Here is a 246,614-nt window from a genome sequence, read left to right on the forward strand (position 1 = left end):
TATCTGTACAGATTTTGGAAAAGGATCAAACGCTACCCCTGGTAAATTGTTCCACTCCTTCACACCCTTCCCAATGAATGAAAAGTTACCCCAATCGCTTCGGCTAAAATTCCTTCTAATTTTATATTTGTGGTCAGTCCTGCCGATATAATTATTTTCCAACTGAAGCCTCTCACGGATATCTCCCCATGCTGCTTCTCCTGTACAGGCTCTATTTAAACCTATCAGACTAGTTTTCTCCCTTCTCTTACTTAAATTTTCCCACCCTAGTTCCTTTAACATTTCTGATACACTACTCTTTCTCCTGAAATCCTCTGTTACAAATCTTGCAGCTTTCCTCTGCACACTATCTATTTATTTAATTAGGTATTCTTGGTGAGGATCCCAAACACTGTTTGCACATTCCAATAATGGACGAACCATAATTAAGTAACTTTTCTCTTTTAATTCTTTGTTGCATCCTTTAAGTAGCCTCATTATGACATGTAACGATCTGTATGCTTTCCCAACAATGTCATCCACATGACCCTTCCAGTGCAAATTATTTTCAAATTTTACACGTAAGTATTTGCACTTGCCATCTTTCGGGATAACTACCCCATCCAAAGTATATTCAAATTCAGTTTAAAAACTCCTGTTTGTAAATGTTGTAACAGTTGATTTGCCTCCATTAACCTTCATGTTATTCTCTTCAACCAATTGTTGGATACTCTCAAGGTCCTTTTGTAATTCTGAACAATCCTCATTGTTATTTAATTCCCTATAAACAATTATGTCATCTGCATACAATCTTAATGTTGATGTTATGATGTTCCCTAAATCATTTACGTATATTAAGGAAAATAACGGACCGATTATACTACCCTGTGCAGTTCCCTTCCAAACTTTCTCTCCCTGCGATACGCTAATTCCTACTTTGACATTCTGAACCCTTGAATTTAGAAATGTTTTTACCGAACGTGTAACACTTACGTCCAATCCTATTCCCTCCAATTTCTGTAATGATATTCCATGTTCCACTCTATCGAAGGCTTTGGAAAGATCTATGGCTATGCGATCTAACTGGCCTCCTGGATCCAATTGATCTGATATGTCCTGCTGAAATCTCACCAGTTGTGCCTGACAAGAAAATTTCTTTCTAAATCCATACTGGCTCCTCATGAACCAATTTTTATCATCACATATCCCTCTGATGTACTTTGATATTAAACTCTCCAGTATTTTACAAACTATACTGGTCAGGCTGATTGGTCTGTAGTTCTCTGGTGTCCTTTTATCACCCTTTCCTTTATAAATTGGTATTATTATAGATTCCTTCCATTCCTTTGGTATTACACTATTATTTATGACATAGTCAAAGAGAAATTTTAAATACGGCATTATGTACCACACCATTGTTTTTATCACCTCCCCAGTAATTTGATCACTTCTTGCTGCTTTTCCTTGCTGAAGCAGTTGGATTTCTCTGAAAATATCTTCATTTGTGGATGAGAAGCTTCTTGTTTCCCTCTGTGTCTCTCCCTCTCTATCTTCTGTTTCGGTTTCCAACTCTACTGAATCTCTGAATTCCCTACTAAAGAGGTTTGCTTTCTCAGTATCTGTTAAATAGTGTTCACCCCCTTGTTCTTCATTGTAGGAATTTGGATTCCTTTTCCTTTTTGATTCCTGATATTTTAATACAGCTTTTTCCATTTCCCTTTGTGGTCATTACGCTCTTGAAGAATGCCATTTATATAATTTTCTTTTGCTTCCTTTTTCACTCTATTCAGTTCCCTCATTAGCTGTTTTCTACTTTCTCTACTCTCCCTACCTTTTTTGATTTTCCTCTTTACTATTCTACATTTTCTTTTTAATTTTCTAATTTCCCATGTATAATAAACAGGGTCTGAGGTCATTTTACCCTTCGTAACAGGTACAAATCTCTTCTCTCCTTCCCAAAGCATTCCTTTGAATTTAGCCCAAAGTGTATCCCCGTTACTTCCTTCACTTATCCAACAACCGAATTGTGACTTAAGGTAAGTCCCAAATTCATCAACTTTAGTTTTTCTGTACAATTTCTTGTCTTGTGTGACCCTCTTATTAAACATTTTTGGTACCAGTCCTACATCCATTATTACAGCCTTATGGTCACCTATTCCTTCAATTACCTGAGTTTTATCAACAATTTTCCATGGTTTAACCAAGAATACATCTAGTAAGTTATTGAGACGAGTCGGTTCTTGTACTACATGTGTAAATCCTCCCTCCCAAATTAACTTATTTGCCAGTTTCTGTTCATGGGCTTCACTTGCAGCTCCATTCCATTCAACTTCAGGCAAGTTTAGATCTCCCTCAATTATTACCACATCATTATTATTGTTTTTATGAGTATAATCTATTATTTTCTCAAATATTTCCATGTCGCTTTCCCCTCTTCCAGGCCTATATGTTCCTATAATTCCCACCTCCTTCATATTATCACCAACTAATTTTATCCCTAATATGTCACCCATTTCATTGGTAAACCATTCATGTGAACAATATATTTCCTTCACCAGAATAAACACCCTCCCCCTCCCTTTTTATCTCCTCGATCTCTACGATAGACTGTGTACCCTTCTGGAAATACTTCTCTATTACCCACCCCTTCTCTCAACCACGATTCCACTCCTATCACCACATCAGTCTCATAAGATTCCATCAATGTACCGAATTTTAATTGTTTATTTACTACACTCTGACAGTTTACCAAGAGCAATCTCAGACCCCATTGCTCCCTACAACGTGACTGTTGCAATTGGGTAACTTGAAATTCCTTACTTTCCTGAGTTTCATTTTCTAGTTGGCTGAGTCAGCTTGAAGTACATCTGGCTCATTCTACTAGTTTTCCTGATCAGTATTATAACTCAAGGGAGTTGCCTTTTTTACAGTACATATCTTATGATTAATAAAATCTAGAACAATATTTGCTATCTTTCGTTTACCTGAATTGTTTAGATGAAGGCCATGCTTTGTGTAACAGTGTCTCTCGAAACTGCTGCTATCAATTACCTGTGTATTACGAAAATGTTTACAAATTTTAACCATATCTGTATTTACTTTGTCCACTTCAGTGTTCACACACAAGTCTCAAATCAAATCGTGCCTGTGGGGCACGTTCACTACAAAGATGTTAGTGTGAGTCAGCTTACCTAGTGTACATATAAGTTCAGAAATAACATTCTTAGAGTCGTTGTGAGCTACGTCGTTCGTCCCGCCGATGATCACTACTGCATCACGACTTCCGAGATTTCTTGCCGCCTGCTCCGTGTTTTCCAATACCTTCTTCATTGGGGCCCCAGGGAGTTTCCTTCACCAGAATAAAGCCCCCCCTCAGCCATTTTATCTTCTCGGTCTCTACGATAGACTGTATAACCTTCTGGAAATACTTCTCTATAAAATACCCCCTCTCTCAACCACGATTCCACTCCTATCACGACATCAGTCTCATAAGATTCCATCAAAACCGAATTTTAGTTGTTTATTTACTACACTCTGACAGTTTACCAAGAGGAATCTCAGACCCCGTTGCTCCCTAAAACTTGACTGATGCATGTGGGTAAAATTAGACTCATGAGTTGAGAACTTCCCTGGAACCCAGATCCTTGTAACTTGCATAGATTTTGATTTAAGGGTCTAGGTTTTCTGGCAAGTTTCCCTTTATGTGCCAGTTTAGTGGTATGGGTTTTCTTAAGTTCAGATTATTTTGCAAACCTCTGTTGATAATTGTAGCAATTTGTCCACAGTATCTACTACAGTGACATTTCTAAAACTCTTACATAATCTCTTGACTTGTATATTTACATCATGTACAGCTTTGTTCATACACGAGTCCTCTAAAGATCATACCTGGGTGGCACATTAACTACAATTACTTTTGAGTCATGTGGTTTGGAGATCTTACTGCAGATCGGACCCAGTGTTTAGAGCAGCACCCGATTTATCGCGCATTATACCCAGCAGATCGGGCCCAGGAGATAGTGTCGTGTGGAGATCAGCACCCGATTTATCGTGACAACTACCCAGCATATCTGGTCCAGGAGATTGAGTCTTCTGTATAGGCCTAAACAAAAATCTTCTATAAAGTTTATAGCTATGATACATTTGCTAAAATAAGAAACTTTTTCTCTTTCCTTGATTCGGTCTCTTTCGTTAGCAGTATGTCGCCGTGGTGGATTGCATTTTCGTGAAATGTTAGATCAATGTGACACTCTGTTATATTTGAAAAGTAATGGAAATCTATTTTAAAAGCAGTAAATTACTAACCTAGTTCTCAACACGAAATATTCACTATAATCTATAGCTGTCCTTTATATATTTCATACCGAATTTCCTTGCCAACTGCCGCAGCCGTGTTGAAAATCCGGATCCCGTGAGACCTCTTAAAGTTATGCAATATTGAGTAAGGTCAAGATTTGAATGGGATGCCACGCGCTGTTTGTGTGGGGTAAGGGAATAGAGGAGCGGAGAGGAACTGGCCACCCTACCGTATGTAAACTCCGGCTCAGGAACATCTCTGCGGAGGTTCGGGCCTGCCTTCGGGCAGACTATACCCCTACCCTAAATTTTGTTGTTTATGTGATCTAACTGGCAAACCGGTGACTGACGATGAATAAGAATAATTACGGATACTTTTGTACATTTATTATTTCTTTACATTTCTAACGGGTTTAAACTTTTTTGCCTATGTATGATCGTTGCCTACGCTATAATAGAAGGCCTGGACAAGCCGACACATTTCTGGGCGAACGATGTAGTTCAGGCAATGGCCGCTTGGATCGCGTTTATGTTCTATTTTTCTCATCTATATCCTTATATAGAATATTCATACAATAACGCGAAATAATACATTTTTATTATCATTATGTCCCGTGTGAATGAGATATAAATATACAAAACAACTTAGAACACATTACACTTCATAGAGTTATTTCATTTTGCACTTGTTTATCACAAAGTAGTAAAGAATAGGGAAATAGGCCTAAATAGAAGTACTGACCCTAATTCTATAATTTCAACACTTTTCTGCTCAGAGCCTTGCTCTTGAATTTGTTTAATAAATCACAGTCATTAGTCACTTTCTTTGCGTTATTATCAAGAACAGGCCTGAAAAATGTAAGTATAACGTATGTGATGTGTGCTTGATCACAGTCGCGGCACTGAAACGTCTTTTTAAACTTTGGAGCGGTGAGGAATTTCAGCTTTCGGACAAGTTTACATTTTCCGAGATATCCTAACGCCCGCGTTGTAATTATGAATACATTTTTAATAAGAAGAATTTGCAACGGCGCTTTGTCGGGGAGGCAGAATTCCCCTCACAGTACTTACACCGTAATCTGATTCGACAAAGTGCAAGCTACATGTTCTGGAGTTATCATTAGGAGCCGGAAGAGATACTTTTCTGCTGCCCTGTCCAGAAATAGCAGGCCTCCATTTCTCCCGTAAACTCGGATCTTTAGGAAAAAGATGAAAATTTATATTTGTGTATATTTCTTCGCTGTGTCAGATGTGCAGTTAGGCACGCAAAATTAACCATCATAATAATGTTAATAATAAATAATGTTATTGGCTTTACGTCCCACTAACTACTTTTTCGGTTTTCGGAGATGCCGAGGTGCCGGAATTTTTGTCCCGCAGGAGTTCTTTTTACGTGCCAGTAAATCTATCGGCAGGAGGCTGACGTATTTGAGCACCTTCAAATACCACCGGATTGAGCCAGGATCGAACCTGCCAAGTTGGGGTCGGAAGACCAGCGCCTCAGCCGTCTGACTCACTCAGCCCGGCAATAAACCATCTTAACCTACAGAATGGAAAGAGAAACTTGACGGTAATTGGCCCCAGGGGCCATTGAAATTTTGAACGTGTGTTGGCAACCACGGGGCCCTTAACTGAGTCCTGGCATTTCTTCCACTTGTGCCAGGTTCCTGACTTTCATATATCCTATCCGACTTTCCTTGGTCAACTCTAATTCTTTGCCGACCCCTACGCTATTAGGTTTCCGAGGGCTAGGGAGTCTTTTATTTTCACGCCCTTCGTGGCCCTTGTCTTCCTTTGGCCGATATTTTCATTTTTCGAAGTGTCGGACCCCTTCCAGTTTTTCTCTCTGATATATAGAGGATGGTTACCTAGTTGTACTTCCTCTTAAAACAATAATTACCACCACCACCTTGACGATAATTTGGAAGCACATAACTAAACAAATGTTACTGTAAATGCATCTCAGCAACCATCCATATATTGCAAATCGTGAGACCAAATACATTAAAAACGACAAAACTCTTCATATTTCACGTTAGATAAGGCCTTACCGTATAAAATAAAGTTTAATATATTATTTCCTCTTATAAAACATGTTGCAGTAACACACATCATCATAGAATTCACGCCAAACAATAGAACATAAACGCGAACCTAGCGGTGGAAAAGTGAAAAACTATTAACCCGCTTTTAATGCAAGAAATTGGCTTTCTGTCCAGGCCTTCTAGTATCTAGTAGGCTTTGGTATGATATAGGACAGTAATTGCTTGAGTAAACGGGATTTCCTATTCTCAGGTACTGCTTGTTTATAGCAGACCAATCCGCTTGCTTGCGTTCGGCCGCTTCAGACGAGGGAGTTTTGGTGTGTGTAACTGGTGGATTGTTGTGAATAAGTCGTTGGATTGTAACATTGAGTTGGATATTCTGCTTATGTGTTGTATTAATTATATGGTTTTGGTTCGTAGTTTTTACAATTATAGTATTAATCATGATTGAAGTTACGGCGAAACTTGTTAGGAGTCCGGTTTATTTGGCTGGCCAGACAGTGGAAAGCATTATTAGCTTCTCAAACCCGCCTGTTCCATTCCACATGCGATCTCAGAGCAACAGGTGAGTGAATTATAATCATTTTATTATCGCATGTTATTTAATGAGCTAATATTAACCCGTGTTATTGTCTAACAGTGAGTTTTTTTATATGGCACTATTCCACGTACGGTAATTTTTTCATTTCTTGATACATAGATTGACTGAAATTTCATTCTGCAATCTGGTAACTTCCACTTAGTATTAAGTGACAACAGTTAACGTATAGTAAATTGCAGCGCATAGCCTCAAATTTATTTTTTAAAATACCATTGGACAGTATATGTGAGAAAAATTGGTTTGTACTGTTTTCATATCTTTTGCATCATCAACTGCACCTGTGGACATTAGCTAAATGAAGTTAAAATTCTATCCCTATGTTCTGGAGCGTAGTATTTTACTGGAGGGTTTGTATGTTTATGTATGTTTATATTTGCCAGGGACCCACCAATCCACCCTGTGAAGTATTCTTATGTATACAGAAATATTGGTGGCACTTCCATACCTGGTGGGAATATTTAGGAAAGATAAGAGACGTACAAAAATGATTTTCAGCAATACCGTACGTGAGTAGTAGGAAGAGACATCTTCCTTTTTTACTAGCCAGGGAGTCTGTTGTCCTGTCCATAGAAGAGTAAAAACTAAGATGTCCAGTCCCGTGGTTCAGCGGCTTTTAATTGTAAATTATTAATATCCCTGGCCTGGAGACTGGGTGTTTGTGTCATCCTTAACGTTCCTTTCCTCACATTCAACACTTTACAGTTCCGCTATTTACATAATACACGCAAGTTCCTCACATATGGTGGAAGTAGGGGCATAAGATCTTCATAGGTCGACGCCCCGAACAAATAGCATTTTTAAAAAACGTAAGACTGTGTCATTGGCCGGCCTAGTTTCATATTTTCTCCGATAGGGCTCACTATGGCCAGGCACTGGGCTGTCATATTTGGTAAAAATAAGAGAACTGCAAATTTGGAAATTGTCATGGTGTGTGGAGGATGTGAGTGCACTATCCACGATGTTACTACAGACCATTGGTCTTGTCACATGTTGCTAGAAGGCTGTGGGTGGCCTTGTACACTGTTCTTGTCATGACCATATCATAAGCTATCTAAAGTAGTTGTTTTGACGAGATTATATCCTAAGCAATCCACACCGATATGCTAATAGGTTAGTTCCAACGCTCAGTTTGCTGACATTTACCAATGGATTCATGCATCATCTCCTGCGCCTGCGCTGGTTTGGGATTTTTCTGGGGCTTGTCCCAAACTTGGTCGTGTTGGAGCACTTCGTGGATAGCTATCTGATGTGTAAACAAAAAATTTCACGTGTATTTTCCAACACCTTGCGCTGTTCTGTTGTTTGTAGTTTTGTCGAGGGAAAGAAAGGAAAGCGTAAATTACTCAAAAATAATACCACTCTCTTGATTACCCAGTACAGCGAACTTATGGTTATATCAAACCTGTCTGAGATATCTCAAACTCTGGTTGTTTGGTGACCAATCTACCACAGAAAATTTAGAACCTGAAATCCAAAACAGAAGACTATTCCACCGGGTGAGTTGGCCATGCAGTTAGGGGCGCGACACTGTGAGCTTGCATCTGGGAGATGGTGGGTTTGAACCCCACTGTCGGCAGCCCGAAGGTGGTTTTCCATGGTTTCCCATTTTCACACGAGGCAAATGTTGGAGGTCTAATTTAATTAACGCTACGACCGCTTCCTTCCCACTCCTAGCCCATTACTATCCCGTTGTTGCCATAAGACCTCTCTGTGTAGGTGCAACGTAAAGAAAATTCTTAAAAAAAAAAAAAAAAAAAAAAAAAGAAGATAGAGGATGATTCCAGAGCGTTCTTATTTTTAATGACTAAGGGGAATAAATGCACAGTTTACATTACTAATACTGGTACTGAACTGCAATACAATAAATTACACCCGTTGCTAAAATCACGTGGAAGAGGCACCTTTTTAATCCAATGAGTACATTTTATTATTATGAGCAAAATAAATAATAATGCTATTGTTTTTGAATACCACAAAGTACTTTTTTGGTTTTCAGAGACGCCGAGGTACTGGAATTTTGTCAGGCAGGACTTCTATTGCTTGACAGTTCTTTTTTCTTATTCTACCGCTTTTCCCACAACCTGTGGGGTCGCGGGTGCGAACTGTGTCGCACATGTGTATTTTGCCCTGCTTTTACGGCGGGATGCCCTTTCTGACGCCAACCCTATATGGATGGATGTAATCACTACTGCGTATTTCTGTGGTGGTTGGTAGTGTAGTGTGTTGTATGAATATGAAGGGGAAAGTGTTGGGACAAACACAAACACCCAGTCCCCTAGCTAGAAGAATTAATCAAAGGCGATTAAAATCCCCGACCCGGCCGGGAATTGAACCTGGGTCCCTCTGAACCGAAGGCCTCAACGCTATCCATTGCGCCAAGGAGTCGGACACTTCTTTTACTTGACAGTATCCTGGTAAATTTCAGAAATTTTTCTGTACTGTCCATAGTGCCTTTTATGTTGGTCACCTCTTTGGAACTGGTCTGAAATTTTTTCAGTTACACCGCGACAAACTCGGAAATGAAAAAAAAAATTTTCATCGTCGTACTGCGGTACTGTTCCTCCTGGGAAGTATGTTTCGGTTATTAGGTTTCTGTTTTAATCTATCAGTATTGCAAGTTTTAAATTACTAATTAACTTGTATATAGCCGTGACCCTGTGTCTTCCTGATTTTCCTACCATTAGAAAAAGAAAAGAAAAAAACTAGAAAAATCGCTATTGAGTTTGGACTGTGAAATCAGAATGGCACAGTTCAAACCATAGGAATTCCAGAAGAAACAATAAAACTGACATAAATAATTTTCATTTCTGTTCTTAGGCGGTGCTAAATGTATATCCAACTCATCTTCCCTAGATAAAGATTCAAGAAAATCATTATCGTTTTCCATTTTTATTACTGCACAGTTCACAAATATCATAATAGATGTAACGGCAATGTAAATAATTTGTGAGAAGAACAAGAGTGGAAATGGATGTGGTCTATCCAATGAGACTCCTCTCTCATGCCTTTATTCTGTTGTGCATATCTCATACTACTGATAAATGCCACAGGCCGCGGACGTGTTGTGACTTTCTGTGAATGCATTTTGAGGTGTGTTGGAACTCACAGTGTGAGTACATGGTTCAGTCTGGGATCGGTTTGGTGGTTGTTGAAACGCTGTCACTCAACTGCGCATGCGTTGGGTGGTCACTTATTCATGTTGGAATGAACGTAATATACCCATTCCAGTGGTCAAGTTTCTCCTCTTTATCCCCAAGGTTGGCAGCGCTTGTTTGTTATTAGTGACGTTGCCCAAGCTGCATCATTTTGGATCACTAACCTATCTTTTGCCACCGAAAAATTAAAAATGAGACTGTGTTAATCTGTGAAATGCAACCTTTTTCTGTGTTCCTATTGGTTGGAGGGCAGTTTACTATTGCCTCTGATAGACTTCACCTCATATATGGTCCCCAGTTGCCACATTCCTTGAAAATAATGAAACACTCAAAGTTGGAAAATATGTCATGCGTCTGCCGAATGCAGTTGCAGTATCCTTGACGTTAATTTATTAAGTGCACAGTAAGTGAAATTCATTGAAATTTTAGTTAGTCACGGGTTAATTAAGCAATCGAATTTTGGAATATGTTGCAGAGATTTGGAACTTGAAGTGTGGGGAATTCAATTAATTTTTTCATGGGCTATGAAGGGTACATTTTTGGAGAGGTACCTTTCCCCAATAAATTTTGTACACATTTCATAGCCTTGTGGTTACTGGGAAACAGGCCTTGGTCAAATTTCTTCTAGCTTGAGCACATGTATCCCTCCTCCCTCATAGTGGGTAAGTCAATATTCATTTATGGGGTTTTGTCTACTGTTGAATATAGAATGTTCTGACCTGATGTGCTTGTCACTAGTCAATACTGTGCAGGTTATACAAGAAACCTGGGGCTTAGAACCGTAGACCCCTTTTGCTTGTCCCCAGGCCATTGGTCTTGTCACTAGCCAGTAATCTAATCAAACCAAATCATTGGGCTTGTCACGAGCTGCTCCTAAGTTGACAGCATTCTGGAGCATGTTATACTGTCATGCAAGCTGGGCCATGATGGATTCCTGACCTCTACTTTGCAACCTTGCTAGTAAGTTTTATCTTCTGGAGAGTTTATCTGCCGTGGCTATTTGTGCTCCAGAACTTTTGTTCATGCTTAGGGTGATGTTCCATTTGTGGAAAGGAAAGTCTTTTTTATGAATACACAGATATTTCATCTTTAACTTTGTTTGTTTTGGTGGCAGTTTTTTCTTTGAAATTAAATGACTGTAATTACTTCTGTGCTTTAGATGTTTGTGCTAAAACTCCTGTCTGTTCAGTGTGGGTTTTATTGTGTCCTCTGTCGTAAATTTCAGGCTAGTTTGAAGGTTTTCTCTTCAAGTTTACGTAACTTGGGAGAGAAGAGAAACACCATGGAAAAAAGAAAAAAGAAAACACAAGTGTTTTTTAGAAGTGATTTGATAGTGTTTAACTTTTGCTCCAGACGAATGCCAGAAATGAAACTATTTCGTAGGACACAGCTGATTCCTTCCTGATCGTAGTCCATATTAATGACAAATGCTCTCATCTTTATGGACACTACAGCATTGAATACATGGGGCTGTTGACCATTCTAGTAAATATCACCCATTTGTTTAAGCGTTCTGGGCGAGGTACTGGTCGTTCTCCCCAGTTGTATCCCCCGACCAAGAGTCTGAAGCTCCAGGACACTGCCCTTGAGGCGGTAGAGGTGGGATCCCTCGCTGAGTCCGAGGAAAAAGCCGAACCTGGAGGATAAACAGATGATGATGATGATGTTTAAGCGTTCATACATATACCCTCATTGTGGACTGTTGTACTCTTCAATGTTTGGTCTAGAAACCTCTAACAAGGGAACTATCAATGAACTCATATCAAAACCTACCTTGAAATTTTGCTAAAATCATCTATGTCCTATAGGAAGATCCCTTCCAAAAATTAACTGTGAGTTTCAACTGGAAATTTCCAAAATCTAACCTTGAATGTGCTGTATGATAGGAGTTACTTAGCAGCAGCTCAACATCCCTAAACAGTTCCAGATACTCGAGCAAGTTGTGGGACACGCGCTTGACTGCAGCGTGTGTGTATGTAATCTGTCAGTTATGAGGGCTGCCCAGTCGTAACTCTAACATCCCGTGGAGTTATACTATAATGTTTCTAGAGATTTTGGTTTTGTTTCAGAACCTTCCAGTTAAAACTTGCAGCTAAATGAAAATTTATGTTCTTAACACGAGGTGGTCAGCTCTTTCCTGGCACACCCACAGTAGAGGTCAGCTGCATGTACTTTTATAACTATGTACTACTGTGACTGTCTGGCTGAGGGTCAAGCTGCCATTACCAAACTTGACACCTAAAGGGGGAACCAATGGCTCTGCGGTCCTCCCTCTGAAGGCCAGGTGAAGCCTTTGTGTAGGAAATGATCAATAAATTCACCGGAAAGGAGAAAATGTCAGCAGTTTAGATGGGGAAGAGGACTTCATTCCCAATGGCAGATAAAACCGAACATATTTCTCCTATCAGCAACTAATAGCCTATATACAACCTGTAACAATAAAGTTTGGTGAATAGTCCTGTATTATCAACATTAGATTAACAATGCACGACAGTGACCTTACTGCCCTTCGAAATAGTCCCCTCCCATAACTGTGTACTGCCGAGATCGGCGATACATGTCCTGGAAACTTTGAAATAAGGCTTCCTTTGGGATGGTGTTCAAGAGCCTCATCACGTTTCGTTGGATGTCAGGAATATTGTCAAATCTCTTTCCTTTCAAAGCGAGTTTGATTCGTGGGAATAGGAAAAAGTCTGGAGGATTGAGATCTGGCGAGTATGGGGGATGTTCAATTTGCACCACCCCATTTTTTGCCATGAACAGTTTGACTATATTGGCTGTGTGGGGCGAGCGTTGTCATGAACAAAAAACCACGAAGCTTGTTGTGCATACTGGGGACGTGTGCAGCATAGAAATTTCATGAAACGGGTCAAAATTCCAGTGTACCGTGCAGCATTCAACATCGTTCCCTTGTGGATAATGCCTTGACTATCAAAAATGCTGATGAGCATCATTTTGATGTGTGACTTTTTGGCTCTGACCTTTTTCCGACGAGGGGATCCTGGAGAACACCATTCAATGCTTTGCCGTTTCGTTTCATGGTCGTACCCGAGACACCAGGTTTCATCCTCAGTGACTATACAGTTCAAGGACTTTGGTGTCACATCCGCCGTTACGTCAAAATCCTGTGAAGCCTCTAAACGTGCCTGCTTCTGATCATAATTCAAGTGATGTGGCACAAGACGAGAACCCGTTTTCCTCTTCCCTAACTTCTGGGTAACGATTTGTCGCACGGATTCACAGTTAATCTGCAGTACATCCGCTAACATGTGCACAGTTAATCGCCGATCGTTCATGATTAATGTCCTCACTTTGTCAATGTTTTCTTCACTGACGGCGGTCGCCGGTCTTCCGCTACGTGGGTTCTCAGAAACACTTTCCCGGCCTCCTCAAAAATGGGCGAACCACTCGTACACACACTTCCAGGACAGTGCTTGATCTTCATAAACACGTACCAGCATCTCATGCTTTTCTTTCGGTGTCTTGCCAAGTTTAAAACAAAAGTGTAGATTGATCTTTTGGTTGTGCACGTTCCTGTTCGCAGTTAAGCACTAATGCACTATACACACACTGTGTGGAAGAGATCTTACATGGCACACACATGATGCTCAACTGAACAACGTTTGGAGCAGGTGGTCAAAACTTGCTGGTACGCAGGTGCAGCATTACATGTCGCCAGTGTTGCCGGATCGACCGTTCTGACTTCATTCAGCTAATTTTGTCACAGGTTGTACCCTACTCTGTGGGGATATGAGGAGTGTGATGAAAATGGATGGAAACTAGTTGACTGGATGGATACAGATACTTGTTTATGATGCTAAACATAAGGCAAATTTTATCTCTCGTCGCCATAAGACCTATCTGTGTCGGTGCGACGTAAAGCTCCTAGCAAAAAAAAAAAAAAATTATCTCTGCACGATGGAATCATGGCTATATACCTGACCTGTGCTTCATTACACAGTCTCCAAACTTTCCCAATGAGGTACTTCGCACAGTACTAGCCAGGTTCCCTCACAGCCAGCACCAGCCAGTAATTCTCCAGACAGGTCTGTTCATACCCATTACGGGGGCTATGCCGAAAGTTTTTAGCAGAGTGTGAGAAAAAAATTTTATTTGCAAAACAACAACTGCAACTTTTCAAAGTACTCTCCATTAGCGCGTATACTTTTTTCCATTCTCTGAAACCACTTAGAAAACATTTCAGTCCAAGCTTCTTTCGGGATGCCAATCAGTGCCCTCTCATACGCTGCAATGGCCTCTTCATCTGATGAAAACCGCTGCCCATGTAGTTTTTCCTTGGTCTTAGGGAACGGAAAGAAGTCACATAGGGCCAGGTCAGGTGAATAGGGGGGATGAGGTAACACTCGCACTTTTACCCTTTCCAAAAATTACATTGTTCTGGCAGCACTGTGTGCAGATGCATTGTCGTGATGCAGCAGAAGGTGCCCACTCTTGGACTTTCGGTGCTGTGACCTCCAAGTGGCGAGGACTTTGGGAAGACTGTCATTCACATACCATTCAGCATTGATTGTATGATGTGTGTCCAAGGTCACAAAGGTGAGATGCCCCATTTTCGTAAAAAGAAAAAGTTGCCACATCTTCTTTCCGGAGCTCCAACTTCGTCGAACGTGTGTGGGTGGTTCCTCCCCTGGAAAGCACCACACAGAAGACTGTCTCTTCGTTTCAGGGTCATAATGGTAGACCCATGTTTCATCACCTGTGATGATACTGTAGGTGTCTTCGGACTGCCCTCCATTGAATATTTCTAGCATGAAATGACACCAGTCCACTCTCTCCTCCTTTTGGCTTTCTGTCAGGGAATGTAGCACCCAACAGGCACATCCCTTGGTAAGGCCTAAATAATCGTGAACGATGGTCTGTGCTGTTGTTGACCCAATATTTAAGGTCTCTTCAATGTCACAAAATGTAAGATGTGGATCTGCTTAGGTCATTTCCCTCACAGCATCAATGTTTTCTTGAGTCACATCTGTTGCTGGCCGACCGGGACGAGGTTCATCTTCAATTGACTACCGACCCCTTGAAAACTCGCGAAACCAATTTCCAACTGTGGTTCTGGAAGGGGGAGCCTCACCAAAAGCGCGCAGCAAAGAAGAATGGCATTCTTCGGCACTTAATTTCTTTTTATAATCATAAAAAATCATTGCTTGAAAATCGTAGCATGACAGATCCATCTTGCACCGCGTCTGACTCAGCATTGCCTGTGCTTTCTTCCCTCCCTGTGGAGGAACTACTGCTAGGAGGGGTTGAGCGCGCATGTTCCAAGGTCAAGAAACATTGCTCTTTCAAATGAAAATAATCCCATTGTCCTCAGAATTACGGTTTACGGACGGCTAAAAACTTTCTGCATAACATTCGTATCCTCTCCTACCCGAGACCACAATGGAACTTCAACAAAGCAAATTGGACAGAATTTTCAAAGGAGACTGACTCCAATATAAAATGGATAAAATCCACTTTCAACGACTACAGCAGATTTATTAGTATACTAAAATGTGCAGCAAAATGATGCGTACCAAGAGGTTACTGCAAAGAGTATATCCCTGGCTGGAATGAAGACAGCAAAAAGCTTCTCAAGGAATATGAAGACAATGGTGATCCTGCAACTGCCTTTGTCCTTCTACAATTCACATACCATACCATTCGGCATTGACTGTACGACATGTGTCCAAGGTCACAAAGGTGAGATGCCCCATTTTCGTAAAAAGAAAAGGTTGCCACATCTTCTTTCCGGAGCTTCGACTTCGTCGAATATTTGTGGGTGGTTCCTCCCCTGGAAAGCACCGCACAGAAGACTGTCTCTTCGTTTCAGGGTCATAATGGTAGACCCATGTTCTACAATCACTAAATGGAAACAGATTAAATAAATGGCAAGAAACCGTAGAGTCCTTGGACCACACTCACTCCAGAAGAAAGGTCAGGTCTAATCTGGAAAATGGATACAGCAAAAAATACCAACAGGCAAAAATTTAACATAGACTTAGATGATATGGCCAAACACCTGATCACTACCTCCAAATCAAGAAAGGAAAAACATATCATAAGAGAAGTCAGACATCAATTGAATAAAAGGAAAAGGTCAGCTCCACAATCATCTGAGTTCTCTGCCCCATTTAAACTGAAAGAAGCTATAGAAGCTATGAAGTGCATGAAACCTGGAAAGGCAGCAGGTGTTGATGGCATTTACCCTGAATTTCTGTTACACTGTGGTCCAGCTACCGTCAGATGGTTGAACACCTTCTTTTCCAACGTTGTAGAAACAGGTCATCTGCCTCCACTATTCAAGAAAACCAAGATCATTGCTATACTAAAACCAAGCAAAGACCCTTCAAAAGTTGAAAACTCCTTAGTGTCACATTCAAGCTACTACAGAGACTGATCCACAATAGAATCTTCTCAGCTATCAACAAAGTTGTCCCTGTAGAACAAGCTGGATTTAGACCAGGAGGAGGATGTGAGGAACAGGTGCTAGCAGTAGCAACTAATATCGAAAATGGCTTTGAGAAGAAGTTGATAAGCATGGGTGTCTTCTTAGATCTAACTGCTGCTTATGATACCATTTGGCATGACAAACTGGTGCTCAAATTCATTAGTGTCATCCCACAGGGCTCTGTGCTGGCTCCACTACCTTTTAATTTGTATACATACGATCTTCCAAATACCAAGTCCAAGAAATTTATTTATGCTTATATTGCCTTGATAGCCCAGGATCAAAGCTTCCCCGAAGCTGAAGCAACATTAACATCAGATCTGAAGATATTGCATGAATACTTCGAACATAATTCTCTTCGACCGAATCCTCAAAAGACATTTGTATCAACTTTCCATCTGCGGAACAAACATTCAAATTACAATCCTACAGTCAGTTTCAGAGATGAGATTCTCCAATACTGCAGTAATCCAAATACCTGGGGATGACCCTGGACAGATCACTGACATACAAAATGCATCTCAGGAACGTAGCGGCTAAAATTAAAACCTGCAACAGCATATTACAGATGGTAACAGGGACCACCTTGGGTGCCAATGCATCAGTCCTTAGATCCACAGCTCTGGCTCTTTCGTACTCAGTTGCAGAATACTGCTGTTCTACATGGTTAAAAAGTGCTCATACTAAAATCATTGACACACAGCTCAATCAAACAATGCACCTCATCACAGGATGTATTCGATCTACTAACATGCACTGGCTATCTGTTCTAAGTAACATTCCACCCCCACCCCTAAGAAGATCTCAGTCATTGCAGAACACATGGAAGGAAATTGAAAACAACCCACTGTTACCAATACATTCAGATTGTCCAGTATTATTATTGCAGCGATTAAAGTCCAGACAACCATCGTGGCGAACAGCAATCAATCTGCAAGACAATCACTTCAAAATACTAGATGCATGGAACAATCAGTGGCAGAGCCAAAACTCCCTGACACATCATTACTTAATTAAAACTCCTTGGGGGCAGCCCATGCGCTTTCATTCACTTCGACGACAGTGGTGTGTACTGAATAGGATAAGGACTGGCCAAGGAAGATGCGGAGGAATACTGAACAAGTGGGGATGGAAGTCCTCTCCTCATTGTGACTGCAGTTAAGAACAGAACCACAGATCATATAGTGCTCGAATGTTCCCTCAGAGCATTTAAAGGCTCAATGAAGGATCTCCACAACCTAACACAAGAAGCTGTTGAGTGGATTAACCATCTGGACATAGTATTGTGAATAATTTTATGAACTTGAGAGTGTGTGTGTATATGTGTGTATTTTTGTACATATTTTGTAAATAGCTGATATTCCTCCTTTCATTATACGATAAATAAATAAATATGATATGATACTTCTGAACTCTCCTCAGAAAAGATTAGGGCGTACCCTGCTGCAAACGACGAGTAGTTCCTCGGTCACTGGGGGAAATGTGAAAAATGGGCGACCGGTCGTCAGCATCATGAAGGTGGGCGCAATCAGCCTTATGACCCTGACAGGAAGAAGTGGCGGATTTTACGGAGAAAGTGGGTTGAGCGAAGTGAAATGGAAGGGGAAAGGAAAGAACGGAATGAGGAGAGGAAATACATTATACTAGAGTGGTGGCAGAGAGGTGAAAAATGGAGTGGGCCTTATAATTTCAAAATAGCTGGAAGAGTATGTTGATATGGTACAGTGTATTAGCAAGAGGATAATGAAAATTCGACTGAGAATGAGGAATGAAGTGAAGGACTACTTACGAGTGTAGGAACCACAGACAGGAAACAAAGAGGAGGATATTGAGGAATTTTTGGAGAAACTAGAAAAGGAGATAACTGATGTGGAAGTGATTATCATGGGATACTTAAATGCACAGGTGTGAAACGAAATTCAAGGAAAGGAGGAACCATTCAGACCACATGGATATGGAAAAAGGAATGAAGGAGGAGAGAAACTCCTGTATTTGAGTTTTGTGAAAGGAATGGGATGATTTTGGACAACACACGGTTTTCAAAGAAAAACAGCAAGAATATTACAAGATAGACTGGAGTGACAGAAGAATCAAATCAGCAATCAGTTACTTTCTAAGGGAAAGGACAAATCACATACAGTTGATGGATATAACACCTTCACCAGGAGAAGCATTTAGTGGAGATCACAGAGTTGTTATATTGAAAATGAGAGTGGGGAAAAAGGTAACATTAAAGGAGATAAGAGATAGCAAAATAAATGTGTGAAAATTCAAAGATAAGAATGTACAGGAAGAATTTCTGGAGAGACTGAAACAACAAATTCTGGTTCCTGAAGTAGGAAATTTGGAAGATGAATGGTCCAATTTCAATAGGGCATTTGTAAGCAGGGTGACTCTGGTAGAACATCAAAAAAATTGAAAGAAAAGTAGACACCGTGGTGGAATGAGAAAGTGAGAGAAGCAGTGAAAGAAAAGAAGAAAGCAAAAGGAAGTATCTTGATAATGAAAGAAAGTGTAAGAAATTGGTAAGAAGAAAAGTTGATAAGAATTTACACAAAAGATGGAAATAAATGGAGCTGGCTGTAGAACAATGCTGTATGGAATTGTATGAAGGAATAGAAAGACTTTATACAAAGCTGAGGAAAGAGGAAGGTGGAGAGTTTATAACATATCCAGAAGAAATAAGGAGAAGATGGAAGGAGTATTTTGATAAAAGGCTGAATGTGAGAAATTTGCTGAGGAGACAGTAGTAATACAATGTGATGATTCAACAGTAGAAGTTTATATAACCATGTCAGGGTGAAATTAGCAGTCAACAAAATGAAAATGGAGAAGGCACCAGGAATGGATGAAACTGATGTGGAAATGAAAAAGGTTGTTGGATCTGTTGGACATCAATGGGTGTACAGAATATTAAAGTGCATATGGAGACAGAAATGTGTACCAGAAGAATGAGAAAAGGGAATGATTATACCAGTCTTTAAAGGGGGACAAAGAAGTGTGTGATAACAATATAGAGGAATCACACTCTTATCACGAGTAGTAAAAATACCAATATAATGGTCCGTTATTGGACATTATAAATTTTCCAGCTAACTCATTCTTGGTTGCCTGCGTTTCGCCCTCGTGTGCTAAGTTAGGCTCGTCAGTTGGGACTTAGCACACCACCCAAGACGCAAGGCTAGTGCATACCGTGGAGGCCACTGCATAGGCCACTTGAAGCCACCAGCGGTGCCAATGCACTATGAGAGCTATGTCTCATTTCCAAAAATTGATGCCTGCCTGGCCATCAAATGATGCAGATGTTGATTCCCATAGGGAACCTAAAATATTTGTCCTGAATGAGTAAATTTATAATACCAATATAATGGTCCGTTATTGGACATTATAAATTTTCCAGCTAACTCATTCTTGGTTGCCTGCGTTTCGCCCTCGTGTGCTAAGTTAGGCTCGTCAGTTGGGACTTAGCATACCACCCAAGACGCAAGGCTAGTGCATACCGTGGAGGCCACTGCATAGGCCACTTGAAGCCACCAGCAGTGCCAATGCACTATGAGAGCTATGTCTCATTTCCAAAAATTGATGCCTGCCTGGCCATCAAATGATGCAGATGTTGATTCCCATAGGGAACCTAAAATATTTGTCCTGAATGAGTAAATTTATAATACCAATATAATGGTCCGTTATTGGACATTATAAATTTTCCAGCTAACTCATTCTTGGTTGCCTGCGTTTCACCCTCGTGTGCTAAGTTAGGCTCGTCAGTTGGGACTTAGCACACCACCCAAGACGCAAGGCTAGTGCATACCGTCCAATGTCCAATAACGGACCATTATATTGGTATTATAAATTTACTCATTCAGGACAAATATTTTAGGTTCCCTATGGGAATCAACATCTGCATCATTTGATGGCCAGGCAGGCATCAATTTTTGGAAATGAGACATAGCTCTCATAGTGCATTGGCACTGCTGGTGGCTTCAAGTGGCCTATGCAGTGGCCTCCACGGTATGCACTAGCCTTGCGTCTTGGGTGGTATGCTAAGTCCCAACTGACGAGCCTAACTTAGCACACGAGGGCGAAACGCAGGCAACCTAGAATGAGTTAGCTGGAAAATTTATAATGTCCAATAACGGACCATTATATTGGTATTATAAATTTACTCATTCAGGACAAATATTTTAGGTTCCCTATGGGAATCAACATCTGCATCATTTGATGGCCAGGCAGGCATCAATTTTTGGAAATGAGACATAGCTCTCATAGTGCATTGGCACTGCTGGTGGCTTCAAGTGGCCTATGCAGTGGCCTCCACGGTATGCACTAGCCTTGCGCCTTGGGTGGTGTGCTAAGTCCCAACTGACGAGCCTAACTTAGCACACGAGGGCGAAACGCAGGCAACCTAGAATGAGTTAGCTGGAAAATTTATAATGTCCAATAACGGACCATTATATTGGTATTATAAATTTACTCATTCAGGACAAATATTTTAGGTTCCCTATGGGAATCAACATCTGCATCATTAGTAAAAATACTGTAAAGAGCATTAGGGAGGAGAATGAGAAGAGCGGTAGGTAGTAGGAGAGTTGGATGAGGAGCAGAAGTAGAAGATTTACAGTGGACCCAGTATTCAGCATTAGGCAGTTAAATGGAAACAGAATTGCGAGTATGGAAAGGAATTGGTCATGACATTCATAGATCTAACAAAGCCATACTATAGTGTTCCCTGAGAGAAGGTGTAGGAAATCATGGTCTAAAGAGACTGGGTATGCAGCAGGGATATGAATTTATTACATTTAGCAGACAATGTTGTAGTCTGGGGAACAAACAGCAAAGGAGTACAGGAACAACTTTTTGCAATGAACAAGAAAATAGAAGAGAATGTTATGAAAATCAGTGCAGAGAAAAGCAAGAACATGGTGTTAATGAGAAGAGGAAGACAAGGGAAAGGCATTGCAAAAATTGGTTGCCAATGCTTTGATGTTGTTGACAGTTTCAAATACCTAGGGAGTGAATTAATGTGAAATACAAGGCTGGACATGGAAATTAGCAAGAGGGTGCAACAGGGCAATGCATTCTACCAGAGTGTATGACATCATGACTGGAATAAGGAAGTGTAAAAAGATAGTGTATGAAAAGTATTATGCACCCATATTGACGTATACGGCTGAGACTTGATCAGTGACAAGTAGGGAGGAGAGTAGAATTCAAGCCAGTGAAGTGAAATGCCAAAAAAGTATGATAAATACAAGGAAAGACAGATTGAGGAATGGAAATGTGAGAAAGCGGATCGGAATGGAAAACCTAAATGAGAGAATTGATAGGAATAAATTAAAATGGTTTGGACGTGTAAAAGGTGTGGAGGAGGAAGGAATACCAAAATAGATGATGGAGATAATGTTAGAGGAAAAGAGAGCGAGAGGGAGACCTAGAACAAGTTGGATCAATTCAATAAAGAGGAGTGCAAGAAGATGAAGAATCCTGCACTGGGACAAAATTATGGAAGAGGAATGGTGGAATGAGAGAGGAAGGTGGAGAAGTGCCATAAATGCCCAAAACCAGCAGGAGCTGGATAAGGGAAAGGGGGGTGGGGTGGATGATGACCAGCATTTTTAACGCAGTACTGGAAATCAAACCCCAGCCCCTGAGGAGCGCAGCTGATAGCACTTACCTTTCATACCAGGCTGTACTTAATTAAGACCAAGGTCATGTCCTTCCTAGCTCTGTCCTATCCCATCATTGCCATAACACCCATCTGTGTTTGTGTGACTGTGACATAAAACTGGAAGCGTAGAAAGGAAATAAATCTCTGATGGAAGAATCAACTATTCACTATTCTGTTCTCTGTTTGTACCACTTGACTCCACCTGCGAAGTCTGTCGCTATACTTGGCTTCATGCAACATGTTCTCTTTTACTGTCTCTCTGGTTGCCCGAGTGAGGAAAGCACAACAAGAAGATGAAGGTCTTTGCGCCATCAAGAAATTATGCCAGGACTGGTCTTACAAGGACTTTGTGGTTCATGATGACATACTTTTGAAATTCTGTGAAGATCAGGGAGTTTTAGTTGTACCTTAAGTCATGCAACATAAAATTATCAAAAGTGTTCTTCTTTTTGCTAGTTGCTTTATGTCGCACCGGCACAGATAGGTCTTATGGCGACGATGGGACAGGAAAGGGCTAGGAGTGGGAAGGAAGCGGCCGTGGCCTTAATGAAGGTACAGCCCCAGCATTAAAGTGTTCTTCTTGAGAGAAGTCATTTCTCAGTCAAGAGAACTGAGGAACTTGTCAAACAAGAATATTATATTCCTCACATAAAGTAGGAAATCAAAAGTGTTGTATTGAATTGTGTAAATTGTCTATTAATTAGCAGAAAAACTGGAAAATGGGAGGCATTCCTGCATCCTGTGTCCAAGGAAATTGTGCCATTACATACATATTATGTAGGTCATATGTAGGGTTGCCATACGTCCCAGAAAACCGGGATTGTTCCCGATTAGAGTGGTGTAAATAATGTCCCGTCCGGCTGACTAAATGTCCTGGATTTTTAAAAAGTAATCCCTTTACTTCTAAAGGAAATACAGTTTAAATGCCCGCCCAATCTCTTAAAACTTCGAGTAAATTGAATGGTCGAGACTCAAGAAGTATCCATTAAATTTTACCTTATCGATCTTGTCCATGAAGTAGTCAAAGTAAACTATCGAATTATCACTTCTTCCTGCGTACTTCTGGTGTTACAGATTGTTTTCAATTAGAATACTGGAAATAATCTTGTTCTATTCTATGTTCGAAGAAGAATCTGAAGGAATTGATTAAATTCAGTGTGATATTCTGACAGTGAATACCGGTATGTAACATTTTTAAGCATGGCATCGAACCAGAAAACGAAATTTAAAGATGAATACACCAAAGATTTTCCTTCAATAAAACGAGGTAGAAGTGAATATGAGGCGGAATGTAAACTATGCAAGTAAGTTTCTTTTATTTTTTATATAAGAAATAGAACAAATGATTGGTGAAAGAATTTCGTTTACGGTTTACCGTTTACCTGAAGTCAGAGTTGGTAATTAAAAAGAATTGTTTTCTTTACAGTTGCCATTTTTTGATTGCACGTGGGGGGAAAAGTGACATCAAAGATCCCGTAGGTACAGTGAAGCACAGGAATTCTGTAAGGTCTGCGTCCCACCAACTGACGAATTGTTTCAGTAACAATAAGTCAGAAGAAAGAAAAGTAGCTGCTGCAGAGGCAACGTGTGCTTTTCCTTCAGTAGGGCACCATCACTCATACAACTCCACCACGTGTACGAGCAAGTTATTCCCAACTATGTTCAACGATTCGAAGATTACAAAAACATTTTCCAGTGCAAAGACAAAAACTGAAGCAGTAGTAAATAAAGTAATTTCGCCTTTAATACAAACGGAAGTGAAAGAAAATATTTCTAAATGTGATTTTGTTACCATTAGTACAGATGCTAGCAATCATAAGCATCATAATATTTTTCCTGTAATTGTGCAATATTTTGACAAAGAGGAAGGTATCCAGTTGAAACTATTAGATCTTGTTGAGTGTAGCAATGAAAATTCTGATACAATTTCTGAATTAATTCATAATGTTATAGGAAACAATAACATCAGTGAGAAAATTAGTGCATATGGGGGCGATAATACAAATACAAATTTTGGGGGTCTGGCTAGGAAAGGTGAAAACAATGTTTTCACAAAATTGAAGTCCAAATTAAGTAGAGCAATTGTAGGGGTTGGGTGTCCAGCCCATATTTTACATAATGCCCTACAAATTGGTGCTGACTGTCTCCCTGTAGACGTTCAGGCTTTAATAGTGAAAGTGTACAATTACTTTTCTATATATACTGTTAGAGTTGCATCACTCATGGAGTTTTGTGAATTTCTTGATATTACATATCAAGACCTCAAAAGATATGTAAAAACAAGATGGTTATGTTTATTTCTGGCAATTGAAAGATTTTTACATATGTTTCAGTCATTGACATCTCATTTAATGTCACAAGACAAATGTCCAGTTCTCCTGAAATCTTTTTTCTCAAATTAAGTTGGTGAGGCTTATTTCTAGTTTCTCATGGCACAGATGAATCTGTTACAGAAGTCTATTGCCAGGATTGAAATAAAGGAGATTTCAGTAAATGACGTTAGGATGGTACTACAGGAAGTAATTGACACTTTAAGAGAAAGAATGCAGGTTTTGTTAGTTCAAAAGTGAAGGATTTCCTACCTGACCTACCAAAAGCACAATGTCAGACATTACAAGACAAATGTATGTCATTTTATGAAACAACTATTTAATATATGTTGAAATGGAGTGAGTCTCTGTCACAATTGCAACATTTTGATTGGTTGCTTCTACAGATGACAATTACATGGGATCAGGTAGAATATTCTTTCAAATGGCTGCATGGGCATAGTAACTGTAAATTGAATGAGAGAATTTTGTTTGATCAGGTCATGAAATTAAAGTCTTTTGTGAAAGAAAATAATTAAATCAAATGAAGAATTCAGTGGTTTCTTAGCTAGCAAGAAGTGGGTACTGTTCTTTAAGAGCTGTGTCAGAAGAGCAATGCTCCAAATTTCTGAAAATAGTCCAGTTTTACTTCTCTCTTCCTGCACACAATGCTAATGTAGAGAGAGTGTTACCACTAATGAATGCTCACTGGACTGAAGAAAGAAACAGGTTACATCAAAATCGAAATAAAAAATCAAAATCTCTTTATTTGCAAATGAGGTGTTTACCTCGGTGGCAAATGGTACACTAAAATACATTATTGTCAAGCACTAAATATTAAATTAACAAGAGAATAAAATTTTCCTATAATACAGTATTATATAATTTACGCTAACAATTTTTTCTATTAAACACACAGCTCATCCTTAATAAATTTACATTGTTTACAAAATTCTACTTATAATATCTCCTGTACTACTTACAAATATAGTCATCTGATATACAGTATGTGGAATTACTTCAAATGATACTGTACAACTGGTATAAGATTAAAATTTACATTGCATTTATTTACTTTTTCTTTTATTTACCCATTCTGGAACCTAAGTAGCATAACGACCTGCTGCGTCTTAACCAGAGCCCCTTTTACCACCACTTTTCAGAGTTCCTGAAGGGCCTTCACAGCTACCGTAGCGGTCCCAGGGCCCTCGAAGTCCCCACTGTACTTCACCCCTACAGGCAGTCCCCTACTTTGGCTGTCCAAACTCCGTAGACCAGGGGATGGAATTAATTTATTCACACACATTTTTTATTTACAATAACCTGCACTGGTCGAATGCCCTCTAACACTTCATTTATTTTCTCGGTTGCTGTTTATTCTCTTCTTGAATATCTGTACAGATTTTGGAAAAGGATCAAACACTACCCCTGGTAAACTGTTCCACTCCTTCACACCCTTCCCAATGAATGAAAATTTACCCCAATCGCTTCTGCTAAAATTCCTTCTAATTTTATATTTGTGGTCAGTCCTGCCGATATAATTATTTTCCAACTGAAGCCTCTCACGGATATCTCCCCATGCTGCTTCTCCTGTATAGGCTCTATATAAACCTATAAGTCTAGTTTTCTCCCTTCTCTTACTTAAAGTTTCCCACCCTAGTTTCTTTAACATTTCTGATACACTACTCTTTCTCCTGAAATCCTCTGTTACAAATCTTGCTGCTTTCCTCTGCACACTATCTATTTCTTTTATTAGGTATTCTTGGTGAGGATCCCAAACACTGTTTGCATATTCCAATAATGGACGAACCAGTAACTTTTTTCTTTTAATTCTTTGTTGCATCCTTTAAGTAGCCTCATTATGACATGTAACGATCTGTATGCTTTCCCAACAATGTCATCAATATGACCCTTCCAGTGCAAATTACTTTCAAATCTCACACCTAAGTATTTGCACTTGCCATATTTTGGGATAACTACCTCATCCAAAGTATATTCAAATTCAGTTTTAAAGCTCCTGTTTGTAAAAGTTGTAACAGTTGATTTGCCTCCATTAACCTTCATATTATTTTCTTCAACCCATTGTTGGATACTTTCAAGGTCCCTTTGTAATTCTGAACAATCCTCAATATTGTTTATTTCCCTATAAACAATTATGTCATCTGCATACAATCTTATTTTTGATGTTATATTGTTCCCTAAATCATTTGCGTATATTAAGAAAAGTAACGGACAGATTATACTACCCTGTGCAATTCCCTTCCAAACTTTCTCTTCCTGAGATACGTTATTTCCTACTTTGACTTTCTGAACCCTTGAATTTAGAAATGTTTTTATCCAACGTGTAACCCTTACGTCCAATCCTATTCCCTCCAATTTCTTTAATAATATTCCATGTTCCACTCTATCAAAGGCTTTGGAAAGATCTATGGCTATGCAATCTAACTGACCTCCTGAATCCAACTGATCTGATATGTCCTGCTGAAATCCCACGAGTTGTGCCTCACAAGAAAATTTCTTTCTAAATCCATACTGGCTCCTCATGAACCAATTTTTATCATCACATATCCCTCTGATGTACTTTGATATTAAACTCTCCAGTATTTTACAAACTATACTGGTCAGGCTGATTGGTCTGTAGTTCTCTGGTTTCCTTTTATCACCCTTTCCTTTATAAATTGGTATTATTATAGATTCCTTCCATTCCTTTGGTATTACACTATTATTTATGACATAGTCAAAGAGAAATCTTAAATAAGGCACTATGTACCACCCCATTGTCTTTATCCCCTCCCCAGTAATTTGATCACTTCCTACTGCTTTTCCTTGCTGAAGCAGTTGGATTTCTCTGAAAATATCTTCATTTGTTGATGAGAAGCTTCTTGTTTCCCTCTGTGTCTGTCCCTCTGTAACTTCTGTTTCGGTTTCCAACTCCTGACAATCATCTACTGAATCTCTAAATTCCCTACTAAAGAGGTTTGCTTTCTCAGTATCTGTTAAATAGTGTTCACCCCCTTCTCCCACCATTGTAGGAATTTGGATTCCTTTTCCTTTTTGATTCCTGATATATGAATACAGCTTTTTCCATTTCCCTTTGTGGTCATTACGCTCTTGAAGAATGCCATTCATATAATTCTCTTTTGCTTCCTTTTTTACTCTATTCAGTTCCCTCATTAGCTGTTGTCTACTTTCTCTACTCTCCCTACCTTCTTTGATTTTCCTGTTTACTATTCTACATTTTCTTTTTAATTTTCTTATTTCCCTTGTATAATAAACAGGGTCTGAGGTCATTTTACCCTTCTTAACAGGTACAAATCTCTTCTCTCCTTCCCAAACGATTCCTTTGAATTTAGCCCAAAGTGTATCCACGTTACTTCCTTCACTTATCCAACAACTGAATTGTGATTTAAGGTAAGTCCCAAATTCATCAACTTTAGTTTTTCTGTACAATTTCTTGTCTTGTGTGACCCTCTTATTAAGCCTTTTTGGTACCAGTCCTACATCCATTATTACAGCCTTATGGTCACCTATTCCTTCAATTACCTGAGTTTTATCGACAATTTCCCATGGTTTAACCAAGAATACATCTAGTAAGTTATTGAGACGAGTCGGTTCTTGTACTACTTGTGTAAATCCTCCCTCCCAAATTAACTTATTTGCCAGTTTCTGTTCATGGGCTTCACTTGCAGCTCCATTCCATTCAACCTCAGGCAAGTTTAGATCTCCCCCAATTATTACCACATCATTATTATTGTTTTTATGAGTATAATCTATTATTTTCTCAAATATTTCCATGTCTTTTTCCTCTCTTCCTGGCCTGTATGTTCCTATAATTCCCACCTCCTTCATATTATCACAAATTAATTTTATCCCTAATATTTCATCCCTTTCATCGGTAAACCATTCATGTGAACAATATGTTTCCTTCACCAGAATAAACACCCTCCCCCTCCCTTTTTATCTCCTCGATCTCTACAATAGACTCTGTACCCTTCTGGAAATACTTCTCTATTACCCACCCCTTCTCTCAACCACGATTCCACTCCTATCACCACATCAGTCTCATAAGATTCCATCAGTGTACCGAATTTTAATTGTTTATTTACTACACTCTGACAGTTTACCAAAAGCAATCTCAGACCCCCTTCCTCCCTAAAAATTGACTGTTGCAATTGGGTAACTTGAAATTCCTTACTTACCTGAGTTTCATTTACTAGTTGGCTGAGCCAGCTTGAAGTACAGCTGGCGCTCTTTCTACTAGTTTTCCTGGTCAGTATTATAACTCAAGGGAGTTGCCTTTTTTACAGTACATATCTTATGATTAATAAAATCTAGAACAATATTTGCTGTCTTTCGTTTACCTGAATTGTTTAGATGAAGGCCATGCTTTGTGTAACAGTGTCTCTCAAAACTGCTGCTATCAATTACCTGTGTATTACGAAAATGTTTACAAATTTTAACCATATCTGTAGTAACTTTGTCCACTTCAATGTTCACACACGAGTCTCTAATCAAATCATGCCTGTGGGGCCCGTTCACTACAAAGATGTTAGTGTGAGTCAGCTCACCTAGTGTACATTTAAGTTCAGAAACAACATTCTTAGCGTCGTTGTGAGCTACGTCTCTCGTCCCGCCGATGTTCACTACTGCATCACGACTTCCGAGATTTCTTGCCGCCTGCTCTGTGTTTTCCAATACAGTCACTCGCATAAGTATTCGTCCATCTGTCCTGTTCATATATTGAACATCAAAAAAGCATTACAAGGCTTCGGGTACGTTCGAAACAAATACGCAGTGCATATGCAATATATACGTACAATAATACCGGCAGAATATACATCTTGCTCGTCAGTACTAGTTAGTAAATGATAATGAGTGTGGTTGGGCTAGGAAATGGCAACGTAAAAGTATTCGTCCACCTTGTGCACTGGCTTGTAGAACGAACCCAGCATTGAGGAAATGAGACACATCACCAAGCTCAGTCCATAAGTGATACGGACAGTGTCGGTGAGTTAACATCTAGTGCATGCCTTGAGTATAATGGGTAAGATAAGGGAACGAACTGTTGTTGAACGCCAACGAATTATCCAACTCCACCAACTTGCTAATTCGCAACGAGTAATTGCTGAAAAAACCGGAATACCGCGAACTACAGTCGCAAGTATCATTCAGCGATATAAGACCAGTGCAACTGTACTCAACAGAGCAAGACCTGGGCGGCCAAGGAAGCTGACAGCACGCGAAGAGCGAAGCATTATACGCACCGTCCAGAAAAATCCCCTTGTGTCTGCACCTGTGCTTCGAACAGAAGTACAAACCTCCTCTGGGAAGAACATCAGTACCGACACCATACGATGTGTGTTACACAGGGCTGGTTTGCAGGGGCGTACAAGTCGGAAGAAGCCCTGGATAAGTGAGGTGAACCGTAAGAAGAGGCTGGCGTTTGCCAAACAGTACGTTATGAAGCCACCAGCATTTTGGAAACGTGTGTTGTTTACGGACGAGAGCAAATTCTGTTTATTTAATTGCTCTGGAAAGCGACGTGTATGGAGAAAGACGAACGCCGAGCTCCAAAGTCAAAATCTGCAACCAACCGTAAAATATGGAGGAGGTTCCATAATGGTATGGGGGTGTATGTCGGCGGCTGGGGTAGGCAACTGCCATATAATACCTGAAAGGATGAATAAGATGGTGTATTTGAATATATTAAAAGCAACAATTACCACCCAGCGTAGCAAAATTAGGTCTTAGTAGTGGATACTTCTTCCAGCAAGATAATGACCCTAAGCACACTGCTCGGGTTGTTCGGGAATGGCTACTCTACAATACACCTCATGTGCAGCAGACACCACCGCAGTCCCCAGAATTAAACCCCATAGTGCATTTATGTGCGAAATTAAAGTGTGAATTGAGCAAGCAGCGTATTCCCAATAAAGAAGCTCTGAAGCAATCCTTCATGGAAGAATGGCACAAAATAGGCCCGGTAGTGACAGAAAAACTGGTGACATCCATGGTGAAACGCCTTCAAGCCGTGATTGATTCCAAAGGATGTTCGACGCGCTTCTGATACTTAGGCAATGACTGAACATTCCTTGAGTTCTTATTGTGGATGAATACTTTTGCAACGTGACTTTCCTGCAATCAGTGCGATTGTTTTTTTATTTATTCCAAATGCCAGCGCTTAGGGTGCTATAAATTAAGTCCTCAGCTGTTCAGATGGCAAATAAAACATACTATTACTTGTTTACAATTAACTTCTTTATTGTATTGGTGCTGTGGGCTATTGTCCTAACATGACGAATGCGGACGAATACTTATGCGAATGCCTGTACCTTCTTCATTGGGGCCCCAGGATAGATGACTGCCGATGCTGCAATATCTTCATTGACCATTTTCTCCGCAATTCCCCTCGCCTGGCTATCACCAAATATAAGAATTTTCGATACTTTCGCCGGTGCACTGTGTGGGATTTTAGGCCTAACTTTGCCGCTTCTCGTAACGGATTTTGCACTATACGTTTGACTGCTTCCTAAACGGATACCTTGTGTATCGCTTACTTCCCTCAGGGATGAAAATCTATTTTTGGTGTCAATTACAAAGTTGTCCTTATTAAACTGTACACTTTTCCTCCTAGAATCTGAAGCAACTTGACACCACGCGCTAGAATTCTCGGAGCCACCTGTGTTTTGAGTGTTTACTGGTACCGGTACTTTCGATTCCAGTAAACGTACCTTTTCCTTTAAAATCTCATTCTCCGCTTTTAATGCTTGTAAATCCTGTTGCAATAAAGAGAGAATTACAAGTACATTATCATTACCTCCATCCTCCCAGTAATGAGACGCCAGCGATTCGTTGACCGTTGTAGGCCTAGGTTTGTTACCGCTATTCAAATTGCTCTCGCCACAGCTAACACAAGTCCAAGTATCTTCATTTTTAGCAAAACCAGCACTACATATACACTCAAAATGGTACGAAATTAAACACGTTTCACAATGGATACCATTCTTCACTCGCTTCTTGTTTACACCACATTTATTCCCGATTATTTCGCAAGAGAACCGGGAGCTATCTTCACTTACATTCTTTGCTGACGCCATCTTGTACATCCTAACCTACATTTGTTATCATTATGGGCCATTCTTGACATACAATATAATATGGCAAATGTAAGTTGTTCTGAATTCTGTACATTAATCACCAGTGTTAAAATGTTGAAATACCTTGACTATGTACAGTCATCACAAAAGTACAACTGCCATAATAAAACATAACTTGTAATATGTTGTAAAGAGTTTCACATTAAAAGTACCGTATGCCAAATACTAGCCTACATTTGAACTTATTTGTCCTGGTTTTGTGGCAGACAATTAGTGCAACCCTAGTCATATGGGACCTTTGGAATCGAGTCATAAAGGATATCATCACATATTTTCAGTTGTTGATGGTTTTACAAAATTTGTTTGACTGTACCCAACAAAGTCTACTACGATGAAAGAGGTCATTGCCAAACTGGAGGCACAGAAAACAATATTCGGAAACCTTGTACAAAGAATATCTGACTGAGGACCAGCCTTCACATCTCATGAATTTGATTATTACTGCAAGACCGAAATCATCAAACACCTGCTTGATACAATGGGAGTGCCATGAACGAATGCTCAGGTAGAGAGAATCAATTCTGTGATTGCCTCAATACTTGCAAAACTTTCAATATCGGATCCAACAAAATGGTACAACCATTTCAAAACTGTGCAGTAGGCCAGCAACTCCACGTACCGTCATAGTATTGGAAGGGCACCGTTTGTACTATCGACAGGGGTCAGAATGAGACACAAGACCAATCTAAGGATTGCTGACCTCATCCATGAAGAACTAGTAGAAGAATTAATTTGAAAAGTAAAAAGAAAATCTGAGGAAAGATGCAAAACAGCAAATCCTCGAAGTTCAGCAAAAAAATAAAAAGTCTTTCAACCACCATCACTGCTCTGCTAGACAGTATCAGCTGGGAGACCTCATTGCAGTGAAGCATACCCAGGCAGGACCAGGACTGAAAGAATTTTCTTGGACCGTATTGGGTTACTAAACTGAAACCCCGGCTTACATATGACGTGTGTCGTGAAGGTGAACACGAGGGTCCCAGACATGCTACAAACTGTGCTGAGTACATGAAGCCATGGACTGATTTTTATGTGTCATCCGGGATGGATAACCAGTAGGATGGCCGAATGTGGGAGAGTGAACCATATGGGCAGTTTCAAAGAGGATGGTTGGTGTGTGTCATGGGAACTCTGGGAAAAAGGGGCAGACAGTCAATTGTCATGTGTTGATATGCACACAGTTCAAAGAAGACTTGTGTGTTGTGTTCATCTCCTGCTTGTTTGTAGTTCATTGAGTGTTTCTATGTTCAAGTAATATTAGTTGTATAATAAATCTCTCTCGAATCCTCCGTTAATACAGATGTAAATCCTAGAATACAGTATGTGCACAAATTTCTTTGCTATAACATTAATTACTGAAAAAGGACAATAGTTCGCTATCATCTCCAAGTTCCCTCCTTTCGGGATTGGAGTAGCCTAATTTTTGCTATTTTCCACTTTTCTGCAAAGCAGGATGGCTTTAAAGGATTGAAAATGAAGGTTAACTGGGGAACCGGTATGTCAGCACAGCCTTTGATTTTATATATAATTGGTGGAATGCCATCAGGCCCACTGGATTTCTTAGGATTTATCATTAACTGTTCATACTTCATCTACCATTATGTGAGTGATGTTCAATTTATTGTCCCTGGGAAGAATTTTCCAGTGAAGTGCCACCTTCACCAGCATAGGTCCACATTGTATTCAATAAATTTGAAATTACTGGCTAAGTGCTCAATAAAAAACGTGCATGCACATGAACACTTTTAACAGAGGAAAAGCTGGATGACATTGGTGCGAATCTTGAATGGTCACTGAATAAATCAGTCACAAAATTAGCACAACAAGTAGGGGTTTCGGTTGCTTCTACACACAGAGCTAAGCTATTAGACATCAAACCGTACAGGTTTACACGGGCTCATTGGTTAAAACCTGCCGATTCAGCCACAAGAGTGAGATATTGTGAGTAGTATCTTGCATCATTGAATGATCGTTTATTTGACCCGCAGCTTGTGTTCTTTTTGGATGAGACTTGGTTTCATCTTAATGGTCGTGTGAACAGTCATAATTCCTGCTATTACTGCGCAGAATATCCTAAGGGTGTTTACAAAGTCCCTCATTATGATAGGAAGATTGGTGTTCGGTGTGCTGTTAGTGCAAGACAAATAATTGGGCCTATTTTTTTTCAAGGCGTCAGTAAATGCAGAGGAGTACCAAAATGACATTTTGATGACATTCTTCCATCAGCTAACGGAAGAAGAAATGTCGCATGAGTGGTTTCCTTCATATACAGAAAATATAGAAGAGACAGCATTTATGAATAATTTATGAGTATGTTCCTGAATATAAAGAGTTATTGACAAACACCATTGCTTGATGTATTTAGAACACATTTTGGATTTGTACCACCTTTTTGACAGCTGCTAGAACTCCACCACCTCTTGTCTTCCCAGATATAATCAGATCCCTGTAATTTCTGAACACTACATAGCAATCGTCATAGATTCAGCCCCTGCTCATATAGCAGAAAATTACCTTCTTAGAATCATGGAAGTGTTCACACACAGACAGAGTAGTCAGTGCTGGTCCATCCCCCCCCCTTCCCTCTTTGTTCTGCAGATCTAACAGTGCGTGATTTTTAATTGTTGGGTAAATTGAAAGAAAAAGTGTATTAAACAAATTCTCACACATCGGAGGAACTGAAAGAAAACATTACAAATGAAATGAGAAACATTACAGTGAAAGAACTTGTTTGTGTCAGCCAGAATGTGGTTACCAGATACAGTTAATTAATTAATTAATTAATTAATTTATTTATTCATGAAGCACAAGGTATAGGTACGCTGAGCAAATTTCACTTGTACTGTCAATGTCTGTATAACGCAGGAAGGACAACACTTCTATTTTTAATATGGTAAGATTTCAAATAAGATTGTATACACGCTTAAAGCAGGGCGGTTGCGCGCGATGTAAGTTGGAAGATAGGAAAACTTAAAGGGTCCACCTTTTCAATACAAAAAATGTTATAGTTTATTTATAACATGTATTTGCACTTGGAACTAGTTTTGACGCTGTTTGGCGTCATCATCAGCCAAAATGTGGGAAATAGGCCAGCATGTAGGCATTTATATTACACAAGGCGTTACATTAAACAATACACATCTTACAAGGAGATAAAAACAGGGACGAATATAGAAACAATTGAATCGTTGAGAAAGCAAAAGTTATACATATTAAAAATAACCTTAACCACACATCTTGCAGTGCGAAAGTGGCCTATTTCCCACATTTTGGCTGATGATGACGCCAAACAGCGTCGAAACTAGTTCCAAGTGCAAATACATGTTATAAATAAACTATAACATTTTTTGTATTGAAAAGGTGGACCCTTTAAGTTTTCCTATCTTCCATTCTCAGTTCAATACGGACAAAAATGAAATTCTTAGGTTTAAACGATGTAAGTTGGGTTGAGGCAGCTGCCATAGCGCAGAGTACAAACACCGTGCGTTCGGTCTGGGTTTATAAGAGAGACACTGTAAATCTAATGTCCTGAAATTAGAATTTTGAATATTGTTACGTGATGTTAATCCAACATATGAGATGAACTGAAATAGATGATGTCTGGTCATTGATCCTTCATTGAAGTTATAACTGGCATTAATAATTGAGGTATGTTGAAATCAGTGACAGTAAGGCAGTCAGATTTTATAAGACTTTCTATGATTTCAGCGTAATTAAAGTATCCTTCATGTACAGAAAATATAGAAGAGACAGCTTTTATGAATAATTTATGAGTATGTTCCTGAATATAAAGAGTTATTGACAGACACCATTGCTTGATGTAATTAGAACACATTTTGGATTTGTACCACCTTTTTGACAGCTGCTAGAACTCCACCACCTCTTCTCTTCCCAGATATAATCAGATCCCTGTAATTTCTGAACACTACATAGCAATCGTCATAGAGCTCACTATCCATGATATCCTGACCAAGAAAACTCTGTCAGTGCAATTACATCATAATTACAACAAAGAAGTCTTTTTAGAAATGCTGCAGTTTTTATTCTAAAGGCACAAACATGTTAATAACAAAGGGTTAATTCATTCCCTGAAATCATCAAATATTAGTAGATGATTATAAATATTACAGGAAGGTAGCAGGTAGGGACCCTCTTCGAAGGCAGCCCTACCCAGGAAGTGGCACCCCTGCCTATGTGAGTCACAGAGCACACTGACCCGGTGTGTAACATCTGGTGTGGGTCCCAGCTCAGGGTTACGAGTGAAGACCTCAATCGCATTACGGTGGGGAAGGTGGACTTCGGTACAGTGGAGATGGCGGAAGGTGAAAACCCATAGTGTCTGTACTCCAGAGGAGCGGATACGAAAGGCGTCTGTCTCCATGTTAGGGGCGGCCTAATTTTGAACCTGGCAGTGCGTATAAAATGCCTTTGGGTGTGGCGAGCCCATCGTAACAATAGCCTATATGGACAAAGCAGATATGGTGCCTCGGAAAAGTTTAGGGCATCCCCTGATAAAAATGACGCGCAGCTCTTCAGGTGTTGGGGGAACTGTGAAAAATGGGCAACCAGCACCAAACTACATCAAGATTGCAACAGTAAATGTCCTGTCACTGACAGGTAAGACAGAAGAACTGGTTGACTTCATCTTAGAAAAAGATATAGCCATACTTGGACTGTGCGAGACCAAGAAGAGGGGTACAGGGGGGATTCCCCTGAGCGGAGGATACAGGCTGTATTACAGCGGCGGACTTGAAGCAAAAAATGGAGTGGCCATCATACTTAGAAAAGAAATCCAAGAATATGTGGAATATACAAAATACGTCAGCGATAGGATGATGATGATGATGATGAGACTCCAGAGTTGAAAATGGCGTGAAAGATCTATTTCAGTTGTATGCCCCACAAACTGGTTGCATAGATGAACATCTAGAGGACTTCTTAGAGGAAATGGAGAGACAGATAGAAGATAAGGAAGTGCTATTGATGGGAGATCTAAATGCACAAGTTGGAATGGAAAGACAAGGAAAGGAAGATGTTGTAGGGCCCTTTGGATATGGAAATGTAAATCCAGAAGGTGAGTTGTTGGTGGATTTTTGCATGAGGAATCAAATGGTTGTTGGAAACACCTGGTTTAGGAAGAAGAACAGTCAGAAAATTACAAGGTATGGTTGGGGAGACAAGCAAACAAAGACCATGATTGATTATGTAATCATGGGTAAAGAACACCGAAAGAGCCTTTTAGACATAACAGCCATGCCTGAAGAAGCTTTTGGTGGAGATCATAGAGTTGTGATAGGAAAATTGAAAGTGGGAAGGATTGAAAAATCCCCATTAAGAAGAGAGAAAAGAATTAAAGTATGGAAGTTGAAGGAGAAAAGCATACAAGAAGAATTTCAAAGGGAAATAATACCCTTGGTACCCAGTACAGAGGTGGGGAATGTTGAAGAGGAATGGAAAAGGTTTAAGGAAGCACTGGTTGGATGTGCAGAAAAGGTATGTGGTAGAACATCAGGAAATGTGAAAGACAAAGAGACAACACTGGTGGAGTGATAGGGTAAAGATTAAAGTGAAGGAAAAGAAAATGGCATGGAAAGCATGGAAAACATCTAGGACTGAAGAAAGTAGAAGAAAATATCTGGAGGCAAAAAATTTGGCCAAGAAGGTAGTGGAGGAAGAAAAGAGGAAAAGCTGGGCGTCATTCACACAGAAATTGAGAGATGATATGCAGGGCAGCAAGAAATTACTGTATGGTACCTTAAGAAACAGAAAGAGAAATCAAGTAAACACCAGATTTGTGAAGGATGAAGGTGGCATAATATTAACAAAGCCAGAAGAAATAGGAAATAGATGGGGAGAGTATTTTTAGAAGTTGCTGAACATAAGAACTGATGACAGTCATTCAATGGACGCAGGAAAGGCAATTAGTTGACTAAGAAATGGATAAAGAAATTACAATGAATGAAATTGAAATGGCAGTAAGAAAGATGAAGAATGGAAAAACTGCTGGAATAGAAGAAATTTCAGTGAAGATGATAAAGGCAGCTGGAGCTGTAGGCCTGCAGTGGACATATCGGGTTCTCAGGAATGTCTGGGAGAATAAGGAGGTCCCTGAGGATTGGCAAAAAGGAATAACCATCCCAATTTTCAAGAAAGGCGATAAGAAAGTTTTGAAGAACTACAGGGGAATTACTCTAATATCCCATTTTGCTAAGATAATGGAAAGGATACTGGAAAGTAGGATAAGGTTGAGGGTTGAGAATTAGATACAGGAAAATCAGTTTGGTTTCAGAAGTGGAAGGTCAACAATAGAGCCCATTTTCATTATGAGACAACTAATGGAAAAGTAATGGGAGTAAGGGAATGATATGGTGATGACATTCATTGACATTGAGAAGGCATATGACAGTGTCCCCAGGACTAGAGTTTGGGACAGTCTAGTACAAAAAGGAATTGGACAGGGATTAATAAAAATGATCATGGCATTGTACAAGGAATGTTGTAGTTGCATGTAAACACAAGTTGGCAGGACAAGTTGGTTCAAAATAACTAGTGGGTTGAGACAGGGAAGTGTTCTATCGCCAATCCTGTTTACAATAGTAATGGATGACATCATGAGAACAGCAAAAGCAACATATGGAGGAAGGGAAATGAACATGTTATTATTTGCAGATGATATTGTGATTTGGGGAGAAGACGACAAGGTTCAAGAAGAGTTGAACGTGGTGAATGGGAAGATCGAAGAATGTGGATTGAAAATAAGTGTAGAAAAGAGTAAAACTCTTGTTATGACTAGAGGGGAGAAAGAAGGGAAAGGTCAGATTAGACTTGCAGACAAGCCCCTGGAAGTAGTGGAAATGTTCAAATACCTGGGGAGTGAATTAATGGAGAATGCTCGACTGGATGCTGTGATTAGTAAGAGGATTCAAGCTGGAAGTTGTTTCTATCACAGTGTAAGAAACATGTTATGGGACAAAGATGTGCCAATGGAAGCAAAGGATACTATGTACAAGATGTATTACGTACCCATAACAACTTACGAAGCAGAAACTTGGACAATGACAAAGAAGGACAAGAGTTGAATACAGGCAGCCAAAATGAAGTTCTTGAGGAGTATGATTCAGAAGAGTAGAAGAGACAATTAAGGAATGAGAAAATCCGGGAAGAAATTGGAGTGGAAAAAATGAATGATAGAATAGAGAGGAGCCGATTAAGATGGTTTGGGCACGTAAAGCGAATGAGTGACAAAAGAATGCCAAAAAAGGTGATGGAAATGCAAATGCAAGGAAGGAGAGACCATGGACGACGACGATTGCGATGGAAGGATACAATCCAACTCAGTATTATAGGAAAAAACGTGGACTGGGACACAGTGTTGGAGGAGGAGTGGTGGAAGGACCGAAGAAAGTGGAGAGGAACCATATTTGCCCCTACCCAGCAACAGCTGGACAAAGGGAAATTATGAAGATGATGATGTAAATATTACAGGAAAAAACTGAAACAAATATTTACACAAAGATAATTGAATAATTTCAAAGAAAAAGTAAATACAACCTGTGGCAATAAAGTTCGGTGAATGAAGTCAGAACGGTCGATCCGGCAACACTGGCTACACGCAATGCTTCACCTGCGTAGCAGCAGGTTTTGATCACCTGCTCCCAATGTTGTTCAGTTGAGCATCATGTGTGTGTGTGTGCCGTGTAAGACCTGTTTGACACACTGCGTGTTTAGTGCGTTGGTTCTGAACTTTGAACAGGAACATGAACGACCAAAAGATCAATGTACTGTTTTGTTTTAAGCTTGGCAAGGCACTGAAAGAAACGCATGCGATGCTGGTACGTGTTTATGAAGTTATGAAGATCAAGCACTGTCCTTGAATTGTGTGTACGAGTGGTTCGCCCGTTTTCGAGGAGGCCGGAAAACTGATTCTTTTTTTTGCTATTTGCTTAACGTCGCACCGACACAGATATGTCTTATGGTGACGATGGGATAGGAAAGGCCTAGGAATTGGAAGGAAGCAGCCGTAGCCTTAATTAAGGTACAGCCCCGACATTTGCCTGGTGTGAAAATGGGAAACCACGGAAAACCATCTTCAGGGCTGCCGACAGTGGGGCTCGAACCCACTATCTCCCGATTACTGGATACTGGCCGCACTTAAGTGACTGCAGCTATCGAGCTCGGTGAAACTGATTCTGATAACCCCCTTAGCAGAAGACCGGGGACCGCCATCTGTGACGAAAACATTAAGAAGGTGAGGACATTAATCACGAACGATTGGCGATTAAATATGTGCACCCCGGGAGAGTTGGCCGTGCGGTTAGGAATGCATAGCTGTGAGCTCGCATCCGGGAGATAGTGGGTTCTAACCCCACTGTCGGCAGCCCTGAAGATGGTTTTCCGTGGTTTCCCATTTTCACACCAGGCAAATGCTGCGGCTGTACCTTAATTAAGGCGACGGCTGCTTCCTTCCCATTCCTAGGCCTCTCCTGTGCCATCGTTGCCATAGGACCTATCTGTGTCGGTGCGATGTACAGCAAATAGAAAAAAAAAAGAAAAACTGTGCGCATGATAGCGGATGAACTGCAGATTACGTGCGACAAATCGTTACCCAGAAGTTAGGGAAGAGGAAAACATATTCTCGTCTTGTGCCACATCACATGACTGATGATCAGAAGCAGGCAGGTTTAGAGACTTCACGGGATTTTGTCGAAACGGCGGATGTGACACCAAATTTCTTGAACAGTATCGTCACTGAGGATGAAATCTGGTGTCTCAGGTACAATCCTGAAATGAAATGGCAAAGCATGGAATGGTGTTCCGGGATCCCCTCATCAGAAAAAGGTCAGAGCCGAAAAGCCACGCATCAAAACGATGCTCATCACTTTTTTCAATATTCAAGGCATTATCCACAAGGAATTTCTCCCAGACAGAACGACGTTCAATGCTGCATGGTACAATGAAATTTTGACCCGTTTCATGAAACATCTACGCAGGGTATGACCCCAGTACGCACAACAAGTTTCACGGTTTTTTGTCCATGACAACGCTCGCCCACACACAGCCAATAATCGTCAAACAGTTCATGGCAAAAAAGGGGGTGGTGCAACTTGAACATCACCAGATCTCAATCCTCCAGACTTCTTCCTATTCCCACCACTCAAACTCGCTTTGAAAGGAAAGCGATTTGACGATATTCCTGACATCCAACGAAATGTGACGAGGCTTTTGAACACCATCCCAAAGGAAACCTTCTTGCAAAGTTTCCAGGGCATGTATTGCGGATCTCAGCAGTGCATAGTTATGGGAGAGGACTACTTTGAAGGACAGTAAGGTCACTGTCATGCATTGTTCATCTATGTTGATAGTACATGACTATTATCCGAACTTTGTCACAGGTTGTAATTGTAAATGCAAATACATGGAGATCACAGCTTACTCAGGTCCTCAATACTACTGATAACATGTATAGGACTTCCAACTACCTTCCTAATCATGATCTTTCCACTTCTAGCAACGCAGAGGTATTTATAGTCTATTTCACGTTGCAGCTGCTTCACCTTTAAATAAAACTCTTCTAGCTGGGGCAACTGACTGTTATAGATTGGGTTGGGAGTTGACGTGCTCACCTGGATTGTGGATAAGGTTTGCTTGAACTTGTACCTGGCGCATAATTGTTTTTTATGGGTCCTTCTAACAAATTTAACTAATTTCCAGATGTTGGATGATTAGTGACCTTTTTCAGTCAATGACAAGCATGAATCCTAATCAGAATTGTATTGTTATATTGTTATATCAGTCAATCAATCAATCAATCAATACTGATCTGCATTTAGGGCAGTCACCCAGGTGGCAGATTCCGTATCTGTTGCTTTCCTAGCCTTTTCCTAAATGATTTCAAAGAAATTGGAAATTTATTGAACATCTCCCTTGGTAAGTTATTCCAATCCCTAACTCCCCTTCCCATAAATGAATATTTGCCCCAGTTTGTCCTCTTGAATTCCAACTTTATCTTCATATTGTGATCTTTCCTACTTTTATAAACGCCATTCAAACTTATTCGTCTACTGATGTCATTCCACGCCATCTCTCCGCTGACAGCTCGGAACATACCACTTCCGAATGGAAAATTCTAAATTCCCATAGAGGGAATTAGATATTTTTCACCAGTAGAGCATGTCAAAAACATATCAGATGTAAGGCTTTTCAGGCGTTTGCTCTATTAACGAGCGTTTCGTCTTAGGTCTGACACTAGACTCGTCAGAGTGGGATGTCGAGCAGCTCTTCTTCTTTCTCTCAATTCTTCCCAACCCAAACATTGCAACATTTTTGTAACGCTACTCTTTTGTCGGAAATCACCCAGAACAAATCGAGCTGCTTTTCTTTGGATTTTTTCAGTTCTTGAATCAGGTAATCCTGGTGAGGGTCCCATACACTGGAACCATACTCTAGTTGGGGTCTTACCAGAGACTTACATGCACTCTCCTTTACATCCTTACTACAACCCCTAAACACCCTCGTAACCAGGTGCAGAGATCTGTACCCTTTATTTACAATCCCATTTATGTGATTACCCCAATGAAGATCTTTCCTGATATTAACACCTAGATACTTACAATGATCCCCAAAAGGAACTTTCACCCCATCAACGCAGTAATTAAAACTGAGAGGACTTTTCCGATTTGTGAAACTCACAACCTGACTTTTAACCCCGTTTATCAACATACCATTGTCTGCTGTCCATCTCACAACATTTTCGAGGTCACGTTGCAGTTGCTCACAATCTTGTAACTTATTTATCACTCTATAGAGAATAACATCATCCGCAAAAAGCCTTACCTCCGATTCCACTCCTTTACTCTTAAACTTGAATGTTTGATTAAATGATAACAATATACAAACCCACAATGAAGGAATCTACATAATTCCTGTAGTTTCTACACTTCTCTGGATAATAAAACATTATGGTCAGCTTCCAGAAGTCTCCATATATATCAGAATGATAGTGGATTATACGGATATTACAGTGTCTTCTACAGTTTTCAAGTGAACAGATTTGGGGTTTATACGAATTTACATTTACCGGGAGATCACATGTTAGTCAAAGGATTTTGAGGTTATATAAATTTACAATATTGTATATAGTTGAAGTTATACAGATTCATCCTGCATATTTACAGGGAAATGTTCGACTTACTTAGTGTTAAATAAAAGATAATTAAAATAAATTAAACATAATAATTGAAGGTTTTACAAGAGTTAGTTTAGGTGTAACATAGCATTCATACAGCAACAGATACTCCACTCTGTGCAATCATTTTCTCATCTCTGTGATAATTTTCTTACCTCTGTGAACATACCACTTTTAAAAGAGGTTATATACAAAACTATACTGATCAGTGATTGGTACCAGTAAGCCTACTTATGTAGTATTTTGCATAATGAAATGTAACACTAGAAAATAATATCAAGTAAAAAGAAACATATTTAAAATTTTAAAAACTTCTATCAAAATCTGCCCTCTTGTGGAGAGTGGCCCAGAATTAACGTTATTGGCTTCACGTCCCACTAACTACTCTTACGGTTTTCAGAGATGCTGAGGTGCTGGAATTTACTGCGCAGGAGTTCTATTATGTGCCAGTAAATCTACCGACACAAGGTTGACGTATTTGAGCCCCTTCAAATACTACCGGACTGAGCCAGGATAGAACCTGCCAAGTTTGGGTCAGAAGGTCAGCGTCTCAATTGTCTTATTCATTCAGCCCAGCAAGAATGGCCAATCCACATAAATATTGTGGCATGAGAATTCACAGCATGTAACTTTAATACAGATGTTTGTGCTTCTTCTTCTCCAAAGGCAGGAAATGGCAATATTGGTGGTGGTGTTGTCATGATCATTAAAGTTTTCCAATTATTGCGCTGAAACTTCTCAGACGGGCTAAATAACTTACGACACATAGCCATTTTGTCATAATGTCATAATATTTTATTCATACAAGGATTGAAGAAGATCCGGTATATGGTTGGAAATACATAAGTTTTTGATTTTTTTGCCAGTGAATGTGTATAAAATTGTATTTCTGTCCATACATTTTGAATGGTAGCTTTTTGCTTGGCTTTTATACCAGACAGGATGAGTAATAGCCGTTGTCGGGTTGAGTTTAATTTTTTATGTCTGTCTGTCTGTCTGTCTGTCTGTCTGTCTGTCTGTTACAGTGTCATGGGAGAATGGATTGGTGGATTTTTATGAAACTTGGTTTTTTAGTTTAGGATGAAGGCAATTAGGATCTTAGCTACAATTTGTTCAAAAAATATTAAGCAGGAGGGGGGTCTTCTTTGAGGCCCTTAAACATAAAACTCAATGTATATCTTTTACTGTTGGTTTTACAGAAAATATTGCTCTTGGCAGAATTTGTTTAGAGTATTATTTACAAAATTTGTTCTTTACCTTTTACTGTTCAAGTGAAAAAGAAGGGAAATACCAGTGCCAGTCATAAGAAATTTGTTTGTTTATTTGTGAGCAACGGTTTTTAAAACACCTCACATTGTATTCTGTAGTGGAGACAAAGCAAGACTTCATTAAGATAAGTTCTATATTTCACATTCCTGGTTTTTGGACAGAAATAAACATAAATGTTTCCAAATATTGTGACTTGATAGAATCTAGAATCTGATGTAGTTCTTTTAAGAATAAAACATGTCATTCTTTGTTTAATAGTTTGCATTTTTATTCCTTGTTTAATAGTACATTATGTTTTTACAGCTATGTTATAGTGTAATATTTATATTGAACTTGTGTGTTCTACAGCCTGAAAAGCTTTTAAGTTATATTTAGTCCTAGGAAAGTTTAAGTCCAGGAACCAGTAAATATTTCTATGGAGAGTTGCTATGGAACTCATCCTGGCAACTTTTAAAGGCTTTGTCCATTCGTCTGCAGTCTACTTATTGAATATTAACCTGATACTGTTCTTGGTTTTTATTCTGGAAAGAAGAGAACAAATCAAGTGCAGCAGTATAGATGAAACTGAAAAGTGCCACACAGAACTACGAAGAAGTAATACATGACAAGCTGCTGACAGCTGCATGTTCACCTATGTGCCATAGAATCTCAGAAACAAGTTGTGGCATCGAAAAAAATGGTAGTCGTGTAGATGCTAGTAATTTTCCTGTTAATGATGAGTATTACAGCTAGTGATTTATAAATGCAAGTTTTAAATTCATTTCAAAGGATGCAATATAGGAACAAAGAAAAAGAAAGGAAAGTAATGGGTTACAATATTCTTAAAATGTATAGTCATAACCATAACTTACCTGTACTTAAAAACTTTACAGCCTGATTTGTTTAGAAGGAAGTCATACTTTTCTGTGTTGTGCAAACTTTGGAGTTTTTCAGTCTATTTATTTATTTATTTATTTATTTATTTATTTATTTATCTATTGAATGTATGTATGTTAGGTTATAGTTTTGATCATTTCATTAATTATTGGTCCTTGACACAACATATGGAAACTAAATTATATCACTTATAACACCATAACATGCCTTTAAAAAACACACTATTAAACAAAGAATGACATGTTTTGTTCTTAAAAGAACATCATCAGGTTATATTAAGTCACACCATTTCTATCAAATCACACATTTTAAAAAATTAACAAATAAAATATAATAATAAAACTAAAGGTACAATTCAAAGTACCCGGTGTCATCACTTTATGTAACAGAGATTAACCGACAAACTAGCCAGCTGGCCTCACACTAGTGATGGAGCATTACACTCGCACTCTTTGTTGGATTAGAGAGGACTTACTGCTGCTGCACTTCATTAAGATGAGTTCTAACTCTCACGTATTAAACGGTATGGTCAGAATTTAAACATGAATGTTTCTACATTCCTAAACAGTTTTCATCAATTAAAAAAAAAAAGTAAAACATGTGATTGATAGAATCTGATTATGTTCCTTCAAGAACAAAACATGCCATTCTTTATCCGTTTCTTCTTGTTTTACAGGTATATTATAGTGTTATAGTTATAATTAGTGTTTGACTGACTGAAAAATTTTACTGTTATATTTTACTGTTTAATAAAGAAAGATATGGTATATTCAGTGCTGTCTATAATTTGTTGCAGTGATACGTTCGAAGACCTGGCTTGGGCGAGTGTGCAGATTCACTGCCACTGTCGAACAAACAGTAAGGTTGCTGTTCCAGAGAGCAACTCCCTGCCTGCCGAGCAGGCCTCTTTCGTCAGCCGAGGTAATAATCTACATTCCTTCATGAGTCATATGAGGGGTCAGGAGAAAAGAACAAATTAGTCAACTTCCTTCAGAACTCAAGATAACAAAATTTTAATTTCAAAATATTACTAGATAAATAAAACTTTACAAAATCATATGCTTTGAACAACTGAAGTTGGAAATGTAGTAGACTCAGTTAAGTTTTGTCCGGTGCTCAGTATATCATCGCTAACTCGATTACGACAAAAAGTTGACTACTTTTTTTTCCCCCTGAATCTTCATGTCATCATATCACATCACGAGTCAGTCCTTGCCTTGTAAGCATGCATATCACATAAGACTACTTATAATAATAATAATAATAATAATAATAATAATAATAATAATAATAACGTTATTGGCTTTACATCCCACTAAACTACCTGTTCGGTTTCTGGAGATGCCGAATTGCCAGAATTTATTTAGCAGAAGTTCTATTATGTGCCAGTAAATCTACCGTTATGAAGCTGATGTATTTGAGCACCTTGAATTACCATTGGATTGAGGGAGTATCGAACCTGCCAGGTTGGGGTCAGAAGGCCATCGCCTCAACTGTCTGAGCCACTCAGCCTGGCAGACTACTTATCAATGGCCAAACTGATTCCCTAAGAATTTATTCATTTCCTTGGTTTTGTGGATTAACTGATATAACCAACTTCCTAAATTTAGCAGCTGTTCCATAATTTTGGTGAACAATATTGAGAGAATGAAAAGCTAGTTGTTTTGAAACTTCCTTATGCAGAACAACATTCTAAATTCCAAGTCTTAGGGATAACTAAACTCATATCCTTACCGAAAGGTGGTGCAGCTCTTTTCAGGCACACCCCAATGGAGGTGAGCCACACATATAATTTTAAGCACATACCAGCCCTCGTGCCATTCTGAAATCTGTGGCATTACCACGAGTCGAACCCATTCCTCCAAGGAGGGTAGCTAACTATTTAAGATAGAATTCTCAAAGAATTTAAGCTTTAACAAGCTTTTTAGACAGACCATTTATCAAATGGCAAATGTGTATTGAACTGGTGGACTTTATACAGTAAAATTCTTTTAGAATTTAATCTTAGATATTTAAAGTCAATACGGAACCATAAGAGGGTAGCTAACAGTGCTAACCGTTACACTACTGAGTTGGGCATATTTAAAATAACTTTGGAATACGGTATTCAAAATTTAAGTCACCCAATGATGATACCTTACGCCACTTACTTAAAATAAAGTACTAGGGTAGTATTGGTTGTGGTTTCTTACCGTAAAACAGATTCAGAATTTTTCCTGTGGCCAAGCACTATATATAAGCACACACATACATTTGTAAAGAAACTATCACCAAGCAAACGGCATCGTAGTTTGTGTCATGTAGCTATCAGCTTGCATTCGGGAGATAGCGGGTTTGAACCCGCTTGTCAGCAGCCTTCCTTGGTTTGCCATTTTCACACCAGACAAATATGGGTTTGTACCTTGTTTAAGGCCACGGTCGCCTCCCTCCCGTTCCTAGCCCTTTCCTATCCCACCGTCGCTGTAAGAACATCTGTGTCAGTGCACGTAAAGCAAAATCAACTTCCATTCAGACATACTGTAGTTTCCACCTTTCAATACTTATTTATTTTCGTATATCACATAGAACTAATACATAGCATTTATGCCTCTTTTAGTACATGTTATGTGAGCCATCTTGAGCTAAAAGTACGTTCATAAAGTGACACAGACGTTAAAAAATGTGTTACAACACTGTAAAATTTAAAAAAAAATTGTGGTTTTGTCCTGGGCACTGTTTGGTGATACAGTGCAGTGTTCTTTCTTAATTTGAGGCTTCTAATGTAAGATCTTTTGCTGGTAGTTTTTGAATTGTAATGGAACAGTCTATTACTGTTTGGCAGGAGAAACTCCAGAGATACCGTATTTGAAGTTGGGTGTGATACGTTGTGTTATCTGTTGATAATAATTTTAATGTAAGGAGTATAAGAAAGGAAAAACGGGAGTTATATTAAGATGAAGGAACCTTGCTGTAGTGAAGTAGAGGAAGTACCCACTCTAGGGATGGGCAACCCGGACATTTGTTTGGGGTGCAAAAATTTGGGGGCAGCATTAGGCTGTAAGTGTAAGTAAAATATTCATATGTTAAATACCCAATTAATAGGAACTTTCACATATAGATTTTTTCATTCGCTAAAAACCTTACAATGTTACAATAAAAATTTACAGTACGTAGCGTATTTATATTATTTATGTCCAAAAGATAAAAATATGGGCATATTTAAGGAATTGCTCGTATTTCACACAATGGTAGCGAGTAGAAGCATGTGTTCTGCTAGGTTGTTGACCCTGAAGTGTCACGACTGCTCACTGTGTTGAGGTTTTTTTGTATGGAGCTATGAGAAATGTAGAGGAAGAAGAAGAAGACGTTTTGAGGTCAGTAGATAATCTAGGCTTCCAAAGTCAAGCTGCTATAATAGCGGATTTGATTTAAGGCACTGCATGCAAGATAAGTTTATTTTTCAGGAAATTTCTTTAGAGGCTGCTTTCAGGGTTAGTGTAGTACATGTTGATATGAAAGGTAATGTGCTTGAGGGTTAGTTCTTATCCAGTAGTGCCATCTTCTGAAAAGTGTCAGTAGGGATTATTTAGAACAAGGATAAATATTTATTTTAAATTATTATTGTCTAGTTTACATTGTTTAATTTGAGTTATGTACATGCTTCTTCAAGAAAGTCTGACGGTCAAGGCAATGTGACAGTGATGATGATGGATCCATCAATTAATCAGGTAAAGATACATACACAAATGGCGACTCTGAGAATCCAACATCAAGTCCGTTTAAAAGAGAAAATATGGAACCATCGGAGAGTGATGAGCAAACAAATGGATGAAGTTTCTAAATCAATTGGAACTGATGACACTCTGACTCTACCATCACCAGATGAAAGCATTGAAAAAAATTTACACCAACATGACACCCTCAGAAAGCGTTTTACAAACTTTGAGTACAGATCCAGCATTGTGCCCAAGAATTTTAGGAGATGCCGAAATAAGTTTTTTAGTCAGACAAGGTCCACCTAACCCATTCCATAATTACAAATTCCCTTCTAATGATACTGGTCAGCATTTTAGCGCAAATTATTATACACAAATTTTAAGCAATGTAGAGCTAGTTCTACGAAACTGGCTAGTGTACTCTTTCACAAAACTGCATTTACTGCTTCTGTTGCAAAATTTTCGGCTGTATAATAAAATCTCTTTCAAAGAAAGGTTTTAAAGTTGGAAGCACCTCAGCAAAACTTTAAAACAGCATGAAATTCCCAAAAATCATGGCTAGAAATGAACCAAAGTTTAAGGTATTGTAAAACTATAGATGTAACTGCTCAAAAGGATTATTAGTGCCAAAACAAACCATTGGAACAAGGTGCTTCTAAGAATTATAGCAATTACTGAAATGCTTGGTAAAATTAGTCTGGCTTTTCAAGGCACAAGCAACAAGTTGTTTGAGTATAATAACGGTCATTTCTGAAAAATAGTTGAGTTGTTATCTGAATTTGATTCCATTATAGAAAAGCAGGTCTGTAAAAGTGCTCAAAAAAGAAGAGACTACATCTCAATATTTCTGGGGAAAGTGTACAAAACAAGATCTGCTGCATCAAAGTTTATTGATGAAATAAAAAATCCAAGTATTTTTCCGTAATTTTAGACTGTACTTCTGACATTAGTAATGTAGAGCAGCTGACGCTTGTTATCAGATATGTTTCAGTCAGTACATTTGACATTGATGCTGAAATTAAAATTAATGAATGCTGCTTTTTAGGCTTCTTATCAGTCAAAAGGTCCACAGGAAAACAAATGTCTAATATTATAATTGGAAAACTTAATGACTTGGGGTTAAATTTGCAGGATATCAAAAGGCAGGGATATAACAACGGGTCCAATATGGGGGGCGATAAAGCATGAGTGCAGTACAGAATTAAACAATATAATTCACGATCATTCCATGTTCCATGTAGTAGCCACTGTCTCTCTTGTTGCTAATGATGGGGCAAAAGCATCCTTGGAACAGCTAATTTCTTCAACATGATCCAAAGAATATATAAATTTTTTCGGCATCTACTTTTTGATTGTCGATACTTTTAAAATATATTCAAAGTTTAACTTTGAAACCCTTGAGTAAAATTAATAATGTTATTAGCTTTACGTCCCACTGACTACTTTTACGGTTCTTGGAGACGCCAAGGTGCCGGAAGTTAGTCCAGCAGGAGTTCTTTTATGTGCCAGTAAATCTACCGACATGAGACTGATGTGTTTGAGCACTTCCAAATACCGCCGGACTAAGCCAGGATCGAGCCTGCCAAGTTGGGATCAGAAGGCCAGGGCTCAACCGTCTGCGCCACTCAGCTCGCCCCCATTGAGTAACACCGATGGGAAAGTAGGAAAGAGGCTTTAAAGCCTTTGAAATTCCGTTTGGGTATTAGCCTTGCTAAGCATTTACGAAAACCATGAAATTGGTCATTTGGTAAGACACGAGGCCTCGGGTTTATCAAATTGTATTTACCCGATGAATGCTACGCCCGCCTATAGACGGGCTGACGCGACCGGTCCGGGACTGCTCCGCCTGTCTATAGACGGTGCGCAAGAACTTTAATTTTTTTTAATTTCCCGGTTCACTCACGAGTGCCAATTTGATCTCTGACATCTTCTGCCATCTGTTGAGAATTATGTACAACTAATTGATCACAGATTGTAGCTTCGTGAAGTAACTTACAGAGCTTTTTGTAGACGTCTGTGGAGTTCATCTGTGATGTAAACAAACATGACGGAACAACAATCTAGTTGCTCTTGCAGCGATGTTATTTTGGATCAAAGAATCTTTCAGTTATTAACCACAGCGGAAAGTGATGATGGAGATGATGATTTTAATGAATTGTTAAGCGATTTTTAAAGTGAGAGTGATACAGAGAGTGCCGTAAATATTGTATGTTGGAGAGAAAAAGAGCCTCCTTCTAAAAGATAGAAGAAAAACACGTTGAGTTCAAAAACTATTTTTTCACTATTTTCGTGGCGGACGGATTACTTTTCTCCACCACGCTTTCAAGTAACTTTGACAGACTCTGAGGGCCAAGTAGTGTTTGATGACAACCATAAAATCATTGATTTTTTAAAACTTTTGTGCCAGTGGAGTTGGTGCAGATAGTTGAACAAACCGGCATCACAAACAACAAGTAGAAAACATTTAACAAACACCACATTCCAGGTTTAGAAAGTATTTTAAAATAATATCTTGTGTACTTCTAAGAAGTTGCATGTATTATTTGCCTACATATTTTAGGAAATATTAATTTGGGCTCTTTATATTGTATAAAAATTATGTATGCATGGGCACAAACATGTAATTTTGTTTTCTCTCAAAATAATATTGAACATAAGTGTAGGATTTTCCATTTGCATTTAGTTTTATAAAGAACCAACATTTATAAACATTTTAAGCTAATCACCCACTAATAAGTTAAAAATTGAGGCTTCTACAAATTTTTTTACATATGAATGAAAAAACTCAGCACTGAGGTACCAAACAGTCAACTGGTAACTCAGCACTTAAAGGGTTAAACAGTTTAATGTTTTGTGTTCATTACTTATTTGGTATAAAATACTAAATTGCATTAATCCAATAAGCAAGTCGATGCAGACAAATGATTTTGATCTAGCCTCTTCATTTGATCTTTTACAAAACTGCAAAATATTTTTGAAGAATTTTTGATGGGATTCGTCTTTTGATGCGACTATTATTGATGTAAAAGAGCTTGCTACCGAAATTGACATGGAGGCTAATTTTGGATGAACAATAACACAAAACCTCATAAGAAAAAGAAAAAAGGAACTTCTCATACGAAGCACAAGATGAACGGATCGAAGATCCAAAAGAAAAATATAAATATCGATCAAGCACTAAATACACTAGATGCTCGATTTAACATTTTAGTAATCAGTAACTATTTTCAGTTATTATATAATACGATTTAAATACCATATCCAAAGAGATGCTGCTAAAACACTCGAAGAATTTATAATGTATTTAACTGATGGTGATTCGGTTGACATAAGTGGGATAGAATCAGCAGAGGAAATTTCATCAGTATGTGCTCTTTTGGGCAAAAAAGAAATCCAAAACAATGTACTGTGCTTATTTACAAAGTTAAATTTTGCCCCAAAGCTTACTATTGCTTTAAGGATATTGCTAACGGTACCAATAACTAGCAAGTGGCGAAAGGAGTTTCTCTACGGTAAAATTAATCGAGAATTTTTTATGTTCAACTACTGCAAAAATACATCTTGATGGTTTGACGATTTTGGCAATTGAGCATCAAAATGCTGATCAAATAAATTTAAAAGATGTACTAAAAACGTTTGCAGAACTGAAAATGAGTATTTGTTCTTGTGATTTTAGCATAATATTGATGTTACCTTGTTTTATTTTCAAAATAATGGCATTGATTGTGTAATAATGCACATTTTGAATAGCATTTAAAAATGTAAACTATTATATGGTAACAGTTTTCGGTTAGGTATAGATATTTCTTAATTTCTACTGTTTTGTACTACTTGGTTGTTGATATTATGTTACATGTTTCTTTCTAAATACCGTGTGATTCAGCTCCCCCTTCCAGTGTAGTTTTATGCCACCCATCTCATGTGCAACATGGTTATAACGTAGCTATTACCCTGCAGGCATGCTATATGGTACAAATGTCCAGTGAGCACATTTTGCACACGATTCTGAACCTTACTGACAGGTTATATCATCCACGCGCAAAACATGATGCCTTGAAATCATGTAGTGATGTCCTTTGACCATTTAACTATGTTAATGTGTAGTGCCTCGTGACCAGGTGTAACGAAGAGGGGAATCAATGCTTAAAACTAGGTAACCGTGCAGTAATTAATGTCTTAAGCACCGAGACAGATGGTGTATGTACTTAACTCTCATCGTACTACAAGAACGTTCCCAGTATTGTAGCGCAGCGGATGTGATTAGGCGTTCGCCTAGCAATTGATGGAATGTACCATCAGTGCTTCAAATCACACATTCAAATATTTTTGCATCAGTATGATGTTTGAATACATAAACACAAGCCCACGTTTGTCACATTCAAACAGGAGAATGACACTGTTATTCATCTTGTGCCCTGTGCATACTTCGCTGGTTAGGGCGTGAATGTAATCTCTGTTGTCATTTTTCATGTTTTCCACAGAGGAAAAGCGAGGCACTATGTCTGTACCAGGAACGGTATCCCGCCAGGCGACACCCGTGTGCAACGATATTTTGCTGTGTTGAAAGATGCTTGAGGACAACAGGCATGATTTCCAAGAAGCTACCAGTTTGCAAAAGGCCAGTTACAGCGGGTGAAAGAGAAGAGACCATTCTGTAGACAGCTCGTTATAATGTACACATCAGTTCAATGGCGACTGTACAATAAGTGAACACCATCTGGGAATACTGCATGAAAATTTATTTCACCCGTACCATCTTGTGCTACACCAAGAGCCCCATGGGCAGGATTTCGAAGCTCGAATGGAGTTCTGTCCGTGGTTATTAGGCAGGCTGAAAAACGATGCAGCATTCGTATCACACATCTTGTTCTCAGACGAATCGCGCTTCCACAACAATGGGAACGTCAGTCGCCACAGTATGCACTATTGGAGTTCGGACAATCCTCAATGGGGCCTACAGGTGGCCCATCAAGTACAGTGGGGAATGGATGTGTGGTGCGGAATATTGGGGGATCGCCTGATTGCAACTTATTTTTTTGAGGGCTACTGTACAGGCCCACGCTACCTGCACTTTCTGCGTCAGGAACTCCCACTGCTGCTGGAGGATGTGCTCTTGCACGATCGTTTGACGATGTGGTTGAAACAGGATAGAACGTCGCCACATTTGATTTTACCTGTTCGTAACCATTCGAATGATGAACTGCCACGGATTTGGATAGGATGTGGAGGCCTTGTTTCTTGACCCATCAGATAACCGGATTTAACGCCGTTTCACATCTTCTTGTAGGGGCATTTGAAGAACTTTGTATACACTCGAGCGCCGGAAAACCCCGACCAGCTCCGGCAACTCATCGCGGATGCCTGCCGAGCAATTACACTTCGAATGCTTCGGCACGTAAGACGATCTACTGGACACTGGGCCTGAATTTGCATAAACCAAAATGGTCATCATTTGCTGGGCAGTCGTGTTGCTTATTATTTCCAATCCGTGTGTGTCTGGCCTGCTAACTAATTGGCCCTTGTTAGGGCCAAAAGCACATTCATTCGCACACATTTTGCATGAAAGCAGGTAGTGAACTTATATTACGTGCGGTACGTATTAAACAAGTATTTTTAAAATATGCAATCCTAACCCCGGTCTCGAACCTCCCACCTTACACGTAACCCCTCTCCGCTACCAACTATGCCTTGGCTCCATAGCATGTATTAAGTTTACTATGGTCACAATATCAATTTAGTGTTTCAGCAGCGTGTTGGGTTCATATGATCTAGAAGGCACACGCATGCCTTTCAGTGTTTAGTGCGAGTATAATATTACGGTGTCCCATCATGGTGAGGAGGTAAATACCAAGATATCTGATTGTGCTTTCAGAGCATACCGGCAGGGCAGATGCTTTTAGGAAAGAATTGAAATTGCAGGTTGCATAAAAGTACATTGGAAGGGGCGGCTGAATCACACGGTATATGCTTTTATTAAAACTGAAATAAAATTATTTGATTTTTATACAAATATATATATATATACATTTATTTTTAAAATATATATATATATACTTACGAGGCAGCAGTTTTGTCTTCATGTCCGGGGTGATGTTACCCGCTAGAGTGGGCGCTGAGTAGAAACGTTAGAATGTTCCAAATACTGACCTCCCCACTGCTCGCATTAGCTCTTGGTGTGCGTGTGTGTATCCGCTGGCTAGTTGGATGGACGAGAAGTTGAACGGAGGGGAGAGTAGGAGTGGTATTATGGTAGGGGGGAGTAGGCATACTTTTTAGTATCTTTATTGGTTACATTTTTCCGTGGATCTGTGTTTGAAATTTCTTCTGGTCTAATTCTGAGATATTCATTAGACTCCCTTTGTTTACAGTATGTAAAATTGTTAGGTCCTTCTCTGTTGTAGTAAATATATGATTAAGGTCTATCACATGCAAACTCATGCCAAGGTATCTGTTATGTTTTTCTGCATTTATATGTTCTTGATATTGATTCTCCCCATTTGTCCGACTTATGATGTTTCGCATTGTGAACATTTTAGTTTGTATATTCTGGAATTCAAATATCTGTTATTTTGTGTTGTGCTGTGGTGGTTGTAAAGTAATTGTCTATTGGTACTATTTGTGCAGAACACTATTTTGAAACAGAGTTTGTTTTTAAAGATGTTGGTGATCTGGTAGATATTTTCGTCGTTGAATGTGAAGGTAGCAAAGTTCTTCTTATTTCTCTTATGTTCATTTTTGAGTTGTGTTTGATGTTTGTTCTTTTACTCTTTTTAAAAATCTGTGATTGCAGCCTTTTGTGTATCCGTTGCTAATTGCGATATTGTTTATAATGTTGATTTCTTTTTTAAAGTCTCTTTTTGATAGAGGGATGCGGTATGCTCCGTTGACCACACTTAGAAATGAACTTTTTTTGGATGGCATGAATCCTTTTTTATAGTGCTGAGGGTTCGGGTTCATTTTCCATGTATTGTACATATATTATACATTTTCATTTCTCCTTTCTGGTGTTAGGTCTAAGAAATTATGTTTCATATTTGTTTCAGTTTCTATTGCAAATTTTATGTGTGGATCTATATTATTGATATAACATGTGAATGCTATTGTTAATTTTTTGGTCTATTATCACAAATATGTCATCTACATATCTCAGCCTTTGATGTTGTCTAATATTTTATCTAATGTTGAGCAAGGGCGTAAAAATTCTCCACCGAGCTCGATAGCTGCAGTCGCTTAAGTGCGGCCAGTATCCAGTATTCGGGAGATAGTAGGTTCGAACCCCAATGTCGGCAGCCCTGAAGATGGTTTTCTGTGGTTTCCCATTTTCACACCAGGCAAATGCTGGGGCTGTACCTTAATTAAGGCCACGGCCGCTTCCTTACCTCTCCTAGCCCTTCCCTATCCCATCGTCGCCATAAGACCTATCTGTGTCAGTGTGACGTAAAACAACTAGCAAAAAAAAAAATCTCCATACAATGCTCGCCTGCACGTCGCCCGGCAAATTGTTGCTCTACTGCAACAGTTTTAGTGGAACATCATCCTCCTCCCACCCTGTAGTCCCGACTTGGCGCAAGTGACTGTCGCTTGTTCCCTAAGTTGAAAGAACATTTGGCTGGAAAGCGATTCAGCACCGACAATGAGGTGAAAGATGAGGTTCACAATTTCCTGAACAGTATGGCGGAGTGCTGGTATGACAAGGTCATACAAAACCTGTCACAGCGTCTATGAAAATGCATTGACTGAAATGGTGATTATGTAGAAAAATAGCTAAATGTTCAAGCTGTAAAATGATGTAAACCATTGTAGATATAAACAGGTCTAGGTATGTATAAAAATATAGGAGACCTTATTTTTGGGATTACCTTCTTAGTACTAAAGTGACAGAGAGTGAATGGATTTGATAGGTCAGATGCTAAGGCAATTGGGACCGGGCGAGTTGGCCATGTGCGTAGAGGCGCGCGGCTGTGCGCTTGCATCCGGGAGATAGTAGGTTCGAATCCCACTATCGGAAGCCCTGAAAATGGTTTTCCGTGGTTTTCCATTTTCACACCAGGCAAATGCTGGGGCTGTACCTTAATTAAGGCCACGGCCGCTTCCTTCCAACTCCTAGGCCTTTCCTATCCCATCGTCGCCATAATTCCTATCTGTGTCGGTGCGACGTAAAGCCCCTAGCAAAACAAAAAAAAAGGCAATTGGGAGTGCACAGGACATGTTTACTGATTCTCAAATGGAAGGTAAATTGGCTTGCATAATATCAAATTTTTCATTTTTGCCAGAAACCGTAACCCACCTAGAAGAAAGTGGCATGCTTTTAGACAAGTCAATAAATTTAGTCAGGAAAGCTGAAAATTGTATAACAAATGTTCAAGGTGAAATTGGGGATACAGCCAGACAGAAAATAAAATTTTTATGGGATAAAAATAAAGGTTATCAGATAGTGTGTCAAATAGCCATTATTCTGTCAGGTGAAGACTTCCGAATTGACATTTTTGAAGAGGATTTAACAGCCATGGACATAGTGTTTTTCATCAACATCTGGGCCGTGGTGATAACTAGAGCTTGTATTATATATAATTACATGTTCTGTTCCCATATATGTAGCTACAAGAAAAGCTAAAATGTAGGCGAAACACAAAAAAAGGACCATTACTCCAGGAGTTTGAATTTAGTTATATTTACATATTTTGTTGCACAATAACTGTTTTGATAAATTATTTATTATTGATTTAAGCCCACTAAGGAGCGCTGATGACTAGTTCTTCCTCGATGCTCTTCTTCGTTCCCAATATCTCTTGAGCCCTGCTGATAATTTCTCCTTTCTCTCCTGTGAAAGGGGCTTCCGACTTCTAGGGACTCTAGGAGGTGGGGTCCAAGACTGCACCATAGCACAAAATTTGGAATGATCTTCTATATCAATGTCTGAAATCCCACCCGAATCCGAGTCCTTCTGTACTTCATTAAGCCACAAGCTTCCAGTCTTGTAGCCTTTAACCAAAGAGAAGATCTTCTTGGTAAGCCTGTTGGTGTCCATTTGTTGTAGGTGTCCGTAGAACTTAAGCCTCCTACTTTGCATGCTGGTATTGGCAGATTCTAACTGTCGGTACAGCTCAGAGTTCGATTTATGTCTGTAGGTTCCATCTGGGAGCAATCTCGGTCCATGAATTTTCCTGAGGATACGTCTCGGCTTTCTCTAGATCATCCATGGTGCCTTTTTTGTTCATCAGGAGGGTCTCTGAGGCGTACAAAAACTGTGGTCTGACAACAGTTTTATAATGACAGATCTTAACATTTTTCGAAATGCACCTCTTATTATAATGGTTGTGGGATAGTTGGTACGCTGCATTGAGTTGGTTACATCTTTCTAAGATGGATGTACCATCTCTACCATTGGGGTGGACCCATTCACCAAGATAGCAGAAGCGATTGACTCTCCCAATCGTTCCATGTGAAATGAAATGAAATGCCGTATGGCTTTTAGTGCCGGGATATCCCAGGAAAGGTTCGGCTCGCCAGGTGCAGGTTTTTCTATTTGACTCCCTTAGGCAACCTGCACGTCGTGATGAGGATAAAATGATGATGAAGACAACACATACACCCAGCCCCCGTGCCATTGGAATTAATCAATTAAGGTTAAAATCCCCGACCAGGCCAGGAAACGAACCCAGGACCCTGTGAACCGAAGGCCAGTACGCTGACCGTTCAGCCAACGAGTCGGACATCGTTCCATGTATGGTCATCAAAGGGGGGTTTCTGGGATGCCGAGTCTCAAAGTACTTAGTTTTGTCGTACGATATTTGTAATCCTGCCTTCACCGCTATTTCGTGCAGGGCTTCAATAGCAATGACAGCATCCTTAGAGTTGTTGATTAGGATTGCAATGTCATCTGCAAATGCTAGGCACCTGATCTCAATCTTTCGGGTCCCGGCTCCAATGGCAACTGGTTTGATTTCTAGATTCCTCAGTGTACATTCCCAGCTTTTGATGACTTTATCAAGCACTAGATTAAACAGAATGGGTGAGAGGCCATCTCCCTGTCGTACTCCAGTTTTTATCTTGAAACTCCCAGATAGTTCTCCCCTGAACTTCACCTTAGATGTTGTATCCGTAAGAGTCTGTTGGATGAGGGTGCGTGTATTGTAATCGACACCTCGTTTTTGCAGTACAGAGAAGAGTGTATGACGGTCAACGGAATCATAAGCTTTTTTAAAGTCGACGAAAACCACAGCGATGTTCATACTCCTTACTTGTTTTAGTTGGAGAATGATTTTTAGGTTGAAGATCTGCTCAGTACAGGACCGTCCCCACCGAAATCCTCCTTGATATTCACCAATTGTTCGATCACATTGGCTTTCCCCACTGTCCAGTAAAATCCTTGATAGCACTTTGTATGCAGCTGACAGCAGAGATATCCCTCGGTAGTTGTTGACATCAATGAGGTCACCTTTTTAATGTAAAGGGTGTATGATAGCTGATTTCCAGTTATCAGGGATCCTGCCAGTCTCCCAGCAGTCGATCAAGATCTGGTGTATGACCTCTGTGATCTTATTTCCACCTGCTTTTAGAGCTTCCACAATGATGCCATCTTCCCCGGGTGCCTTGCAGTTCTTATGATTTCCGATGGCATTAGCAACTTGCTGCATTGTGGTGGGTTAGATGGGAGGTGTATTTGTGGAGGATCTTCAACAGGTAATCTTTCCGTGGGCTCTTCGCAATTAAGCTACTGCTCAAAGTAGTTTGCAGAAACTTCCACATTCCAGCGGTTACAGGTGACCAACTCCCCGTCTGTATTCTTAAAGTGAAGACATTGTGGTTTATAACCCGAGAGTTCCTCTTTGAAGGCCCGATAAAATTTTCTGGTGTTGTACATTTGAATTCTTCATCTAACTTCTCCAGTCTTGACCGATCTTAATATCTTTTCACACATCTGATGGTCTTACTCAACAGTTTCCAGATCATTCTGAAATTTACCCAGTCTTCCTTTCGTTTAGTCGAGTACCACTTCATCCAGGCTGCAACACGCTGATCAACTGCAAGATCGCATTCAGTATTCCACCATCTATGTTGTGTCTTCCTTCGAGGTTGTCCGACGTTATTGGTCGTTTCGCATATGGTGGACTTCAGTTGGTTCCAGTCTTTCATATCTTTTTGCAAAATGTCAGTTGCAAAACGTTCATTATTCTCCGACAGGAATTGGGGATCAATCCTTGGTGGAATTGTGGTAGAAGGTAACTTTCGTTTGGGCAGTAATCTGGTCTTTATTTGTGTGAAGAAATGGTCAGAATCAACATTCCAACCTTTACGAACTCTGACGTTCATGATCTCATTGCTGCATTTTACACTGATTGCAACACGATCGATCTAAAATGATCCTATAGCTGCGTTCGGTGACTGCCAGGTGGTCTGATATTTTGCCTATCTGTGGAAAACTGTGGACATGATCTTCTACTGATATAATCTACACAGTTCAGTTAAGCGCTTGCCGTTGGATGTTTGTTCGTCTATGTGCTGTGTAAGGCCCCAGTATATCATGGTACTGTCGTTCTTTTCCCAGCTGAGCGTTGAAGTCACCTACGAGGATTTTAACATGATGACCGGGGCTCTTAGCGATCTCGTCTTCTAGCATCTGCCAGAAACTTTGGACCTTTTCAGGGTTCTTCTTATTGTCATCATTAACTGGAGCGTGTGCATTTACAATAGAGTATCCCTTGTTGCCACATCTTAGAGATAACACGGAGATGCATTCGCTAGCTGATGTAAATCCGATGACAGATTCCATTATATCACGTCGTACTAAAAAGGCTGTACCAAAAACGCTGGAGCCATGTGTGTTCTTGGACGCTGGTATCCCCTTAATTACTCTATAACCTTCTGACTCAAAAGCCACATCATCAGTAACTTGGGTTTCTTGGACTGCTGTTATTGCAATTTTGCACTTATGCAGGATGTCGGTCAATTGCTTGAGTTTTCCGGTCTTACAGAGTGTTTGAATATTGATGGTTCCAAAGTGTGTGACAGTTTTGGGTCTCAATAAATTGGTGATATTGGGGAACTCCGACTTACTCCGCACGGTGAGGTCAGGCTCCCCAGAATCCGAAGGCCTGAATGCGCCATCAATGGTGACGGGAGATTGGATACCCGGTGGGGTAGTGACATCTGCGTCGTTGTTTATCATCGTATGCGAACTAGTAAAGAAATTTACTATAATTATTTAGGCCGCCCCTTACATGGGGAACAGACGCCCTAGCAGCCGCCCCTAACATGAGAAACAGACGCTGCTGATGCCAAGCGTACTCATATTATTCCCTGAGTACTGGGCAGCCTCTTCCGCAATCTCCACCATTCAGAAGTCCATCTTCTCTGCTGTAGATTCCGTTGAGGGCTTCACTCGTAACCCTGAGCTGAGACCCTTACCGTATGTTACACACCGGGTCAGTGTGCTCTGGGACTCACATAGGCAGGGGTGTCAATCCCTGGGCAGGGCTACCTCTGAAGGGGGTCCTTACCTGCTACCTAAATATTCCATATCTATATATATAAAATAAGAGTTTTGTCTGTACATTACTCAGAATTTATAAAGGGTGGTATTTCTGTATCGGTCATGTCCATAGTAACAAGTAAATGCACTTTTTAATTTTATGTAATTTCTGTCTGTCTGTATGTATGTATGTATGTATGTATGTATGTATGTATGTATGTATGTATGTATGTACACGCATCACGAGAAAACGTCTGAAGATAATTTAATGAAAGTCAGTATGTAGTGTCCGGGAATAAGTCGCTACAATCTAGGCCATAAATAATCTTATCCACGCTGAACGAAATGGTAGTTTAGGGGAAGGCCTAAATTCAAATTTTCAATTTTTTTGTTATAAGTAGTCCTATCGTAATGAAAATGGATATGCAAAGTCGGAAAATAAGTCACTACAATCTAGGCCATAAATAATTTTATTAACGCTGAGTGGAATGGTAGTTTAGGGGAAGGCCTAAAATTTAATTCTCACATTTTTGTGTTATGTGGTCCTCCAATTAATTGAACGAACAAGAATCTACCTGATCGATACTTTCACTTTTATTTAGCCTTAGGCTATTTCAATAGACATTAAATTAAAAGTTCAGAACATGTTTCGAATGCATTGCATTCATCATCAGCTGCTTACATTTGGCAAAAGTAAAATTAGCTAAGAACAGTCTCATAATTTTCTTAAAACCTTAAAAACAAGTGTTAGTAGTGCGTGTGTGAATGGATGTGGGGGGGGGGGGGATGCATTGAAGGCGATTGTTAGTTAAACTATGACTTATTATTAAAAATCTTAATGTTAAAAACACTGATGGACTAAAATATAGTTCACTATAAGTCTTGTGAATTTTCCATAAGTTCGTTGATTACTGAAGAACTTGTATGCACTATGTGAAATATTTCTGTTGAGCTATTGGTAAAAAGTTTCCTTAAGAAAGCATCCGGTGTTTTCACATCTCTTATCTCCTGTTGGGTGGAGAGGTGTGGCTTGTTTCGAATATGAAGTTTGCTATTTGTAGTTTGTGTACCGGGCGGTACACCTCCGCGCTGCTAATTCAAACATTGCGCCAGTTGAAACTCCTCTACTGGAGGAAGCCTGAACTTTAACAACCATGTTAATTCTAAAGTTTCTCAGAAGATGTCTGTACTGTAAATTTTGAAGTGTTCTGAACTATGTCAATTTCGATTCGTGTTTGTCTGCTCCATAGCAAGAACTTTGAACATTCTCTAACAGATGTCTCTACCAAAACTGATAACGCTCTCTGGTGTAAAGGAATGAACTGTCCGGAAGAAATTTAACATTCATAAGTTTGTTTTTGCTAAATTTTGTTCTGTGGTTTGAGAGTTGGCAATATAATCGTTTCTTTCCGCCTGTTTTGAATGTAGCCAATCAGGAATTTCTGTAATTAATTTTCCACCAATAAGGTGTTTCTTCTTCGTCTGGTGTATTAGTTTTTGCTGTTATCCAATAAAATTTTGTGGGCTGGTTGTAATCATTCATGAAACGTCTCGAATTTTCCGCGAGGGTATATAAACTGCTGATTTTCTGGTCTCCTCGCCACTTCAGTAACATCTTTCCTAGTGTGATTATATAACAGGGGGCGGGAAGCGCCCCTTTCTTCAGGCGGCAGTTCATCCATCAGGTAATGGCCTTTTAATAACTTCTTTGTTTGCTAGCTCAGCAGTTTAATCCTCGGGGCAGGTTCGAAACTTTTATTATGTAACCTTCCTTTAAAATGTAAAAGATACTTGGTATAAATTCCGTCTCTTTAACTACAAATCGGGATAGAGAGTGCCTAACCCTCTCGAGCTCCGTCTCATATTATTTTTGAGGTGACTACGTTTTCATAACTGTTTTTCTTCACTTCATAATGTAATTAATTTTCCTATCGTGTCACCTCCGTAGTATGGGATTAGCCCTTGCATAAGCGGCCTAAGAGCCAAATAGGTTTTAAAAAGGTGTATTAGGAGTGCAAGTTACAGCTCCATTCAACTCAGAATTTTGGGCCATGTTATGACCGGTTTCTTTACTTAATAGGCCTCAGTAGATTGGGTATTATTACCCCTGTTCTTGCGTGCCTGGAGGGCAGCTTGAAGGTGGAGTTTGGTGTGGTCTTTGATGGGCTTGAACTTTGAGAGCGGTTTTTGCTCTTTCTTTCTTTCTTAAAAGTAGATTTTCAGTGTGCCTTGAGGAGGCTTTACTGGGTAATTGGGAGCTAGTGCTCCTTGGTTTGATTGGGGTTTTCTGCCCCTTTGTTGAACCTTATACATAAGTAAAGTTGGGCTCATTGCTCAAGGATTGTGTGTCTGGGGGCTCGAAGCCCAAAACCATTAACAAATTGTAATTGTACATTCTTAATTTGTTGATATACAACTGAGTTCCTGTTATACTTGTTATTTCTTGATCTCGAAAAGAAAATATAACCTTTGTTAAATTTTATATTAACTTTAATTTCGTAAGTTGAGACCTATTCATCCCAGCACCTTCTTTCACCTCTGCTGTTCCACAGATACCCCGGAACAGTTTGAATTGAAAAAAGTTGGATCATCTGTATCACGACCTGTAACCGGCAGGAAAAATGCGGCTATTAGTTGGAGTTTGAAAAACGTAACGGATAATAAGTCTTTGAGTGTTGGAAAGTATGAAAGTATGAACTTACCCTTGTCTTGCGTGTTAGTTTAACTTCCCGTACTACGGGAGTGGGTTTAATCCGGCTACCTTCAACCTTGTATTGTAACTGTGTGCTGTAGTTCATGAGTTAGCCTGGTTAGGAGGGAGGGGAAATGCGGACGTGTCGTCATTTGCTATATCGGGCGGGGAGGAGGTTTCTGCTTGTGACGTGTCGGCCTTGTGATTGCTTGAAGTGTGCGCTGGGCGTGTTTGCTTCCTTTGTAATAACTCAATATATCTCAATATGCATTCAAATAAGGGGTTTCACTGTTCGTTTACTTCATTCAAATTCTTGTCCTTATTAAATGACTTGTCTAGAAGTATATGAATATTTTCTAGACTGTTCATTAACCTTCCCTTGTTTAGCCTATTGAGAATTACTAGGTCTTGTTTAATGTCTGTGAATCTATGGCCTGTTTCACTCATGTGTACTCCCATTGCAGAGAATCTTTTATGTTTCTCCGCATTGACGTGTTCTAAGTACCTTATTGTGAAGTTACGTCCAGATTGCCCTATGTATGTGGCCTTGCACTGATTGCATGTCAGTTTATAAACACCTGAATCCTGGAACAAGCCACACCTCTCCACCCAACAGGAGATAAGAGACGTGAAAACACCGGATGCCTTCTTAAGGAAACTTTTTACCAATAGCTCAACAGAAATATTTCACATAGTGCATACAAGTTCTTCAGTAATCAACGAACTTATGGAAAATTCACAAGACTTATAGTGAACTATATTTTAGTCCATCAGTGTTTTTAACATTAAGATTTTTAATAATAAGTCATAGTTTAACTAACAATCGCCTTCAATGCACCCCCCCCCGCTCCACCCCCCCCCCCCGCTCCACCCCCCCCCCCCCCCACATCCATTCACACACGCACTACTAACACTTGTTTTTAAGGTTTTAAGAAAATTATGAGACTGTTCTTAGCTAATTTTACTTTTGCCAAATGTAAGCAGCTGATGATGAATGCAATGCATTCGAAACATGTTCTGAACTTTCAATTTAATGTCTATTGAAATAGCCTAAGGCTAAATAAAAGTGAAAGTATCGATAAGGTGGATTCTTGTTCCTTCAATTAATTGGATCATATAGTCGATACGGATATGAAGTGGATAGTATGTAACACTTATGTGGTCCTATCGACAAATGCTACATTACTAAGGTTATTTTGTATTAAATTTCCAATCATTTATGTCTTATACATTTTACCGTACCAGTTATGATAACAGGGATATTCATGAATTTGGATTTTAGTTGTTAAGTCCACATCAGCGCCAAGTCATGAGAAAATGGGTAAACAGAATTTAAAGAAAATCGTTATGCAAAGTCGGGGATTAAGGAACTACAGTCTACGCTAGAGATAATTTTATAAGGCGCCCTATTATCATAGAGTCGAAAGAAAACTAAATGTGAAGGACTACAATACAGAAAGCTCATAACATTGAATAACAATAACATTACATTGATCATTGTTTGTTGTAATGTGCTTTGTGTCTTCTGTTGCCAGTCGTGCCCGATAGATGGGATTACTGTTGTATACCGAGTATTTTTTTTTTTTTTAATCTGCTTTACGTCGCACCGACACAGGTAGGTATTATGGCGACGATGGGACAGGAAAGGGCTAGGAGCTGAAAGGAAGGGCCCTGGTGCTAATTACGGTATAGCCCCAGCCTAGTGTGAAAATGGGAGACCACGGAAAACCATCTTCAGGGCTGTCGACAGTGGTTTTCACACCCACTAGTCCTGGATGCAAACTCACAGCTGCGCACCCCTAACCGCACGGCCAACTCGCCCGGTCGTACCGAGTATAACAGCCTGTCTGAATATTGGCGGGAAGTAGCTGGGGAGTTAAATAACTTTCTTCTTAAGCATGCCATTCCTCTGGTTCATAAATTTTCTGATACAACTGGTACGTAACAAACTGCCTCATCATAGCATTCGAGCTATTCAATCCCTACCCTGAGGCACTGATTGGAATGAGCAGTGTGTATATTTAACGGAACAGTGGCCGAGGAGTGTTCACGGCTGTCTGCGGCCTGGTCATATAAAAGTGGAATCATTTGACGGTGACAAAGATAGCTTGTAACATTATGAGTTAGAAGTATTTGCAACAGTAGACTTCTTGCTACGTGTGTTATAACTGAAGTTTTGTCACTTTTATATACTTTTTCAACTAGAATATCTACAAACTCACAATTTGCAACATTTGAACATCACTTCAAATTTTGAGATGGTCCATAGTGATCCTATTTGAAACTGTTCTTCAACTTCTATTCACCAACTTCATATCCTCAGCGTGTTCTACAACTTCACCATATGCATCTGACTTTCGTCTTTTATCTTCAAGATCATGATTAACTTCGGATCTCTCGACTAACTTTGACTTATTCTCTCTTCTTTACCTTGATTATATACGATTTTTCGCCATCGTCTAATTATAACCGCCAGACTATCAACTTTACTTTTATGCAATCTTACTACTTGTTGTATAACAATCTGTTGTTTTATCCATTGTACTTATTTTAGCAGCCTTCTAATGTTAATTTTGTTAATACTTCCACTATTATATCTCATCACATTGTATTATCAAACCATCATTGTTATTTTTAATGTTATTTTACTTCAAATCTCTTCAAGATTTTAAAATTCATTTCATTACTACATGTTATTTAGACGCTTATTTTTAATTTAAGGTTAAGACTATGGCTGATGATGCCTTCAGGGAAGGCGAAACATGTACCACTATTACCTAACAAATTTATGTAAATCATCCAAGACGATTTTGTATTGATTAGGTGGTCTATTAAATAACTTAATGTTATTATTTCAATCAAATATCATCAATACGGACCAAAAATGATATTTATTGCATGTAAAGCCGATTTCAAAAAAAAAAAAAAAGAAATGGATCACATCCCTTAACTATGTTGATGGTTTATACATCACTTAAGAAGAAACGATACAGTGTGAAGGGTGGGTCAATGACATGCCGCTGCTACTACGGAGGAAGACACAAATTGAAAGTTACCCTGTGGCTGGGTTGACTGCTTGGCAAAAACAACCTGAGAAAGAAAACACTTGCTCAAACCACATTCTGAGTCATAGTTAGCAAATCTCTATGGTACCAGTCCCATCCAAACTAGCATCAAAGTTAAAGGATTGGCTTTCACTTGATGAGTAATGGTAAAATTGTGCTATGCAGAGTGTGTGACAAACGTATTCGGTGCTCCATGAAGTCACAATTAGAACAGCATTTAAAAATTGATCTTCGTATGAGAAATATAAAATGTGCTCCATCGAAGAAACAAGTTCTTCTTACACAAGGGGCGCTGAAACTTCTTCTCCTTCTTCTTCTTTTTCTTCTTCTTCTATCAGTGAATTTAATAGAGATTTGTGCATGGCATTGGCTGCTGCAGACATACCATGGTATAAAATTAGAGTGCCAAAGTTTCAATGATTCCTACGCAAATATTGCAACTTCAGTATTCCAGATGAATCAATACTCCGGAAAAACAATTTGAACTCCCGCTGCATTGACACGTTGGGAACGATTAGAGCTGAACTTGACAATTCATATGTATGGGTTGCGATTGACGAATCGACTGATGACTTTGGTCGTTTCATTGCAAATGTCCTAGAAAGTAAATTGAATCCAGAGGCTCCATGTAAGTCTTACTTAACACTTTGGAGTCCAATGTCGGGCTCAGTCCAACATTGTTAATTTTTAGTTCCGGTCCTATGTCGGATCTAGTCTGACATAACTTTAAGCTTATATATTTCGTTTGCTGGAGTAGAAATGGTGCCAAGCTCTACGCAGTATACAACCTTGGCATTTCTCTGTTACCTGCTACCATCAGCTAATATTTCTTTAAGCTGAATTGTATTTTCTTTGGAGATAGTTCCTCACTGTCACTGCTGTGTTTACATTCATTATCAACATGGCGTCCACCAGCCGCAGTATGGTATCTAACGATATTTACGAACAGTTATGTGATAGTGGCGATATTGATGATGATTTGTTCATGGATTCTGGTAGCGAGATTAGTATTCCCGAATCTGAGAATGATAATTCGAGTGAGGAGGAGGAGGAGGAAATTGAGGTGGAAGATAGTTCAAGAAAGCAGTAATGTAGCAGGTGGGAGGGGTCGATCGTGCTCATCACTGCTGCTCATCTTACGTTTTTGTAGTGAAAATCCTGAAGTGGTGGAGGAAGTTGTACTTCTGGGTGCTGGAGGTAGCTTTGGTGAACAGTTTTCACCTATATAACATGCAACAAAATGCAAAATATACAGTAAGCCCGAGGTAAATCACAAGACTTTAAGACACCTAGTTATCATGGGGCTTATTGGGGACGTTAGGAACAAAATATGCCCATAAATGCGGCCTACAGAGCAGATGTGATGACGAATTTCAACTGAACGGGAAGCTACATATCATAAATGCTCGTGAGGACAAAATAACCAAGGACTGTTCCATGTGTTCCGACAAGAAAACGAGAGGAGGCAGAAAGGAGACATCCTTCTTTTGTGAGACCTCTCCAGTGAACCCAGGACTACACCTGAACAAATACTTCCGGAAGTACAATAGTTTGAAAACATATCCCTGATAATGTGGTTAATTTGCCTGATAATGAATAAATTTTCAGGTCATATTTTAAATGTAAATATTCACCTTTTTACTTACGATGTGAGTTTTTCCTTCCCATACTTGCCTAATGTTAAATTGGACCCCGAAGGGTTAATTTGCTGCAAACCACTGGAACAGACAAATCATGCTGCAATTTCACGATTCATTAACAATGGGCTTTAAGTGCTAGGGATTAATGAAGAAGAAGTGTTTGTGCTCTGCTCAGATGCTGTATCCTATATGCTAAGTGCTGCGGTTGCGTTTTCTTTGTTTTATCCCAGTGTGGTCCACTTAACATGTTTGGCACATGGATTACATTGAGTAGCTGAGACCATAAGGGAACAGTTTCCTGAAGTGGAGGGTTTAGTATCAGCAACAAGAAACGTTTTCCGCCAGTCTCCCTATTGCGTGCAGTGCTACAAGAAATTGTTACCAGATGTGCCTTAACTTCATAGCCTGTGATTACCAAATGCGGAACGTGGATAGAAGCTGTGAACTTCTTTAATGAAATTTTTGAAGCAGGGAAATCAGTGGTGGAAACATTTCCTCCTGAAAATGCAGCGTCTGTGCATGAGTGTATGAGTGCGTTTCAATATTCGAAGGTGTCTTCGTCGATTGCGTACATCACAAGCCATTTTAGTTGGATTCAGAACAGCCTTAGAAATCTGGAGACTTCTGGATTGCCCCTCCATGTCTATAGTGGAAGATGCAATCAGTAAATTGAGTGGTGTTCCGCGAGCAATCAGTGAGTGTGTTTCACTAAAATGAAATGATGTATTGGAAAAAACCCAGGATACAATTATTTCTTCGAATGTATGTCAAATACTGTACTTATCAGTGAGTCTGTGCAGCTCCCTGAAAATGGGAACGTATCTACCAGTCCCATTCCTCATTTGAAATACACACCAGTGACTTCATGTGAAGATGAAAGTTCTTTTTCTATATATAAGGACGTCCTAACAGACAGAAGGCATTCGATGACTGCAGAAATTTTTGTGAAAATATTGATTTATTTATTAATTGCCTCTCCAAATGAAAATTAGAGATTAAATCGTCGCTGTTTGGGCAAAAGGTTATAACACTCCCAAAGCTCTTCCTTAAGATTGGTCACGCCTCCCAGCTGCATATGAATGTGCAGTTGATCTGAACGATGCTCGTGTTCATTTTCGTATGCTTATGTGCAAAGGGAAATGAACCTTACTGTACCACACTTTAGGAATGTATGTTTGCATGACTTAAATATGCACTCTTAGAGTATAATGTACTTAAGGTTCACTTTCCTTTACACGTTAACATACGAAAATGAACACAAACTAAAATTGTCACCATGGACTGCATATCCATATGTGGCTGGGAGGCGAGACCAGTCTTAAGGAAAATAATGGATAGGAGGGGCATTATGAGATATGACCTTTTCCCGAACAGCGATGAAATAATGTCTGCACTTTTAACTTTATTCGGTTTTGTTACTGTTTCTGTGCACAAGAATACATCAAATAAAACCAAACCGAACAAAACCCCATGGCTCTACAGCCCTTGAAGGGCCTTGGCCTACCAAGTGACCGCTGCTCATCCCGAAGGCCTGCAGGTTACGTGGTGTCGTGTGGTCAGCACAACAAATCCTCTCGGCCGTTATTCTTGGATTTCTGGACGGGGGCCGCTATCTCGCCGTCAGATAGCTCCTCAATTCTAATCACGTAGGCTGAGTGGACCTGGAACCAGCCCTCAGGTCCAGGTAAAAATCCCTGACCTGCCCAGGAATCGAACCCGGGTCCTCCGGGTAAGAGGCATGCGCGCTACCCCTACACCACGGGGCGGGCATATCCAAAAAAGCTCAGATATTTAAGTTACATATTTTTTATTTACTACATATTTAACTTCATATATTGTCCCTTTTAGCTACATATTTCTCATTTTTATATTACATACAATCCAGGCTTTAGTCATAACTATAGAAGAATCACACTCTTATCACTACAGTAGTGGCAAAAATCCTGTGAAAGATATTAGAAAGGAGAATGAGAAGAAAGGTAAAAGGTGAGTTGCAATAGGAACAGTATGGCTTTAGAAATGGAAGATACACAGAGGACCCAATCTTCAGCATGAGGTAATTAATAAAAGGAATTTGAATATGGAGAGGATCTTGTCATGACATTCATAGAGCTAACAAAGGCATACGATAGTGTTCAATCAATCAGTCAATACTGATGTGCATTTAGGGCAGTCGCCCAGGTGGCAGATTCCCTATCAGTTAAGATTTCAAAGAAATTGGAAATTTATTGAACATCTCCCTTGGTAAGTTATTCCAATCCCTAACTCTCCTTTCTATAAATGAATATTTCCCCCAATTTGTCCTCCTGAATTCCAACTTTATCTTCATATTGTGATCTTTCCTACTTTTAAAGACGCCACTCAAACTTATTCGTCTAATAATGTCATTCCATGCCATCTCTCCGCTGACAGCTCGGAACATACCACTTATTGCTGGTTATAAATTTCATTCTTTGTCCGTATTGAAGATCTAATATTATGTACTGAATAGGTGGTATTTAATAAAATTATAAGAATTTGTATCACATACCACTTATTACATGTGTTAAAATTCATTTTTGTGTCCGTATTGAAAGTATTTGTATTAAATGAAACTAGAATGTTTATATTGTTCTCCCACCTATTCAGTACAATACAATCTTAAAAGTTAGGACTTTACTGTGAACCCTACTGTACCATGGTTTGGGAAACCATGGTGAAAAAGAGACTGGGTACACAAACCATAGAAATGGTGCAAGCACTCTACAACAACTGCGTCAACAGCGTACAGACTCCGGTTGGAAAGACGGAATGGTTTATGAATGAAACTGAACTAAGACATGTTCTAGTGTTATTTAATACATACCACTCGTATTCTTTCTCCCAATTCTTCCCAGCCCAAACTTTTGCAACATTTTTGTAATGCTACTCTTTTGACAGAAATCACCCAGAACAAATCAAGCTGCTATTCTTTGGATTTCTTCCAGTTCTTGAATCAAGTAATCCTGGTGAGGGTCCGATACACTGGAACCATACTCTAGTTGGGGTCTTACCAGAGACTTATATGCCCTCTCCTTTAAATACTTACTACAACCCCTAAACACCCTCATAACCATGTGCAGAGATCTGTACCATTTATTTACAATCCCATTTATGTGATTACCCCAATGAAGATCTTTCCTTATATTAACACCTTGATACAATGATCCCCAATAGGAACTTTCACACCATCAACGCAGTAATTAAAACTGAGAGGACTTTTCCTATTTGTGAAACTCAGAGCCTGACTTTTAACCCCCTTTAATCATCATACCATTGCCTGCTGTCCATCTCACAACATTATCGAGGCCATGTTGCAGTTGCTCGCAATCATGTAACTTATTTCTTATTCTATACAGAATAACATCATCCGCAAAAAGCCTTACCTCTGATTCCACTTCTTTACTCATATCATTTATATATATATTAGTAAACATAAAGGTCCAATAATACTGCCTTGAGGAATTCCCCTCTTAATTATTACAGGGTCCGATAAAGCTTCACCTACTCTAATTCTCTGAGATCTATTTTCTAGAAATATAGCAACCCATTCAGTCATTCTTTTGTCTAGTCCAATGCACATCCAATTTTTTTCGTTTTTATTACCGTTTCTGTGTACAAGAATACCCAAGTAAAGCTTAGATATTTAAGTTACAGGGAAAAGGTTTGGGAAACCATGGTCAAAAAGAGACTGGGTACACAAACCGTAGAAATGTTGCAAGCACTCTACAACAACTGCGTCAACGGCGTACAGACTCCAGTTGGAAAGACGGAATGGTTTATAAATGAAACTGGACTAAGACAGGGGAGTGTGTTGTCACCTCTTTTGTTCCTAATGGTTATGGACGAAATTTTAAAGGAGACAACAGAAGCATATGGGAATAGGGATATGAGGTTATTGCTATTTGCACACGATATTGTGGTCTGGGGAATGAACAGATAAGAAGTACAACTTGATGCACTGAACAAGAAAGTTGAACGGTATGGTATGAAAATCAGTGCAGAGAAAAACAAGACCATGGTGATATCAAGAGGGAATAAACAAGGGAAGGGCATTGTGAAAAATGGTGGTCAAAGTCTTGAAAATGTTGACAATTTCATCATTGCAGAATGCAAGGCTTGAGGTGTAGATTAAGAAGAGGGTGCAACAGGGCAAGGGTGCAAGAAACCTTGTATGGAATAAGGAAGTACCGATGAAATGTAAAGAGATAGTGTACAAAATGTATTATGACTTACTTGGCTGAGACCTGAACAGTGACAAGTAGGGAAGGGAGTAGCATTCAAGCCAGGGTAATGAAATATCTAAGAAGTATGAGAAGAAAGACAGATTCAGAAACGAGGTTGGAATGGAAAACTTAAATGAGAGAATTGATAGAAGTAAACTAAGATTATTTGGATATGTAAAGAGGATGAAGGTGAAAAGAATACCAAAACAGATGATGGAGATGTTTGAGGGAGACAGAGACTAAGGGAGATCTAGAACAGAGTGGATCGATTCATTAAAAAGAGTGCAAGAGGATTAAACCTGGACTGGGACAAAATGATGGAAGAGGAATGGTGGAAGGAGAGAGGAAGATGGAGAAGTGCCATAAATGTCCTGAGCCTACAGAAGCTGGATAAGGGGAAAGGTGGAGAAGGATGATGATGCTGCTTGAGAAGTGGGTTCTTGTGCCTGTAGTTCTGGGTTATTTTTGTCATCAGAAGACTCTATAATGCATTTGTTCCTTGATCTGCTATGTCAAGAGTTCATTTGTAGGAAGAGGAGCTAGGTATTGGAATAACTTACCAATGGAGATGTTCAATAAAGTTCCAATTTCTTTGCAATCATTTAAGAAAAGTCTAGAAAAGCAACAGATAGGGAACCTGCAACTAGGGTGACTGCCTTAAAGCAGATCGATAGTGATTGATTGATTGATTGATTGATTGATTGATTGATTGATTGATTGATTGATTGATTGATTGATTCATTCATTCATTCATTCATTCATTCATTCATTCTCAAAATGGCACATTGTCATCAGTTGTATATCATCTGCTAAATCTGGAACTCCAAACTGTTCCTGTTTAGACTCAAGTTTGAAACATATCTTACAGAAACAGTTTGTGATTGTCTGAAGAGTGATATGTCTCTAGGTCTTACTCAGCACGCAAACAGCATCCAGGAGATCAAATTTCTAGCAATGTTGAAAGAACTTGTTGGTGATAGAAATGTTGCCAGTTTTTTACTCCATTAGTTCAACAATCTTATGAGTTAGTACATTTTGACTTTATTGTCAAAGGCTAAGATGGTAAATAGACCCCTCATATCAGCTACTTGGTGTGAGTGATTCATTATGTGGTATGGATCACAGAATTCATTCATCGAACTGTTGTGTTATACAACAGAAAATTGAAAAGAAAAACAAGTCAAATCAAAGCACACGGTGAAGTACTGACAATGAGGGCTCCTGTATATACTATTCCATTAACCTAGCATTAAATTTTTGTTTGTGAGATGAGGGCCATGATAATCTATTTTTTTTTTTTCTATCATCTTATGAATCAGACTGAACTTTTCGGTTTCTGCAATGGAAGACTGGAATCCCCTCCAGCATGATACTGAGGAGTGTTTCTTTAATGACAGCTAACTAGAGCTTTTATTTTACATTCTAAATCTACTGTAGCTATATATGCACTCTCATGTATTTTTTTCTTTCTTTGCTATTTGTTTTACATTGCACTGACTTTTAGAAGTCTTTCTGCGACAATTTCATGTAACTGGGCTAGGATTGGGACAGGACGCGACCATGGGCTTAATTAACGTACAGCCTGGTGTGAAAATGGGAAACCAACTGGGCTGCCAACAGTAGGGTTCGAACTCACTATGTCCCGAATGCAAGCTAACAGCTACATGCCATGAACCACTCACTTGATTCTCAAGTATATATGTGATTGTTGTTGTTGTTGTTGTTGTTGTTGTTGTTTGAGTCATCAGCCCATAGACTGGTTTGATGCAGCTGTCCATGCCACCCTATCCTGTGCTAACCTTTTCATTTCTACGTAACTATTGCATCCTACATCTGCTCTAATCTGCTTGTCATATTCATACCTTGGTCTACCCCTACCGTTCTTACCAACTACACTTCCTTCAAAAACCAACTGAACAAGTCCTGGGTGTCTTAAGATGTGTCCTATCATTCTATCTCTTCTTCTCATCAAATTTAGCCAAATCGATCTCCTCTCACCAATTCGATTCAGTATCTCTTCATTCGTGATTCGATCTATCCATCTCACCTTCAGCATTCTTCTGTAACACCACATTTCAAAAGCTTCTATTCTCTTTCTTTCTGGGCTAGTTATCGTCCATGTTTCACTTCCATACAATGCCACACTCCACACGAAAGTCTTCAAAAACATCTTTCTAATTCCGATATCAATGTTTGAAGTGAGCAAATTTCTTTTCTTAAGAAAGCTCTTGCTTCCTTGTGCTAGTCTGCACTTTATGTCCTCCTTACTTCTGCCATCATTAGTTATTTTACTACCCAAGTAACAATATTCATCTATTTCGTTTAAGACTTCATTTCCTAATCTAATAATTCCTGCATCACCTGCCTTCGTTCGACTGCACTCCATTACTTTTGTTTTGGACTTATTTATTTTTAACTTGTACTCCTTACCCAAAACTTCATCCATACCATTCAGCAACTTCTCAAAATCTTCTGCAGTCTCAGATAAAATAACAATATCATCGGCAAATCTCAAGGTTTTGATTTCCTCTCCTTGGACTGTGATTCCCTTTCCAAATTTCTCTTTGATTTCCTTTACTGCCTGTTCTGTGTAAACATTGAAAAGGAGAGGGGACAAACTGCAGCCTTGCCTCACTCCTTTCTGGATTGCTGCTTCTTTTTCAAAGCCCTCGTTTCTTATCACTGCAGACTGATTTTTATACAGATTATAGATAATTCGTTCTCAGTATCTGATCCCTATCATCTTCAGAATCTTAAATAGCTTGGTCCAATCAACATTATCGAATGCCTTTTCTAGATCTACGAATGCCATGTACGTGGGCTTGTCCTTCTTGATTCGATCCTCTAAGATCAGACTTAAAGTCAGGATTGCTTCACGTGTTCCTACATTTCTTCTGAAGCCAAATTGATCTTCTCCCAACTCAAATTCAACTTGTTTTTCCATTCTTCTGTAAATAATACGTGTTAAAATTTTGCAGGCATGAGATACTAAACCAATGGTGCTTACGAACCTACGAACCTAAAACTATAAAGTGGAGACATGTGATTACGAACCTAAAACTGTAAAGTGGAGACTGTTCGTAGACTCAACAAAATCTAGTTCGGGGACTTGGCTTTCTGTTCAACTGGAACTGTTGTCCTTCATCATTAGCTTTGCATCTAATATTAAGTCCTGAACTATCATGATGATGTGGGTAAACTGTTTGTATTTGAAAGGTGCTGTAAACTTTCGATTTAGCAGACCATGATTCTGTGTACTTTAGATTTAGTGAACATAATTTGGCAAATACGAAGGCTATTTGTTAACTGAGAACTGGCTGTCCATATCTTTTAAAATTCCATGCATTCGTTCTTTCACGCTTCCGCACTGACTGCTGGCATCCCTTGTGCACAAACACACACTTTTTGCTACATTGGTACTGTGATATCATAGTGTGTAAGTGAATCTTATTAAGATGATGGAGCACCCCATCACCTGTTGAGATAGGGTCAGTTATCCAGTTCTTGACAGTACGTATTTGCTGGCAGAGATTCATTGCCAGATTTGTGAAGTGTATGGCCCCAATGCTTTGAGTTATGGAAAAGTCCAGAAACAAATCGATACAATACTAGGTAATGAAATGGCGTATGGCTTTTAGCGCCAGGAGTGTCCGAGGACATAAACATTAGGTAATGGCTGTAAAAAAATTATTGAATAGAAAGGAACCAGAATACAATTTTAGAGGTTTTAAAACCTCTGACTTATGTGAAACCTTAAAGTAGGCTGGTGATAATATCAGTGAGAGTGATAATGAAGAATGATTAACCATCAAAGACGGTGACCCAGGCTACCCAACTCTAAGCCGGGAGGAGATTGCTGAAGATATTCTATGGGGCAATTAGAAAGCTGACTAGGATGAAGAAGTGTTTCAGCAGATCCAAAACTATTGGTGGTTAGAGAACACACTTGAATGACATTATCTCGTTCTTAGTTGCCTTGTCCGATCCATAGGGGACTGGTTATTACGAATATGTTTGACAATTTCAATTACTTATTATCAAGAAACTGTATAGTGAGTATATGAGCATTTGTTTTGTTTTTTGTCACAATTTTGAGTGTGTTGATAATATATACTGTGTGGAGACAATCTCCATAGATTTTAATGTTTTCTCTGCTTGCCATTCTGTTTGAATTGAATAAATACAAGAACTGCTTAATCCATTTTGCATTGAACTTACCAGTATTAAAGTATACATATTCAGAATTTTCCTGCACTTGGTTTTATCTCAATCTATACCAGGTGAGTTGGCCGTATGGTTAGGAGCGCACAGCTGTGAACTCCCAAAAGGGAGATGATGGGTTCGAACCCCACTATCAGCAGCCCTGAAGGAGGTTTTCTGTGGTTTCCCATTTTCACACCTTAATTAAGGCCACACCCACTCCTGTATGCAGTTATCAGACTGTGCCTCTTATAAGGGCTTCTGATAACTTCACCTGCATGCACCCCAGCTTCAGTGGGTAGGGTCTGACACATCCCATTCTGACGAGGCTAGTGTCAAACTTAAGACGAAACGCTTGTTGATAGAGCAAAATGCCTGAAAAGCCTTACATCTGATATGTTTTTGACATTTTTGACATGCTCTATTGGTGATCTTTGGACCTGTTCACTACTTGGATAGGTTGCCCACGTCCTTTCGATGTGAGAAGGAGTGGAAAGACAAAGCGAGTGACTGTAAGGTTTTAATCACGTAGCTGTCAGCTTGCATTCAGGAGATGATAGGTTTTAACCCCACTGTTGGTAGCCCTAAAGGTGGTTTTCCGTGGTTTCCAATTTTCACAGCAGGCAAATGCTGGGGGTATACCTTAATTAAGGCCATAGTCGTTTACCTCCCATTCCTAGTTCTTTCCTATCCCATCGTCTCCATAAGACCTGTCTTTGCCAGTGTGACACAAAACAAATAATTTTAAAAAGGAGCTGAAAGGAACTGATCATTCTACACATGTAAACTCTGGCTCCGAATGACTGGTCGGTGTTTTCCGGCTTAGCTGGGGCCTTTGACTTGTTCACCAATGTCCAGGTTTGGATGTGGCATTTGCTTAGAACTGCCTATCTATGTCTATCTGAACTTCTGAGGATGTAAAAGAATATGTTCTTGCTTATGTTTTTTTATGAAGACTCTCTGATAGTACTATTTGACTAATTGTCAGTATTAATAATTAGTGATTTCTCATTCATTGCACTAATCTTTCATATCCATTCAAACATCATATTTAATACAATGTGTCTGTTTACCTCTTCTATGTAATGGAATGATTCATTTCAGATACATGTTTTGCGCTTTGTAGAGGAGAGAGTGGTCGCATCGTGTTTTCAACTAGACCGAGAATCCTTTTTTGCGATCTTCGCCTCACCACTGGAGAAAATAGGTCTTGTAAGTATTTTTAGGTATAGAAGTGTTCAAAAGTATTTTGTAGCTATTTATTGTGTGTTATCAGCACTGTTTGCATGTAGACACAGCAGGGCAGGGGTCCCAGTTGAGTCATGCAGTGTGTAGCAGCATGTTACCATTGCCGCGTACCTAAGATCCAGTTATGTTTAACTAGTATCCATAGAAGCATATTTTATGTTGACTCATTAAGTATTTTGTGAAATATTCCAAATACAATATCATACAATTAAATGGGAATATAGAAGGAATATTCTGTAGATCTAAAACAGGCTGCCATAAATGCATTAAAAGTGGAGAAATCCCAATCTGATATTGCTAGGGAGTTCAGGATTTCTCAACAACTGGTAAGTAAGTTTTTAACAAGTTGCTTTACGTTGCATCGACAGATAGGTCTTATGGTAAAGATAGGAAAGGAAAGGGCAATGAGTGGGAAGGAAGCGGCCTTGGCCTTAATTAAGGTACAGCCTCAGCATGTGCGTGGTGTGAAAATGGGAAACCACGGAGAACCATCATCAGTGCTGCCGACAATGGGGTTCAAACTCACTATCTCTCGAATGCAAGCTCACAGCTGCGCACCCCTAACCATGTGGCCATCTCACTCGGTGGTAAGTGAATAAAATTGATTGCAACAATAACAAGAAAGTGTACACAACAAACACATTTCAGGTCAGCCTTGAAAAACTACCATTCGGAAGGATAGAAAAAGTGGGTAGCACTTAGCTCCTGAGTATGTTTTTCACTGTAAAGCACCATTGAGCAGGTGCTGATGTAAAAAGTAGACAGCTTGCAATAAAACCACTGATCAGTCCAAAAATAAATAAATAAATAGAAATGCTGAATTAGAGTTTGCAGAGAAGTATGTCACACGGAAGAGTAAACGTTGGTTGAAGATGTTATGGAGTGATGAAAGTAAATATAGCCTCATCTGTTTTGGTGGTATCAGGTATATTTGCCAATCAGGAAACCAGAAAAACAATATACATACAAAGTACCAAACATTAAACATGAACGAGGCAGCACCATGGGATGGGGTGGGTTTTCTAGCCATGGATTTGGTCCTGTCTTACAAATAGAATGGATATTAGACTGTTTTATGTATTGTGACATTGTAGGGTGGGACATGATAGCACATGGAAGGAAGAATATGCCTCAAAATAGGATATTTCAACAAGAAAATTATCCTCTGCCATGTGACATTTGTTTTCAAATAAAAAAGTTTTGGATTGACTGAGCTTGAACCCCATTGAATATGTCTCTGAGAAATTGGTCCTATGTTTATGTTGTATGTATTGCTGAAATAAGGGTCACTTCTTTGCTGCTTTATAAGAGGAATGGACCAATCTTTCATCTGTACTTCTGCAGAAGTTTTTCGATTCTATGCCATGGAGATGTGTTGCAGTTATCAGTGCTCATGGATATGTAACTAAGTACTAAATTTATATTTCAGCATCTGACAATTTGTTTGTGTGTTGATGTATTATTCTGTTTACAATATTGAACACGTTCCCACGGTGTCTTTCTCTTCTGGCTCCACGTCTGGGCGCCAATTAAAATGAACACGGTCGTTGACCGGACATTTTTCCCAACAGCTCAATTTCTTCTCAGGGTATCCGATTGTCGAGTAAAATCTGGAGATGTTACACTAGGTTTCGCTTTACATGACGTCGAAGAGAATGGCGGTCCATGGTAAACTTATCTGCGGTCGTTTGATATAGACATAATATCAATCAATTACTTCTCCTAACTAAGGTACCAACGACGTGAGAACTCAATATATTCAAATCAGGTATCTACCCATTCGTTAGTTCACATATCTTACCAACTAACTTATCAACTATGTCAAGATGAAAGAATTCATAACACACCAAATTACAGAAAAGCACAATAATAGTATTTATTGAATAAACAGATGCCCTATGAAATGTAATCTGATTTGGGGTAGTATTTGGTCTGGTATTATTTACAGGTATAGTTCAGAGTCAGCGCTGGCTCGTAGAAAAAGAAAATAAATATAATGTTAAGTTATGTACATCAGTTCCGTCATGAATTCAAAATCGGATACTAATATTTACAATTAATCACTGGACTTCTACGGTCCTCCTTGAAATCAAGTCCTTGAGACGACACCAATATCATTATGTTGTTAAGATTGCTTAGTTTCATTATAAACCTAGGCTAAATAGATCTGAATAGACGTACAGTTAATCTGAAGTGAATGTAAGATCAACAAATAGATCTAAGCTTGAAAATAATTCTGAATTATAACTTCAAACTATATATCTCAATTATATTTAAATTATAAATAATATTTAAATTATACGTTGCAAATCATAAATCTGAACTCATTTATTTGATCTTTCTTCTATGTTGCGCATGACTAACGACTTATGGACTAAGGCATTTCTCCCTAGTGCCTGTTAAATCTGGCTCCTAGCCTATCATTTCCCTAACCTTGTCTTGTCTTGTCTTGTCTAGGTTATTTGATGGGCTTTGCTTGGGAGCGGTATACCCAGCCACGTATCTTAAAAACAAAGCCAAAGGATAGAGAATGTGGAAACTGGAATGCTAAAGTTACGTTGAGTAGAGAAGGAACCTACAAATCCTACACACAGGAAAAAAACACAGGGACACAAGGTACTACTAGGCTTCACGCCAGAGCGACCGGTACTTGGCGACTTCTACAAATCACGTACAGAACCGGGTCAACACATAAGGAGTAGGGGAAGGGACAAAAACTACAGGAATATTTTGTTGTCAAATAGGAAATTGGATAGAGCAGCTACCGAAGATGGAGTAGGATCTAATATCCAACACGTCAATTTCGTGGGTAACGCGAAGTGTTTTCGAAAACAAGGTTGTAGCCATAAACGCCTGCTAACTTCTAATAACGGACATTGAAATAAAATATGATTGATCGTAGCCACCGACGTACGACAATTGCAAAGGTTAGACTTGACCAATTTCATGCGGAATAAGTAATCCGGAGTATACATATGGTTAAGGCGCATACGAATAATAGTAGTAATCTGACGTCTAGTAGAGGGGTGTTTCAGAAACCACGGAGAGCGCGGGACAGTCGGGAGTAGCGAATACAAGTGGCGACCTGTACGACATGCGGGATCACTCCATTCAGTCTGCCAAAGCAGGCGTATGTGGGAGAGACAGCTACTCCAAAATTCCATGAACGGCAACATCCCTGACCGAGTGCGGCTGCCTGAGCTAAGCGGTCCGCCAAGTCATTACCCGCTATGTTTGAATGATCCGGAATCCAAATTAAGGTAAGCCGTTTGTCTCGTAGATGAAGATCGAAACATATTTTACGAATATTTTGAACGTACCAATGTGATCGGGACCGGGGATTCTGTATGGCGCGTAGCACACTCAATGAATCAGAAGCAATAATTGCTGTAGTGAGCTGGGAATATTTAAAGTACAGTAGAGCTTGACGGAGAGCGAACGCTTCCGCCATAAATACAGAAGACTCATGGGGAATGACAAATTGTTTAGAGATGTTTAAATCCAGGGAGCAAAAAGCCGCCCCCACTCCAGGGGGGTGGGAAATTTTGGATCCATCAGTATAGAAGATTGGAGCTAATGAGTGAACGTCTGGAGACAGACTTCGATGGAGATATTTTCTAGCACTTTGTGTCCGGGCCGGGCCAACAAGTGGGTCACTACCAGACGTAGGCAATATCATATCGGGAACGTGATAGTTAGCCTGGAACGGGATAAGGGAATGTGCTGAGGACGGGCTACGCAATATAGAATTACGAAGAGAACTGAATTGATGATAAGCCCATGCTAATGCTGGGCAACGGTGTAGCGGAGTACCTTTCTCTTGAAAATAGCAAACTAGTAATTCTAATTTAGGTAGCAGCGGGTGGGAGTTTAAGGAGAACTTCCGCAGCAGAAACTTGGTGGTTATAACTTTTCTCCGCAAAGTCAATGGAAATTCCGCCGCCTCAACTAGAGTAGCATTGTTTGGTGATGCTGGTAAGACCCCTAAACACAATTTAATAAACTGGACCTGAATCGAGTCTAATTTGGTAAGTTTTTGCTTAGCCGCCATGTCGAGAAACCCCGAGCCATACTCCAATGAGGAACGAATAATATTTCGATATAAGAGAAGTAACATAGTGGGATCAGCTCCCCAAGACCGCTGTCATAATGCAAGAAATAGTGTTTTTTGGGCAGCAACTTGCCTACCAGGTAGTTAACCTGGGCGTGCCAAAGTAACTTTCTGTCAAGGTAAGTACCTAGGTATTTAGTAGACTGGACTATCGGTATTGTGGAGCCTTGGAAGCGGATTGGTGGATGAGCCGTACGCCGAGCCCCGGAAAAAATCACTGCACGGCATTTATCTAAGGATACTTCAAAATTATGCGCCAGAAGCCAATGGCCAAATTCGTTAAGGGTAATATTTAATGACGAATAAATGTCGTCAAGTGACGGGAGGCTGAAATAAATTACCAGATCGTCAGCAAATTGGATCATACGGGCCCTGCGCGTAATAATTTTTTCTAGGGACATGGAATATATTGTGAATAAAATCGGACTTAAAATATCCCCTCGAGGGAGCCCGAGAGAAGTCGTACGTGCGGGTATTTGTGGGAAATATTTCAGTTGAAGGGATCGATGCAGCAGCATGTTCAATAGCAAGTTAATGAAGTGGGGAGGAAATTTATAATTGAGCAATTTTTGGCAAAGTAGGTGAAGATCCACATGATCATAAGCGCCACGAATATTTAAAAAAATGGCCAACAACGGTTCCTTCCGACATCGTGCCAAAACGATGTCGGTGACCAAAAGGTTAATAGCATCCGATGCAGAACGTCCCGGAAGAAAGGCGAATTGAAATCTTGGCCACAAATTATAAAAATCGAGAGACCATTTAAGGCTTTCCAGAAGGATTTTTTGGAAAATTTTTCTGAGGCATTGCCCCAGGTAAATTCCCCTGTAACTGTCAGGTAGCACAGGGTTCCTACCTGGTTTCAATAAAGGTACGAGGTAAAATGCATTCCAAGTGTCAGGGGTTCGAGCCATCTGGAGGCAGTTATTGAAAATCATTAATAAATGCTGACGAGCCGACAGGGGAAGTTGTTGTAATTTGGAGTACGATATCTCATCCTGGCCTGGTGTCGAATTATGTGAAGTTTGGATTACCTGAGTTAATTCTTGAGCATCAATGGGGTTCGTGAGTGACGCAAATTGGTTAGCGTCACCGGGAACAGTGAAGTTAAATTTTGGGGTCACAAAATCCGCCGTGAGTTGATGGAAAAATTGTTCCAAGGCCTCCATATTGTAGTGGGTCTTCGATGGAGTATTAAAGAGCCGGTTTGATAATCCTGCAATTGCTCGCCATATTTTTTTTGGATGTCGACTGTCGATTGAGGGAGGCAATGAAAGTCTTCCAAGCTAGGCGGCGTTTTTCATTGAATACCTTGGTGGATTACGCTACAAGTACATTATAATGTAAATACGATTGTAGTGTGCCCAAACGTCGAAAGGAACGCAGAGCCGTTTTCCGACGTGAAATTAAATCTGCACAATCCACGTCCCACTAGCGTGCATAGGTAATGGATTTGGGCCGGAAATGCGGTTGTAGCGGGTGGTAGAGATTTAAATATTCAGTGATAGTTTCAGTAAAAAATGTATAAGACATCTGTTGATCATTTAAACCCGAAAATTTGTGGATTAGAAACTGTTGAAAATGGGAAGTATTGAAATGGCGCATTCGTCTACTCGATTTGACCGGGCTAAATGTTGCTGTCAGGCTATCAGCCAATCCAATTAGGATAGGGAAAAGGTCACTGGCGTGCGTGTCCTGTATGACCTCCCAGTCCATGCGGTGTGCCAAAGTACTTGAACACAGAGTTAAGTCAACCGCACTCTTATTTGTTAGAGGGGCGGAAATCCGCGTAGGGGTGCCGTCATTCAAAATACGTAAATGGAGTAAAGACGCTATTTTAGCTATTTTAGCTATTTTATTGCCTTTGGGGCACGAAACTTCGCATCCCCAACTTTGGTGGTGCCCGTTGAAGTCGCCCCCTATGATAAATGGTTGAGGGAGCTGCGAAAAAAAGGTAGATCAATTATCATATGTGCCTTGGATATGTGGGGGACAATATATAGAAATATAATATATGTTTTCCACAACTATCGCAACCACCTGTGTACCAGGTATGCTATAAGGTAAGGCTACCGGTGAAAATTGTAAGGTGTTTGACACTAAAATACAATAACCAAAATTGTCATGACGTAGACCTGTATAATGGGGTATAGCAAAACGTTTATTCAATGCCAACCATGTTTCACTCAAGAAAATGATGTGAGGTTTATGAGAATCCATTGGTAGTAAAAATAATTTGTGTCGTTTAGCGATGATACTATGTGCGTTCCATTGAAGAATTCTCATTGTGGGAAACAGATGAAGTTAAGGGATTGAATAGAGCCAGTAATTCCTCCTGCAGTGTGAGTAACATTTTGGGCCAGTTGGCAAGGTTAGGGGGTGCACTTGCATGCGCTGATAGTTTGTCAGACATAATGGAAATGGCTTCCGCTAACTTGTTTGAATCCCGGGAGAGCCCTTGTTTAGAGGTTCCAGCTGAATCAACCTGCCTGGGAGGATTCGGTACTTTAGTTCCGGATACTGAGGATATAGGGGAAGTGGATGTTGTGCCCGAGTGAGGCATTTTAAGGATTGAACGATATCCTTGGAGATCGTAGCCAGGCGACCAATCGTATCGAGGGGGGACAAAGAGACTACCGCTGTAAATTTACGTTTTCGGGGCAGTGGAGGATGAAAAACCTGCGGAGCATGCTGGAGGGGAGGGAAGTGTTGTAGAGCCAAAAGCGGCCGGAATCTATTATTGTTCGGTGTGAAAAAAGAATCTGAGGAGAAAGTCACTCCTTCTAAGGCCTGTGTTTTTTTCATTTCCTGTTGTCGTTTATGTTCCGGACACTGTAGCGATCCTACTGAATGATCCCCTGAACAGTTGAGACAAAGTCTGGTCGAGGTCTAACATTCGGTTGATTCATGTTCCTGGGCGCAATTGGCGCAGCGCGGGTTTTTTGCCCTACAATTTTTTCTGGTGTGTCCGTATCTTTGACAGCGCCGGCAGATCATGGGTTGAAAAACAAATGGTTCCACTTGAGTACGTACTCGATATATTGAAATTAAATTGGGCAGGGACTGACTTTGAAAAGTTAGTTTAATGGTGCCTGTTGAAATATAAACAACCTTCCCATCCTGAGTAGAGCGGCGTTTCATGCGCTGAGCTCCCACAATGGGGGCGGTCGATTCAGCCACCTTACATATTTCCTCCACTGACAAATCCTTATCAACACCACGGATCACACCTATCTTATATAAAGCCGCGGAAGGAATAAATGCTTTCAGCTGTTTTTCTTTTAGGACCGGGTTGGTGAGGAATTGATTAGCTTTTTGTCTATTCTGAAATTCAGTCTGTATCCTCTGTCGACCACGTCTAGCTATTTGAGTAACACCCTCAAATTTTCTATCATAAAAGAGTTTTCCTAACGCCATGGGATGAATGCTTCCCAATTTCTTACTGGCATCCAGTGCCTCCACGAATACCAAAAAGGGGCCCGTATGTGTATCACCATATGTCTGGGTTTCAGTTTTACAGGAAAATAAATCAACATTGTTAGATGGAGCAATGTTACTATTAGGTTCGTTAGGTGCAGGAATCACCGATGTGTTTTCTATCGAGAATTCTCTTTTATCCACTTCAATGGCTTCCTCCTCCATACCGAGACACCCACTCAACTCCGCCATGAGGTTCGGAGTGAGGTGGGAATTTAACACATAGAATACTCACAACCTCTCACCGCTCCCAATGCAGAACCGATACAACACAAGAGAAGACACACACCAAACTGATCCTGTGCGCTGACGACACTGAAAAGAATGCTAGAGCCGATAGCCAAACGTCTACTCGCCACCAGTCACCAGCACGGAAATGAGGCCACAATTTTCCCTAACCTTAACTCATTGAAAGAATGTAAATTCCAACAAACTCCGTCTCAAGATAAATAAGCTATCTATCTAACTTCAACATAAATATTTGGTCGACATACACACGCATTTGAGGCTCAATGTGCCCTCTCTCTGTTATATTCCATAACATTTCTCGTTTAGGCAAGTTACTGAATTCATATGCGCAGTTGTAATGTAAATAATATGTATTTGTACTTGGGAATATATTACCGCATTTATAGGTATCATGAATGCATTTGGTCAAGATCACCATCATAAAACATATCACAATATTCTCGTAATTGGAAGAAAGCATCTACAATTGACATATAATCCTGTCATAAATTCAATTCTACTTCAATGAATTCCATCCATACCTTGGTTTAGCTCATCTCCGCGGTGTGGTCAATTTCACGTACCTGTATCCTTTCACATAATTCCTTCCCTATAATAAGTGTGGCATGGCATATCCTAAGCTGCAGGCACTCCTTGGCCTATACGTAATACATTAATAAACCTTCGCATTTCATATACAACATCATACTTCGTCGAGTTACCACTATTGTAACCATATTTCCACATTCACTTAACATCTTAATTATCATAGCCTCCATAACAACATGTCGCGATTATATTCACTTTACCATGTCAAAATGCCACAATTCCTTTCTTATAAACGCATTTCAATATCACTATTTATCATAACCCTAAAGCTGAGTTCAATGCACTTATTGCGAAACAAAGAGTACAAGATTCTATGCATTCATTACCATCGCGCATACCAAACGTGACGTAGACATATAGCATAACCAATATGAATTCATTGCAATTCCTCAATGTGTCATTACTATCAGCTGTTATTAAAGACACTTCTTTCAACTTGTAGTTACTCACGAGTTATTCTGACCAATATGCGGTGATGTATATATATATGTAACATACAAGAATCTTATTCTACACTGCTTAATCGTATTACTATGGACTTAAATATCTCACACATCACTTTCATTATTCACTTGCACTTTAAATTCCACGGTTTCTATAACCAACTTATCGGCACATGCCAAAAGCACCAGTGTACACGAACCAAAAACTATGTAATTAAATAATTTAAATGACTTAGCTCGCTTATCGTTACATCTGGTCAGCTGTTCCGCCTCCACTCGGATGTAGTTGGCTCTGCGGTCAGGTCATGGGTTGGTCGTCTGGTAGGTCCTTGGCCTCCTCATCATGGGTTGGTCGACTGGTTTCCCACTGCCTTCCTCATCATGGGTTGGTCGTCTGGTTTCCCATTGCCTTCCTTATCATGGGTTGGTCGTCTGGTTTCCCATTGCCTTCCTCATCATTGGTTGGTCTTCCGGTAAGGATGTACTGCTGCCCAGCTTGGTCCATCATGCGTATTTAGCAAGCCATCATCATGCTACTTCTGTTAGCAACAAAAATGCAGATTTCAGAGCAGTAAATAGCCATGGTATGTTCCATTCGACGATAATAATTCCTCAATTGTTATTTCTTTTTGCTGCTCTCAGAGGTGAATTTAATTTCATCGGGTTTAATTTCTGCGTATATATATCTATATAGGCTGCTTCCTGCAAATGTCGAAAAATTGTTCTTCTTCTCTTGAAACAAGATCAAGGTAGTCCTCTTCCCGTAAGAGAATCTTTCTCCTAGGTTTCACTTGCTTCTTCCTTGTAGAATGTAGCTCAGTTGCTGTCGAGATCCTCCCACGCTTATTTCGTCGTATCTTGCTTATTTTTATATTTTTTTATCAGCTCTTCTTCGTCGGCTGGTGAATTATGTCGTTTCTTTTACTACGACGATCCCTTTTTCTCAAGTACCTCTACTAAATCTTTCCGTCTTCTTCAAATTATGTAGCGCGTTCGCCAATTGCGTCTTCACTCTCCGATGAAAATTTTTAAGATAGAGTTTTTTTTAACAATCTGTTGTCTTATATTTTTTTCGTAAAACAATTCACTTGACAGTCCACTGTCCGTAGTGCCTTCAGTATTTGACCGTTCCGTGACGTGTATGGCCTTCAATAATATCGCATTAGATATCTATTCCTTGCATCTTATAGATCAGATGGGCCATACCTTCACTCGGCGCCATTTTGAAAGCTGTCTACGAGATGTAAATGGGCACAATATACTTTTTATTAATGAAATTTATTTCTTAAAATGGAAGATAGTTGTGCTTAAATAAGAGTTATTTAACACTAATTCCAATGTGTTTACGTTGTTAACTAATGTTATGTAATTTAAACTGTTTTCTTAAAAGAATTTTGAAAAAAATACTATCCACAAAATACTTCTGAGCACTACTGTATAATTCTTCATCAACTTTAATGACAAATCAAGGAACCCATAATACGATGAACATAATGTCAGTTCAGTGTAGGCAGAGAGAACAAATCAAAGAAAGACAAGAATTTACAAAAATACCAGGGCAGTCTCCGCATCCTCATGTACTGCTATCTTCAGTTATATAGGCGATCTCCTCATTAATCCACGTTCTTCTACACAGATCTCTTCTTAACCTGCAAAGGGATCATTTTCTCCTTCCCATCTTCATCAGGAGGGTGGACATCGATGCTCATTGAGGGGCCATCATTAAAGATCTTCTGTTTTGATGCAGGAAGTGTAGGATAGTATTGAAAATGTGCTGGTGGATGGTGGTGATTATTGTTTTAAGAGGAAGTTGGCTTTACGTCGCATGGACACAGATAGGTCTTATGACGAGGATGGTATAGGAAAGGACGTGGAGTGGAAAGCAAGCAGCTGTGGACGTAATTAGGATAAAGCCCCAGCATTTGCCTGGTAAGAAAATGGGAAACAGTTGAAAACAATCTTCAGGGCTGCCGACAGTGGGTTTCGAACCCACTATCTCTCGAATGCAAGCTCACAGCTGCGTGCCCCTAACCGCATGGCTAACTTGCTTCGGTACATCAGTCTCTTTTCAGATGGACTCTGCTATATCGGAGTGAAAGTTGATTGGACTTGGAAGAAGTTTCAGTACATTAGAAAAGAAACTGCATGGAACTTCCAAGCAGGAAAAACCTGTGATTCTGCTCAATACATTATGTGAAATGAAATGTCGTATGACTTTTAGTGCCAGGATATCCCAGGATGGGTTCGGCTCGCCAGATGCAGGTCTTTGTATTTGACTCCCGTAGGCGACCTGCGCGTCGTGATGAGAATGAAATGATGATGAAGACAACGCATACACCCAGCCCTCGTGCCGTAGGAATTTACCAATTAAGGTTAAAATCCTCGACCCGGCCGGGAATCGAACCCGGGACCCTCTGAACCGAAGGCCAGTACGCTGACCGTTCAGCCAACGAGTCGGACAATACATTGTGTGATCACCTGTGGCAGCAACACCACTTTGCCAGTAATGCGTCATTCTGTATATAAGATTCCTAATCACATTTTGTGCCAGTAACTACCATTCCTCCTACAGTAGAGCTTGGCTGCATTGTTGTGACACCAAAATGCACGTTAAGTTAGCTAGACTACCAGGGAAGAAGTAGAATAATAATAATAATGATATTGATGATAATAATAATAAGAAGAAGAAAAGAAAAAAGGAGAGGAAGGGGGGTACACCAGAGAATCGACAGAGTGAGACAGGGAACTCAGGATTCTAGAGTGGAATCTCGATTCTCCGTTTTTGGAAGGACCACGGGGGGAAAAAAATGTATACTTTTAATCTTACAAACGCCCCTAAGCCAAATTAAACTACAGCCCCAATGGGCCTTCTGCCTACCAAGCGACCGCCCTCGGTCCGAAGGCCTGCAGATTACGAGGTGACGCATGGTCAGTGTGACGAATCCTCTCGGCCGTTATTCCTGGCTCTCGAGACCGGGGTCGCCATATCACCATTAAATAACTCCTCAATTAAAGGTAATCGTAGACTGACTGAACATGGAACCAGCCCTCATATCCAGGTAAAAATGCCTGACCTGGCCAGTTCTTAGTTTATGGAAATCTTGTATCGTGCAGATTAGGCCTATATCGACCATTAAAGGTTATGTTGAACTTGAGAATATGGTTTGAATGTATCAGTCCTGAAGTTCTCGAATGCATTATATTTAGTTCTGCTCGTCACTAATCACAATCAAATTGGAAAGAGAAAAATATCATTAACACTTCCGAAATTACGATTATTCGCGACTTTGAGCCCAGCTGGAAAGCGCTCTTGCTGTACAAGTCAGTACGAGTGCGAAATGATACAAAATGTTTAAATGTAACGTGCGCAAATAAAACGACTGCGGCTTTTATAACATTTTAACACAAAAACATGAAATTCCCAGTCTTAAAAGAGGACGAAAACTGCAATAGGCAATCCCAAAATCTCGCATGGCTTTATGTATGTAAGGTGCAACATCTGTTCCGGTCTCGATAACATAATCGTATACGATAATATTGAAATACTAAATTTGTGTTACATAAGAAGGAGCAGTTTCAATTCCTGCCTGAAAGCCCAGTGACTATACAGTGCCCGGAGGGAAATGCCGAAAAACTGTTTGGCGATACACTCGAAGAAAGTAAAAAATAAACATCTAAACATGGATATAATGTAGACGTTTTGCAAGTACGAACATTTGACGAAACTCGTTCCATCTTCAAATAGAGCTGTCGAAATGCACTCTGTCTCCTTCCTATTGTCGTGGGCACTCTCTGCTTTATGATTTCTGATGATTTTCTAAATAATACTACCCAAATGCGATGCTAAGATGATCCCTTATGCAGGTTCATAGCCGATCGCTTTTCCGGTACCGTACAGTACTTCTTCAAATTACCGGTACCGCAATGACGGGACGTCAACACCAAGATCCTTAAGTATGCCGTAGCCGTCCTTTTGTAAGATACAGTTTCTTGAAAAACGCGTGATCGAGGATTTAGCGTTGATGGGACTGAAATTTCTGGACGGTTGATCCGGGAAATCGTTTCTTCGAGGAACGGATAATGCGGGATTTTTACAACGTGATTTAATTAGGATGCTTGCGGGACCACGTAATTTGAATGAATAATACGGGAAAACGTAGTTTCCGGGAACGTATAATCGAGGTTCTACTGTACAATGAATTTACCCACCAGGCAGCTTGTTACAGACTGAACTGATATCCCTAACAGAACTTGGACAGCTGAATCCATTCCTTGGACTGAAACCATGTGCAAGTGGTGCAACTCGCCAGCTGAGCTCTACTCTTGGAGAGTTTGTGTGTAGCAACTTGTCCCTCTCCCCAACAGCATCCCAAACCTACTCTATGGGATTTGAATCTAGAAGTAGCCTATAACAGGATACTCCATGAACTGAATATCTTCACCTAGCAAGAAATCAACCCCCCTGGTATAGTCAATGAGGACGAGCGTTGACATCCATGAGAACAAATGTTTACAAATTGAAATAAAATTCCTCATTCTCTCCAGATGTAAATCCTTCAAGAAACATCTTGGAGACTGAGTGAGTTCTGTCATGTTTGTGAACAGAACCTTGACCCACTATTCACACAGTCAAGTTGACGAGTTGATTGCATATATTTAGGGGTATCCTTTTTTTATAACATCAGAAGGCTACAAATCTTGGCCTTCTTTGGATGGTTTGTGGGGATAGCGATGTTTCAGATGCTGCTACAAGGTCTGATGTGAATTGGTATGCTCTTCTCTCACAGTACGTTCTTACTGTGAGTTCCATATAATGATCTCTTAATTTTGTCACCCGGAGTCAAATTCAGGCCTTGTTTCCTGTCCCTACACCGTTCTGCCACATTCAAGAAACAGCACAATGAATCACTCTCATCCATCAGGCCGCTTCAGCATTGTAAACTATCCTGTCGTAAGTCATACAGTTTCTCACCACTAGAGTGCAGTTTTCAAATGACCTCTGTCTTCCATAGCTAGAACTTTAAATTTCTGTACACATCTTCACCTGTTGATGAGAAACTGATCCTGGTAGCATGTGTGAGGTTTAGTTTCTGTACCGGTTAGAACGAGCTTTGCTCGGAATCATTGTAAACTTTTATTTATACTTTTTGAAGGGTGATAAATTATCACGAAAAAATATAGTTATAAATAAGTCATTTATTGTGTATTTTGAACAAAAATATGGTAACTGTTTAATAATTATTAATGGAGTACAACCTTAATTCTAAAAATAGCCGGGCTGAGTGGCTCAGACGGTTAAGGCGCTGGCTTTCTGACCCCAACTTGGCAGGTTCGATCCTGGCTCAGTCCGGTGGTATTTGAAGGTGCTCAAATATGTCAGCCTCGTGTCGGTAGATTTACTGGCACGTAATAGAACTCCTGCGGGACTAAATTCCGGCACCTCGGCATCTCCGAAAACCGTAAAAGAGTAGTTAGTGGGACGTAAAACAAATAGCATTATTATTATTAATTGTTAATTATGTTAAACATGTTAACCAGCACGTCTTTCCACACTATATTGTGAGAATGATGTAGATTCTCCTGTGGCAGTAGTACTCCTAATGTGTTCGGCCTCTTGACTCTAGAAAATGACATGTAAATGTTTAAAAACTGATGTTTATTAGGTCCTCGCCAACAAACTTGAAAGTTTGGCCCTGCTCTTTGTGCACTGAAATAACAAGTGCATGTCTTGCTTGAAAGTGATGTTGTTGCATGGAACATCCTAGATGAGGGTGATTCTAATAATATGCGTTTCTTTGCTAGATTTTTCACCTGTGATGATTTTATGTCTTTGTGATAAACGTTATGTTCGTTTGAAAATTCGGATCTATGAGGGACCAACTTCATGTCGTAGTTTCACCGATACTTTGGTTTTACATTGTCTACTAAAGATGTTACTTCTTGAAAAGATTTAGGATGGTTGAATCAATATATTCTTAGTCCATTTTTGTTGACCATACACGTCGCATGGCTAGTGTCCTGGAGCGTGAGATATTTGGTGAGGAATAAATGAGGAGGACCAGTACCTCAACTAGGTGGTCTCATTTGCTATACTGAGCAGATGGAGATGGGAAGGGATAGGCAAGGAAGAGGGAAGGAATCGGCTGTGCCCTTAAGTTAGGTACCATCCCGGCATTTGCCTGGAGAAGAAGTGGGAAACCACGAAAAACCGCTTTGAGGCTGGCTGAGGTGGGAATCAAAACCCCTCTACTCAGTTCGCCTCCTGAGGCTGAGTGGACCCCGTTCCAGTCCTCATACCACTTTTCAAATTTTGTGGCAGAGCCAGGAATCAAACTCGAGCCTTCTGGGTGGAGGTGGCAGCTAATCATACTAACCGTTACTCCACGGAGGTGGGCATATGGAGTATGCAATTCCAAATTAAGATGATAACCATTGTTACTTAAGTGTAAAGACTGCAGAGAGTGCACAAACCTCATTATAGGAGAGTATATTAAACCTTCTGTGATCAGCCTGCTCTGGCATTCTACATAAATCTTTAACGTGGTTGGTGGCATTCCTTGTGCAGTAGCTTGCCGATTTACTTCCTCTTCTAGTTCTCTCATCATTGTATAGACCCATAGATAAACATTGTGCACTCTTGTCTTGCCAGCAGACGATAGTCACATTAATGTAGTGAAGTACAATCACTTCGTTGACACAAACGTATTTAAAACAACCTGGTGGTGGACAGTCTAATGGTAAGAATGCTTGCGACTACTGGGACTTGAACCATTGAAGCTGGGCACCAAACCATAAGATTTACGTAGACGCCTTTACAACCTCAGCCACCACATATACTGCTGGATCTCTTCACTAAACAGTGTAATTGTCGTACCCATCATTATATTGTTTTTATAAGCCATTCTTTTTGAAAATGAGACTATTACCAATCAATTTCTAGTTCCAAAAAAAAACCTCTAGTCTGTGATTTTCATCAAAGTCTCTAGGGCCATTTGGGGAAAGCTAGTACATACAGGAATTGCTTGTTTAATAGTATAAGATGTAGCCCTGTGATAATTGTCGTAGGACATTAACTCCACCTTCTGTTTCAAACACTGCACTATGCTCATAGTATAATATTTGCTTGCACTCTGGTAAATTTGGTAGCATTGCTTGAACACGAATTTTTGTTTTGTGGTTTTCCTTTTGGACACTAGTTTATTTATTGTGTTGTGTTACTTTATTTAGATGTTTTGACTAATTTTGTTAATTTCATTCTTTTTCACAGATCTCTATAGTGAAGATTTGCCTAGTGACGCACCTCGTTCTTATCGTGGTCAGGCGGTGAAATACTCTTATTACATAACTGTTGGTATGCAGAGGGTCAACTGCCCAATAAAATTACTGCGTGTCCCGCTGCGTGTACTTCTGACTGAAGGTAATGTTAGTCATAAGGTTGAAAAGAGGGAAAGGAAAACTAGAGGGGGGGGGAAGACAAGAGCATGGACAATTAGAGTTGGTAATATTTTGTAATTACTATGTCATCAGTCAGAGAGAAAGAAGAGTCCATTGTGGTACTGGAGACTGTCAGCCACTTGTCTCTTAGAACCATCCTGGACTATCCAAGAACAACCACCTCCTCTGCCAGTTTTTCCCCCCCTCTTCACTTGCCTTTTTTACCCTGGCAGAAAATGAAATCCTAACACCAAGAAGACATTTGTTTAGAGGAATGGAATTTAGACTAAGCAATTGTCTAGGCAACATAGTTATTTGATTAAAGTTTCCAGGTCACATGTTCAAGTATGGTGGTACATTATTAAACGCTGTAGTCGCCTCAGATTTGAATGCTAGGATGCAAACGCACATGCATTGTATCATACAGGTGCCATACGTCATTTTGTGGGATGGGGTCAAATCAGCAACAGTTAATGCTGGTAATGAATAATGCTGCATTTGTCATCCCATAATGTCCCATACTTGCTCGTTGGGCGAAAGGTCTTGTGATCTCGCAGGTGAGACAACTGGTTGACACTCTGTAAAGCATGACGGGTGACAGCAGCTGTATGAAGACGAGCGTTATCCTGTTGAAAAACACCTCCTTGAATACTGCGACTGAATGGCGGACAAACAGTTTAGTCACCAATCTGATATACGAATCCGCTGTCAAATTTCTTGGAATAATGACGAGAGTTCTCCTGCTCAAGGTAACAATTAAGTAAAAGGTTCCACCTGATCGATACTTTTTTATTATTTAGCATTTGCGTAAATTTTTCATTAAAAACTTACAGAACATGTTTTGATTGCTTTGCAATAGTCATCAGCTGTTTCATTTAAAGCTTAGGTGAAAAAGCATAAAACATTCCATAATTAAAATTAAAATGTGTTAGTAAGGGACGTTTAAGTGGTGAGGGAGGGTGGATGGGGGGTGTTGTGTTTGTTAGTTCAGATTAAAATTATGCAAATTAAAAACTATTCTAAACTAACACCTTGATTTCATTCGTTGTCACTTGCACTGGTTCATTATTAAGGATAGGGGTAAGTTTTTAATCTTTACAGTTTCATTTTTTTATATGCAAACAATTTCTTTAGGCAACATACCCTCAAATAATTTTTAATTAATAGTAACCTTTTCCTGCCGGTTACAGGTCGTACTCCAAACTATCCAACTTAATGAAATCTGAACAATTCGACCAACAATCTACATAATCTCCACTTAACAGTAAGAAAGGTCTAGAAAAAGAAGGAACACTATACCATAAAGACAAGTGTGCAAGAGCATTATCGGAAAAGTCGAACTTAATAATGAACCAACGCTCACTAAATGTACAGCATGTATTTAAAGCAAGCTTGCTTTGCAAGGTCAGAGTGGTGTTAAATAATGCACAAATTTGAATAGGCATCATCTTTCAGATGTGCAAAGATGCCTCCCAAATTTTGTTCATCTTCATTTTTCGCCATTGTATGAACCTCAAAATTTGCTCTCCATTATCCATTCCAGCCTATACTTTCCCATGGCTTCTTCCATTGTGTAAAGTTCCTCATGCAACACCCTAGTAACTGCATCATTACCTGGGCAAAAGTGATTGATAATGAGAGAGGCCATCTCATTGAGCGAGTTGGCTACATTGTCAAAAACATATCAGATGTAAGGCTTTTCAGGCGTTTTGCTCTATTAACCAGCGTTTCGTCTTAGGTCTGAAACTAGACTCATCAGAGTGGGATGTGTCAGACCCTACCCACTGATCTGGGGTGAACACAGGTGAACTTATCAGAAGCCCTTATAAGAGACACAGTCTGATAACTGCATACGGGAGATAAATCTCCACAATGGAATTATTGCCCGCCTAGCAATTCCGAATGGAAAATTCTAAATTCCCATGGAGGGAATTAGATATTTTTCACCAATAGAGCGTGTCCTGTGCGATTAAAGAATGAAGTGGATAGTAACTGCAAGGTAGCTAAGGAAGACTGGCTGAAGGAGAAGTGCAAGTATGTCGAAGCTTGTATGATCCTAGGAAAGGTAGATACTGCATACAGGAAAATCAAGGAAACCTTTGGAGAAAAGAAATCTAGGTGTATGGATATTAAGAGCTCAGATGGAAAGCCACCTCTAGGAAAAGAAGACAAAGCAGAAAGGTGGCAGGAACATATCCAACAGTTGTATCAAGGTGAAGATAATTTGGTTCTGGAACAAGAAGAGGCTGTTGATGCTGATGAAATGGGAGACCCAATTTTGAGGTCAGAGTTTGACAGAGCTGTGAGCGATCTAAATAGGAACAAGGCACCTGGAATTGATGACATTTCCTCTGCATTACTGACTGCCTTAGGAGAAACCAGCATGGCAAGGTTATTCCATTTAGTGTGTAAGATGTGTGAGACAGGAGATGTCCCATCTGATTTTCGGCAGAATGTTGTTATACCTATTCCCAAGAAAGCCGGTGCTGACAAGGTGTGAAAACTATCGTACCATTAGTTTAGTATCTCATGCCTGCAAAATTTTAACACGCATTGTTTACAGAAGAATGGAAAAACAAGTTGAAGCTGAGTTGGGAGAAGATCAATTTGGCTTGAGAAGAAATGTGGGAACACGTGAAGCAATCATGACTTTACGTCTGATCTTAGAGGATCGAATCAAGAAGGACAAGCCCCTCATACATGGCATTCGTAGATCTAAAAAAGGCATTTGATAATGTTGATAGGACCAAGCTATTTAAGATTCTGAAGGTGATTGGGATCAGATACCGAGAACGAAGAATTATCTACAATCTCTATAAAAATTAGTCTGCAGTGATAAGAATCGAGGGCTTTGAAAAAGAAGCAGCAATCCAGAAAGGAGTGAGGCAAAGCTGCAGTTTGTCCCCCCTCCTTCTCAATGTTTACACAGAACAGGCAGTAAAGGAAATCAAAGAGGAATTTGGAAAGGGGATGACAATCCAAGGAGAGGAAATCAAAACCTTGAGATTTGCCGATGATATTGTTATTTTATCTGAGACTGCAGAAGATCTCGAGAAGCTGCTGAATGGTATGGATGAAGTCTTGGGTAAGGAGTACAAGATAAAAATAAATAAGTCCAAAACAAAAGTAATAGAGTGCAGTCAAACGAAGGCAGGTGATTCAGGAAATATTAAATTAGGAAATGAAGTCTTAAAGGAAGTAGATGAATATTGTTACTTGGGTAGTAAAATAACTAACGATGGCAGAAGTAAGGAGGACATAAAATGCAGATTAGCACAAGCAAGGAAGAGTTTTCTTAAGAAAAGAAATTTGCTCACTTCAAACATTGATATCGGAATTAGAAAGATGTTTTTGAAGACTTTCGTGTGGAGCGTGGCTTTGTATGGAAGTGAAATATGGACGATAACTAGCTCAGAAAGAAAGAGAATAGAAGCTTTTGAAATGTCATGTTACAGAAGAATGCTGAAGGTGAGATGGGTAGATCGAATTACAAATGAAGAGATACTGAATCGAATTGGCGAGAGGTGATCTATTTGGCTAAATTTGATGAGAAGAAGAGATAGAATGATAGGACACATCTTAAGACACCCAGGACTTGTTCAGTTGGTTTTTGAAGGAAGTGTAGGTGGTAAGAATGGTAGGGGTAGACCAAGGTATGAATATGACAAGCAGATTAGAGCAGATGTAAGATGCAGTAGTTACGTAGAAATGAAAAGGTTAGCACAGGATAGGGTGGCATGGACGGCTGCATCAAACCAGTCTATAGACTGATGACTCAAACACACAACAACAACAACATGAACTGGAGTATAACCTTTGTCTGAGACCAAGGGGTGAATATTAAATCAAGAACAGTTTAAAGATATTGACATTAAAAGTTCCACCTTTATAATACCTGAGAAAGATGGCGCTGGGTCACCATGACCCATCACCACACGTTTGCTTTCAATTCCTCAATCGGCCAGTAACTGCACTTCCTCCTAGTAGTACCTTCCTGGCGGCCCCTTCCCTACACAACCCGGCCACCATATCTCAGTTCGCGCCCATTCCTTGTGCATTGTTGACATGTCCGGGTCACAGTGACCCATTACCACTAGTTTCGCTTGCAGTTTGTATCCACTTTCATACTTTTAATTTGTTCATACATTTGTTGCTTGCTTGTTGTTTAAAGGGTCCTACCATCTATGGCCATTGGCCCTCGTACATTTGTATTTTATCAACACTTTATCCTTAATTTACCTGCAATCAAAGGACATGTAGTGGTTCTCATTTTTTTTTTTTTTTTTTTTGTAATGACAAAAACATGGGATCAGGTGTATGGTTTACAGGAATTTCCTGAAGTTATTAGGACAGAAACTGGTTGTGGATTTTATGAGATTGAGACTGCAGCCAGACGAGTCTGCCAAAGAGATTAAGGTCTGAAATCTTATTTATACTTGAGAAAGATGAGGGAACTCTCACAGAGGTAACAGAACCATTACGAAAGCCCTCCAAAAAGGAAGTGATGTGAGTTTTGTCCCGACAAGAAGGACACAAAAACATATCATTCCTGTCCTGTTTGTAACAAGTTTGTTCGTGGAAATCAAGGATAGGTGGTATGTAATGACTGCATGTAAGGCACACATATGGGCGGTCTGTTGTCTATGTAAGACACCTAGAAATGACATTTTTATAACCGTATTACTGAATACCAGGTATTTTTTTATTTTTATTATGAGCTAGCTCTAAACCAAACCAAACCAAACCCCATGGCACTACAGCCCTTGAAGGGCCTTGGCCTACCAAGCGACCGCTGCTCAACCCGAAGGCCTGCAGATTACGAGGTGTCGTGTGGTCAGCACGACGAATCCTCTCGGCCGTTATTCTTGGCTTTCTATACCGGGGCTGCTATCTCACCGTCAGATAGCTCCTCAGTTCTAATCACGTAGGCTGAGTGGACCTCGAACCAGCCCTCAGGTCCAGGTAAAAATCCCTGACCTGGCCGGGAATCGAACCCGGGGCCTCCGGGTGAGAGGCAGGCACGCTACCCCTACACCACGGGGCCGGCATGAGCTAGCTCTAATAGGTATAAATTTGTAATTCACTTCCTTCCGATTTAATAATGTTGGTGTAGATTGGTAACACATTTATTTTTGATTTTAATTTGAGGACATCTGTAAATGTACGTCAATGTATATGATTTTATATAAACATGACAGGTTTTAAAACATCCACATTCAGAACATTCGATCATGGTGACCCAGTGCAACCTTTCATGTTAATATCTTTAAAGTGTTCAAAGTTGACAATACGGGCTAAAAATGTCATATATTACTTACAAATACTGGCCATTGGGTATCATTCTAAAGCACGTATTTGGACTGTAGAAGGAAAGAGATAGACTATGGTGAGAGCCTGGGAGAGATATATTTGTCTAAGGAAGCATCCAAATGCACCATATTTCATTTTAGAAAGAGTGATTTGGTAACAAAACGAAAATCGACTATCATCGTACGGAGACAAGGCGGAATAGCCATGTTCAAATGCTGGAGTCCCTTAATGATCAATACGATGTAGTCAAACATAACTACTGAGCAAGTGGCGGTGTGGTTTGTATCAAGCGCCTGTGATCTTGCATTCGGGAGATAGTGAATTCGAAACTTTGAACCCCAGCAGCCCTGAAAATGATTTTTTATGGTTTCCCATTTTCACATCAGGCAAATGCTGGAGCTGTACCTTAATTAAGGCCATGGTAGCTTCCTTCCCCCTCGCCCTTTCCTATCCCATCATCGCAATAAAACCTATGTGTGTTGGTGCGACGTTAAGCAAATTACAAGAAATAAAATTCATTCTAAACCTGTATTGTTGACCTTAACAAGTGTTATGGTACTGTACAATTCAAGGCAGCACACAGGCTGACCTAGCTGGTGCGAGACGGGCGAGGATACTTCTCCTATATAACATCTTTATGAAATCAAGCCTGGCATTCGTCTCGCAGACTTTTAAGGGAAATTCCCCCTCAAGAACAGTTGATTCTAATAGGAACCACAGCCTTCAGCAAAAAGTGTAGAACTTATTTTATTTAATTCTTGTTTTCAGAGAAGTGTAAAAATCTTAATATTTTAACAAATACTAACTTATATATTTATGCATTGTTACATACAACAACAATATCTTTCTATGAAGATCTGTATTCAACTAAAGTCCATTATTAACAGATCTCAAACTTAACAACCACGATGTGTTCTTGTGTGTAAAATGTGTGTTATGGAAGTTGTATGTTTTATAATTGTGTTTTTTGACTAGACTTAATAGTTTTAATTTAAGATGCATGCGTGATAGTGTGACGATATTTAATGTGTCAGATTTTGGTCAGAGACATGACTAGATACCAAGATTATCCAGTATCTAGAAATGTTAAATATATCCTTGTTCTCTTTGTCTTTTGAACACTGATGGCTGAAGATGTCTTCCAGTGAGGTCAAACCATGTACCGTGATTTATTGTTATTCTGAAAAGAAATAAATTGAATTGTTCTGTAAAGGTAGAATATCTCCTAAAACTGCCATAACATTTGTAAAAAAAAAAAAAAAAAAAGTAAGAAAGAAAAGAAAAAATGAAATTGCGTGTGGCTTTTAGTGCCGGGAGTGTTCGAGGACAAGTTCGGCTCGCCAAATGCAGATCTTTCGATTTGACTCCCATAGGCGACCTGCGTGTCGTGATGAGGATGAAATAATGATGAAGACGACACATACACCCGGTGCCAGCAAAGTTAACAAATGATGGTTAAAATTCCCGACCCTGCCGGGACTCCTGTGACCAAAGGCTAGCACGCTAACCATTTAGCCATGGAGCCGGACTAAAAAGAAAATAAATTTTGCTGAGCAGCAGAAAAAAAAGGGTCGATTGTGGAAGACTGTAGACTGAGACTGAAAGGAGAAAATGTTTCCACTCTTCATTTGGTTCTCCTTTGGTGTTGCAACATTCGTAGGAAACAGAAGGCGATTGTCAGATACGTATCTGCTCCTGTAGGAAGTGATAAAGTTAGCGGATATACTGTATATCTGTAGCCATTAACGTTAATATTGCAGTGATAGAAGTTATCTTTTGATGGATAAAATATGAACATGCGTACCCAAAGTTAGCTTTGCTGGTCAAAAAGAGTTTTTTGTATTCCAGACACCAGTACTTCCAGCGAAAGAAACTTTATTAAGGCAGAAATTGTTGTACAAGTATGAAGAACACCATTATCTCCAGAAACCAAGCATGCTATTCTCATTGTGCACAATAAAGCAAATATCTGAGCTTTAATCAGTTTGTTTCTGTGCCATTTCTCTTTGTGTTTTGGTAGCTTGAGCACCGTATTATAATTTTTTTTTTCTTTTGCTGGTGGCTTTAGGTCGCACCGACACAGATAGGTCTTATGGCGACGATGGCTTAGGAAATGCTTAGGAGTTGGAAGGAAGCAGCCGTGGCCTTAATTAAGGTACAGCCCCAGCATTTGCCTCGTGTGAAAATGGAAAACTTTCTTCAGGGCTGCCAACAGTGGGATTCGAACCCACTATCTCCCAGATGCAAGCTCACAGCCGCGCCTCTCATGGCACGGCCAACTCGCCCGGTCCATATCATAGTGGAAAGAAGCAGATTTTAGGTTTGTTAGGGAATATAATTTTCCTAAATATGTCAATGAAATGAAGTGCTAATATTATGTTTATGTTTCTTTCCTCAGGTTTACATACTTATATGTTCGTTTTATATATTTATGCAGCAATCTGAGAAGATGAATACTAATTTTTTTATAATGTCAAATATAATTCACTTTGAGGAAGCATGTGTTAGAATTAATATCTCCGTTTGTTATTTCATTTTGTTTTCTTCTAGCTTTATGAAACACATTATTGCCTACGATACTTGCAACGTATTCAGCATAGTGTATATTTTTCAGGGTGCAAGTTACGTAGTCTCCCCTATTTAGTAGCAGTTTTCAGCGCTGAAATATGCATTTTTTCCTTCAGTTTTCACATTCATTTGTTCATTTTAGATGTTTGTATATATAGTTGTGAATGACACTACATAACAAAATTTGACAAAGTTTTTGTTTATCATATTAGTGCCATTATTTTGTATGTGATGATGAATTTTTCAATTTTCTTAAAAGCTACGAATATTGCATGCTTATTTAATACAACTGGAGTCCTATAGAAGAAATTTAACATATAGTACCTCAAGAATGGGTGGGAACAAGTGCAAAACATTTTGAATAACACATTCTTCATACAACAGTGGTGACATTCAAAAATGTTAATTAGAACATGACCTTGTGACCCCTCTGCTCATACTATACCCCACACATAGTCTCCCATCATAGCACAGTCCCAGCATCCCTGATACCTTGTTTCCATGCAGTGAATGTCTTGGTTAAAGCATTTACCAAGTTCTTCACTTACAGCTCCTCAATTTGGCCTAAAGAAATGAATATGAGAAAACAAATAGTGCATTTTAATCAACATTTTACATCCAAGTACATGATGACTCTACATCAAATTCTCTATCAGTTACATGTAATTCTCACTTCTATTGTCCCAAAAAACTGTTGCAATACCATTCTAAGAGCATCTCAAGCATTTCGTTCATCATCTCTAAATTCTTTTGATTTTATCATCACACGCATCTGAGGTCTGGTGAAATCTCCACGTTTAGTTTTGCTTCAGATAACTTGGGAAACATTTGTCTGATGATTCCCAGAGCCTCAATGTGTGTATTTAAACCTTTGTTGAATTTTTTAGCAAGTCATTGTTTGACATGGAGTCGTAGTAACAGAATCTTCTCTCTGGACACATGGGACTCAATTTTTACATTGTGTGCCCCTGGAATGAGTTATTTTCTTGTTGGTCACTCTTTCCTGGTTTAATGCTGATCATCTGCTCTACTATCCTTCAGGCAGAGGAAGCAAGAATATTTGGTGTAGCCACCTTGAAGCCCCAGAAGAAATCCCAAAATCTTAAAATCACCACAAACATCCCATTTGTAACGTCCATATTTTAGTTTTTCCAAGAGCAGCTTTACATTTTCAAAAGTCTCCTTAAGTTGTGCAGAATGAGCTACTGGTATGGAAAGAAACTTGTTCCCATTGTGTAGTACGACAGCTTTGAGACTTGTTCTTGAACTGTCTGTACATTGATGCCATTGATCTAGTTGATGAGGAATCTTAACGTGTTCAAAGAGACAATTAACATCACAATATAAACAAAGATTTCTGTACATTTGGTGGAAGCAGGCAAAATTCTTGTGCCTTACCCCGTATTTTGTTATTTTACAGGATTTATTGAGCAAGTTATATTGTGGCAGACTGGTTGAAAGCAGTTCAGCCATTGATTTGGTTAGTTGCAACTCCCTGACAAGCTCTTCCAATTTTGGCTGAGTAAAGAGTTGTTGTTCTAAATTGCTGTCATCACTAAAAATGAAAACACTGTCATCACTTGAATTCATCTCTATGTCCTTTTCATTAATATTCTGTTTTGGCTGTGATGGAATTGGCAGCTCTTCACTAAGTTGTACTGGTGCAATAGATGACGGTAGGCTAGGATGTGGAATATTTTTTTCTTTTCTTGGTACTTTGGTGATGTGTAATATAGTTTTTCCACCGTACAAAAGTAACGGTTGTCGTGATGATTTGTAGGCTCTCGCCATAATCTAGAGAATGCAAATGGCATACGTTTTCTTGATCCACGTAGCCAACCCTCTAAAATAGATGAGCAGCTGCCACATGTCACATGGGGAGCCCATGTAACATGTTGGTCTTGAACATGCACACTGAAGTAAGCACCGTACGCCTCACAGAATTTTGTACTGGGCACAATTTTATGTTTCACTTGTTTTGATCCAATGTAATGTCCACAAACACAACAGAGCGTGTCTGCTGGCAATTTACAACTTCTGGATGTTGACATTTTACGTTAAAAGACAACAATCAATGTTACTTATAACCACAGAACTGCATCTACATTTACAAATGACACAAAGACATTTTCTGAAAAATATCGATGTATATCGAAACATGCAGTTGGATTTTTAAAAGAAGTCGACCTATTAAACCCTTGTTTAATTTATTAATTTGACCACCTAATCAATACAATAAGTCTTGTTATTATTGTTATTATTTCAATCAAATATCATCAATGCGGATCAAAAATGTAATATTAAACCCTTCCAGATGTATACCAATAAAGTTGGAACATCACATTAGAGCGATTAGTGGTGATCACCTTGAATAACTACGATTGTCAGAAAATGTGGTAAAATATCAACTTTCCAAAAACCATTAAAATATCAAAAAGTGTTGACATTTCAAAAAATACTAAAATTATATTGATGTTGATTATGTTAGTTTTATACAATAAAATGAAGAAATAAAAATAAACAATTTTTTGTTACGTAGTTTAATATGCTATTTATCATTTGTGGTGTTGTATAATTCTTTCTGATGAAGAGGGAGTGTAATTGTGCTTTGTAGTTGCCGAGAATACCATCCATTAAATAAAATTGTGTAAATTATTTGTGTTCCAATTCTTGCTGCCTGTTTCTTGTTTCTCAATGCACTCACTTTACATTGACCTTCGGGCGGGTGCCTCATTCACAATTAACATTCGGGAGTGTAACTCCCGCCCATTGCAAACAGTTCCACGGGTACTGGCAGGCATGAGTATCACCTGCTTTTGACACACTCTGTGTTATAACCCTAGGAAAACTGTTTGAAGGGGCCAGTTTTGAGTGTTTTTTTTTTAAAGGGAAATATTTAGGAGAAACCCAAACATAAACGTAAAATTTCTTTTAACTTTGTTTGTTTGGACATGGAATTATTTTTTATGTGACTCTTCAACTTTTCTGTACACATAGAGAAACAACAGGGGATGTATATGCACACAGCACAGGTGCCTCTTCAGTGACACACATGTTAACGCCCACTGCCAAACATTTTATTGTTAAATTCATCAATAGATTATCTTCTTCTGCCTTTCTCCTTACGTTGAGATTCTTCAATATTGCTCACCAGTTAATTTGTAAGTCCTCCGTCATAGCCTCCTTTCTGTTGCCAAACTCATCCTCTTCCTTATTCCATCTGATTGACAGTTACATATTGTTAAAATAATTTTTTACGTCTGGTCTGGTCATTCCTTATCTTGTCTTGTTGCTTTTTCCTCTCTATTTACTTCCTTGCAGATTGACAGTGTTGCCTTTGTTCAGCTTTTGTTGTGATGAACAGGATGCACAATAGAAAAGAACATTACCTTTTTTTTTCAGGTTCGCCAGAAAGCAGTGCATTTGGTGATAGCGAAAATTTAACTCGCAGCAATCCATTTTTGGAGATGCAACAAGGAGAGACTCCTCTTGAATTGGGTGTTCAGTTTGTGCAGGTATATAATATTTCACAGCTAAACTGCTCTACTCTGATTGGCCAAAAGTCATGGGAAGACACTGAATGTGATGTTAATAATGAGTCGCTAATCCGCGAGACTTCAAAATGGCAGCAGTACGGCCAGGCATTGACTCTACAAGATATTGGAATCATTCTGGAGGGATCTGGACCCACGCATCTTACACTGCTACCCACAATTGGTCTTGTGTAGTTGGTGCAGTGTTCATGGAGCGTACACTTGAATCGGCAGCATTCAATAAATGCTTGATTGGATTAAGATGGGGGGATCTACAGGGAAAATCCATGGTTGTAAATTTACTGGAGTATTCCTCCAACCACCTGTGTGCCACCACAGATCGGTGACATGGCGACATGGCGCATTGTCCTTCTGAAACATGGCATCTACATCAAGGTACTCTAGGTTCAGAAGGGGATGCAGATGATCTGAATGAATGTCCACATAACGTGCACCTGTCAGCACTCCCTGCAGCCAGACAGTTGGCCTAATTGCGACCATGAGAACGCCTCCCAGTCCAGAACTTAACCACCTCCCACCTGGACAAAACCTTGCTGACTCACAGGATCCATAACTTCATGGGACATACGCCACATGCTCATGTACCCAATCAACTCTATACAACTGGAACCGGAATTCATCGAACCATACCGCACACCGTCACTGTTACATGGTTATTTGCCAAGGTTCAGAGGGCCATGTACGTCGTTGACCTCTTTGTCGAGGAGTCAGCAAAGGGACACAAGTTGGTTGTTGGCTGGTGAAACATATGTGTTGCAGTTGCATTCTTACAGTCCTGGTAGAAATGGGTTCCGGACTCCCAAAATTTAACTGGGCAGTTATGTGACTCACAGTAGCTCGCCAAGCGCCCAGTATGGTTCTGTGGAGGCGACGTGACATCCGTTCATTAAACACCTGTGATCTTTCCGTGCGGTGGTTTACGCGGATGTTAACATTCTCTCTGCAATGTTGAAGATCCACCCTCGATACTATCGACCTCCGAAACCCAAATTTGCGTGTAATCTCCGCAATGCTATGACCCATGCACCTTGCGCCGATGAACATCCCACGTTCATTGTCTGTTTACTTGCAAAGTGTTGCCATCTTCAGGACACTGTTGTCTATGGCAGACTGCTCAGCTAGCCGCAACGCTCAGCGGTCATACACGGCACATTCTCTAATGGGACACCCCTTCCCTTGACTTTAGGCCACTCAATGTATGTTCCCTTCAATGATCTCTCTGATGTGAGTCAAAATGTCTTCAAATTTGATTCTGTAGAAACTAACCGAAAACTTAATATTTGGATGTCATCACAAACATTGACTTATTAGACTGACATATTTACTGATATTGAATAAGACTGAAATTGACACTGTTGTCTGTATACTTATATTGTTATTTCAGAATGTTATGGCCAGGAGGAGAGCGTGCTTGTACAACATTACAAATAGTCGAGGGAGAGTGGTACAATTCTGGTTAATCAAGCGAAAATATAAGTTGGGTTAAGACATTATTGGAATGTTTGATTTTACAGAAGCCACAGTCCAATGTGTACAGGTGGGGTATTTCTGTATTATTTTATTACATGTTGAGAAGAATTCATTTGTATAACCAACCAAATGTAGGATGATGATGTATAACTTATTGTTACTTAGAATACCTAGTACATTTGAAGCACGTTTTACAACAGGTGTTGGTGTCTGCATTATAACGTATCTGCAATACATTGAAATAACATAAATTTATGGTTCAGTATTGCAGCATGTATTAATTCAATTGGAATTAAATAAAATATCTGGCATTTACACCATATTTAATGAAGCTTTGACCGATGAAAATTAGGTTTGGTATTTGCATGATTTCTTATTGAGGAAGTTGTTCATATGACTCTGTTGGAACCTCCAAGTACGTTTCTTAAGTACGTAGTGCTTAATCAGTGTTAGATGTTACAAAAGAAGTCACTATATCTCACGGACATGTTATCACTTTGTTGTCTCAGATTTTACTTTGATTTGGAACATAGAATATGAGGGTCGTATTCAACGAACAAAAGCCAAAATATTTTAGCCCCAACTGAGCAGTGTATTAAATTTAACTGCCTGACCCTTTATCATTAATCATCCGGATGTCGCAATATTATGTCGTAAGACAGTGGACTAAAACTGCAGTGTCAGTAATATTACGTCCCTCGAATTCATACGCTTTATATACAAGACTAACAAATTATAGCGGCCCTAGCACTGCTGTAGTGAATATATTGTGCAGTAAGTAGTATAATGCACCGCTAGATAACACAACATTGCTGTATGGAGGCAGGATAGAGCAGGGTTGTGCTAGTTGGCTCCACCCATATTTTCCTTCCTAAAGTGTACGCACTTTTTATTGATACCATTTTTCTACATAGTCACCCTGCTTTTCAATGCACATGGACCACCATTTCACAAGCTTTCTGATAGCCTCTGCAAAAAAGGTTTTTGTTTGCACAGCAAACACCGTCACCTGTTGATCGGAGCTGAATCGATGGCCTCTTAGAGGATTTCTAAGTGGACCAATCAGATGGTAATCTAATGGGGGAGATCAGGACTGTACACAGGATACTCCAACACCTTGAAACGCAGTTTGAGTGGTGTGGGTGGTGGTATATGGACGTGCATTGTCATGCAACAAAAGAACTCCTTGTGACAATCGATTTCTGCGTTTGTTGCTAGTTCCAGGTTTCAGCTTCTTTACCAACATATCACTGTAATATTCACTGTTCACTGTTTTCCCCTTTTCCTGGTAATGTTCCAGGATTGGTCCTTGAGGGTCCCAAAACACTGTGAGCATCACTTTTCCTGCAGAAGGTTGACTCTTGTATTTCTTTTTGACTGGGGATCCGGGATGCTTCCATTCCATGCTCTGATGTTTGCTCTCTGGTTCGAAGTGGTGAACCAATGTTTAATCTCTAGTGATGATCCGTTTCAGAAACATTTCACCTTCATTAGCATGACAGTCCAGTAGATGCTGACAGATTCTCACACGATTGTGCTTCTGCTCTTCATTGAGTTGTTTTGGAACCCATCTCCAACTGATTTTGTGAAAGTTAAGCCTGTTATGCATGATTTCATATGCAGAACCATGGCTAATGTGCATATGGTTTGCCACATCATCAACAGTCACTCTTCTGTTATTCAGGATCATATCACGCAATTGTTCAATATTAGCATCAGTTACGGCTGCAGATGGATGCCCGGATATTTCCTCATCCTTCACGCTTGTGTGACCCCTTTTAAAGTGTTCAATCCACTGGCAAACACTTCACTGTTGCAAAACATTGTCCCCGTATTGTGCTGAAAGTCTTCTACGAATTTATGCCCCTGTTACACCCTCAGACCACAAAAATAGGATTACAGAACACTGTCCTTCCTTGGTGCAAACAAAACGTGGTACAGCCATCTTTACGTCACATTAGGGCAAGCTGTACTGATCTGATAATGCTGAAACCCACCACAGATGTAGACAACGGTGCCGTCTAGCGGCTGGTGAGCACACAACGCCATAGAGCCAACCTAAAGACATTTAGAGCTAAATTGCAGATACTTATTGACTTTCGTACATACGTTTGCTTGGTGGATTTTGGGGGTGCATAATATATTCAGTTGTTAAGTGTTGCGTTCTTTAGAAATGAAGTGGCATATTGATAATCTCACAAACTATGAAATTCAATCATTTATTCATGTTTTGAATGCTGAAAACATTCGACGAATTGACATTCATGGGGGACTGTGGAGAATGTATTTTATAAGAGGCCAGTATTAGGATTTGGTGCATACATTTAAACAAGGGAGAATAATCTTTCATGATGCAGAGAGGTCAGATTGCCCACTTTCATCAGCGGTGAACTGAAACAAAAGGTTGATTGCATCATATGAGATAATTTGCGCTTTGCAATTACTGAGATGCGTGCACAGTGTCCTGAAGTGTGTTGCACAGTTTCATTTGAAATTATCACTTAACATTTGGAGGACCACAAAGTCTGTTCAGAACCACTGATGCTCACAGATGGGCACAAAGCTGAATGGATGGGTTCTGAATTAACTTTCTTGGAATATTATCAACATTATGGCAATGAGCTCATTGACCAAATTTTCACACGAGATGAAAAACTGGTTTTGCTCAACACATGTGACAGGAAATGGCAGTCATTTGAGTGACATCATTCAGGCTCTTACATGTTGCAAATCTCATGACTGGTCCGTACTGAAATGTACATTAATTCAACAATGATACAAAAGTTTTTGAGATCCACCTATACAATACACATTGGGTTCTTAAAAATTAAGATTTACATCTTGTCATTCTAATTTAACATGTTTCGCCCATTGTATGGACGTCTTCAGCCGTAATCTGATTCCTAATGTATAAAGATCAGGATCCTGATTACTCTAGTCAAAGTGTTACATAAAGAAACATATGTGTTATAAAAATGAGGAAAACTTGTTATAAGTTCCCAGAATACAATTTACACAATTAAAACATGTTTAAAAATATGTTCAAGTAAAATGAGTAATATTGGTGCAATCTTACACTGATGTCCTTAAAACATTTTTAAAATAGCCAAACTGTCCTTATTTACATAAACGATAAGAAAATCTATGGCTAAAAATCAAAAATGAAAGGAATCTGGTTAAAGGCAACCCAAATTTGAAGTCGTAGAAAGATATTAACGATCCGTAAGTTGCTTAATCAGTTAAAAAATCGTAAATATTTTTGTAATTTTTTTTAGTAGGCCTAGTATCATAGAGTATACAGCTGTGTGTTTGATGGAGTTATTGTTACTGTTATTAGACATGTATTTATGAGGTGAGTCCACAGTCTTCTTTTTTGTTGAAGAAATGATGAAAGGTTCACTGCTGACTGTTGCCGTGTGTGTCTCTACTATCTGATATGATTGTTTCTTCATTGTGCTAATAGTCAAATGGGAACGCTCATGCTTGTTGTGGGCTATAGCTTGAATCTTGAGAACAACTATTGGTAATTGTGTGGTGAAGAATCTATAATGAAAGGAAGGTAGAAAGACATTAAGTTTAAAGATTTAAAGAAAAGACTGTAGTATTTTTCAGGAAACGTTGTGTGTACGTTTACTTACCCTCCTGATTTTTGCGGTGTGAAGTAGTTGCCTTTGCAGCGTCAGAACGAGTGACACTTGCATTTCTTGTATTGTATCTGTGTGGAATTGAGGGAGGGGTGTGTGGTGCAGGAGAGGAGATGGGCGGAGCGTTAAGCTTACATGCTGTTGGCTGTGAGAGCTTAGTAGGGGCAGACACGGAGGGAGTTATCTTTAATGGTGGGAGCTTTTATGGATGTTATTTAAAGATTTTTAAGATTTTATTTTCATTTAAATTTAGTGATTGTAACAAGTTGGGCAAAACCTCGTATAAGGGATTTTTTTATTTCAACTAAGTCGTTCAGGTTAAAGTTTTTGCTATAGTATTGATCTAAATAAATATAAACGCTTTCTAATTCATCCATTAATTTTCCTTTGCCCACTCCTTTGGTAATTGTAAGGTCCTGTTCGATAGTTGTGAAACAGTGCCCTGTATCCTTCATGTGAGAACTCATGGTTGAGAACTTGTTATTATTATTGCCATTATAGTGCTCTTGATATCTTGTAAAGAAACTTCGGCCTGTTTGTCTGATATACGAAATGTCACATTGGGTGCATTTGAGTCTGTATATGCCTGAACTTGAATAGATGCTACTGTTTGAGTTTAGTGTGTTGTGATTGAGAAACAGGTTGCGGTTAGTGTTTGTTGCCCTAAAGGCAATATTGATATTTTGCTTTTTTAAGGGATTTGTTACCTGGTATATGCCTGGATTATTGTAGGTGAACGTGGCAAAACTACATTTTTGGGTTTATCTGGGACGAGGTTTATTGCTAATTTAAGTTCAATGTTGTTAATTATTCAGTTAGCTATTTCTGTTTCAAAACCATTAAGTTCTGCCAAATTCTTTATATAATTGATTTCTGTTTTTTACGTTCCTAGTTCTAATGGGATTTTTAAGGCTCTGTAAATACAACTTTAGAAAGTGGCCTGATTGTGGGAGTTAGAGTGTACTGTTGAATTTTTAATTGTTAGTGGGGTATGAGTAGGTTTTCTAAGAATTTGGAAATCGAATGTATTCTTATCGTGTGTTACTGTGATGTCTAAAAAGTTGATGGATCCGTTGACCTCGTCCTCCATGGTGAACTTTATATTTTGGTGAAGGGTGTTTAAAAAATCTAAAATTTTGTTGTTATTGTTAAGATTATTATCGATTATTGCAAAAGAATCGTCTACGTACCTAAGCCACAATCTGAGTCCCTTTATTTTTGACGTAATTTTGTGGTGTTCTAATGAATCCATGTATATGTCAACCAAGATGCCTGACAATGGGTCACCCATTAAATAGGCCGTATTGGTGATAAATTTTGCCATTGAAAGTGAAATAGTTGTTCTTTAATACAAAGTTCAGAAACTTAATAAACTCATCTATTTCAAGCATGCTTAGATTGCTGTGTTTGGAAAGGTTTTCCATAATAATGTTTGCTGTTTCTTTTGTCGGCACGTTAGAATACATGTTCGTAATATCATAAGAGCATATCACAAAAGTCGACCGAGTTCTTTAAAGGGGATTTGTTGTTAAATCTATTATGTCTTTTGAGAAAATGATGAATGTACTATGAAGTCTTATAAGTCGGGCTGTTTCTGCAATAGATAATAGGACTCATGGGTGTGTCTCTCTTGTGTAATGTAGGTAAGGCTCTGCCCATTGAAATATTAGGGTTCATGTGGATTAGTTTTTGCTGCTCTTGCTCATTGAGTAAGAAAGTTGAACTCTTTATTAGTGTTTTTAAATTTGGTTGAATTGTAGTAGTAGGGTCCTTGTTGACTACCAGTATTGAAAATGTCCCATCTGCAAAAAAGTTTTTTGTTTTTGTAATATATCAGTTTCTGTCTAATTTTAGTTTTCAATCTTTGAATTAAATTTGTGGGGTTGGAATCAGAAGTTTTATGTAATTCCTCGGTTACTGTTGGTAAATTATTTTTTTAATTTGTACCTAGTATCGTTTTGTAATTCTAAGGGGAGTTTGGAAATATTGGACTCAACCTCTAATATAGTGTTGATCACGTCGCTTTCCTTTCGTTAATTTCTTTTTCTGAGAATTTTGAGTTTGTCGTGTTAACCAAGGCTGGTGAATTGTTAAGAGGTGGGATGCTTTTTATTTTTTCTACATGCTTTTTAGGAAACCGCAGCTGAGTTTGTTTTAAGTAAGCAAGTTTTTTATCTATAGTGATTTGTTTATTGTTTACGGCAATGATGGGATAGGAAAGGCCTGGGAGTTGGAAGGAAGCAGCCGTGGCCTTAATTAATGTACAGCCCCAGCATTTGCCTGGTGCGAAAATGGGAAACCACTTGTTAAGAAAGTAGGAAAAGATCCTATTGGTCTGTCTCTGTGTGCTCATGCGTCCTATATGGCCATAAAAATTAATCCTCCTTTTCCGAATCGTGTCCGTTATCCTCTCCATATGCTGGTACAGATCGCTGTTGTGTCGTCTCCTATACTCACCATTTTCTTTGATTGGTCCAAGAATCTTTCTCAGGATTTTTCTTTCTTTAGCTTCTAGCTTCTCCATCAGACCTTTTCTGTTCATTGCAATGCATTCTGCTGCCTACAGTGCTTCCGGGCGTACAACCGAACAATAATGCCTAAGCTTGGCATTGATGGACACTGATCTTTTGTTGTAGACATTCCTAGTCAGCTGGTATGCCACCTCCATCTTGTTGATTCTGCACATGATTGCTTCTTTCTCAGAGTTATTAGGTACTATCCACTCGCCTAAGTACTTAAACTTCTCCACCTGCTTGATTTTTTCCTGTTCCACAATGAGCACTCTGGGAGCTGGCTTGATATTGGTTATAAACTCTGTTTTTTGGAAAGAGATTTGGAGGCCAGCTTTTGCTGCTTGGATTCTCAGTTGGTTAATTTGTTTTTCAGCAGTATCTAGTGAATCAGAAAAGATCACTAGGTCATCTGCAAAAGCTAGGCAGTCTATGATAAGATCATCTTTCTTATATCCTATTCTAAGGCCATTCTCAACCTCTTCCTTGCACATCTCCTTGCGCCATTCCCGAATTATTTTCTCCAGAACGCAGTTGAAAAGAAGCGGTGATATTCCATCCCCTTGCCTAACACCAGTCTTGATTTCGAAGACGTTCGAAATTTCTCCCCTGAATTTCACCCTGGATGTAGTGCTGGTTAAGGTCTGTTGAATGATAGCTCTCGTTTTGTTGTCTAAACCCATTTCCTTCAGAATGCGGAGGTGTGTGTGTCGATCTATGGAGTCGTAGGCTTTTTGGAAGTCAACAAAAGTAACTACAAAATTCTTATTCCTGGATTTTAGGTACGACAGGACAGACTTAAGGTTCATAATCTGCTCTGCACAAGATCGTCCTATTCTAAAGCCTCCTTGGTATTCACCCAACTGTGAATCAAGTTGCTCTTCTGCCCGAGTTTGAAGGGCTTTGGAGAGAATTTTGTATGTTACTGAGAGAAGGGAGATGCCGCGATAGTTGCTTACATCTGTTTTGTCACCTTTCTTATGTAGGGGATGAATCAGGGCTGCTGTCCAATCATTTGGGATCTTCTCTGTTTCCCAGATCTCGCGAATGATCTCAGTTAGTTTTAAAAATTAAATAACTGGAGGTTCAACCTATTCAATACTCAAAAGAAAGAAACGTAGCAATCACATTTCTATTTAAATGGGACCGGTTTCGACCTTAGTCTAGGTCATCATCAGCCATAAAAAACATGTAAAATGTTTAAGAATGTTGGAGGTCAGTTTTTCACTGTTAGGCACAAAGACACACCATCACATTCTGTTCTGCACAAAGTCACAACATTAACAATCAACTTGCGAAGATCAAAAAGGCTTGAATTCGCAGACGAACAGATCTGTAGATGAAAGCCGCCAGCTCCCGGTGACTACGTGGCACACTCAAGGTCACGCGCTGCGGCCAAACACCAAAGTAGAGTGGAGAACGTTTCGAAGGTCCAGAACCTGTCACGGCTGCGGGAAGCCAAGTACGTATATAAAAATGTACGATGCCAATTAGTATAACCGAATGAGCACCCGTACTCCAGCTAAGATCTTGGTAAACAGTTGATTTGAAAAAACAATTGTAGAGAGAAGAAAAAAATGTAGTAAAAAGCGCAATATCGGAAAACAAATGAAAACTTATATGCACAGTGCGCTATTTAAAAAAAAAAAAAATAGCGCACTGTGCATATAAGTTTTCATTTGTTTTCCGATATTGCGCTTTTTACTACATTTTTTTCTTCTCTCTACAATTGTTTTTTCAAATCAACTGTTTACCAAGATCTTAGCTGGAGTACGGGTGCTCATTCGGTTATACTAATTGGCATCGTACATTTTTATATACGTACTTGGCTTCCCGCAGCCGTGACAGGTTCTGGACCTTCGAAACGTTCTCCACTCTACTTTGGTGTTTGGCCGCAGCGCGTGACCTTGAGTGTGCCACGTAGTCACCGGGAGCTGGCGGCTTTCATCTACAGATCTGTTCGTCTGCGAATTCAAGCCTTTTTGATCTTCGCAAGTTGATTGTTAATGTTGTGACTTTGTGCAGAACAGAATGTGATGTCGTGTCTTTGTGCCTAACAGTGAAAAACTGACCTCCAACATTCTTAAACATTTTACATGTTTTTTATGGCTGATGATGACCTAGACTAAGGTCGAAACCGGTCCCATTTAAATAGAAATGTGATTGCTACGTTTCTTTCTTTTGAGTATTGAATAGGTTGAACCTCCAGTTATTTAATTTTTAACATCAATAATTTCAATACGGAACAATGAAATTTTTATCTTTAAAAACTCAGTTAGTTTATCGATCACCTTTTCACCTGCAGACTTCCAGAGTTCAGCAATTATCGCATCTTCTCCAGGTGCTTTGTTGTTCTTTAATGATGTAATTATCTGTTTGATTTCCTCTTTTGTGGGGGGAGAAGAGTCTGGGTTGGGACGTCTGGATTCTTCAAAGGTGAATTCTGATTCTGGTTCTTCGCAGTTAAGAAGAGATTCAAAATATTTAGCCAAGATTTGGCAGTTATCCTTGTCGTTGTAGGCAACTTTTCCATTGTGATCTCGGAAATGTAGACTTGGTGGGGTGTACTTGGTGAGGTTGCGTTTGAAGGTTCTATAGAAATCCCTAGTATTATTCTTATTGAAGTCCTGCTCGATCTGTGTCAGTTGGTTTTTGTCAAATGCACGCTTTACTTGGCGGATCACTTTAGCTGCATGTTTCCTAGCCTCCAGAAAGTCTTCATATCTTTCTGGATTCTTCAGGGAATTTCATCTTTGCCAAGCGATTTGCCTTTGTGTTATGGCTTCATCACAATCTGGAGTCCACCACGGATGCTTCTTTGGTTTCTTTAGCAATACTGTCTGCTCAGCCGTTTCAACAATGGCATTTTTCAGTTGTTCCGAATTTTCTGTGTCCAAAGACTGAAGTTTCTGAGTGAATTCTTCGCTGGTTTTCAGCTTTTCTGTATCAAATTTATTAGTTTTCTTTATCTTAACTCTTTTGGTGTTTCTTGGATGAAGCTTAATTTTGATCTTGGATAGATAGTGGTCTGAGTCAAGGTTAGCACTTCTCAGGACTTTAACATTTTGGATCTCTTGTGTTGCTTTTCGTGCAATGGCAACATGTTCTATTTGAAATTCTCCCAAGTGAGGATTTGGTGATATCCATGTCTTTTGTTTTCTCGGTAGATGTTTGAAGGCTGTTGACTTAAGAACAAGATTGAATGCCTTACAAAGCTCTATAAGCCTTTCCCCATTTCGGTTGGTTCGTCTGTGGGCTGGATAGTTTCCAACGATATTTTGGAATTTCCTTTCTTTGCCAATCTGGGCATTGAAGTCTCCAAGCAAAATGATTGTGTGTTTGTCAGGAATTTTTGATATAACATCTTCCAGGTCCTCCCAGAATTTGTCTGTTCCTTCTGGGTCTTTCTTGTTTGCCTGGTTGATTGGCGCATGTACGTTCACAAGCGTGTGTACGTTGTTCATACTCCGAAAGCTAAGCATCGAGACCCTGCTGTTAGGAGAGCTGAAATCAGTGACTGAATCAATAATTTTCCTGCTGACAATAAATCCTGTGCCAAGGTGCGGAACAGTTTCCATCACACGTTTGCCAGTTTTCCCTTTGAAGATTCTATAACCTTTTGATTCAAACGCATGTTCGTCAGTAAACCTTGACTCTTGAATTGCTGTAATTAGGATTTCATGATGGGAGAGGACATCCGTAAGACGTTTGAGTTTACCAACTTTCAAGAGAGAGTTGGCATTGAAGGTAGCAAAAAAATTTTGGTGTTTGTGGCTGATTTTGTTCCTAGGAGTCTCCGATACCTCCTTGCATGTAGATGCAGGCTCCCCAGAATCCGAAGGCCTGCTTGCGTCACTCAAGGCGACGGTGGATTGGTTACCACCTGGGGTACAATTTCCTGTTGAATTTTCCTCCATGCTTTGCAGTTGAAAACTTGTAGTTTGGGGTCGCTGTAATTTTACATCAACCAAGTTACTTCCAAGGTTGTAAGCCTTGGAGAGAGCCTGGTGTTCGACTCGGGATGGTATTTCCTCCATACCCCATGCTTCGGTTCTCCCGCCGGTACTTGGGTGGCTGATTGCAGTGGTTTCACACTGGGCGATGGGGGCGCCACATCCCTACGCCAAAAGAGAATATTTCATTTTTATTAAGTACTAGTAACTGGCAGAAAACATTATATTCAGCAGTACATGTCGCAATTTCTGCAGGGAGCTTGGAGCTCGGGTTTGTTTGCTCGCCAGCCAAGTTTGGAAGGTGGAATTTTGACATTACATACACAAGGCAGAACAGGGAAGCAATAGAACTCCAATGGACAACATTTCGGATGCCTTGCAAGAGGCTAGGGTCACCTACGAGAGATGTTTGAAGTATATATAGACAAGAGAATAATCCACCTTATCAATACAATTTTATTATTGTAAGAATTAGCTAACAGGACCGGTTTCAACTTTAAATAATCGTCATCAGCTGTACATGAATACCTTTACATATGTGTCAAGCATTTGTTAGTATGCCTTTTTCTAAAGGGAGATGCCATGGAGAAGCATCATGTCTCAAGTGTCCAAATTGGGCATGTTGAGTGTAAAATGGTTATATATTATTGTACCGGCTGGTACACCTCTACGCCGCACATTTGAATTTTCCGCCTTAAAGTACTCCACTACTGGAGAAACTGTGAACTTAAAACTGGACCTACTTAAATCTTTCCTCCGAAGATGTCACTGTGTTAATTTCGAGTTGTTTTTGTTTTCCATTGATCAAAAATTTTGGACTTTCTCTTATAGATGTCTCTACAAAAAACTATGATCATGCACCCTGGTGCGAAGTGAGGGAACTTTCTTGAAGATATTTTGTACTCATAAGTTTTCTTATTACTAAATTTCGTTCTTTCATTTGTGGGTTGGCAATATTTATCTTTTCTTTCCGCCTGTTTTCAACTTAGCCAATCCAGAATTTGTGTAATTAATTTTTGACCAAGCGTGTCTTTCTTCTTCTTCGATTTTGATGTGTAACTGTAAGCTACCCAATAAACGCCTGTGGGTGTGTCTTAATTATTTGTGAAAGGTCTCGAATCTTCCCCGAGGGTATAAAAACTGCTGACTTTCCTGTCTCTCGGCCACATCATCAACATCTAGCTTAGTGTATGGACGTGTAGTAGGAGGCGGGAAGCGCCTCTTTTTCCAGGCAGCAGTTCTTCAGTAAGGTAATGGCCGCTTAACACCTTTATTTCTTGCTAGCTCAGCAGTTTAACCCAAGGGGAAGGTCTGAAACCCTTACTATGTAACCTAAACAGGTAAATTTCTTACTATTTATGTAAAACTTCATATATCTTCAACTGTAAATCAGGGATAGAGAGTGCTTTACCCTCTTGAGCTCCCCTTCATTTTGATTTGAGGTGACTACGTTTTTCTACTCTTCCTTAATGTGTTAAATTTTCTTATATGAGTCACCTCCATAGTTTGGGAATAGCCCCTGTTTCATCGGCCTAGTGCCTCTTAGGTTTTAAAAGGTTTCATGTAGGAGTGCAAGTATACGCCTCCATTCTACTTGGTGTTGTGGGCCATTTACTTATCCTGTTCTTTTTACTAAGGCCCAGTAGGTCGGGTACAAGATACGCCTGTTTCTTTGTAAGTGTGCCTTGAGGGCAGTTAATGGTAAAGTCTGTTGTGGCCTTTAATAGGCTCAGAAAATTGAGAGCGGGTCAGCGCTTTTATTTGTGGTAAAGAGTGCCCCAGAGAGGCTTGATATTAAAAGTTGGAAGTAAGTGCTCCAGGTATGGAGGGGATTTCTGCCTTTTGGTAATATGTGAGCTGAGGGCTCAGGAATTGTAAAACTTGGGGCTTGAAGCCCAGATTGTTAAATTATCTCTAAATCTTGGCTTTTCCTGATCTTGTACCTGATTGTCGGTTATTTGTTGGCATGTTGTTATTTTTTAAACTTTGAAATTCTATGTGAAAAGTTGTTAAGTTTTGCTACTTTCAAAAATATAACCTTTAATGAAATTTTAATTCATATCTCGGCTTTGTAGTTAGACCCATTCACCCCGGCACCTTCTTTAACCTCTGCCGATCCACCAAACCACGATAACAAGTGGTAGCAGAGCGTGGTTGAATGGGTCTCATTTAAGCCCCTTTTGATGGCTAAACATTGCATTTAATTTGAACTCTAACAATTTTCTCAGTTGCTGGAATTTTCGTTCCTATTTTTCTAAATTTGTCAACTTTCTGTCATCATGTCCGGCCCTCGCGAGGTCCTCCACCCAGGCTATTTGCGCAAGGAGGAATTGATTTATGAATTAACCATTAGAAATGTTCAATCTGGAGGCACGGTTGCGGCCGATACCACCAAACTTAAGGATTCCCTTGATTTCCCGATTAGTATCCCAACCTTGGGAGAGAAAGATATTGATGACGCTCTCTCCACGATCACTGACAATACTACTGAGCTAGCATCTGTAGTTAGTATTTTTGAAGTAAGTGATCCATCTCCAAACCATCTTAAAAAAGTACAGGCTAGACTGTACCATTTTTATAATAGGGTGAGTGATCTATTGTCCTTCAAGTTAAATGAACTCCAGGGTAATGAGGCTAGTGCTCTTGTTGAACACCTTTCTAAAATGTCCAGTAAGGTTAGCCAATTGTTATCTGGATATGCTACTCCTAAAACCGATCAGCCCACGGTGGTAAATATCGTAAGTGAGAAGGATTCCCCCAAGCGGGAAGAAAGTAGGATATCCGTAGGAGTCCAACAAATATCTGCCCCATTAGAAACTGAGTCCGGTCGTCGTACATCCATTCGTTTTGAATAATGCAGTCTCTGAAACAGCTTCTCCGCCCCTTAGGCCTTTACCTACGATGTCTCCTGGGTTCAGTAGTTTACCTCACCCTTTGGCTATGTTGCTTAGAGGTATTTCTAAGTTTTCAGTTAATTCCACTAATGATGTCATTGCATTCTTAAGGTTTTTAGTTGAATTCCAAGATCACGTTCTGGTGTTTTCTCTTTCTCCATGTCAAATTCTTCAAATTATTTACCCCTAATCCATAGGTGTCCTCTCGGACAAAATAGTAAGAGCAATTGCTGAACAATCATCTATAGAAGACTTCCACGCCCACCTGTTAGCTAATTTCATTCCGGCTAGGGCAAGGTCCTCTCCAATACAGAAGTGCTATTATAGAGTACAGCGACGGGATGAAAACTTGGCTGAATTCATACAAGATATTAAGTTTTACACAAGGGTATTTTCTCTTATTTTCCCTGAAGATCAAATCGTACAGGCCATTGTGGAAGGAATTTCACCATCCTACATGTCATATTTGTGTTTCGCATCGCGTCCTCAAACCTTTGTTGAATTAGAGGCTATGGCTGTCTCAGCCGAAGGCGTTAGATATGCCGACACCTTACATGTCGCGAAGGAGCCCCCTCCGTCCTCGAGTAATTTTCGGCCTCCACCTCGCCGAACTTTCACAACCCGCAAATATTATGCTTACGGGTCGGCTGATCATCTCCGGAACAAATGCCCTCTGATCAAATCAAATGGGCAAAGAATGGAGCAGGGTCATCCCAAGGCTGCTTTAAATGCGACTCGTTTTCCCATCTAGCCAAGAATTGCCTTAATACTAATAGCACCCCCTCCTGCACAACTTCAGGTGCAACTTCCACCAACGCAAATAATCAAAAGTGACTAGTGGCATCGGCTGAGTCGGCGTGCTTTCCTTCTTCAGGCTCAGCCCCTGTTAAACCCGACGAAAGCTCAGGGAAAAGTCAGGGCGCTTCTAATTTATCATTCAAAGGTCCCAAAGAATGTCTTAGGATTGCGGCGGAGAGCCCCGCACTTGTACCATTTCTCAAAATTGAATTGAATAACGAACCCCCTACTGCTCTATTATATTCTGGGAGTGTGTGTTCCATTATTTCGGCTGAATGGTACTCTAAACTAAAGTCTGCCTGTACGTTTTCTGATTATTGTCCATCTTCGGTTCAGTGCGTTTCGGCTAACACTTCTCCATTAGATATTTTAGGTTTTGTCTTTGCCAAAATTAGGATTGCTAAATTTACTTCGAAAGTAAAACTGTTTGTGGCTAAGCATTTGTCTTGCCCCATTATATTGGGAGCGGATGTCATGTCGTTTACTGGTCTAGTGCTCGACATTCAGGGCAAGTCATGCACCTTCAAGTTTGCCAATAATAGTAAAATCCCCTTATTGAAATGTAATTCAGTGTCATGTTCATCTTTTTCGCCTACCCAAGATGAGATGTTATTAGACCTTAGACATCTACCTGAGGAGCACAATATATAGTATTGAAAAGGTGGAACTTATTGTCCTTTCTTTGATGAGAGTATTTGTAAGTTGTGTCAGTCGTTTCCAGAGGTTCTCTCCGATACTCTTGGTATTACTGACCTTATCGAATACAAGATTGAGGTTACGGATTCGATTCCAGTCCGATTTCCACCTTATAGGGTATCTCCACCTAAAATGAAAGCTCTGAAGGAGATCATCGATCAAAAATAGCTAAAAGGGTATAATTCGACCCTCTAAGTCGGCGTATTCATCGCCTATCTTCCTAGTTCCGAAACCTCAAGGTGGCTTCAGGCCTGTAATTGACTATAAGGCTTTAAATCGGAAGGTGGTGTTACAATCTGTGCCCCTTCCCGACCCTCATTCTTGTTTTTCATGGTTTCGCAAAGCTAAGTTTTTCACCATCTTAGACCTTAATCAGGCGTATAATCAGATCCCTCTAGCTGAAGAATCCAAACATCTTACAGCTTTTGCCACGGATTGGAACTTGTATGAGTACAACCGCGTGCCTTTCGAGCTCCCCACGGGAGCAGCTGTGCTTACGAGACTGCTAGACAGGGTCTTCTCCGACATCAAAATCGAGTACTTATACCATTATCTTGATGATGTCGTATTTTCTGAGACCTTTGAAGAACATCTAGATCATCTGAAAGAGGTCCTCAATCGCCTTCGTAAGGCAGGGTTAACTGTGAAGTTGTCTAAGGTTGCTTTCGCTAAGCCTTCCATGTCATTTCTAGAGCATATTGTGTCGCCCGATGGTGTCGCAGTGGATCATTCTAGAACACAGGCCATCCGTGATTGCAATTCTCCCAAGGACATCAAAGGTATTGCGATTCATTGGCATGGTGAATTTCTTCAGGAAATTTATTTCTAAATTCGCTAACAGAGCGGCGCCCTTGAACTTACTTCGTAGGAAAGACGTCAAATTTGAGTGGGCGCCTTCTCAACAAGCCGCTTTCGAAGACCTCAGATTAGCGCTTTGTAATGCCCCTGTCCTTGCTATGCCTGATTTCTCGAAGAAATTCATCGTTCAAACCGACGCGTCGTCGTCGGCGGTGGCTGCAGTCCTTCAAGAGATTGGACTAGGGAGGCGACCCATCGCCTATGCATCTAGGACTCTATCAGCTCAAGAAGCCACGTATTCCATCTATGAACTTGAAGGTTTGGAAGTCTTATTTGCACCAGAGAAGTTCCGCCTCTATCTGGAACACGTCAAGTTCCACTTGGAAACAGATAACCAAGTCTTAAGTTGGGTCTTAGCTTGGCCGCGTCATACTGGTCGTATAGCCCGCTGGGCCATCCGAATTTCTGCCTTCCAGTTTGATGTTAGGCATATAAGAGGGTCTGAAAATGTTGTGGCGGATGGACTAAGCCGTATGTTTTCGAATGATGTAGAGACCTCTGAACAGGAAGACAGTTCTTCACTTCCCGAGTCCATACCTCCTGGGGTAAATGCAATTTTAACTGATGCCCCAATGCTGTTTAGGGACACTGAAAAATATCAACGCGAAGATCCCATGCTGGCTCCTATTATGGAAACCCTTTCTTCTGGGGAACATGTCGTCCCTTATGTATTGAGGAATGGTACTTTATGTTACCCGTCGAGGCATGATAAGAGGATGAAAGTTGTGGTTCCAGCTGTTCTCGTACCCATGATCTTCAAGTACTACCATGAGACCCCATTAGGAGGACATTTAGACATTTTCAAAACCCGGGAAAACATCCGAGAAATGTTCATTTGGAAAAGTATGGACGGTGAAATTCGTGAAATGGTAAAATATGTAAATCTTGTTGGCTTAGTAAACCTACCATGTCCACTAAGCATGGGTTATTGTCTTCTCATCAAGCGTCGCGCCCCCATGGAACGCCTCTATATCGACTACGTAGGGCCCTTCCCCCAATGGAAGGGGAATCCCAACAAATTCATTCTTGTGTGTGTAGATGGTTTCACAAGACTTTCCTGGTTATTTCCGACTAGGCTGGCTACCGCTCAGTCCACTATTTCTTGTTTAAATTCCATCTTTGCTTCTTTTGGTCCGTGTCAATATTTAGTGTCCGATAATGCTAAAGCCTTTACCTCCAATCTCTTTCATAAATTCTGTTTTGATCTATCCATCTCTCATGTAACTACTTCTGTGTACTATCCTCAACCATCTCTGGCTGAACGGGTCAATCGTGATCTGAGGTAGGCTCCTAATTGCCTATCATCATGATGATCATTCTAGGTGGGACACATTCCTGCATTGGTTAGCCTTCGCTTTGAATTCGGCGGTTCATGAATCTAATAAATTCACTCCAGCTTCATTGATGTTTAAGTTTGTACCCGACACGCCGCTCTCTAACCTTTGGTCTCTTAGTGATATTCTACCTGAGACAACAGATCCTGATAATATTATAGATTTATGTAAGAAGAAGACGGAGGCCAATCTTAAACTTTCTCATGAAAAGGTTAGGGAAAGATACACTGACTGACAGAGCAAATGCAACACCAAGGAGGAGTGGTTCGAAAGGGATGAAAGTTGGGGAAAAAACAGGGTCGGCACGGAAGAATAATTGATGTTTATTTCAAACCGATATGCAGGTTACACAATGCGCACGGCATCGACTCAGTAGGATGTAGGACCACCGCGAGCGGCGATGCACGCAGAAACACGTCGAGGTACAGAGTCAATAAGAGTGCGGACGGTGTCCTGAGGGATGGTTCTCCATTCTCTGTCAACCATTTGCCACAGTTGGTCGTCCGTACGAGGCTGGGGCAGAGTTTGCAAACGGCGTCCAATGAGATCCCACACGTGTTCGATTGGTGAGAGATCCGGACAGTACGCTGGCCACGGAAGCATCTGTACACCTCGTAGAGCCTGTTGGGAGATGCGAGCAGTGTGTGGGCGGGCATTATCCTGCTGAAACAGAGCATTGGGCAGCCCCTGAAGGTACGGGAGTGCCACCGGCCGCAGCACATGCTGCACGTAGCGGTGGGCATTTAACGTACCTTGAATACGCACTAGAGGTGACGTGGAATCATACGCAATAGCGCCCCAAACCATGATGCCGCGTTGTCTAGCGGTAGGGCGCTCCACAGTTACTGCCGGATTTGACCTTTCTGCACGCCGACGCTACACTCGTCTGCGGTGACTATCACTGACAGAACAGAAGCGTGACTCATCGGAGAACACGACGTTCCGCCATTCCCTCATCCAAGTCGCTCTAGCCCGGCACCATGCCAGGCGTGCAGGTCTATGCTGTGGAGTCAATGGTAGTCTTCTGAGCGGTCGCCGGGAGTGCAGGCCTCCTTCAACCAATCGACGAGAAATTGTTCTGGTCGATATTGGAACAGCCAGGGTCTCTTGCACATGCTGAAGAATGGCGGTTGACGTGGCGTGCGGGGCTGCCACCGCTTGGCGGCGGATGCGCCGATCCTCGCGTGCTGACGTCACTCGGGCTGCGCCTGGACCCCTCGCACGTGCCACATGTCCCTGCGCCAACCATCTTCGCCACAGGCGCTGCGCCGTGGACACATCCCTATGGATATCGGCTGCGATTTGACGAAGCGACCAACCTGCCCTTCTCAGCCCGATCACCATACCCCTCGTAAAGTCGTCTGTCTGCTGGAAATACCTCCGTTGACGGCGGCCTGGCATTCTTAGCTATACACGTGTCCCGTGGCACACGACAACACGTTCTACAATGACTGTCGGCTGAGAAATCACGGTACGAAGTGGGCCATTCGCCAACGCCGTGTCCCATTTATCGTTCGCTACGTGCGCAGCACAGCGGCGCATTTCACATCATGAGCATACCTCAGTGACGTCAGTCTACCCTGCAATTGGCATAAAGTTCTGACCGCTCCTTCTTGGTGTTGCATTTGCTCTGTCAGTCAGTGTATGATCGTGGACGGAGGCCCACCAATCTAAAAGTAGGAGATCAAGTCATTATTAAAAACTTTGTTCCCGCGGGCAAGCTTGTCCCCAGATTTCATGGGCCGTGCATCATTTTAGATTTCCTTACTCCGGTTACGTTGTTGGTGACCAATCCAGCCACAGAGAGGATATTTAGAGTTCGCCTATCACAGGTGAAACCTGTGTAATATCCTGGTTATCTTAGTCATTAACATCTTTGTAAGAGCTTAGTGGGTTATATTTTTGTTTTATTTTAAGGCCTTCTGCCCTTGGATTAATTTCACTGTGAATATATGTTAATTGTAATATCTTTCCCTCTGGTTATTCTGCTGTCCTTTCCCTTGCGGCCATTACCAAGGTCCCGTCTCCTGCTAAACCATACCAGTGGCAAGAAAAAAATGTTCAGGCCGCTGGCCGCTCTGCCTCTCCAACAAAGATCGTACCCTAAAATAAAAATTCACCAACAAATTCTGCCGCCGAGATCTGACTGTTTAAGTGCCCCGCAGCCGTTCGTCGCAGTACAGCCACCGGAGTGGGGGAAGGGCCCACTCCACTCCCGTGATTCCTCCCTCTGTACGGTGCGCCGGAGTCCATCGCTCGGCAAAGGCTGATGTGCGGCGCACCAACCGCCAGCTTATCTGGGGACTGTAAGTAAACTTCGCATCTGCGGCGTCCTTCACCACGAATACCCCTCTCATAGTAGCGGGAGAGACGTATCTCAGGGTACTTGAGGGGTCCGGGGGACCTCGACTGGACATTGGCAGCGGCGGCTGGTCTTGCCGTCAAAACTTTCATCATGTAGTTGGCATTCTACGGCAACAAAGACATTCTAAATCTGGAGTTTAACTAGTTATCCACAAAAAACTCTTTGAAATTTTTTTGGCAAAATTCTTCCTACAAACTTTGGAAATTCTTAATGTTTCATCCATATTCTCCCACAAATCTATTTGCAAGGAAGCAGAAATTTTCTTCAGTTGATGATTACATTTCGTTAAAAAACTTCTTCTGTGTCTCCCCGTGGAAGGACATTGGGGGGGGGGGAAGGTCTGTACCGGCTGGTACACCACTACGCCGCACATTTGAATTTTCTGCCTTAAAGTACTCCTCTACTGGAGAAACTGTGAAATTAAAACTGGACCTACTTAAATCTTTCCTCTGAAGATGTCACTGTGTGTATTTGGAGTTGTTTTTGTTTTCCATTGATCAAGAATTTTGGACATTCTCTTATAGTTGTCTCTGCAAAAAACTATGATCATGCACCCTGGTGCGAAGTGAGGGAACTTTCTTGAAGATATTTTGTACTCATAAGTTTTCTTATTACTAAATTTCGTTCTTTCATTTGTGGGTTGGCAATATTTATCTTTCCTTTCCGCCAGTTTTGAACTTAGCTAATCCAGAATTTGTGTAATTAATGTTTGACCAATCGTGTCTTTCTTCTTCGATTTTGATGTGTAACTGTAAGCTACCCAATAAATGCCTGTGGGTGTGTCTTAATTATTTGTGAAAGGTCTCGAATCTTCCCCGAGGGTATAAAAACTGCTGATTTTCCTGTCTCTCGGCCACATCATCAACATCTAGCTTAGTGTATGGACGTGTAGCAGGAGGCGGGAAGCGCCTCTTTTTCCAGGCAGCAGTTCTTCAGTAAGGTAATGGCCGCTTAACACCTTTATTTCTTGCTAGCTCAGCAGTTTAACCCAAGGGGAAGGTCCGAAACCCTTACTATGTAACCTAAACAGGTAAATTTCTTACTATTTATGTAAAACTTCATATATCTTCAACTGTAAATCGGGGATAGAGAGTGCTTTACCCTCTCGAGCTCCCCTTCATTTTGATTTGAGGTGACTACGTTTTTCTACTCTTCCTTAATGTGTTAAATTTTCTTATACGAGTCACCTCCATAGTTTGGGAATAGCCCCTGTTTCATCGGCCTAGTGCCTCTTAGGTTTTAAAAGGTTTCATACAGGAGTGCAATTGCACGCCTCCATTCTACTTGGTGCTGTGGGCCATTTACTTAACCTGTTCTTTTTTTCCAGGCCCAGTAGGTCGGGTGCAAGATACGCCTGTTTCTTTGTAAGTGTGCCTTGAGGGCAGTTAATGGTAAAGTCTGTTGTGGCCTTTAATAGGCTCAGAAAATTGAGAGCGGGTCAGCTCTTTTATTTGTGGTAAAGAGTGCCTCAGAGAGTCTTGATATTAAAAGTTGGGAGTAAGTGCTCCAGGTATGGAGGGGATTTCTGCCTTTTGGTAATATGTGAGCTGAGGGCTCAGGAATTGTAAAACTTGGGGCTTGAAGCCCAGATTGTTAAATTATCTCTAAATCTTGGCTTTTCCTGGTCTTGTGCCTGATTGTCGGTTATTTGTTGGCATGCTGTTATTTGTTAAATTTTGAAATTCTATGTGAAAAATTGTTAAGTTTTGCTACTTTTCAAAATATAACCTTTAAAGAAATTTTAATTCATATCTCGGCTTTGTAGTTAGACCCATTCACCCCGGCACCTTCTTTCACCTCTGCCGATCCACCAAACCACGGTAACAATTATAATTCACGTACTTAGGTATACAGCTATCTCCTTAAGACTAGAATTTGTTTGTGGAACGTAACTACTCTTCAATCTAAATTACGAATACATTAAACACATTAACATACACAGTACATATTAAAATCCTTAAAAAAATTAATATAAAACATTTTCATAGAAATGAACGTATGCGTCTTGCGTGTATCTATGTTCTCGTTTTGTTTCCAATGTTGTAAATAAGTCAGTGCATGCATTCATAGGCAATGCTGTAGTTCTCTTAGGAAGACTTATTGTATATTTAAATGTCTCCAATTGTATGTGTGGTGAATGGCCTCTGTTGTTAACAAAATCCAGTTATATAGATTTAGGTAAGTATGTGCAGCTGTGAGTGGAATATTATCTTTAAGTATTGGAGGAGGTTGTGGTCTTGGTTGTAAGTATTTCTTGATGCAGAGTGGTGGCTCCTTCCTCGTCTATAACTGTATGCTGATATATATTATATGTGGAACACGAAAGAAAGTGTGAGTAGAGTTATAAGCTGAAGGAATGCTTGTATATGTGTGTTAATGTGAATGTGTACTTACTATTGCTGTCGTGGTTGGGTTATGTTGGATTTGAGAGCTTGGCGTGTACTGTATCGCTTTCTCCTTAGGATTGTGTCTGCTGCTACGAGGGGATGAATAGAGGGGTAGGGGGAGTTGCTGTTGTGGGGGTAGAGGCGGAGCTGGGCATGTTGTTCGTCGGTACTATGGCGCGTGTTATGTTCTGTTTGTTGATTGTTTTGAGATAGTCATTTTTAAGGCGGGGATGGCTTTATTGAAAATGGTATTGGGTTTTTCTGTAATTTCATTTATATTGTAATTGAGATTGGCGTATTTGTCTAACAATATGTAAAACTCTTCTGTTATATTGAGCAAGGGTCCTTTAGGATTTATATTTAATATTTTCGTGTCATTTGCGATGTTTGTGAAGCTGTGTTTATATTCTTCGATGTGCTAGCCTATTGCGGAAAAATGATTATGTTTTACGGCATTTAAGTGTTCATTGTATCGGATTGTGAAGTTTCTACCGGTACGTCCAACATAGCTGGTCTCACAGTTGTTACATCTGATACGGTATACTCCTGATTGATTGTACTTGTTGTTACTTTTGATTATCTTGGTATTGTGTAAGATGTTAGTGCTATTGTGCGTGGTCTTCAATGCTATTTTTAAGTTATGTTTTTGCGTTGTTGAAAGTAAATAATACGTAATCCTTTTTAGGTTTGTCTATTTTTGTCAATCTGGTTTTCGGTTGAGATTTGATTTTATGAATAATTGTATTGACCATTTCTTTCTTGTATCCATTATATTTAGCTATTTTTTGGATTAGTCGTATTTCCTCTTTTAAGTCATCTTCTGTTAATGGTGTATTAAAAGCTCTATAGATCATGCTGTAGTAAGCTGCTTTTTTATGAGTATTGGGAGGGATGGAAACTTTTTTGATCATGTTCGATGTATGTGTGGGTTTTTGGTATTTGTATAAGCGGTTTTCGTGTCTAGAGCAGTACCATACCATCGCATCATTTGATATAACTAACATGTATCCCAACATTCCCACCAAGAAAACTATAGAAATAATCACATCTAATCTCAGAAACTACAGCAATTTAAGCACTCTAGAAATTGAAGAATTTATGAAGCTACTTGAATTTGCCACTAATAACAACTATTTTAGATTTTACGACACAATCTACCAACAACAGGGCCTACCAATGGGGTCTCCTGCTTCTGGCATAATGGCCGAAATTTACATAGACTACTTAGAATACACATCTTATCAGCAAAATAGACAATATATTCTTTTTGTGCAGATGTGTTGACGACATTTTCCTCATCATTGATAATAGATCCACTGACGAAAATATCATATTGGATAGACATAACACAATAGACCCTTCATAAAATTTACCAAAGAAACTGAAAACAATCACACCTTAAACTATCTCGATACAACAATTAGACACGTAAACCACTTATACAAAATATACCGAAAACCCACACATACATAGAACACGATCAAAATAGATTCCATCCATCCCAACCTACAAAGGATTACGTATTATTTACTTTCAACAACGCAAAAACATAACTTAAAAATAGCAATCGAGGCCATGCACAATAGCACTAACATCTTACACAATACCAAGATAATCAATAGTAACTACAAGTATAATCTATCAGGAGTATACCATATCAGATGTAACAATTGTGAGACCAGCCATGTTGGAGGTACCGGTAGAAACTTCACAATCCGATATAATGAACACCTAGATGCCGTAAAACAAAATCATTTTTCCGCAATAGGCCAGCACATCGAAGAATATAAACACAGCTTCACGAATATCGCAAATTACATGAAAATATTAAATATAAATCCTAAAGGCCCCTTGCTCAATATGACAGAAGAGTTGTACATATTGTTAAACCAATACGCCAATCCCAATTATAATATAAATGAAATTACAGAGACAACAATAAAATTATCAATAAAGCCATCCCCGCCTTAAAATGACCATCTCAAAACAGTCAACAAACAGAACAAAACACGCATCATAGTACCGAGGAACAACATGCCCAGCTCCGCCCCTACCCCCACAACAGCAAATCTCCCTACCCCTCTATCCATTCCCCTCTCAGCAGCAGACACAAACCTAAGGAGAACGCGTTACAGTAGACGTCAAGCTCTCAAATCCAACGCAACCCAACCTCGGCAGCAATAGTACGTACACATTCACATTAACACACACACACATACAGGCATTCCTTCAGCTTATAGCTCTACTCACACTTGTTTCGTCTTCCACATATATATATCAGCATACAGTTATAGACGGGGAAGGAGCCGCCACTCTGCACCAAGAAATACTTACGTACAACCAAGACCACAACCTCCTCCAATACTTAAAGATAATATTCCACTCACAGCTGCACATACTTACCTCATCTATATAACTGGATTTTGTTAACAACAGAAGCTTTTCACCGCACATACAAGTGGAGACATTTAAATATACAATAATTCTTCCTAAGAGAACTACAGCATTGCCTATGACCGCAAGCACTGATTTATTTACAACATTGGACTCAAAACAAGAACATAGATACACGCAAGACGCATACATTCATTTCTATGAAATGTTTTATATTCATTATTTTAAGGGATTTTAACATGTACTGTGTATTTTGATGTGTGATTTTAACATGTACTGTGTATTTTAATGTGTTTGATGTATTTGTAATTTAGATTGAAGTTTAAATTAGGTTCCACAAACAAATTCTAGTCTTACGGAGACAGCTCTATACCTAAGTACCTGAATTATAATATACAACCATTTTACACTCAACATGCCCAATTTGGACACTTAGAGACATGATGAGTAGGTAGAATTTAAGGAGTCTGGACCACAAGGAGTCTAGACCAGCCTCTGCTCATGCGCGGGGGCGCTTCCCTCTCTGAGGGCGCCTCTCTCTTGCCAAGGCGCGTGTGGAATGTTAACTACACATACCCAGGAGGTCTTTATGTAAGGTAATTAATTCTTGAATGGTGTGGACAAGGTGCTGTGAATGGTTTTGCTCTAAAAGGTCACTTGCTGGAGTGGCTTTCACTGAGAACAACACACTCAGAGGTCTTTATGTAAGAGGTACTTAATTTCTTGAAACGTTACTGTTGTGGCAACTGGATTTGCTTTAAAAGCTCACTTGCTGGTGAAAGCTGAACAGGATGTTAGTTTATGTAAAAATATACCCTCCCTCTTCCCTTACTGGGGGGGGGGGTGAGGGAAAAACACTAAGGAGTGGTATAGTGAAGCTGTTACTAGGCATGATCCGCTTTCTAGCTTGTGAAGGTTATCTCCATCACGAAAAGGTGAACAGGATGTTAGGTAGGATGGTAGGTTTTAATTTCGAGTGAAGGTGAACCAGTGACAAGTCCAGCCTACTGGTGAGGAGTGAAGGTGGTGGCAGGGAGTATTTAAGGAGCAGAGCACGACATGAAAATTATCATCTAGTTGGAAGAGAACTTTACTACTACTACTACTGTTCTTTCCTCTTCAGTAAGTGTAAGTTTATTTAGTTTGTTAATTTTAAAAGATATAGCAGCTTCAACAGAACGGATATGCTAATGAAATTAAACAAAATTGCAAAGGCACCACAATTTCATAATAGAAAACTAAGCGAGTTGCAAATTAACCATTCATTTAAAGTTAAAGCGCTGAGAGCGGTGGAAACACGTTTCGGAAGGAAAATAATCGTTGATATAGAGGGGGAAGATGAGGAGACTGTGAGTGTTTTCCTGCCGGCGCAATTCTCAAAACTTTCATCAGAAGAAATAGAAGAAATAAATTCCTTAAAAAACAACTTGAAAATGATGTACAAAGGCATGGAGAGGGGCTACCATCAAGTGTGCTTCCTACAGTAGAATGGCCAACAGTTACGACACTTATTTTAACTAAGTAAGTGTGCAGATAGTATTTTTGTTCTTATATGTAACTTTTTTCACCGTATTTGTATAATTGATTTGTTAATTGTGTGCTGCTTCTTTTCAGGTCCGTGGTGTTGCTATGATGAAGTGGAAGAAAGTTGAGATTAAGCCAGGAATTGAACATCAAGCATATCCAAGCATACCGAGTCGACGTCTACAAGCACATTGAGACGAGGATGTGGTCGCTACTTCACAGCCTGTTGAAGATGAAACGGGACAACTGAGCGCACAACAACAACAACAAGAAGTGTGTGCTAATTGTATTGAACTATGGAACAGAGGGTGTGCACTTTTTAATTTTACAGTATACGTGACGAACCTGAGTAAAGCATATGAAAGCCAGCAGGAGGTGACAGCTGCTGTAGTGCGATTTCTTTTGAGTGAATTTTCAAGTAATGAACATTTTTACGGTTTGTTGGGTATAATACATTCGACGAAATTTACAAGATTGAATTTTTCTTTTCTTCACAAGAATCGAATAAAATTTCCTATTACCGGACTACATTGTTAGGGAAGCTTCAGGACGAGTTTCCAAGCGAAGCTGTTCACTGTTCACTCGATGTAGCAGGGAGTGAGCTAGCTCGTTGGTTATACTGTGTGATGACGGATTGTACATTCTTGATAAGTCGTTGCTACAGCAACTGCTGGACTTGCTTGAGAACGCAGAAAAATTTAGCACCAGAACGTAATTTTGTTTTTAGTCATGGAGTTTCCTTCGAGCAAACGTAGATAATTAGACATTAATTTACAGACAGATGAAGATGAGGGAAGAATGCAAGCTCATTTTGATAGAGCGTTTGAACACATTCGTGAGTTTATGAGGGAGGTAAATGGATCAATACTAATTTCATATCGGTTCGAACCTAGCGAGGAGGGAGAAGAAGCTCAGTTCGAGCTGATTGAAAATCTTAACGAGCTAGAGGAAGTGCGTAATCGGATGTTAGAAATTTATTTTCACTCTCGCACTGCTAATGGGCTAAGTTTTCAGATAGAAGATGTGTCTGCTTTCCAGTGTAAACTAATCGAGGAAGCTTTTCGGCGCAGCGTGTACACACTAGCGGTGGTAAATATTAACAACGATTTCTTACTTCCCGAAGCGTTCCTAGATAAATCTTACATGTGGTTTGATAAATATGTGAAGAAAGCACTTAACACACAAGTATTAAAAGTAAATACCGTTCTCTGCACACAACATGTTCTTCACGATAAAATCGATAACAAATATTTTCATTCAAGAAATGCTGAAATTACCGAAGGTACTAATTTAAGAGAATGGTTCAACGAGCATGTAACTAAACCGATTCTGAAAAAAAGTATCAGAATTCGAGGTTTGTGATTCGGGTTGGTCTCTGCTACGAATTCGCGAATTGCGGATAAACATTAATAAAAATGTAGGTTTTCACGTGGGCAAGTCGCCAATTAGTCTAACGTTGCCTACAGCAATTAGAAACGAGAAAGCAGTTATTAATCTGCAGAACACACGGGATGCTTGCTTTGCGTGGAGTGTAGTTGCTGGCTTAATTCCAGCTAAACACCATGTAGATCGCATTTCTTATCCACATTATATTGTAATTCTAAATTTAAAAGACATACCAATCCCGATGGAAATGAGATACATGAAAAAATTTTGAAGAACACAAAGAAATCTTCGTGAATGTATTCGGAGCGCAGTATGACGAGAACAGCTGGGTGTGCATAGGACAGAAAGATGACAAAAAAGAGTTTACTTTTGTACCTTTGTACATTTCACATAAAACGTGCGAAAAGAAAGTTGATCTTCTAATGCTTCAGATTGGCGACAGTGAGAAGTATCACTACTGTTTAATTAAAAATCTTCCACGTTTTGTGCGCTCATCTCTTATGAAGAACCGGAGTAGAATTTATATTTGCAGACGGTGTTTGTCTTACTTCCACAATGAGGAAAAATTAGCTTTGCACAGTAATGACTGTATACAATTTCCGGTGGGCAAAAGTATAATGCCTTCGGATAGGGAACGGCTAGTGTACTTTGCAGAGTGTAAGGTTAAAGAGACAGTGCCTTTTATTGTGTATGCTGACACCGAATGCATATTGAAACCTGTGTCTACTTGTTTTCCAAATAACACGTCGCATTCAACTCCAATTCACGAACATGTGCCATACAGCGTAGCATATTATTTACATTGTAGTTTTGAAAGAGATTTGTGCTCTTTCAAACTCTATCGAGGTAGTGATTGTGTTAAATGGTTCGTAGATGAGATGTATAACTTAGTGGACACGCTTGCGCCCTATTATTTTGAAACGAAACCGATGTTACCATTGACTGTTGAGCAAGAAAGTAAATTTCTCTCGTCTACATTATGTCACACATGTGAGAAGGTAATCGCAGATAATGAAATTAAAGTTCGCGATCATTGTCATTTAACGGGTGTCTACAGGGGATCAGCACATCAATCGTGTAACTTACAGTATCGTAAAATTTCCATCTTGCCGGTAGCATTCCATAATTTGACAGCCTATGATGGTCATATTATAATTAGAGAACTGCATAGGAAGGGAGGGGATGTTGTGACACAACTCAGAGGGAACATTAAATTATTACCAGTGAACATGGAGCGATACAAAGGATTTTCAAACTTCATACGTTATAACCAAAGACAATGTGTTGAACTAAGATTTATAGACACAACTTCATCCCTCTTTCGCTGGAGAAAATGGCAGTATTACTTAGTGACGAGATGGTATTTCACCGATGATTTACAGTTTAAACTCGCTTCTCGGAAAGGGATATTTCCATACGAATATATCACTAGTATGGAGGTGTTAGACGACACTAGTTTACCGCCAAGTAGTTCATTCTTTAGCTCTTTAAAGGGTGAAACTGTTTCGGAAGAAAACTACGCGTTTGCTCACCTTATTTGAAATAAGTTTAACTGTAAATCGTTGGGTAAATATTCTGATCTTTACTTGAAAATCGATACTTTACTCTTGGCCGATGTATTTGAAAACTTTAGATTGAGTGAAAAAGAGACATATGGTATTGATGCCGCTCATTTCTACACAGTACCGTCTATGGCATGGAGTGCTATGAAAAAATAACAGCTGTCCAGCTAGAATTACTTCAAGATGTCGACATGCTGCAGTTTTTTGAACGCTCCATACGCGGTGGTAATGTTCAATGCGTTACGCGGCATGCAGTAGCAAATAACAAGTACATGTTAATATACGATGAGTCCAAACCGGAATCATATTTAATGTACTTTGACGTTAACAATTTGTATGGATTCGCTATGCAACAGTTTCTTCCAACGGGCGGCTTTCAATGGGTAGAGAACGTCGAGAATTTAGACATTATGAATGTAGGAGATGAATCAGATGTTGGGTTTATGGTGGAGGTTGATTTAATCTATCCCCCAGAACTTCATGATAAACATGCCGATTATCCATCGTGCCCTGAAAAATCTACAAAACTAATGTGCACTCTTTACAACAAGGAACGATATGTTCTTCATTATAGGCTGTTAAAACAGTGTGTAGAATTAGGTATGAAAGTAGCTCGCATTTACAGAGCGATTCAGTTTAATCAGAGCGCATGGTTAAAATGCTACGTTGATTTGAACACAGAGAAACGAAAGTTAGCAAAACATGAGTTCGAGAATTGTTTCTATAAATTAATGAATAACGCAATTTTTGGTCGTTCGTTAATGAACGTAAGGAAGCTGCGCGACGTCAGATGGGTCACACAGAGGGAGGGTCGTTCTGGTGCACGTACATTGATCTCAAGAACAAACTTCAAACGTCGTATTATAGTAGACGATCAGTGTATGATTATCGAAATGAAGAAACTTCAAATTCTTCACAATCCACCGGTTTACCTCGGTGCTACAATTTTAGATTTGTCAAAAATGAAAATGAACGATTTTCACTACAACGTTATTTTGAGAAACACTGATTCAAACTCACAACTACTATACACTGACACCGATAGTTTGATATACAATTTTTCATTTGATATATACGAGTTTGTGAAGGAAAATTCAGTTTTGTTTGACACAGGAAATTATGATGAAAATAATCCTTTCCAAATTGAAAGAAAAAATTCAGGTGAAATAGGTTTAATGAAGGATGAAAACGGTGGAAGTTTTGTTGAAGAATTTGTAGGTTTGCGACCAAAGATGTATGCTATTAAGTTGTGTGAAAAAGAGAAACCAACATGTAAAGCTAAGGGTGTCAAAAAAAGACGTTGTCTGTATGAAGGTGAGCGAGTGACTAAACTACAAGTGTGCATCACTTCCACTGTTCATTCTGTGTTCACGGTTCGTCAATACAAACTAGCACTCACAGCTAATGATGACAAAAGGTACATCACAGATAACAAAATTAATACATTACCATTTGGACATTACAGTCTTGCAGAGAAAAGAAGTATAACCAATATATAGCTATATTTCATAGTAGGTTTGCTTTTTTTTGTGAGCACCTCCTCTTCTTCCTCATCAGTTTACCCTTCCGTATGTAAAAAATAATGTAATTTACTGTGTAGGTGACTATTGAGTAATAGGATGAGAAGCTCTTGTTTCTTCTGTGTTTACTTTAATCATTTTATTTTAGAAACTCTTCTGTATTTGATTAAGAAAAAAGTGATCTTATAGAATTTCAAACTAGATAAACATTTCATTCACTTTTTCTTTTATTCAATGTATTGTACTACTTTCTCTTTTAAAGTGCACTGTGTACTAATTTTATTTTAGAAACTTCTGTTTCTTCTGTATTTGATTAAGGAAAAAAGTAATCTTATAGAATTTCACTCGCTGTTTCTTTTATTCAATGTATTGTACTGTATTTAGTGCACTGTATACTATTATAATGTAAGTTAACTTTCTATATATATATATTAAAGTTCATTGTAAACTTTTATTTAATCTTTGTCTTTTTCGAAAAAATAAAAATCCAAACTAGGTGATCAAAAAGTTGTTAAAAAGTTTTTCTTTCAACTATCCTGCGCTGCCTCTCCTTTTATTCCTTGTACTCTAACTAAAGTAGGAGTAGGAGAATGAAAAAAGAGAACATATTTCTTTTTACAATCAAATTTATTGAATGAGAAACTACAGAATTTTTGTTTTTTGATATAAAATTTCGATTGAATATTTGACTGCCACCACGAGGAGAGATCTGCAGAAACTGAATCCTTGACTGCCACCGCGAGGAGAGACCTGCAGAGGAAAAAAAGAAAGAAAACTTAGTTGATAGCAGAATAAACCAGAAAAAGCAACCAAGGAAAAGGAAACTAATATTTATTTTTCTTTACCTTAATAATTGTTGAAATAGTAACTAATATCAAGCTCGGACGATGTTGTTGTGTGCACCATGAGGAGAGACCTGCAGAGGAGAAAAAAAATAGTTGATAGCAGAATAAAACCAAAAAAGGATGTCATTATATCTATTTTTCCTTCACATTAATAATTGTTGAATTAGTAGCTGAAATCTAGCTCGGACGTTGTTGACGTTGTTAGCTCCTAAATCCTGACAAGCATGGTGTAAGTTCGCCTTCAGATGATCTGGTAGATACTGCCAGAGCGCACTTAACTGATGTTGTTCGTATATAGATAATGTTTTCAGGGAAGAAAGCCCACTCAAATTTATTGAATCTGCTCACACTTTTCTTAAAATTGTTTATTACTCAACACACTATTCTCATCACAACATCTGACGATTTTAACCAACTATGAACTGCGTGAACGTTGAACATAGCACAGCTGCATGAATGTCTTGCCACGTGTGGTAAGTGACGCGGACAGTAAACAGGGAAACGCTCGTTACGCATTGTTCTTAAATCGGGTACACCTGTAGTGTTCAAGTCAATTATGCATGTACGAAGATACTCTCGCAGTGCTAATAGACGTAATTCATTAACACAGTTGCACACAACCAGATATTAGTATTGTTGATCACTGAGTAGATTGAAAATAGACGTAAGCGTGAAATCTAAATTAGGTACACTCATACCTAATAGAGCTGTAGATAACACATTTGTAGACGAATCTATATTACAATAGGCTATCTCGTAACCTCCAGTAGGTAACTTCTGAATGTCAACGATCACTCCTCTGGGTTTTGCACTCATAGTGTGCTTGATATCGAAGAACTGAAGCAGAGAATCCTCTCTCGTTTATATACACTATTATAAACAATGGGAGAAAAACTCGTGTAAGATTATTAGAAGAAAAATACTTCATTCGTTAGTGGTTTATAATTTATTATGCGGTCATGAATAATAATGCAATGCATAGTAGTGTTGGCTGGAATAGGTTCGTTTGTTTCAATTTTAAACGCGAATATCTACAGAGGAAGATTTTATCGATTCTACATGTTCCATGCAATTAATAACAACAATAGGACAATGCGATTGAAATTCACTTCGTGATTTAATCGGTTCGGAACGATTATCATCAAGCTGATAGTACGCATTACGAAACTTGATGAATACGGCAACGGATCGAATATTCCAGTGATCGAACAGAGAAGACAAAGCATTAATTTTCTTACGATCGGTTTGGAAAGCAACCATAAAACTCTCGGTTTTTCTGTTTGTGACGTAGTCACAACAGTCCAATTAATTTTCGTTGAATTTGGAATAGTAGGTAACTCGTGATAACTCCACGATCGAAATGCTACAGGAATAGAAGGATTTTTTGGATTAACTTTATGCGTTTACCTTCTTCCTCGTCGGACAGTATTAGAGTTGGTAGCTTTATATACATTTTTCGTACTTTGACCTTAGCTGTATCTTCCGCGTTGTCTGAAAACAGTGCACATTTGTCATGTCTAGAACGAATAAAGATAAATTCAAGTTTACAGTTTATGAATGGTTTCCTGTAGCCTTCAAATAAGCCGCAAAGAACACCCAGTGGAATGATTGTATGGAACAGCTTTGTAGTTGCGTGGGCAATATTGGCTTCGATTGGTGGTGTGGAAATTGAAGGAAATTAACCGGCATTTTGCAGCGCTAGCATTTCAATTTTAGAATAAGAGGCGAAAGTTTTATAGCACTAGTCGTACCTACACGCCGAGTTCTTTCAATCTCTTTCCCATTCAGTTCAATACGAATTTCATCGAAGAGATTTGCTGCAAAGTTTTGATCGGGAGCGGCTGTTGGTGAAGGTGTATTATCTGCGCTTGATCTAACTATTTCACCTTCGATGTGAACATCAGCTTCAGAGGGCAAAAAGATATGTTCTTGGTTGTGTACAGGAACTCGAATTTCATCGTTGTTTACATATTTCGTGCCCGCATATGGATGATAGCTCCTTACTTCCCGCCTAGCAACTCTGTTGTCAAATATAACTTTGTCCATTACGTTGAACATATTTCTGCTTGATGTTACCGTGATTGTACACAAAAAGAGACTAAAGTAGTTTTTTGTAGAGAAACAGAATTTATATGCTTTTTCTTATAGAAGTCGGTAGCATTGTAAAAAAATATTTCCGTGTTCTTTCAGTTTCCTTCGCATTTAATTTAATACGAATTTCATCAGAAAGATTTGCTGCGTAAGTTTGATCGGAAACGACAGAAGTTGTAGGTGCATCATCTGTGATCGATTTAACAATACCACCTTCTATGTAAACATCGGCTTCAGGAACTCGAAGTTCATCGTTTTTATATTTCGTGCTTACATTTAAACGATAGCTTCTTACCTCCTGCCTGGCTACTCCGTTATCAAATACAACTTTCTCTGTTACGTTAAACATATTTCTTGGTGATGTTACCTTGATTACACACGAAAAGAGATTCCGTAGGAGAAATAGAACTTATAGCAGTCGGTAGCCTATCGATTGTAAAAAGTCTTTATTGTTAATGGTTAATTTTTTCTTGTAGCGTACACGATGAGATGGTTTCTTTAGCTTTACTCTATATTTTACTACTCTGGCTGCTTCCTCTTTTAATCCTCGGTTTTTTGACTGATTGTTGTATATTACTACCATGATGTTGTTTAACTGTTCCTTACTCGAATGATAGTACATAAGTGTACGCTTTATGTTATATATGAATACTGTATTTTCACTGGACGAATAATTAACTCTTCTCTTACATCCTCATTTTCTAAGTCAATTGGGTTTTCGAAATGATCTTCGAGTACGACGGATATATGTTGAATAACACTAGTGTTTACCGGTAAGAAGCTTATAGTTGACGGTTGAACTACAATAGGATAGCCTGCTGGAACAAGCGGTTTAAAATTGTATAACGAATGTGTTTGTTTACCGTTGAGGTAGGAACCGGAACCTAACACGAGATTACAACATACGCGAATCGAGTTTACGTTATTAATTTTAATAATCTCCCCTGAAATATGTAATTTATTAGCTTCATTTTTTTGGCTTGAGTATCCTAACAAATCAGCAATTGAGTCGGAAACATCGAAGTCTACGTCTAGGTTTGAAGACATTTTACAGCGAAGATAGGTATTTTCATAAGTAATAGTAATAAGTTTACTATCTCTCTCTAGTAGGTCATTCTCCTCTTCGAGAATAGGAAAGTTGTTAATTATTGCTTCTTCAACTAGAGCTCCTATTTCCGAAAAAGTGTAACTACCTTCAGGTAATGCGATTACAGTTGTTTTGGCTCCCTTCATTTTAATGCCAAACTGGTATTTTGTGCTATTAGTGCTCACGTTACCTATTTCATTCAGCTGTGATTCATGGTTAGCATATTTCTCATATACATTTAACAAATAACCTAAGCTACTACCAACACTGTTCGGTACATTGAAATCAATGTCAAACGGAGAATGCATAGTAGGTTTGTTGTTAATAGTCGAGATAAAAAACTAAGTTTTGGAGTGTACTCTTGCAGAAATAGTTTCACATTTTTAATAGTTAACAACTTTCTATTTTTGCTACGAGATCTTCGAATTCATAATCTACCCTTCCAGCCTTTGAAATGTGGCACCGGCATAAGACTATCACAGGGTCGCTGACTGGGTACTACCCACAGAGACATCGAATATTATAAACTAACCTTAAATTACTAAGCGGGAAGGATAAGAGAGAAGATAAAATTAAATAAGAAGATCTGAATGAGAACCTTTAGGAGAACATTAATTTATTAAGTAATAAAAATTTTAAACTCTGGCAAAGTAAACATCCCTACATCAATATAAACAATGTTCGGACTGTACATGGATACATCATACCTTCGTCAACTCGTATAAAATTCTTTTGTTCAAATTTTACAAAGTAATCTACATTAGGTCATTACTCAAATCATCATCCTTTGAGAAATTCATCAATCCAATTACCAACCTCCACATTTCAACTTTGTCAACTATGACTATAAACCACCAATCTTATCAGCTGATTTAAAATTCATCCAACACATTACTGAACTTAACTCATATTACATCTCCTCGTCATTTACCAAGATTGTTTACTCCACTAACTCTTTCCTTAAATTCATTATTTGGTTTCCATTATATTTGGTAAACACCATATTTCAAAATATTAATAATAATATTAATGTAGTTGACCGTCACTTGTTTGTCAAAGTGATCTTTCGAAATCCAAACAAAAATATACATTCTCAATGCATTCATCCATTCCTAAATTCAAAATCAGTATCCACTTTTCGTACTCCCAAAATCACTTAATTATTAAATTATGCAAATCATATTATTATACGATTATTTAAAATTATTAAAATACTACATCATGTAATCGTGAAGCTGTTTATAAATTAAAAATCCCGGCACATTACTGAATTAGTGAACTTTACCCGTACGAAGTTACAATGTTAAATCATTAGTGACCATCAAGAATTTTCCAATCATTTACATTTGCTACCTCATTTAATTATTGAGTCCGCAACATTTCATTAATTCATTCTTACATTGCTTTACTTCCTACTCTATTTATATACAACACGGGAAAATGTGACCGAACCGACAAGTACACCTGACCCGAATTAAATTAAGTTACTACTCTGATTCATTATTAAAAGGAAAATAGCTCACGTACGCACACTCAACTGTTCGAATAATACAAAGTTAACCATCAACTTCTGTAGCAAAGGACCTACGCTACATGAAAATCTACCTTAATCTACACTGACTCTAGGACAATAGGGCGGAACCGATATTGTCGCAAAATATCAACCACAGGTGAAATGAATTCACACAATCGAATAGAAATTTGCCACTGCAAAACCAGAATTTGCATTGACAAGTTCATGATAAATTGCACATCATATGTACAAGACACAACAACAGTCAAACACATCATGATAGAAACACCATATCCATTGATCTGGCCGGGCATCGAACTCCAGGTATTCAGCATCGCAACATTACACAGACCTATCCTTTCGTACGACACAAAGTGGGCAGTCACGAAGTGTAATTAGTATTTTACCTATTAACGTGCTGTTCCTAAAATCTCTGAAGTGGAATTGTATAACAGATGACATTAGTATTCTCGTTTTATAAGACCTTAACCAAGCAGTGGATTCCTCAAATACACACAACCAGCCAGCGAACGACACTGTTGTCTCCCAACGCCTCTCACGTTTGCTATCTCCAATAAAACGGCAAAATTTATGTGGACACTAAATGATCTCTCCGTTCTAATTAAATGCATGCCTCTTTAAATTATCTAAGTAATCGCTTGGCCTCCCGGGCTAACAACAACAATCATTCTGAAGCATTTAGCGCTTTTCAATGAACCTTGCACATTCCACATATCTCATTATTTAATTCGTACCTTTCTCCTGGATTTCACATCATCTCAAGAAACATTTATCAATTTGCCGGCTCTATATATCTCATACTTCACAGTATCATCAGTTCGTTTCCCACGACTGGTATGTGTCTCCTAAAGGCCTAACTTCGAAACTATCTTCCTGAACCTCATTTGAATTATATGACAAATTATTATCTCCTGACAGTACATTTCGTCTAATGGTCAAGATATACAGGTTACTGACTGATACAAATGGACCCTAAAATCTCACTGTAATGAGTGCCAGCGGCCCAGGTTCAACTCTTCACAACACCAATGATTTTTCTCGATGATCTTAACATACTATCATGCACATGCCATAGCTATTTCCCTATTCCTGGGATTATTAGCTCATACTGAATGCCGTCTATCTTACTTAAGGATTTACACACACACGGATATCACATCTAAAAAATCGCGCACTATGCAAATCATATTTCCACACACGTAATCAAGGTATTGAAAAAGATCATATTCACACACGAAACTTATTCTACACAAAATCACTTCCCCCAGGCATCAGTATATCACATATTATTCCCTAAAACCAGGTACCCTTTGCTACAGTAGAAAAGAAATATAAAAATGAACTTTCATGGAAGGAAAGAAGGAATTATTTACAAGTTAACAATTGGACTGCATAAGTGATTTATTATGAATCAGGTGGTACTTATCATTTCGGTGGCGTCCCGTTCAGCTACACAACATCTGGAATCTCAGGTAGGCCCCATGGTGGAGTTTAGTGCATCATACTGGTGACTAACATTTGCACTAATGCCTTCCTGGGTATTCATGTTCTTCATACTTGCTGGCATTTTTATTTACACCGCTTCACAATTGTTATCACACTAAAATCACAAACAACATATACGTGGGTCACTTATAAATACACTTTTCACTATTATTGTTACAATCACAAAGAAAAACAACAACCACTCAGTCTCTGCGATACACGACTCGCGACACGGCAAAGCGTTCCAATACACGAAATCACTCCGGACCTCGTTATCCCGTTACAGTTAATATTCTGGTACTATTTCTTCACTCCCATTATATACGTGAAAGTAAGATGCGTCGGATTCAGTTATGCTTTGAAGCTATTACAATACAATTATCAGGCTAAGAAAATACTCAACATTTCTACGAGTGACAAGCGCCATACACCATCCTTCTATCCCGTTCCGAATCGCGCAGCAGATTGCCTCTTCACAGCAGCGTGTGGCTTTCTTTCGACACACCGACACACAGGGGAATCCCCTCATCAGTGGTGCAATATGCTCTTGGGTATAACTACCTTTATTGCTCACAATAGATTGTATCGTCTTAAATTCTCGTCCAACTGGAAGCCTAAAATTAATTCTACGTTGTCCATGGCAAACTTTTATCCATTATTGGAGGGCTTTTACACTGGCGGCCGTATTTCTTTTCCCCTTCTCCTCAAACATACTGTAGGCTGGTTTGTTGCACAAAAAGGGCTGCCAACTTAAATCCAAGTAACTCGATCAACTTCCTTTCCCCTTATGAGTGGAAGATTCCATAGCTTCTACATTGCGCCATCCAGTGACCTCGACACGTGTATTCCAGCTTCAAGCTGAGGCAACGGAATATCAACACACATCCGGTCTCTACTGTAATTTCACTCCATTCTCCTGCAATTTTCCGTAATTTATAATATTTTAAGCCAATGATCCAACCCATGCGGGCTCAAAGCCACACTCTAAAATATTTTTTTACTATTCAAATATATAGCAAACTTATTATTTTTGCTAGTGACATTTCGAATACTATTAGATGTAAATAGTGCGGCAAGTCCTATTTCATAGAAGGAAGCTCTATTCAAATAAATCGGGGTTTCTAGTACTACATCAATCTTCGAGCCTCTACCCTCGAGTGTAATCCGTCTTTCATATTCCATCGTGCACACTGAGCACAAATACTAAGGCCGTGCTGTATTTATACAGTATAAAAATAGTAAACACAGATGACCACAAATTGATGAATTAAAAGTTTGATAAGAATGAAAATTATACCGAATGAAACAGTTTTTTAATATTCTAACACACCTTTAGGGGGACGTAAATTACCAAAACTATCGAAGCAGTACACATATGCAACTCGTTTACTGAACGCAACCCAGTGCGAACCATATTTACTTATCGGATCTAAATTCAAAATACAACTCTCATTTTAAGAGAAATTTTCGGTAACGTATCTCGCATAAACTCCTCTGAAGTAGGGAATTTTTAAACGAAATGCGTAACGATATAGATCTATGCTAGTTAATGCTTCTTCGGCATGCCTTCCATTATCTTTTGTATGGTGGAGGATTTAAGTAAATGCCCTTTCCTCTGTTTCGAGTAGAAAGCCCTTTCCCACGCATCGCTTCTAGCATTCGATTGTGTCGCTTCATTTCTTTTAATTCTTCCTGTGCGGCTTTCGCCTTGTTTACAGCCGATGCTATGCCCGCAGCTCCACTTGCTAGACCACCCAAGCCCGACAAGGCTGCAAATATCGGAAGGAGTGGAAGAAAGCCACCTTTCTTTTTTACAGCATGCTGTCTTTTTTGGTTTTACACGTTCTCTTCGATGTTTTGATTTTCTTCTTCGTTTACCCCAACCTACTTTAGATTTCGCTTTCATAATACCCGTAACTGCTAGTGCAGCTGCTCTTTCTCCTAATGATGCGTCCTGAGAGTTTACACGAGATCAAGCCTTAGAGGCTAAGATTTCATCTGCTTCTTTCCTTCTGTTCTGGCCTTTGTATGTAGCATAAGCGATATCGTGTTCTTTACGTGCCTTATCTAATAGATTTATTCCTTGATCACCACGCTTAAGTCGTTTTTATAACTTTGTCCCAGGTCCGCAAAATTCGTAACCTGGTATGTGCAATTCTACTGGTAAATTATCTATAGCTTTATTAAGAACTTTGCCTATTATTCCTCCTTTCCCTACTCGTTTACATGGAGCTGCTACAACGTTGCGTCTTCGAAGCAGCATACTCAAATAAGAGCTCCTGCTAGCAAGTGTGTTATTATATACTAATTACATTTTTACACGATGTGCAACTGTTGAGTACTAAAATGTATTTAAGTTTATTTTTATTCTTTTTTTGAAGGAAGGAAAATATATATAAATAGGAGAGATATTTTTCTGCTCTCCTCATTTTACAGCGACATGGCGTACATTACTCGTCCGTTAAATTTAAAATCTGAGGCAGATCGGATAAGGACTCTCGCTAGATGGCGTCTACCGTGGATAGACCCCGTAAGTTTAGCTAAAGCTGGATTTTCCTACACGGGATACCTAGACGCCGTTAAATTTATTTTTTGCGGAATAGAATTATTTTCGTGGGAAAAAGATGACGATCCGTTAACAGAACACAGAAAATTGTCACCTTCGTGTCGCTATATGAGGGGTTGTGAAGTTGGCAACATATTATTAGATCACTATAACAGGACAGCTGTTCCAGCACTTCTTAATACTAGGTGTAGTGTGATGCACGAAACATTTTGGAACTAGATAAGTAAATAGAAGGTTAAAAAGTTCGAGTTTATTTAGTAATCAACAATAATTTTGACAAAAAAGAAATTCACTGTACGTATTGCTCCTGTGCACTCGATCGTTGAAAATTATTATCATCAAAAGAAAGTGATGGTAAAGGCAATAAAACAATCGTTATCTTTACCTGTGACAAATCTGAACGACACAAACCGTTCAGTAAGAAATAAAAATAAACAAAGTAAACTGTTGCCGGACACAATACGCGGTATTATATGCGGTCCATCGAATGCAGGGAAGACTAATGTTATGATTAACTTGTTATTGCAACCGAACGGGTTACGATTTGAGAATGCGTATGTTTACTCAAAATCGTTGTCGCACAAGAAGTATATTGAGCTAGAGAAGCTTTTAAAATCTATTAAAGAAATAAAATGTGAGTTTTACTCTGATCGTGAGCAAGTAATACCGCCAGAAAAACTCAAAGAAATTATGTTTTTATTTTTGACGATGTAGCAAGCGACAAACAGCAGCACATGAAAGACTACTTTAGTAGAGGTCGACACCATATCGTGGATGTTTTTTACTTATGTCAGACCTAATCCTGCATTCCCAAAGAACTTATTAGAGACTACGCTAATTTCATTATTCTGTTTAAACAAGATGCAAGAAAACTTCGTCATGTTTACGACGATCACGTGAACACCGATATGAGTTACAACCAGTTCACTAATTTATGTTATCGTTGTTGGTCGCAGTCGAAATTCAGCTTTCTCGTTATAGATAAGGATAGAGAAATAAGCAAAGGTCGATATCGAAATGGATTCGATATATTTTATGTGATATAAATATCACAGTGTATGCATTAACGAACTCATTTTCGAATTGTTGAGTAGAGAAAGAACATCACGATGGCATCAAACTACAGAACCAGTAACGTGTATGTAACTCGACCATCATCACGACATGATATTGCTACCAAATCATATGTAGATGAAAAAATGCTAGTTAATACAAATTATGTAACATCAACATCTGACGAAAACTTAAGTATTCATGGTAAACGTTTAAAGAACGTCGGCAATCCTATAAACATGGAGGATGCTTGTAAAAAAATTATGTGTTAAAAACTGTAAAGGACAGTATTAATAAAGAAGAAATACAACGTGACATTTTAGATCTTAAAATGAAATACATGACATATTTGAACTAAAAGAGGAAGCAGTTGATTTTAAGAACAAAAGGCTGAAAGGAATAGCTCCAGCGATGAATGGAAACGAAGCAGTTTCGCTTGACACTATGCGTACGAACACTAACCATGTGCAGAGAAGTTTGGAGAAACGAGTCAACGACGTTTCTGCACGCATAGAATATGTTGACTCTCTTTTACGTGATATTGTGGATGATCACCTTCCTTTAACTGACAATAACCTCAACATGAACAACAAGAGAATATCGGGTGTGGCAGATCCTGAAGAGGAACAAGATGCAATTTCGCTTTTATTTTTAGAAAAGCATACAAAAGGTAGACTACTACAACTGAATGACGATGGATCGATAGATATGCAAAATAAACGAGTAACAAACATCGGCAAACCTATTCATTCGACGGATGCGATTAATAAAGCATACCTAGAAAAAATTCAGCACCGCGTGAAGAACTCGAAAAACTGAAGAATGAAATAAGCAATCAACAGAAACTAAACGTTGATGTGGATGGTACGTTGAGTATGGAAAATAAGCGAATTACTAACGTACATAATCCGTTCAATCAGAAAGATGTTGCAAATAAAATCTTTGTAGAACAGTATGCAGCTGCGCGGAGAGAAGTTGACGAGTTGAAACTTGTCATATCTAAACTTCAGAAAAATTATCTAACGGAGAATTAAAAATGAAGAACAAACGAATTACAAATATTGATTCACCTATCCACGAGCAAGGTGTTGTTAACAAACAGTATTTAGAAACGTTTGCTACTGCAACAGAAGAGTTTGATGTGATGAAAAAGGAACTGCACAATAAACCAAGAAAAGCTCTTTTTCAAATTAACAGTCTACTATCAAATCAGTCACCAATATATATGCTACAAAATTGTCGACTTATGTATAAGCTTCCCTACACGGGTACACTTACACCGTTAACAGTTTGACGTAGTTCTCAGGTATATGCGATGATTAATCACGAGAACAATCCAATCGAATTAGAAGTAAGTGCACCAATTGCTGTAAAGGGAGGTGATGAAATTCAATTCCGCCTAAAACATCCAGAACAATGGAATACTGAAGATCTTCCGCTCCATATACTCTTTGAATATACTATATATGAGTAAAACAATAGACGTTACACTTCAGTTTAAAAAATGCAGGCGAACATAGTGGAAAAAAGTCGTGTAAACTAGCAAAATTAAGAAAAGATGAAAAAAATATAACTCTCTTAAAGCAGATATGGCTTTAAACCAACTAAAGTTAGAAGAAACATTTAAACCAATAACTGAACCATTAAATAAACTGCAGCAGCTTACAGTTAACTCGAATGCATTAAATGCAAAGAAAAGTCGAAAATTAAATAGTTATATAAGTGATGAAGAAGAAGAATCAGAAGAAGAAGAAGAAGAAGAAGCTCTGGACAGAAAGGTTACGACTCTCCTGCAAAATTATCTTAACCCACAATTGAGACACAAAGTTGATAGAATATTTGGGGTTCGAGTAGTTCATGGAGAACACTATTTAGGGAGTAAAAAGTACTGTTTCGCGATAACAATCTCATAGTTGACAATTTTAACTATCTTTTAACTGAAGGTCTCCTTGAATTACTATTTCAGAAAGATCCGGACGCACAGTTGTATGATGATACGGATGTGTCAGCTTACAGTCATATATTAAATTACACTAACGTGCACAGGAAACTGTATGACGCTGGCAAGCAAGTGAGAGGCACAAAATCGCTCAAATTTCAAAAAATTATCAAGCCATTAGTAGAAGATGCAAAAGTGAAAAAAGAAGGAGCACATCAAAATACAAACGTACAGGAAGAGGATCAAAAGTAGCTAAGTGGAAAAATGAACACAGAAAAAAGATCGAATTAATTGGAATGATCCAAACAATCCAGTAGAGAGACTGAAAAAGTTAGTAGCATCTAGAAGTGCAGGTCATTCGTCACACGAAAACGAAATCTTGACAATCGAAGAAGAATTTCGAAAGTCGAGGTTTGGCGAATAAATGAACACTGCGCGGTGGGACGAACTTCCGTTCGCAAATATATTTAAATCGGTTAGATTCTCTAAGGATATTTCAGTAATCTATGAAATTGGATGTGAAGACAGAAGACGCAACTGGCAACAACTAGCTATAGATCGACTCCGATTCAAGAAACGAATAGACGACACAGAACGAATTCTTTTACCCATACTTTAGGAACAAAATCAGAGAAGAAATAGCGAAAGAACTCCACGCTCCAGTGCGAAAGAATTTTGAAAGACGGAACATTATTAGCCGGGCAAGAGATGATTTGCATCAGGCTGATATTGTTGATATGTCTCTGTTTTCGAAAGTTAATAGTGGTTATAAATACATGTTAACTGTTATTGATGTTTATTCAAAGTGTGCATGGGCAGTTCCACTTAAAACAAAAACAGCAAACGAAGTAGTAGAAAATATGGAATGCATCTATTCAAAATGTAAACGTTATCCAAAACATCTTCAAACTGACTGGGGAAAAGAATTTTATAATAAGATTTTTCAACTGTGGATTACAAAAAGAAAAATTAAACACTATTCGACAGGGAGCAGCTTGAAGGCAAGCGTAGTTGAACGCTTCAATCGAACACTGAAGCAGTGGATGTGGAGGAAATTCTCGGCGTGTGGATCATACCACTGACTTCACATGCTACCAAAACTATTACATGAATATAATAATCGAAAACATCGTACGATTGGTATGAAACCTATAGATGTCACAAATAATCCGCAACAACTTGCTACTGTGTACAAATTACGAGAAATGAAGAAAAAGAAGTCTCCTTATCCACCAAAATTTGAAGTAGGTGACACAGTAGGAATAAGTAAAATTAAGCGATATTTTACAAAGGGCTATACTCCTAATTGGAGTAATGAATTATTTACTGTAAGAAAAGTAAAAGAAACATTACCGAGATCTTACTTGCTTCACGACTATCAAAATAAACCAATATATGGAGCGTTCTATGAACAAGAACTGCTGAAGACAAAACATCCTAAAATATACCTCATTGATAAAATTTTACGCAGAAAGAACGACAAGGTATTCGTTTCTTGTTTTGGTTTCGACGCCACGCATAATTCATGGATGCCGATTCTAAAAAATCAATAGTAAGTACACGTATAATATATAAATATATATTTTTTATTCTGTCTGATAAATTTACCATCTTATAGTGACCTCTCTCTATTGTTGCAGACTTCCCTTGCTCAAGAAACAGTGCTGTTTGGTTTGATGATGACAACGTTGGAACATTACCTCAAGCAAGAAGAAATTTTCACTTCAACTATGCAAAATTAATTCGAAATATTTATGTAACATGCATCATAATAAATTATATTAAACAAAATTTAACTAAAGATAACCTCTTATATTAATTTTTTCTAAAAAAAATTTAGACTCCCTTCTTTCTTTCCTAAATATATACATATAGCTACGGTTCTTTTCTTCCTACTCTTACGTATCTGTGTTAGTGCGACGTAAAAAATCTCTTTAATTAGTTTATCTTCCTAAGAACAGAAATAAAAGAAAGCAAGAAAATAAAAGGTATTTACACTCACCTATAACGGACTAAATAAATTAAATTCTCCCCCTCCTCCTCTTCCAGGCTCTCCCACTTTTTATTCTTCTACTATATCAAAGGAAAAAGTTAATGTAAAACTAAATCTTTCCCGATCCTACAATAGACGATTTCTTGAAATTAAAAGAGTTGAAACTCACCAATTGTATCATCATCACTTTCACGCGAGTCTATTATTTCCCGCAGCTCTATTGATATAGCACTGCAGGAAAAGTAACAAAATTTGTGAATAAAAAGTAATGGGAAGTGTGGGCTATCACGCCGTCCAATGATGCGAGTGTACAGACTAACGAAGAGCCGAAACTCTTCGTTAGTCAAATCTCTCACTCTATTCACAACAGCGCGCTCAAACGGCCCCTCTACTTCCGCAATATTATTTAACTCACAGATTTCTTGTAATCTGATTACTTCCCGCAGCGCTACCAGTTTTTCATAAAGGCTTCTTTGCGCTGTCGATATTTTGCAAAGCTTTTCGAAACATTGACGTATTTACAGCAAGCGATTCGCACTATATATACCCGCTCTAACGGCGACATGTAATTTGAAAAGAACATTTTCAAATAACCTGCTTGGATACATCTGCTAGTAACCTGCGTGGCGTGCCGCACTTCAGTTTACGCATTCTTTTTCGCAGCCTGAGGTGATGAAACCCAGGTCCAAGCACGGCCATGACCAGCAACGACCGCGAAAGATGTAAGGCGTTAACCGGTTTAGCGAAAGCTGCTTGCAGGAAACATCCGGGTTTGATATTCACTACGAAGCGACGTTCTGCTTCAAACATATGTGTACGAAATAATATTTTTACACACAATAAAGTTGCGTCTGGTAATATGATGTGAAATTATCTTACATCTAGCATTAAAAAGTTTTATAAAATAAGCGAATTCGCTCACATCCTTAGTTAGCTAGCTAGAAAAGTGCAAGTTCGATCCTCCTCGTTGGCAATCATAAAATAATTCTCTCTAGTTTGCTATTTCCACAATAGGCAACTGCTAAGGGAAGTGTACCTTAAAGCTAACCGGACTATACGACATGTCAGTGTGACGTAATGTTAATTGTAGCACACTATTTAAAAAGTGTGTGTGATAACATAGTAGGGTATTGTCATCGTTGACAACAGTGTGTGTGTCAACAATCATGGAGCGACATGTAAAGAATGAGTTTGGTGAGAAGTAAACCCGTAACAGTAACATCCAGTGTAAATGTGAACTTTGTACACCAAATATTAATCCTGATCCTTTACGTACAATATATTTCTCACTAGTAAGTGAGTCTATTACATCATACTATACACATGGCAGTTTACTTCGAATGCCACAACATCTAATTAACTATTTACCAGCTGGGTTTCTCTCAACATATGCTGCTAAAGATTTAGATGAGGCATGGGGGAAACTTCCCTCCTATACCAAAGTGAAACTAGAAATAGCAGTCTGCAGGCGATGTGTCAAACATTATTGCTACAGAGGAGAAGATGAAGTCGACGATTTTGACAGCCCGAATCCAATGATTAAGGACTGTGAGGCATGTAAGAAAGTATTTAATCATGTATTTTGAACTAACAGGAAAATAAAACTGTGTGGTGTTCCACTTATTATTCGAGTTGCTTGAATAATTCTTCCTAACCGATATATGCAGACACATATTTTGTTTTTTTACCAACCAATATGTGTCTTCGATTCCTTTACCAGAGTTTTTTTCTATCATCAAAAGACCAACCTGTGTGGGTGTGACAAATTATAGCTTTTACTTACACACTGTCTCAAGTCAGAGGTTGATTAAGGAATAATTCGTAATATTTTATTTTAAAGAATCCATGCTTTACAGTTTTTCAACCAATATTTCTGCTACGTGGCAGGGCGTTCCTTTGTTTTGTTAAAACACTGTCGTGTTTGATGTCTTTGTTCACCGAAGTTCTTTGGTGTCATTTTAACTCGCGGTCAATTCAAGTGCCTCTAACTAATTCATTAGACGATTTTTATTTCATCTTCTGTGCTAAACATATATATATTCGACATAATTTTTGATGAGATAGCACATCATGTCTTAGCATAACTAATTTATTAGTTCAGAGATCATAATGCATTTTTTAACAAAAATATTTGTTAGCCTTCTTGGACAAAGATAATAAGAAATCACAGACATGACAATCTCATGTATGGGCTGTTTGACCTCGAAGAGTACAAACAGTTGACGACGTATCCAGCGAATTCTATAGCAAAAATGGCGACCTGTTTTTTTTTATTCCGTACGCAAAAATTCGTACTATCGCGCTCGTAACGACGGAATTTTTTAAATCAACCTCTGATTTCAGACTTTAAGTTTTATTTGTTTTTAACTAGTACAGTGATATTTCATAGATGTCATTTATTTATGTAAGGTTAGTATGGAAGAGAGAGAGGAAAAAATGTACATTTAGTAAAACAATGCGTGTATCTAACGTTAAGATTTACGGCTAGATGTACTTCCTGTCACCAACATGAACGACTTGAGAGAGCTAATCAAGGATGAAAAATAATTAAAGGTAAGTAGTTGAGAAAAATATTATTTTATTAAAATAAGCACTTTTCCACTTTCACTCCTCACCAGTAGGCGGGAGTCGTTAGTGGTTTACCTTCACTTAAAATTACAGCCTGCAATGAACATCCTGTTCACCTTTCATGATAGAGGTAACCTTCAACAGACATTACAACTTGCCATGAACATCCTGTTCACCTTTCGTGATAGAGGTAACCTTCAACAGACAGCAAAGCAAATCTTGCGTAGTAACAACCGCAATGAACCACTCCTTAGTGTTTTCCCCTCACTCACAGTAGGGGGGAGGAGAGGGGGATTTTTTTTACAAAAACTAACATCCTGTTCACCTTTCGCCAGCAAGTAAACTTTTAAAGCAAATCCAGTTGCTGCAATTATTTCACATATAGCTGGCCTCCTTGAGCAGTGAGAGGCACTCCAGCAAGGAACTTTTAGAAGCAAATCCACTCACAGCACCTTGCCCACACCTTTCAAGAAATAGTTACCTCTGACATAAAGACCTCCGGGTAAGTGTAGTTAACATTTCCTACATGCGCCCTAGCAAGTGAGAGGCCTCCCCAAAAATATAAATTTAGTAAACAATGTGATTATCTAACGTGATGATTTATGTGTAAATGTCCTTCTTGTCACCAACTTAAATAATTTAACAGCTAATCAAATAGGTAAGTAGGGTAGAAATTTTTTTGGTAATTGAACTAAGCAGTTAATTACACTCAATAGAGTTGTTTTTAATCTCTACTAGAAGAATAAGGTTAATAGTTAACTTGTTTTGCTCTTACAGTACCTTTCAGTAAGGGATACTCAATTACGCACCATAACAAGTGATGTTACCTATCACACCCACCCACCTAGGCATAGCAGTAGAAAGCTGCCGCAAGGAGCGACATTCCACACTTGTGTGTAGCCTTGACAGCGAGAGGCCCCTCCGTACAAGAGAGTACATTCCACACGCGCCTTGGCAAGTGAGAGGTGCCTTCAGGGAGGGAAGCGCATGAGCAGAGGCAGCGGCGAGTCTAGACTCCTTGTGGTCCAGACTCCTTAAATTCTACCTACTATGATGCTTCCCCATGGCATCTCCCTTTACAAAAAGGCATATTAACTAATGCTTGACACATATGTAAAAGTATTCATGTACAGCTGATGATGACTATTTAAAGTCGAAACCGGTCCTGTCAGCTAATTCTTACAATAATAAAATTGTATTGATAAGGTGGAATCTTTTCTTGTCTATACATAAGTGAAATATCAATACGGAAATGAAACTAGTAAATCAGGATATGTTTGAAGTAAGCGTCAGGTACGCGATGTGTTGAGCCAATGAAACGATAGAGTCACCAATGATATGGCTAGGCATTGGTCTAGGGAAGAGGTGGCCCCGATCGAGTATACAACGCCCCCTTCGAGGAGAGTTAATAAAAACGATGACCGCGTCAGTTATTTACCCTATTATTCGGCGAGATTGTGCGCAGGTAACATCGTAAGAAGAAGTTTTTATTTATGCGATTGATCGTGTGGGGTCTTGTAAAATTTTGTTGGCATACGCTCAGTCTGCATTTAATCTATTCAAGTTTTCTAAAATTGGGAAAATGTCATTTAACTTACGATTACCAAAGGGAGAGAACAGTTCCATTTAATCATTTCAAAATGCGTAGTAGCCTGCCTGTGTAAATAGTTTTCCGAGGGCATAAGCTTTACAATTTCCAGTCCAGCCTTTTATAAATGGGAAATATTTGACCTAGTTACGGGATTAGATAAGAGAAGTGGTTCCACGACTGAATGGGGACAAGACTGAGGTTACTGCATTCCATCTAAATAATCGAAGGAATCGAAGTACACCATAACTACAATCCAATGTCCGACTCGTTCGCTGAATGGTCAGCGTACTGGCCTTCGGCTCAGAGGGTCCCGGTTCGATTCCCGGCCGGATCGGGGATTTCAACCTTCATTGGTTAATTCCAATGGCCCGGGGGCTGGGTGTTTTTTGCTGTCCCCAACATCCCTGGAACTCACACACCACACATAACACTATCCTCCACCACAATAGCACGTAGTTACCTACACATGGCAGATGCCACCCACCCTCATTGGAGGGTCTGCCTTAAGGGCTGCACCCGGCTAGAAATGGCCACACGAAATGATTATTATTATTACTACAATCCAATATATCTTGGAATCACTCTGGATGGGTCCTTGGCACTCAAACAACAGTGCATCAAGTTATTGAGGGAACTTGGCTCAAGAGTGAATCTACTTCGCAAGATTGCCAAAAGCAGCTGGGATGCAGACGCTAATACTCTAGGTTCTGCTGCACTCGCTATTGTGTATTTTGCTGGTGAATATTGTGCCCCTATATGGGAAAACAGTGCTCATACCACTGAGATTGATGTGCAACTCAATGAGACCATGAGGGTTATCACTGGTACTGTTAGATCTACTCCCACACAGTGGCTACCAGTCCTAGCTAATATCACTCCTCAAGATCTAAGGAAGAAAGCAGCTAAGGTGAGCTTACTCAAGAAGATCACCTCTCATAAGAACTCTCCGTTGTATGATGCCCTGCAGAATCCACCTACAACACGTTTGAAATCACGCAACCGAGCTCCATAGCTGCAGTCGCTTAAGTGCGGCCAGTATCCAGTATTCGGGAGATAGTAAGTTTGAATCCCACTGTCGGCATCCCTGAAAATGGTTTTCCGCGGTTTCCCATTTTCACACCAGGCAAATGCTGGGGCTGTACCTTAATTAAGGCCACGGCCGCTTCCTTCCCACTCCTAGCCCTTTCGTGTCCCATCGTCGCCGTAAGGCATATCTGTGTCGGTGCGACGTAAAACAACTAGCAAAAAATCACGCAAACCACCCTAGGTTGATTTAGAAGGCATCAGTTCTTTCAACATGACCTACAAGTGGCAACAATGTTGAAACGAACATCCACCCAACAATGCTCACCTGGTTGAAGATCCTACAAAGAAGGTAGAGGGATTCCAACTACCACGCCAAACCTGGTCGAAGCTGAACTGCATTCGAACAGGTCAAGGGATGTGTGGTCACACCTTAAAGAAATGGGGTTTCCGTACATCTGCTACATGTGACTGGAGTGGAGGGCCAAACCCTACCACACATTGTTCAAGAGTGCCCACTTTGTGCATTTATATATATATATACACCCCTGGCTGAAGTATTCTAGTAACCGGCAGGTTGATCTTGTCCTAGTTTCTATATCGTGAACGAGGGGATGTTTTAGACGACATTCGGAAGCGGAAGCAGCAACGGATAATGCGACATCACCTCTCTACCCCTCGATGGAGACAAAAGGACTGATCGAAGTCTTTTCTGAAGGCATCATCATCATCGATATTGCTGGCTAAGAACAAGATGGTGTCGGCTGTTTCCTGAGGACGGGCAGCGATAAGTAAGCGAAACAGATGAGTGCAGAGTTTTCAAAGTAATTATGTGAGTGTGAACGTGTTTAATGTTGCAAAAGGGGATAGGTTAGATTTGATAATAATTTCAGTAGATGTAGCTTTGTTTGAAAGGACTACGTCCTATTTAAAGTAAATGATGGGAAGATTGTTAATGTTGTTACGGGGCTACCCATGGATTGGCCGAGATGAAGGAAGGTGCCGGGGTGAATGGGTCTAACTACAAATTCATGAATGGATTTAAAACTGTAACAAAGGTTATATTTCTTTGGAATTTCAAAAATCAACTACAAAATTTTAACTTAGTGAACTAACAATGACACTTCAGGTACCATGACAAGGTTTATACAAGGCAAGAACATCCAAAATTTAGTGACTGTTTAGTAATCAGGGCTAGCAGCTCCTCGCTTCACAATTATTGAGCACTCAGCTCAAAATTTACAAAGACACATTTTTACTTAAGGACAGAAATCCCCTAATACATGGAGCTCTTGCTCCAACAATTACAATATCAGGCCTCCCAGAAGCACTTTTACAATACTAGGGAAGGAGCTAACGTGCTCTCACTTTTACACGCATATACAAGGCGACACCAAAAATATCTTACTCCCTTTTGGCATTCCATACCCCAACTTACAAAATTTGATAGAGGGGTATGCGTACCCAACCTACAGGGCCTTTGTGTAAAAGAAATAACAGGTTAAGTAAATGGCCCGAAACTCAAATTGAATGGAGGCGTGTACTTGCACTCGTAAATATGCATTCTTAAGACTTAAAAGGCACTAGGCCGATGAAACAGGGGCTATTCCCAAACTATTGAGGTGACTCGTATAAGAATAATTTAAGATATTACGGAAAGGAAGAAAACCAGTTACAAAACGTAGTCACCTCAAACCAATATGAAGGGGAGCTCGAGAGGGTAAATATCTCTCTATCCCCGAATTAGAGTTACAGATTTTATGAAATTTTCACATTAGCCGGCAGAATTTACATTTTAGAGAAGTTGGTTACATATTAAATTTTCGGACCTATCCCTCGGGTTAAACTGCGGAGCTAGCAAGAAATATAGGTGTTAAACGGCCGTTACCTTGCTGAAGAACTGCTGCCTGGTAAAGAGGCGCCTCCCGTCTCCTGCTTGACGCAGACACTAAGTTAGATGACGGTCAAATGGCCAAAAGACGTGAAAACCGCAGTATATAAACCCTCGGGGAAAGTTCGAGACATTTCATTAATAATAAGACACACCCACAGGGTTTTATTGGTGGATATAAGAGTTACACACAAAATCGAAGAAGAAGCGCGGGATAGGCTGAAAATTAATTACAGAAATTCGTGATTCGCTAAATTCAAAATTGGTGGAAGGAAGTATCAATACTGCCAACCCAAAAATAAATGAAAAAAATTAGTAAAAAACATAACTTTTGAATACAAAACTTCATCAAAAAAGTTCTTTCACATCACACCAGGGAGCATGATTATAGTTTTCTAGCCGTGACATGTATGAGAGAATGTCCAAACTTCTTGATGAACGGAAAACAAAAACAAGTTGAAATTCACACAGTACTGGAAACTTCACAGTAACAAAATTACGGTAGTGGCATCTCTGAGTAAAGGTGTAAATGGGTTTAGCTTCAAGTTTAGTGTTTCTCCTGTAGAGGAGTTCCTTTAGGCGCAAGATTGTAATGTGCACCGTAGAGGTGTACCTCCCGGTACAAATGTAAATATAATTGTAACGTAAATGTGGACCGTATCCATGAGGTCGCAGCTTGCATTCTTATATTTTATTCAAATTTATTTAGCTGAGTGGTTAGCGTCATTTCTTTTACGAGTCAGTCTTTTTATTTTAGCCTTATAAATATTTTTTGATTTGTTTTGCTTTCATTTTGGAGACGCAGTATACGTCTCGGGGCTTCATTGTAAATGTAAATAAGGATTCAAATTAAAGTCAGGAAGGACTAGATTAAAGTATTATTAATGGGAGCTCAAAGTATACGGAAACATGCCGTCACGTTTTCCGGGATATATTGCATGATGTGTGAATGAGAATGTGTGAGACGTTGGAGTGTGGATCCACGAATTTGATAGCGTCATCTTCACGACTATTTTGTATATCTAGGTTGTAAATTAGTAATTGATTCACGAGTTCCGCGAACGCTGTTTTAAATTTCGAGTTCCGAATATTAGAATAAATTTCTGTAAAATTCAATATTATTAATTTTTTATTAATATTGTTATTATCAATACGAGTTTCTCGCGATGTAGGATTGAGATATTTCAGTAACTTTCCAATGTTCAGACATGATCGATTGTCAATGTGGCAATTTCTTAGTTTCAGTTTATCATATTTATTACGGAGTTGGCCATTTTATTATTCATGTTTACTTTGAGTACGAGTGCTTTGATTTATGACCAGTGCGGTCTTGTTTCTTTTTATGCGAGCGATTTTTAGACAACGTCCTTCATATTTCTTCCGTTTTTATGCAGGTTTTGGACATGAGATTTTATTTAGTGTGATTTGGTGTAAGGGGACGCGTTCCTCATCTGAAAGACCTGCATTTTTTGTTTATGTGACTTGCCTCGGATAGACTGTTGAGCAGCGTTTATAAGGGGTTGGACCGTGTGGTTTTGGTATTTGCTGTTTTTTTGGGAGACGTGGATCTCCATTTTGAGTCATCCCGCCGTGTGTTGGCAAGGCTGATATGTTTGTCTACCGAGGAGAGTTTTATTTGAGTGGCCTATACTTTGTGATTTTATTGTTTCTGTCCATGTCTCTACAGTTGTTGCAGTTGACGAGAGTTTTATATTGCGACGTTTGATTCGGATTTTATTTTATGATATAACCGCACTGGGGAATATTTTGTGTCATGTCATCTTTTCCAGGATACAACGTTGATTTATGTGTTGAAAGGTAAAGCCTACTGTATCATTTTTTAAAAATTTGTGTCACGCAATTTCATTTCAGGAATACACGTTGATTTGTGCGTGATATTGTAAAGTCCGCCAGTTTATTGATTTTGTGTCATGTAATTTATTTCAGGATCCTACGTTGAATAGGAAGTGTTGCTTAAAGTGTAATTATGTTTCCTTTTATTTCCATTGAGGCTTTGAGTGGATGCGAGTTGCGTGAATGCCGCATGCTTTTCTTGGTGAGCCCTGGAAAATGTGATATCATGTTTTTGTTTCTTTGAATGTATATATTTTGCCATTTATATGATTTTGTTTTTTGTTTGGTTCCTATCCACATAGTTTGTTATGCTCATGAAATTGCTCGTGACTCGTGGTGTATATATATTTTGTACGTAGGATGTTTTACCACTCAGCGTGTTAGATATATTGTACAGTTAGGTTAGATTTTCCCCCAATTTTGTGCATTAGATCACGTCTTTTCTTAAGGTTAGGGACCCCACTGCAATGTCAAGTGTGCAGAAATGGTGAACGTACTCATCTGCATTTAAAATTGTTCATAAAAAGTAAACCAGGTGCGTATTGCGAGCACGCAAGCCCATGTGTTCAAATTAATGAAACTTCAAGATTTGATTTGATATGTCAAGTATGCGTGTAATATATTCTGATTCTCAAGATAGACTTTATCAAGCTGAAAAAACAACAATCTGAGTCATGTAAAATCTGGATTATTTGATATTGCTATATTTAGATATTTATCTTGTTTATTTTTAGTACAGAGATTTTCCTCCAAAACTGACGTCATGCTTCGCCTTGCTTTATTTGTAGTTCAAATTTACCTCACCGTGTCCGTATTTAGTTATATGTTCCCCATCTAGATCCAGGGTGTATGTATTTTAGGGCATTATTTTAACATAGTTTGGACTAAGCACGCCTGGGATTGGCTGACTAGTGTGGGGCAAATTACCATGATGGTAGAAATGGGAACAATATCCCCAAACTCCCCTTAGAAATAACAAACGATGCCAAGTATGAATTAAAAAAGATATTATCAACAGTAACCGAGGAATTAAATAAAACTTCAGATTCCAACCACACAAATCTAATTCAAAGATTGAAAACTAAAATTAATTACAATAACATCATAGTAACTAAAGCAGACAAAGGAGGGACCACAGTTTTATTAGACAGAACTGATTATATTACAAAAACAGAAAACGTTTTGCAGATGGGATATTTTCAGAACCGGTAGTCAACAATTACCCTACTACTACAATTCAACCACATTGAAAAACATTAATAAAGAATTCAACTTTCTTACTCAATGATCAAGAGCAGCAAGAACCAATCCACACAAACCCTAATATTCCCACGGCCATAGCCTTACCTAAATTACACAAGAAAGACACACCCATGAGTCCCAATATCAATTGCAGAAACAGCATGACCTATAAGACTTCAAAGTATATTCATCATTTTCTCAAAAGACTTTATTGATTTAACAACAAACCCCCGTTAAAGTACTCGGTTGACTTTTGTGGTATTTTAAAGAAATCACCTTACTGCTCAACCACTTAATGTGCTCTTATGATATTACGAACATGTATTCTTTCGTGCCGACAAAAGAAACAGTAAACATTATTAAAGAAAACCTTTCCAAACACAGTAATCTAATCACGCTTGAAATAGATGAGTTTATTAAGATTCTGAACTTTGCATTAAAGAACAACTATTTCACTTTCAATGGCAAAATTTATCACCAATACGGCCTATTTAATGGGTGACCCATTGTCAGGCATCTTGGTTGACATATACATGGATTCATTAGAACACCACAAAATTACGTCAAAAATAAAGGGACTCAGCCTGTGGCATACGTACGTAGGCGATTGTTTTGCAATAATTGATAATAATCTTAACAATAGTGACAATATTTTAGATTTTTAAACACCCTCCACCAAGTTCACCAAGGAGACAAGGTCAACGTATCCATCAACTTTTTAGACATCACGGTAACACGCGATAAGAATACATTCGATTTCCATATTTTTAGAAATATTACTCATACCCCACTAACAATTAAAACTTCATCAGGACCCGCTAACTCCCACAAACAGACTATCTTCTACAGTTTAATTTACAGAGCCTTAAAAATTCCTCTAAGACCTAAGAACCTAAAAACAGAAATCAGTTATGTAAAGAATTTGACAAAACGTAACGGTTTTAAAACAGAAATAATTAGCCGAATAATTAACAAGATTAAACTTAAATTAGCAACAAACTTCGTCCCAGATAAAGCAAAAGAATCCAAGGTATTTACCAGGTAACAAATCCCTTAAAAAGGAGAAATATCAACATTGCCACTAGGACAACAATCACTAACCGCAACCTGTTTCTCAATCCCAACACACTCAACTCAAACAGTAGCATCTATTCATGTTCAGGCATATACAGACTCAAATGCACCCAATGTGACGTTTCGTATATCAAACAAAAAGCCCGGAGATTCTTTACAAGATACCAAGAACACTATAATGCCAATAATCACAACAAGCTCTCAGCCATGAGTTCTCACATGAAGGATACAGGGTATTGTTTCACAACTATCGAACAGGACCTTACAATTATCAATAGATTTTTGCAATAAAACCAAGGAAATGCAAATAGTACAATACCATACCATTTCCTCATTCGACATAACCAATATGTACCCTAGCATTCCTACCAGAAAACCCATAGAAATTATTCAATCGAATCTCAAAAATCATAGTAAATTAAGCAACCTAGAAATTGAAGAATTTATTAAATTATTAGAATTTGCCACTAACAATAACTATTTCAAATTTCACGACACAATTTACCAACAACAAGGCCTTCCAATGGGATAACCAGCTTCTGGTATATTAGCTGAAATGTACATAGATCACCTAGAACACACTTTCATTAACAAAATAGACGGCATATTTTTCTGGTGTAGATTTGTTGACGACATATATGTCGTCATCGACAATAGACATACTAACGAAAACCTCTTACTGGAAGAATTAAACCCAATAGACCCGAACATAAAATTCAAAAAATAAACTGAAAACAACCGGAAATTAAATGACCTTGATCTGACTGTAACCCAGCACGAAAACCACCTATCATACAAAATATACCGGAAACTTACACATACAATGAACACAATCAAAATAGACTCCATCCAACCCAATACTCATAAAATCAGCGTACTACAGTATGATCCACAGAGCCTTCAACATACCATTATCAAAAACTGATTTTAATGGATAAATACGATTAATCCACAAAATAGCTCAAAATAATGGTTACAAGGAAGAAATGATCAATATTATCATTCAAAAAATCAAATCCCTACCAAAAACTAGATTAACGAAAATAGACAAGCCTAAAAAAGAGATCGCACTATTTACTTTCAATAATACGCATATATATCTTCTAACTAATATATTCAAGAAACACAACCTAGAAAGAGCTTTCAAGACGTCACACAATAGCACTAATATCTTACATAATACCAAGACAATCATTAATACTAATAAATACCACCACTCAGGAATATACCGTATTAAATGTATCAACTGGGAAATAAGTTACATAGGACGTACCGGTAGGAATTTTGCAATCAGATATAATGAACACCTCAGTGCCATAAAAGATAATCACTTCTCCGCAATAGGCCAACACATTGATGAATATAAACACAATTTTACGAACATTGAGAATGGCATGAAAATACTTAACATGAACCCCAAAGATACTTAATATAACAGAAGAACTATACATATCACTAGATCAATATACCAATCCTAATTACAATATTAACGAAATTCCAGAAAAAGCAGCACCATATTAAGCAAAGCCATCCCTGCCTTAAAAAACTATTATCTTAAAATAATCAAAAAACAACGTTCAACACGCGCCATTGCGCAGATCATTGATACGCCCAACTCCACCCCTACTCCTACGACAACAACTCTCCCCACCCACCCCTCCATTCCCCTTGCAGCAGAGGACACTAGCACCAAAAGAACACGATACAGTACAGGCCAGGCAGCCAAAGCTAGCACATCCCAACCACAGCAGCAATAGTAAGTATTCTACTGGAAACATACACACAAACAAGCATTCTTCAGATCATAAATTTCTTAATTCTACCTTTCGTTTCTTACAGACACACATCAGCAACGATAGACCAGAAAAGACGCACCATTCTGCATTTGACACTTACCGCAAAATATACTAGATCTAATACTTCTGGCAATATTTGACCACAACTGCACGTAACTACCTCTGGCCGTACATCAAACTTGTTATCAACATTGAAGAAGACCATCAATTAAACTAATGAATAAGCATAATTCATAGTAGAACTAAAATAAGAACACCGCTCACGAATGAAATACGGACATGCTCCATTCACGCTGGAAAACAAGAAAATTCGACGAATGCAAGACGCCAAACTCATTTTAACAAAGTGTTCCTATTTATTGTAAGAGATTTTAACACGAACTCTATATTTTAACATGCCATTCAACATGTACCACATATTTTAAAAATGATAATGTATCCGTATATTTAATAATCATTCATATACACGATTTTAGGCCTAAAAGATTCACCCACAGTTATTATAGATTGTATGTATAGTCAATTTTAACTTTAGGTATGCCCAATTAGAACGTAAGACTCTATATCATGACTTTTATAATTGACAAGGCAAATCAATAAAAATTGACTTATGTGAAGGTAATAGTGTACAGCTGAGGAAGACCGTATGTAAAAAGGTCGAAACCGGTACTGTAGATTGAATTTTTATATAAATAAATTTGTATTGAATAGGTGGAAACTTTCTTTGTATAACATGCAATATCTGTCAATACGAAAATGAAACTGATAAAAAAACCATCTAAGATTAGGCGTAAATTCAGGATTGCTTCACGTGTTCCTACATTTCTTCTCAAGCCAAATTGAACTTCTCCCAACTTAGCTTCAGTTGTATTCTTCTGTAAATATAACGTGTTAAAATTTTGCATGCATGAGATACTAAACTAATGGTGTGTTAGGTTTCACACCTGTCAGCACAAGCTTTCTTGTGAATAGTTTTAACAACATTCTGCCGAAAATCGGATGGGACTTCTCCTCTCTCATACATCTTACACACTAAATGGAATAACCTTGCCATGCTGGTTTCTCCAAAGGCAGTCAGTAATTCAGAGTGGATGTCATCAATTCCAGGTGCCTTGTTCCTATTTAGGTCGCTCACAGCTCTGTCAAACTCTGACCTCAAAATTGGGTCTCCCATTTCATCAGCATTAACAGCCTCTTCTTGTTCCAGAACCAAATTATCTACATCTTCACCTTGATACAACTGTTGGATATGTTCCTGCCATCTTTCTGCTTTGTCTTCTTTCCCTAGAAGTGGCTTTCCATCTGAGCTCTTAATATTCATACACCTAGATTTTCTTTCTCCAAAGGTTTCCTTGATTTTCCTGTATGCAGCATCTACCTTTTCTAGGACCATACAACCTTCGACATCCTTGCACTTCTCCTTCAGTCAGTCTTCCTTAGCTACCTTGCACTTTCTATCTAGTTCATTCTTTAATCGCCTGTATTCTTTTCTGCCCTCTTCATTTCTAGCATTCTTGTATTTTCGTCGTTCATCAATCAGGTCTAGTATCTCCTGAGTTATCCACTGCTTCTTAGTTGATCTTTCTTTCCTTCCTAACATTTCTTCAGTAGTCCTGCTGACTTCATTTTTTGACTATCCACACTTCCTCTATTGTGTTTCCTTCAGCCTTTTCATTTAGTCCTTTTGCAACATGTTCCTTGAGACTATCCCTCACGCTGTTTTCTTTCAACTTGTCTAGAGCCCATCTTTTTGCATTCTTTCCTTTCTTCAGTTTCTTCAGTTTCAGACAGCATTTCATGACCAACAAGTTGTGGTCAGAGTCCACGTCTGCTCCTGGGAAGTTTTGCAATCCAACACCTGGTTTCTAAATAATCATAATGAAGTCTATTTGATACCTTCCAGTGTCTCCTAGTTCGTCCATGTATAAAGCCGCCGTTTGTGGTGTTTGAACCAAGTATTGGCAAGGACTAAATTATGATCAGTGCAGAATTCAACCAGCTGAGTTCCTCTTTCGTTCCTTTGTCCCAATCCGAATTCTCCGACTGTATTATCTTCTTTTCCTTGGCCTATCACTGCATTCCAGTCTCCCATCACAATAAGATTCTTGTCTCCTTTTACATATTGTATTAAATCTTCTATCTCTTCATATTGCACCCTACGTGTCAGGGTGACCACAGTATTTTTCCCAACTAGTCAGTTACATATTCTAGGGTATTCATGCCTCCAGAAAAATGGTTAATTTTTCTATGTTTTGGTTTAACGTGCTTTCAAAGAGAAAATAATGACACCATATGCGCTCCAGCATTACGTAATTCAACGCTCAGTATTGGATTTGCGTACGCAAACTTCAGTCAACCTTTCGACAAACACATCTGCTTAACGAGAACCTTACTCACTAAGTATAACTACAGACTATCATTACTAATGAAAACTCATCCATTCTATAAAAAATCAATCAAGAAACACATTTATTAAATTATCAAGATTTGCGAAAGAAATGGTTAATGTCAAATATTGCTCATGATCTTCCAATTGTCAACCTAATAAATAAATATTCTAATTCCTAAATCAAATATTCTAAGTCAGCGCTGGCTTATCCCTAAACTAAGTTTTCATATCTTAACATTCTGGGTCGCGTATTCCTGAAATGAATTGTTGCTTTGTTTCATCTTCCTATTAAAATTTACATCTGGTCATTTAAGTATACAGAATATCATAGTCTTCTGATCACGGTCAAAATTCGGTATATCAGCAAATTATTCCATCACTCACGGTGATTTAGGCTATCGTTGCTATTATTTCCACTTAATATAGCTCAATTTCAAGCTCTCGCGACTCAATCAACTTCTTGTTTCCGAACGATTTTGCGTCTGAGTATTTTGACGACCTTTTCGAAATTTCTGTATTTTATTTCTTCTTTACTGTATTTCAACGTTTATCTCTTCGTTTTCTTCAATATTACCGACCTCTGAGCTTAAAATTCACGTTAGATACTGCAAATCTTGCTTATTTTTTAGAGAGATGTTCAGGAAGTCTTATCCTTACGAGGTCAATTTTTAAGTCAGTTTTTATAATAATCCGATTGACCCTTCTTATTTTTTTAAAACAATTCTATCGATTCTACACCATTGTACACCGCCTTCATAGTGGTAGGTTTAAGTTAGTCATGGCCTTCTGACATATATAAGTATCGATATCCTACTACACATTTCTTTGCCTTGGCTGGCCTCTATCTTCCGTAGGCGCCATTTTGTAATACGTCCAGTAAATGCATCGGGTACAATATATTCTTTCGATTTCCTCATCATCCGCTGAGCTAGTAAGCATATAGACCTGCACTTATGTGGTGGGCATTGGTTTGGTGTCTATCTTGACGACAATAATTCTTTCACTATGCTGGTCGTAGCAGCTTACCCGCTTCCCTATTTTCTTATTCAATATTAAACCAACTCCCGCATTTCCTCTTTTTGATTTTGTGTTGATAATTCGGTAGTCGCCTGACCAGAAATCCTGTTCTTCCTGCCGACGTACTTCACTTATACCAATTACATCTAACTTTAGTCTATCCATCTCCTTTTTCAGATTCTCTAATCTACCACAACGATTCAAACTTCTAACTTCTCCGACTCGCAGAATGTCGATATCCATCTTCCTGATCATCACCCCCTCTCGTGTAGTCCCTACCCGGAGGTCCGAATGGGGGACTAGTTTACTTCCGGAATATTTTACCCGGGATTAAGCCATCATCAGTATATCATTCATACAGAGAGAGCTGCATACCCTCGGGAGTTAGTTACAGCTGTAGTTTCCTTTGCTTTCAGCCGTGTAGCAGTATCAACACAGCAAAGCGGTGTTGAGTATTATTACAAGGCCATATCAGTCAATCATCCAGACTACCGCCCTTGCACCTTCCGCAAGGCTGCTACACCCCTATCGATGAACAAATCCTTAGTCTGGTCTCTCCACAGATACCCATCCGATATGGTTGCACCTGCGGCTCTGCTATCTGCTTCATTGGGACACGCAAGCCTCCCCACCGCGGCAAGGTCATATGGTCCGCAGGGGAGGACTCTATGATAATAGTCAGGTAAAGCTTCCGCTATCCGTAACCTCGGCACTTCATGGGGTGGCGTGGTTAGCTCTACGCCAGGCCACCTTTGCCCTCAGGAATTAACCTGCTACTCGTCTTTGGTGTAGGCTGAGTGAACCTCAAGACCATATGCACCTCCGAAATGGAAATCTCGTTTCTTAAATTTTTTGAATTCCTGGCTGGGAATCGAACCCATTACCTTCCTGGTGAACTGCTATGAAAATAGGCCTACTATAAACTTTATAGAAATATATTTAACATCTTTTTAAATGATTAAGCCACTTATTTTTTATGCTAATGGCTTTACGTCGCACCGACACAGATAGGTCTTATGACGTTGGGATAGGAAAGATCTAGAAGTTGGAAGGAAGTGACTGTGGCCTTAATTAAGATATAGCCTCAGCATTTGTCTGTTTTGAAAATGGGAAACCACAAGAAACCATCTTCAGGGCTGCCGACAATGGGATTCGAGCCCACTATCTCCCGGATGCAAGCTCACAGCCGCGCGCCCCTAACTCACCCGGTATTAAGCCACTTAAGGTACATTTTTATCTTTCTACAAATTCAAATTTGGGTTGCCTTTAACCAGATTCCATTCATTTTGAATTTGTACCTCAAGGCCATGATTTTAGCCATAGACTTTCGTATCGTTTATGTAAATAAGGACAGTTTGGCTATTTTAAAAATATTTTAAGGATTTCAATGTAAGATTGCACCAACATTACTCATTTATCTCGTACATATTTTTAAACATGTTTTAATTGTGTAGATTGTATTTTGGGAACTTATAACAAGTTTTCCTCATTTTTATAACACATATATTTCTTTATGTAACACTTTGACTAGAGTAATCAGGATCCTGTATTTATCTTGTAGGCATGAGATTACGGCTGATGATGTGCATACAATGGGCAAAACATGTCCCGTTAAATTAGAATGACAAGATGTAAATCTTAATTTTTAGAACCCAATGTGTATTGAATAGGTCGATCTCAATAAACTTTTGGATCATTGTTAAATTAATCATTCAGACTCATCAAAAAAGTCTCACCACTGATGCCCATTTTGCCACTCTAGGACATCTTTGATAGGCTGTTCAGAACCGTCCCATAGATGTACTCTCTCTGCAAATTGTTCTTCTCCATGAAAATGTTTGATCCCGTACTTCCAGAAGATTACAGGACTTGCCTTTGAAATTTCATTGAAAGACTTTTTCACTCACACCCTGCAGTTCGGACATCACACTGTCAAATTTCTACCTGCTTCCTTAGATGAAGGAGCAGCTCTCTAGAAAGCAATCTGACAATGTTGACAACGGAAAGAGGCTGTCATCGACTGGTTAAATCAGCAGGCAGCAAACTTTTATGACAAAATATTTTAACTTGTCTCCAGTTATGAATATTCACGGCAACAGTGTGGAACAATAATTGTCAGTCTCCTTGATATAACAATACAATTTTTGGTTGTAGGTAATGATGTCCAATTAAGTATGTCCACAACATAACTGTCTACAAAGAAAAGTACCCACCATACACAAATGTCCATAACAGAAAAGACAGCCTGATCCCATGGTCCAATATATACGTAAATGTCCAACGGAGACCAGAAAATTCCTAATGACATGGCTGTAGACTTAAAAAAATAAAAGGTCAAACAAGAATTCCATTACGTAAACATACCTCAACCAAGAGTTCCTCAGGTTGAGCCTGCGTCCGCTGACTAGCAAGATTACAGAGATAATAATGCAAGCTTTCAATGGACAATGCAGACCACGCTAAGGGCCCCAAACCCAAGGAAGTGTAAGACAGGTAGTCCGCAGCCAATGAACAATTGGGGATTGATCAGTCTATCATTGTTAACCAATAAGGTGACATGAAAGCTTATTGTTTGATTACTTTGCTTACAGTTCAATGTATTTTCAATATAAACCGTAGTCACAAGTCCAGGCATAGAAGGATCCACACTTGGCAGGGATAGTGTGTCTCACAATTTCTAACATAAATTTGTAACTGTGTACATGGAAAACATTCAGTTTTTACATCTTTCCCGTACTTAATTCGAACCCTGGCTTGAAACAAAAGCTACCATAGATTGCACGGTAATTCTAAGAATTGAAGATGGCTCTACACTTTACATGAACATTGTATAATTTAGTTCTTGGATCAGGATAAAGGTTGGACAGTCTTACTTCAAATCTGTAGTAACCAGTTGAATGTTGAGTCGTGGGAGGATGTGCAAGACAAGGAAACAGTGACATGGCCATTGCCACCATACTCCTGCGTCACTATTGCAGTCCTACAGAAACACCAATCAGCAGATAACTGCCAAACCACACACATGCATGCTTGCCCATTCAGTTTACCAAGTTGATCAACTAGCTGCAACTTATGTTGCCCCAATAGCTCCAGAACATCTAATCCATTAAAATGAAGAAGGGGGAACTTGAGGCTTAACATTGAAAAATCTCCCATTTTATTTAGAAACAGTTTCTTCTTTGCCTCAAGATATTCATTTAAAAATCTCCCTTCACTTAGAAGTTCAAAATCTGCTGCTACCCATCATCATCCTTCTTGTCGTCCTATCTCCTTCCACCTTCCCTTGCCCATCATTTTATCCCCTTCCAGGTTCCTTCTTCGTGCACTCCTCCTTATTGAATTGATCCACCTGGTTCTAGGTCTCCCTCCTGATCTCTTTCCCTCGAACTTCATCTCTATCTTGTTTTGGTATTCTTATCTACTCCATCTTCTTTACATGTCCAAATCATCTTGGTTTATTCCTATCAATTCTCTCATTTCGTTTTTCCATTCTGACCTTTCTCACATCTTCATTTCGCAGTCTTGAATTATTTTCTAATCCCTGTATCTGATAGAATGCACTGCCTCGTTACTTTTGTTAATCTTCATGTCTAGCCTTGTATTGTGCATTAATTCACTCTCTAGATATTTAAAACTGTCAACAATTTCAAGGCATTGACCACCAGTTTTCACAGTGCCATTCCATTGTCTGGCTTCCCATGATATCACCATGGTCTTACTTTTCTCAGCACTGATTTTCATACCATACTTTTCAATTCTCTGCATCAAGCTGTCTTTGTACTTCCTTACTGTTCATTCCCCAAACCGCGATATCATTTGTAAATAGTAATAACTTCCTCTCCCTATTCTGATATGCTTCCTGTGTCTCCTTTACAATTTCATCCATAACTATCAGAAATGAAAGAGGTGATTTAGTCCTGTTTCATTTCTAAACCCTTCTGCCTTTCCAACTGGAGTCTGTATGCTACTTATGTAATTGTTGTACATTGCTTGTACCATTTCTTCAGATTGTGTACCCAGTCTCTTTTTGACCATGGTTTCCCAAACCTTTTCCCTGGGAGCACTATCGGATGTCTTTGTTAGATCTATGCATGTCATGTGCAGATCCTTTCCATATTCCAAATTTTTTGCCATTAATTGCCTCATGCTGAAGACTGGACCAACTGTAGATCTCCCACTGCTAAAGCAATACTGTTCCTCTTGCAACTCTCCTTCTACCTTTCTTCTCATTTTCCTTTCTAATATCCTTTCCGGTATTTTTGCCACTTGTGATAAGAGTGTGATCCGTTTATAGTCATCACACATTTTGTCCCATTTCTTAAAGACTGGTATTATTATTGCCTTTCCTCAGTCTTCTGGCACATGTTTCTTTTTCCATATGCACTTTAACAATCTGTACATTCATTGTAGTCCAACCCATATAATGCGAAGGAGATTTCTTGGAAAAATATGGAGTGTAGAAGAAACATAATTCTTTCTTCTGTGTAAGTTGCATTGTGTTCGATAAATAATTGTTGAAGAAAAAAATATGATGCATTAATTTTTGGGCTACCCTCATACATCATTCTCACCATTTCTGTCTCAAAGGTACAAACTGTGGTACCACAATATGACTGTATGTTCCAGAGTAAATACACATGCTTCTAGATGGCAGGTTGCAATTTCATTGGTAAGTCACTTGTGCGGAATGGGCGGTAAAAAAATTGCCATTTTCTGGAAGGAAATGCTGAGAATGTTGTATGACACTCTCGGGAAGAGTGTCTTTTCATACTGAACTGTCATATGGTAGACAACAACATTTCAGTGGCAACTGGAACCAGTTGGAGTGATCTGTGACTGAACTGATGTGTCGTGTGCAGTAACGCTGTACTGCATGGAAATACCATAATTTTCCATGACAGCGCAACACTGCATTCAGCAGGGCGGGGCGGTATACGAGAACTATTCAAGTGGTGGATTTAGAAAATATTGGGACACCCACCATACTCACCATCTCCATGTGATTTTGACTAAAGCCAAAGTCAAGGAATTTTTGTGCAGAAGATCGTTGTAGACTCAAGAAGACATTGCCTTTGCTGTGAAGCTTTATATGTCATGATGGATGTCCATGTTGGTGTTCTACTTTTCTCAAATTATTAACAGCTTTTTGTGCATGTTTTGGGAACTTCTTTGACATGTGTGCTCTGCTTTTGGTTCTCTAATGCTGATGTATGTTTGCTGAATAATAATACATATTGCATGAGGCTGTCATTTATGAAAGATTGCTTGCTTTTTTGTCCTACACCTGGTATACATAACCTGCACTTTTCAAACATTCCACGGAACATTACATGATCCCTTCCGTTCTTATATTTCTATATTTCATATCAGACCTGCATATTTGCAAGAAATAAAGAGTAGTCAGACATTACACCCCCATGCCTTGTATAAACCATCTTAGTCATAAGTGATTCCAGGTAGTAAATCTGTAGAATTGATAACTATTTATTGAAATCTGAACCATGTGATTAAATGGGATCCAGCTCCTTGGTTGAATGTTCAGCTTCAAGGCCCTTGGTTCATAGGGTCCTGGGTTTGATTCCCTCCTGGTTTGGGTATTTAAGTGCATGTGGTTAATTCCATTGATTTGCGGATTGCGTGCTTGTGTTTGTGTTTGTCCCAGAACACCCAACTTCATACACACACCACCACCTGCTACCACAGAACTCACAGTAATGAATACATCCCTCCGCATACGGTTGGCGTGAGAAAGGGTATGTGGCTCTAAAACAAGGCCAAGTCCACATGTATGACAGTTCGTACCAACGACCCCATTGGAGAGTGGGAAAAGTGGCAAAAGGAAAAGATACTCCTTTTTTCAGTTTATAAAATAATGTAGTCTAAAAGAAAAAGGATGGCTGTGAAATTATGAAATTGCCGGGATATATCTTTTGATTGGTTGTATTTTAGTTTTCAGTGATACTGCAAAGCGAAGAAGAAATAGCACCTGGATTCCGGCGTTGGACAAACCAAAGTTCTTCTGTCACGAATTATAGCAAGCAACATGAGGTGTCCTTCTGTATGAGACGTTCTCGACTCGTCCTACCCATTCCGATGTATATAACTCCAGCATTTGAGACTGAACTTGGTAAGAGTTTCACCATAATTTGTAGTTTATAGCAAGTATTATCTTCACATTGTTGATCTTATTTTCTAATCCAGCTTTGTTGACATGGTTAATAATACAGCAAAGTAAAAATAACAATTCACAGGAAATTCATCCTTTGCTGATTTGTCCCTCACCTTTGTAATCATAAAGTTAAGGTCCTTCTGTTGTCTTCTAGATTTGTTTGGACTATTTTCAATACTTCATGGTCTTATCTACTAGATTTATGCAGCCAACTAAAAGAAAAATTGACAGTATTGTATCCTTATTTTGTTCTGGAGATGATTAATCAATCAATAAATCAATCAGCCATCAGTGCTCTGCATTTAAGATAGCCATCCAGATTGCAGATTCTCTATCAGTTTTTTACTTACTCTTTTCTTAAATGATTTCAAAGAATTTATGAGCTATTTTTTCCAGGTAAGTCCAAAACTCTGTGTTGGTGCCTATCCTAGTATATTTCCTAATGAATATGCCTCTTGAGGTTATAAAAAGTGATAAAGCTGTCTGTGAATGAAGAAATTAGAAAATAGAGGACAAGGTATCAATGATATTCTATCGCTTACAGTACATATACGTTGTCAACAATTTGAGTGTTAATTTGCTTTATACGAAAATGCATATGCCATCAGAGAATTTCAAATTGATTCTTCTATTGAGAGACAAAGATTATCTGGAGTGAAACAGATGCAGTATAACAGCTAGGTGAGTCATTATCAGAATAATTGATAGGAGAGAATTGAAATGAATGACCGGGTTATGTTTCTAATAAACGTCTCGAACGTGGTAGGCTATTATATTTAAAAGGGTATGGTAATAAAAAGGTCATTCAAATAAATGCATTTCTAAAACAAGTATTGATTTATAGGAAGAAGGATTATGGGCTGGAGTAATTTACCAAGGGTGCCCGTCCACTAATATATCTACACCAATTTGATAAATTTCCAACTTCTATGAAGTCATTTAAGACAAGACTAGGTAAACAATTCATAAATAATCTGCCACTTGGACAACAACCCTAAATTCAGATCATTGGTGATTGACTGAATTTAATTGAATTTAAACTGCGACTCTGTGAAACGCATCAGATATTCCCCCCGAGGACTGTTATTTTAGAATGCAATCCTGTCTTACCTATTTCCTCAACCCTACTAGTTGACAGAAAAGACGTATATTTTGAATTTTCCACATAATGCTTGTCCAGATAGACATTTCTAGATAGCATTGGTTCAATTACCGATACCCAAAGAAAAGTACTCTGTACGTTATTATTACAACTTAACAATTCAATATGATATTCATAAGGTTATGTTTATGTACCACAATCTTGTTTACATTCAACCGATGCTTCGGCCATGTTGTTTTTGTATTAAGGTCTGATCAAAGAGAATTAGTGAGAGGCGACTCTCAACGTTATTTTTCACTTCTGTACTCAACGGCTGCCGCAAAGATTACTGGGAGCTGCCGTAAAGATTCCCTAGAATTGCACGCTAGCGCCTGTAGCCGTCAGGAGGTCTGAACTAAATTACCGGGCGGGTGATTTAAATCGTCTAGCAGGGCGGGTACCCAGGTTCTCATCCTCGATCACTCTTGAATATAATGTGAAATATATTAATTTCTTTGTTTTCATTTCTTTCAAATCTTTCCTTTCATTTTCGTTTCTTTCTGTTACCCTTTTCTGAAATACTTCATTCTGAACAATGATATACCTGGAGGTTGGCCTGTGCTTTATTAATAATAATAATAATAATAATGCTATTTGCTTTACGTCCCACTAACTACTCTTTGACGGTTTTCGGAGACGCCGAGGTTCCGGAATTTAGTCCCACAGGAGTTCTTTTACGTGCCAGTAAATCTACCGACACGAGGCTGACGTATTTGAGCACCTTCAAATACCACCGGACTGAGCCAGGATCGAACCTGCGCCTCAACCGTCTGAGCCACTCAGCCCGGCTGCTTTATTATTCAAATTATTTTTTGGAGGAAAGCTTACCCAGCCTGTGCTGCTTATTATAATTTTATTTTTACTAATCCACAAACTCATGAAGGATGGGAGTGACCGGCCTGGCCTGTGCGGTTTTTTTTGACAAGTTACAACATAATGCTTTTATCTCTTTTTGCAGTCTAATGTTGCACAGTCATGTCAAAAGATTTCGGCAACACCATTTGTATTTTCTGAAGGAACTTACTATATGATACATCTTTCAGTCTGTCAAATGAAGCTCCTAGGGCCACACACTGAGAAATATTGAGATTTGTACTTCTGTTGCATCTGCTAAAGGATGGCAAGTCTCTGGCAGAGTAGTTTTTGAAGAAACCCGGACAAAATAGCATGTACTCCGTTTCTACGTATTGCACCAAAACACAACATATCCTGCAATCAATCATCTGCATTTAGATGATAGAGAGAGCTCTTGCATTATTGTAGTGAAAAAGTAGTTAAAACCTATTGAAATAATTTAAATTTTGTGTGTGTGCGTTCCATATAGTGCTATTTGTATATTGGTGTTTAGTGCTTGTTGGTAGAAATTGGGAGTAGTGTTATTTATTTGAATTTTATAACAAGTAATTCATTTGGTGTTCAGTAGATTACGTTTTCTAGGTTAAGTAGGCTAGCTAGGTGTACTTTGTTTCGAATTTAGGCTTAGGAAATACTTTAGGTAATAATATTAACTTTTAAAACAATATTTTTAAATATCTGTAGGTTCATTGGTATTATACTTACAAAGGCAGATTATCATAAGGAGTTGTAACTCACTGTAATTTCCGCCGCTACTTTTCCGATATTTCGTATAGATATCCGTTCAAACTACCACGAAGGTAATAATTTGATACATTAAATAAAACGATAAACCTGTAAATATCGATTTAAAGAGAAGTTAAAGAGATTTCACGGTAATTTCACTGGATAATTACGGCACTTAAAAGTTTTTTGGATTGTTGACGATTGTTGCTACATGCACATGATAGTAGTGTAAATAAATACAAAGGCAGCTGATTCATTATTCCGATAATGTGTAGTCTTAGTTCCCTGCATACTTTGTACTTTCCACCTTCGTTTATCCATCGAGTAAAAGTTAATAATATCCCAATAATATTGCACTTCAAACCCCCGGCGTGGTTTTGACAGAATAGCAGACAACCTCTTATTCTCAGCATTTAAGGACACTTTTATTTTCCGTCCTGCGTAGTAGGGAAAATAATACTAATCCACCAGCGTTAAAAGTTCATATAACCACACTTCAGCTGAAAATTGTAGTGTAGATACATTGTAGTACAGATACAGTACATTTATTTATCATCATCATAAGTCTGTACAGAGTTCTCCTCCATTTTCACAGACACTATGCATAGGTGTACATAAATGCATGAATGAGTTTTTTTTGAATGATTCCATGACCGAATAATATTGTCATGCATGCATGAATAAATGAATGAACACTTCCCTCCCAGTCACGGATAGCCACCAACTGAGGAGAGAGCATTCGGTTGGCAGGATAAATGCATGTATGGGATTATGCATGACTACTGCCCGGTCGTGTTATCCACCCCTGATGAGAAAAAGGAGCCACCTTCCCAAGGATAACACGTCCAGCCCTTTCCCTTGAGGCCCAAACAGAAGACCCCACCTGATCTAATAGCTGTCAAACACTAATTTCTCACCATTCCCTATTTTCTGCGAGGCACACGTAAGCGGAAATCCCGCACCTCAAGTGTCCCCTCCCTATTCTTCTTTCTCTGTTGCATTTAGATCACTCTACATATTCGATTGGGATAGGCCCGTCCTATCCCGTCCTACTTCGGTTATAGCCTTACATAAACGTATGAATTAATGAATTAATTAATTAATTGGCTATGATTCCCTATCTAAAATAGTGCCCTTTGCACAGGCGGATCGCCATTCCACATGCAAGCGCCACGCCTACGATTATCTACATGAGTGCATGAATAAATGAATTAATTAATTAATTACCAATTCCCTAACTGTATTGAGAAAACACGTATGGATGGATTTATGAATGGGTATATGGATATTCATGCATGCATGTTAGGAAAAAATACTCATCCCTCCCAGTACGGATAACCAGTAACTGGGGAGAGAGCCCTTGTTATGAATTAAATAAATGATTGAATGAATAATATGTGGAATGAGTAGTGAATGAATGAGTGGATGTTATCAACCTACAGCCACGGATCGCCAGCAGCTGAGGATGAAACATTATATCCATTGGGCCCTGTCTCATTACAAACAGTTTGACAGTTAATTACGTTATGGCTTACTAACATATCGACTTTACAGTGCTACATATACTAATATTCCTTTTACTACATAGCCCTATTGGAAATTTCTTAACTAATCGGTTCGCAACACAATCATCCATCCGTAATATGACCTATCCTCATTGTAGGCTCTTTCAACACTCTTCTACATGAATTTCTAATTACAATTAACAGTTTACTGAGATTACCAGGTTTATACCATTCTTTGCTTATCATCTGAATAATCCTATAGCCATTCTCATCCTCATTTATCATATATTGTTCCTTGTTATTCAAAAATTTCTTTCTCACCGCTATGGTTTCTTTACATGATTTCAACATGTGAAATTCTTCTCTGTTTTCACCACATCCCCTTTTCTTGTAAATTCCCATTAACCACCATATCAAACCCCTGATTTCTCTTCTATTTACACTCACAATATTTATGTTCATATCCTGCCTTATCCTAATAAACTCTGAGAGGGTCGCCTTGCTTCTACACTCGGATACCAACCACTGTCTTTGAATATCTCTGAGTCGTCTAATGATTAGTTTATTCGTTGATCTTTCCAACCTCTCCCAGTAACTTCCATATCCCAACCTATCTAATATACTTCTGATTTTCGTTAACCAATACTCTCCCTGGATATTATCTCTCTGATGTTGATATGCGATCTGCAGAAGCTCGCCACCCTCTCTTCCTTTCAATCTCAACAGATATTTCAGAACTCTCTTAAGAACATCTACTTGGATATTTTCTTCACATATTAATCTTACTCCACAATTTGCTGTGCAATTTGGTAACCCCATTACAATTTTACAGAACTTACTTATAACCTGATTCAGCATCTCACACTCTTTCTCTACACCCCATAGCTCAGCTCCATAAAGCATTCGATTTTTAACTACGGCTTGCAGGACATTTCTCTGAATCTTATAGTCTATATTTGGGAATTTATTTTCAAGAATTCTAATTACTGATAATGCTGCAAGACCTTTCCATTTCGCTTGTTTTATTTGATGGATCCACTTCCCGTTGTTTGCTATATATATTCCCAGGTACTCTAATCTATTTGTGACCTCCACTTGACAACCATCAATCGTCCATTGTTCATTCTTCGCTCGTTTACAGCCATTCTTACAGATCAGAACTTTCGTCTTGGAAATGTTAATTTTTAATGACCACGTTTTAGCAAACTCTATGACAGCATTAATGCTCTTTTGCATGCCTCCGGCCGTTAACGTCATCAGCAGGACATCGTCCGCTAAAATTAGGCCTGATATTTCTTGATTTACTAAAACTGGACTCATCCAGTTATCACGTCCATGTCCGTTTAATATATCGTTTATAAATAACAGAAATAAAATAGGAGATAGCTTACATCCTTGTTTCAAACCCAATAAAGAATCTATTTGACCACATGCTACCCCATCACCTACCCTTATACTGCATTGCACCCTTCGGTAAACTGCCTCCAATGATTGTACCATCTTACTAGATACCCCTAATAGGCGTAATTTTGCGAACAATGCACCCCTGCTGACTGTGCCAAAGGCCTTTTCAAAATCTATAGCCGATATATATAATTTTCCTGCTTTCGGTTTTATATACTTATCTATTATTGTTTTTACAATCATGATGTTATCTATTGTTCTTCTGCGTTTTCTGAAACCACTTTGATATTTCGAGAGGATGGAGAATTCTTCCGCCCATTTCATCAGTCTATTTGCCAGAATTCCTTTATATAATTTACTTAGGGAGTCCAATAGTGTTATACCTCTGTAGTTGTTTGGATTACTTCTCTCCCCACGCTTCTTGTAAATTGGACATATTATACCTGTCTGCCATGCCTTAGGAAACTCCAAAGAATCAAATATCCTATTGAACAATTTTACTAATATTTCCAGCATTTGTTGACTTTTTACTGCTTCTTTCCAAAATTCATTAGTTATACCACTGAAGCCCCCCGCTTTCCTACATTTGACCTTTCTAATCATTTCTAAAACCTCACATTCTGTTATTTCTTCATCTAAGCAGGGGATACAAATCTCTAAGCCCCTCGAGATATCCATACATGTTCTATTATTTATCCAAGTATCCTGTCCTCCTAGCAATTTATTAAAATAATCAATCCAGACTCCATTCTCAATTTTAACATTGGCATATCCTCTCTCACCTCTACTTATTTTATTAATTCTATTCCATACCTTATCACTTTGATTATTCTTACAGTCTATGTTTATTAATTTTGCCTCCTCCTGTTGCCATATCCTCTTTTGCTCTACTAACAACACTTTATATTCTTTTCTTAGTTTACAATAGTGTGCCCGAACCTTAGGCTCCCCCTCTTTTCTATATGCCTTTAGGGCTCTAATCACCTCCATTTTCTTTGTTTTACAGACATCATTGTACCATCCTTTCCTTTTATCTTTATTATTATTATTCTGTTTCCTTTTCACATGAGCTATAGTTTTAAAGGGTTTCTCTACCAGTTCTACCGCTAAGTCCACCTTACTACTCAGTAACGCAACCTCTATTCCACTCTTAATTATCTGGAATTCTTCTCCCTTTAAATATGACTCTACTCTTTTTGGGGTATTCTTGCACCACTTGTATTTATTAATTATCCTAATATTATCTTTTCTGTTACAGTGTTACGTTCCTCCTGTTCTTTCTCATACACTTCTAGGGTAACAGATACCGGGGAATGATGTGATTCGGCCCATTCTAATATCTCTATTTCCTTTACCATCTCTAAAATATCTCCCGTACACACAACCAAATCAATTACACTACCTCCCTGCGCTGTAATATATGTTAGCTTTCCCGTTTCATCTCCCCGCCACCATCCATTTAGAATATATAAATTCTCTGCGGTACATAGTTCTAGTAGTTTATCCCCATATACATTACGTTCCTTATCCCGACTGTTTCTGCTACCTCTCATTGGCTCTATTCCTTCTTTACTATATGCGAGAATTGACTCTCCAATTCGTGCGTTCCAATCCCCCAACATAATGATTCCTGCTTCTTCATATTTACCTCTCATTAGGTTAATCTCCTCTATTAGATCCTCAAAAAAGTTCACATTGGTATATGGTGACCCCATCGGATGGTTATATATAAAGGCTAAGCATATGTCTCTCTGTTTACTCCCTTCCAGTTTAAGTTTGATCCAAATTACATCTTGCATATCGTTAGGCAATTCTTCTATCTGACTACTAAACTCTTCCTTTATCAGAAGTGTTATTCCTCCCGGAATTCTCCCTCGAGTCCCTCGTTTTCTTTTTATTACACTTCTCGTAACACAGCCCTTCCATGTTAAAATCTTTGCTTCCGGCATCCATGTTTCTAAAAAAGCAAATATCTCAAAATTTTCCACAAGCTCAGACACTCCATCATTCCCCAGTTTACTTAATATGCCTTCTATATTTACAAAACCAATTTTCAATGCTAGTTATTTCACTTTCCTATTATCTGAGACACTACCTGTTTTACTACGTGTGTTTATTGTTTTATCAATTTGTACTATACTTCCATGAGGGGAACTATAAATTTCCCCTAACTTCTTTCCTTCCCGTTTATTACCTTTTCCATCTGAGAACACTCCCTTCTTAGCCCATAAGTCCTTCAAGCTCTGTCCCTGCTTCTTTTTCTTATCGTCCTCTGTCCTGCAGCTGCTTTTTTCAGCTACCGGAGTAGTACACGAGCTATTACCCGGTTCCTCATCAGGTGTTAAACATTTACTTACAGGTCGTTTCTCCGTAGTAGTGGCAACGCCCTCACTGTCAGTAGGTGTCAGCAACCTTGGCGACACGAGCTCTGCTCCTGTTTCCTGCACGTCATCATTCTTTCTTCCGTGTTGCGCCGGTACCGCACTTCCTCCTCGCGCCAGGGCTTCCAGCTGGGATGGCGTGTAGTTCTTTCTCCAACCATCGCCTGTGATGAATAGTCTCTTGCCTCTAATAAACGCTGTAAGGCCTTCTCTTCTTGCTCTCCCCAAGTGGAATCGTAGGATTTTCATCTCTTTCCTTTCTTCAATTCCCAGGTCTCTCTGGATCCAGACTTCCGTCCCTTTTAAATTCCTGGCATTCTGGAGAATTTGGTGGGTTTTCATTCCAGATACCAATTGTACTTTAATCGGTCTGTTCCCTTGGATCCTTCCTATTCTCTGCACGTCGTCCACATCGGATTCCGTGCAATTTACTTTCACTCCTTGTGTGAACACTTCCAACACAGCATCTAGTAACGCCAGTTTGTCCTCGCTTCTATTGTCCTTAATCCCATGTATGACCAGACATCTGCTACGTTGGGCAATCACTGATCTCCGGACCTGCATCTCCAGCTCCCGTGTGCGCTGCTCCAATACCAGTCGGTGTTCCTTAGCAATTTTCATTTCTTCCTGGTATTTATCTATAGATTCTTTTATACCTGCCATATCACCCCGAAGGCTGTCTTTCATATCCTGAATATCTTTATTCTGTGCCATAATGAGCTCCCTCGTTGTGTCTGTTTGGCTGCCCTCTTTTATCACCTCCTTGATCTTAGCTATATCTTCCCAATTCAGTGGCCCAGGGTTGCTTTCCACTCCTCCAATTACTAATAATGCAGCAATCACTAACGCTGCCAGCACGATTTCAGAGTATTTTATATCACATTTTAAACCACATACCTGATATTTTATTCGATTGTTCCATCGGCCGATGACCGCTCGGTAGAGTTCTATGCTTATTCCCATTATGCTTACGCCACAACACTCAGCACTCCGCACACACGTCTGCTTCGTTTGCAGGGCTCCAATCGACTGTATACAGTACATTTAGATAGTGCCGTATCTTGCCTGCTATATTCGTATGTTCTGTTACGTGCGTATCTGTTAGAGTGTAGTATTAATAATAATTTGTCTAAGCATTTAGCTTTGGTAATCTTTCAGTGCAGTAGTTCTTCCAAATTGCATTTTTATTTGTGCTTAGTAGAGACATAAAATACCGGTATCGTAATTAGGAGACGTCTGAAAGTAGTTTAAAAATTACTGTAGTGTACTGTACATTAGTATACGAGTAATAGCCTATTTTAATTTAGTGTGCTTATTTTATTATTGTAAAATATTTGTGTAGTACTGGTGTAGTAGAGGTATCCGTAGAAACTCTTACTAAAATTCTGTTGTTGTAATTACGACAGGCTTAATTGCAGTTTGGAATTGTGTAGTTCTTGTGTATTACTTACGATATTCAGTAATTAACAGCAGCTTTTATCATGTTAGGGGTTATAGGATAAAAATAGTGTACTACTAAGTAGTAGGAAGTGGGTTGTTGGTGGGCAAGCTGAACATTGAACTACTAAGTAGTATTATAGTGTAGTCGTATATTAATTACCTTATTGTAGTGTAATCTTTAAGTACTATCCCAGACAATATATCCCTCCGTTGATTTATTCTTTGCAAATAAGTTATTTTATTTTAATTTTAATTTTTACCGTAAAGAATGGCTAAGGAGCGCGGGTGTGAGGGGCATGAGGGAGGAGTTGGAGAGTTTGAGGGAGGTATTTAGGATTCTCATAGAAGACAGGAAGGAAGATAGGACTCCCTCAAACAATGTACAGGTTACAGTAGGTGTACAAGAGGGACGGGAAGGACAGAGGGGAGTTGTAGAAGACAGGTGGTCTAAATTGCAGGCTATGGGCTCTATTCAGGATCAGAAGACAGGTGTCTGTGCGAAATCGGTAGGAGTCACTCCAGGTAGAACAACAGAGGGAAGATGAGGGACAGGGAACTGTTGCTGAGATGTGTGTAAGTAGGAGGAAGGAAAAGGGTAGGAAAGGGAAATGTAGAGTAGAGGATAGGAAAAGACAGGTGCAACAGGGTCATGGGAAGGAGAAAAGGGAGGAGGAAGTAGCTTCTGCAGCTATCAGAAAAGATAGGGCTAACCAGGAGGGGAGGGGATCAAATGAGATAGGTAGGGTTGAGACTCTGGTCATGATGAATTCCATCGTTAGACACGTGGGGAAAGGGTGTGGAGGAAAGGGAACCAGGGTAAGTTGTTATCCAGGAATTACGTTGAGGCAGATGTTGAGGAAAGTAGAAGAGAGGGAGGAAGGGAAGGAGAAGGTGGTAGTGTTTCATGTTGTTACCAACAACGTAAGGCAAGCTGATATAAGTACCAACATAGTTGGAGATGCGTGGGATCTGGTAAATGCAGCAGGGGTGAAGTTTAAGAGAGCGGAGATTGTTATTAGTGGAATACTGTGTAGGAGGGATACTGACTGGAGGGTGGTTGGGGATTTAAATGAGACTAAGGAGTGGGTATGTGGGAAACTGGGAGTGAAATTTCTAGATCCTAATGGGTGGGTAGGAGATAGGGATCTGCGCTCAGATGGCCTTCATTTAAACCGCAGTTGTACGTGTAAGTTAGGAAATTTGTTTGGAAGGGTAATAGGGAGGTACATTCAGGGAAACGGGGTGGCCTAGGGAGCGGTGATAAGGGAACGGGGAACTGGAAATCAAGTAGGGATGACATAAAATTGTTAGTGTTGAACTGTAGAAGTATTGAAAAGAAAGGAATAGAACTAAGTAATTTAATAGATATATATGTACCAGATATTGTAATAGGAGTTGAATCATGGCTGAGAAATGATATCATGGATGCAGAAATTTTCTCACGGCACTGGAATGTGTATCTTAGAGATAGGATAGAAATGGTGGGAGGGGGAGTATTCATTCTGGTGAAAGAAGAATTTGTAAGCTACGAAAAAGTTAAAGATGAGACACATGAAAATCTAGGTGTAAGGCTCATTTCTAAAGATAATAGGCAACTTGATATATTTGGAGTGTACAGACCGGGAAAGGGTAGCACTGACGCAGATACGGAATTATTTGATAGGATAGTCGGTTATGTGGGAAACGACATGGAAAGAAATGTGATTGTAGCAGGAGATCTGAATTTGCCATATGTCAATAGGGAACATGCATGATCCGGGGTTTTAATTAAAAATATGCTAATCTGATTAAAAATTTCGTGCAGAATTCAAAAATGTGATCAGAATGTACAAATAATAACTCCAAACATGATAAAAATCTACGAAAATGTCACGTCACGCAAGTACGCGATCTCATTGGTCTGACGTCATCGTACAGGTTGACTGAATTAGCAGACGAAATAACGCATAGTGCGCTGTGAGAAGCAGGACACACTTCGCGTATTTCTACTTTACGTTAGTGTCTAGTATGATTAAATTCGAGGTCTATACATCGGATAATAATCTGAGTGGTATATTTTAGACTTAAAATGAATCCTGCGCAGACAGTGAGGCAGAAAACTTATAAATGGTGTAGAGTTCCGATGTGCAATAGCACATCGCATACCATACCAAACAAATTTTTTATACATGTTCCAAAGACGCTAAAACTAGGGAGAAATGGATTTTGGCGAGCCGGAAAAATGCTGGTGATATATCGGAAAAGTCTACAGTTTATTTTTTTGAAGATTTTAACGTAAGATGAATTTGTTTGAATTTTCAAATCATTTTTCCATGTCAGCTGTTCTAGTGGTAAAACTTTAAATTTTAATGTATGATGCTTTATTTAAATGCTTCAATTACATCTTGGAATATGAAAGTAATAAACAGTGCATTAAATAATGCTGATTATTAAAGTATTCTCCAAACCTAACCTATGTTTTGGGTGATCCATGTCAAGATAATAAATCAAAGGGGTTATGAACCATTTTGACAGCTCTAATTCTACCAATATATCTTGGCATGGGACAGTTATGTATGTCTTTATTGAAGAGCTTAATTGGTAAAGAAATTTAGGCTATATCTAAATAGTCTATAATGTAACAAAGAATAGGCGTGTACATCACGAAAGGAAACAACGTGAATTTAACAAATGTATAACTCTACACAAAACCAATGCTTGTTTGTTGGGGTCTTATAAGTTAACAATGCTCAATTACAATAATTATCATAATATTAATGAAATAAATAACATAATTGCACACAGGTGAAAATAGTGATGTAGGTGTTTAAAATATTATCCAACTTAGCCTAAGTTTTCGGTTATACAAGCCAAGTCAATAAACCGAAGGGTAAAAATACCGCGCGAGTTGGCCGTGCGGTTAGGAGCGCGCAGCTGTGAGCTCGCATCCGGGAGATAGAAGGTTTTGAACCCCACTGCTGGCAGCCCTGAAGATGGTTTTCCGTGGTTTCCCATTTTCACACCAGGCAAATGCTGAGGCTGTACCTAAGGCCACGGCTGCTTTGTTCCCATTCCTAGGCCTTTCCTGTCCCATCGTCGCCATAAGACCTATATGTGACGGTGTGACGTAAAGCAAACAGCAAAAACAAAAAAAAAAAAAGTAAAAGTCACAGCACCCAAAGACATTCCTGTATTGAGCGACTAAAATGTCACCAGGACACTTTTCTTTCCTGATATGCTCAGCTTGTTAAAAGCCAAATGTAATTAATGTTATTGGCTTCACGCCCCGCTAACTACTTCTACGATTTTCGGAGACGCCGATGTGCAGGAATTTAGTCCTGCAGGAGTTCTTTTACGTGCCAGTAAATCTACCGACACGAGGCTGACGTATTTGAGCACCTTCAACTACCACCGGACTGAACCAGGATCGAACCTGCCAAGTTGGGGTCAGAAGGCCAGCACCTCAACCGTCTGAACCACTCAGCCCAACTTGTGAAAACTAGATGAAGTCATATTTATCTTTATCATGTTTAACTTTTTCCCTCCACCAAGATATTTAATTCTCTTTCATGGGCCCCGGAAGTGGGTAGGCCAGTTGCCCCAACCATAAATATATATTTTTTTAGAAATGATAGGTTATAGACCTACAGTACTATGATCTTTCTTTCTTTCTTTCTTTCTTAATCAGTTTATCCTTCAGGGTCGGTTTTCTCTCGGACTCAGCGAGGGATTTCACCTCTACCACTTCAAGGGCAGTGTCCTGGAACGTGAGACTTTGAGTATGGTGATGAAACTGGTGAGGAGGGCCATTACCTCGCCCAGGCGGCCTCACCTGTTATGCTCAACAGGGGCCTTGTTGGAGGATGGGAGGATCGGAACGGATAGACAAGGAAGAGGGAAGGAAACGGCCGTGGCCTTAGGTGCCTGGAGGAGAAGTAGGAAAATACGAAAAACCACTTCGAGGATGGCTGAGGTGGGATTCGAAACCCTTCTACTCAGTTGACCTCCCGAGGCTGAGTAGACCCCGTTCCAGCCCTCGTACTATTTGTTTTCAACTTTCATGGCAGAGCCGGGAATCGAAACCGGGCCTCCGGAAGTGGCACACATTAACCACTACACCACAGAAGCGGACTAGTACTATAATGCTACCTATATGTTTATGTTAGTGCTGAAATCCGATTTCTTACTTTACTAATGCTGAAAGCCCGAAAATGTAATGTTATTCTTTAATAGGGGAATCAGTCCAGAAGGAAATATTGAAAGTGATGTGATATCTATCCAGGTTCGTTGTTATCCTAATACTATGGGTTACAGTACATTGCACATATATAAAAGACGCCACTTACAAACTTGCTTGTTATCCGCTAATTTCTGCGGCCACAAAAGTCACATTTTTCAAGAATGATGACATCTACACATGGTAGATTGACTGTGCTGTTTTGAACCTTTCTTCTGTCATTTCGAAGTTATTCGCGATCATGAATAATAAACGATCGGCTTTTAGCAACGGCTGATGCACAACGGCTGGTAGAGCTCCATGCGGTACTGGATCGTGACGTCACAGCGCGCCGCTTACGTCAGAGGCCGTTTCACTCGCCTTGCGGAAAGGCACTATTAAATATTTTTTTAATGGTAGAAAACAAGGCAACATACCACAATGTAATACGTTTACGTACTATTTCATTGGTGTACTTTTCAAAAAAAATATTTTTGAAAATGATGCATGTTCCCAATTGGGAAGGAAATGCAAACGACAGGAAGCATGACCAACAATTGGTAAATAAGTTAATATGGGAAGGACAGCTGATTCAGAAAGTAATGGAACCAACCAGAGGGAAAAATATCCTGGATGTGGTGCTGATAAAACCAGATGAGCTCTATAGGGAAACTGAAGTAGTAGATGGTATTAGTGATCATGAAGCTGTTTTTGTCGTAGTTAAAAATAAATGTGATAGAAAGGAAGGTCTTAAAAGTAGGACTATTAGGCAGTACCATATGGTTGATAAAGCAGGCATGAGGCAGTTTCTAAGAAGTGACTATGACCGGTGGAAAACGGTAAATAAAAATGTAAACAGACTCTGGGATGGGTTTAAAGAAATTGTTGAGGAATGTGAAAAGTTCGTACCTTGAAGGGTGGTAAGGAATGGTAATGACCCCACCTTATTATAATAGAGAAATAAAGAGACTAAGAAGGAGGTGCAGACTGGAAAGAAATAGAGTTAGAAATGGCTGTGGAAGTAAGGAGAAATTGAAGGAACTTACTAGAAAATTAAATCTAGCAAAGAAGGCAACTAAGGATAACATGATAGCAAGCATAATTGCCAGTCATACAAATTTTAGTGAAAAATGGAAGGGTATGTATAGGTACTTTAGGGCAGAAACAGGTTCAAAGAAGGACATTCCAGGAATAATTAATGAACAAGGAGAATTTGTATGTGAGGATCTTCAAAGGGCAGAAGTACTCAGTTAGCAGTATGTAAAGATTGTTGGTTACAAGGAAAATGTCCAGATAGAGGAGGTGACTAATGCTAAAGAAGTATTAAAATTTACACATGATAACAATGATATTTACAATAAGATACAAAAGTTGAAAACTAGGAAAGCAGCTGGAATTGATAAGATTTCTGGGGATATACTAAATACAATGGATTACTTATTTGATTATTATTTGGTTGAAGGAGCTATACCAAATGAATGGAGAATTGCTACAGTAGCCCCTGTGTATAAAGAAAAGGGTGATAGACATAAAGCTGAAAATGACAGGCTAGTAAGTTTGACATGCGTTGAATGTATGCTTTGGGAAGGCATTCTTTCTGATTACATTAGACATGTTTGGGAAATTAATAACTGGTTCGATAGAAGGCAGTTCGGGTTTAGGAAAGGTTATTCCACTGAAGCTCAACTTGTAGGATTCCAGCAAGATATAGCAGATATTTTGGATTCTGGAGGTCAAATGGACTGTATCGCGATTGACCTGTCTAAAGCATTTGATAGGGTGGATCATGGGAGACTACTGGCAAAAATGAGTGCAATTGGACTAGACAAAAGAGTGACTGAATGGCTTGCTATATTTCTAGAAAATAGAGAATTAGAGAAGGCGAAGCTTTATCTGACCCTGTAATAATTAAGAGGGGAATTCCTCAAGGCATATTATCGGAACTTTATGTTTTCTTATGTATATAAATGATATGAGAAAAGGAGTGGAATCGGAGGTAAGGCTTTTTGCGGATGATGTCATTCTCTATAGAGCAATAAATAAGTTACTGCAACGTGACCTCGAAAATATTGTGTGATGGACAGCAGGCAATGGTGTGATGATAAACGGGGTTAAAAGTCAGGTTGTGAGTTTCACAAATAGGAAAAGTCCTCTCAGTTTTAATTACTGCGTTGATGGGGTGAACGTTCCTTTTGGGATCATTGTAAGTATCTAGGTGTTAATATAAGGAAAGATCTTCATTGGAGTAATCACATAAATGGGATTGTAAATAAAGAGTACAGATTTCTGCACATGGTTATGTGGGTGTTTAGGGGTTGTAGTAAGGATGTAAAGGAGAGGGCATATAAGTCTCTGGTAAGACCCCAACTAGAGTATGGTTCCAGTGAATGGGACCCTCACCAGGATTACCTGATTCAAGAACTGGAAAAAATCCAAAGAAAAGCAGCTCGATTTTTCTGGGTGATTTCCGACAAAAGAGTAGCGTTACAAAAATGTTGCAATGTTTGGGTTGGGAGGAATTGAAAGAAAGGAGAGCTGCTCGACTAAGTGGTATGTTCCGTGCTGTCAGCAGTGAGAAGGCGTAGAGTGACATTAGTATACGAATAAGTTTGAGTGGCGTTTATAAAAGTAGGAAAGATCGCAATATGAACATAAAGTTGGAATTCAAGAGGACAAATTGGGGCAAATATTCATTTATAGGAAGGGGAGTTAGGGATTGGAATAACTTACCAAGGGAGACGTTCAATAAATTTCCAATGTCTTTGAAATCATTTAGGAAAAGGCTAGGAAAGCAACAGATAGGCAGTCTGCCACCTGGGCGACTGCCCTAAATGCAGATCAGTATTGATTGATTGATTGATTGATTGATTGATTGATTGATTGATTGATTGATTGATTGATTGATTGATTGATTGATTGATTGATTGATTGATTGAACAATGTCAAGGTACAAAATTGTATGCATCCCTTGTATTCATTGTTCTGCACTCTTTACAGTACTTAAAAATGTTCTATTTTATGTGACAGTAGGATATATCTAAATTTCTCTGCTATACAGGAAAGGATAGAATCATGAATATTTTTGTGGGCTTAATGGACAAGAGAGCAATTACAGATTCTGTGATTGTTCCCGCTTACAACATGCAAGAGGTACAAATAATGCTTCCTTTTAGTCCATCCGCAGGAGAGGAGTTCCAATAAAGTGAAAGAAATATGTAGCATCAGGATCTACGTACAATAACATGGCAGCTGATCCAGCACAAAACATTCCCGTGCCGCATCACAAGATAGCTCCACCTATTAAGATCTACGTCCAAGGAATTGGTCACTAATTTACGTACAGTATTATGAAAAATATGCTGCTACCTTCCGCGACATTACCGTGTGCAAGGGACTTTGCTGTGAAGTGAAACCATCTTCAAGGTCGCCGACAGTGGGGTTCGAACCCACCACTGCCCGAGCGCAATCTCACAGATACATGACCACACTGTGTAGCCTACTTGCTGGGTGTTTTGTAATACAAAACTAAATACATTAATACCCTATCATTACAATTTTACAAATTGAAATTCTTGAATTTGAACTCTTCAACAACATTTAAGCCATGCACAGTGTTCTCCATAGGACCTTTCGCTGACCGCCCGGCTATCATGACCTACATATGTGCTAGTTACATAATATTTCAAGTTGCTTTACGTCGCACCGACACAGATACGTCTTATGGCGACGATGGGATAGGAAAGTGCTAGGAGTGGGAAGAAAGCGGCCACGGCCTTAATTAAGGTACAGCCCCAGTATTTACCTGTTATGAAAATGGGAAACCACCATTAGTGCTGCCGACAGTAGGGTTCGAACCCACTATTTTCCGAATGCAAGCTCACGGCTGCGTGCTCCTAACACACTCGGTCTACGTAATATTAATACATGTTTCAGTCATTGAAAACCTACAACCTGTTTTCCAGTCAGTGACCAGGTCAGGGATGGAATGAATGAGGCTCCATCTTGCGGCGATGATAGGGATTGTGCCGGCTGCCGAAGCCTGTAGCACTCCTCAGGGGCAATGATTAATGACTGACAGATGAAATGATAGTAAAGTGTGTTGCTGGAAGTAAAGATGACAGGGAAAACCGGAGAACCCGGAGAAAAACCTGTCCCGCCTCCGCCTTGTCCAGCTCAAGTCTCACATGGTGTGACCGGGATTTGAACCACGGAACCCAGCAGTGAGAGGCTGGCGCGCTGCCGCCTGAGCTATGGAGACTACACATATTTCAGTCATTATGTGTTCAAAATTCAAATGTAAACACTGTAAAACTGTTTATTTAAATGAAAAATCTTCTTGATTGTCAGCATAATTGCACGAGTTGTACCGGAGTTCAGCTTACCACGTAGTGTTGTGCATGAGCGGTGTCTGGATTGGTATGGAATCGCATGCGAGCACTCGATTCTGTGGGATGTAACAAACCTGTCTGGCTCTCCACAGCAACTGGAGTGATTATGAACGAGCAGTAGAACACTAGAAGTTCAAACTATTATGTTACGTCTTCTTCGTTATAACACTAAAATAGCTGATTTTTGCAGTTAATGTTTACCTGTCTAATATTAGTGTTAATCGCCTGAGGGGAATAAGTAGAAATTTTATCATATTTATTTTTTACGTAGTACCGTATTCCCCGCCTGGCTACTCATTCCTGCCACCCAGATAATGAAAATTTCAGGGGAGAACACTGCATACATCATGAATGAATATGGACATATGTAATTACTAGCTGATGTACCCTTGCTTCGCTACGGAATTCTCAAAATGATTGCTTTTTGTGGTTTTCTCAACTGCAGTCAACATAGGTCATTACAATGACTTCAGTAGGATTGTAGCGATTAAAATCAATGTTATCATAAAATACTCGATCAAATGAAAAGCGCACATTTTCTCACTTTTACAAACTTTTTTTTTTGCTATTGGCTTTACGTCGCACCGACACAGATAGGTCATATGGCGGCGATGGGACAGGAAAGGGCTTGGACTGGGAAAGAAGCGACTGTGGCCTTAGTTAAGGTACAGCCCAAGCATTTTCCTGGTGTGAAGATGGGAAACCACGGAAATCTATCTTTAGGGCTGCCGACAGTGCGGTTCGAACCCAATATCTCCCAAATACTGGGTCCTGGCCACACTTAAGCAACTGCAGCTATCGAGCTCTGTGCACGCAAACAGTTCTATGGTGACGATTTATCAGTCCATAGTCCCAGTGCTGTAATGACCAGGCCGCAGACAGCCGCAAACACTATTCTGCCATTTTTCCATTAAATGTGTACTCTGATCGTTCCAATCCGTGCTTCAGAGTAGGGATTGATTAGCTGGAATGCTATGATGAACCAGTGTGTTACGTACCGTAGTATCAGAAAATGTATGGCCGTGATGAGTGGCTCAGGCAGTTGAGGCGCTGGCCTTCTGACCCCAACACGGCAGGTTCGATCCTGGTTCAGTGCGGTGGTATTTGAAGGTGCTCAAACAAGTCGGCCTCGTGTCGATAGATTTACTTGCATGTAAAAGAACTCCCTTGGGACTTAATTCCAGCACCTGGGCGTCTCCGAAAACCATAAACGTAGTTAGTGGGACGTAAAGCAAATAACATTATTAAATGAGAACCTGTATGAACCCTAGGAATGGCATGCTAAAGAAGAGAAAGATCTAACTCCCCAGCTACTTGCTACCAATATTCAGGCAGGCTGTTATACTTGGTACGCAGCAGTAATCCCATCTATCGGAGATGAGTGGCACCATGAGAGACGAAGGACATCAAAACAAACAATGGTCAATGTAATGTTACTGTTGATCAATTTTATGAGCTTTCTATGTTGTAGGCTTTCACAGTTAGTGTTCTTCCAACTTTGTTATATTAGGGCATCTTATAAAATTATTTATAGCGTAGACTGTAGTTCCTTATTCTCCGACTTTACATACCATGCCATTCCATTAAATTCTGTTTACCCATTTTCTCGTGACTCGGCGCTGATGTGGACTTAGAAACAAAAATACAAATTCATCAATATCTCTGTTATCATAGCCGATACGGTAAAAATGTATAAGACATGCATGATCGGAAATTTAATACTGTTGTTGTTGTTGTTGTTTGAGTCATCATTCCATAGACTAGTTTTGATGCAGCGCTCCATGCCACCCTATACCGTGCTAACCTTTTCATTTCTACATAACTACTGCATCCTACATCTGCTCTAATCTGCTTGTCATATTCATACCTTGGTCTACCCATACCGTTCTTACCACCTGTACTTCCTTCAAAAACCAACTGTACAAGTCCTGGGTGTCTTAAGATGTGTCCTATCATTCTATCTATGTGACTTTATTTATGTAGTACCGGTATTTATTGATAGGAACGCTAATAATGTAAATATTTGAGAATTACATTTTAGGCCTTCCCCTAAACTACCATTTCACTCACCATGATTAAAATTACCTATGGCCTACATTGTAGTGACTTATTCCCCGACTTGACATACCAGTTTTCATTAAATTCTCTTGAGCCGTTTTCTTGTGCTGCGTGTACATACATACAGAGAGACAGAAATTACAAAAAATTATAAAGTGCATTTCCTTGTTACTGTGGACATGACCAATATAGAAATACCATTCTTTTTAAATTCTGAGCAATGTACACACAGAACCCTTATTTTATATATATATAGATAGGTACTGAAGCTTGTACACCCCATCATATGATATGAATGACTTACCATCACAAAATTCAGAAACATAAATTACTTAGAAACTGAACAGATACGACGGTGTAGAAGGACATGCTTACAAACTGTAAATAGAGGAAGAGAGCATAACACATATTTCATGGACTCTGGCTTGTACATCCAACAATGATTCAATAGTAGCTGCTACTGCATGACTGAATACTTAGGCTCCCAATTTCACTCGCATGGCCCTATAACCTGTGGAGTGAATGTGGTCTTTTGTGAGCTTGTGACAAAAGCAGAACACCCTCTGTGAGTCATATTCGAACAATCTGACTACATCTTTCCATTCCGTTTTCTTCCCAGGTTCATAAAACACGCCATGGCAAAACAGGTTATTTGCAGTTGTGTTTAGAAGTTGGGGAAGTATGAAGTACGGACCAGGATGGCCAGAGCGAGTCTCACTGCACAGCTCTCAAATTACCCTGCTGTTTGTGGGACCCTGTAGTACACACTTGCTACAATTTCCAAGCCAGTTTTCTGCAAAGCACGAATGCCATCCTTTAAGAAAACTTCCAATTTTCTCAGTGGATACAGTGCCTCTGCAGAAAAAGTAAGCAACAGGTTGCTTCCATTTTCTGAGGAGACATCTAACCATGAACACCAAGGCATGATCGCAAATCTGTTGGTACGTCCTAGGTGTCCATAGTCTTTGTATCCATCAGTTTAATCCAAAGTCACATTGTAATGAAGTCCAGCAGACAAAGAATCTTCATTAAAAATGAGGAACCAAACTTTTTGATCACAAGCCTACTCACAGATCTGACTCGAGATTCTAAAACTTTGAAGAAAGCCTTGCCAATGCCTATAGGAAATTAAAAGGAATTGAGCATTTTGGTAAGGGTTCAACAGTATCACTATTGGCAGTAGTAGTAGGAACAGTAATACGGAAGTGATAGTAACAGTAGTAGAAGTAGCAGCAGGAGTGGAGGCGGTGGGAGCTGCAGTAGCAGAACTCGTAGCAGCTAAAGGACCTGACCGAGGACCAGACTCATGTAGAGGCACATCTATATTTTTTTTAAATCACCAAGTAAGGTATGAAATTTTTCCTCCCGTACTACAGTGAACGCATTTTCAAATCTCTTTACATCATCATTCATTCATTAACATCTACAGTTATTATGGCCCTCCTACTGTTCTTAAGGTAGGAAAAACAGGAATAAAATTACATTGAGCAAGTTGTGTCCACCTAAATTCTTTAAGCACTTGACTGTAATGAAGGATGCTCTGTTCATGTTTGGTTGAAATTAATGAAGAAAAACATACTGTCATTGCAAATTTGATATTCACTATCTCCAAAAATAGATCCTTGCCTGCTGAGAAGAACATGGACAAAATTTTAAAGGGGTACATTCAAATGTTCCGAATTTCAGCTACACTCTGCCTCTAAGAGATGAGATGTACAAATAGTATTAATTCAGCCCGGTCGACATCATATTTCTAATGTTATAAGTAAGTGGAAATTAATGAAATTTTCTTTGAGAGCGTCTCAGAGGAGAGATGTGTTCATTGTGATGTCCAGGAACTCACCGTCCCGCCCCAAATAACCCGGGAATGACGACGTAGTGTTTTATCCTTCGAGTAAATTAATCGTAAAATGCGACGAAAAGTGCGGGAAATGTCGAAGATTAGTGAAAAATGGAATGTTATGTGATTGATGTGATCGATGGTGGCATTATAAGTGCGGAAATTGCCCTAGAGACGTAACAACTAATGAAAATGTTGACTGGATTTGTGAGCAGTGTGTTCGGAATGTTGTAGTTGGCGACAGAGTTGAAGCACCAAAAAAAAAACGATGAAGAATACAGAAGTGCATTAGAAATTATAAACATTCTACAAAAGGACAATGAGGCTCTTAAAGTAGAAAATCAAGAATTAAAAGAAAGACTGCGATCGCTAGAACACGGGACTGACCATTCTTCGAGTGATATACCGTACCGCTAACAGTAACAAACTCGAGCACGTGGTGTCAAGTAGTTATTTGATGGCCGGGTAAGAAGAAATCTGCAACTGAATTTCCGGAAATAAACATCAGAAATAGGTTTTCTGCCCTAAATAATTTAATTCAGGAAGAAAGTGATCGCACGCGTGAAACCAAATCATCGCGAACCGCTGCCGTTGCCGTGCCGAGGTTAAAAATTAGGCCTAGATTTCAGAATCAAGACCCAGCTAGGCCTAAATCAGCAAAGGTAGCCGTGTTTGGTTATAGCCAAGGAAGGGGAATTGCAGGAGTGATAAACGACGAGAATATACCGTAGCAGCAACCGGAGAAATATATCCAGGAGCTTTTTTCAGCACTGTCCTGGAAAACGTAGAAGAAGCAACTAGGAACTTCTGGAGCGGCGATGCAGTGCTTATCATCGGCCGGACGAACGACTTAGCTCACGACGACGCCAAGAATGTAAGGTCACAACTAAAAAATCCACTAGGGAAATTGACTCACACTAACGTCTTTGTAGTGAACGTACCTCACAGGCATGATTTGAGTAGAGACTCGTGTGTGAACACTGAAGTGGACAAGGTCAATACAGATATTGTTAAAATTTGTAAACATTTTCGGAATATTCAGGTCATTGAATGCAGCAGTTTGCTAATATTGTTCACGATTTTATTAATCACAAGATATTTACCGATACTTTGAAGAATGAAACTCCCTTAGGTTAGGATACCCACCAGGAAAACTAGTAGAAAGAGCCAGCTGTTCTTCAAGCTGGCTCAGTCAACTAGAAAGTGTTATGAATTTTAAGAGGCCATGTAAATCAAAATTAGCATCTGTGACCGAATCAGATCGGTCACCAAATCAAATCAAAGATAGTTTAGTAAGTAGCCAAACACAGGTACGGTATGTTATTCTCCTTTTCATAAAGTACCAGTACATGAAACAACAGGTCAGAAATCTCCACCAATAATATGTGATACAAAAAGGAGTTGCCGAAAGGTAAGTGGCATACAAAAGAAGGATAGCAAGGGTAAATCTCTCAATTTATAGCAAGTGAATATCCAGTGCATTAGAAATAATTTGTTAGAATTAGAACACCTTTGCCAAACCGTGAAAGTTGATGTGATTTGTGTATCGGAGCATTGGCTTGCTAAAAATCAAGTAAAATATTTTGTGCCCCGTGGATATACTTTTGTAGATATGTTTTGTAGGAGTAAAAAAAATGGGGGAGCTGGGATCTTAGAGGTTCCGGCCCCGTGGTGTAGGGGTAGCATGCCTGCCTCTTACCCGGAGGCCCCGGGTTCGATTCCCGGCCAGGACAGGGATTTTTACCTGGACCTGAGGGCTGGTTCGAGGTCCACTCAGCCTACGTGATTAAAATTGGGGAGCTATCTGACGGTGAGATAGCGGCCCCGGTCTAAAAAGCCAAGAATAACGGCCGAGAGGATTCGTCGTGCTTACCACACGACACCTCGTAATATGCAGGCCTTCGGGCTGAGCAGCGGTCGCTTGGTAGGGCAAGGCCTTTCAAGGGCTGTACTGCAATGGGGTTTGGTTTGGGATCTTAATGAGTGTTTTAAATTTGTTAAGATTGATTTAAGTCAATGTTGAATTAGAGGGAGAATTTAGTTGTGTGAAGCTGATTGAACAGAATTTGATAATTGTTAGTTTGTGTAGATCTCCAAATGCTGATGCTTATGTATTTCTTAAGAATTTTGAATTAGTAATGGAAAAAATGTTGAAGTTTAAGGCCAAATTTGCTGTTTGTGGGGATTATAACATAGAGATGGCATATTCAGATGGGCTGATTTCTAGAAATTTTCTGAATTTACTAAGAACTCCAAATTTAACTTGCACAAACAAGCTACCTACACGTAATAATGCATGCTTGGATAATACGAGGGTTGGGGCAAATGTCATGGCAACTTTTTTTTCTTGAAGATACCAGTCCGGTTCGAAAATGTGCATATAAGAGTAAAGGACAAGTTGTTAACTACATGAACTACATGTGTGGACAGTAAATAGCACTGAAATTTCGTAACACTAATTTATTACGGTAGTATACAGGGCAATGTGGCCTTCCCGGTGCAAAAGAATGACAACACAGTACACATACAATTAACGTGACAAATCTGGGCCCAAAAGACCCTCAAAATAGTCCTCTGCTACTGCCAACGATTGGGGAGGCGCTGAATACCATCTGCTTCAGCATTTGCCATACCATGTGTGTATCGGGTCACCTGTTGGCGCACAGCGTTAGCAATGTCCTCTCGTGTTGCAAACCGCCTACCACATAGTGGTTCCTTAATCTTTCGACTGAGATGAAAGTCACAGGGCGAAATGTCGGGAGAGTACGGTGGGTTCTCCAATTCTTCACATCACCAACGTCGCAGTAGCTGCCCTACATACTTTGCTTTATGTGGTTTTGCATTGTCGTGCAGGATTATTGCACCGTCCACAAGATTCGGACGTTTCTCCCGAACGCCACGTCGTACCTGTCGCACCAGTAAGTCCCTGTAGTACTGTGCGTACACTGTTCTGCCATGTGGAACAAAGTGGCAAACAATGACACCCCTGACGTATACGCGACGATCACCATCAGTTTGACTGGGGAAGGGTTCTGACGACCCTTCTGCCTCCTTGGTGGTCCAGCATGTCGCCACTCCGCGGATTGACGTTTCAGTTCTGATTCGTATGCTCTGGCCCAAAATTCATCGATGGCGATTATTCGTGACAAGAATTGATCGCCGTTCTCTTCCCAGCGTGCAAGGTGGTCGGAGCATATTGCATAAGGCACCCACCTTTGAACTTCCGTCACTGCATGCGGTACCCACCGTGATGCGAGTTTGCGCAGTTGCACTTCATTGCGCAGTATCCTGTGGACGGTGCAATTCTCGATGCCACTTGCCCTCTCTAACTCCAGTAGCGTCCATCGTCTGTCTTCATCCAGGAGCTGCTCGATGATGGCACGTGCCACGTCGGTCCGCACACTGACAGGTCTTCCCGAACGTTGCTCATCACTGATTGACACACATCCTTGCTGAAACTTTCCTACCCACCGTGCTGCTGTACGGTATGGTAGGGCATTATTCCCAAGGGCTTCCACTGATTCACTGTGGCATTCCATCGCATTTCTCCCACGGAGAACGGCTATTTTGATGCAAGCGCGCTGCTCAACACGGGTTACTTCCATCTCGCACGACACTCACCAGCTGACTGATTTCACAGCCTTCGCTGCGCTACTACCAGCTATAACAGAGCCATCTCTTGTTCTGCATACACACAATGCCTGGACAACTTCCACACGACACATACGTTCGTGATAAGTTCACATATCTACAAGAAAAAAAATAGTTGCCATGACTTTCGCCCCAATCCTCGTATTATTGTAAATTTTTCGAGAGATTTGTATAAACATAGACTTGTTGGTAGGGATTTTGCAGATCATGACCCCTTGCTTATATCCTTATATCTTAACCAGCCTGACGTATTTTTCAATGACGAACCTGTTCTGATGTGGGTAAAAATAAATTGGTTGAATAGTGGCATTTATATTCACCACTGGTAAAAATTAGTCATAATTGTAAACTTAAAAGCAAGAAGTTGAACTGGTACACTGATGAATTGACTCCTTCTAGAGAAAGAATGCTTTTGCTGTATAGAATTTATAAAAACTCTTGTCAAGGAGGAACCGAGCAGTATGGCGTGCATGAAGCTTATCTAAATTGTAAAAAGTTATATAAAAGAAAACTTATCCACGCCAAAACTTGAGCTTGTGAAAAATATATTGAGAATGCACCCAAGAAATGCAGGGTGGCATGGGATGTTATAGTACAAGAAAACATCCCTACTCGAACTCAAGACACATTTTTCGATCTGTAAAGCTGAATAATTATTACATAAACTTTGTAAAAGAAATCGGAGATCAAATTAAGGCAACAGGTACAGCGGTGCGTGAGTTTCTTCACAATCAACCTCCCTGCCGAAACACTTTCCATTGGGTTGAAATCACATCTGATGAAGTAATTAATGTTACCTTAAGTTATCAAACTCTAAGAGTATGGATTGCTATTAGTTATCTAATTACATGATCAAAAGAATAATACATTTGATTTCTGAAACTCTAGCTTTTATTTTGAATAAGTGTTGGAGTTTTTCCTGATCTACTTAAAATTTCTAAAGTTATTCCAGTATTTCAAAGTGGGGGCAAAGAATTTCTTCAGAACTATCGTGCAGTCTCAATTGTTCCAATAATTTCTAAAATATTTGAATCGCTTTTTTAAATCAATTTAGCAACTCTTTTAAACTTACAATTTCCTATCCGACTGTCAGTTTGGGTTTCGACAAGGTAAATATACTACTACTGCTGTTCTTGAAATTGTTAATCAGATATTAATACCTTTTGAAAACAAGCAGGCGATCTCTTTTGTGTTATGTGATCTAAGTAAAGCTTTTGATTGTATTGAACCCTTGACTTACCATTCCATCGTTGGTCGGCCACAGCTGCTACAGTAGAGTAATTTTGAACTCTTAAATCTTGGGGTCGTTGCGGGAATGTTTCGGTCACGAGCTTAACCAAACGATAGGGTTCAGAAGAGAGCCAAACTACTTGAAATGTGGGGCAAATATGTGCTTACTAACTTTTATTAAATTCTTAATGGACATGAAAATTTTTTTATTTATATAAATCGTTGACGAAAAAATTTTAATTATTAATTATTACATGTTTCAAACGCAGTCACATTGCGTAGCGTTAATTCATTTATTACAATATCGAAGAGCTTTCTTCGGAGAAAGTAGGAATCCCATAAATAAGTGGACAGCGAAACTGAAAAAGTGAAAAGAAAACCTGAAATTTCGGCACCTATTAATCCAAATGATAACTGAGAATTAATCCACACGATCCGTGAAAAATCTGACCTACAGCAAGTAGATCGCCTGATTTACTCTTAATTAAGGTTATCCACCAGTCGAATACCCTTTCGGTACGGAACACCCGTCGAATGGACCCTTAATCGAACCAAATTGACTATCAGTTGCTTTGGATAGGTTGCGAAATATTATTGGAAGGTATGGTGTTCACTACAAGTTAATAGCAGCATTCACAATTGAAAACACAATTCCACCATGTATTTGTTATTTCATGACACCCTTAAGTTATAAACTAATCCCGATGCTAAACGTGCATCACCCAAACAGCTGTTCAGAAGGAACCAACAACAACACGATCCGCGAGGATCTTACGTTACGTCGTTCTGAAGGAACAAAACTGCGAAATGCAGGAAACACTTATTCATCACGCATTTAGAAGAAATGCCAAACACTGAATTAATTAAAAAATGGTAAATCACTTGAAAAAATATTATTATAAAACCGACTTTCAGGTTATGAATGGTTACGGTACGCGTAATAAAATTACAAGTCCACAGGGAAAAATACACAAACTTACTGAATTCTTTCCTACTTAACAATGACTACCATCACAGATCCATCTACTTATTGTTTGTCCCAACACACTACCTACAAAGCTATCAATTGATCGAACTCAACTACGTATAAAAATGAAAGAACGACAAAGATTGAAAATAAAATATATTACAGGTTGACGAATCGAATCCACATTCGTAACTCATGTCTCACACTAATACGTTGAGTGTCAACATGCACACCATCAAAACGAAACGGATATCAGAACGACAAAACAATTATGTCCGTAATATAAAATAAAATAAAATAAATGAAGTTAATTGAACTCAAACACGCATGGAGAACTGCAGTAAAATATTCAATCACCGTTAGCTCAGTATCCAATATTGGACAACCCTCATTTTTCCGATAGCGGTTCCATAATCTTAGGTAAACACCTTCCAGCTGTTAAGGGATGCGCACAAACTTGGCCTTGTTATTACCGAGCTAACTCTCTACACATTGCGTATACCACTGCAGACACTGCCATTGACCAGGTCACTTCGCAAAAACATCTAATCTAAGACTTGAGTATGTACAACTAACATCCCAGACCTATCGTCAGGCTTACTTAACGTCTGTACACCCTAACACTAACTTCTATGTACACGTACCTTCCTAATTCTATCGTTGAGCGTGAACTAGGACGTCTCATCATCAGTATACTCCCAGGATAACATGTGACGTCCTAAATCTATTGTCGGGCGGAAACTGGGTCGTATACGCTTCCCCTAGCATATCAGGCGAAATCGTAATTTCAAACAAACTCTTAAATATCTCGGCTGTAAATCTGGTCGAAACTAATAACACACAACGAAACAACCCTTGCCACATGACGAACGCAAGTCGGAAAATGCAATAAGTCTCTATCGTGTTACAAAAAACGTGAACTTCGAAATAAATATCGCGTGGCGAACAATCCACAATTCAAACACGATCTCAGCATGCGCAATGAAGTTTAGGAAAGAATAATATTTTTCCAACGCCCGTTTAACATTAAGTGGAGGTCGTCTAAAAACAATAAGCATCACCACCGCCAAATCTACACTCTAGTTTTAGGGTGAGGCCCTCACATTCCTACCGTCATTTTTCCAAATATTCATATCCACGACTATCCAGGGGAAAAAAACCATGAATCTACACAGCCAAGCATATCGCTTTATAAGTCCAATATCTCATGCCACAATTGTTTCCGATTTAATGATAAATTACCGCCTTGTAATTTATGAACTTTACTGATTGGAAACGTGTCATTACAGTCAAACAACACCAACCGTGTATTTGAAATGCTCTTCTATCCTTGAGGTCATTTTATTCTAATTTTCATTATACTGACTTTACGCAACTAGTCACTTGAATTTTTACTACCAAGGTTTGCCGTCTTCACGAAATCGTTTTCACTCTGGAACTTATTTGAAATTTACTGTGCTTCACACAATAATTATTTCGAACCGACCTTCCCCTGGTCTCAGCTTTCGGATCGTTAGCGTAATATACTACAGTCTGTCACATAAATCTCACATTTTATATACAGCCTGTGTCAAAAATTCTTCCTCAGCAAATATAGCCTGTCTCAAAAATTCTTCGCTGTTGGCAAATATAGCATGTCTCAAAAATTCATTTTCATCGCCTTCTCATGGCGGTATTATATGAAATATACAGGCTTTCTCTGCCTTAAACATTCTTACCACTCTTATCTCCACATATATTCTTTCTTCGCCCTCAATCCATTTTCTTATATCTCAAGACTTTTTCAAACTTCCCTCTTGTGACAAACGAATTTTATAAAAATACACCTTTTTATTTTACTGTTACTACAACTACAAACTGTGCAGAAGTGAACTGGGGACCATGATCTGTCAGAAGAAATTTCGGTGTACCCATTTCCGGAATGATATTACGAGAAATACATCTCGAGACAAGCTTAGTATTAGCTTTCTGCATTGGAAACAGTGTCGTAAATTTGGAGAAGACGTCGATGGTTACCAGTACGAACTTGTTTCCCCGCTTGCCTTTCACGAGTGGCCCATAGATATCCGTCACGAACAGCTCTTTAGGTTGCGAAGGTAAAGGAGGAATAGGCGCCTGCCTGATCAAATAAGTGTTTGCCTCAACCCGCTGGCATGTATCACATGTGATGATGATATCCCTGACATTTTGCCTCAAATTCACCTAGGTGTCGTTTCATGGATAGTTGGCACAACCTTATCGATGCCTCCATGACCGATAACCCTGTGTACGTGCCAGATTAATCCCTTCTGAAGCTGCGGTGGTACCAATATTCGGGATTTCACGTGATCGCTGTCCACAAATTTTACCAACGTGTTATTGACATGCAATTAGTTGTTTGATAGCTTTTGAATGGCAAAGTAACGTGGATCGTCAGCCGGAAGTGTCCCTCGGAGGAAAGAAATCATTTTTCCGCAGAAAGGATCTCTCAATTGTAAGTCTCCTAATCGTCTCAATTCTGATAGAATATTGTGGTCTTCCTGGACTAGGTCTAAATGATTCACGACATGCTCTTCCTCGTTAGGGTTTCGGCTTAACAGGTCCGCCAAAATATTCGACTTCCCGGAACAGTGCTCAATTTCGAAATCAAATTGTTGAATGAACAGAGCCCACCTGGCCACTCGTTCGCTAGCAACAGCGGTTTTCATGATAAAGGTTAGTGCTTTATGGTCGGTTTTAATGATTATGTGAAATCCATAAATCATTTTCTTCCAATGCTGCAATGCCTGAACAATAGCCAACATTTCCAGTTCGGTCACGCTGTATTTGATTTCATGTGATCTTAACTTTCGGCTGTAGAAAGACAAATAGTTCCTATTCTGAGGCTGGTCCGAACATTCCTGATATAGAAGTGCCCCGATTCCTACGGTTGATAAACCAGTCTGCACGATAAATGGTTTCTCGAAATCGGGATAGCCTAGCTTGACGCTGTTTAGCAAGAGCTCCTTAGTCTTTCTGAAAACCTCGGGACTCGATTTCCATCTGTTGTTCTTGGGAAGCAAGCTCTGAAGTGGTGCCACAACCTCCGTGTAATTTAAGCAATGATCCGAAAAAAGTTGCACATTCCAAGGAATTGCCTGACGTTCTTAATTTTGAGTGGCCTTGGGAACTTGTCTATGGCTTGGAGTTTTACCGAATTTGGGCGAACTCCCTCACCATCAATAACATGGCCGAGAAACAAGACCTCTTTTTGACAAAAATGCGATTTTAAGATTGATTTTGAAGCCTGATGTCCTTAAATTCTCCAGTAGTTTCCTCAAATCCCTGATAGTTTCCTCGAAACTTTCTGAAGGTAGCAATATGTTATCGACATAACGAGTAGTAGCGGCCTTGACTTCATCAGTGAGACATCGATCTAGGGCGCGTATGAAGGCTGCACCGGCATTTTTCAATCCAGAAGGGAGACGTTGGAAGACATACGTCTGCTGATCGAAAATGAAGCCAGTAAATAATTTAGACTTGTGTTCCAAACCGATGTGATGATACGAGGATGTCAGATCTACGCTAATGAAGCGTGATTTTCGTCTGAAACGTTTGATAACGTATTTAATAGGAGGGCTTGGTCATGCTCGTTGATTAAGCGTTCATTGAGAGCACGCGTGTCCAAACATACGCGCAGAGACCCGTCCGGTTTTTGAACCCCGACCAGTGGATTTAAATATGGAGTGGGTTGCTTCGAAATCAGTCCATTCTCCTCCATTTCTTAATAATCTTTGCAGCTTGAGTATAATATTTGTCCGGTATAGGATACGGTCTCCTCTTAAAAGGTGTCCAATCCGTAACAGCTAGAGCATATGTGAAGTTAGGAATTAGACCTGGTTTGGAATCGAACACAGACATAAATTCCATTAGGAGAGCTCTGAGTTTTTCCGTCTCTTCTACAGTACCAGGACATTCAGCTACTTTTAACCCTATTAAGGCCTCATAATCGGTTGTAACCTCAGCCTCCAAGACGTCATGTAACTCCTCATGATGAATCCCTTCGTCCTCTATACTGGCACTTTCACCAGGGACTCCCTCTATTGAATTTACGAAGTCTACTCATTGGGCGTCCTCTTTGCCATATTCTAATGTTCTATCTTCTCCCAATTCCTCATTTAGTGTAACAACTTCTGCTCCCTCCTCTTTCCTGAACTTTATTTGGTTCCTGCTTAAATCGATGACTGCGTTGGTCTCACGGATAAAATCGGCCCCTAAGATTACATTGTAGTGCATCTTGGACATGACTACAAATGTATGAGCGAACGTGGAATTTCCAATCTGCACATCTAAATATGTTTGTACCTTACAAACAGCAATTTTGTCAGAAATGACACCTCGGATTTTCACATTTGACACCGGAATAACTGTTAATTTATTCCGTTGTCGCAAATCGTCAAAAAGAGCTTGGGAAATGATGCTGATACTGGCTCCTGTATCCACCAAATTTTTGATCTGGAAATTGCAGATACGGACAGTTTCTTTACTTGATTGCTCTCCTGTTTCAGGTGGTCTTCCACCAAGTCATCAGAGGTAATGATCCACGAATCTATCTGTGCGACCACCCACTCATCTGACGTCTCCCCTTCAGAACCTGGGATGAATGACTCTGGAAATTTTCTACTGAGAATTTGAAGTTTTTTTTCTATCAAGGGCCGACATTGACTCTAGCTCAAAATTTTGCGCAAAAAGATTTAAACCAGAATTCCGCTGGTCTTGCCGATGTACCTTCTGGAATTCCAGACTTTCAGCCCCAAAACAATCGGTGTTAACTTCCTGGCGCTGGATGGCTTCCTTCCATTTCTCTTTTTCGTGGCCTTTCCTTAACACATCAGTGTATTGAGCAGTTCGCGGTATCTTTCATCATCATCACGGCGGAAGTTCTGAGTTCGATTACTTCACCAGTCCCAGCGGTTACTGTAAACATTTCTAAAATCCCTACGGTCTTCTCCGCCCCCGTCGTATCGCCTCCAGTAAGGGTTCCTCCTCTGTGGATAATTCCAATTACCCCTGCGCCTTTTCCAATCTTCATTTTGTGGATGCGAGTGTTCCAGTTATTTCGAAACTCGCGCCTTCTCTCGGTCGACTGCGGCTTTCCCTGCTCAGGTGCCTCTTGACCTCCCTCGGGAACCTGGCTAACGGTATTCACGTGCTGTTCGTGAGATCGTTCCCCTCTGGGTGCTAATTGATTGTGGGTGTGATCCAGCTGTCTAAGGATCATTTCTGCTTGTATGTGCGTCTCTACCTTCGATGCAATGAGCATCCTTTGCACTTCGGGAGGGAGCTGTTTTTGGATGGCCTGGACCAACTCCTGCTCCGAGAGTGGCGCCTCAAGCTCTCTAAATTTCACTAACTGTGCTGTGAAGTACTCGCTGAACTTAGTAGGGCCAATTGCGGTGTATCGACGTGAGTATAGTTCTAGTCTTAGACTTTGTTTAATTTCCATGTTCCAAAACTTATTTAAAAACGCCCTTTGGAACTCATCAAAGGTGTCAAAGTGGTATCGAAAGCCTTTGAACCATAAGAGTGGTGCCCCCTCTAGATATCTTTCAGCTACCCTTAACTGACGTTCTTCAGGAATCTTGGCGTCCGGGCTGTACTCCCTAAGATCCTTAAGAAATCCTTTTGGCGTGGTATGTGGTCCTCCATTAAATTTCTTAGGCTGCTCCTCATGTAACCTAATCATGTTGAGAACATTCGTGACTCCTGAGACTTGAGATCGACTGGTCTCAACATTCGAGCTCTGACCGTTGTTATTTACGTGACTGACATTTGGCAGTTGACCACTGAATTCCGAATTAAGAGCTGTCGAGGTTTGGTTCAATACCTTGTCCACCTTGGACTGCATATCGACCACGCTGCTAATCCAACTGCTCTCCTCGCTCTTAATGAACCCGACCTTCTTATCCGTTTCCTCCTTGGCTAACGTGATTTCTCTTAGGTCCTGTTCCATTCTACTGTTCCTATCGTTGAACTTCCGGGTATGTTCATTTTTTATTTCAACTAACTCCTCTTGGATTTCCTTAATTAAAATTTCAGAATACTCATTAGCAACTTGGAGTTTACTAATTGCTTCTTCATTAATTTGCAAAAGTTTCTTCTCCATGGTTTCGGTTTTTGATAATAATTTGCTATCCAATTCCACACTAATTTTGTCTAACTTGTTACCCAGTGACTTAATGTCCGCTAATAAGATTTCACGTTGTTCTTCCACAATGGTTAGCGTTTTCCCCTTTTCCTGATCAATGGAGTTTCGTATTTCTACGACCTGTTGTGTAATGTCGTCCTTAAATTCGACGTGGCTGTCGATCAGCTGTTTGTGCGTTGTCTGGCTTTCCAATAAATGCTTGTCAAGTTCCTTCCTCATCTCCTCCTGACTATCGCATAATCTACTGTACATGTCATGGCTTTCGTCAAAACGCTTGTCCATATCGGTTTTTAAACTGTCATGGATTTTGGAAAACTGCCTATCAAAATCGTTCTTTAAATTGACTTGCACTTCCGCAAAATTGTTTATCAATTTCATTCCTAATCTGCACTTGGCTATCATCAAAACGCTGGTTGAGTTTACCTATCTCACCCCTAAATTCCTCTAAAATTGCGGTGCAAATAGTGTGTGTCTCATGATCCACGTCCTTTAATCCAACCTTTAACTCGTCACTAGACTCTTTACACCTAGCCTGGGTATCACCAATCCTACTCTTTAACTCGTCACTAGTGTCTTTCAAAGTGGACTGTAACTCCTCACTAGTGTCTTTCAAACTGGACTGTAACTCCTCACTAGTGTCCTGAATCTGAGCTAATTTATCCGCCCAACACCCACTTTGAATTTTCATATCCTCCATTTTACTATCCAAGTTCTCATTTGTCTTACTATTTAAATTCTCATTCTGGACTTTCGCATCCTCCATCTTACTATTCAAACTATCATTCATGGCTTTCATGTCCTCTCTCAATTTACTACTCGAACTGTCTATCTGAACTTTCATTTCCTCTCTCATCTGCCTTAGCATCTCCATCACCTGACCTTCCATCTCACAATGCCACAAAAATACAAGAATGAGTACGCTGGCTGTTAATGCAACCAGAATTCTCCAGAATACCAAGGAAAGAATTCACTGTCTACTGCGTTTTCGCATACAAACGCTGATACAATTTAATACCAAATTGACAACATTCCAACAATTGCCTCATTACAATTTAGTTCATGTGGCTTGTATCACAAAATGTTTAATGAAAAGAAAATTCTGAAGTTAATAAGTTATTCTGGATAAATATCCTAAATAGTTTCGCTTCCATAAATTAATTAATCAAAGAACATGTTAACGCATAAACTTTGAATTTAATTCAGCGTTACCACTTCCAAAATTTATTTTTGTAACATGACTTAAGCTCCAATCAAGCTTTAAGTACTGGTTTCCTAAAATGCATTGTGACTGTTATTATTATTATTATTATTATTATTATTATTATTATTATTATTATTATTATTATTATTAGCACCTACCAACTAGTAAAGCTCCTCGTTAAACGTGATAATATCTAGCACTCTCATTGGGCATAATTCTTTTAACTGTGGCTCAGCGATAGTCCTCATCCGCTTGTATTATTTATAATGTGGCTTAGGCCTCAACATTATTTCATATTTTCCTAATATTTTTCAATATACACTGACTGACAGAGAAATGCAACACCAAGAAGGAGTGGTCAGAACTTTATGCCAATTGCAGGGTAGACTGACGTCACTGAGGTATGCTCATGATGTGAAATGCGCCGCTGTGCTGCGCACGTAGCGAACGATAAATGGGACACGGCGTTGGCGAATGGCCCAATTCGTACCGTGATTTCTCAGCCGACAGTCATTGTAGAACGTGTTGTCGTGTGCCACAGGACACGTGTATAGCTAAGAATGCCAGGCCGCCGTCAACGGAGTCATTTCCAGCAGACAGACGACTTTACGAGGGGTATGGTGATCGGGCTGAGAAGGGCAGGTTGGTCGCTTCGTCAAATCGCTGCCGATACCCATAGGGATGTGTCCACGGTGCAGCGCCTGTGGCGAAGATGGTTGGCGCAGGGACATGTGGCACGTGCGAGGGGTCCAGGCGCAGCCCGAGTGACGTCAGCACGCGAGGATCGGCGCATCCGCCGCCAAGCGGTGGCAGCCCCGCACGCCACGTCAACCGCCATTCTTCAGCATGTGCAAGACACCCTGGCTGTTCCAATATCGACCAGAACAATTTCCCGTCGATTGGTTGAAGGAGGCCTGCACTCCCGGCGACCGCTCAGAAGACTACCATTGACTCCACAGCATAGACGTGCACGCCTGGCATGGTGCCGGGCTAGAGCGACTTGGATGAGGGAATGGCGGAACGTCGTGTTCTCCGATGAGTCACGCTTCTGTTCTGTCAGTGATAGTCACCGCAGACGAGTGTGGCGTCGGCGTGGAGAAAGGTCAAATCCGGCAGTAACTGTGGAGCGCCCTACCGCTAGGCAACGCGGCATCATGGTTTGGGGCGCTATTGCGTATGATTCCACGTCACCTCTAGTGCGTATTCAAGGCACGTTAAATGCCCACCGCTACGTGCAGCATGTGCTGCGGCCGGTGGCACTCCCGTACCTTCAGGGGCTGCCCAATGCTCTGTTTCAGCAGGATAATACCCGCCCACACACTGCGCGCATCTCCCAACATGCTCTACGAGGTGTACAGATGCTTCCGTGGCCAGCGTACTGTCCGGATCTCTCACCAATCGAACACGTGTGGGATCTCATTGGACGCCGTTTGCAAACTCTGCCCCAGCCTCGTACGGACGACCAACTGTGGCAAATGGTTGACAGAGAATGGAGAACCATCCCTCAGGACACCATCCGCACTCTTATTGACTCTGTACCTCGACGTGTTTCTGCGTGCATCGCCGCTCGCGGTGGTCCTACATCCTACTGAGTCGATGCCGTGCGCATTGTGTAACCTGCATATCGGTTTGAAATAAACATCAATTATTCGACCGTGCAGTCTCTGTTTTTTCCCCAACTTTCATCCCTTTCGAACCACTCCTTCTTGGTGTTGCATTTGCTCTGTCAGTCAGTGTATAATTCTGTAATCGTTATCGTGGCTTCATATCGTTATCGTGACTTAAAGCTCCTCATCGTTATTGTGACTTAGGCCCCACATTGGGCGCCAATCTTACTGAACCCTTGACTTACCATTCCATCGTTGGTCGGCCACAGCTGCTACAGCAGAGCAATGTTGAACTCTTAAATATTGGGGTCTTTGCGGGAATGTTTCCATCACGATCTTAACCAAACGATAGGGTTCAGAAGAGAGCCTAACTATTGAAATGGGGGGCAAATACGTGCTTGCTAACTTTTATTAAATTCTTAATGGCACAACAAAAAAGTTATTTATATAAATCCTTGACGAAAAAATTTTAATTATTAATTATTACATGTTTCAAACGCAGTCACATTGCGTAGCGTGAATTCATTGATTACAATATCGAAGAGCTTTGTTCGGAGAAAGTAGGAATCCTATAAATAAGTGGACAGCGAAACTGAAAAAGTGAAAAGAAAACCTGAAAATTCGGTCACCTATTAATCCAAACGATAACTGAGAATTCATCCACACGATCCGTGGAAAATCTGACCTTCAGCAAGTAGTACGCCTGGTTTACTCTTAATTAAGGTTATCCACCAGTCGAATACCCTTTCGGTACGGAACACCCGCCGAATGGACCCTTAATCGAACCAAATTGACTATCAGTTGCTTTGGATAGGTTGCGAAATATTATTGGAAAGTATGGTGTTCACTACAAGTTAATAGCAGCATTCACAATTGAAAACACAATTCCACCATGCATTTGTCATTTCATGACACCCTTAAGGTATAAACTAATCCCGATGCTAAACGTGCATCACCCAAACAGCTGTTCAGAAGGAACCAACAACAACACGATCCGCGAAGTTCTTACGTTACGGCGTTCTGAAGTATAACGTGCTCCTATTTTTTCTACTATTCTACATGATTCTACGTCTGCTACGCTCGACATGCTGCTACTAACCTCTGTGTGTGTGCTCTCTTCGCCCGTCCAGCTGGTACTGTTCGCACTGTTGCCCTCCCTCCTTTCCTCCCCTATCACCTCGCTGCGCAATGTGTACCTTCTGCTCTCGTCTTTTCTGGACGTTTCCATCGTAATATAAATAAGGCCTGCTCTGGGCTCTATCGGCGAGTTGGATGAAGAAGACGACTTGTATGGAGGGAGGACATTCTTTTATTTGCGCTAGCGGCTGGTTCGTGCGCAATGTTTTTAAAATGGTGTTTGTTGTTCATGATTGAAGCTCAAGGACTGCTGGACGGGTGAGTGAACTTTAAATCTATATTCTCTTACCATACTTAATTTTCTCTTTAAAGCTGTATTCCCCTATTTCATCATGCCGAACTGGCTGCTAAAGACTGTTCACGCTACTAAATATCACTAGTCTGACCAGTTGACATTGGTGTTTGTCTTGGAACTACACTACGATTTTTTCCAAATTTCGCTTTTGACTACGTGAAAATTACTGTGATATGAACCATTGGATACTAAAAGACTTGGTGAACAAACGCAAGAATAGGACTAACTGTATTCATATTAACGCCTAGCTTCTGTTCGAATTTCAGGATTGTGTTAATACTTGTAGGTTGTATCTTTCCTAATCCCTGTTGCCAGCCTTAGGTACTGTTCTCTTCCTCGTCCTTCCTTTTTCCCCACGTTCCTGTCCCCGGGTTTCTCTTTTCTTTTTCTTTTGCGATTGTACAGTGGCCTATATGCCTTCTCAAATTCTTTTAAAATTTTGTATTAATGGGTAATATCTGTTTAGCATTTGTAGGATACTCCTAATGAAAACTATTGTAAAATTCATCTCTTGTTTTGAGTCTAGCTGTTTTAGTTAGAAAATTGTGTTATTATATGGTCGTCCCATTTATTTTGAAAATCCGAAGTATCTAATTTTTAAAATATTGTTGGTCTCTTTAATCATCTGTTCACTTTCTTTGGTATGTAAAAATCTTTTTTTGGTATTTGTGGTAATATATTATTATTATAAAAACAGTTCCTTCTCTTTCCCTGATTTTTATCACACGTATTTCCATGCCCTTTATTATCTGTACTTACCTCGGGTCCCTCTGGAAAATGGACACAGTAAAATGCTTCCTTGTGCGCTCTGCTAAAACGCTTCACTTTGAAACTGAAATACAGTATGAGTACTTCTATACGCATGGATTTTGTGGAGAACTGCAATCCTTTTCGTGGCATGCCATACTTGGATGGACTGCTGTTTGTTTACGTTACCGCGTTAGTCGGACTAGTGTCCAAGTTCATGACTTAGTTATATTCTTCAATGCTCCCTGATTATTTGTGAGTGTACTACAATTATGGCCGTGTTTACTTTGTTGGTATATTGATTTGCCATCTCTGTACTGCTATATTTCTATCATTCTCAGTGTGCATGCTTACACCTATACAGACACGACAAAAAAAGTAAGACGTTACAGAAGGAACAAAACTGCGAAATGCAGGAAACACTTATTCATCACGCATTTAGAAGAAATGCCAAACACTGAATTAATTAGAAAATGGTAAATCACTTGAAAAAATATTATTATAAAACCGACTTTCAGGTTATGAATAGTTACGTTACGCTTAATAAAATTACAAGTCCACAGGGAAAAATACACAAACTTACTGAATTCTTTCCTACTTAACAATGACTACCATCACAGATCCATCTACTTATTGTTTGTCCCAACACGCTACCTACAAAGCTATCAATTGATCGAACTCAACTACGTATAAAAATGAAAGAACGACAAAGATTGGAAATAAAATATATTACAGGCTGACGAATCGAATCCACATTCGTAACTCATGTCTCACACTAATACGTTGAGTGTCAACATGCACACTATCAAAACGAAATGGACATCAGAACGACAAAACAATTATGTCCGTAATATAAAATAAAATAAAATCAATGAAGTTAATTGAACTCAAACACGCATGGAGAACTGCAGTAAAATATTCAATCACCGATAGCTCAGTATCCAATATTGGACAACCCTCATTTTTCCGATAGCGGTTCCATAATATTAGGTAAACACCTTCCAGCTGTTAAGGGATGCGCACAAACTTGGCCTTGTTATTACCGAGCTAACTCTCTACACATTGCGTATACCACTGCAGACATTGCCATGGACCAGGTCACTTCGCAAAAACATCTAATCTAAGACTTGAGTATGTACAGCTGACATCCCAGACCTATCGTCGGGCTTACTTAACGTCTGTACACCCTAACACTAACCTCTATGTAAACGTACCTTCCTAATTCTATCGTTGAGCGTGAACTAGGATGTCTCATCATCAGTATACTCCTAGGATAACATGTGACGTCCTAAATCTATTGTCGGGCGGAAACTGGGTCGTATACAATTCCCCTAGCATATCAGGCGAAATCGTAATTTCAAACAAACTCTTAAATATCTCGGCTGTAAATCTGGTTGAAACTAATAACACACAACGAAACAACTCTTGCCACATAACGAACGCAAGTCGGAAAATGCAATAAGTCTCTATCGTGTTACAAAAAACGTGAACTTGGAAATAAATATCGCGTGGCGAACAATTCACAATTCAAACACGATCTCAGCATGCGCAATGAAGTTTAGGAAAGAATAATATTTTTCCAACGCCCGTTTAACATTAAGTGGAGGTCGTAAAAAAAAAACAATAAGCATCACCACCGCCACATCTGCACTGTAGTTTTAGGGTGAGGCCCTCACATTCCTACCCTCATTTTTCCAAATATTCATATCCACGACTATTCAGTGAAAAAAAAACCCATGAATCTACACAGCCAAGCATACCGCTTTAAAACGTCCAATATCTCATCCCATAATTGTTTCCGATTTAATGATAAATTACCGCCTTGTAATTTATGAACTTTACTGATTTGGAAACGTATAATTACAGTCAAACTATACCAACCGTGTATTTGAAATGCTCTTCTATCTTTGCGGTCATATTATTCTAATTTTCATTATACTGACTTCACGCAACTAGTCACTTGAATTTGTACTACCAAGGTTTGCTATCTTCACCAAATCGTTTCCACTTGGGATCTTACTTGAAATTTACTGTGCTACACAATAATTATTTCGAACCGACCTTCCCCAGGTCTTAGCTTTCAGATCGTTAGCGGAATATACTACAGCCTGCCACATAAATCTCACATTTAATATACAGCCTGTCTCAAAAGTTCATTCTCATCGCCTTCTCATGGCGGTATTATATGAAATATACAGGCTTTCTCTGCCTTCAACATTACTACCACTCTTATCTCCACAGATATGAATTCTTCGCTCTCAATCCATTTTGTTATATCTCAAGACTTTTTCAAACCTCCCTCTTGTGACAAACGACTTTTATAAAAATACATTTTTTTAATTTTACTGTTACTACAACTTTCGGACCTCGAGAATACAACAACACACCGTGATTTTCCCCATCAACGACATACACGATGTCACAAAATTTTACTTCCCATGAATAAAACATAACTTTATCGGATTTCACTGGAAATTTTCTAGACACCCGCAAACCTTGTAGAACATGCTTTTTAAATCCACTTTTAACATAGGAAAATTTTATCCCGCGGTGGACATTATTATTATTATTATTACTATTATTATTATTATTATTATTATTATTATTATTATTATTATTATTATTATTATTATTATTATTTCGACAAAAATTTTCTGAACTCAAACGATATTCAACATGAAGACATTCGCCACGACTACGTTACCATTACCACCTTCCTAATTTCCTCACTTCGTACAATATCTCAAAGAACATTAACACAATATTTAAACGTCGCATTTTATGGTTTCTTGATGTGAATTTTACAACACTAAAGATTTTCACACGCTGAACAGAAATATAATAGCTTTTCCTGATCATTACAAAATATCAACCCAACACACGCAATGAAAAATTTGTAGTGACAAACAATAATCTAACTACAACATTGATTAAAAGGTTACAGACCTGTGATCTTAGCCGTCATCCTGGAGTTCTGGCTGCATTTAGCCAGCAAACCTCTCGTCTAGCCTTCCATGGCTAACGTATACATCTCCTTATAAATATATATAACTTAAATTACACAACACTTTATAACGCAATTTTGACACTTTCGCCCTTGTGACGAGCTCGCTCCTCCAATGGCGACTGACTTGTTCACCCTACTAAAAATTCCAGGTGTTCCAACAGATAAGAAACCAGATACCGTAGCTCTCATCCAGACTCTAACAAATATTATACGCACGCACTGAATACAAAGAGGAACTCAATTACTTATTCACCAAATATCTAAACCTTCAAAATTCCTATTAGCGGCAGCTCAGAAAATTTCCATCATCTCCCATTCTAACAGTATATTTGAACCATAGCCACGAATATGTAGTAAGTTATTTGGAGACCAAATTTTCACACCTTTCTGCTGACGAGTGATGCGGGCTCCGCCGCTCCAGAAACCAGACAGACACTGAGAAATATACGGAGGGAGATTTCGTTTATACTCTATGGGATGACGCCGCTCACACCATGAAGCTTGGTTGTGCAATATGCTAATTCCGCATCCAATAGACCGATTTTCCTGAAATTTGTTCCATAACTTCGGGCAGACTTACGATTTATTTCTGTGTTAATTTCATAATTTTCCCATATTCGCAACAGGCGAAATAAATTATTTCTGCCCGGGCGTTTCGCGCTTTGTCTTCATTCATCGACCTTGGCACGTGTCACTAGTCCGCGGGTCGGACGCGGATTTGTCTCTAGGCTTAACTGCATTTATTTTTACCCTGGGGGATCTGTCTTCCCATAGGTTTAAGAATAATTTAGATTCTTTATTTCAGGATTTACTTTGTTGCCACAATCTCTCGTTACGACGAATTCCTTGAATTAGAAAAATTGTTGAATATTCGAAGTCCACCGAAGTGTCACGGTATTTCACGAGTTCGTAGCTTGCTTGACGCGGGGCGCTCGCTCCCACTAGACAGCCAGACTCATGAAATGGCCGCCCTCAAACAAGTAACTTTGATTTGAAATAAAACATTGTGAAAATGAGAAAAAATAATTTTCTCATCGTAGAATTATGAGTTCAGTATTAATCATGAAATTTTACTTGCAAAGCTTGAGATGTGTGGCGTCGAGTATCCCTCACTGAACATAATTAAGTCATACTTAAATAACAGATATCAGTTTGTCACAATTAAGAATAGGTATTCCACTTTGAAGAAAGTTACAACTGGTGTGCCACAGGGCTCTGTCCTCGGTCCATTCTTATTCATTCTGGCAGTCAATGATTTACCGCAAAATGTCAAATGTCATGCTGTTATATCGTATGCGGACGATACAACGTTAATTACAAAGCAACAGAGTATCTCAGGTTTGAATTAGATGTCACAGGATTCTCTTGCAACTGCAATGCATTGGTTATCATCCAATAAGCTATTGTGCAATTAGGATAAAACTCAATTTCTTACACTATGATTATCCAAAGATATTGAAAGTCAGTCAGTCACACTTTTGGTTTTATATACCTTTGATGCCAAATAGAACTTGGAAACACACACTGATCATGTTTGTAAAAAATATCACGAGTGGCCTATTAGACATGGAAATTGAGTGATTTAGTTAGCAGTGACTACCTAAGGATGGCATATTTTGGTCACTTCCAGTCACACATTACTTATGGACTGTTATTATGGGGGCATTCGTCTTATGTATATAATATTCTTCTAGTACAGAAAAGGGTTGTCCGAACAATGTGTAGGGCTGATGCAGTTGACCAGTATAGACCTCTCTTCATTAAGCTTAAAATACTGACAGTTATAAATCTGTACATTTATATATCTTTGACATGTGTTAAAAACAACATAAATGAATTCAGTACTAGAGAAAACATTCACCTTCATGATACTCGGGGCAAGGCAGACATTGACATCCCAATTCACAGGCTATCAAAAACTGCTCACTCGCATAAAATCAGTTGTTTAAGATTAATTAATAAATTACCACATTCTGCTCGGTCCACTCCTTTAAGTAATTTTAAAAGGAAAATGTATGATTGATTAATAGAAAATCCTCTGAATTCTTAGAAATGCATAGTGTTGGTATTAAGTTTTTTAAAACGGTGTACGATCATTTAGCCTAAGTAATATTAAGTACTAAATTATTATCAGTTGACGAAGCCTATTTCATTGTGTATGGTCGATGGCAAATAAGGATTCGTGATTCTTTACTTGTATAACCTGTAACGGTTCAAATTCCGTTACAAGATGATATCTGTATTTTTTTGTATTATTTTATGTGTATTATTATTATTATTATTATTATTATTATTATTATTATTATTATTATTATTATTATTATTATTATTATTATTATGTCAGTATTATTATTATTTTATCTGTGATATTATTACTATTATTGTAATTATCATTCATATTCAATTCAGTTCTGCAATGCATGTCGCTTGCGTGATTGTAGTTAATTGTATGCATATATATGTGTATGTAGATTAACACTAAAGACATGTACAGTGAGAATTGTTATATATCAGATGTTGGATGTGACATTGTTACATTGTGCAATACTGCTGGCATTACTGTCAAGTCATTGCTACGTGATGGCTACGTCATCGTGCCCATTTGGCGGTGCGCTCACTGCTGGGAGAGACCTACTGGGAGCCCCGGGGGATTTCACCATTACATGCAATATTTGTCGCGAGGTGGGAGTATATTATAACTATTTATGGAGATTACGTAGGTGCGTCAACCAACGTCTATAAGAGGTGGCTTCATGTTGTAGCGTCAGTCATTATTCTACTGGAAGGAGAGGCTTAATTGGCCATCAACTGAGCGAGAAGGAGAGGCCTCAGTTAGTCAATGGGAGTCAATAGTTAAACGGAAGATGAAGAGAGAAGAAGTGGATGGTGAACTGATGGAGTCATATAAGGACACACTTGCAAAGAAGTTATACCATACAGACTTAAAAAGAAATCATATGATACGGAGAAGAAGCAGTCACATGGGTACATCACCAAATTAGGCGTGACACATCTACAGTAAACACCAGATCTAAGGAATACGTCGTATTTGCACTCAAAGTGTTGAAGGTACAGTCACGTGAAACAGTGAGGGATACATTTCGTATACATTGTTAAATGTTCGGTCAAGAAGAATCCAAATTCATGCCTAGTTTCTTTCAGTTGCAATGTCATAATTTCATATTCTCATCTGTTTTGATCGCAGCAGTTCTCACTATTTTATTGAAATTATTTAAAGAATATATTTTCTTCTATCAAAAGAATTCGTAGTATTATTTCAATGACAGTAAAATTTCCTAACCTCAAATTTAATGGGGAAACCGAACGCCAATCTCCTTTTCCAAAAACTTATATGGTATGTTGTCAAAAGTAAGCTTATTGCCAACACCCTTTTAGTAATAAATATTTACAAACCTAATGAAGAGTATTAATCGCCATTTTCATTTCTGAAGTAGCTGCTTCATTCCCATAGGCCAATGGAAAGTGGCACGTGATATTCCCGTCGATAATATTAATCATTATCCGTTACGAACCTCAGCACAATAAAAGCGCAAGAAAATGTAACGTTGTTTGTCCCTATATCACAGGTCTTGTCCAGATCCTATCCTAAACGTCCGCACGGCAAAAACCACTCCAGACCAATGGTCTTGCCCAGGTCCTATCCTAACCGTCCGCACGGCAAGAACTAGTCCAGACCAATCGTGTTCCAACACGAAACTAGAGGCCTAGGGCCGCTTCGCGTTTTCTAACATGGGAGCTTACGCCCCCAGACCCCCTTTGCATGTGCCTGTATAACAGATCTTGTCCAGATACTATCCTTACTGCCCGCACGGCAAGAACCACTCCAGACCAATGGTCTATCGTGTAACAATAATCACCGGTATTAGTTCAGCCCGTGAGCCAACAAATTTGTAATGTTACAAGTAAATGGAAATTACTGCAATCTTACTTGGAGAACGTCTCAGAGGAGATATGTGTTCATTGCGAGTTCCAGGAACCCACCATCCCTCCCCAAGAAGTATATGTACTTTTATTTGATAGGTTAAAGTACTGTGACCATTAATAATATTAATAATGATAATACGCTGTAAAACAAAAAATCGAAGCTCTAGGAAGGAATTGTCCGATGGCGATAAAAATCAGTGGATGTGAAGAACAGACAAAAAAACGATCAAAAGTGCAGAACAATCGAATGATTTATTGCAGCGTTGGAGCGTTACAAATTGAGGACGTCAATACGGTGTTGGTCTACCCCTGGTCTGGATGTAAGCTGTCACTCGACTTGGCATAGACTGATAAAGTTCCCGGATGGTGTCCTGCGGAATTTCGTGCCAATTGGTCTCCAACTGTAGGGGTAAATCGGCAACATTCCGGGATGTTCGCAATCGCCTTCCCATGACGTCCCAAATGTGTTCTTTGGGAGAGAGATCTGGCGACCGAGCTGGCCAAGGAAGGATAGTGCAAGCTTAAAGATAGTTCATAGCAACACCTGCCGTGTGTGGGCGGGCGTTATCCTGTTGGAAAGTAAGGCCAGGATGTCGCTGAAGGAATGGTAACACAACCGGCCGTATGTCATCAACATACCGCTGTGCTGTCGGTGTGCCAGGAATGATTACCAGAAGGGTCCGGCTATCAAAGGAGATGGCACCCCAGACCATCACCCCCTGTTGTGGGGCTGTGTGGCGTGCGATAGTCAAGGCAGGTTCCCCACACTGGCCTGGAGGTCTCCAAACACGTCTGCTGTTGTCAGGGTACCATTGGAAACGAGACTCGTCACTAAAAGCTATACGTCCCCAGTCAGCGGATTTTCACGTTGCTTGAGCGCGTCAGCACTGTAATCTGGCTAGACGGTGAACATGCGTGTGTGGTAAGTGACGTAACGGGCGGCGAGAGAGCAAATTTCTCTCGCTCAGGCGTCTGTTGATGGTCATGGTGGACACATGTGTGCGGGTCACACGCTGGATCGTTGATAACGACGTCTCCGGTGCTGAGACAGCTGTTCTGACAATCGCTCTGTTACATTCAGTACAGTAGGGGTAACAGGTTTTTTCTTCTAGGTTTGGTAAGTAGAGAATACATTCCCATATTCGGTATAGAGTTGGGTCTATTTACAAAACCTATTTAAGCATTATACAATGGATGGGGAGTTGGGTCTAATATGACATACTGTATTTACATTGATTTGAGATTGGAACAGTTTTAGTATTATCATATGTGAACATGTCGTCGTCTAGTTAGCATATTGTACAGAATTCAGCCTATGCATGAAACATATAATTTATCTTGGTCATAATTTACATGGGTATTTCACAACGGATACTGGTTATTTGGTATGGATTTGTGGGAGGTTACCAACGTTATGGGTGCAAAGTCTTGTACTTTGTATTCTGAGCGTTTTATCGACTGGGTTTTGTCTTGTGTACGGTATGTTTAACAGAGTGTACGGTGGTTTTCTGATTTGAATTTACATATATATGTACCAAACAGGATTTACATTGTTTTTACACAATTGTGTCCAGAATGGGGGAGGAGTCGACGGGGCTCACCATCCTGACGTGTTTTAGTCTGTACTGTTAAGTGAAATATTCAGTTGATCATTGCCTTGTGTTGGGTGGGGTGTGCGGGTACATGGGGTGGGGATAGGAAGCTGGACGGTTATGGGGAGAGAGGGACCTTTTGCGGGGTAGAGGGTTTCCATCACAGTACTCTTGCAGGCACCACTTTAGGGTTGGGGTTGTGACCGGTATTAGTTGAAGGGGTTTTGGGTGAAATGTAGGGAGGGCATGGGGGGAGACCATGAAGGAGTTGGTATAGGTCGGGATGATCTCCGTCGAGGGCTTGCTGGTAGAAACGCTGGAATTGGGTGAGGACGTAGGAGTCGAGTTTAGGGAAGGGGAAGATGTCACAGTCATTGAGGTTAGCAGTAGAGTAACAGAATGGGAGACTGAGTGTGTGGCATACGGTCCTTCGTCCGATGGAGATGAGAGGACGAAAGTGGTTGGGGTTGGCATTGCTTACGGCTGCCCAGGTGGTGAGACCTTAGGTTGTGGGGGCCGCACAAATAACATGTGAGTGTAGAGGAGGATGATTTAAGACCTCACCGGGTCTTGGCTAGCCAAGACACTACCGGTAGTCGGGCACAGGCAGTGGTCTTGGTTTTGAGGTGAAGGAAATGGGGTCGGAATGGTAGGTGCTGTTCGAAGAGGATGGCGAGGTATTTCAGGGTAGTCTGGGCCTGGTGTGTGTGTTCTGAATCCTGAGTTTAAGATGGTCGGGGTTGCAAGTGGTGCTGGTTTTCCCCTGTTTGCGGCGAAAGAAAACTGATTGGGTTTTTTCGGGATAGAGCTTGAGTTGCCACAGGTCACACCAGGTGAGGAAAGAGTTAAGGTAAGGTTGGATGGTGTGGTTGATGGTTTGGACTGAGGTCAGTAGGGCCGGGGTAGCGTAGTCGTCTCCAAATTGTAGTAGTTGAGTGGGAGGCAGGAGTTGCAGCATGTCACCGACAAAGAGATTGAAGAGTAGGTGAAGGGGGAGAACCTTAAGGGACTCTGAGCTTGATAGGAAACGAGGCAGAGAGTGGGTGGTTTACGGTTATCTGAATTGAACAGTTAATGAAGTAGGAGGATATGATGTGGATGTAGGAGTTAGGGGGGAAGGGCAAAGAATTACAATTTGAAGAGGAGTGCGGTATACCAGGATGGAGTCGAAAGCGAGCTGAAATCGAAGTTGATTAGGAGGATGGAGTGGGCAGGGTTAAAGTTGTTGGAAGTGGCTTGGATGAGTCGGACGTGTTGGTCTTTGGTGGATAGTATAGAGTAGTAGTAGTAGTAGTAGTAGTTTATTGAACCTCACAGATTTCCACCCAATACTTGGTTAAAATTTGGAATAGCCTAAGCCAGTTAGAGGATGCAAAAGGACAGTACATTAGAATCTAGTAAACGACATAAAATAGAAAACCTGAAAAATGAAATAAGATGAGACTAAAATAAAATAAAAAATGCAATCGGACAAATACTCCTTGGACATGCCATGAAGTCCGTCGGATACTCCGGAAACTTGACCTTCAAAGTGAGGGTCACCACAGCAGCCATCCTCGGTCTCTTCATGCCACGTCCAAATTCTCCCGTGAATATTTCTATTGAACAATGACACACAGGCAAAATTACAGTGGCAAATAGAATGGCAGTGTTAATAAGGCAATTAAATTGATATAGAAACTATAATAATAATACAAATAAACAAATGGCCCACAGTCAACTCACTTCCGGAGATCCGGTAGCCCCTGCAAAAGATAAGCGCATAATTAGAAATAAAGTTATAATAAAACATTGGCAGTCCGTCACATGCAGTTCTTGAAAGATCTACACCCCCCATCTGACTGGCCTCGCCGACTCGGCACATTCCGTCTCAGCTATTGTCATATCTCTTGGCCCAGTTACACTCCTGATCCAACCCACACGTTCCAACACTTGAACTACTTCCTCGTCAAAACAATGCCGTCTTTCTTCACCAACCAAACCATTAATTCGCTTAATAAACACACAAATGACTTAAAATCGATATCCAACTTCAAAGACACCATCACTTGAATAAATACCATACAATTACAATACACTTTAAAACACCTTATCACCTCACTGCCTCTCTTATCCTTCATCCGTCATACAATACACATGCAGACACCATCACTTGAATCTAACCATCATTACATATTTACCGATCCATACATTCTTCCAACCTTCCTTAATACTTCTATTCCAGGCCACATATTACTTTAACTATTACAATACACATACAGACACCATCACTTGAATAAATACCATATTCCAGGCCACATTAACTTTAACAATTACAATACACGTACGGACATCACCACTTGAATAAATACCATTTAAACTTCGCTACCTCTCCTCATTTACTTTACAAATACAATCACCTTAAGACACCTTCACTTGAATGAATACCATGTAAACTCCGCTACCTCTCTTATCATCCATCCTTCGAACTCCCCAATCCATCCATCACTTGAATAAATAACATCCAACCTCCTTTATATCTCCAAATTCATAGCAATTACACTACACATACAGACACCATTACTTGAGTAAATACCATCTAAACTTCGCTACCTCTCTTATCATCCATCCATCTAAACTCTGATCCAACATCTAAACATCATTACATATCTGCCTCTTATCACTAACTAATAAATCACTCACCAATGCGATCCTTCACTTGAATAAATACCCTCTGAACTTCACTACCTCTCTTATCATCTATCCATCGAACTCCATAATCGTTTCCTTGAATTCCATGCCACATATACCTGATCCAACATCTAAACACCATCTACCTCTTATCATTAACTATTAAATCACTCACCAATACGATCTCAATACACATAAAGACACCTTTACTTGAATCTACCAATACCATTTAAACTGCGCTACCTCTCTTATCATCCAGCCATCATCACCTTTCATAATACACATTAAGACACCTTCACTTGAATAAGTACCCTCTAAACTTCGCTTCCTCTCTTATCATCATTCTATCGAACTTAACAATTCATCCATCTTATACCTAAAGACACCATCAGTTGAATAATACCATACAATTACAATACACTTAAAACACCTTGTCACCTCGCTACCTCTCTTATCCTTAAATTTTACCATTACGACTCATTAAAATAAACACAACACACTTCCTATAAACAAACACCACTTATCAATACTCTTCCCTCTCATTTCTTTAATCCTGTTATTCCGTGATCCATCACTTCTCCATCTCCACACTTAAACATTTCAGCAGGTTCCCTCCATACAGATAACACTATCACACTAACAAACTCTCTACCTATACTTACCGACTCAATAATATATACCTCCAGCTCCACCTCATTCTCTCCCTCTTTCTCACAATGACCACACCTACTTTCACCACAGACCACCGTTCACTTGCATGCCAAATACAACTTCCTTTTTGTACTATATACTCAAGACACTGGACATTTCAAATACAATTACATTTTATCAGATAAATCACGTTCAATATTAATCATTTCGAAGACACTCCATATTACTTACTACTGCCACTTGTCTTTTAGCTTCTCGTAATTACTCCTTCATTAGTTTTTCCCTTTTTGTCCCATAGCTCCTTCAGACTCAGGCTTCTCCCTTTAGTCAAGGCGCCCCTTACTTCAGCTCCTACCCTCCAACCATTATTTTCCATTCGTTTATGCCCACTCGACCTTTCCTGTTCCTCTTCGTCCATCACTGCTTCTTGTCTCCTACTTTCTTCTCTCGCGCAGACCTCCATCACTAGTTCATTTATTACATTCCTGGCTACTTCCATCCTCCTACCATTTGCTTGTTCATCGACTCTTTTCATGATTGCTTCAAAGGAATCACTTCTACACTTGCCCCTCTCTTAGTGATATGCACATTTTCCACATGCACTCCCTCATCTACTCTCGTTTCGTCCTTATGTAAATAGTCCTCCATGGATAAAAGCTTCTATACTCCCCACTCGCGAGACCATTTTCCATTGGACACCACCAGCACTTGGCCTCTAACATAAACTCTCAACCCTTGCAGTTTTGCCCTAATCAAATGCTATCTCAGGATTTTGAAATTTCTAATCCCATCTCGGCCCCGGTCTCTCTTAATCCACATTTTTCCCGTAGGTTTCCAGCATTTCTGATTATTATGTCCGCCATCAATGAGGATATCAACGTGACCGTTATAGGTCTGCATCCCCTCCGCGTTCCTATCCGCTTTACATCATCTATATCTACCTCACTGAAGTTTATTTCCATTTTTTGTTGTATTACATCTACTACCTTGTATATTATGTTCAATTTAGACTCATTCTTCTCTTCTTGTACTCCATAAATAAAGATAGCTTTCTTCATGGTTTCATGTCTGTGGGCTTCTTCTTTTTTCAATATCTCTACCTCCTCTTCCATGTTTTTTATTCTCTCCTTTAAAAGTACTACCTCTCTCTCACTGTTTTCCATTTTGCCTTTGACTTCATTAGTGCTTTCTTGGATCAAACTTTTCGTCTTTTCATGCTCCTTGCCTTGTTCTTGTATCATTTGTTTTAACTGCTCAAACGGGCAAAGTTCTTCTATAACGTTCTTGACCACTTTCCTTATTACTTCCACGTCCTCCCAATTCATATTGCCACTGCCCTGTATATCACTCAACTCGTCCTGCCCGCACCTCCCTCCCACTCCGCTCACCTTGCACAATTCACACTGCACGTCCGTACTCCTCACTCGCCCTGGTTAGACTGTGGATAGTTTAGAGTGGAAGCCGAATTGGGCGGAGGGAGAAGATTGTTGGACTGTAAGTGGAGGTGGAGGTGTCTGACCAGGATTTTATTGAGCGTTTTGGCCAGGACTGTGATCGGGTAGGTGTCTAGTTCGGATAGGGGTTTGCCAGATTTGGAGAACAGGAGTATTGTGGTGCGATTCCACGATGTGGGGTGGAATCAATTTTAGAGGATGAAAGTGTAGAGCTCAGCTAGGATAGTTAGGAGGGAGAGTGGAGCGTGGCGGATGGAAAGGTAGCGCGTTTTATCAGGTCCATTACTGTATTGCGGGATTTAGACAAGCCTTATTGGATTTCGGTTGGTGCGATAGAGACACATGAAATTCTAGGTGTAAGGTTCATTTCTAAAGATAATAAGCAACTTGATATATTTGGAGTGTACAGATCGGGAAAGGGTAGCACTGACGCGGATTCGGAATTATTTGATAGGATAGTCAGCTATGTGGGAAACGACATGGAAAGAAATGTGATTGTAGCGGGAGATCTGAATTTGCCAGATGTCAATTGGGAAGGAAATGCGAACGACAGGAAGCATGACCAACAAATGGCAATAAGTTAATATGGGAAGGACAGCTGATTCAAAAAGTGATGGAACCAACCAGAGGGAAAAATAACCTGGATGTCGTGCTGATAAAACCAGATGAGCACTATAGGGAAACTGAAGTAATAGATGGTGTTAGTGATCATGAAGCTGTTTTTGTGGTAGTTAAAAATAAATGTGATAGAAAGGACGGTCTTAAAAGTAGGACTGTTAGGCAGTACCATATGGCTGAAAAAAGCAGGCATGAGGCAGTTTCTAAAAAGTAACTATGATCGGTGGAAGACGGTAAATATAAATGTAAACGGACTCTGGGATGGGTTTAAAGAAATTGTTGAGGAATGTGAAAACAGGTTTGTACCATTAAGGGTGGTAAGGAATGGTAAAGACCCACTTTACTATAATAGAGAAATAAAGAGACTAAGAAGGGGGTGCAGACTGGAAAGAAATAGAGTTAGACATGGCTGTGGAAGTAAGGAGAAATTGAAGGAACTTACTAGAAAATTGAATCTAGCAAAGAAGGCAGCTAAGGATAATATGATGGCAAGCATAATTGGCAGTCATACGAATTTTAGTGAAAAATGGAAGGGTATGTATAGGTATTTTAAGGCAGAAACAGGTTCCAAGAAGGACATTCCAGGAATAACTAATGAACAAGGATAGTGTGTATGTGAGGATCTTCAAAAGGCAGAAGTATTCAGTCAGCAGTATGTAAAGATTGTTGGTTACAAGGATAATGTCGAGATAGAGGAGGAGACTAAGGCCAAAGAAGTAATAAAATTTACATATGATAACAATTACATTTACAATAAGATACAAAAGTTAAAAACTAGAAAAGCGACTGGAATTGATCAGATTTCTTGGGATATACTAAAGACAATGGGTTGGGATATAGTACCATATCTGAAGTACTTATTTGATTATTGTTTGGTCGGAGGAGCTATACCAGATGAATGGAGAGTTGCTATAGTAGCCCCTGTGTATAAAGGAAAGGGTGATATACATAAAGCTGAAAATTACAGGCCAGTAAGTTTGACATGCATTGTATGTAAGCTTTGGGAAGGCATTCTTTCTGATTATATTAGACATGTTTGTGAAATGAATAACTGGTTCGATAGAAGGCAGTTCGTTTTTAGGAAAGGTTATTCCACTGAAGCTCAACTTGTAGGATTCCAGCAAGATATAGCAGATATCTTGGATTCTGGAGGTCAAATGAACTGTATCGCGATTGACCTGTCTAAAGCATTTGATAGGGTGGATCATGGGAGACTACTGGCAAAAATGAGTGCAATTGGACTAGACAAAAGAGTGACTGAATGGGTTGCTATATTTCTAGAAAATAGATCTCAGAAAATTAGAGTAGGTGAAGCTTTATCTGACCCTGTAATAATTAAGAGGGGAATTCCTCAAGGCAGTATTATCGGAACTTTATGTTTTCTTATATATATAAATGATATGATTAAAGGAGTGAAATCGGAGGTAAGGCTTTTTGCGGATGATGTTATTCTCTATAGAGTGATAAATAAGTTACAAGATTGTGAACAACTGCAACGTGACCTCGAAAATGTTGTGAGATGGACAGCAGACAATGGTATGTTGATAAACGTGGTTAAAAGTCAGGTTGTGAGTTTTACAAGTAAGAAAAGTCCTCTCAGTTTTAATTTCTGCGTTGATGGGGTGAAAGTTCCTTTTGGGGATCATTGTAAGTATCTAGGTGTTAATATAAGGAAAAATCTTCATTGGGGTAATCACATAAATGGGATTGTAAATAAAGGGTACAGATCTCTGCACATGGTTATGAGGGTGTTTAGGGGTTGTAGTAAGGATGTAAAGGAGAGGGCATATAAGTCTCTGGTAAGATCCCAACTAGAGTATGGTTCCAGTGTATGGGACCCTACCAGGATTACCTGATTCAAGAACTGGAAAAAATCCAAAGAAAAGCAACTCGATTTGTTCTGGGCGATTTCCGACAAAAGAGTAGCGTTACAAAAATGTTGCAATGTTTGGGTTGGGAAGAATTGAGAGAAAGAAGAAGAGCTGCTCGACTAAGTGGTATGTTCCGGGCTGTCAGCGGAGAGATGGCGTGGAATGACATTAGTAGACGAATAAGTTTGAATGGCGTTTATTAAAGTAGGAAAGATCACAATATGAAGATAAAGCTGGAATTCAAGAGGACAATCTGGGGCAAATATTCATTTATAGGAAGGGGAGTTAGGGATTGGAATAACTTACCATGAGAGATGTTCAATAAATTTCGAATTTCTTTGAAATCATTTCGGAAAAGGCTAGGAAAACAACAAATAGGGAATCTGCCACCTGGGCGACTGCCCTAAATGCAGATCAGTATTGATTGATTGATTGATTGATTGATTGATTGATTGATTGATTGATTGATTGATTGATTGATTGATTGATTGATTGATTGATTGATTGATTGATTGATTGCTTGAGTGGGTGTTGGGTGATTGGGGCACGGAGACTAGGGATATATATAGTTGAGCGTCGGTATTATCGATGTGGGGTTGCATTGGGTGTTGAAACAGTGGTTGAAATGGCATGTGAAGACCTCCATTTTCTCCTTGGTGTTGGCAGGGGCTATGCCATGATGTATTGTGGGTACTGGGGGTGGTTTTATTGCCAGGGAGTCTATTGAGAATGTGGCGGGGTTTATGTGAAGGGAGTTGTGGTTGGTACAGTTTTGGGACCGGGTGTGTCAGTTATGGGCTGCTAGGTAGTGGGGTGGGGGTGTAGATCGGGGTCGAGACGGGGGTTATGGGGACGGAAAGGGGTTTCAAGGGTGGTGTTTAAGGTTGGGATGTTAAGGAAAAGTGATATTTCGTTCCTGAGGTAATTTCACCCTAAATCTGAGATATAACTATGAATAATGGGTTCCTGACGCCGTTTGAAGCAATTTTATGATGCAGATAAATGCACATTTAGGCCATTTTTATTGCTTTAGTCATGTGTTGCTCATTTTAGTGTTATAAGGTTATATTTGGTTACATTTTGAGCATTTTTGTTTAAATTGAGTTGTTGCTTTTAACAAGGTACACGTTATCTGCGTCGTTTTTCAAAGTCAGGTTTTCAAAATAGTGTGGTAGATGTATTCCACTCGCCCACCGCATCCCCCCCCCCCCCCCGAAAGAGATAGGAAACAAGTTTAGAAGTCATGAATCCGAGAAAGGGATGCTGTACAAACATACGCTGACAGATACCAGAAAGCATGCTAATAATTCATTTCTGTTTAATGCTTAGGAAAACAGAATGAGATGACAACTGCACCTCAGGACTACGATACTGAATGAATGTATGAAGCTTTAATTTACCTACTCTACCTCTGACAGTTTGCACAATTAAATGTGTGTGCTGTATTACTGCTTATCACTTTTTGATACGTTTAATGTTAGTGACACTCTAACACTTGCTACGTGTCCCTAAAATCCCTATCATATTTTACCCCTTTCAGGTCATAGTTAGCTACTTTTTATTGCATATTTGTTTACATGTTTTGAACTTCTTATGGTCATAAACTTCCGAACCCTAGTGATGTTGAACGGAGTTGTGTAGCGCGGCTTCCTCACCATTGATTTTAATAATTAATTCATTGTTGGTGGGGCTATGTCGACAATGTCCTCCCACTTAAAATTAAATTGTAAGAGCTTGGGGATGTTTGTTCTAGGGTTTTGAAATTCGGGAGATGGCTGGAGGAGGAGGAAAGAGTGGGTTCCAGTAGGGGTTTTCTGGAGGGTTCTAGGGTTGGTGAGGTGTCGTCAGGCTCCTCAGAGGCGGGCAAATTCGATACTGGAAGATGTGTTAAGTGTTGGGGGATGGGGAGTGTTTGTTTCTATTTCTGAGTCTGAAAATTCGTTTGTAGATGGCTGTTCTGTGGTATTTTCTTCGACCTAGAGGCAATGCTTTTGGCGGGGCTGGAAATGATTTGCTTTGAGACCACACGTGGAGAATCCCAGGTTGGAAACTGGGTTACGGGGAGCTGGTGCGAGGTACGTGTTGGCTGATGTAGGTCGGTGCTGGAGCACACAACAGATCGAGAGTGAGCCAGGGTCTATGTCATACAGTCCATGGAGTCCTGGGTTACGATAATCGTAGTGGTGGTGAAGGTGGTGCATGTGCTTGCAACGGTGGTACGAAACATGATGGATATATGCACGATACAGTATACTGACCACTAGCACTATCTAGCAGTATTCATTACCACTGTTCCACACTACACATAGAGTAGGGGGTTATGTCCGTCTATATACAGGATGGCTTACTTAAATATTTCACCGCAAATATATTTGGAACAACAAGAGATATTGAAAAATGATTTTCACGGGCATGAAGGCAGGGGACGGGCTAACTTAAGTAAATACTATGAGCCAGTCAAAAATGTAAGAACATATTATATTCAACATAAACGTACGTTGTTAAATGGACACCCTGTGGTATTTCTTGCGCAGTCGTTAACATGAAAAATCTCATAAGGAATAGCATTTGTTTCATCGCAATAGGTCAATTACATCCCGAGATATTGCAATGTGAATTTGACGCTTGAGATAAACGAAACGCGCAGCAGTTGCACTTCCCGAGATTCAAGCGCGAACATCACGTTCCTCTTAATCACCATGTGATTGACATACTACGAAGTGACAGGCGCTGTACTTAATGATATTTGCTCTGTTATTAAGAGGGATGGAAATAAGAATAGGGTTTCCTGCCACAGCAAAGGTATATGTAAATGACGGTTTCTCACTTTACTTATCTACACAGGACAGTACAGTACTCTGTATTGTACCACTTCAGAATGTACATAATTCGTACAGTAAAGTTACATGTTTGTTTGTTACTAATAAGTTTGTTTTGTACGTACAACTGTACAAACATACGTTTATGTCATCACTTCACCATGTGTAAAATTTCAATTGTAATGTAGTAATTAAAAGTCTTCAGTAGCATGCCCTGTACTTGTGATGTAACATTATGTAATTGACGTACAACTACATACAGTAAACTAGCATTTTCTCCTTCCGCTTGATCCTTGGTCAGCGATTGATTTTGTAATACCCCGACCGGTGATGTTCAATTTCGTTAGCGTTATGTCCATTCTAGTACTGTACAGTAGTAAAAATCAATATAACACAAACGAGCAAACCCTTATTTTCCACTGTGTGTGACTGGGAATAGGTATTGTTTCAAGCCTCTTCATAACAGTGCAAATACGTAGTACGTGAATCATATCACAATTAAGTGGAACGTGAGGTTCGCGCTTGAATCTCGGGATGTGTGACTGCTGCGCGTTTTGTTTATCTCAAGCGTCAACTTCACATTGCAATATGACGGGATGTAATTGACCTGTTGACATGAATTAAATGCCATTCCTTAAGTGATTTTTCACGTTAACGATTGCGCAAGAAATAATACAGCGTGTCCATTTAGAAAACGCATGTTTATGTTGAAAATAACATTTTCTTACGTTTTTGACTGATTCACAGCATTTACTTTTAGTAGCCCCTTCTCTGCCTTCATGGCTATGAAAGCCATTTTTCAATATCTCTTGTTGTTCCAGACATATTTGCGGTGAAAATTTTAAGTAGGCAACTTTGCATACGAGGAGTACCAAAAATGGAATTATTATTAAAATCTATATTGTTTCACATTTTCTTTTTGCAAAACAACCTTATCCCTCTACAATACTCTCCATTAAAACTAACACATTTGCCCCACCGGTGCTTCCACTGTTCGAAACATTTTTTGTAGTCATCTTTAGAAATGGCTGACAGCTCCTCACTCTTTTTTTCTTGACCTCTTCAATGTTGTCAATTCGGTGTCCTATCATACCCCTTTTCATGCGTGAAACTAAGAAAAAGTCGCACTGAGCCAGGTCAGGCGAGTAAGGTGCGTGGGGCAGCGGAACCATGCCATTTTAGCCAAAAACTGTCTAGCAGAGGTGGCTATGTGTGCAGATGCGTTTTAGTAGAAGAACCAGTCTCCTGTCCGCCACAAATCTGGTCTTTTTTGACGAACACTCTTCCGCAATCTTCTTAAAACTTCCAACTAAAAGGTCTGATTGATGGTCTGACCTGGGGGAATAAACTGCATAAACTATGCACTTGGCATCAACAAAGCAAATGAGCCTTTTTTAAATGTTTGATTTGACTTGACAACATTTTTTTGGATGGGGTGACAATGACGTCCTACATTGGCATTATTGTTGCTTGGTTTCTGGGTCGTAACCATAACACCATCAGTCATCACCAGTAATGACCTTTGACCAAAAATCTGGATCAGTTTCAGGCTGTTGTTTCAAAACACGACATGTTTCAACTCGACGTTCTTTTTATTGTCACCCAGAACCTGAGAAACAAATCTGGCAGCAACCCTTTTCATTCCCAAAAATCCGTTAAAATTTGCTGAACCGAGCTGCAAGATAACTCTCTAATCTCTGACGGTTATCAATTGTCTGTCGACGACCTGTGAGCACAAGCTCTCCAATTCTTTCAGCATTTTCTTTGATTCGGCAGTTGATGGACGTCCAGAACGAGATGTGCCATTAATCAACATATCGCCATTTTTAAACTTAGCAAACCACTGGTACACTTGAGTTTCTCCCATAACGTCATCTTTATAAGCTGTTTTTTACATTAAAACAGTTTCAGCAGCATTTTACTGAGTAGAAAACAAAATTTTACAGCTGCACATTGTTCAGTTAAACTTGCCATCATTGAAAACGAAACAAGAACAAAACAGCGCTAGAGAACACAATCACTGCAGATGAACAGAACAAGCCAGTTCGACAACACAGGCTGCACTGAACTGGCAGTGAGTTGCGCTATACATACGTAGTCTAGCTGGCTAGCCAGTCCGCCACGCCAAACCCCGTAAAAATAAAAATACCTAAAACTAAAATACAGGGTGTCATTGACCTGACCAGGGTGGGATGGCAACTCCAAGAATGTTTTGACATAGTCTCTTCTGTCTCAATTCTTTGCAAGAGAGGAGGAAGTAGCTTCTGCAGCTATCAGGAAAGATAGGGCTGACCAGGAGGGGAGGGGATCAAATAAGGTGGCCAGGGTTCAAGCTCTGGTCATGGGGGATTCCATCGCTGGACACGTGGGGAAAGTGTGTGGAGGAAAGGGAACTAGAGTAGAATGTTATCCAGGAATTAGGTTGAGGCAGATGTTGAGGAAAGTAGAAGAGAGGGAGGAGGGGAAGGAGAAGGTGGTAGTGTTTCACGTTGGTACCAACAACGTAAGGCAAGCTGATATAAGTACCAACATAGATGGAGATGTGTGGGATCTGGTAAATGCAGCACGGTTGAAGTATAAGAAAGCGGAGATTGTTATTAGTGGAATACTGTGTAGGAGGGATACTGACTGGAGGGTAATTGGGGATTTAAATGAGACTATAGTGTGGGTATGTGGGAAACTGGGAGTGAAATTTCTAGATCTTAATGGGTGGGCAGGAGATAGGGATCTGCGCTCAGATGGCCTTCATTTAAACCACAGTGGTACGTGTAAGTTAGGAAATATGTTTGGAAGGGCAATAGGGAGGTACATTCAGGGAAACGGGATGGCCTAGTGAGCGGTGATAAGGGAACAGGGAACTGGAAATCAAATAGGGATGACATAAAATTGTTAGTGTTGAACTGTAGAAGTATTATAAAGAAAGGAATAGAATTAAGTAATTTAATAGATATATATTTACCAGATATTGTAATAGGAGTTGAATCATGGCTGAGAAATGATATAATGGATGCAGAAATTTTCTCACCGCACTGGAGTGTGTATCAGATAGGATAGGAATGGTGGGAGGGGGAGTGTTTATTCTGGTGAAAGAAGAATTTGTAAGCTACGAAAAAGTCAAAGATGAGACACATGAAATTCTAGGTGTAAGGCTCATTTCTAAAGATAATAGGCAACTTGATATATTTGGAGTGTACAGATCGGGAAAAGGTAGCACTGACGCGAATTCGGAATTATTTGATAGGATAGTCAGCTATGTGAGAAACGACATGGAAAGAAATGTGATTGTAGCGGGAGATCTAAATTTGCCGGATGTCAATTGGGAAGGAAATGCGAACGACAGGAAGTATGACCAACAAATGGCAAATAAGTTAATATGGGAAGGACTGCTGATTCAGAAAGTGATGGAACCAACCAGAGGGAAAACTATCCTGGATGTCGTGCTGATAAAACCAGATGAGCTCTATAGGGAAACTAAAGTAATAGATGGTATTAGTAATCATGAAGCTGTTTTTGTGGTAGTTAAAAATAAATGCGATAGAAAGGAAGGTCTTAAAAGTAGGACTATTAGGCAGTACCATATGGCTGATAAAGCAGGTATGAGGCAGTTTCTAAAAAGTAACTATGATCGGTGGAAAACGGTAAATAAAAATGTAAACAGACTCTGGGATGGGTTTAAAGAAATTGTTGAGGAATGCGAAAACAGGTTTGTACCTTTAAGGGTGGTAAGAAATGGTAAAGACCCACCTTATTATAATAGAGAAATAAAGAGACTAAGAAGGAGGTGCAGACTGGAAAGAAATAGAGTTAGAAATGGCTGTGGAAGTAAGGAGAAATTGAAGGAACTTACTAGAAAATTGAATCTAGCAAAGAAGGCAGCTAAGGATAACATGATGGCAAGCATAATTGGCAGTCATACAAATTTTAGTGAAAAATGGAAGGGTATGTATAGGTATTTTAAGGCAGAAACAGGTTCCAAGAAGGACATTCCAGGAATAATTAATGAACAAGAGGAGTGTGTATGCGAGGATCTTCAAAAGGCAGAAGTATTCAGTCAGCAGTATGTAAAGATTGTTGGTTACAAGGATAATGTCCAGATAGAGGAAGAGACTAAGGCCAAAGAAGTAATAAAATTTACATATGATAACGATGACATTTACAATAAGATACAAAAGTTGAAAACTAGAAAAGCGGCTAGAATTGATCAGATTTCTGGGGATATACTAAAGACAATGGGTTGGAATATAGTACCATATCTGAAGTACTTATTTGATTATTGTTTTGTCGGAGGAGCTATACCAGATGAATGGAGGGTTGCTATTGTAGCCCCTGTGTATAAAGGATAGGGTGATAGACATAAAGCTGAAAATTACAGGCCAGTAAGTTTGACATGCATTGTATGTAAGCTTTGGGAAGGCATTCTTTCTGATTATATTAGACATGTTTGTGAAATTAATAACTGGTTCGATAGAAGGCAGTTCGTTTTTAGGAAAGGTTATTCCACTGAAGCTCAACTTGTAGGATTCCAGCAAGATATAGCAGATATCGTGGATTTTGGAGGTCAAATGGACTGTATCGCGATTGACCTGTCTAAAGCATTTGATAGGGTGGATCATGGGAGACTACTGGCAAAAATGAGTGCAATTGGACTAGACAAAAGAGTGACTGAATGGGTTACTATATTTCTAGAAAATAGGTCTCAGAGAAGTAGAGTAGGTGAAGCTTTATCTGACCCTGTAATAATTAAGAGGGAAATTCCTCAAGACAGTATTATCTGGCCTTTATATTTTCTTATATATATAAATGATATGAGTAAAGGAGTGGAATCGGATTTAAGGCTTTTTGCGGATGATGTTATTCTCTATAGTGTGATAAATAAGTTACAATATTGTGAGCAACTGCAACGTGACCTCGAAAATGTTGTGAGATGGACAGCAGGCAATGGTATGTTGATAAACGGGGTTAAAATTCAGGTTGTGTGTTTCACATATAGGAAAAGTCCTCTCAGTTTTAATTTCTGCGTTGATGGGGTGAAAGTTCCTTTTGGGGATCATTGTAGGTATCTGGGTGTTAATATACGGAAGGATCTTCATTGGGTTAATCACATAAATGGGATTGTAAATAATGGGTATAGATCTCTGCACATGGTTATGAGGGTGTTTAGGGGTTGTAGTAAGGATGTAAAGGAGAGGGCATGTAAGTCTCTGGTAAGACCCTAACTAGAGTATGGTTCCAGTGTATGGGAACCTCACCAGGATTACCTGATTCAAGAACTGGAAAAAATCCAAAGAAAAGCAGCTCGATTTGTTCTGGGTGATTTGCGACAAAAGAGTAGCGTTACAAAAATGTTGCAAAGTTTGGGTTGGGAAGAATTGAGAGAAAGAAGAAGAGCTGCTCGACTAAGTGGTATGTTCCGAGCTGTCAGCGGGGAGATGGCGTGGAATGACATTAGTAGACGAATAAGTTTGAGTGGCGTTTATAAAAGTAGGAAAGATCACAATATGAAGATAAAGTTGGAATTCAAGAGGACAAACTGGGGCAAGTATTCATTTATAGGAAGGAGGAGTTAGGGATTGGTATAACTTACCAAGGGAGACGTTCAATAAATTTCCAATTTCTTTGAAATCATTTAGGAAATGGCTAGGAAAGCAACAGATAGGGAAACTGCCACCTGGGCGTCTGCCGTAAATGCAGATCAGTATTCATTGATTGATTATCATTTTTTTTTTCACACTTCAATACATCACCGGTTATGATACAGTAAGAACCGTAGGCTGTTAACCACCATGTTGCAGTCACCATAAATTATTGGGGGGAGGGGCTATGAAATGCAGGGGCATTCCTCTCTTATTTTTAGTTAGTAACATTTTGTTTATTACTGTATTGTCTTGTTATTAATTCAAAATGTTTACTTTTCTAAACAACTTCATAATTCTTTGTGTTTCTGTTTTGCGGTGTCTTTGAAATGGGGACTCCATTTTGAATTTGTCACTACAATTGCTCCATCTACCTGTCGTTTTAAGGAAAGTAAACGTGTTTGGCGAGCACCTAGTAGTTCGGACGTTCAAACTAAGGTGTGGAATGTTCCAATGAGGATATATCCAACAACACTTGTTCATGCCGCTCATGTTCTGCGATGTCGATTAAATTATAGTATCGCTATTTGAGTCCTAGTATGGTTGTGGAAGATTAAATATTGAATTGAGTAACCCATCTATGACTTTTACCTCAGCTGTTCAGAGCAGAGTTGTGGACTCATACTGACGTGGTGTAACAAAACTGACTGATAAAATTGGAGTGTGAATTTTCTTCAGTTGATATTCTCTTAATTTGAATCTGTTTTAAAGATGTTGATACACTTCTAAGTAGATCTCAGGTTTATCATGCAGTAAGGTCAATAGGCTGTTAAGCACTATGTTCCAAGCCTCCCAGACCCCTTATCTTTGATATCCTATTTTAATTTGCATTAGTTGCAGTCACCATAAATGATTTGGGGCGGGGGCGCAAGAGTATACATTTCAGTAGATCTCAGTTTTTTAATAAATGTTGGGTTCTTCAGTCTGCTAAAACTAACTTTGTCTACATAAATTTATAGACTACCGGAAAGAGAAAACATACTGTAACAATATATCACGCGAAGAAGAAGTATCTTAATTAAAATAGAATGATGTTTCGTTCATCCGCTACTATCAATTCACACTCAAATATTGTATTTATAAATATTTTTGTTTATTTCTGTTTAAATACTTGGATTCATGAAATCCGGAACTTACATTAATGATATCCTTCTTTGTCTCTACCCCAGCATTTACTGTGAGATTATTGAAAAACCATCGCTCTGTCATTGACACAGGTCCAATGGCTGCAGTCTGTTGACCTAACTCCGTCACGTCACTCCCCTTCCCTTGGCTAGGTCATCAATGACACGCTGTGTATTACTTTTAGGTGTTATTATTTTTAGCACTTCCCTCAGTAATACTGTTGTTGTTGTTACAAGTTTCATTACAACTCATTTGTAAACTGTGTAAATGTTGTTCTTAATGAGCATCTAATGGGCTGCATATTAAACTGGTAATTTTCATTATTTCACTTTCGCTTATTCAACACTTTTGGAAAAGTATTTTTGAGTTCATTTATACTTATCTACTATTATCATTGTTATCGTAATTTGCATTATTTTTGAAAACTATTTAGGGATAGTCTAAGATGCTTTATTATCACGTTGCCAACGGGAGGGGCATGACTTGGTCGATGTAGGTCGATGGACTGAAGCTATTTGGACCCACGCTACTCACAGATCATCGGTTTTTCAAAAACCTTGCTGTAAATGCTGGAGTAGAGACAAAGGAGGACATAATTAAGATAAATTCCTAAGTATTTAAACAGAAATAAACTAAATATTTATTTCTAAATATTTGAGTGTGATTTGATAGAATGTGATGATGTTCTTTCAAGAACGAAACATGTTATTCTATGTTAATTAGGTTGTTTCTTTTCAGGGGTAGTGCTGTTACAATATTCTTTCTGCCGGGCTGAGTGGCTCAGACGGTTGAGGCGCTGGCCTTGTGAACCCAACTTGGCAGGTTCGATCCTGGCTCAGCCCGGTGGTACTTGAAGGTGCTCAAATACGTCAGCCTCGTGTCGGTAAATTTACTGGCACGTAAAAGAACTCCTGCGGGAGAAAATTCCGGCACCTCAGCGTCTCCGAAAACCGTAAAGGTAGTTTGACGTAAAGCAAAGAGCATTATTATTATTATTATTATTATTATTATTATTATTATTATTATTATTATTATTATTATTATTATTATTATTATTATTATTATTATTATTATTATTATTATTATATGCTTTCTCTTCCAGGTAGTTTATAAATTTATTTACTCAAAGTTAGTTTTGGCAGACTGAAGAGCCTAACGAATATAAATTAACCTAGTAGAAACTGGAAAGAGATGGCTTCCGATAATAAAGATCTCAGGATATCTCAGGGTAAAGGCAATAGTCCTTTAACCACTATGTTCCAAGCCCTCCACATTCCTTATTCTTGCTTCTGAAGTTGAACCAATTTTTGTTAAGGTCATCGCTTAATTTTATCTTGTCATAGTTGGAAATATTGCTTTGTGTCATGCTTTCAAGAATAGAGGCAAAACTGTTGATAAAGCAATCAATTTTTGTCAGTGGCGGTGCGTTCTATTTGTTCAGTGGTTCAATGAACCCCCTGGAAATAAATAAGTCTATGTAAAATGGTTTATTACATCCTATTCCTTTAATAAGCTCTGTATATCCACGCGCGTAGCGCTATTTTTGACATCAACAGTCTGTTGCTCCTCGGAACCAGCAAAGAATTTCAATTTCAGGATTACGGGCGCGGAGCCGTGAGAAGTAAGGAGGGTGCACGAGGCGAGGGTCTGTGAGGAGCAGGCAAAACATAGCCCAGGAATCGCTGGCGACTGGACCAGCGATAGACACGAGTTACATCGAGCAGTTCCGAAATTAGCCGACGCAATATCTGAGCGCGCGGTTAAAGTTTGCCGTCTGTGGTAAGTTTTGGAGGGGTTTTAATTTGACAATTTTGTAATTCTGATGTAATTAACCGCAATGAGCCAGTATATTTTGGTATCTACCTTTTGTATAGCATCAATAGGCGTACGCAGCCTAAGTTTATGTAATTAATGACACGTTTCATTAGTAAATGGTGATGGTGATTATTGTTTTAGGAGGAAGTACAACTAGGCAGTCATCCTCTACATAACACTAATTAGGGGAAAATGGAAGGGATCCTACACTTCGAAAATGAAGGTGTCAGCCAAAGAAAGACAAAGACCACGAAGGGCGTGAAAATGAAACACTCCCTGGGCCTCGAGTGCTCTAATACCGCCGGGGTCGGAAAAGAACAAGACTTGATCAAGGGAGGTCGGATGGGATAGATGAAAGTGAGGAGCCTGGTGCAAGTAAGTGGAAGCAATGCCAGGACTCAGATAAGGGCCCCGTGGTCGCCAACCTACGCTCCCAAGTTGAGAACCCTTGGAGCTTTTCATTAGTAATACGTGTTTTATGAAAAGTAAGCAGCAAAATACGTCAATACATAAACAACAGTAGTCTGCCTAACACGTTCTTGAAGAAGTTATTTGTACGCAAGCAACGTCTCCAAAATCAGAGGAAATTGGATCAGCTTTAAGTAATTGCACCTCATATTCTCTGTCTTTCATCTCCATTGTTTTGGTAACTTCTTCGAGCTGTAGCCGTGTCCCTTCAAACGAAAGTCGCGTTTCATTTTTTCTTGCTAGTGGCCTTACGTCGCACCGACATAAATAGGTCTTATGGCGACGATGGGATTGGAAAGGCCTAGAAGTTGGAAGGAAGCGGCCATGACCTTAATTAAGGTACAGCCCCAGTATTTGCTTGGTGTGAATATGGGAAACGACGGAAAGCCATCTTCAGGGCTGCCGACAGTGGGATTCGAACCCACTATCTCCCGGATGCAAGCTCACAGCCGCGCGCCCCTAACGGCACGGCCAACTTGCCCGTTAGTCACGTTTCTAATCAAGCAATGTCAATATTTTACGTCTATATAAACATCAAGTAACAATAAATCTCAACACGTTATTTTCGACAGCATTGAACCCCCAGACGCTTTATCCACGCGCCGCCACTGATTGTTGTAGGTAATAAGCATGCATGACACATGTTTTGTTTAAGTGGTGTTAAGTGAAGTGTGTCGCCAATAAAACTCCATTGTATTTTATTATTCTCTATGTAACATCTTTTATATGGGCACATTATGAAAGCATGTATTATTATAATAATATATTATAATAATATATTATAATAATTCCGTATTGACGGTTTTCACTTCACAAGGGAAAAATGTTTAATGTATCCTCCTATTCAATACATAACATAATTCCATCATTAGATGGGGTAATAAAATTCAAACATGTTTCGACGCGTTTGAGCCATCATCAGTGAAATAAGTGGTGTTTAAAGTTATTTACATAATACAAGCTAAAAATGTGCTAAAACATGATGAAAGAACGAATGAAAAACAAAAGAATCATGACGGAAATAAAAACAATACAAGATGCCAGATTTCCATTGTTAAGTAGAGCAATAAATAACTCGTCGAGACAAATTCAGTGAAGAAAATGTTAATATTATACATAATTGAAGTAAAAAGTGTGTCAAACTTAAGAAGAAAGGAATTTAAAACAATTAATACAGACGGAAACGAACAATAAGTGCTTATAGAGAGGTTGCGGACCTCTTAGTCTAAAAATTGTGCAGTATTATACAATTCAAAAACAGGACGAAATCGCTGTGTTGAAAATTCAGAACTGACAGTCTGTCTTTGTAGTCACCATCACCACGAATGGCTAGGAGAGGAGTGTAAAAGATTGAGAATCCAAGTTTGAGAGGAGATCACGTGCCAGGTGAAATGTATGCGACAAGTGATGGAAAAAAGTCGATGAACTTCATATTTTAGAATAGCAGCATTTTCTATTTCTTCTCATTTCTAAAATTTGAAATTCATGGGCGTTTTTGGGGCAGTCGCTCAGGTGGCAGATTCCCTATCTGTTGTTTCCCTAGCCTTTTCTTAAATGATTGCATGGAAATTGGAAATTTATTGAACATTACCGTTGCTAAGTTCTTCCAATCCCTAACCCCCTTTCCTATAAACGAATATTCATTCATTTATTTCAGTTAATTCCAACGAGCCTGCAGGGTCATACATAGGAATTGTACGGGAGATTACATACTGACGGGCACTTACATATGAAAATATAGTTTGTGTACATAATATTATTAGCAAATGGTTGAGCATATAAACACATACAATATATAAAATATGTACATCATCAATATGAGGATTACAGAGAAGTATTTCTGGCTGTATTTACATTTGCATAACATGAAAGTTGCAGAGGTACGGTACAAGAATAGATTACAGAGTATTTTCATTTACATAACATACAAGTTGCAGAAGTACAAGAATAGATTTCAGAGTATGTACAATTACATAATTCAGGAGTTGCAGAGGTACAAGAACTGATTACAGAGTATTTACAGCACATATACATAACACAAGAGTTGCAGAGGTACAAGAATAGATTGCCTAGTATATGCATTTACATAACATAAAAGTTGCAGAGGTACAAGAATAAATCCGGAGAGTTTGCAAGATTGTTTGGGAGAATGACTTAAATGACAACCGATATTTTGATTTAAACTGCACTGTACCTTTCCCAAAAGTAATGCTTGACACTTTATTTGAATTTTGCCAAAGTTGGTGCTGTTTTTACCTCCACACGAATGTTATTAAATAATTGGATCGCAGAGAACTTCAAGCTGCTTATACCATTTGCCCTGATTTGTCCTCTTGAATTCCAACATTATGTTCATATAGTGATATTTTCTACTTTTAAAGACACCACTCAAACTTATTCGTCTACTGATATCATTCCTTGCCACCTCTCAACTGACAGCTCGGAACATACCACTTAGCCGAGCAGCTTGTTTATTTTCTCCGAATTCTTCCCAGTCCAAATTTTGCAACACTTTTGTAACGCTATTCTTTTTTCGGAAATCACCCAGAACAAATCGAGCGGCTTTTCTTTTGATTTTTTCCAGTTATTGATTCACGTAATCCTGGTGAGTGTCCCATGCACTGGATCCGTACTCTATTTTTGGTCTTAGGAGAGACTTTCATGCCCTCTTCTTTACATCCTTACTACAACCCCTACATACCCTCATAACCATGTGCAAAGGCCTGTAACCCTTTATTTACAATCCTATTAATGTGATTACCCCAATGAATATCTTCTTATATTAACACCTAGGTACCGGTAAGGCTCATCTCTAAAGATAATAGGCTACTTGATGTCTTTGGAGTGTACAGAGCAGAAAAGGGTAGCGCAGATGCTGATTCAGAATTATTTGATAAGATAATCAGCTATCTGGGAAACGATAAAGAAAGGAACGTGATTGTAGCGGGTGATCTCAATTTACCAAATGTCAATTGGGAAGGTAATGCGAACGAGAGGAAGCATGACCAACAAATGGCAAATAAGTTAATATGATTCAGAAAGTTGTGGGACCATCTAGAGGGAAGAATATTGTGGATGTAGTGCTGGTAAAACCAGATGAGCTCTATAGAGAAACCGAAGTAACAGATGGTATTAGTGATCACGAAGCTGTTTTTCTGGAAATTAAAAATACATATGAAGAAAAGAACGGAAAGGTTTAAAATTAGGACTTAGGCAGTACCATATGGCTGATAAAACAGGCATGACGGAGTTTTTAATAAGCAACTATGATCAGTGGAAAACGGTATATAAAAATGTAAACAGACTCTTGGATGGGTTTAAAGCAATTTTTGAGGAATGTGAAAATGGGTTTGTACCTTTAAAGGTGATAAGGAATGGTAAAGATCCACTATATTATAACAGGGAAGTAAAGAGAGTAAGAAGGAGGTGCAGGTTGGAAAGAAATTGTGTTAGAAATGGCTGTGGAAGTAAGGAGAAATTGAAGGAAACTACTAGGAAATTGAATCTAGGTGAAGGTGAAGGTGCTAAAATACGTCAGCCTCGTGTCGGTAGATTTACTGGTACGTTAAAGAACTCCGGTACAAAATTCCGGCATTTCGGCGTAATCATTTGTGATGGTGCGGACTGAATTTGGCTTATTTATAAAATGTTTCGTGCATTTGCAGATGCCCAGAAAATGTGTTCTCATGTATCGTAACAACTATAGCATTAAAAAGGGTTTTGTTACCTCGTTTAGTTTTCCTTCAGACGAGGAATTAAAACAAAAATAGATTTGTCATTTTAAACGGGATAATTGGGAACCTGGGAAGGATTCAATCGTATGCATAAAACATGTCGCACACGAAAGTTTTTCAGCAGGGGATAAAATTTGTGATAGTAAAGTCAACGTAACTATACTACCACCTAAACCTAATGATCTTCTCCCTGATGCAGGTCCATTTATTTTCCCAAATTTGCCAAAATATTTGTCATCGAAAAATGTTAATCCTGAAGGTAGGAGCCTGGAAATGTACAGTAGGGTAAACAAGAAGATGGGTGATATGCCAAATGTAACCCATTTGCTGAAAATTCATCAAGATATGAATGTCACTGTATATGTTATCAGGTGTTGGTAAAAGAAATGACATGTTTAGCAAATGGTAAAATATCAAAGTGGTCTCAACTAAATGATTATTTATTAAATGATATTGGAACCACTTCTTGTAGTGTTAGTGTTAAATGTGTACAAATAAATCTATTAAAATGCTTCACAATCTCATAGAGTATCGTGAGGTAAGCAGTGAAAGCACACTCTTTGTCTTGCCTCATATGTTTAAGGGAAGAATTCGAACTTTGCATTCAAAGGGCCGGGTTGATTGCTCAGACGGTTGAGGCGCTGGGCTTCTGATCCCAACTTGGCAGGTTCGATCCTGGCTCAGTCCAGTAGTATTTGAAGGTGCTCAAATTCGTCAGCACGTAAAGAACTCCTGAGGGACTAAATTCCGGCAACTTAGCGTCTCCAAAACCCGTAAAAGTAGTTAGTGGGACGTAAAGCGAATGTTATTATTATTATTATTATTATTATTATTATTATTATTATTATTATTATTATTATTATTATTATTATTATTATTATTATTTTCTCTAAGAGGAAAAAGAGTTAGGCCCTACTCAATAAGTTTCGTTTGGAACTGTGAAAGCAAATTATTTACTGTCAAGAAACTTTCCAAGTGATGACTTAGAAAGAAGGTTTAGTCAGTACACATCTTATTGGTTGTAACTACAATGTTACTGCACCTCAAGCCCTAGAAAGTGAGATGAATATTAGGATTAATGGTGTTCTAGGGTTGCGGTGGTGGTGATTGTATGGAAAAGTGAGGCTTGGCTGTAGCCAATTAGAAATGTCTGATTCCATCAAGACAGATGTTATCGGGCTCAATATGGAAGTAATAAACAAGTTAGACTCACATTTATCATGTGATTTTTTTTGTGGGCATTTCGAGATGTCAGGGGAAATATGCTGTACATTTCTGGGTGTACACTACGGACAATATCCAGAAGGATAAGCTGGGCACTTGTTTAGGTCTCGTGCAGAGTAATGCAACAGGTGATTCCTATTTTGAAGAACTTCGGAGAGGTGGGTTAGTGGTGCTATCACATTGTATTGTGTGTGTCTGCAGAACAGTGGTATACGAAGACCACCTGGATAGTGAACATTATAACGAATTTCTGTTCTCTCTATCCTGAGCTGCTTTAGGAAGAGATGACAATCAACAGTTCTGGTTTGAACGCCGGCATTGTGGGCGTGACAATAATGGTGCGATAGATTGTTTATTGTCTACATTTTCCAATGTCGTGTTAAATAAGTGCTGAAAGCAGATAAAGAACACGAGTTATGTCAGCAGTGAGGATAAAAACACTAAGCGGAGGAAGCTGTCAACGCTCCACAATAATCCAGCTTGTGAGTACTGTTCTTAATTTGTTCTGTTTTTATTAATGTAAACTGTGTATTTCTAACTTCAGTGAATGCATTTACTGATGTATATGTTTCTTAGT

General features: G+C 39.4%; 1 pseudogene; it reads left to right on the forward strand.

Annotated features, from left to right (window-relative positions):
- The first annotated feature begins 6,763 nt into the window (after positions 1–6,763).
- LOC136862700 (RAB6A-GEF complex partner protein 2-like) lies at positions 6,764–238,202 on the forward strand (annotated as a pseudogene).
- Positions 238,203–246,614: the final 8,412 nt, after the last annotated feature.

This window comes from Anabrus simplex, chromosome 2 (genome assembly GCF_040414725.1).
Source record: "Anabrus simplex isolate iqAnaSimp1 chromosome 2, ASM4041472v1, whole genome shotgun sequence".
In the NCBI taxonomy this organism is placed as follows: Eukaryota; Metazoa; Arthropoda; class Insecta; order Orthoptera; family Tettigoniidae; genus Anabrus; species Anabrus simplex.